At 38.5% G+C, this 220,243-nt stretch overlaps 1 protein-coding gene across 4 annotated transcripts; it reads right to left on the bottom strand.

Moving 5' to 3' along the window:
• Positions 1–2,024: 2,024 nt before the first annotated feature.
• Positions 2,025–218,180, bottom strand: COL14A1 (collagen type XIV alpha 1 chain). 4 transcript variants are annotated; one of them, XM_072774345.1, is made up of 48 exons: positions 218,054–218,180; positions 201,090–201,215; positions 194,512–194,628; positions 184,453–184,596; positions 180,135–180,224; positions 157,693–157,848; positions 156,755–156,874; positions 155,085–155,249; positions 151,753–151,914; positions 144,332–144,483; positions 143,021–143,150; positions 142,130–142,275; positions 139,150–139,279; positions 137,160–137,299; positions 131,282–131,408; positions 129,270–129,409; positions 128,655–128,787; positions 127,286–127,345; positions 125,565–125,707; positions 120,098–120,227; positions 115,937–116,059; positions 114,429–114,578; positions 111,106–111,222; positions 103,346–103,492; positions 99,274–99,330; positions 97,801–97,940; positions 94,597–94,720; positions 94,254–94,397; positions 93,244–93,408; positions 92,618–92,656; positions 92,342–92,480; positions 88,482–88,624; positions 85,079–85,188; positions 80,530–80,688; positions 71,963–72,040; positions 68,884–68,970; positions 58,915–58,968; positions 55,423–55,518; positions 54,309–54,362; positions 53,223–53,276; positions 40,859–40,912; positions 40,306–40,377; positions 30,948–30,983; positions 29,899–29,965; positions 26,794–26,982; positions 6,417–6,494; positions 4,553–4,708; positions 2,025–2,907 (listed from the first exon to the last, which is right to left on the bottom strand). In XM_072774345.1, the coding sequence occupies exons 2-48, from the start codon at positions 201,175–201,177 to the stop codon at positions 2,828–2,830; spliced, it is 5,385 nt and encodes a 1,794-aa protein (XP_072630446.1). In that variant the 5' UTR covers positions 201,178–201,215; positions 218,054–218,180; the 3' UTR covers positions 2,025–2,827. The 4 variants fall into 4 exon arrangements, with proteins under 4 accessions (XP_072630446.1, XP_072630445.1, XP_072630447.1 ...); XM_072774344.1 differs by lacking the exon at positions 218,054–218,180 and adding an exon at positions 217,397–217,522; XM_072774346.1 differs by lacking the exon at positions 218,054–218,180 and adding an exon at positions 216,734–217,086 and having other exon boundaries at positions 2,025–3,731.
• Between the last annotated feature and the right edge of the window lie 2,063 nt (positions 218,181–220,243).

The following is a 220,243-nucleotide window of genomic DNA, read 5'->3' as shown; positions in this document are numbered from 1 at the left end:
ACTGGCACACTGTCTAAATTGTTCCTGTCTCTAGCCTTATCTTGTTCACTTTCCTGCCACCCTGGCCTTTTAGCTCCGTGTAGCTCCGTGAACACAAACAAGCATCTTCTTGACAAATGACCTTTGTATTTGAGAAGGTCGAGTTTTGGATTCTCCTCCATGCCTTTTCTTATCTTCATGCCTCAAATATCAGGCCCTCAGAAAGGCCGTCTCGTCCACCCAAATGAAAGCAGATGCTCCTTTATGTCATCTTCATATTCTTTTCTCAGCACTTTTCTTATATCTTTCATACTATTTGTCACAATTTGAGATTAATTTTGCTTGTTTAGTCACTCATTTCCTGTCTTTCTCTAGCTCTAGACAGGAAGCTCCATGAGGACAAGCTCACATTTCTCTTATTCATGTTTTTATCCTAAGAATGAAAACAGTTTCTAGTATATTAGCTTGAGATTACTTATGAGATTAGTTATGAGCAGATGGAGAGGGACAGAGGACATAGAAACGAAAGAGGGAGGACTTCCTGGAATTAAATTGAGGTTTTCCCGAATACAAAATACTACCCTAAAATGATCATTCCCCAAAGAAATTGAGAGTTTCTAATAGAAGCAATGAAAGTTCTGAACAGTAATGTTTTGCTTTATATGAGATGTTACTTTATTATTTTCAGAAACAGTATAAAATATAAATTAAGATATAAGTATACTCCTGCCAAAATAGGCAAGTCAGTAAAAATGCAATTCAAGATCCCCTTTTAACAAGGCAATGTGTTGTAACCACAAAAATCCTAAGTCTGAGTTACACCTTTTATTTTGAACATTTTGCTCAAGAGAGATTTGAAATACTGGGCCCAAGTGATGACACATTCCAAACTAATGGAACCTTCCTGTAGCTTAAATAAGCAAATTTAGACCATCAAGTAAAATCAAAGCCAAGTGTATTTGGACAACTCAAGAATGATATGAATGAATTCGAACTTCAGTGGTTTATAATTCACCTTATAACCAACTTTGAGAGTCCTCTTAGTGGCACGATATTAGACTGTGCATTTCCAAGAGCCAAGCACACAGAATACTGTCTCTACTCACCTGTTAAAAGACTAAGAAATCTGATACAAAGATATGAAGTGACTAACGACATACCCTCGTCATTTACAGAGGAGTTCTCTGAGGTGATTCTGGGCCAATCATCATGATCAACCTTGTGCAAGCTCTCTTCCTCATTGGTCCTGCTTCCTACAAGTGGAATGATGTGCCATAACTAAAAGGGAACAGCTGTTGGTTATCTGTTCACTGTCTTCTTTCATTTCCTGCGAAGGCACCAAAAAAGCTCTTTGCCTAAATCCCCAAAGGCACATAAGGATATCTTGCTGTTTGAATCATTTGGCTGGAAAGGTCTTAAATCAGATCTGTTTGGTGAGGGAGACCAAGGAAGGCCAGAAGATCTCACTAATCTAGGACAAACCCAACTTCTGGTTATAAATGACCCCATCTCTACTCTTTGAAACTAGCTGTTACTAGGGAAATGTGACAAGAAAAGGAGCATACACTAAGTTTATGAGTCTCTTCCATTTTATTTTCAACAAGCAAATAATAGAACCCAAATCCTTCTCAAATATCTAGATTTTTCCTTTGTGAGCAAAAGATACATTTTGTTAGAGTCTGTTAGGTTCAATCTCATTTTCCTTCTTCCTTTGTAGAGTTTTTCAGAACTTTTTAAAGAGCAGAAGAAAGATGGCTCTTCAGTCAAATATTGGTAAACTATTGGCTAACATTTATTTAGCACCAGTCTTAAGTCTTGTGGGTTATAAACGGATGATAAAATTCTAGTAGTCTCTTAGGCCTAGATCAACTGCTTCTTCTGTTAAGCTTCTTACTTCACCAGAATGAATGAATATATTAATGAATGAAAGAAATATTTGAATGCCTATCTAAAGGAAGCCAACTGTTGTTTTTCTGGTTAAAACTCAGCTAAGACTATAGAAGTTTAAGGTGACATTTAGAAATGCAGTAAAAAGAATCCACATCTGTTGTTTTAAAATTTTATTTGCTTATAAAAGAGAATGGAAATGGGTTTGCAAAAAACGTATCTGCATGTACAAAGTAATCCATGTAGATAGAGGGCGAGCCTTGGAATACTGCTAGAAAAGTTGTTCATCAAAATTGGATCTCTGCATCAGAACTGGTGGAAAGTCACTATTTTACATATCAAACCACTGAAAAACTAAAATCTATTTTTAAAATCACCAAATTCAAAAAGGTTATATTCTAATACATATTCTTAGATACCAGTAAAATGAGGTACCAAGTGATCTCAGAGCTGGACAGATCAGTTAATCAAGAGGTAGTTTCTCTAATAATATCCCTTTTTCTTTTTAGCACGGCCATAGGAGATAGGGATAAATGGCATAATCTTCAAATCTCTTTAAATCTTATTCTCCTAGGGCCCCATTTCCTTTGAATACAATCATAGCTGTCTTGATGCATTTTAGGACTTGAGATCATCTAACACAGAAAAGATTCCAGAGTTCAAAAAAAATTTTTTTTTTTTTTTGCCAATTTTTCTTTGAGCACTCTTCTCTGGAAAAACAAATAATCTGGCATGACATTAAAATAACAAAGAAAAATAAATCCTGTGGTGTCATAGATTAAGGGGATTTTTTAAAAATATAATTTTTGTTAATAATAACAATATTAACAATATCCAAGGAGGAGATTTAGGTTGATGAAACAAGCCCCCAAAAGGTAGCATACAAACCACATAATGACATTCTTCTTGAATAAGTTTCTCTGAGTTCTTGTAGTTGGTCTTCAACTTTGTTCTGAGGCTATCAGATCCCTGAGCCCCACAGTTCCATGGCTTCCAGTTCATCTTGGACAGGAGTGAATTCCGGTTGATCAGGATGGGGAGCTAGAGAGGAAGAGTGGGGTGGGGACTTGATAGGACCCAGGAACCATAAATTGATATTCTCCCCTCATATGGGTCCATAAGAGACATAGATTTGGTCAATAAACTACAAAGAAAGCCTGCTTGGGTGGAAAAGTGGCTACCTCTACCCACCATGCCGCTTGCACCTTCCCCATGAGATTTCAGATGGTTAGTAAAGGAAGGGACAGATACATTACAGAAATTGTTAGAAAACTGGAATCACAGCCATCTGCTTAAATAGTATGTGTTTTATTTACAAAAGGAACCCTGAATCTCAGCAGAATTATAACAGAAAAATAAATTTTCAAAACTGATCTCTTGTTAGGAACCCATCACCAGGGGACGATCGGGAAGGGAGGGCATCCAAGGAGAATGGAGAGTAGGGTGGTCAGGAAGAAAGATGCCCCTCCATCTCGTGTGGGGACAGGAAAGAGGAGAAGGCACATTTAAACAACTATTACTGAGCCTTCGTGTAGAAAGTTTGGGCTAGATTCTCAGTACACAGTGATATACCTATATCCAGGCTGATACAGAGCAGTCAGTTTCTACTGCAGTGGACACTTGTGCTCTGGTTAAGTTCCAGGACTATCAGTGTATGTGTTTGGAGCAGGGAGGGCAAGAGATGTGACAGTGGGCAGGTGGGGAAGCAGGTGAGGCAGGGAAGCGGAGTGCCCATTGTTAGGGGAGGGGGCTGGGTGGCGGTGGTCAACAGGACAGTTCTGTATCCGCAGCCAATTGCCCAGGCCAATGTAATCAGAGTGGAGGAGTTCCACTTCAGTGCTGGTAATCATTGTAAGGGATCAGATCTTAATAAGGGACAGGGAGATTTGAGAGAACAGGGAGGGAAGAGATGAACAGAGAAAAACACATCAGCAAAACTCTGACCAGTTCCTCTGGCAAATAAGGTTAAATTTCTCCTAAAGTAGAACGCTTAAATTTTTTTGACTAAGAAGTTTATTGCCCCAAAGCAGACTCTGAACATCTCTCTCGATGCTTCCAAGAGTGACTATGTCAGAAAACGTCCCATTGCACAACTCGCCGACATGCAGGCTGCAGATGTTTGTAGGAAACATTATCTTTCACAATCTCAGGCCAGTAGTTAGTAATGAGGCAGATATAGCATGGCCACTCTTGTTCCTTCTTAAAACTATCTTTGGTCATGAAATGGTGGACATGTGACGGGCAGGATGTCACCCAAAAGAATCTAGGGGGCCCTCCACATTAGGGGAAAGTTCTAAGTTGTAGGCTTTTCCAGAACAAGAGTAAAAGATGACAGGGCATCACAACCACACCCAGAAGTAACAGAATGTTGGGCCTCCCCCCAAAAGTTCAAACATGTCCCCCAATGATCAGATATGAGGTTGGAGACCTAATTAGTGTGGATTGCCATTTGTAAACAAGGAAGATTTAGTGGTGTTATTATTTTCATTTTCCTCTTAAGGTCTTAAAGGGGTAACTTTTATAGTAAATTTGCACTTTACAGAAGAGTCTCTGGATAACTTAAGGTAATGAGGCATTCAAGTTCTGCTTCCCTCCCTGAATTGGTCTACTGTTCATTGCACCCTCATCATTATGGTTCTAACCATAGTGAAACATTGCTCAAAGCCCATGAGAGGCTGGCACTCACCTCCTACGCCATAGGCAGAACACGAAGAGGGGTCGCAGTATCCAGGCTGGCCAGAAGGACCCTGTGGTCCAGGTACCCCCAGGTGACCAGGTGGACCCCTGGGTCCAGGAGATCCAGGGGGCCCAGGGCTTCCTGGCCGACTCTCCCCTGAAGGTCCTACAAAGCACCCACAAATGAAAACAGTTGGTCTTTTACCATCACAGAGTGAACTTTGAGACTACCAACAAGTAAACTAACTCTTAAAAGGAACCACCTCATGCTTTCTTAACAATTAGGATAATATGTCTTTCTCTGCTTATTGAATTTTTATTCCACAATTGGATTTCCTGGATAGAAGATCATACTGTAATCATACATTCTCCTGAAGAAGATTTTCATTCAGCTCAGGAAACTGGAAAGCAAAATGTATTCTTTTCTGTCACCTCCTGGACATTAAAGGGTAAAGAAGATGCCACTGTCAGCCTGGTTTTCTTTATGGAGCTTCTGTTTCCTAATGCAGCTCCTTATGAATGCAGCGTACAGGCATGCATGGGCGCGCGTGTGCACACACACACACACACACACACACACTCTCTCTCTCTCTCTCACTCAATCTCAGCCTCATAATCTGTACTGCTTTATAGCCCCAGGCAACTGAAATAAATTAGCCTGCGTGTGAAATAAATTATCCTGCAAGAGAAAAAGGAAGAGTCTGAAATCGGATCTAAAACACTAATCCAAAATTTCTTTAGGCTATCTATATCAGTTGAGAACTTAGACTGAGTGAAAATAGGAAGGAGATTAAAATTTTTGTGGTTTTAGGAAGTGTATCAGGCTGGGTGTTTTTCTTTGTTTTTATGGGTTTTTTTTAGACCTAGATTTCAATAGTATTTAAAAGGCATTCTTCAACCCAAAATGATATTCTTTAACTAGAATCTAAATGAAAACGAGGAACAAGTATCTTCTTGTTCCTAAATATCTGAAAAGGGTTGGAACTCTAAGTAGATCCAATCCCATTCAATCAGCACTCACCAACCATCTTTCTATGTAACATGTGATGCTAGACCAGCTTCTCACACAAGCCCTTAGTGATAGGAGCATTTATGCTCAAAGTGAATCTTTTCCATTAGGAATGCCTTCCAGGAAAAGTACTTTCCAAAATCATTAGGTTGGAAAGAAAAAATCTGCAAGCGCTTGATTCAGTGTGGCTAAAACTGAATTACAAACATCCAATAGGACTGCACATTTACAATTCTAATAATGAGGATGATAATCTGGACACCATTAAAAAGCACACAGTAATACACACAAAACTCAAAACTGACACAAAACTCAATCAGTAAGGCTGCCACGGTGGCAGAAACTAAGAGTGTTTATCAAGTATCCATGTGTTCCTCTCTATGTGGAACCTCCCGTGTGGTTCAAATGAGACAGTGTGGCTAGTTCCAGCCAGTGAAATATGCATCTGTCATTGTCCATTTAGGAAGGTGAAGGTTGATGTGCCTCCTTTATTTTCCTGGAGGCCTTTTGTCCCAGAATGGGGAAAAGCCACCTCACCCACATCAAACTTTGGGGGAGTATAAAATAAACTTTTATTATGTCAATCTGTTAAGCATTTGGGATTGATTTATTACTACAGCATAGCTTAGCATGGCCTAACTCATGAAGCCAATAGGATCCCAGAATATGCTATAGGCTTTTGAGGCTTCTGTACTGGAAGGATCATCACTTGACAAACTCGCCTTCCAATGAAATGAGTGAGAAATACAGCCATTCTAGTAAGATACAGGATGTAATATGGCCATTTTCCTCACTTGTCATGTCAGGTGAATATAAAGCTTTAGGATTTCCATCTTGCAGTTTCCTGTTAGGTAGGAAGATTTACCTGCTGGTCCAGGGGGGCCTCTTGGACCTTGGGTTCCAATGCCTGGATTTCCTTTTTCTCCCTTGACACCAGTTAGACCTGTTAAAAAAAAAAAAAAAAAGAAAAAGTCCTTAAAATAAAATCTAGGTAAAATCTTTCAAAAGGACCTCTCTGGTAAAGATAATGATGTGGGTTGGTTTGGGGTTATGGTTACCAGGGGGCTTTTAAATTAAATTCTGACACTGAATTATGTACAACCACATATAGAAGGCTGGTTCTGTAGCAGAGCATGTCGTCCATATTTGCAAGACTGCAAGTTTATCCACCTTCCTACCGAAGTGGTTCAGCCTGCCAGGAACCGGCCGGTGTCTTTACACGCACCAGGCCATTAGATGTATGCAGTTGGCACTCCACAGTCACACAATAGAAATCACAAGTGAACATGTCTAACATTTTCCTTTTGGTCCACCCTGTAATGTATCTGCAAAAGGCATGAATTATAATTAGGCAGCAAAGTTTTGAAGAGCGTGAGTTTCCATTAAAAACTTGGAAGCTTCAGGAAGGCCTGTGTTTGATTTGGCTGATTCAGCCCCATAAAAATCTAAACCTATTCATGTTTCTTTTCCACTGAGTGGACTCCTTATTCCAAATACTTTACAGTGCTATTAACAAACTATACATTTTCAGAGGCAAAAAAAATAAAGAAACATATACTCTGACACCTCATCATCCAAACAACTTCTATCACAAGACTGCTGGACAGGTGAGAACATGCTGTACTGAGGCCCACCAGTCCAAGAGAGCGTTGCATCAGATCGGGGGCTGGGTTACCCAGGCTCACATCACAGAAGGTCTCTGGTGCCTGTTTTTCATATACAACAATGCTTTGAAGTAGCAGAATGCAGAAATGCATCTGTGTGTAATTACACTTACAAAGAAATTATGTGTGAATTGGCAAAGCCTGGAATGAAACATAAATAAGTGACAATAACCAATTTGATAGGTGGCAGGCATGCAAGTAATTTAAAATGTTTAAAATTACAAATAACTTTTCGCTTTTACTAAAGGCAGTGCATATTCACTATAGACAAATTAAGAGATACAACAACAAAGATTCCAGCCCTTGAAAAGAATCACTTTTAACATCTTGGTTTACATCTTCCAGAAAGAAAGGCGTTTATGTAGTATTTGCGATGGGAATAGTTGGAAAAAAAAAAAAAGACTGGTGAGCAACTGGCACTTTTTTTCTACACTGCAAGCATAATGGCTATCCCTTGATATGAACGTTGGTGTCTGCTGTGTTCCTTGGGATCACCTTTTGGGGTCAAGGTATACTTGGCACCTTTAAAAAAAAGTCCTCCTTCTTTGTTGGTGGTCCTCAGGGTTGTTCCACCCCCTGTTATGCTTCCCCAACACTCATGCCTATTGCACATGGCGTCAGTGGTATATTCTGAGCTCACAAGACAATAGTACTATAGAGAGAGACAGGGCACTGACCACTGAGCTGCAATGATCTCCTGTTTTGGGTCTGACTCTTCTCTTAGGAAACCATAAGGAAGACAGTGGTTTCTCAAAAGCAAAAATACAATTTCATCTGAGCTTAAAAAGCACACAACATACTCAGACTAATTAACATGTAATGCTCAATTGCCAATCAAGTTGTTCAGAGAGAAAAGCACCCTGGGTACATCTACCAGATACTACCCAATCAGCTACTAGTTTTGCCATTAGTTTAGTAGCTAATTGGAATAAGTACTTTTTAGCTGGTAGGTGTTCTCTCAGTTGCAAATGTGCACTACCATGCTTTTGGGAATTTGGTAGAAACTGCCTCTTCTTCTGTTTGAATGAGAGTCACTTTCCCCACTGGGAACCACTAATTTTTAAAGAATTAGAACACAATAAAATATACAGATGACTAATGGCAGGCTGCTCGTGATTAAGCGTGTGGTGACTCAGAGGCCTCCCGTGACCTTATGGTACTCAAGGATCAACATTAACAACATTAACAACATGGCTTCTCAATGATCATCCGTAGTAGGAGATGCAGTTGATTAGGAATGAATAGGACATGCAGGAAAGTATTCTTAGGAATAATTCTCTGATAAGAGTTTCTTGACTTTTCTGTTGGTTCTTCATTAAGAAAGCAAAAGGTGAGGAAGACTGGGGAGTAGGAAATCTGGTTGTTTTAATTTTCTAGTTATGTAGAGAAGAGCAAGTGGCATTTGATATGCACCCCAATGTTTATAGCAGCAAAGTCCACAATAGCCAAACTATGGAAAGAGCCCAAATGTCTATCGACAGATGATTGGATAAAGAAAATGTGGTGTACATATATATATATATATATATATATATATATATATATATATATATATATATTGAAATACTACTCAGCCATCAAAAAATGAAACCTTGCCATTTGCAAGGATGTAGATGGAACTAGAAGATACTACGCTAAGCAAAATAACTCAATCAGAGAAAGACAGTTATCATATGATCTCATTCATATGTGGAATTTAAGAAACAAAACAGAGGACCATAGCGGAAGAGAGGAAAAAATAAAATAAGACAAAATCAGAGAGGGAGACAAACCATAAGAGACTCTTAATCATAGGAAACAAACAGGGTCGCTGGAGGGGAAGTGGGTGGGGGGATGAGGTAACTGAGTGATGGACGTTAAGGAGGGCATGTGATGTAATGAGCACTGGGTATGATATAAGACTGAGGAATCACTGAACTCCACCTCTGAAACCAACAATACATTATATGTTGATTAATTGAATTTAAATTTTAAAAATGAACTAATAAAAAATGTTGATACTACCCAAAGCAATCTACAGATTTAATGCAATCCTTTCAAAAAACTACCAGGGAACTAGGGAAAATTAGCAAACAATCCTAAAATGTGTATGAAACCACAAAAGACCCTAAATAGCCAAAACAATATGGAAAAAAGAAAAAAAAAAAGACTGGAGGTGTCACAATTCCAGAATTCAAGTTATGTAACTAAGTCATAGTAATCAGAACAGTAGGTGTTTGGCACAAAAATAGACACCTAGGTCAATGGAACAGAAAACCCAGAAATAAACTCACAATTATATGGTCAATTAATCTCTGACGAAGCAGGAAAGAATATCCAATGGAAAAAAGACCATCTCTTCAACAAATGGTGTTGGGGAAACTGGACAGCAGCATGCCAAAGAATGAAACTGGACCACTTTCTTACACCCTACACAAAAATAAACTCAAAATGAACTAAAGACCTAATGTGAAACCATAAAAATCCTAGAAGAGATCACAGGCAATAATTTCTCTGACATTGGCCATAGTAACATTTTTCTATATATGTCTCATGAGGCAAGCAGGTTGGGAAATAAAAGCAAAAATAAACTGTTGGGACTACATCAAAATAAAAAGCTTCTGCATAGCAAAGGAAACAATCAACAAAACTGAAAAGCAACCTATGGAATGGGAGGAGATATTTACAAATGACATATCTATGATTCAGGGTTAGACTTAGGAATCTTTCCAAATTTCTAAAATGTACAAAGCAATGTAGATATGAAAGATATTATCTGTGAGATGTTAAGATTAAAAGTATTACTAAAACTAAGAGCCATACTGTAAAAAAAAAAAAAAAAAAAAGTAGGAGGGAAGAGTCTGGCAAAAATATTCCAGCCTCTCAAAATGTCTTGAAAAAATTCTAAGGATGTAATTATATTAACAGAGAATTTTAGATTTTATTATCCTTGAAATGAAGATCTGTTCCAACTACACACAGGCTAATAGATTAATATTTGTCCATGTGTTCACTTACGGTTCTGAGACTGAAGGAACATTCATGTCCACATAAAATGTCCATTTTTTGTAAATCTTTTTCTTAGAATAAAAAAAGTCATGTTGAAAATCAATAATTAAGTACCCAAGATGAGGACTGAAATTAAGGGCTAGACTTAGAGACTCTGAGGTCTCTAAAATTGGGTCTGCATATAATTTTGACAAGCCTATAAGCCATGATTAAAAGGAAACAAAATCAAATGTCCGAAAATGCTAGCCTGTCTTCTAAGATGTCAGAGGGCATTGGAACCTGGGCATAGTCAGTCTTTACAGACTAAATGCAGTCATCACCCATAATAAGGGCCTCCCCCATCAATCCCTTTGTGAAGACTGAAGGTGGAGCCATTTGGTGTTGAGATGGAGTCACCAGAGCCAACTGCAAGCATCCTCTCCACAAAGGCACTGGGACTCCTGAGTGCACAGGATACCCATCCTTCTGAAACACCCTTTTCACATTGGCTATCTCTATAAATACTTATTCTTCAAGACTCAACTCAAGGCTTCTCTGAAACCATAATGAGCAGAAGCACACTGAATTCAAGAGGACAAGAATTATCGATCTGATTCATGGCTATATCCCTGACACTGCTAGGGTGTTTTCCACATAGTATGAAACTCTGGGAAACGAACTAGGGGTGGTAGAAGGGGAGGAGGGCGGAGGATGGGAGTGAATGGGTGACGGGCACTGGGGGTTATTCTGTATGTTAGTAAATTGAACACCAATAAAAAATAAATTAAAAAAAAAAACCTACAGATATTTACTGAGTGAATGAATGAATGAATGAATGAATGAATGAATTCCCTGATTCTATACTGTTCATGCTTCCTCTGGCACCTACCCCATTGCACTGCTTGTCCTCACGTTCCCCTAGCCTAAGATTAGAAGCCTGATGATAGCAGGGATCACGTCTTACCTATCATTAGTGTCGAATCCAAGGTGAACCTCACACATAGTAGGTGGCCCAGTAAGTACTACAAGCCTAACTGAATGATTAAATGTCTACGCCGACATACAGCTGACCATTAAAAGCAAGTACGACCTTTGAAAGATCAACAAACAAAATTCCTTACCCTGGAGCTTTGCTTTTTTACTTTCACATGCCTAGCTAATGGGAACACTGCTTTTTCTAACAAGTTCCTTGTGTGGCAGTCTCAACTGCTAGTGTTTTTTTTTTTTTTTAAGATTTATTTATTTATTTATTTATTTATTTATTTATTTATGATAGACATTGAGAGAGAGAGAGGCAGAGACACAGGCAGAGGGAGAAGCAGGCTCCATGCAGGGAGCCCGACTTGGGACTCGACCCCGGGACTCCAGAATCGTGTCCTGGGCCAAAGGCAGGCGCCAAACTGCTGAGCCACCCAGGGACCCCCTGCTAGTGTTTCTTAGAGATGAACATAATGGATCAAAATTAAGTTTCTGCCATTTCTAAAAACTGAGCATAGCTGATATAAGTGAAGCTCTTACTAAAAATATAGATTCAACTATCTTTTCTTTTAAGTAACCAACAATATTTGGGATAATCAGAGAGACTATTATTATTCATCCACTCATCTGTTCTTTCTTTTAAAAATGTTTTAATAGATTTATTTTTTTTTGTGGGCAGTTTTATATTCACAGTAATGCTGAATGGAAAGTAAGAGATTTCCCATATACCTCCCACCCCTACATGTGCATCATCAACATCCCCCATCAGAGAGGTACCTATGTCATATTCATTCTTTTTTAGGCTCTCATTAGAAACCATTTCAGAGCTACCTGATTCTCCTTTACCAACAGCCTAACACTGACCCTCCAATATTTTCTTTTAGTGTATACAAAGGCAGAGACCTGTTCTCATTATATTCCCAGTTCCAGGCACATACTAAGGCACTCAAGAAATATGAGTCAAATAAATGAATGAGTGAAATATTAAGTCCAATTGTAAACTTTGACAAACAAAGAATGTGGCTAGTCCATTTAAGTTCAGTTAAGCTTATAAACTACCTCAGCAGATTTTTTTAAAAAGATTTTATTTATTTATTCATGAGACACACAGAGAGAGAGAGAGAGAGAGAGTGAGAGAGAGGCAGAGACACAGGCAGAGGGAGAAGCAGGCTCCACGCAGGGAGCCCGACGCGGGACTCGATCCCAGGTCTCCAGGATCACGCCCTGGGCCAAAGGCGGTGCTAAACTGCTGAGCCACCCGGGCTGCCCACCTCAGCAGATTTTAAACACTAGATGCTTGACATGTGTGAGCTCATTTAGGCTTCATAAGAACCAAGAGGGCGGGCAATACTATTACTCGAAAAGGAGGCTGTGATACCTGCCCTTAGCTAGGAAGAAACAGAGCCAAGATTTCAACCCAGGCAGGTTGGTGCTGAAGCCCAGACACTGAACCACTGCCCTCCTTGCCTTTTCATCCCAAGTGGGCAGGCCACATCTCTTGCCTTGCTCTTTGTAGTTGAGGCTTCCTGAACTGCCTGCCGAGCCAGTCTGCACATTCTCTCCAGCCCCGTGCTCAGGAATCAGCCCTGTGGTTATCACATTTCCTCAGCTTACTTCCCTCAGTTGGCATTCTTGTCCTCTGCTCTGAGTAACATTCAAGGTTGATTTTTAGAGGATCTCTCCTGCTCACGCTGACTACATGTCTAGCATCTGGCACTTGGTTGTCCATTTCCTATTTTCTTTGGCCTGTTTGTCTCTGAATAGAGAAGTTTTACTCATTCTTTCTGCCTCCTGACCACACCAAGCACTGCACACTGGAGTCTTATGCTACTCGATGGAGCACAGTTATTCTCTTGATCCCAGACATTTTGAGCAACTCTCAGGATTTATGCCCAGGCAGATATGCAAAGCCTGGGCAATGCTTTCATTGTAACCGTACCAAAAAGGCACAGAAACAGTGAGACAGAGCTTCAGCTATGTTATTATATTGTCTGTTACCTAGGAAATGCTGACAATGAATGGCAAGCACAGTCTGTTTTCCATTCAAAATATGTTTGAAGCACTACTAGAAGCAAGGTCCTGGACAGGTACCTAGCTACAAAGTGACAGATTAATTGGACATAAATCACTAAATACTTGGTGCAATTTTCCAGAGTCTGCTCTTTCTACATTTTGGGCCTGTAGCATTAGTACCAGCATGTGGGACTCCATGTTTTGGCTAAGGTCTAGGTTAAGGGGGTTAAGATTGGAAAATAAATGACTGTTTCAAATGCAAAGAAACTTTGCAAACCATTGTTAAGGATTCCTATTCTTATTGTCTTTTTTTATAAAATAACTGCCCATCTCCTATGACAGTATAATTCAGGATTTAGGGAAAGATAAAATATTCTAGATTGTTCAGGCAGAGAGAATTTAATCCAGAGACTTGTTTATATGGGTGATAGAAGGACTTAGAAGACAATTAAAGATGATGAGGCAACCGATAAATTAGCAAGAGCAGGAAGTCATTCTCATCTTTAGGAGCACAGTCGAAAGATGAATGGATAAAGAAGATGTGGTTTATGTATACAATGGAATATTCCTCAGCCATTAGAAATGACAAATACCCACCATTTGCTTCAACGTGGATGGAACTGGAAGGTATTATGCTGAGTGAAGTAAGTCAATCGGAGAAGGACAAACATTGTATGTTCTCATTCATTTTGGGAATATAAATAATAGTGAAAGGGAATATAAGGGAAGGGAGAAGAAATGTGTGGGAAATATCAGAAAGGGAGACAGAACATAAAGACTCCTAACTCTGGGAAATGAACTAGGGGTGGTGGAAGGGGAGGAGGGCGGGGGTGGGGGTGAATGGGTGACGGGCACTGAGGGGGGCACTTGAGGGGATGAGCACTGGGTGTTATTCTGTAGGTTGGTAAGTTGAACATCAATAAAAAATAAATTTATTATTTAAAAAAAAGGGACAATGGAAAGAAATGGTGTGACTGGAGCCCAGAACCTAGAGTCTTCTGGTAGGGTCTAGAACCAGAGAGAGAGACTTCAAGTGGCAGCAGGAACCATGTCAGGGTTGTCACCACAACTGGAATTACCGGGGAAGCAGGGGTTGGAGTGAGGGGAGAATTATCCTGACTTCTCTTTGAACCCTCTAACCCTCCTTAATGCCTCCCATTGGCTCAGCCTTCCCAGGAGCAGGGTCAAGAGAGCCTGGAAAGGCAGTGATGCACAGCTAAAGGACGGAGAACAGCTGACTGAAGGGAAATTGCCTGGTCCTGCCCCAATATCAGGCTCTGAGTGTTCTGAGTCAAAAGCACCCTCTCTCACCATGCAGTAGAGAAATGGACAAGCGGAGAGCTATAATGCAGCGTGAGAAGAGCTACAATAAAATATGAAAGCACAGAATTGAGGGATCTGTGGAGAATCACAGGGGGGCTTTCCAACAGAGCTGACCCTTGAAGTTAAGTCTTGGAGAACAGGCATTAGCCACACAGAGAAGGGCAGATGGAAGTGCATGCACCAAGTCTTGCAAGTAAAAGAGAACTGGGCATGCCTGGGGAACAACAACAGGTTTGGCAGGACTGTGCAGTACCAGGTTGGGGCAGAGTAAGTAGCTAGTCTAGGCTAGGTCATGACACGCTAAGGAGTTTGGATACGGCCCCTTACGTGCACAGGCCCCTTCAACACCATCTACCTAATTTTTTGTGTGTAACTTCACACTCTCTTTCTTAAAGAAGAGCTCCAAACTGTCTGAGCCTCAGGCCCCATAAAACCTGAACCTGGCCCTGCTGGGTGCTACAAAGCAATACAATTACTTATGGTGGACTGAAAAAATCCTGCAGAGCTCAACTCCACCAATAAACACTGAACTCATCCCAGAGAAAAGCCAGAGGAAAACATGTCGAATCATTAAGCAGAGCTATCCAGTGGTCAAAGGAACCACTTCCAGATCAAGATCAAGACAATGGGATGTTTTGCACTTTAGGTTTTTCTATCAGTTAGAGACATGGTAATATTGGCAGGAGGTCCTTTGGTCTTTTGACCACACACATCTAACTTAGACACACCGACCTCTGGGCAGTGAGAGAGAAGGAAGTGCAGCAAGGAGAAGGGAGGTAAAAGGGGCAGGATGGAGGCTGTAAAGGGAGAATGGATTAGAGAGGAAAGAGGAGGAGAAGGAGGATCCCTCATCAGCACACACCAGCCCCTCTGTAGTCACCTACAGGTTGTTCACTCTTGCAGGTGTATGGCAAAAATGAACAGTGATTAAGTCTGGGACCAGAAATCGTGGACTTTCGTCCACACAGTTTTGCAAACTGATGCTATGATCCTAAGGGTACATAATAAGAGCATCAGACCAAACAGCCATCTACCAGTGTTAGCTCCAAAGTATTGACTGATCCCCCTTCAATGCCATTGTATTATTTCCAGCATGCACTGTTAGGAAAATTATAAATAATTCAAAGTGAACAGAAAAATGAGCTGATTTCTATGGCTTCAAAAATGAATATTTCAGGTTCAGCATGAATATTCAAGCAGTCAATGATATTTAAATTAGAGTTTGGTCTGCTTTCCATTCCTTGCCGAAATGAAAAGCGATCTGATGCTCTCTACTTTTGGAAAGGAAGAGAACTGTGTCAGGGCACTGTGATAAGGCCAGAGTCTTCAGAGTTTAAAACAAAATGCATTATGACCAACAACCCTTCATAATAAGCATGAAGAATACACTATTAAGATAAATACATCTTATATCTAGTTAAATTTAGGACCAATGAAAATGAAAAAAGTTAATGAATGTATCTTTTCTATGTATGTTTTCCCTCAGTTATACAAATGCATTTTGGTATAGTTATTTATTGTATGTATTACTAGAGGTGATATACACAGCTTTAGTTTTATCATCTAAATTAGTACATGCTATATTTCCATTTTACTTGTTTATGTTCAAGGCCAGAATTTTAGAAAATGGCTAAGTACAGTCCTACATTTAAAAGAAAGTGTCTCTTGGGATGCCTGGGTGGCTCAGTGGTTAAGGGTCTGCCTTTGGCTCAGGGCGTGATCCTGGAGTCTTGAGATTGAGTCCCACATTGGGATCCCTGCATAGAGCCTTCTTCTCTCTCTGCCTGTGTCTCTGCTTCTCTCTCTGTGTCTCTCATGAATAAATAAATAAAATCTTAAAAAAAATAAAAGAAAATGTCTCTGTCTCTGCCTCTCTGTTTGCCTCTATCAATATTTACATATACATATAGTAAGCACACACACACACAGGCATAATAAGCAGAGGTCCCTTGATCTTTTGACCTCAGAAATCTAAATTAGACACTCTAAAATCTGGGCACTGAGATGTCCGAGATATTTGCTACTATTTTATATATTTTTCCTACTCAGTATAACCAAACCTCCTATTTAAAAATCTCACCTTTTTTTCCCCCTTGGACAAATTGACACAATAATGACTTGAAGAAAATGCTGACATTCTCAAGTTGGCCGTAACTGGCTATTAACAGGATGTCTTAGGATTGATGTACTATAGCCACATGGACTTCTGTTTTTTCATGGCTCTAGAGTGAAGGACAAATGGCAGCCAAAAAACTAGCCAAGTAGTAATCAACACCATAAATCCTTTATGATTCATGAAATGACTATTGCAATTCAGGTATTATGAAAAATAAAAGGAAAATAGGCATTAAGTTTGGCCTTTGGGAAACATGCAGCCTTATTGGTTAGACAGGATTAATAGAAGTGAAATCATTAATAAACAATTCAAGAAGGGATAGTCTACCTGGGGGCTAAATGATACGTCTTACACACTAGTGAGGTAGCCGTCTATTCATGTATGGAGTTCTTGTTCAAGCTTCTGGAGGTGCGGAATATAGAGATGAAAGGCACAGCCCCACTCAAGGAACTCAGAGTCCAGTGGGAAGACAAATGAGTACACCAACAATTAGAGTATAATGAGAAACTGCTGTGGTGGAGACATGTGCTCAGGGAGCAAGAATCGGGGAGATCTTACTCAGTCTAGCTCAGCTGGAGTAGAGCAGGGTAGCAACAACCAATACACTGGCCAAACAAACAAACCAAGGGGAAAGATGAGCGGTCTGGAAGAGGTGACTCTTGAGATGACTTTTGAAGTTTGAGTCTGAATGAGCCAGAGGAAGAAAGAGGGTTCTGGGGAATGGGAAGGGCAGGTGAAAATCCATGAAATGGCACAAGAACAGGGCACAGTGGGGATTAGCTTTGAGGGCAGTAGGAAAGGAAAAGACACATATGAAGAATGTGGTAAACTGAATTAATGGTCTGAATTCCTCATCACTCTGCAAAAGATCTATACACCAATTTTCTCTTGCTTTGGATCCATGCATCTCCTTAGCTCTTGGGTGTTGGGCTTGGCCATGTGACCCGCTTTGACCAATGAGGTGTTAGTGGCAATAATATGAACAGAGACTTGAAATATGGTTGGGTGGTTGGGTTGCCCTGTTTTGTTTCTGCCACTGCCATGAGGATTACCTACTCTAGGAAACTATTAGCCCCTCTAGCCAGGGCTCCAAGGAGAGCAGAACTGTCCCTGCTTCCCACAGATATGTGGTGAAAAAAATAATATTTACTGTTGTATCCTAGTGAGATTTTTGTGGTTTGTTATGCAGCAAAAGCTAACTAATACTGAGGCACAGAGCAGTTCAGTTTGGCTAGAGCAAAAAGTACATACTTGAAGTGAAGCAGAAAATATGAACCAGGACCATACAAAGATATCTTGCTGAGATGGCATTAACCTTGAGTGGTATTTCTAGCATGATATCCATTACCCCAGACAAGGACTGAAACCCAGTGCAAGAATCTGATAAGATCCACTACACAAGACCCTCCAATTAAGGGTTTCAAAATATTTTAAGTTACAGAAATTCTATTAGCTTTCATGGCAAAAAAAAAAAAAAAAAAAAAAGACAAAAGGGAGTGTAGCTCCTGCCGACTTTTTTTTTTAAATAATAAATTTATTTTTTATTGGTGTTCAATTTGCCAACATACAGAATAACACCCAGTGCTCATCCCATCAAGTGCCCCCCTCAGTGCCCGTCATCTTGACTTAACCTCATGGAAGACTCTGAGTCAGAAGCACCCAGCTAGACCACTCCTAAATCCCTGACCCATAAAAACCATGATCATATATGCTTTGTTATTCTAAGTTGCTAAGCTTTAGGGTAATTTGTTATTAGTAATAAATTAGTATCACATAGACCTTCTCTCTGCAGCCATGTTGAATGTAAGGAGTCAATTTGTAATAGAGAAAAAAAATAACCCTAACAAAATAAAAGATGATACAGTGAAGAAAAAGAAAAAAACATTCCTTTTCTATGCATTTGGGTTACTATACTTTAGGAAAAAACAATGTATCAAACCTTCAGAGAAAAGTCTTATTCCAGAGCACCTCAAGTTGGACTTTACCACATAACTATTGGGTGAGAAAAGAGAAAGCTACCTTTCTTTCTCTGGAGTTTATCTCTCAGGAGATGAGAGACAGAGGATGAGTAAAGAAACATGCACATCAGCAGATTTTTAACAGCAATGAAAAGACTACGCCTCGTGCAACCGAATATCAAATATAATACAACATCACAGGGAAGACTTGTAAATATTTAAGTACCAACAAGCCAATTATTACAAGAGCCCTGCCAACCCTTTATCTTTAATCAAGTTGATCTGTCCCATAAAGATAATTCTTCCAGGAATAAGCCAGGATAAAAGGGACATCAAGAAGTTCCACAGATGCTTAGCATCAAGGCATTCCTGTCTGGCAACTGCGATGCTTTTACTCTGCATTTGTGACCAAAGCCTTCAGCCAAATTATCTTCGGTGCCAACAGCTCTTTTCAACCACAGAAATATTGAACACAAGAACCCTATTTCTCTCTCTCAGCTTCGAATCAGCCTGAGACCCAGCTCTCTCTAGCCTTCTTCACACTTGTTAGTTCACGTGAAATGGGCATGAGCCTTAGGGACTCAGATTTAGCCATTTCTATGTTTCCAAAGGGGCTTGTCATTGACTTCCGGCAACCAGAGTATGGCAGGTTCCTTCTCTACATGTGTTTGCTTTGGGGGCTGGGTTGCGTTGCATCTTCTCATCCTTCTCACCCTTCTCACATACCCCCTTTCTCATTTTCTGGAACAGAGTCCATCTTCTTCAAATTAATCACAGTGCCTTAGGACTTATATAAAAAATTGATCCTTAAGTCTTATCTTTTTTTACATTCAATCCTTAGAAATGTGGTCTTCAGTAGCAGGGAAAACTAAAGGGGAATAAATTTGCAAATAATTTTGCAACTTCGAAAAGTCATTCAGGGATTATATCCTCAAAGAACAATACGAAATTAATCTGGGCAACAAACAGAGTGGGGAAACTGCCCTAGCATCAGGCTCTTAAACAAAAACATGAAATTTTCTTGTGATTAAAGATGACATTCCAACACTGTTATTTTTTTAAGCCTCAATACTAATATTGCATCCCAAGTATTTGATCCCACAGAGTAGGTATAAAGTGCTAATGACATTTATAGAAACTAATGCATTCCAATGTGGAAAATCTTTGTAATGATACCTCCCAGTCATTTCCACTCAATTTTTTTCCAGGCACTAGCATGGGTGAAGACATCACGACTGTCAATGGGTGGAAGGAGATAGTGGTATAGGGTTCTCTGGAGAAAGCCCCAGTAGGAAAAAGAAATATAATAGAAAAATCAAAAGATCTGTTAACCAAGGAACAGGTGTCTGAAAAAAGTAGATGATTTACTGATTTGCATAATGCCAATGATGTATTTGCTCTTACAATCTTCACTGTGAACACAATAGGGACAAATGCAGAATGACATGTTATTGATAAAGCTTGGCTACATCAGCCTGAACTTGTAGTTGTTGCATTCTCAGTAATTATTTAATATAAATACATTTTGACTTCTTCGTTCTGTTTCCAGTGTAATTATGATCAGATTGCATACTGGAATAAATGATTTAACTATAAATAACTTTCATTTTACTTCTTTACGTTACACTACATGGCACTCTAGTTTTTAACTAGTATGAAGGCAAGCTATATTTATTATCTATGAATTTCATTTTGGAACAGTAAAGGAGATGTAAATTATTTGTTGAAAACGAGACAAAATTTTGAGAAACTACTGTTGAGAATCATGGCTTTAAAGGTTTCAAGCCCTTTCCCACCTCAGGACCTTTGCACAGGTTATTGCTGTCTCTGCCTAGAATGTTCTCCTCTGACTCTCTTATTGATATGCCAAACTCCTCAACTTTCAGGTCTCAGCTAAAACATCACTGACTTGACAGAGTAAGCCAGAGTCCCCTCTTCTACATTTGCATGGCATCATGGATTATTTTTCCCCTGGCACTTACAACTTATGTAACTAAATGAAACTATTTGTGTAGTTTTTTTTTTTTTTTTTTTTTTTGTAGTTTTTGTAAGTCTGTTTTATACCTATGTCCATGCTAGGTAAGAAAAGGTAGAAAATGTATGCCCGGTTTACCACTATGTCATTAACATGCAGCACAGTGTCTGACAAGTAGCAGATGCTCAGTAAGTGCTGGTTCAATGGATGAATGAAGATAAAAAAAGATTAAATTGTCTGATTGGGATCCCTGGGTGGCTCAGCGTTTTAGTGCCTGCCTTCAGCCCAAGGCGGGATCCTGGAGACCCCGGATTGAGTCCCACATCAGGTTCCCTGCATGGAGCCTGCTTCTCCCTTTGCCTGTGTCTCTGCCTCTCTCTTTCTCTGTCTCTCATGAATAAATAAAATCTTTTAAAAAGTTGTACAATTAATCAGCCAAGATTACACACCTAGTAAGTGGCAAAGCTCGGGTGCTGGCATATATGATTGATGCCCAAGTGACATCCCGTCCTGCTACTCATCTAAAGCAGCATCAAATAGTGAAGTGAAACTGGTTCCCTTCTAAAATACCACAAGTAAACTGGTTCCCTTCTAAAATACCACAAGAGGAAATTGCCTTGTTCCAGGTTTCTCCTCTATTTCCCCCAGGATTAGATGTTATAACAGAAGTATAATTCTATAGGTGCACTCTAAATTGCCAGACCCATGGCCAGTTTCCCTCCATGTAGTTTCCCTACTTAGACTCTTCTGTAGCCTGGGCACATGCTAAAATCCTAAAAAAAAAAAAAAAAAAAAAAAAAAAAAATTCAAGTGCCAAAATGTAAAATCATGGAAGATTTTTTTTATCACATTCATATTTATCCAACAAATCACCTCAAAGTTGGTCATTTGCTGGTTCATGGATGTCCCAAGTCTCTCCAAATACAGAGCAGAGTGTGCAAGGAGCTTACAAAAAATACAACCATGACCCGCTGTGACATTCGGGTCAGTTCAGCTGTTGACTTGTTTGTGTGAACTGAGCCATGAATTGTGGTTAGTAAGAGCCACAATGAAACAGGGGTGACCTAGACCCTGCACGGTTCTGGCCTCTCCCATGGGAGTCCCCAGCAATAAATTCCAAGGTAGCCACAGGGCAGAGTAGAGCAAGCACAGATATTCTGGAATGATGCAGATTTGGACTTGAACTCTGGTACCCTATCGTCTAGCGATGTGACCTTGGATAACTAACAAACAAGCTGAGTCTGTTTTCTCACTTAAAAATGGAGCTAAGGGCACCAGGGTGGCTCAGCTGGTTGAGTGTCTGACTCTTGGTTTTAGCTCAGGTCATGATCTCGGGGTCCTGGGATTTAACCTTGCATCAGGCTCTGGACTCAGTAGGGAGTCTGCTTGAGATTGTTTCTCCCTCTGCCCCTCCCCCTATGCTTATGCTCTCTCAAATAAGTAAATAAATAGATAGATAAATTTTTTTTAAAAAATAGAGCTAATATTGACATTGTAATATTTTTATGAGCATTAATAATGTGTCAAGCAACTAACAGTCGCTTAACAACACTAGTTGGTTAAGAAACATTGGCACCTTTTCTTTTCAAAGGCCACAGTGATGTCTTCCTCTATATTCTGACAGCATCTACTTTCAACGTAACTCACTTAGCATTTTCTCTCCCAACCTGCATCTTCAGTAATGTTTCACATTCCTTCCTTATCCAGACCACGTCTTCTATTTTATCCAAATGAGAGAGTGTGTATATAGGACTGAGCACAATATTGGCAGATGCATTTAGTGCCTAATAAATGAAAGCCATAAATAATAGTATTATCTCACACACTATGAAGCCAAAAGCCTTACACTAACCCTGCATTCAATAAATATTTACTGATTTATTGTACAAAATAAACCAGATCTAAATTATAGCTTCATGGATGTATAATCTGAACACAAAAATCTTAAGTTGGATGGCTCCTATGATCCAATATATTTTGGAGAAAGATGGAAACAGAAGGGTTTGCATTAATACTGAGATCAAGAAACTGTCTCAGTTCTTTTCAAGTAAATAAGAAACTTAATTTTGCCAAATATAGACCCAACAAACTTATTTTTGACTGTGTTAATATATGGTTCAGGACACCAGAGTGAAATATGAGCATTTAAATAAATGGAATAAGGAAATATGAAATTAGTCATCTGGAAATGATACACAAAGATCAGAATTAGAAATGAAGTGGTCTTCTGGGGTCTAGTTAGAATCACACAAGGCTCTGACTGGAGAGTGAATTTAGGTCAGAAAAGTCAAGATTCGGTTGTTTCAGGTCAGGGAACAACAGAGGAACTCTAGAGCCTTTGAGAACTTTGGAAGCCAGGATAGAGAGCCATTTTCCTGAAGACAGTGCAATGTTTAATGGGGAAAGGCAACAAAATCATAGCCCATGGAAGAACAGCTTTTCTTTGCTCTGCATGAGCCATATCGTATGAGTGACAAGATGAAAAAGAAGGTGAGAAATTGAGCTGCATAACATTTTGCTTCTGCTATGCAGACGGCACCTCTTTACTTCTGGGTGCTAATAATCACACAAGTCCAAGTTGGAGTTCAAGCCTTAGATGAACAACATGAGCAACAGGAGTCCTTCAAATCCTTAAATTCTAAGGATTCTGTATATATTGGGATTCATTTTGTGAACACAGCTAAAAGACTGCTCCCCACAGTTATGAAAAAATACTTTGTTTAAGTTAAAGGAGACGAAGGGTTAATGAGAGGGAGATGGCTAATCAGATGGAGGCAAAATATAGTCTTCTGTTGGGTGCTTAAGGTAAGTCGAGAACAGTCTCTATTTCACACTGCTGATGTGGGAGTAGTATTTGTAATTCCTTTTCTGTTCTCCAAAAATGCATATTCTTTGGCTAGCTCAGTGCTAATGGTTGGGTTAATCAAAGATTTTGTAGTAGGGCAATGTATTCTGAACTGAGGTAATAAAATACAAGGCTGCCCCTCAACCTTTTTACAGAGGAAAACAGGAAATGATAGTAAGGATCAGTAGTATTCCTTTTTGCTTCAGTTACATACGCATACACATGCATACTGCATCATGATGAAAAATGTATTTCTTACTGTATATCCTATGTAAAAGAGTTCCAAAAATTCGTTGAAAAATTAGGGGTGCCTGGATGGCTCAGTTGGTAGAGCATACAATCCTTGATCTCAGGGTGATGAGTTGAAGCTCCATGTGGGCATAGAGCTTACTTTAAAAACTTTGGAAAATTATAAAAAAATAAAAATAAAAAATAAAAACTTTGGAAAATTATAATAAGGAAACCAGATGAAGCACTTCTTTTTTTTTAAAGATTTATTTATTTATTTATTCAGAGAGAGTGAGTGAGAGAGTGGCAGAGACACAGGCAGAGGGAGAAGCAGGCTCTATGCAGGAAACCCAACGTGGGACTCGATCCCGGGTCTCCAGGATCACACCCCGGGCTGCAGGCGGCGCTAAACCGCTGCGCCACCGGGGCTGCCCCAGATGGAGCACTTCTAATGAAAAATTAGACAAGCCAATGGAGTGGTGAATTTCTTTTATGAAGATTCATGTGGGACACACAGGAAGCCTCAGAAGAAAGTGAGGTTCACTTAAATGCTAGGCTGAAGTACTCAACAACCATATTTCTTTTCACATTGCTTTTGTAGTTTACCACTTATCTAAATGCATTCCTGAATAATAATAGTTATTTTTCCTTATTACAATATAGTATCCTTTCAAAATCATTTATAGAGCACCGTGATAATCATATTTTATATAGAAAACAACACCACCAACCTTACGATCCCTGGTTTTTATTTCTAGTCCTGATGTTGGCTGATTTCAAAATTCCTTGGGCTTCAATATTTTCATACACTCTCTTTTACACAAAATGAGGGTGAGGAGAAAAGATGGCTGAAGTGTTTTCAGGTTTAAAATTCAATTGTTTTGATTTAGCGGAAAGGTAGATATTTCTCTCTCAACACTTTCTGGGTATTTGGGCAATAAGACCAAACAAAAACTGTTCCTTGCAGTAACAAATCCCAATTGCAACAGGATTGAAATACTTTGCTAGGAATGAAAAGTCCCTTGGTGGGGTGCCTGGGTGGCTTAGCTGGTTAAGGTCTGCCTTCGGCTCAGGTCATGATCCCAGGGCCCTGGGATTGAGCCCTGCATCAGGCTTCCTGCTCAGTGGGGAGTCTGCTTCTCCCTCTCTGTCTTCCCCTCGCCCCTGCTTGAGCTTTCTCTCACTCTCTCTTTCAAATAAATAAAATCTTCTTTTTTTTTTTTTTTTAAAGGAAAGTCCCTTGGGCCTTGACCTATAAACCCTAGCCTCAAGTTCAAAACCATTACTATCAATTGGCGATGATCTAAAATCACTTTCCCTCATGCTCAAAGGGCATGTCTCACTTTTCTGTTGCAGTGTCATCCTCCATGTATCTTCAGGACAGGATTTCGCTTGGTCTACTACACTCTAGGAATACATGTACATCGATACAGAGGTACAAAAACTATATCGTAGAAATTCATATTTCAAAAGTGGTCTGGGCCACTGTTTGAGAATTCCTGGAAGATTTTTCTCTGGTCTAAGCATTCATGTCCTCTTCCAGAGCAGAAAAGGCTAGTCAGTCTGGCAAGAACAAGAACAGGACTTCCAAAAAGAACAAGCACAACTTGTGACTTGCAAACAGTGACTCAGGCACTGGCTCCAGACCTCCTGCATCACAGGTGATCCATCACCGACACCATCAGAGGGTGCCCAGCTGACAGAGGTGGCCACCTTCCCAGCTGCCACCTCATCCGTGTGCTGTGTGGGAACTATGCGCTTCTCTACATCTGCTGATTTAGTGTCCTGGCACTAAAAACCTTCAGAAAAGGAAAACCAGACCCAAGCTGCCCATTACAGCAACAGCTACTGAATGAGGACTTATCATGTACTATACAATTCAGCCCTGATCTCGCTCTTGGCAACTAGGTGCCCATCTACACCTGGTGAGTGCGAAAATGGATGGGAAAGAAGGTCAGTGCATCAGGTGTTCCCGGGGGGTGGAGTCACACTGTCATCCGGGGCAATCAACAGAAACTTCATTCCTGAAACAGAAGTTCAGCTGAGCCTTGAGCTATGAGTAAGAACATATATAAGACAGGGAAGGCAAAGGACATTTCTGAAGTGAGGAACAATGTGTATGAAAGTGCAGAGGCAGAAATGCACATGGCCCGTTGGCATGGATCGAGAGTGGGCACAAAGTACTAACTTTGTAATCTGCAGTCTTACATCTCAAATGCTATAAAAGGAAAATATCCTACCCATCTCACCAAAGTTACAGGATTCACGGGGCAAACAGATGGGTTACCTTCTCCCAGATCTACATTCTATAAAATTGTATCTTAGAAAGTACTTTTAGCAGTTCTCTTTTTCCCCACCACTTTCTTTGTGGTTAATAGGTAACTCCAATTCCCCACATTTCTTTAAGTGGCTTCTGGAGTGGGAGATCTTGGTGAGTTATAGAACTTGGTGAAATTCAATCAGTCTTATTATTGTATTATACAATGCTGCTAAGACCTATAAGGGAAAACAAGAGGCTGGGTAGATTATATAGACAGAAATATGATTTCTATTGTCAAGAAATTTTAGTAGGAAAGACAAAATGTTGGCCCACAAAACAAATAAAAAGCAACTTACAGGAAGATGAACCACAAGCAGTATTTTCATTTGAAGTTTATAGCTGGCTACATAGGCATATGTAAATCATACGTCAATGTGACTCATGACTCACCTGAGGACTGCCACCAACTGTTGCCCACTATGGGCACTGCACAAAAAAAAGCACCGGATCTAGGAAGTGAGCTCTCCACTTACCATGACATATGTGTGATGCCACATCTGTCCAGAGGAGGGCAGCGTTTTCTAATTCTACCTCCTGGAAGGGGCACCTGTTCTTAATTTCTCCATCTGGAGGGGACACCTTTCTCTTACTCGCTCAAAAGCCTCGGAGAGGTGAATTGGGGGTCCTGATCCTTCTTTTTCAAATGAGCAGATATGGCTCTTGATGAAATACTTTGTAGATTACTCAACTTGCTCAATCTTGGGGATAAATAAATAAGAAGCTAGAGAAGAGATGAGGTGGAGTCAATTCACATTCATTATTTTGGACTTCATCATTGTATGAGCACCCTTGTTGCACTGTGCTTCAGTGTACGCACCTCAGTGGTGTTCCAATGAGAGAAGTGGCTCAGCTCACCTCGTTCTCCCGGGGTCCCTGGAACGCCTGCATTTCCTGGAAAGCCTGGGGTCCCTGGGGGTCCTTGTTCACCAGGGGTTCCAGGTGAGCCTGGTCTGCCAGGTTCCCCAGGAGGCCCTTGGATGGTCCGAACTGATGAGGATTGGCTGGGAATCTGGTTGAGGATGGCTGTGTACCTGGCCATGTGACCTGAGACACAAAGGGCAAAGACATCGTTCATTGAACTGTCACACACAGAAAGGGAAGACTGGTGGTATTATTTGTCAAGGCTCCGGACAATTCTGTGAGACAACCACAAGAGGAAAAGCACGCCCCTCTGAAATATGCTGATTTCCAACTTAAAAATTATTACATTTTACTTTGGATGATACGAACATCTGGATCGTATTCAAGTCGCATCTCAAGTGTTTGGAATGCTACAGCTCACATCAGCATCCCAGTAAACATCACTGGGCAGAAGTCATATATTTGATCTTTGCCCCCAACATTTACCTGATCCCTAAACCCTCACCGAGCTGCCCCTTTGCTCTATAACAACACCCCCTCCTCCAAAGTATTTGTCTTTTTTCCAACCCACAAAGCCTGCTCCACCCTCTTGCTCACAAATCCCCAGACAAGTGTTTTGTTTCAACTCGACTCTTCGTTGCCAAGCCTTTTTTGCAGGAACCTTTACTTGGGTCCCAGCTGCAGAAACTCCCACTAGCTTTATTATTATTTTTTTTTAAATCTGGCTTTTGCTCCTATAATCCCTTAACTCCGTTATGCCTGGAAGAATGTAGTTTAATAATCAGAAGTATAGACTGGTAAAGTGCTTGATAACATAATGCCTCAGTCTTCCGGCAACATTCGAAGATAAGATTTTCCCAGGTGAGTGGATTTTCTAGATGAAAACCTATCCTCTTTCAAACATTCAAATCTAAATAAAGGGTTGTAACCATTTTTAGAGGGGCTATTTCTAAAGTATATTCAATGCATTGTTGAGCACAGGACCATGATCATAACTGATGGGCCATCTGTGGGCATGTCCATGATTGTCCAAGTGGGGTGGATGTTCCTACATCTGCTTTTCCAGCTTCTTCCTTTGACAAGAGACTCTCCATTATCACTTCTCTAGCTGTCATCACTTTGGTCTCACATAGTTTCCCATGTCACCTTTCCTAGAATAATTCTTCCAATCAGGCTCTGGACTAAAAACCAGATAACTGAGCATGTGAAGAATTATTTGCTAACTGAGGAATCAAGTTCTGAGGAGAAACCTAAGTAATGGAATAAGGAGCCCAAAGGAACCTGAAGAAGCATGTGGGAAGATGGCTGAGGTGTCAGCAACAGCCCCTGGGCAGGTTGGGTTTTGCTCATAAAGTTGCGTGCAATCTTTTCTATTTCTTTTCTCCCAACTGCATCGACAGAAAGGGCCTCCCTATTCTCCAGGCTTATTTCAGCTTCCTTGCATCACTCCCTGCCGGTTTCCATGTCCTCGAACTCATTCACAAGAAGCTGAGAATTCCAGAGGGGGAAAAAAACTCAATTTTGAACTCTCAATTTTTAGGGCATGTCTTAAATGATCATATGTTTATATAAGATTTTTATTCTACAGTGGACTATGACAGCAACTATTATGAAATATCCCACATACTGTGGTCAGTGAGTCCTATCTGGATTTAACCCCTAGGCTTCCTTCAGATAATTCTCTGCTCATTTACACTGTATACTTGAAATGAGAAACCTACAGAATAATCCAAGGTGCAAGTGAGCTTTGGATGGGTTCCACTCAATGTTCAATTTAACTTTCATAATATATTGTGTTTTTAAAGATCTTGTTTTGGCATTAAACTTGAGTGGTTCCATTTAGAACTGGCAAATTCTCTTTCAGATATACATATTTAATTTGGGCAATATAACATAAATGAAATACAGTTAAGATATAGGGAGCATTACTGTTATGTTTGAAGATGATAGCTTGTACATGGTTTGTACAAACAATTTATGTTTTAATGAAAATCCCCAAGCTAATGTTTACCTTCACTTGATGCCTTCCCAAAGATGAGACTGGGTTTATCTACTACAGATGGAATTTGGGAGCCAGCCAATGGGTCTTCTTGGACATTTATAGGACTTGCAGACATTCCTGGGTCAAAAAAATGTAACCTTCCAAAGCTAATGCAGCCACTCAGGTAATGGAGGTGGAGTAATATGTTACAAGTAGGAGGTCTGGCAGCAGAGGTAGGCCAGAGATGGCTGGGTTTGAATATTTCATCTCTACGTGGCCTTAGATCTATCTGGAATTGAATAAATTATTGACAAAGAAGGGCCCACACTAGTAACCCTCTGGTTAGATTATTGAGACAAAATGTCAGGGGGCCTGAGGAAAATGCAAAATGGGGGGAGGGGGTATGCAAGTGAATGAACACAAACCAGTAATTGAAATAGTGTCCTGTTGTAAGGTTCAAGTTTAAAATGAAGACATGGGGCAGGCATCATATACAGTATGTTCTGGTGTAATTTTTGTCATGAAGCCCAAGTGTCATGTAAGATGTCATGTAAGATGTAAGATGAAGGCTGCCCCTGTGTGTATGCGTATGTATATGTGTGTGGGGGGGGTATTTTTGAGCATAAATGTTAAAGATCACATGAAGGACCTCGGGCTAACCAAAAGAAAAGGATAAAAAAAGCAAGTATTGATTTAAATCTAGTGAGTTGATATAAATCAACTCAATGACTCATCTTTCTGAAAGCAGCTTCTGATTCCTTCGTCCGGCACCTTTCAAGTGCTGAGAACTTGAGAAAACAAAAAACAAAAAACAAAAAACTATCCATTTGAAGACAAGGAAAGAATAAAAAATCTGGTCTGGGCAGTCAAATTAAATCTATATGGGCAAAAGGAAAGCTGTTGGACAGACGCCACAGAGGAAATTTGGTGTCTGTGACATCAATACAGGATCCTAGGGTGATCCGTAATGATCTCTTAAAGAGGTTAGTTGACTGTCATCTGTAAAGCTTGCCTATCTGCACCGAAACAAAGCTATAGCAGAGTTTTTGTGAGTCACCAACTTCTGGAAAAGGCAGATTCTCAATTGGACAAGTAACAGAGAACTGTAATACACTTACTCTGGATGAGCTGTTCGCACACCTGACGTGCCACTGCTCGCACCATGGCTTGAGACTGCAAGTCGCCCTGGATGGGAAAAAAAACAACAAACATCTTTCTTACTCTCAGCCATGAGCCTAGCCATGTGGCAAGACTTCCAGGATTCAGATCTGACTTAACCCACTGTTCCCAACTGGCCTCTTTGGCTCCCACAACAGATAGGATTGGTCACCATGATACAGAGAAGGAGTCAGCAATTTGACACTCATGGTGCAAAGATTCTGGAAACCTTTGTTAAATGAAAAATCAAGTAAGTATTTCTGGTCCCAGATTCTAAAAAAGTTCATAGTTTTGAAATAAAACCCATATATATTTAGTACTTTATTTTTAGCTCTTTAGAGCTTATAAAATATAACACTGTCAGCCAATGGCTTATTTGATATTGGCAACAACCCAAAGGAAAAATGTTAAACCTATTTTGTAGATGAACAGAGTTAAAGATGTTGCCCCAGGTTTCACAGAGATAAGTGCATGAGCCCAAAGTCACTGCTGTTTCTACTACCAGTGACAGCACAATTTCTCAAAAGAGAGAGAAGGCTCCTAAAATAAACTGATTTAAGTTCAACAGCCAGTCCTCTGACTCTACGCCTGCCATTGGGTGCCAATATCAGCCCATCAGGGAAAACACAAGCCCCATTCTCTTACTTGGCATTGTAGAGCTTTTATTTTTTGGAAGCCTTTTTAGATCCATTATATGTCATCAAATCCACTTTGGAATTAGCGGAGTTTGATTCTCTCCATTTTATCCTTAAAGAAAGGGGCCCAAGGTCATCTAGCTGAATGGTAGCAGATATGCAACTAGAAACTAGGTCTCCTGACTCCTAGCCCATGGGGGCTAGTCCATCTGACAATGTGTTCACAGTCCAGTGAGTTGAGGAGAAGGAGGACACAGGGAATGGAATAAGAGCGATGAATAATCATGATAGTAAATGGTCATCCTTTGTCAGGCTAATGCAGTGACAGGTGTGCAGCCAGCTGTGCCTGATAAACAGAGCCAGAAGATACTTACTCTTTCTCCACGCTCTCCCTTTGCCCCAGGGATACCCTGCAAAAAATTTAAATTGTCAAGTTACTTATTAACACTGTATTCAGCTGGGCATAATGAGAATGCATCTTTTCTAATTTTATTAAGATGTTTTTCTTAGCTCTAGAGATTCTGCAGCAAAAATAGATACATCATAGGAATAAACAGGGACGCCTGGGTGGCTTAGTGATAGAGAGTCTGCCTTCCGCTCAGGGCATGATCTCAGGGTCTGGAGATCGAGTCCCGCGTTGGGCTCCCTTCAAGGAGCCTGCTTGTCCCTCTGCCTATGTTTCTGCCTCTATGTCTCTCATGAATAAATAAATAAAATCTTTTTTTTAAAAAAGAAGAAACAAACAGTAACCTGAAACTCCAACAAACAGAAGTACTTCTTTTAAACATCTTACTCCCCCAGCCTTTTAATACGCACAGTATTTTTTTAACACAAAATTGAGATCATGCAGCAATACTGCCTTGTGATCTCGTGTCACCAAATAGGTCATTCACATCTTTCCATTCTACATATCGCTCCATGAACTGTACTCTACTGATGCTTCATAATTTATTTTACAAGCCTCTGCTGAACAGCTACATTGCTTCCATTTTTAAAAGCATATCTCTCAAAAGAAGTAATGATCTTCCATCCTCAGGGATCAGGTAAGACATGAGATTTGTGGAAGCCCGTAACTGGACTCTGTTTTTCATCTGCGTCACAGCACACAGCTCCTTCTCCCTGATTCTTCCTGGTCACTTATTAACGTGAATTCTAAGCTGAATTATTGTTTTGTTTTGTGGTCTAGCTACTCTTTGACCTGTAAGAATCTGTGTTATTATTATCGTAAAAAATTTTACTGAAAAAATAATGGAGTTTTCAAGCGTTTCTGTAATGAAATTACACTAATAAGCAAAACGTGTGTGTTCAGAGCATTTTATTTTTTTGCTTCAACTCTGAAGCAATGTAATAGATTCCCTGAACAATATTTTTACAGTCTCTACCAAAAGGATAGCGAATACCATTTACAGATGGAATTCACCCACATTGTCAGACTGTTCCCCATTGTTACAATAAACTCAACAGGTCCCAACCAAATTCCTTCTCCAGAATCTCTATTCAGTTAACAGTCACCCAAATTCAGAATTCTGGTTTCAGAAATTGGCTTTCTGGGAAAAACAGACACCCTGACTTGCAGTGTTTGCTGCCATTGGAGGCGTAAATCCATCTACCATGGTTGATTTCAAGCTATAAATGTGCTATCACTGAAGACAGAGTTGAGAAAAAAAGAGAAGCACATAACCCACTCTCCTGAGCAGGTGCAAGCAGCTTGAGCCCACCACTGGTTCTGTCTTTTCTGCTCCCTTCCCTTGCATCTTGTGTGTCTATTCAACACAGACACACACACACACACACACACACACACACACACACTTTTTTGCATTGCAATATCTCATAGCCATTCCTCCATTCCATGACCCAGGTGCTACTCTCACCATCTCAGACCAGGGCATTTGTAACTTCTTTCTAATGGACTGCCCTAACAAAGACCCTCCCCCACTAGTTTGTCCCCCACATAACCACAAGTCCTTCCTCAGATACCACCAGCATACAACTTAGAAAGCTCAGGGCCCACTGAGTGAAGGCAGCACTTCCTCTCTTCAGAGCCACTCAGTGATTCTCAGCCAGCCATGTGACAAAGCTGGATTTTCAATTCAAAGTCTTTTGTTATTTAGCTCCAACCTTCCTAACTTCTACTCCTCAAAATTACACATTTGAGTTCCCACAGATCTCATGTACTCAGGGTATGAAAACATTTGAAATGTGAGAAAACTGTTAAAAGTATTTATAACCATAAATCTTATAAATGAAGTATCAACAGTAGGAATATTCTAATGCAGTACTTAGTTCAAATATCCAGTCAAATGTTCAATGGCTACAAGCCAACTCATGGATTTCTCTTCTCTCTGTGTGGATGGTAGTAAGATCTCTAAAACTGGAAACCATAATTTACATGACTTTATATTCCTAAAACCACTTAGCCCGTTTCCCACATAAAAGAGTTACTCAAACATTCAACTAAGTCCAAAATTAAATGGAAATATTCATTATAAATCTAGGACTGCTGGCTACTTCCTGATGTTGAATTTCCTTTTGTTCTGTTAATAAAGTGAGAAGAAAGATATTAGTCAACTTCAACTAGAAGAATAAATCCACCCTTTAGTGTACCATAAGATAATTTTTCAAGATTACAAATGAGATCAATAATCAACAGAGCACAAGAGAACTTTCTTGAAAAATACACATGCACGCATATACATAATAGTAGAATCTCAGTGCTGGGCATATACATGTTCACTCTAAATTCTGTCAATTTTGTTGGAAATTTTTCATTCTAATATTTTGGGGAAAAAGAGATGAGATAATATCTGTAAGCCACTTAGACTCTCTGGGCTTCTTTGTCAGATCAAACCATTACATTAAATAGTCACTGGGGTTCCTTACAAGGCTAATGTGTTAGCATCTCATAATGTCAACAGTATTTGGAACAATGTAGCACAAGGAACAGAATTTAGGAAAAAAATAGAGCTGAGGAGAATCTCCCCTTTTGCCAGGGGTAAATCTCAAACTCTACAAAGAAAGTATATCCTCGCGGTAACCACTCTGAGCACATCAGTCAATCTGTATCTAGCTCGCAAACTCCTGTCTCCCCAGTTCCTAGGATTGTACTTGGGCCAGGGCAGGTGTTCAAGGAGACATCAACCAAATGAATGAATGACTTAATTTTACTGCAAGTCTGGATGGCAGCCTCATTTCAACTGCCTGGATTGGAAAAAAAAAAGAGAAAGGAAAAGAAAGAAAGGAAAGAAAGGAAAGGAAAGGAAAGGAAAGGAAAGGAAAGGAAAGGAAAGGAAAGGAAAGGAAAGGAAAGGAAAGGAAAGGAAAGGAAAGGAGGAAGGAAGGAAGGAAGGAAGGAAGGAAGGAAGGAAGGAAGGAAGAAAGAAAGAAAGAAAGAAAGAAAGAAAGAAAAGAAAGAAAGAAAGAAAGAAAGAAAGAAAGAAAGAAAAAGAAAGAAAGAAAGAAAAGAAAGAAAAGAAAGAAAGAAAAAAGAAAATTTAAGACATTCTCAGGTATTGAGCTTCTAGAGCATCAGAAAAATAGTTGATTTTGGAGCTCCTGGGTGGCTCGGTCGATTAAGTGTCTGCCTTTGACTAAGGTCATGATCCCAGGGGCCCAGGATAGAGCCCCACATTGGGCTGCCTACTCAGAGAAGAGTCTGCTTCTCCCTTCCTTTCTCCCTCTGCCTCTTACCCTGCTTGTGCTCATGCTCTCTCTCTAAAATAAGTAATATCTTTTCAAAAAAGAATTGATTCTATTAAAAAGTATCCAATTTACTTTACAAAACTGTTTGCAAAAGTAAGATTTACAAGGCACCTTTCCCTCACAATTCTTTTGAAATATAGATATACCAGTGTCGTCCTCCTCCTTTCTTAGGCTCCACAAGGGGCCAAGTCCCTAGAGATGCAGTAATGTCCCCTTGAAGTTCTAGCTGGAGAAAAGACCTATATATGTTACCATGAAATAAGTCTTTAATGGAACCAGCTTTTCAAGAATTAGATGTAAAACAAAGCCCAAAAATCGGCAAACAAAAATAAGTAAATAGTCCACATTTTTAATATATTCAGAAAACATTTGTAAATACCAGCAGTTTAACAACTTAAGCTGCTTTTACCATGTTCCAAGCATTGCTCTCAGTGTGTTAACCCATTTAACTCTATAACAGCCCTATATGATTGACTCCCTTATTTAATCCTTAGAAGACTCCTATCAGATAAGAGTAATCTTAGAATAATCTAAGATAATAATAAGATAATAATATAATCTAATTTATTCTTTGTGACAATGCTAGATGTTATTTCCACCTACACATCAGAAAAGTGATTCACAAAGAGGTTAACTAACTTGCCCGTGGTCACACAGCAAGAAAATGCAAAATCTACGATGAGAACACAATCTGCTGGGCTCCAGAGTCCACTCTTTCCCCAGCAAAGTGTGCTTTTAGCAAAGTGAACGAGAACACTATTCAATAATTCTGCCGATATCTTCAATTCCGTTTCCTAGTTAAACAATAATAAAAAGGCAATCACAAGTCCCTCCAACCTAACCCAGGCAACCCAGAACTTGGTGTTAACCTGACACATTTCTTGAAAAACATTTGACCTTAATAAAAGTATTTTTATTTCTGAACCAACACACTATTTGACGTCTCCATTGCTAGCTATTGTTTATTAAATTGGCCTCCTTGAAACATTTAAAACTTAGAAAAAGAAATAAAAGGGTGAACCCAAGTGATAATGAAAAGTACAAAACAGCAGCCCCTTCTGGTACATAGGGATGGGTATGTTCAATCTGGCCTGAAATTCCAAAACTCAGGCTCATGATGCTGGTTATTAACTAGCTACAGGGCACAGCAAGGCAGTCTCAGTGAAAGATCCATTTAATAGAATATCTGTACGGCAAGAAGTTATTTTTTATTTCAATGTCTCTGACATCCTTCCTTTGATTTTTGCAAAGTAAAACAAAAACAAAATAAAAATTCCTGAGCAAAGGAAGGTCTATAGCTGCACCAAAGTATACTTTGAGGGAAAAACATATATTCCCTATAGACGTAGGCAAGAAAAAGTGGCACATTTTCCTATAATTTCAGGAACCCTTGAAATGTAAAGAAAAGAAACTACAGTAACTACATTCATAGATTCATGGGATTTTAGTGCTGAGGAAGGAGGAATGATCTCAGTATGGTCCAAGTCGCCCATCTTAAAGATGCCTGTTAACACAAATCAAAACATCCTAGCTTGGCTCTACAGGTCTTCCATGGTCTAAGCAGCAATCTCTAAGAATAATCTTCTAGTACTCCTCTGCACATCAGCCTACCTAGAATGCAAACATAGTTTCATTCTTTCTTTTTTTTTTTTTTAACAAAGGCCTATGAAGAACAAAGACCTAACAAAAACCCTATTAAGAATATGAAACTGAGTTGGAATCTAGGAATAAAAACATGTGAGTACATGGAGTCTGATGACATTTCTGCCCTTGAGGGATGGATCATTTCAGGGGAGGGCTGGATGTGGACCATTTAAATGCAGTGTCTCTGCCTGAGGAGGTGAGGGAGGCCTCACACAGGAAGTGCACAGTTTTAAAAAGAATCTAACCAGAAGCAGCCCGGGTGGAGAAAGGAGGAGAAAACAGCTCAGACAACTGGAAGAGTTTCCCAAAGACTAAACCAGTGTGAAACAGGATGGCATGTGTTGGCAGAATTCTACATAATTCTGGGTGATTCTCCAAATGAAAAGATGGTGAGAGGTCAGCTGGAAGGGAAAGGAAGGAACCATCAGGAAGGGCCTTGTCTACCTGGTTGAATATTTGGGACTCATCCTCTGGTTACAGGGATCCAGTGAGGCGACTCAAGCCAGAGAAGGACACACCAAAGATGTGCTAGAAGGCTCACTCAGCAGCTGAGGAATGACAAGACCAGGGCTGGAGCAGAGGCAAGGGGGGAGGTTAGAGCTTCCTGTGATAAACTCTGTGAGAAACGAAGAGAGTATGGAATAAAATTGTGGCAGCGGCCATGAAGTAAGAGAAAGAGTTGAAAAATACTAAAACGTATAAAAGATGGGATGGGGTGCCTTGTGTTCGCTTTATGTCTTACCACAGTCCCCATCAATGCCATCTTCCTGTCTTTGTGGGCGGCAATCACGTCCACCTTTCAGGATCCGAGTGAAATGCTGCCTCATTCAGGAGCTATTTTCCCCATTCCATCAGCTCAGGGCATACCTGTTTATCCTTCCCTGTCTCTCAATGGGGCTTTCATAGCAATTTTGTTGTCTTTCCCTCAAGGCACTTCTCACTTCCTGCCTTTTATTATACCTACTTATAAAGAAACATCATTCTCTCTAGATCTTCCATGGATGTTGGAAAAATATTTTGGTTATCTTTGGCACCCCATGTATCTTGCACACATTGTGGCTACCCAGTGAATATTTTAAATGAATGAATCAGGAAACTGGCGTTCTGAGAGCCTATATTAATTGCTTAAGCGATGTGGCTTGCACAGCTAGTTAAGGTCATGGCAGGGCCACATCTAGAACCCGGGCAGCTCTTTAAATGATGAAGTGGACCTAACCAGCTGTACTGATTTCAAGCTAAACTCATGGCCCCTCTGACGTGTGCCTCATCACCCTCTGCTCCACTGCGGCAGAGGCACCACATCTCAGCCTAGTCTCCAACTTCAGGGAGGAATTAGGACTGCAGCAGCAGCAGTGCATGTTCCACCCATCCTTGCAAGTCGGTGGCTATGGCAGAGTGCACGAAAGCACACGTTCCTGGCACCGACCTAGGAAACACGTTGCTATTTTCAGTGGAGCAGTCTGTCTTTCTTGGTCTCTTTCCCTCCTGCCTTCCTAGACAGACATCCATGGGAAATCAATCAAGGCCTTAACACCACGACAACGAGCCTGCTTTACTAGTCACGCCAGTCTGGCAGCCAGCAGGCATCTGGCTGCTTACACCCCAAAGCACAAGGAAAAGTCTGGGCTGGACAGTTTAGAGAACAACTGGCTTTTGAGAAGAAACCCAAAGCCTACTACTGTGGCAACCCCACCCAGTGCCTATACACTAAATGGCTTCTGTCTCTGATAAAAATGCCAGTGGCATGGGCCCCCGTGCTACCATCAAGGGCCCTTTTCCATTGATTTACAATAATTGAAGATAATATTAACGAGTGTTTTATTTGTGGGGGAAAAAGTTTATTGACATTTCTGTATGCCCCATATTGAGAGTCTATTCTGGAGCTACAACAGACCAGTGGATGAACAGGGTGGGGTTCTACTTAACCTAATATATTCTCCACCCCTTGTATGCCCCACTTTCTTCTCCTTAGGACCTCAGCCAGCTCTTCTTTCTCATTCCATTCCTCATGGAGCAGGATCAACCCAGCTTGGGTTAAGGGAAACTAGTTCTAGGAGGTGTTGGCAAGAGTGCAAGGAACGAAAGAGCAGCTGATGCACACATATGGTAGACAGTGGCCTCATCAAATTAAAGCAGCTTTTTGTTTTTTCTCATTTCACTTCAGGACACCTCAAAGCTTTTGGTGTCCTAAAAATCTCATGGCTTTCTGAGAAACAGATTGTGTATGCATGGCCTCAGACACTGCTTTAACCAGCATCCCTTGCTCTCTGAGCCCTGTTGAAATATTCTGGAACTCTCGTTGCCAGGAGCACATTTTGGGAAGTTGACTGAAGCCTCATAGCAGAGATAATGTTTTCAGATGTCTTTTCTGGCGAGAAATAGCCTAGAGCCAAAGGAATAGAAAAGTTTGCAATGAAAGAATGGCAAAGACAGGAGTGTATGTGTGTGTGTGTGTGCATGTGCACATGTATGTTTGCTTGCATAGATTACATGTGTGAGCGTAGAATATGTTTCCATGTCTGTGATCATTCTTAGTAATATTATTGTGGGTTAAAAAAATTATGTGTGAAGATAAAGCAATCAAATTTTTTTTCTGTGACCCATTATCAGCTGGATTTAAAAAGAGGAGATATAAAAGTGCTTTTGAGCAATGACATTGTATTTGGAACAAGTCTATCACTATATGAAGTGGCTGCTGAGGAGACCATTCATTCCGGTGTGTAAATAGGGACATGCTTGCTAAAGTCTGGAGGCATTCTTTTCTGTTCATATTTTGGGAAAGGACTCTGTGGATGAAATTTTATTGAAATGAGTTTTGAGAATAAAAAGTAATATGGCTCTCTGGGTAGCGAGAGGGAGAGAGGGGTCTTTCCAATGTTTCTGTTATGTTTTGTTCACTGTGGTAGGCAGAAAAAGCAACCCACCTCAAAGTGTCCATGCCCGAATCCCCAGAACCTGTGAACATATTACCTTATGCAGCAAAAGGGATTTTGCAGATGTGACTTAGTCAAGCATCTCCAGGTTATCTAGGGACACTATCTAAGATTATCCAGTGGCCCAGATACAGTGATATAGGTCCGTAAAGCAAAGAACCTTTCTGGACCGTGTTTAGAGGGAAATGTGATTACGGAAGAATGGTCAGAGAGATGAAACGCTGCTGGCTTTGAAGATGGAAGTAGGCCACGAGCCAAGGAATGTGGGAAGTCTTTGGATGCTAGAAAAGACAACAAAATAGATTCTCCACTACAAGTTCCAGAAGGGAAATGCCAGCACCTTGATTTTAACCCAGTGACTTATGATCTGCAGAACCATAAGTTAATAAATTTGTGTAATCTTAAGCCACCAAAATTGCAGAATTGTGTTATGGCAGCCATAGAAATTTAACTCATTAACCTCTTCTACCCTCACCCTTCAAATTTCACTCATGTGCTAATTCTTCACCTGTTTGCAGTAGTACATACATTTACACATCTCCAATTACTTTAGTTTGTGGATACAGACTCAGTATATCACAGATAATGTCAGAATGCTAATACCTGCACCTAGGAGAAACAATTTGAAAGTTACAGGAGATAACAGATGTGGCTTTGGAGGCATTTAATGCAACCACCTCAACTTACAGATGAGGAAACCAACCCGGATGTGCTCATTTCTTTCCCTACCCCTCCCAATGCACAGTTAAACACCCTAAGAGATTAGAGGCACAAAATTAGTTTCATTCATCTGGTTTTACTTACATTTACTTGCTTATATTGTTTTTTTTTTTTTAATTTATTTACTTGACAGAGAGAGAGCACAAGCAGGGGGAGAAGTAGGGGCAAAGGGAGAAGCAGGCTACCCACTGAGCAGGGAACCGGATGTGGGGCCTGATCCCACTACCCTGAGACCACGACCTGAACTGAAGGCAGACACTTGACCAACTGAGCCATCCAGGTGCCCCTAAGTGTGTGTTTTGATGGGAAATCTTGTCTTTCTCATAGAACTTAGAAAAATCCACTCCCATTCTTACCAATTCTTGAATTTCTCAGCTTTTTTTTTTTTTTTTTTTTTTTTTTTTTTACCCAGGAGACAGGACTAGTTAACACATAGCTGTTATACCCAAGCCCTGTAAAGATGACATTGAATTTACTTAGGCAAATACAGACTAGCAAACAATGGAAATATATATAAGCAGAAGCATAGCTGATTATTCTCTATTGGGGCCATCTGTCTCTAGCCATGATATATGCACAGTCTGATCTTAATCTTTCCCCCAGGAGCTTCTCTGGTTTCCTTTATGGATGCCACAGAATCCAGTCCTGAATAAACATTTTTGTCCAACAGAGATGCTGGTAAATTGAAACACATAAACATGCCAAGGATGACTGGCTACTGCTGCATACTCACAGGTGGCCCCAGGGCACCTTGAGGTCCCATGCTTCCTGTGATCCCTGGGACTCCAGGGGCTCCAGGAATGCCCTAAATGGAGAGACAGGAAAATGGAACAAAGGTGAGGACTCACACATTCTTATTGAAGTCAGCCAGCTCTCAAGAAGGAGTAACACACACAGTGATAGCTTCCCTCCCCCTCAGCACCAAGACTAGGATCCACAGCTCATTCCTGTTCCCAACTTCCAAAAATGTAGGGGAGACATTTTTTAGGATTCACATATCAGTCAGGTGCAGTTCTTTCAAATGCAAGACTTAACTAGGTTCAACAAAAACAAAATCAATGCAGGGGATTGAATGGACAAAGTGGCTCTGATAGAATGATCAAGCCACATGGATATATTAGGGAGAGCTCAGCACCAAAGAGCGAGTTGTTACCCTACAGCAAAGATGGCTGCCAAAAAAAAAAAAGATGGCTGCCAAAGTGAAAGGTTGAGCAAACAAAAATTTCTCAAAAGAAATGAAATGCTTTAAAGCAGAGCACATCCTAGTAGTCTGTGGAAATACTTACAATTGGCCCTGGTGGTCCTGGAGGGCCAGAGGACCCGTCCTTTCCAGGAAAGCCCTGGAGAAAAGAAATACAATGTGTCAACTATGTAGTTGCTTGATATGGTTTTCAGAATCGATGTACCTAATTCCATTTAATATTTAGAGGGCAAGTCCTGTTGCTTGCTCTGGACTTCTAAGGATTCACTGCTTTTAAACCCTTCACGAGAATTGTTCTTGGCAAGACTTTTGTGTCTGTTGGCTCCTTGAAATTGTCCAGCACAAAAATTTTAGGTCTAAGACATGCTACTTAAAAACTAAACAGGAACTTGTTTCCAGAAAGTGGTTTTTATTAAAACAAGTATAACAAATGAAAAAGAAGATGAAGTCTCAGTAATTAATCAGAGAAAAAGATGAGTTAGTGTCTTTTATGACCTGGAGTCAGAGAGAGTTTGGGACAAAGACTACTATCAAAGAAATCTGCATTACAAATTACTACAAGATCTGAAACTGCAACTCTTCAGGAGCAGCCTGCAGAAGAATTGGGTGGGGGGGATTTCCTGTTGCAATGATAGTTTTGACTGCACGGCAAGCTTGCTCAGTATATGTCATCACGGACTTAGAAATGAGTAGATGTTGGCTTCCCATTCCATGTTGGAAGTGTTTAAGGCAGAAAGCAAATTCTGTTCTTCCTAAAAATATATTCCTAAATTTTTGAATGTGGGTACGTGTGTGGTAGTTTTATGTGAAGAATATAAGGGCTTGGATGAGTTACCCTTAAATGCTTATAGTTCTTAATTGTGGATGCTGGTCTTTCCAATGCAGTTAAAAATAAGAAAGAGGTTCTTCAATCTCAATTTTGTAATAAGTTAATAAAATATTGATCAAAACATCATCTTCTACTACTTAGAGAAGTAAACTTTTTGTCTTGAGCTTTGTCTCTTTTTGGAATAATCCATTTCCATCTCAAACCAAATCAAAGCAAACTCTCTTTGCTCACTTGCTGTCTCTTCCAATTCCCCTTCTGAAATTAGTGCCAGTTTTCCAGTGAGCTGTTTTTTCCACCTGTCTTGTCCATGAAAATAATCTTCTTATAGCTCCCTGTCCACATTCAGATTATCTCTCCCTACCTCAAGGTATCAAATGAAAGGGTAAAGATGAGGCTAGAAGAAAGGAAATGGTTTGTGAACAGGGAGGAAAGGAACCAAAAGGAAGTGTGAAGAGGTGTGGGACAAGTGTGTAGGAAAAGCGATGGGCAGCAAGGTCTTCATGCTCTTAATACTGGCAAGTCTGAAAACCAGATAAGGCTGACAATTCTAGATCTCACCAACTTCATGATTTTCCTTTTCTGCCCTGGGCACAGCGTGAGGCAAAATTCCCAGCCTCCTGTTCCAGCAATCATCTTGGAGCCACAGGGCTGAATTCTGGCCAATGGAAAGGGGCCAGTTCCAGTTCTGGCTTATGAAAATTTCCTGTGGGTAATCCTCCACTTTCTTTTCCCCTTTTGTAGCAACTTCAGAGCCCATGAGTTGAAGATGGAAGTCTTCCAAAACAGAGAGCCTGTAAGTTCCCAAATGACCATAGGAGCAGAGACTAGACCTCCCCACTCCTCTGTCTATGCTGTTGACAGCACTGGGTTGTGAATCAAAGATAGACTTTATTTTATTTTACTGCATGAAACCACTGAGACTTTAGGGTTGTTACAGCAGTTGTACTATACTAATATACAAGCTAGTTGTGTGTGTGTGTGTGTGTGTGTGTGTGTGTGTGTTTTACTACCACTTCTCTTTTTCCATTTCAGATACTCAGTCAAAAATATTAAGTCAGGGGGCACTGGCTGGTTCTGTCAGTACAGCATGTGATTCTTGATCTTGGGGTCATGAGTTCAAGCCCCACATTGGGCTTAGAGCTTACTTAAAAAAAATTAAGTCAGAAGGCTGCAGTAATAGACCTTGATACAGATTGAGTTACATGCACACACACATCTTTTTTTGGATTTGCTAAGCAAAAGGCAAAAATTAATGCTGACATAGACTGAAAGAAATTATTTCGCACGTTGTTTAAATACAGCATGTCGGAAGAGGGCATAAAAAGTTAGAATATGTGAGACATGAACAGGACCTGAGAACTCCTCCAGTTCAATCCCTTCCCCTTATAAGTGAGAAAACTTGGAGCCAAGAGAGGTAAGGGGACCTTACAATTAAAAAAAAAAAAAAAAGGAATTAAAAAAAATGTTTAAAGGAATTCAGCAATTTATCCTTTCCTCAATAAAATTCACATACGAGAAAATGGACTCTGGGCACATATTCAATCATTTACAGAGGTGTTTTAAAAAGGACAATTTTTTTTTCTTCCTGCCTTAAAACTCTTCCACCAGTGGATGGGAAGCACACTCGCACCCATGTGTAGCCCACACAGGACACACAGCCAGCACGATGCCCAGCAATCAGCACGGCAGCGCTGCTGACCAGGCCTTCCCCCAAACCCAGGGGCAATTTGATTCACAGAGGGAGGCAAGCCAGGGCCTGTTCTCTTAAAAGAAAACTGTAGAAGGAAGATCTGCAGGAAATAACACATTCACACTCCCTCCCAATCATGTGGAAGGAGATGGAAAAGCAGAGATCTGTCTGTGCTCCTTCACGGAGCACTAAAGGATGTTCTTGTGAACTCTTCTGAGGTCGCCTGATTTCTAGACTCCACATGTGACTCAGCTGGAAGGGAAGACGGTGACATGTTCTTATATAACAGGAACTAAGTTTGGCGGAGGGGTTAGCTTTAGTGTGATCAAGAGGATACTAGACTCTATGTGTGTTCACTTTGTGTTCTTGAACCTACCAGAAGCTGAGAGGGCAGAAATGATTATTTATTCTTTGTTCCACTCCTAATATTTTCCTAGCACATTGCTGGCTCAAAATAGGTACTAACAGAATGTTTAATGTGAATAAAGTTGAGGCTCCTGGAAGAAGTGCTCTGATGATCATGTTGACTGAATAAGTATTAATCTCAGGTACAATCAGTCTGGAAGCATACAGGGCAGAGAGGAAATGCCAGTGTCACCCGTCCTTGCTCCTGAGCCCTCCACAAGCACAGAGGAAAGGCATCAGGAATTGTGTACCCTCAGAAGTTGAAATTTCATTTCTGTGAATATCGTAGGAGTAGCTTCCTAGAAGCAGACCTGGATGTTTTATTTGACTATAAATCAAATCCCTTTGATTTATAGTGAGACAGTTCTTGGGAGAAACCAGCCAGGTAGTGAAGGAGCCAGGAGAGGGCAGGGGGAGAGGCATGAGAATTGGCTTTTGCTAAAGTCTGGCCAGTCAGCTTATTCCATGGGGAGAGCTAGAGTGTGAGTTACACCCCAGAGTTGACCCATGGTGAGGTTTTATCCACCCATATCAGTTACTCATTGACTGGGGCCAAGGTGACATTTCCAAGGGCAATCATCCGTGGAAGGACCAATTCTGAACCATTAGCAATCAGCATCCATAGTAGTTGTAGGATATAATCCACCTCCAGGAAAAGGGGATTCTGTTTGGGACCCCAGCGGTGTCCGCTCCCATGCATCTTACTCTACCCCCTTCTTCCATGGATTGTCATGAACAATTGAACATTTTTAGATACCAGAGTTCAAGAGTAAAGGCATTCTTTTTTTTTTTTTTTTTTGAGTAAAGCCATTCTTAAGGTTACTGCGAGTTACCCGTTTCCTTGATTGCAAATTAAAATGTACTTGTTCCACTAAAAGGATGTTACTCCTAATACCATTTTAGAAACATCGTTAAACCCACTTTCCCCAAAGTTTCTTCCTAACCCTAGAATATAAACTTCACAGTTTTCATCATGTGCATAGTTCTACATTTTAACTTTTTAATCACAAGAATAAATTTACCTTTGAAAGGTGTACTTGTAAGCCTCGCGTTTGTCACATTAGGAAAGTATTCGCAAAGCTACTGTGTGTTGTGCATTCTGATAGGTGTTGTGCATTGGGATAGCTGATGATGAATGAGATGGGCTTTCCAAGGAGTTTACAGTTTTGAGCAAAGCCAACAATCTAAAGAAAACGACAGCATGCTATGATGATGGATAATAGAGTTCCCTGGGAACATGTGGGAAGAACAGCTCATCCTGGCATGGGAAGGGAGGGAGGACTTCACTGGAAAGATGTTTGTTTGTTTGTTTATTTTTGAAAGATATTTAAATCAAAGGACTCAGGTTGGCTAGGGCACCACATTAGTCTCCCTGTTCATGGGCCACTGTGGCTCCATGTTACAGTCCATCCTTGTGAGCTAGGCAACGCTTAGTCAGGGCTCAGGTCACACTTCTCACCTCTTCATCTCACAGTGAGGGGCAAGGGCAGCAGTTTTTTTTTTTTATATATAAAAGCAATAAACTTGGTGAAACAAAAAGCTCCGTAAAATGTCTCCATGTTAAAAGGCAAAATAAATGGCAAATTCTAGCTTTGTGATTCAGCTTAATTTTAATCAAAGCTCATTGAATGAATGGTCTTCAACCCTTATCAGCTAAAAATGTGTTTGCATTCCACAGAATATTCTAGACCTATAAATTTTCCATTTCATATTAGCTAGCCAATCTGAGAAGATGTGTCTGTGGATTAAGCACCCTCATAAAAAGCAGAAACTCCAAGTAAGCAATGAAGAATGAAGAGCAGGGGATAGAAGAGTAAGTGATAAGCATAACGTAGAAATTCACTTAAGCTGACAAATATATTTTTGTCATGTGCATTTCAAGTGCATGAAATCAGCCATCCACAAACAGGCATGTTTTATAAAATGAATAGCTCTAGACATTTTTCTTTTTCTGAGATTCCTACCTCAAGGTATTAACATGCACTCACAACCCACATTAAAAATGGGTTTCGCTCTAAAAACTTGAAAGGACTTTTATAATTTTTTTTTTTAAATAGTTGACTATGAGCAAGTTATTAAGTTATGGTTGGCTATAATTTATCAGCAAAGGGAAATAAACCCTAACATTTGCTTTCAAAATCACTGATATTTGAATGAATACTAAATTTACCTACGGCTGAAATTTGCAAAGTGTACATTTAATTAACCATTCATTAATGTCCATTTTGCAGTTTTCCTTTCTGAAATATATATATGAAGGTGGCAGGAATTTCCTGTAAGGTCTTAAAAAGTTTGTAGTTTCTAAGTTCTGTGTCTATAGCATTTAAAGGCTGAAACTGATGTGCCCACAAAGAATGTTGTAATTAAAATTAAAGTGAGAAGCTAGAATATTTATGTTTATGTAGCTATCACATAGCACTCAGAACTAGTGACTCAATCATGATACATACCACCCATGCCTTTTCTGAAGCCTGGAATGGTGAGTCACAGATATTAACCCTAAGATTCTGGAACATGCCAATTGTTACGGTCTCTGACTTACGCTACACTCTCAGGTATGGTGGGATCTTAAGCAGCTGCATCCAAGGAGTTTGTTTAGAGGAACCAAATCCAAGCAGTGAGGGCTAGAGAAACACTTGAAGAAACTCCTGTTATGTGATTTCAACCCTGTGGCATGGCTCTGGATGGCTGTGAGCACCAGGAGACATACCAGCATGGCAGTCAGCCATAAGAAATAAGGCTGCTACTTGCTGTGAAGGATTAAGACCAACCACCAGATTAAGAGGCCAAGCACCAAAAAGCCACAGACTCTATAAATACTGGCCCAGGCTAGATACTCAAGATCGGTCCTTATGTGGTACCATGTTGGGCTACCCTGGGGAATTTTCAGACACATACCTACACACGCACACACGCACACAGTATCTGTGTGTGCATACATATTATAAATAAACATGTGCACATATTTACATATATGTACTGTGCACTTGATATGTTCATATATGTACGTATATATTACATGTATAATTTAAATGTACATATAAAGAAAAATACAAACATATTTTTAGTAACCTAAAGTGATGACTTGCGTGAATTGAAACAGCAGCAAAATTCTATTCAAGGAATACTTAGACATACAATAGGCCTAACCCACTATACTATAGTGATTCTAAAACCTAGCTGATTATCAGAATCACTAAGCCTTTTAAAACAATACATTGCAAAGTCACACCCAAGACCCTGTGTATCTGAATCTCTGAGGTAGAAACGCAGAAATCAGTGTGGTTAAAAACAAAGCAAAACTTGAAACAACAACCTGATCTCCTAAGTAGTAGAGCTGCTGGTTTACAAATATAAAATCTCTGGCCTGATCCTGAAGGACAGCACTGGAACCAGAGTGCAAGGCAGACATTATTTGCACCCTATGCTTCAACAGAACTATCTGTAAGCCAGTCATAACATGTAACAAATTCCCTAAATAAGTGTTCTCAAAGGTACCCAGATGTGCCACCATCCAAATAAATGTGAAAAGTAATCGACACTATGTGTGGACTATCAACTTCATCAAGAAAGTAACCCAAACTGGGTTCTTACAGCCCAAAAATTCTAGGCAAGATCTCTTCCATCCTGTTCATTAAATATCTTGAATGGAAGACTTTCCTACATGAACAAAATCCCCCAGTAACCTTTATTAAACAGAATTTTGTGGAAAGAAAGAGCACAGTGTTGGAGCCAGAGAGATGGATTATAATCCTGGCTTCCAACACTTCCTAGTTGTACGGCACTGTTCAAGTACTTCCATGTTTTAAGCTCCAGATTCTTCATCTGTAAAATGGAGTAACAGTGCTTAGCATTTGTGGCTATTCTGAAGATTGTAGAACCTAACATCATAAAGCACCCGCACCTAGTCAATAATTAGTAATAGTGATTCCTGATATTTTTATTCAGATAAGCTGCCAAGTTCCAATTGCATGTACTATCATCACTGTGGTTGCTTTATAAAAAGCCATCTAGACCCACAAAAAAGAAAATCTAATCATCCTCTCCACTAGCTTTGCCATGGCTTTTTACATTACCTCTTCTGAATGAGGAAGATACTCAAGAGGGTTAATATCTTGAAATCTTCGTATTTAATAAAATATTCCTTAGATGGATGTCTTATCACCACTTAACATTTATGACAGGAATAAATCCAGATCATTGATTCAAGTTCCATTTCTCAAGTATATTTCAAAGTCAATTCGGTTTGATGAAATGGGACATTCATCACAAAAACGGCCTTGTATAGATTGAACCCACATCAAAAGGAGGAATGCTCCAAGTGTCCTTTCAACGTGGAATCCAAGGAAGTTAAACAACAGTAACAAACCGTTTGCATTTCCTTTAGACTCTTTTTTTAATAGTTCTTTAAAATCTTCTAAGGCATCTTACTATGCCAAGCACAGGCATGCTAAAACATTATACTGTCCTGATTTATTAGGTTTACATTGAAAATAGTGAATACTAAGATTAGCTAAAATTAAATTTTTATATAAAAAGTTCTTTATGTGAATTAATTCCCACAGAAACCTTACAGAGTCAAATATTTTTTCCACTTCCCAGATGAGTAAAGTGAGGCTTGGAAATAGTAAGTAACTGGCCCAATGTCATTATGGTAAGAGTTCAAACTCAGGTCTGGCTAACAGCCCAAATCTATCATATTCACCACTGGCCCATCCCACTAATCATAACCTTGCAAGTTCAGCACAATTCATATGCGCAAGATTTTTTTTTTTTTACTATTTCATCTTTTACAGCTGAGAAAAAAGGCTGTGGTTATGGCACGGAAATGCAGGGAACCTGGAGCAAAGGAAACATTCCAAATTCAGTTCATCTGGAATTTAAAAAAGAAACCCTCTGTATAATGGAGGAATTACTACCTTCTAGGTGCCATCTATCTATCTATCTATCTATCTATCTATCTATCTATCTATCTCTCCATATATCTCCTTGTCATTTTTATTTCTTGTCTCTCTGCCTTTTTTATATAACCATATTAAGAACTGGAAAATAAAAATAATTTTTACAGTCTCTATTTGGAGCGTTTAACAGTAAACTTGTGGTCTTGGACGTAAGTAAACCTCAGAACTGGGAAAGAGGTAGTGTTTTCTATGCGTTCTTCCTTTTTTGGTTTTTCTTCTCACTTGTATTTATCACCCATGTCTTGCCTGGTCTTCCTAGTTTCACTAAGGACCACCTGATGTCTAGGGTGGGGGTTGAGAGACCCACCCTACATTAGAGGAGCTCAAAGGCTCCAAGAAGTCCCTGGCATCACAGACAGCAAGGAAAGAAGACAGGGGAACAAGAGGGAGGTGGTGAGATATAGAGTGAAAAAGAAAGATGAGCCCCAAATGCTGATGGCCAGAATGGCTCAGAATGAAGCTTACTACACTCTACTGTTGAGTTTCAACTTCACTGTTGCTTTTGATTTCTATTTACCTTCTTAATTTTTATTTTTTGAACATACAATTTCTTCTCAGCTTTACTGAGATATAACTGACATATAATGGTCTATAGGTACCAACGTGCTGATTCGATACATTTATATACTGCAAAATGACACCACCGTAACTTCGGCTACCACCTCCATCCCATCACATAATGACCATTTCTTCTTTGTGGTATGAACTTTTGAGACCTACTCTTTTAGCCATTGGTGCCTTTTAAAATGTGGTCCTGCACTGTGCTCTATCGCTTGCCAGGAGGCAGGCCGAGATTTATTCAGTGAAAAAGTCCAACTTTTGCTGGACTTGCTTATGGCCCCAGGCCCAGGGTTGAATATGAGTTGCCTTTAAGAGTCAAAGATTCCCCATGGGAATAGCCAGGATAAGCTAGAAACATTAGAAAACATGTTCCCTGTTTAAAGAGATGTTTAATTTTCTTTTTATTTTTGCTTAAGCTCTCCCTCTTTCCAGGCCAAATTAAGGGGTAACTGTGACACCAGCTCCAGGACAGAGATGCTAACCTCTCCCTAAGCTGATAGGCAAAGTGATGGTACTGCCTCTGGGCTGTAGGTTCTCACCTGTCAACAAGAGAAGACAAAGATTAAAAAGAAAGATGGATGAGCAGTAAGGAGTAACCTACTTTCTCACTTCCTGAGAGACTCCAAGGACTGAGAAGCACTGGCTGGACACTGTCACACAGATTTATCCCAACTGCTCCCTTCTCTGTCTAGAGTGGCCTTTCCTCCCTCAGGATCAGGGGCAATGAAGGTGTAGTAATAGGAAGTGATTTCAGGGGGTAGCGAGAAGAAAAGACAAAATAGCTCTGCTTTCCTAATTTTCTTTTTTTTATTTATTTATTTATTTATTTATTTATTTATTTATTTATTTTTAATTGGAATTCAATTTGCCAACGTATAGCATAACACCCAGTGCTCATTCCATGAAGTGCCCCCCCTCAGTGCCCGTCACCCTAATTTTCTAGACAGTCAAGGCTAACTGAGCAATTTTCTAGAAGTGGCTTTTCAGGAATTTCAGTGGGAAGTCTCATCATCCAGTGTTTGCTCTCAGTCTGTTCTATGCCATGGTTGTTACTGATATTTATTTTATTTTTTTCTTTTTAAAAAGATTTTATTGATTTATTTAACAGGGAGAGAGCATAAGCGGGTGGAGTGGCAAACAGAGGAAGAGGGAGAAGCAGGCTCCCCACTGAGCAGGGAGCCTGGAGAGGGGCTCAATCCAAAGACCCTGGGATCATGACCTGAGCCGAAGACAGATACTTCACTGACTGAGGCACCCAGACACTCTTATTTTTTTTTATGACTGAAGCTCTGCCTTTTAAGATGGCCAAAGGCAGAGGATGACTAATCATGGAGCTCTGTCCCTAGTGCTCTCCCCACCGTCAAACCACAGAGACCCGCTAACCCAGAAAGACCAGGCCGTCCGCAAAGATGCTCCATGTCCTGGATCTGCTATTACCACCATAAACATTGGCTCTGGACCTCCTACTCTACAATCCTGCTAACTATAGAATTGTTTTAGACCTTTTACTTTCCTTAAGCCCCCACATATTGACTGAACAGATTGGAGCCATCTAAATAATTCTGTTTTCATCCACTTTTCCTTCCTTCTCTGTTGCCTCTGAGGAAGACCTGTTTGCTTTCCTGGCCTAGGTTAAAAGTCATGTTCCTGACACTACCACATTCTTCCAAGTCCTCCAGGTAGATGGTCTAGTAGCTGCCTCCTTTAGCTATTGAAAATCTCCCCTCTTCTAGATCCTTCTCCTCTGGAGGCAGTAATGGACAACTCTCTAGGCTGAGCACAGCATATGGCATATAGTATGTGCTCAATTAAGATATGTGCTCAGTTAATATCCTATTCAATAAGATATATATATAGTCCCTCCCTCAAGCAGGGTAGCCATGTTACACAGTTCCAGGGGGCACCATTATATTTTATTCTGTGTGAATGGCACCCCCTAAAGTTCTACACTGGATCTGCATTGTCCTTTTCTAAAACAATGGTCACAGAATTTATATACATTGCATGTATACATAGAATTTACATTTTTAAACATGACCCTACAAAGAATGAGTATCTTCTGAAAGCCAGTTTTGAAAAGCAAATCCTTTTCCATCCAAGATTTTTTCAAAATAGGAAGTGAATACATTCTGAAAGTTTTTGGCCTCCTAATTGAGGAAAAGAGGAAAATAAAACCCACGTTCAGATATCTTATCACTTTATTACAGCTCTAAGACTGGTCATTCTCTAAAAGAAAACGTGTTTGAAGGAATAGCACAATAGATGCTATTGTCTGTTCTGTTCCTTCTCCAGGGAGCTTCTCTAACACCCCCAAAATAATTATAAATAATTATAAAATAATTATAAAAGGTCTGTGTTGGTATATTGGTTTTAAAAGGGAAAAAAAGAATTCTTAAAAGAAAGTATTCTAAAGCCAAATGATCCAAACACCAATCCAATATGTTTCATTTGGAAGTTTTTTGCCAAGATTTGTCTCCATGCATATATAAATCAAGTAAATTCACTGAACCAAATCTTTAGAATTGCCATTTTCAGAGCTTCAGGAATCATGAAAGAATCTAGGTGTGTAACCAAACAGGATCTTAGCTTAAGCCCTTTGCCAAAACATATAAATACTTCTAGACACTCCTACATATACAAGAAACCTACATAAATCTAACTTTTAGAGAATGCCTCCTTTAGATACAGTAATATGGACATGATTTACAGACAGTAGTTCCATTTAATGGGCAAAGACTAAACGGAGATTATAAGCAAACTAAAGTTTGGTGTAAAAAAAAAAGAACATGGAAGGAATTTAAGGCCACACACCTACATTTCTATAGAAAAACCAATCTCCTTATTCTTGAGCCATATAGCTATTCTGAGCTAAAGGCAAGTCTTGTTTGAGGGGAGAAGTGAGTTTTTCAGCCAATCATTTACTAACCCAGTGGGTAAGTTGTACCAAAAATAACCAGTGCATGCCAAATGTGCTGTCTTTCATTGGATTGGATCTAACTGGTTGCCACTCCACATAATTCAGTCTTGAGGGAAGCAGTGGAGCCACATATATCCTAAGTCAGTGACAGATACAAAAAAAAAAAAAAGATTTCCTTGAATTTGTGTTTTTACTTCTCTCCATCTTCATTTCTTGATCATCTTTCCAAATCTAAGTGTGTGCATGTGTGTGTACACACACAGGTGTACACACTGCACTCAACTCTCCAGCCACACTGAACTCTGTGCAATATTGGGAATGCCCCACCTTCTCCTCATCTCCACGCTTTTTAAAATTCTGTTCTGTGCTTGTACCCACTTTCCAACCCTCATTCACCTAGCTACTTTTTGTCTCTCATTTGAGAGTTGGCCTTGATGGTGCCTCACTCAGGAGGCTCTCCCCAACATTCCAAGACTGGCTTAGTTAACTATTCTTTGTAAATACCTCATAGGGCTATGCAAATATCCCCATTGTAGCATGCATTACAGATTCTTCCTTGGTTATATTTTCTCCCACTAAGCTATCAACTTTTTGAGGATAAGAACTTTAAATCTGGCTTAGTGAAAACCTGTTGACTAAACCAACAACGGATGTTAACTTATTCCTCTCCTGACCATCTTTATAATTTTTTCAATGCTGTTCATTTGAACATGTTAAAAGACTAGGTAATTGACATGTATCAAATACAGGTTTGTGCCTAGAAAAGTGAAAAGACCGGGAAATTTGCTAAACCAACGCATACAATTCAGTGCAAATGGTAGCCAGGGTATGGGAACATTCAGAAAGAAGTGTTGCTAATTTTGGAAGATTTGATGAAAGTTCTCAGGTTTTGATGAATCTAACAGACATAGAAGATGTCAGTGAAGAGAAATAGACACAGGATTGGTAGAATGTAGATAAACAGGAAGAATAATTAGGGGAAAAAAAAAACCACCTAGTTTGACTTGCTTGCATAGAAAAGTACCAGAAACAAATAATGTCTTGGTAAGGAACCTACTGTGTTAACAACCCTGCGCAGGTCCTTACCCTCTGGCCTGGAGAGCCATCGCGTCCTGGTGAACCAATGCCTCCTGGGATACCCTAGGTAGAGCAAGGACCAAAAAAAGTCAGAATCAGAGAAATCAATTGCCTGCTTGCTTGCTTGCTTTCTTTCTTTCTTCCTTCCTTTCCTTTCCTTTCCTTTCCTTTCCTTTCCTTTCCTTTCCTTTTTTACGCTTTTATTTATTTATTCATGAGATACCCAGAGAGAGGCAGAGACATGGGCAGAGGGAGAAGCAGGCTCCCTGTGGGGAATCCGATGTGGGACTCGATCCCAGAACCCCAGGATCATGTCCTAGCTGAAGGCAGACGTTCAACCACTGAGCCACCAAGGCACCCCTCAATTGCCTTTCCACCCAGCTTCCCTGAAATAGATCAAGGCCTCCAAACACACCTAAGAGCATGAAGATGAATTCAGAATCCAGAAATGATTTACGTGAAATTTGCCCTCTGGAGCATCAGTATGACTCTCAGAGGAGGCTCGAGTAAATGAATACAGGCTAATAGTTTATAATACTTATTGCTAAAATCACAGCTGACTTTAGAAGCTACAACCATTTTCCCCCCTAGGCAGGGCTCTAGCGCTAAGAGCATTTTTTCTTTTCTTTAGGGAGGGGAGGGAAAGAAGGCCAAGGAGACAGAGAACCTTGAGCAGGCTTCATGCGGAGCCTGACATTGGGCTCAATCCCATAACCCTGAGATGGTGACCTGCTTGGAAATCAAGTCGATCGCTTAACTGAGCCACCCAGGCGCCCCAAGCCAAGAACATTTTTTTTATTATAAATTTATTTTTTATTGGTGTTCAATTTGCCAACATATAGAATAACATCCAGTGCTCATCCCATCAAGTGCCCCCCTCAGTGCCCGTCACCCAGTCACCCCCCGCCCACCTCCCCTTCTACCACCCCTAGTTCATTTCCCAGAGTTAGGAGTCTCTCATGTTCGGTCTCCCTTTCTGATATTTCCCACTCATTTTTTCTCCTTTCCCCTTTATTCCCTTTCACTATTGTTTATATTCCACAAATGAATGAGACCATATAATGTTTGTAGCAGACTTAAAAGTAAAACTCATACCTGGGGGCCAGGAAGACCAGTCTCTCCTTTTTCTCCTTTAGCTCCAGGCATTCCCTGAAGAGCCAAAAGTATGCAGAGTTAAGCTCAGGTAGGTAAATGCTTAGTCTTTTCTTTTTCTCCACTGACTGTTCTAATGTTTTCGACATTAATTCGCTTTCACACTAACATCCGAACACAGCACGTTTCACTTCTCACATCTGCTACCCCACGTAGGTGAGCATTCTTACAGAGCTGAACACTGATACAGCAGAACAGTGGAAACAGAACATATAGTCTGATGGGGCTGAGCCCATACTGTGAATCTGTGGAGGAGAGATTGAATGTCTCCATACTACTGGTTGTTTAGATTTTTAAAGTTCATATCTATCTAGAGTTTTGGTTGTGTTTTGGCTAGAGAGATACAAGAATGGAAAAGCAAACCGAATCTGGCAGGTAGCAAGACCTTCCCAAAGGCTTAGTAGTAGTAGTAACAATTGTATAACTGGCATGCCAATGCCTTCTAAGCTGTGAAAATTAACCCTGGAACAGAAAAGTTCTCAGCTAGGGAGATACAATCGTGTGCCCAGAAAGATTGCTAAAAATGTGCTTAAAAGGCTTGTTTGCATCAAATATTAATTTTAATTACTAGAAATCAGTTTTATTCTTTCAATCTGCATCCCTAGAGGAAGATTAATGAAAATCAGTGAGTTGCATTAAATTTGTCTTCATGATACAAATACCATGGCTATATAAAAGTATACTGTCTATAATATAAAACTCCAACTAAGTGCACTGTACGTTGATGCCCATTGAGATAAAAATTAAAAATAAGTGGTTTTCATGAATTTATATCCATGATTACTAGAAATACATAACAAACAACTTAAATTTAAGTAACATTTGGTACTTTCTAGATTTTATCACATTTGTTAAGGACTTGATCCAACAAGAAAAGGACGATACATATCATGGCCCTCTTTCTATAGACAAACTGCTTCTGGATATACCTACTCTGTATGGATATATCTATTTGTAAAAGACCCTTGTATTTAACAGAAAATTGGCTAAGGAATGAACTCTCAGTTACTACTGTTGTTTCTCAATTCTCAATCCCAAGTGTTTACACACAACTCACAGGCATTCCTTGAATGGACAGACCACTTGGTCCTTGAGGTCCAGGGGGACCCTGAGGTCCTGGGGGACCTGTTTCACCCCGAGGGCCTTCTGGTCCCTGGAACACAAGAGAAGAAAATCATTCCAGAGGTAAGTTAGACTCTCGGTACTCAAAAGATATTTCTGCTTCCAGTACTTATAATTTATTTCCTTACATAAATTTTCCTAAGACACAAAATGTTGATAGGATAGAAAGACAACATGCCTCAGATGGTGCACCTGCCAGACAAGATGTCATCAGTAAACCAAAAGAGTAAACACATAGGGGTTGCCACAACTTAAATTTTTTTCTTCTGTAAATAAGAAGGCTATGCCAACTATGTGAGTAACTAGACCCCCCACACTCCATAACAAATCCAAAAGATATAAGTACTTCGAGACCACCCTCCTGGTCTGTGGTGTGCAGGTTCATACCATCCAGCTGAACTACATTCTCTCCACCTCCGCCACTGTCAGCTACTCATCTCGGGGGCACTCCTGCGTTACTGAAGACTTTGCACCCAGTCCCTGTTTTCTTCCTCCTTTTCATCCTCCCATCACTCCGTACCTCTTCAGTGTCTGCTTAATGACCTGCCCTAGTGCAGTATTACTTGATTTTCTTTCTTCTCAGGATCACGCACTCCTGTCATTTTAGCAACTCTTATTCCCATAGTTGGGCCTTGTTGTTTAGCTAAAGCTGTACCACCTCGGGAATCTTAGATCCAGAAAAAAATACATCCTCAACCTCTTCTTCTTTTCCTTCTCTCATTCTGTGACTCCAGTGAAAACTAGTACAAGTTAAGACTTCCAACACCTGGATATCATGTTAAATGTGATACTGATGAATCCACTAGTTGGGACAAGCAATACAGAAGAAAAGGTGGGGATAGATACCGAGCATAGTCTGTTAATTTTTAGGTTCATGGGGATAACTGTGTGGACATATTCATCGGCCCGGGGATCAAGAGATGTCTGAACTGGGATGGATTTTGGAGTAGTTGAAGATGTGTTTGTGGGTGAGGTTACTAAGGAGACTGTTGATAGAGTAGCAGAGGAAATTGATAGAGATGAGATGAAAAGCACATAGAAGGGAGAAGAAGAGAAGCCTGAGCAGTGTAGGAAAGGCCAAAGGAGGAGAAAATTTCAAATAGAAAGGTATCCAACCATGTCAAATGCTGTTGAGACCTCAAGTAAGATAGGAATTAAACCATAGTCTGTGGATTTGACAACAAGGAGGTAATCAGTGATTTTAATGAGAGCAATTTTATAGGATTCTTATAGGAATGGAAATCATATGCATGTTAAGTATGATTCTAGTTATATAAAAATGGAATCATATACTATGCACTCTGTTGGTTCACACTTCTTTCATGTGGCAGAGTGGTGCGTTGAGGTTCATAAATTTTGTTTCATGTTCCCATACTATGTTCCTTTTGATTGCTGAGTGGTATTCCATTGCATGGATATACAGAAAATTGTTCATTTGCCTATTAATGAACATTTGAATTGTTTCCAGTTTTTTTGCTATTTTGAATAAACATGCTATGAACATTTATGTACCCCCCAAAAAGTATTTTGGAAGTGAGGATGCAGAAAACAAATGAAAACTCTTCTCACAAGAAACATAGTGTAAGAGGAGGGGAGACAGAGATAGCTAGATTTTAAAAATATGATGGCAAAGACAAGCCAGTAATTGATAAACATTAGTTAATGCTTATAATCGTTTAATCATATATCACTTAAATGTTATTGAGGAACTGAGAATGGAGCAGAAAGGAAGAACGGACATGGTCTCATTTTGTTCTGTACAGTAAGACAAAAATGACTAGAAGAAACCAGCAGCAGAGCTGCTTTAAGCTCCTAAATTCTTATGATCTATTTGCTACAACTGAAATATGGACCCATAAAATGGAAAATAATAGTGTGGGGCTTTCCATATGGAAGGTACACTTTATCTGTTCCCACACTATAACATTGGTGGACATGTGAGCATCCTTTGTCTAACAAGACATTTTCCTAAAAACACTTCACGCTTAAACCTGTGATTCATCAAAATCGTCGTGTAAAAATAACCACATCAGTAGTGGACCTGTGGAAATGAATTATCAGATGTGAGGGGTAAATGTTGGAATCATCAAACATCTTTATTTAAACTCCTAATACGTTCACGATCAGAACCACCATCCAGTGAGAATGTTGGAAAAACAGTAGGATCATGCAGGAATCCCAATGGGAAGAAGAGGCCAGAATCTACAGGAACCCCTGGGCACTGCCCTGAGGTGGAACTGAGGGAGACCCAGGGTATTGCTGAGAAGAGACTTCCAAATTACTGGCCTTCCCTGTAGGACCATAAAGGAGAGAGCCAGGTATGAAACATCAAGTCCACACCTAAAATATGTGTCACAATCTCAGAAAAATGAAACAAACAAAAAAGGAGATATCTCATGATCTGAGTTTTGGGTTGGCTAGTGCCTAATTATCTTCAGACTTCTTTCAGTTACTTCTTTCCCCCCGCCCCCATATTAGCTCCTAACTTGCTTCACTTGTTTCTGATTTTATAGCAAAAATTTTTGCAGTGTTCTCTTCTCCATGAAAAAATATCATGCAAATTTAGTAAGGGACCCTACTGAAGCAGTAAGTCAGGACTGCAAGGTGGGTGGAGAAGTGGATCATATGGCGCAACAGGTACAAATGAAATAGGGAGTCAAATTATAGAGGACCTTGAATGCCCTGCCAAAGAAGGTGGATTTATTCTCAAGGCAACAGCAAAGGACTACAGGTTTCAAAGTATGATATGACCCAGCATAGCTTTAACAAAATAAATCTGCAGGCAGATGTGAAGAATCAATCAGAAAATCAAAATCACTGGAGCCAGGAGACCAGTTAGAAGATTTGCCAAAAGCCAGATAGAAGATGGTGAGGCCTGAATTCAATTAGTGGCTGGGCCCTTTAGGGCGCCTTTGTGCAAAGTAGGAAAACGTGTGCCTGGACATGGCTGGGCAAAACTTGGCCTTCTCAGCTGATGCCTTCGTGCAGCACACGGCCTAAACCAGCGCACTTGGTGGCCCTGGGCAGTGCGAAAGGTAAACAGAGCTGTGTGTTTGATTATGCAGAGTAGTGGGTAGGGGGGAGGACTCTAAAACTTGAGAAATTTCCTGGAAGTGCTGCCTAGTTGTGATTCAGTTTTGTCCTTACTGTTGTAGGTAGAGGAACAGAAGAGTACACAGGGAAGAACATTACCTCGGAAACTAAACCACTCAGAACACTGACATTCTACTTTTGGCCTGGAAACCAAGCTTTCTTCCACTAAGTTCTAAAATATTTTTATGAAAATACAGAAGTCCTTAAGAATAAGGGAAAAGACTTAGACATAACCTTCAGAAAAACATAAGGGGTTCTAGATTGCAAGGCGTAAATAGTACTATACTCCAAAATTATTCATTGCTAGTTATGAGAGAGACAGAGAAAACATTACCTTTGGACCCTGTTCACCTCGTTGGCCCTTTGGTCCGCGGAGTCCTGGACCACCCTGGCAAACAGATGTTAAGTATTAGCACAAAGACAAGTCTTAAAGCAGCATATTTCATCCATTTTCCTCAATAATATGGATTATGTAATTCTTATTTTGAAGAAAGGCCAATTCATTGTGTAATGGTATATGTTCATTATGATCCTTTCCTGGAAATCGGCCACCTAGACTCACCTCTTCCTGCTGATGATTTCATAGTTTGAGAAAGCTTTCTATGCCAAATCCTTTCAAGTTAAAAAAAGCTACAGTATTTTGAAATTCAGTGTGTAAGACTACTGCTATTAATGGATGCAAATAATGAAATACACTGTTAATCCGAAATTGTGCCTTAGCCACAACTTTGAGACTATTTAAATTATAAAAAACATATAAAAATAGTAGCAATTTAATTTTATTTACCCCATAAAAGGCTAATCAGTGTTATTGAAACTTCAGTTATTTGCATTTTCCCTAATATTTTTGCCCTATTAATGCACCATCTGCACAATTACTTACTATCATTTTCTTTATCTAGATAAATATTTACACACATATGTACATATGTATTCTTGTGAACATATATTTTTACTTGTGAACATATTCTTTGTATATATGTGCATAAATATATATGTGCATACACACTGAATATTTTTCAATTGACTCCCTCTTTCACTTAAATCTAACCTTAAAAGCAAATATTACAGCGCTTTAGTTAATGGAAAATTGTCTTACTTATTAAGAATAGAAGGTAACAAAAAAAAAAGAATAGAAGGTAACCTTAAAAATATACTATAAATAATGTTACTGAATTTAGCTAGATTTTGTCCCTATTGAAGCCTAAGAGTCATGAGCTTGTTTGTTGTTAAAAAGAGAAATGAGTAAAAGAGTGTACAGACTGAGAATATCTCTTTCACCTAAGCAGAAGGATTAAAAGTTCATTGACAATGGAATAGCTTTCTCAGTTGTGATTCCAATTTATTTCCTGCTACGCACATGACTACTGCAAAGTATGTTGTGTACCATCAGCGGAACACTTGCATCAATTGGGAAAGACTGGATTAGGTGACCTTGAAAATTTCTTTGGGCTTGTTTTAACTACTTAAATTCAGTCCCCTCCCCAATAACACCTGGTTGCTTATCTTTGAGTCTTTAAAAATACAAGTAGAAAATTGAATTTTATGTATATATGGACCTATAGAAAATATTACCTATAGTATTTTTGTGCTTTTATATAATGTATTATAAGTTACATATGTGACATCACACTTTTTAGCTACTTCTTAGTTTTTAAACTTCATATATTTTCGAGATTCTTTTCCATGACATAGCATATGTATGATATAACTTATTCTGAATGAGTTGCATAGTTTTCTGAACCTTGGATTATATAATCATTTGTTTAACCATTCTTCATTACTGGAAATGAAGGGTTTTCTTGGTTTTGTTTTTGTTTTTGTTTTGTTTTGTTTTGTTTTGTTTTTTTTCTGTTCAAACACTTCTGCAGTTAACATCCTTATCAAACCCTTAAGTACAAACTTTAACATTTAAGTGCAAATGTTAATATCTAGGATATCAACAAGTAGAATTATAAATGAAATTTGATGGATAGGAAGATATATCATCAAACTGTGCTCCAAGAAAACTGTGCCAGTTTACTCATCTACCAAGAGTTTAAGAAGGTTCCTGCTTCTTTAAACCTTAGTCACCACTTGAGATTGAAGGGGAGCAGAATTTGTCACATCACAGTGTGCCTCATTGGCATAAGAATTATTTTAGTTTGATTATTTAAGAAACTGCAGACACAGAAGCAGCCCTGGAAGGCAAAAACTAAGTTTTATAAGAGACCTTCACATTTATAAGGGAAATCTCCATTTGTACTCCTTGTACCAGGAAAGAAGAGATGACTCTAAATCTCTAGAAACTTACTTATGAAGAGGGAGAGACTGGGGTCTGCAAAACAACCTCACCCTTGTTTGCTGTCCCTTTCCTGGTAACCTCCCGAAACAAACTCCCAACCCCCAACCGCTTTTTTTTTTTTTTTTTGGTCTTTAGCAGAAGATAATGGTTAGAGTGAGGGCTTCAGGGATGCCTGGGTGGCTTAGTGTTTGAGCATCTCCCTTCAGCTCAAGGCGTGATCAGGGGTCCTGGGACGAGTCCCACATCGGGCTCCCTGTGAGGAGCCTGCTTCGCCCTCTGCCTATGTCTTTGCTTCTCTCTGTCTCTCACGAATAAATAAATAAAATCTTAAAAAATAATAAAGTGATGGCTTCAGCCACTACCCAGTTTTCCTGGGTATCTCCCATGTGTACAGGAGATATGTGTGTTATAAACTCTTGATTGTTTTTCTTCTGTTAATCTTTTTTTTTTAAGGGTTGTTATAGCCAAGAATCCAGAGGGGTAGAGGGAAAATTATTTTTCACCCCCACAATGTTGTCAAATGTTACATTTTTACCAAATTAACTGGTAAAAAATAATATTTTACTCTTATTTTAATTTTCATTTCCTTTAAAACTAATGGAGCATCTTTTCATAATATTTGCCCATTTGCATTTCATCTTCATGCAGCTACCAATTTCTATATTTTACTCAGTGTTCTAATGGGTTGCATGTCTTCTCTTCAGTGTGCAGAAATTCTTCATATATTGGATACCACATCTTTCCCTATTATATGGAATGCAGATATTTTCCCCCAGAGTACAGACACTGTTGGTTGGCTACCAAAGAGTCTTTCCTGACTCCCTTGTCCATTTTATTTCTCCTGCTATAAAGGCTAAAAAGACATATTTGCTTGCTCAGCCTCCTTTGCAACCAGGGATGGGCACATTAACTACTTTGGGCCAATATGATCAAGAGGCCACAAGCCTATGGAAAGGTAGGTGGGAAGCTAGACAAGTTTGGGTCTTTGGGACCATTCACCTCTAATCTTTTGTTGAGCAAACAATTGCCTAAATGTCCCAATGTTTTACACTACTGTGTCAGTCAAATTTCCTGTTCCTTGTAGCAAGTGCAATGCATCCCAATTAAATTAATGTACCATCAATATACCATTCAGGCACAACTCTAATTTTGTCTGTGCATCTTTAATGGTCCTTTAAAAAAAAAAAGACTTATTTATTCTCTTGAGAGAGAGAGGGAGTACAAGCAGGGGGAAAGGCAGAGGGAAAAGGAGAAGCAGACTCCTCACTGAGCAGGAAGCCCAGTGCTGGGCTTGGTCTCAGGACCCTAGAATCATGATTTGAGCCAAAGGTAGACACCTAACTATCTGAGCCACTCATGCACCCCTAATGATCAATTTTTAACCACAGGTTTTGTCCAAATGTGACAATTTGGCTCACAGATATTCGTGCCAGAGGCACCAAGTCTGAAAGCCTGGAGTCTTTCATATTTCTAACTTATTTTGCACCTTATCCTTAGTCTTCAACACTGAGTGCATGACAAGAATTCAATACATTTTTTTGTGGATGTTAACGTCCACCCTTTTAATAAAAAATGGTTAGTCTAGGCGAAGGGAATATGGTTCATTCACCCATGCCTTCCTACAGCTCTTTTGTAGCTTTACTGGCACAAAATACCACTCTGTAAGATTTTTCTTTTGAATGAGAAAATCATCCCAACTACGTTCAATTAGAAAGGGTTTTATTCCCTATTGTTTGGGAAACTATTTCTTTTTCTTTTTCTTTTTTCTTCTTTTAAAGGAGAAGCATTTATTTATTTTTTTATTTTTTAAAGATTTTATTTATTTATTCATGAGAGACACAGAGAGAGAGAGGCAGAGACACAGGCAGAGGGAGAAGCAGGCTCCACACAGGGAGCCGAATGTGGGACTTGATCCCGAGTCTACAGGATCACGCTCACGGCTGAAAAGTGGCACTAAACCACTGAGCCACCGGGGCTGCCCTGGGAGACTATTTCTTGAAGAGTTTATTATACTTTGAATATTCAAAAATTGCCATAGCTTTTCTCCTATTTTAAATCTTTCTCTCCAAGTCAGAGCTCAATCCTTCTTTCACTTCTCCCTGCCTTTTTTCTCATTACAAAGGTTGACTCTTAGCTCATATGTAAATAGTTTATAACTTGTTCCAGCAATATTGCAGATGAAAAAACTTGAAAACCCTCCAGCAAAAAAAGCCTATTAATGCTGCTTAAAATAAAATAAACATTATTATCATTAAGAACTGCATGCATAAATACCAGGAATGAAGAAGAAACAAAAAAACCAGAGAAGCAAGCATGTGCACAGAGACCGCCCTTGGGGAGGATAAGGCAAAAGGTTCAAGTTTGCTGCCAAGTTTGTATTTTATAGCCCACACAAAGCAAGGAAATGTGAACTTACGTCTATGATAGGTGGGGGTAGGGTGGAAAACGAAATGTTCTTTAAAGCTGAGGAACTTGAAAGGCTGCACTGTGAATCAGCTAGAAAAAAAAAGCAAAACTAGCAGGTGGATGACCAAGATGTTTCCAATTTAGCTATGAGAGGAGTAGGAAATGTCTCTGCTAAGAAATATTACCCAGAAGCTGATTCTCATACAATCCAGGGATCAGAGTTATTCACACTGCCTGTCAGGAGCAAACAAAACTCCAAAGTCAAATGTCTAAGGTGGATTTCAATTGATTATATATGAAAGAGCTTAGCAGGAGCAGGCACAGATATTCTCTGGAGGAATACAGCCCAAAACTGGCTCAAAATATCCCCCAAGATAAAATTTCAAGTAATACAAACTCAAATATACACCAAAAAAAAAAATCACAAAATACTTATCAAAACAAGATAGCATAAGAACCATCAGCAGGAAAAAAAAAAAGGCTCAGAATCACATACAATGCAGATATTGAAATGATCAGATTAAAAAAATAAACTTTATTTAAAACATTGAAAGAAAAAATATTTTTGAAGTGTCACAAAAGCAGAAAGACTATAGAAATGTCCAGAAGGTTTGAAAAGGAACCAAATAGAACTTCTAGCTGTGCAAAATATAATCATCAAAATCAGAAATACAACAGATAGTTGAAACAACCTATTAAAGATAGCTAAACACAAAATACACTAGAAACTAAATTTGAAGAAATTACACAGAATAGGCCTGGAAATACAAGCAGAAATACATCAAAAAAGTTAGGAGACATGAAAGTAAAAAAAGTACATCTAATTGAGTTTCATAAAAACATAATCAAGATGATGGGAGGGAGACAATATTAAAGAGGTAATAACTAAGAAAACTGCAAATTTAATGAGAAACATTCAAACTCATGAAGTCATAAATTTTCCAAAATGGCAGATTAACAACATCAAAACCCCTCGCCAAAGCATACTGTAGCAAAACTTCAGATCACCAAAGACAAAGGGATCTTGAAGATCTTCCCTTTTATTAGTTTGGGAAGTTGTTTGACTGCTTTAATTGAGGCCAATATTAAATTTTTAAGTAAGACAAAAGGCTTATTATTCTCTTATATTAAAATCAGAGCTGATAACTGGTTCAGTGTAGTAGCTTTACCAAGTAAGACAATGTGGAAGCTTAGCTTCTTCATTTTATTGCTCTGCTATTTTCTAGAACACTGCTTACCAAAGTGAGCCACTACCACATGTTCCCAGAGTAGCCTTTTAGAGAGGTAAGAATGGATAAGGAAGGTATTTTGTTTACATTTAAGAACAACGTTGAGGTTGACTGCATATACCTTTTTTCTCACTTGCCAAAACTTGGTCATAGGTCAATACCTACTCATACAGATGCTAAGAAGTCAAGTCCCTAGTTGAATGGCTATGTGTTTAGCTCAAACTCAGGGAATTCTACTTTGAAAAAGGAGTGGCAATGATTATGGGGGTTACAACAACAATCTCTGTAGCAACCATTAAAACTATCTTTTGATAATATGGGAAATAAAAACATTAAAAGATGAACAAAAATTGAAAATTTACTACCAATGGTCCCTCATTAAAGAAACATCGTGGGGCGCCTGGGTGGTGCAGTCAGTTAAGCATTCGATTTTTGGTTTGGGCTCAGGTCATGATCTCAGGGTTGTGAGAGCAAGTCTTGTGGAGGACTCTGTCACTGGGGAGTCCGCCTGAGATTCTTTCTCTTCTTCTCCCTTTGTCCTTCCCTCTGTTGCTTTGCACTCACTCTTTCTCTCTCTAAAATAAATAAAATCTTTAAAAAAAAAGAAGGAACATCCAAAGGTTGTGTTCCAGGAGATATAAAAAGATACCAGAAGATATTGTGAGCAAAGAAATAGAAAGTATGGAAGCAAGTCTTAACACACGTTATTTATAACAAGTACTAATAAAATGTCTAGTTTGTGATGCTAAAAAAAAAAAAGTGCCAAAATACTGGATAGCAACAGCACATAATTATAAAAAGAATGATTCAAGAGAAAAAAAAATTCCAAGAACATCGTATCGGTTAAAGTAAGGGTGAAAATCTTGATTCTTTTTAGACTTTGTCAAGCTACATATGCTTGTTAAAATCTCTTGGTTAACTATCAAAAGAACAGCTACAGAGAGTATGATTTCCAAATTAGTGGAGGGGAGAAAAAGGAATAACAACAAAAAGCTAAAAAGTGTAAATAAGTAAATAAAATCTCAAACAACCAAGAGAGCCACATATATCATGTGGGACAAATAGAAAGCAAAAACTAAAGTGACAGATACAGGAATACTTGCCCAAAGAGGTTAATTATCACAAACAATTGAATGAAAGAACTAAACTCTAAAAGAATTGCAAAACCAGATTGAAAACAAAATCTACCCATATACTATTTAAACAGAACACATCTCAAACATAAAAACATGGAAAGGCTAAAACCAAAAGGATAAAGAAAATGGGCATTAAGGAGAGAGCACATGATGTGATGTGCACTGGGTGTTATAGGCAACTGATGAATCTTTGAACTCTACATCTGAAATTAATGATGTACTATATGTTGGCTAATTGAAATTAAATTTTACATATATATATATATATATGGCACATATTTGTATATATGTATATACGCCAGGAAAATAATCCAAAAGAGCAATGTTGATATTGCAAATCACTAGCAAGATGACTGTTCTCAATTTTCTGTATGCTGTAGCACAATCTTAGGATATACAATGCAAAATTACAAACAAATATAACAGATTGAAACTGAAGTAGAATATTTTAAACATCTATCTCAGCAATTGAAAGATAAAGAATTAATGCAGATAAAGAAAATTCTAACAAAACAATTTTTATAGTTTGATTTACTGGATATTTATATTTAGAATTCTGAACTCCACAATCAGAAAACATACATTCTTCTAAAGCATACACAGAACATCTGTAAAACTTGACTAAAGGCCACAGAACAAATGTCAAAGAATCAACAAATGTCCAGATATTGGTACTATACAGACTATCTTCCATAAAAAAGTGCAGTAAAATTAATACAAGAAAAAATGTAAAAATTGCACATATGAAGGGAAATTTAAGAAGACACTTCTAAGTAAACCATGGCTAGAAGAAGGTATAAAGAAAAACAAAAAATGATAGCTCACAGAAATATCAATTTTAACTACACTGGCATTAAAATTTCTATATAATAAAAAGTCCCATGAACAACAAGCAAGCCATAGATTAGGAAATGATATTTGCAAACCATATCATTAATAGAGGATTAGTGTCCAGAATGCATAAAACCACTTAGAAACCAATAGGCAAAAAATCTGCACAACAAAAACCAGAAAAGTTTATAAACAGATATTTAAATAGAAAGGAATCCAAATGACTCAGAGACAAATGAAAAACTGCTCCATCTTCTAGTACAAAGGGAAAGTCTTATTTAAAATAACAACCACAAGGGCACCTGGTGGCTCAGTTGGTTAAGCATTCAACTCTTGATTTTAGCTCAGGTCATGATCTCAGGGTCTTGAGATCAAGCCCCAAGTTGGGTCCTGTCTGCTTAAGAACCCCTCTCTTTCCCTCTGCCCCTCCCCACTCATTCTCTTTCTCTCTCTCTCAAGAAAAATAAATAAATGAATAAAATAAAATAACAACCACAGAGGATTTTACAGTCATCAGACAAGCAAAAGCTCTTGAATTTGGCAACATCACAGTGCTGGTGAGATGCAGGGAAACCAGACCTCTTCTAGAGTTTGTGGGAAAGGATATTGGGACAACCATCTAGAAAGGCAATTAGCAGTTTCTTCATGAAACTGAAGGTAAACCCATCCTTTTTCTCCAACAAATCCGATCCTAAGTATATGAGCACTCAACTCATGGGCCAACAAGCTGTAGTTCATATAATGGAACAATATGCATTACCCTTGATAAAGTTCAAATACATACATTTTTTTAAAAATATATATATTTATTTATTTATTTGAGAGAAAGAGAGAGCATGCATGAGCACAGAGGGTAGAGGCAGAGTAAGAGGGAGAGGGAGAAATGATATTAAGGAGATTCCAAGCTGAGTGCAAGTCCCACACAGAGCTTCATCTCACAACTCCGAGGTCATGACCTGAGCAGAAACCAAGAGTCAGATGCTTAATTGACTGCACCACCCAGGTGATCCTCAAAGACATACTTTTGGGTTAAAAAAAAAGCAAGCTATACACAGCTGAAAATAAATCTGTGTTTCCAATTCCAAGATTAAACTAAAGACAAACTCTTACATTTGATGGAAGTTTTATAATGCACAGAATACTTATGTGCATATTATCTTGTGTATTCCTCAGAATGTCAGAGAGGTGGGTGCTATTTTACTTATGAGGAAATGGAGGTTCACAGTGGTTCAGAGACTTGCCTAGTCTTACAATTTAAATTTAATGCTCTTACCATCACTCCACATTTGCTTTTTTGGGATAAAGAATCTTCTGTTAAAAAAAAAAAAGAAAGAAAAAAAAAAAGAAAAGGATTTGAGTTCTACATCTGTACTTGAACAAATGTTCTATGTGCCAAAGGTAAAGGAGGAGAAGCTATTGGGATGTATTTCAGATACATTCAGCAGGTTCTCTTCCTTTTTATTCAGTTCAGGAAATGTGGTACACAGATAAAAATTCTAGTGGAGGGGGGCCAACCTGGAGTGAACCTTCATGCTGCCTGTGTGATCTACTGCATGCATGTTGCTGGGGTCCGCCTGCCTCCCATGAGTCAATGTGCAAGGGCTGGTGAGACATCAGAATATTCCTCCAGTAAGGTCTGGATTTTTTTTATTTGCTTGTGCTTTTTCTCCCTGTTTTCTCTCTCTGCCTTGATCCATTTGCCATTTCTTAACTACAAACCAACTGTATACTACCTTAAGGAAATACCCATAGCCCCAGGTTAGCAGGTCAGACAGCAAAGGAGCACTTGAACACATTAAATAGAAAGATTCACCAAGGTAAATTCAAAGACCCAGGTCATAAAATTATATATATTTTAGATTTTACAAAAAAAAATGTTTTTTTTTTGTCTCTCTACCTTCTACCTTCTTCCTCCTCCTCTCTCACCCCCACCCCCAACCAGCCAATCTCCCCATTCCTTCTTTTTTTGCAGGGAGTTCCCATCAGCAGTGGAGAACTTTATGTTCAGAAGGGGTATTTTTCCTGGAGAATTCAAAATCCTTCCTTCACCTATCAATTTTAACACATGTGAGGCAAAGGGAGGGATACACAAATCTTAAAGGTACAAGTAGAGGGCCGATGTTTGAAACATTCACATTGAAAATAAACCACAGGCTATTAAAGGGAAGATTTGAAATATGTAACAATTTGAAAGATAGTTTGGTATAGAGGTTAAAGAGCATCATATATAGGAGTCATAGAGACCTGGATTTGAAGAGAAGCTGTGTTCTTTAGGCAAGTTTCTTAACATCTCTGTGCTTCAGTTTGCTCATAGGATTAAGTACGTGTTTAGCATAGTGGCAAGCACATTTAAGACACACAAGTGATACCTATTATATTATTAGAGAACACTTAAATATGAACTAGGCAAGACTTACTGGTGGGCCTGCTGGTCCGAGAGTCCCTGTATTGATTTCAGAACAGGAACAGGAATGTGGTAGCTCTGGACAGGTCTCCTCATCCCTCTGAAGAGAAAAAAAAAAAAAAAAAAAAAAAAAAAAAACAGCATAACTGTTAACAAGACAATCTATACAAATGGCTTTATGAGTTCCAAGGAAAACACTTTAAGACACTTTAAAAAACCTTTTAAAGTCAATATTGGTATGGAAAGGAAAAGAATACCCTCTCCTGCCCACAGAATATTCTCCTTAAAGAAAAATGAATGAGTGTCTCATGAGTCATTGATGATCATCATTACCAAAGGATGTTGATAAAATGACTTGGGGATGTAAGTAAGGAAGGCAGAGTGGGTGTAAAAAAAGATCCCAGTTACTATTCCATTCAGTTTAAGTAAGAGTACTCTATGAACTTAAGGTTTGGAAAACTTTCTGTTTTCTATTTCAAAGGATTAAAAAAAAACCCATATTGGAATAGTCAATCAGAATAACTGCAGCTAACTAAAACACACAAACCAAACTAAAAACAATGCTTAAACACATCATCAATTCCCTGCAACAACTTTAATTATGACTCACGTTTGAGTCATTTTGTGGTTGAACATAAGGAAACACCACAGCATCGATCTAAAAAGCTTTGGGATTGGAGCTCATTTTTCTTCTCTTCAACAACCTTTTCAGCACAAGACATTACAAGATATATTATGAATGTCAGGCTGAACATCTCTGGATGAGTTACTGGGGTATGAAGACAGAGCACCTGCTAATAGCTATCGAACCATTTGTGAATATCCTATTTGAAGTATCAGCCAAAATGAAGTCTGCACCGGAATAAGAAACTGCAGAAATAGGGCTCACTAGTCCCACTGGATAGAGAGAAAATAAGCTTCATTATTTAAGACTTGGGGACAGGGGGTTGGAGGTGGGGTGGAACTAAAGCTGGAACTAATAGAGCACGGATGACAATTAAGTGATCAAGTAGAAAATAAACCCAGTCTCTGAAATGTTCACAACAGAAACTCAAAAAAAGCTGAGCAGAGGGCCTCTCTATACTGTATATACTTCCCTCTAAATGTTGGACAATAGTCAAAGCTTTCAGCTCATTACAGGAAACCCCCCTGCTAACACTTCTGGCCTGATATCTGGGCAGCTAGAGTGGAATACAAACTGAAAGAGCCCCCCAATAAGGCTAATATCAGGCCTCCTGTGACCAGAGGCTAAATAATGGCTTTGCCATTGCTGCCGACTCTATCTCCACCCATGTCTTCCTACCGTGGAATTGGCATGTCTTCAGTGATAGAAATAAAAAGAAGAGCTCTCATCAAACCTGGGTTGTTCCTCAGAAAAGTGGTGATCACATTTTACTTGATACAGGATAGGCTTCTGAGTATTTCTGCTTCCAATTTCCAATCCATCTGTGCTTAAGCCTAATATCACAGTGTCTCTGATTTAATTCACCAGAGTTTACTTGAAAATTAGATGTGATGAAGGAAGAGTAAGTTACAGTTAATTCTTGAGCAACATGGGCTTGACCCACACTGGTCCATTATATCTGGACTTTTTTCCCCAGTAAATGCAGTACAGTACTATGTTTATTTTTCTCTTCCCTGATTTTCTTAATCTTCTTTCCTCTAGACTACTGTAAGAATTCACTATATAATACATATTACATACAAAATACATGTTAAGCAACTGCTTATATTATCAGCAAGGCTTCCAGTCAACTGTAGGCTAGTAGTAGTTAAGTTTGGGGGAGTCAAAAGACATACACAGATTTTTGACCGAGTGGGAGAGGGAGCTGCTGCCCCTGTTGTTCAAGGGCCAACTGTATTTCCTTCTGAAACACAGTCATCACGAATTTAATGCCTGCAATAGATGTTGTAATCTGGTGTAAATTTAAAAAGGCAAATCTCTTAGACTTTATAAAGGCTGCTCCATGCCCATCTTCAAGTTCAATTATTAAGACATGAGTACTGTCCAACCGTAATAGGGTCATCCATTTCAGCTCACTGTCCCTAAGGATCCTAAGATAGGAATCTGTTTTTATTTTTATTTTAAGATTTTATTTATTTATTCATGAAAGACACAGAGAAAGAGAGAGGCAGAGACACAGGCAGAGTGAGAAGCAAGCTCCATGCAGGGAGTCCGATGTGGGACTTGATCCTGGGACTCGAGGATCACGCCCTGGGCAGAAGGCAGGTACTAAACCACTGAGCTACCCAGGGATCGTGAAGAATCTGTTTATATATATACAGGTATAACCCTGTGAATTATACTTGGTATTCATAATGACACCTTAGCAAACTTCCAGAAGTACCATGAACGTTTTAAAAACTCAAGAGAAATAGCAATATTTGGTACCCATTGGACTTCATATGAACAACTAGCTCAAGGCAGTTCATAGTCATAACATTAGATATTAAGATACTTTTTTGATGATGTCATTTACTTGCAGATCTGGGGTTCTGGCAGTTGCTATGATGGAAGGTAAGTACCATGGGAAAAGTCAATGTGGAAAAAGAAGTGAGGGTGGCAACGTCCAATCAAAATCCAGGGTATGAAAAATTGTGCATAGGCCCATCCATCCCATTAGTACATAATTGTGGTTATTTAAGAATAAAATAAAAATGCCATTTTTCTCTCAAATCATGTGTATTATTCTTTCATATGGTTGGTTACATTAGTTTTTAGAGTATAAACATTTAAGATTTCTGGGCCTAATGAATTCATAGATGGAATTGTTCAGCATTTCTTTTGCCTGAAGGGTATCATGAAAAAATTATTGCAACACCAAAGGTTTTCTGAACCAGGAAGTTTGAGAACATCTGGACTCTGTAAATGGCAGCCCCTGGAGCTGTGCAGCCCCCACCATGTATGTATGTCAGTATGTCCTGCTGGTGTCAGACATGCCTCCTTCTTAGCCTCTTCTGATTTTCATTATCATCACAATGAAATAGCTTGTTCTGAGTTTTATGAAATAGCATTTCATTTTCAAAGAAAATTAAATACAACTTTAGAACATTTCAATAAAGAACAGACCTACTAATAAAAGAATTCTTACCAGGCCTGGAAGTTCACAGCATTTGTCTCTATCGGCCCACGATGTGGAACAAATAATATCAAACATTTGTAACTGGAACTGCAAGTTAAAAGAAAATTGTCACTCAATAAAAAGGAGATGCGCTATGTCTATAATTATGATTACATATTCTCTATCACATAATAGAACATGGATACATTTGCAATATAACCCGACAGTAAATAAAGTCATTCTAACAATATCTAACTTTGTTCCTCAAAGATACAGTGATTTAAGATTTTGTCTATAGTTAATCCAAGCAGCCTCCAAACTCTCTCATTTATTACAACTTTCCCTCTCATCTCTGCCTAAAGAACTTAGCACCCCTGCTAAAACTCGGCCTGTACTGCCCTCACGGTTACTACAAGCGCCTCTGTAGTCTCACAACACTCCATATATCTGTCCCATAGCATGTCTCCCACCATAGTGTGATTATTTACATTAGCTCCTCTTTAGACTGTGAGCTTTTCAAGGGACAGAGAATCACTTATTCATTTTCGTGTCCCCATATGTGGTGGGTAGTAGATATTCACGAAGACTTGTTGAATGAATTCTGGCTTCCATCGCATATGCATAATTCCACAAATTTTTTCTTTAACGGGTAGTGCAAGCCAGATACTACATCAACCTTTAGAATATGAAAATGAACAAAACCAAAATCCTGCCCTCAGAGATCTTTACCAGTGGTGAGAGGTAAGCCCATGAATACTGTTTATAATTGTCATGACAGGATCATGACAAATTCACAGATTGTACTCTGAGAATCTGTGATGAGTGTATTTTTATTGGAGCCATTGATCACGCCATAAATACTTACTCTTGTTCTACTCATGTATGTCGGCAAAACTCAGTGTACATTTCGAAACAAACAGAAACATCATTAGAATGTTATTAAGGGCTAACAACTCACTTCATGTCCCAACCACTTGTAATATTATATTTCTTCCAATATTATTTTCAAGTATTACAAGTATCACCAAATGCAGAGCTGGGGGAAGGATGCAATCTTTTCACTTTAAATCTATAACCTTCCTTCAGCAAGTGTTTTCACCAAGTGCTAAAAACTCTCTTGGTGCCTTATTTTCTCCCAAAGAATACTATTCATCCCTGTCAGGGGTCCTATGGATGAAAATGAGAATGCCCAAGTGCATCGTACTCCTGAAAGAGTTACTAACAATGCATGCAGCATCACAGAAGAGTCTGCTCTGACAGTAAAGAGAATAAAGTCAGGCTTTCTCTTGTAGTACATAAGAACTGTGCTTTGCTGCAAATATCCTTTCCCAAGTGAGTTATGCAAGATTTATAAAATAAAGCTTAAATTTTGAAAGCAGATCCATTAATCAAGGCATCAGTTTTTTGTTTGTTTCTATATACAACTCTTGAGTTGTCTGAAGAAATATGTGCATGGTTCATACTCTTTTCTTCTCTATTAAAAAAAAATTCCCAATGGGTAAGATATCTAGTCTGTGGAGGGCAATCATACAACAAAATAATGATCATTTAAGAATTTGGTTTTTAAGGTTTTCAGACCAAGAAAAAATGTTTTTTTTAATTAAAACATTTTTAAGGAATGCAGATGTTGATTTTTATGAACAATAGCAACAAAAACATTTCAAGGGTCATAGGGGTTAAAAGGCTATGGAGCTAGACTGCCTGGGCATAAGCCTCGAATCCTCCATTCACAAACTAAGTCATTTTGAAGAAATTATGCAATGTGTTGAAGTCCAAGTTTTCTTCATCTGCAAAATTAGTATAATAATAGTAGCTCTTTAGTAATAGCCATTCATTGGTGTAATAGTAGCTATAATAGTAAAATGAGTTAATTTAGACAAATATGTGTAACAGTGCCTAGAATATAGTTATGGTAAATAATAAATGTTATTTAATCTTTAAAAGATTTTATTTATTTGAGAGAGAGAGTGAGCAGGGGTGGAAAAGAGGGAGAGGGACAAGCCGACTTTATGACTTTATGCTGAGTGTAGACCCCAGCACGGGGCTCAATTTCACGACCCTGAGATCATGACCTGACCCAAAGTCAAGAGTCAGATGCTTAATCAACTGAGCCACCCAGGCGCCCCTAAATATTATTTTAATGGAGCATGTACAGCTCTTTCATTATTGAATTCATTAAGGTACAGAAGAATGTAATACAAAGGCCAAAAGAGTAGAATCTAAATGGAAGTGCTATGTATTGAAGGCAGAAATATAACAGTAGTTTGTTTCCACAATAATCATAACTGTTTAATTCTTTGGTTGAGAAAAATCTAAGCAAATAATGACAATAATAGTAGTGAGCATTTGTTGAAAACCTACTATGTGTGGGGCACTACCTAAAGGACTTTGGCTGTGTCATGCAATCCTCAGATGACCGCTGTGAGGTATAATAATAGTAATACCAACCCCATGCTGCAGATTGGGACCTGGGAAGAAAAAGCCTAAGAAATGTAAGCACATGTTGAAAGTCGTGTTCTGGCTTGGGATTTGAATAGCACATTTCATTTTCTTGTGGTTCATTTTGCAGTGAAAGGATCTTTGGTCTGTTTAAAATGCAGATACTCCAGCCTAATTAACATTACAATGCCATTTGTCTGGGGGCATTTATTAAATGGGTCCCATTATGACAGTATTAGATAGATTCAGTTCAATCTGTAAGTCATTCATCCATTAAAAAATTCCCCGTTTCTGAATAGAGCCCTCAGTGTAAGGGCATTTTACTGAATGGAAAGATATATGTATAGGAAAAGACTTTCACTAGCTCCAGTAAGGACCAGGCTTTCTTGAAGTTTTTCAAATAAACATTCACCACCTAATCACCTGTAACAGTTTAGTGTCAACATACAGATCTCTGGCTAAACTTCTGTCCTATTGAATTAATGGGATTCTTATGAGTTTGTTTTATTTATTCAAAGGCTTGAATGCCTACTAAGTGCTGAATGAAACCAATACTATCATTTGAAGAATCCTTGTGGGCTTTTCATCTCCCAGTTTGATGCAGTCAACAGCCTTTTGTGTGTGGTTGTGAGTACAACAAATTTATTCATAATTGTTTTGGATTTGTAATAGCTTAGATTCCTTAGGCTTATTTAGGGACTTCTTTTCCAGGGCACATTTCTGAAGATTGATTAAAAAAACTTTCTGGCTTTTATTCTAAACGTAAGACATACATATTTGTAGAAATCATGTAGGAAATGGTACAGACACGGTATGTTAAAAGATCTTATATTTGAGTACCTGAAAATGCGAGACAATGTGGTTCCAAATGAATCAGACTTCCAGCAACTAATGCAAGAGTCAGCCTTTTTTTTTTTACTTTTTGTAACTTCTTTCCTTTGTAACTAACTGGACATTATAAAAAATTTATGTGCGAAAAAGAGAGAAGGGGGTGCATAAGCTCCTACTTTAACTTTTTATAATACCTTCCAAGGGAATGCTTAGCCAATTACAAAGGCTCATTTTTCATTATTGGACATTTTGGTCTGGGTGGAAGACAAAAGGCAAGTCATTTGGGGTCAAATGTTAGCATGAAAATAAGATTAAAATATTTCTCATCAGTTGGGTCACTGTGATCTGTGAATGGGAATAAAAATGTAGCCTGGCTCAACTTTCCACTCATTACCACATTTTATCCTCTGATTTTTCTCCAGAATAGTATAGCTTAGTTTGTAACTTGAAGTCAAATTGTACCCGAAATCATACAAATATTTACAGAAATTTACATTGCACAGGCATACTGGAGAAAGAGCACCGAGGACATCGGCCATCTTCTGCTTTAATTTGGTGTTTAACTTTTACTGACACCATCTCAAAGCTAAGATTTATTAAGCACTTACCCTTTTCTAGCCATTGAGCAAGGCGTTTTTACTTGCTTTCAGTCAATTTATTGAAATTAAGGGAGACTCATTCAACAAGGAGATAAAAATAAACAGCCGCTGTACCTCTTGGTAGTCACTAAAATATTTAGGTTTAGGCATACTTTGTGGGGAAACATTTTGATTGCATATACTTTCAAGGTCAGAGTTTAAATAATGGTGAGTCTTTGAACATGTCAGTGAAGAGACAGGGCATAGGCACAGACCAAACTCCCTCCTCTGCTTTAAGTCCCTTAATGATCCGCCTGACCCCATGGAAGAGAGCTTAGCATGGCAGGCAGGAAACTTTGTGCAAGTCAGATATAGTCTCATATCTTACTTTCCTCACTTTTTATTTATTTTTTTAAATAAATTTATTTTTTATTGGTGTTCAATTTACCAACATACAGAATAACACCCAGTGCTCATCCCGTCAAGTGCCCCCCTCAGTGCCCGTCACCCATTCACCCCCACCCCCCCTCCTCCCCTTCCACCACCCCTAGTTCGTTTCCCAGAGTTAGGAGTCTTTATGTTCTGTCTCCCTTTCCTCACTTTTTAAAAGGGGATCCCCCCAACTTCTTCAAGTCTCAGTTTTTGAATATATAAAATGGGGATAATATAAATACCTCTTCCCATGGCTATTGGAAAATTAAATAAGATAATCTCAGAAAAGCACACACTGTCTGGTCCATAGTAGGCATGCAATAAATATTAGCTACAATTATCATTTTAAGAGTTCATATGTAATTCATATGAAAGCATAACCATTTTCTTATAATTTAAAAACTCTTGTTTCCACAGCATCATTGACTAATCTACTGTTGATTCTGACATCAAAGCTTTCACTCAGTAAGTTATGTTATAAAAAAAACTCTATAACATAACTTGTATTTGTCTTTATTTACATAGCAGAGAACTAAACCAAAGTCAATTGGATAATCATATAAGTGTTAGATTTGAAAAGGGGGAAGAAGGATACTAAGAACATAGTCACACACCAGAAGCTCAAAATATGTTTTGGATCATCTCTGGCAGCATTATAATTTCATCAGGTATCAGAAAAGGTAGAAGAAACCTCTTAGGAGAGAGAGGAACAGAAAGTAGAAGCACAGTCATTAAGTTTCTTCTCACATGTGTTCTGACAGCTGAGTCAAGCCAACTTATTAGCTTACTCCTCACTAGGGATTTTTCGCCGTCTATAAAATCTTGCATCACTGCACGCAAGTTGTTTTTATTACAATTGCGAGCAATTTCAATATAGTTACTGTATCCCTAAATCCATCAATCTCTCCTCAACTCAACTTTGGCTTAAAAAGAATTTATTTTCTTTAAGGACTGAATATTTAGAGGTTTTCCATCATCTGGCATTTTGTGAACCTTTGCTAAATTTGTCAGGGAATGTTAACCTATAAATTACTAATCTTTCTTATATGATAATTACTGATCCTGGAATAATCCAAAACTTGCATTTACATGTTCCCTTTTGCTGGGTATTGGGTTCCAGATGTAAATTAAGATTATGTTACCAATTTGTGACTTCTAAATTGAAAACTGAAGACTGAAGCCTCTCTCCTGCTTTGCACTGGAATAACTAAGTAATAACCCAAAAGAGCAAGTGAGTTTCGATCACATTCTTGAGATCTAATCTAATATTATCCATTTCAACGTAATCAAATTCTTCAAAAAGTGGGCAGACTGAAAATCTATTTAGTAATCCTTTGTAGACTTCTAGATTCTAACAAAACCCACATCTTTTTTCTTAGTGGCTTTACAAAGAACTCTTTAATTATTGACTTCTATAAATTCCCCTTTGTCTGCTACTGGCTGGAAGTTACCACAGAGGGTGCTCTGTTTAATTGCTTTTCTTTCATGTCCCAAAGTAAAGATTTATTACTGGTAGACTTAAAGCCTACAGGCATTTTTGCTTTCAGAAATAAATCCCATGATATTTAATTGGTCATATATTTGGAGTACAATTATTACATAGAATATAATTTGAAATATGATTCTTATAATAATTATAAAACTGTAATTGTAACACACAAATTTTAACTAGGAAAAGGTAGGATATACATAACTGTCTATTATCACTGCCACATATGGAATATAATATATACAAACAACATTTTAAGAAAGACACAATAAACTTCAAATAGATGACATTCTATTTAATTTCTATCATGTGTTACTTGAGAACCGACGCTGTTCATCTGAATTTATTAGATACTGTGAGGTAGGGTAGAAGGAGTTGTAAATGAAGACCATAATATGGTTTCTATTTTAAGGGATTTATACTTTGGCTAGAGAGGCAAAATGTAAATATATGGAAAAGTGAGAAAATAATAGATGGCTACAAATAATCAAGTGTTAAATAAGCATTAGAGGTTTAGAAAAGGTGAGATGGAGAAGGCAACATTGACATCCTTCAATAAGAGCTGCTCTTCATTGAATGCCATTAAATGTCAGGGATTTTATATGCATTATTTCTAAAATTTAAAAAAATAATATTACTAAGTGATTTGGGCCCAGAATCTCAAACATCTAGAATTGTTTGTATTTCTTAAATTGGAGTCTATTCATTCACTCCCGCAAGCACCCATCTATATAAATCCACTCATCCCTACAAGATATCCCTAGTTTGCTAATTATGGAGCCTTATAAACTCTGGAGTATGCGATCATAAAAGTCTCTTCCATGAAGCAGAAGATGGTGTGTTTCTTAATCAGCACGAAAGACAAAACACTAAGAGTTGACAACTCCTCAATATAATGTAAACATTCTTTTATTATGGTGAAAAAAATTATATTTATATTTAGCCAGCTGGACTCAATAATCCTAATTTTGCTGGCAACATTCAAAGCACCATAGTCAGGAGCCAGTCAAACATATGCATATGCCTTCTCTCCCCTGGGCCTGACAAAAGAGCTGACCTTGGCCATGACAATGTCATTGAGCTTCTTTACAGCCTGTTTGATTTGGTGCTTTATGGCTTTGATATCTACAATGAACACATGTATGTTGTTGTCTTCTGGTTTCCTCATGGCTGACTTGGTGGTCAGAGGGAACTTGATGATGGCATAGTGGTCAAACTTGTTTCTCCTTGGGGCACTTTTTTTGAGGATATTTGAGCTGCTTGCAGAAATGCAGCACCTTGGGCCCTCAGAAGGAGGTGACATGTGGATTTTTTGTGTGTGCATCTGTGGATGCCTTTCAGCACTGCCTTCTGGGCTTCAAAGATGTTGCATTGGCTTTGGCTTTGGAAGGAGCAGGGGCTTCCTTCTTTGCTTTCAGCACCATCCTCATGAAAGCATTATTAATGTTAACATCCTTAAAAGTCCCTTGCCATAACTGAAAACAAGAGAGCCTTCCATAGCTTTTATATTCTCTCTTTCTGAACATCTAATCCATGGTTCTCCAAAGGTAAGTAGAGACAAAAGTACTTTTAAAGATACAACAAAGCTAAGTGTTACACTAAATAGCACACATCTATCAAGGTCTGAAAGTATTAATGTTCTCCTATGTACACAAGGATTTTCCTTGTATTGTTATCACAATGAGAAATGCCACTAAATAGTGAAATGTCCCAAAGTGAATCACATTATTACTCTGGGACTATTTGGGGGTGTATAAAGTGAATGGGTCATACTAGAATAGTGGAATTAGAACTGTGCTTCTTGAAGCTCCCTTAGAGACCTTTAGAGGGTGGGAATACCTGCTACTCCAGATCCTCTCGCCCATTCAGTTAGCATGGATGTGTTTTAATCTTATTTTTATATGTACTATACTAGAAGATTTCATTTGTACAAAGTGATCTTCAGCTTAAAAAGACTCAGAACCATCACAAGGCATTCTTCAGTTCCATATATCTGCCTAGTTCTACAGATTGAGAAAGCATAAGATAGTAATAGTGACTCATAATTAACCTGATTATTCTGTTACATAGAAATGTTCATTAAAATAATTGGAATTGTTTACAAGAGTAAAATGCTCTCCAGGCCAATTGGTTCTAATTATAGAATGACTCAAATTAGAAAATGTTGCTAATTAGCTGTGAACACATAGTGTTAAAACAAAAGCTTGTGTACACTATTCTTTTTTTGTGGGTAGTGAGAGAAAGGAATGTGATTTCTTTGCCAATTGAAAGTCTCCTGGTCTTAAATTCTATGTTATATGATAAAAAATATATTATCTTTGAATGATTTGTTACTTAAATAGCAATTAAAGGGTCAACATCACATTAGCAAATAAGAGAGCTATTTTAAAAGTGCCCAAATCTAACCCAAATGAGAACCTTACATAAATTTCCTATATATACTATGCATAGTGGTCACATATTTTGTATGAATTTATATTTGCTTATTTAGAGTTCTAATTTACAGTCTTGATTCTCATTAACAAACATTTTATGCCATAAACCATTTCATGAATATTTTACTATTTGCACTTTTAAATGCCTTTAGAAAACAAACTAGTTTAATTCCCAGAACATTCTCCTTATTATAATATAGAATTATACTGCCGAGAACTTTGAATGTATATTTTAGCTCATTTAAAGAGGCTGTTATCTATTTATCCATCCATCCATCCATCCTTATACCCAACCATTCATTCATCCATTCTCTTGTCAAATTTTCCTCCTGGAAAACCCTCCTTTTTTTTTTCTATAATAAACAACACAGCTCCACTTGTTTATCCACTTACTGGTGCAGAGTTTCCATTTGGTCCCCTCGATCTGACCATCCTCCCCAGGACTTCAACACCATCCGATGTGATATTAGCTGAGGCATTTATTGCCTTCTCAGCCACATGCTTGCAGTCAATAACCACTTGGACCAAAGTCTTGCTGACAACAATGTGTATCTGGGTAAAAGTAAAGATGTTTTAGGAGGCGGGAAGAAGGAAGAAATATCAATCAAACATATAATTTCACGACTTATCACTTAAAAGCAAGAAAGAAAAGGAATTCCGTCACTATGCATTTTGCTAGAAGAGAAAGGTTTTACTTTTACCACCACTGTGATTGTCCCACATTCGGGTTGTACTTCCACTTTTATTTACTTAATACTTTCTTTAAAATGACTTTTTTTAAAAAGATTTTATTTATTTATTCATGAGAGACACAGAGAGAGAGAGGCAGAGACACAGGCAGAGGGAGAAGCAGGCTGCATGCAGGGAGCCCAATGTGGGACTTGATCCCGGGTCTCCAGGATCACAGCCTGAGCCGAAGGCAGCGTTAAACCGCTGAGCCATCCAGGCTTTGAAAGGACTCTCAATCTAGCCTTCATCTAAAGCAGCAACATCCTGAAATGACAGGATTGGTGGGCTGGCTATGCCTTTCCTGAATGCACAAGAAAATGAACATAAAAATTTTAAATGAGAAAAGCTAATGGATTTACCAGCAAAGGTACTACCAGTTATTGGCAAACCACACTTTAATAATATTTATTTAATTTAAGATGAGGAGAAGAGATCTAGAATCTGACAGGGAAGGAGGAATGCCTTCTTGTGACTCCAGGACCAAAAGAAATAAAGCTCTTTTGCTTAATGTGTGGTACCATTTTCTCAAAGGAATTTCTAGAATCTGCATGTCTCCGGTAATATATTCAGGAGTCTACAATTCTTTGTGAGGATCTGTAAAAATGTGTGTCATCTTGGAGGTGATAGTCAAGGGAAAGTATATTCTAAATGAACCACATTGTAAGCAAGTTCCGCCATGAATTTTCAGACCTTTTAAGTGTATTTCAGTTGATGATGCTCTTTGCCTCACAAGTATTTCTTTTTCGTGGAAGGTGACTTTTCAGGGAGCTTAAAGAGTGGAATTAATAGGCAAATAATCATTTCACGTTAAGTGAAAGTCAAAGAAAGTTACAAACAGCTACATAAGGGAAGGTATGGTAGTTTGAAGAAAAGGTTATGGGAGTTAGAGCAGCTAGGACCAGTTGTAAGTAGAAGTCAAATATCATGAAACATCATCTTTCATATTAAAATAGCATTACTTTTCACTTTATTGGTCTTTTAAAAAGATTTATTTATTTATTTTAGATAGAAAGAGTGTGCGAGTGGGGGAAGGGGCAGAGGGAGAGACAGCAGGAGCCTCACGACTTGGAGCTCTATCTCAGGACCATGAGAGCATGATCTGAGCTGAAAACAAGAGCCAGACGCTTAACCAACTGAGCCCCCAGGCACCCCATTAACCTTGCTGGCTTTATTCAATTTTTATTTTTTTATTTTATTGTTTTTTTATATTCTATTTATTTACTCATGAGAGACACAGAGAGAGAGGCAGAGACACAGGCAGAGGGAGAAGCAGACTCTCTGTGGGGAGCCTGATGGAGGACTTGACTCTAGCACCCAGGGATCACACCCTGAGCTGAAGGCAGACGCTTAACCACTGAACCACCCAGGTGTCCCTCAATCTTTATTTTTATTTCATAGTTGCACTGGATCTGGAAACATAAGGATATATATCAATTTTTACTAAATGTTTTATTTATGTTACATCATGACCAAAATAATTTAGGTCAACAGGAGAAGCGCTTGAGAATTCTTTTTCCTGCAAAGAGGAGTTAAACCATTATTCAACTGGAGAAACACTGCAGGAGTTTTTCCCGCACATTAGTTCCTTCATACTAACATCTCTCTCATGATCATTTAGAAGGATCTAATTTGACTCTTGTGTATTTTTGAGACTTGGAATACTTTCATTATTACGAATTACAGAAATTTTCATGCTGGGTGCTAGACAACCTCGTATATAATATTCATGCTTTAAGAACCATTAACCTAAAAAAAAAAAAAAAAGAAAAGAAAAGAAAAGAAAAAAAAAGATCCATTAACCTGTGGGGAGACTATCCAGGTTTGTTTTTTTAAACAACTTTTGCTTTACAACAGGAGACACTGAAAACTTTTCAAAATTATTTTGCTTCTTTGATTGCATTTAAGGATCTTTTTAGGGATCCCTGGGTGGCGCAGCGGTTTGGCGCCTGCCTTTGGCCCAGGGCGCGATCCTGGAGACCCAGGATCGAATCCCACGTCGGGCTCCCGGTGCATGAGCCTGCTTCTCCTTCTGCCTATGTCTCTGCCTCTCTCTCTCTCTCTCTCTGTGTGTGACTATCATAAATAAATAAAAAAAATTAAAAAAAAAAAGGATCTTTTTGCATAATTATCAACTTTTGAAAGGCGTTGGTTGGGGCCATACTTCATACCCAAAGTGTAGAAATTAAAGCCAATTGAAAAATAACAAATTAAGGTAAAATATTCATTCAATTAAATACAATTCTATGAACAAATCAAATTTTATCTTTACATAGTGTACTTGCATCAAGATTTTCCATTAGTAGATCTATTAACAGAATAGTTTGCTACATGATAAGCTTTTCCTTTCTGGTTTGTTTTGCTGTTTGGCTCTATTAACAATACTGAAAAGAGTAGAGGAAAGGTCTTTAAAAATAACTTTAAAAAACTGGAAGGATTTTATAAATTTATTTTATTTATTTTTTAAAATTATTTATTTATTCATTCATTCATTCATTCATTCATGAAAGACACACATGGAGGCTGAGACACAGGCAGAGGGAGAAGCAGGCTCTATGCAGGGAGCTCAATGTGGGACTCGATCCCAAGACCCTGGGATCACACCCTGAGCTGAAGGTAGATGCTCAACACTGAGCCACCCAGGTGTCCCAGGATTTTATAAATTTAAAACTAAGTGTTTAATGACTCTTACTTATAAGGTCTTTATGATCTTCCAGTAAGGTAAATAAAGCTTAACATTCACCTAAGGCTCTTTTTTTTTAATTTTTTAATTTATTTATGATAGTCACACAGAGAGAGAGAGAGAGGCAGAGACACAGGCAGAGGGAGAAGCAGGCTCCATGCACCGGGAGCCCGATGTGGGATTTGATCCCAGGTCTCCAGGATCGCGCCCTGGGCCAAAGGCAGGCGTCAAACCCCTGCGCCACCCAGGGATCCCCACCTAAGGCTCTTAAATGATTCTTTGGAATGAGAATTACAAGTTTATGTTAAGATGGCAATGTGTTTTTAACACTCATGAAATTTCACATCTCCCTTATTATTTTTCTTGACAACTTCGCAATAGATTTTGCTTAACCAAGAAAAAATCTTGTCAAGACAAGAGGAACTTGGTGAGTAAGTGCTAATGGGACTATTTTGAACTATGAACTAAGAAATCTCTAAGTGCATCTTGTGTTTTTAAGGTATTATACTTCTGATTGTACAGTCCTATTCAACAACAACAACAAATTTTTGAGTGTAACTTTTCTGGTATACAGTTGTTCTCAGGCAGTTAGGGTATTCAAAATCCCATAAAGTAGGAACATTGTGCAAATTAGATGGATTTGACCATGTTCTAGGTCAGGAGATAGCAGCCAAGAAGAAGTTTGCTCTGTAACATCCCTTTCTCCACTCAACACACAAAAGGGAGGGTCAAGAGACAAGGCTTTTTGCAGCACCGCCTATTAAATGCTCTGCTCTCCCTGCAGCCTTGGCAAGGTTGCATTCCTTAACAGCCCAGAGATCAGTGGGATCATTTGCTAAACACAAAGGAAATAGTACATGTTGGAATGAAGCATGGCTATTCTAGTGATCAGCAAAATTCAGTGTTTCAGAGACATGAAGTGGAAAGGAACAGAGTTCTAGTACAAACACCAGGTAGAAATAAAAACTACAGACAGGTTACAAAGTTCCTCCTCAGAATAACTTTTATAATGGTAGTGATGAGTTGTCTGTATTTATATAAATATATCAGTACAAACTATCTTCTACAACATGAACTGGCTGGTCTGTACTATACCACCATCTGTACTGGTGGCTGGGTAGACCAGCAATCCTTTCCGAATCACACATACTGTAGTGAATTAATAATTGTCCTCCTAGTAATGCAGTATCCTCTACCATACTGTTGCTCAGAGCATGAACCTGGACCACTTCTAACAACATTCCTTATGGTACCTGGTAAAAATGCACACTTTGCTTTCATATATTAGAACTACAAAGTCAGAAGAAGCTCACAGATAATTCTTACTCCAATTAAAATATGAAATCCAAAGCTCTATGGGATTTATCTTACATTTCTCTGTTGCTTGGCCCACAGCAAATAGAATATAAACAAGTAAATAAGTAAACAAACAAACAAACAAATATACATGTTGGAAGGAAGCATGGCAAATAAATAAATAAATAAATAAATAAATAAATAAATAAATAAATAAATAAATAAGGCGTTACTCACCTTGTGAAAGCTACCATGGAAAATTTTCCTAATTTCAGGTCCTTCAAAAGTAACTGTTTGAAAATCCCCACTGTAGTCGTAGTTGAAATACGTTAAGGTTTTACCTCCATCTAATCAAAGAAAAATAAAAACAGTTCAGAAATTATTATAATGGGTAAATAATTTTTCTAAAATTCAAGCCAAGACAAAATAATGCATACTTTGTTTTGAGGCTGTGTTTAGAACAAAGTGATGGAAAAGTAAGGAAATGTTGATCTATAGTCCTTGGTTTACACCAGGCTTTCAATTGGAGAATTAATTGAAATAACTATGTGGCAATAATAGTGACATACAGACACCTATATATATTCTTCCTCTGTACTTCTTTGCCTATAATCTTATGCCCAACACCCTCCTAGAAGATGGTTGTCTAAAACTGGGAGTAGAAGTAGACAAAAAGGGACAATAAAGTTAATCATATCTTAAGACTCAGAAGCCAAACGCTTTGCTTTATTAACCCCTGGAGCAACCAACTTTTCCAGGACATGGAACTTACACCACCTTAAAAGTGATATTCCGGTATGTCTTTTATTATGAACAAACTAAACTAAATCCACAAACAAACTAACTCTTCCTAATCTTCAGGACTTCATGTTAAAAGGAATTACAAAAAAGAAAAAAAAAAGGAATATTTCTTAACTAATTAATTCCTAGGTTACAATTTAATTACTCACTGGAATTTCAAAAGGAATAAGCTAGTCTCTTTTTAAAGATTTTTTTAAGTTATTCATTTTAGAGAGAGAGTGTGTTAAATGTGAGTAGGAGGAGGGGCAGAGGGAAAGACAGAGAAGCGGACTCCCTGCTGAGCATGCAGCCTGATGCAGGGATCCATCCCAGCATCATGACCAGAGCTGAAACCAAGAGTGGCATGCTGTTATAATGGACTGAGCCACCCAGGCTCCCTGGAAATAAGTAGTCCTAATCATTTTGAGAGGTTTCTTTCTTGTCAAGTCCCATGTGAAGATGGGGTTAGTTATGTATACTCTTTTAATCTACGCTTTCCCTTAGTTTCAGTATGTATGCAAAATGCTTTACAATATCATATTCAGTCATTGATTCATTTCCATGTACTAGAAAGTCCTTTTACAAATACTGGTTGGAGATAAGATTAAATACATTTTTTATCCAAGTATGTGAGTTAGCACCTAACAATAGCCACCAAATTTTGGTTACTAGCTTGACTGGAATCCTAAACAAAAAGGTATTTAGAAAACTTAGTGACATTAACTGAAAATATGATGATCCTCTTAAATGGTCTTCATGTGTGACATCCAAGAACATGTGATTGAGAAGCTTTTTCACTGATTCCCCTCATCTTTCCAAACTCCAAACAATAGAATGCCCCAGGCTTCAGACCTATTCTCTTCTCCTTCCAGATTCAATCTCTAGATGATCTCACACAGCATCATGGCTTATATGCCACTTATATACAACTTGCAAATGTATGTCCCCATCGCAGAATTCTTCCCAATATATGCTGCTGCAAATCTGGAATTTTTTTCTGGGATATGAAATAGGCATTGTGATATTGCAATTTATAAGAAATATATATATGGTCATTCAAATATATATGAAAAATATATATTTGGTCTTGGTCTATGGTTCCTGGCTCACAGCTCCCAAAACACTTGGAATTTTCTGTGATAAGAGCTATTAAGATGTTTCTTGTTACATTACTGAAGTAACTTTCAGAAAACCGTAAGGTAACCTAAGGATGGAAGGCTGGTTGTCAAGAGAAACAACCCTGTGATGAGAGGGCTGGTACATTCAATTCCACTTTTTTCTCCCACCGCTAAGGAGTGCCTAGAGATTGAGTTCAATTGCCAATAGCCAATAATTTAATAAATCATGCCTACATAATGAAGCCTCAATAAAACCCAATGGATGGGGTTCAGAGAGCTTTTAGGTTGCTGAATACAAGGTGAATATTTGCCTGGAGAGGATATGGACCCTCTGTGCCTCTTCCCACACACCTTGTCTTATGCATCTCTTCCATCTTGCTGTTTCTAAGTTATATCTTTTTATAATAAAGTAGTAATCTAGCAAGCAAAATGTTTCTTTAAGTTCTGTGAGCCATTCTAGCAAATTAATCAAACCCAAAGAAGAGCTTGTAGGGTTGATGATTGATTTTTTTTTTTTTGTAAAATCTCTGATTTATAACTAGTCAATCAGAAACACAGGTAGTGGGGGTGGAGGAACAGTCTTATGACACTGAACCCTTACATAGGGCATCTGATGCTATCTCTGGATAGATAGTATTAAAACTGAGTTGAATTCTCAGCATCCTCCTGATATCTGAGAACTGCTTGGTGTTAGGTGTAAAATTTCCACTCTCCTCATATCCCCAACACACATTGGAATTGGGTTAAGGAACCCAAAAGAAAAATCTTATACTTATCATATCCATGTGCAAAAAATGATTCTGGTTTTACCCCTCCCAGTGACCTTCCCAACTCCCCCAATCATCAATTTTGTTCTTCCTGCAATCCTTACTATCCCAGTAATTGTCTCTTTCTGCCTTGCCCACTACTGAATCCCAGAGCCTCGTGCTGGCACATAGTAGAAAGTCAGTGAATATGTGTTAAAAGGACGAGTGGATGAATGGATGAAACAACTGTTACATAATTTATTGCTAGTATTTACTCATGGCTTAAGATAAATGAGTTACTCTACAATATATAATTGACCCTTGAATAACGTGGGGTTGAAAATCCACATGTAACTTCTGACTTCCAAAAAACTTAACTACTAATAACCTATTGTTGACCAGAAGCCTTACTTATAAACAGTTGATCAACATATATTCTGTATATTATAGGCATAATGTATTATATTCTTACAATAAAGCAGGCTAGGGAAAAATATTATTAAGAAAATTATAAGGAAAATTAATTTATAATATTTTACTACATTTATCAAGAAAAAAAGCCTTGTAGAAGTGGACTCATGCATTTCAAACCCAGGTTGTTCAAGGGTCTATGGTACACAAAACAGGCAAGATGGCATGCCATAATCAGAGAAGGACAAACATTATATGGTCTCATTCATTTGGGGAATATAAAAGTTAGTGAAAGGGAATAAAAGCAAAGGAGAGAAAATGAGTGAAAATATCAGTGAGGGTGACAAAACATGAGAGACACCTAACTCTGGGAAACGAACAAGGGGTAGTGGAAAGGGAGGTGGGCGGGGGATTGGGGTGACTGGATGATGGGCACTGAGGGGGGCACTTGGCGGGATGAATACTGGGTGTTATGCTAGATGCTGGCAAATTGAACTCCAATAAAAATTTTTTTTAAAAAGATGGCATGCCATATACATTACTCATTACTCATACGTGTATATGCAAATATATAAATATACTTACTATCTAAAATGACTCCAACCAGTGGGTCAGAATTTTTATTTAAAATCTCCCAAAGAGCAAATGGCTCTTCTGGAGTGTCAGGAAGAATCCGGAATAGAAAACTCATTGTGTAGTCAGAGGGCAGTCCTTCTGGATGCAAATATCTGAAAAATGGAAAGAAAATAACATTTTCTTGCATCCCTTTCAAAAAGTTATTTATCTGTTTATAAAAGCAAATATGTTTTAATTATATAAGATTTGGAAAAACAGAAAAAACACAGAGAACTGTTAATCCCATCCATAGGTGGCCACTGTTTTGATGTGGTACATTTACCTTCAGTTTTTCAAGGATTCTGTAAGTATTTCTCCAATCTGTATAATGTTGCCCCTTCTCTTTTCTTAGCACCATTTACCACACAGTTTATATTTCCTTAAATATTTTTTTAAAATATGATATTTAATGTCTGCACAAACTTTTCTTGTCTGGCTATTCCATAACTTGTCTAACTGGTCATTTCTTATCAAACATTTAAGTCATCTCAAAAGTTTTGGTATTATAAATAATATTTACCTACAGCCTTTTTGTAAAACTTAAGACATTGTCACTTTCTACTATAGGTTGTAGTTAGTTGCATTCCTGTCCATGCTTCTTGCTGGGATGCAACATCTAGATCTACCTTCAAGAGTTAAGAATAATACTCTTCCTGTTGCTCGGAGTGCTGTAGGTAGACAGCTCTCAAATGCCAACTCCCTTCAGAGACTGCCTTAGCAGAAGGAAGGACCCTCCCCAGGTCATGCCAACTTTTTTTATGGCACCTGTTTTCAATGACTGGTCTTTGGGGACATATGAGGACCAGAACCTTTCATTCCAATGGAGGTAGCTCCATTTTTCAGAACTCCTCTATGTTCACCAATGGAGACTTTCAGTGAGATTGTTTCACAGCTTGACTTTTCTCCTTTGTCTCCTCTCATGTCCTTCCATTACTTTCCATGAGAGCATGTCCACATCAACCTCCTTGAACCCTCATCTCCACACCTCGATCTGCCTCTGGGGAACCAAACCTGTTACACCATCTTATCTCTCTCTAACAATTAAGTGGATCACTGATGTACTTTTAAATTTTTTCTCAAAGCAATAAATATAGGCCTTTACATATGTAGGAGCCCTAATTAATAGTTATTAAGTGGTTAGATTTGTGAATATGAGACCTCAGCATTAATTTGAAAATGAGATTTTGGTTTGCATGGATAAAAATCTTTCATTCATTTTATTTATATATTAGTTCATTCATTCATTTGTTCATTCAACTAACATTTATTGTGTCCCTACTATGTGCCAGATGTTGTAATAGGACTTAAGATACATCAGTGAGTAAAACCAGCAAAGCACCTATCCTTGTAGAAGCACTTAAATTCCAGCAGGGTGAATTATACAGTGTGTTAGAGGTAAGCATGCCATAGAAAAACAACAACAACAAGAAAAATAAAACAGTTTAATGGGGATTGGGAATGCTAGAATGTATTATTTTGCAATGTTAATTAAAGTCATCACCACTGGCTTCACTTAGAAGGCTCACTGAGGTTACATCTGAAGAAAACCTCCAAAAAGACAAAAACATCCAGCTAGCCCAAAGACACCAAAGTGGAGTGTGCCTGGTATATATGGAGAATGGACTGAAGAAGACAGGAGGTAAAGTCAAAGAGGTAATAGGTACTCAGATAATGTAGAGCCTATGGGCCATTCAGTAGTTTTGACTTTTAATGCAAGGGGAATGGGGAATCATTGCAGATTTTGGAGTGACATAATGTACATTTTGAAAAAATCACTCTGACTGCTACTTGGAGAATAGACTCTGGGAAGGCAAGGGTTGTCGGAGCAGGAAGAAGCCTGCTTCAATGAGCCTGGGAAGAGATGACAGCGCCCCATATGGGGTGAAGGCAGTGGAGATGGTGAGAAGGCACAGATGACAGGATTTCTTGGTAAAGTGGATGTGGGATATGAGGGAAGAGTCAAAATTTTTTGCCTGAGAAACAAACTAGTTAGATGTAGTGATCATTAAGATTGAAAAGGTTGTAAGCGAAGCCAGTTCTGGAGCGAAGGTCAGATGGTCTTGAAATGCAGAGTCTGAAATGCCCATTTAGATATCTTGAGTGAGATGTCTAGTATGCAATTAGATATGCTAGTCCAAATATGGGGGAAGGGGTCTGGACTAGAAATATAAATTTAGGAGTCACTGGCATATAGACAATGCTGAACACCACTCAAAAGATTGCTAAGGAATAGGTATAGACAGAGAAAATGAGAATGTCAAGGATCCTCCAGCATGAAGAAGTGGAGGTGAGAAGAGGCAGCAGTGAAAAGAACAGCTGGCAATGTAGGCAGAGCTCAAAAAAGTGTGTCCCAGAAGCCCAGTAAGGAGAGTGAATCCAGGAGGAGGAAGTAAGTAACTGTGTCAGATACTTATACTGGTGGAGTCAGAGGAGGCCTGGGAACTGGTGAATGGATTTAGCAAAGGTAGATGGTATTCACTGGATGAGCCATTTCAGTGGGGTAGAAAGGATTTTCCCTTAGGCAATTCTCATTTTTGGCCAGGCCTCCACAGAGGATTTCTTTTAAGATTTTATTTCTTTATTTGTGAGAGAGACAGAGAAAGCACGAGTGGGGTGAGAAACAGAGGAAGAAGCAGACTCCCCACTAATTAGGAAGCCCAATGCAGGTTGATCCTGGAACTCCAGGATCATGACATGAGCCGAAGGCAGATGTTTAACTGACTGAGCCACCCAGGTGCTCCCACGGAGTGTTTTTCAAATACCCATTTTAATATTCAACCCTAAACTCTGAAAAAAGAAGCTCTCCTAAAAAGTAACACCAGATGTTGGCTTTATCTAAAAGCACATAAATTCTATAGGTCAAAGGCATTTATAACAATTTTCCGGAAAATGAAGCTACACTTACAACAGCAAATATTTTACATTATTAATAGAGGTCTGCTTATTTCAAATATTATCCTCCTAAATGAAGCACAATAAAATAATCTGGGTAGTACTGAAATAAGCTAGAATTTAATAAACAATATTTTCGAAGAAGATAGGAAAGCAATTTGTGTATAATTTGCATAGATGAATTTAATACTCTAATATGATCTCCCCCATTTGTTCATGCACATGTGCACACTACATCACAATCTGGGCACTGAAAATGTTTCACACTGGAATGGAAAATAGCAGATAACATCTTGAGAGATGATCCCTTGAACCAGAAATTTGCTGTAAATGGGCCCAGGAATCCCTATGTACATCACAACTGTAAAGCGAGTAGACAATGTGGTTTGTACATAAACTCAATACTACTCTTCAACTATACGGAGTCGCTGTTATGACTTCTCAAAGATGACTTCTTTGACTTTGTCAAAGAAAAATGAGCTGAATTCATGGCACTAGCATGAAACGGCTCAGGGTGTGGGCTCCGGGGCCTGATTGCCAGATGCAAGTCCCAGCATTTTCGCTAAGCAACCATGTGATCTCACTTGAGTCATTTAGCTTCTTTGTGCTTTAGTTTCATTATTTGTAGAATTGAGATAATAACTGAATCTAACTCACAGAGCTGTTTGGAGCTTTGAGTGAGTTTATATATATAAGCACTTAGAACAATGCTACGTAAGTATCAACTGTCTTTATATATTTTTCAGACTAACAGATAAAGTTAAGCAAGCATTATGCATGAGTCCAGTGTTTCTAAAACAAAGAAATCTAATAATTTGCTCTTATCATCACGGAAAATCCTACTGGGAACTATTACAGCATATTTCAAGCTGACATCATTTTCACATTGAGATATAATAACAAATGATTGGCTTTAATATCTTGCAATGGAAACATACTTGGTTGGCTGGGAAACCAGGGCATCTTTATGAATTCGGTAACAGGGATACACATTGAAGGTACCGGGCTCCATGGAAACCCCTTCCACAGATGAAAAATCCTTTTCGACCAAACCAAACATTTCCATCATCTTAAATCCTAAAGAGAGAGAGGGAGAGAATAGGCATTTTAGGATTTTAAATTTCAAAATTAGTCTTTTAAAGATAGAAAAAACAATCTGGACCCCAAATGGGAGTTAATATGTTTGTATTTGGAAAAAGTATGATAATGCATACCTGCAAGGTCAGTGCCATCCTTGTACAACAGTGGGCAGGCTAGGAAAAAAATAAACAATATAAAACCCTAATTTAGATATTTTCCAAACATATTTTTTCCCTATCCTGAGAACAGGAAGCTAACATAATCTTTGCGGAAGTCAATTGTGAAGGGAATTCAAACCAGATGTGGCTATGGTTTTTTGTGGATTCCTAAAGACTGAAATGCTCTCACTTGGCTTCTTACAACCAAAAGGACATGGCTTCCTTCTCCTCTTGCAGGTCTATTAAAAATCGATGGTGGTCTCTTGAGAGCATGTGTTGGGAGAAGTCTCACTTCTAATGTGTTACCCTGATGAGCAGTCTTACTAGATTTTGAAAACCATTTGCTACAGCTGTTTCGGGAGAGTTGCTTTCAGACATAGGCTCTCATCTCATTAGGGAAAGTATCCACCTAAAACTCTACATGGGGGAGAGCGGAGGTTTATTTCCAAATACTCAAAACCACAAAACTTAATGTCTGCATAATAAACAGCTCTGCAAGTCCATATTCTTTTCTCAGATCAAGATGGGACTCATTATTTAACTGGTATGAAATATTTCAGCCATTAAGCAACATGAGTAAGTACAAATTCCAAAGAACTAACTTGCTGATGCGGTTTCGCAGACAAAAGTAATCAACTCATCTTCAATTTTCTTAAAGGCGTCAAAGTCATCCACAAAGAAGACGTGCCGTGAACTGGGCTTGCTGCCAATGCTAACCAACTCTGAATAATCTGCATCAGCCACACCGACTGCAAAGATGCTGTAGCCTGTGGCAGGAGGGGGAGAGATTTTTGATTGTTTTAAACTGTACAAAATACAAATAATGCAATGTAAGACACGTCCCAGTGTTTAAAATGTGTTTATGAAGAAGGCCTGGTTGGGGGGATGGATAATTCATTTTTTACAGTCCACCAGAATTCTGCATATCCATATGCCACTATATGATACTTATTCCATCATCCCCTAAGCAATTTTCCATTTTAAAGAAACTCAAGGTGGTCAATGCCCCAATCAGTGCTTGAGACAAAATAGTTGCCATTGAAGGAGCATCTGTATGCTACATATTTCTAATAATTATTTTAAGATTTATGGGATGAAATGGAATTGAGACAGAGAAACTTATCTCAGGTGTTTTTTTTTTTTACATGTAATACCTGAGATATTAATCGACTAGCAACCTAAGGTGGGTCATGATTCCATTCTTGGCAAATAAATAATAAACTACTATTCGCCAGACAGGTCTTAAAAATGGAATCTTCATGAAAATCCTGTGAGAATCTCCATTTTAAAGATGAGAAGGCTGAGGAGTTTGAGGAGTTTCCATGATCAGGTTCCCTCCCTGACCCTGCATATTGGTCCTTTGCACAGTTTTGCACTTAATTGATGCTCTCTCTTACATAAAGTGCCCTATATGTAACAAAAGTATTAGAGAAAATGTAGCAAAATATTGGATTTGTAACTTGGAATGTTTTTAAAAATTTGCATCATCTAGTTAATATTAAGAAAGATTTAGATTAAATATTAAGAAAGAGAAACAATTAAGTCGTTCAGATGTGGCCTATAAAAAATTTGTATTCAGAAAACGATGGCAACATTACTATCGGTGGCTTACCATTTGACTGCATCTCCCCGGAGATTTTGTTCACATCATCTTGTGACCTGCCATCAGTTATAACCACAATGACCTTCGGGATGCCCCTTCTGGTCCCTGACTCTGCCGTGAACAAACTATCTCGGACATGCTTGATTGCTTTTCCTGAAACAAAGGAAGGCAACTGTTCAATTTCATTCTTTTCCTTGTTTGTTTCACTGGGGAAGAGAGGGTGGGAGTGAAGTTCTTAGATGGGTGAAAAATCTTTTTAGAAAATCTCTATTACTATGCCTCCAAAAAAGTCATTTCAGTAATTACTAATAATGAATTACTTTTGGATTTTTGCCGAGTTTTGTTGTCTTACCTGTTTTTGTATTTCCCCCTTTGTATGAAATATGTTTAATTGCATCAAGAAGGGTCTCTTTGGTGTTGTATGCATTTAGTTTAAATTCTGTTCTGGGGTCATCAGTGAACTGAACCATTGCAACCTGGAGAGAGACAACGTATTTGTTTTCATATATATAGAGACTTCCTCTGGGCCAGAGAGCACAGACAATGGTATGATCACATTACATTTTTAATTTCTTTTTTAACCCAAACCACAATTTCTTTGGCTTAAAATTTCACACAGGTTACAGAGCAAATCTGACAGCACATCAAATGGCATTTTTGTTCTCTAAGTATTTTTCAGGAAGCAGTTTATTTTTAAAAACTTCTCTCAGTCTCATAAAAATCTTTCACTAAAGTATGTAAGCCTTTTGCCACCTCGTTTGACAGATGGAAAAAATGTAGCCTTATAATTTGGCAAAGGTCAGAGAATCAGAGGTGGATTCTTTACAAGGATGTCCTCCTGAAACAAACCTGTGAAGTAATTACTACTCTTCCATGTTTTATACAAAAGAAAATGGAGGCACTTAGAGTCACGTGCTTTGGACAATATCCCAAGAGTAGAGCCAACAGTTGAAGCCAAGTAAATCCTACTTCAAAATCTGTGTTTTCTTTTTTTTCTTTTTCTTTTTCTTTTTTTTTTTTTTTTAAGATTTCATTGATTGTGGTTAATTTAGAAAGCAAGTGGGGGAGGGGTAGAGGGAGAGACAGTCTCAAGCAGACTCCCTGCTGAGCATGGAGCCTGCCCTAGGGCTCAATCTCAACATCCTGAGATCATGACTTGAGCTGAAATCAAGAGTAGAACATTTAACTTGTTGAGCCACCCGAGTACTCCCAAAATCTGTGTCCTTAACCACTGTGATAAAAACCTTCTTGGCTTCATTTCCTATTGTTTGCTTTTATTTCAGTGGAATTTGGGGGGCCATCTTTAATTTATTGGGCTTTTCTTTCTTTTTTTGTTTTTTCAGCACAGTCATGGAGGGAATAAATACAGCATCTTCAAAGTGTTTCCCTTGTGTGAGCCTTCGGCTGCTACCCACTTATCAGGGCCACTGCTACACATCTCACCATCTCTAGGAGCCACATCTGACCCCTCTATCCAAAACAAATTTCTCCTTCCACAAAATGCCTCAGCACTTTATGAATTTTCCCTTATGGTTCTCCTTACATCCAAATTTTCTCAGCCATTCCTCCATGACACATTCCAAAACGGCTCCTATCCATGAATCTCCTTGCTACCACCCATGCCCAGGCCTCCAACTCATCTCTTTGTTGGACTATGGTCTCTCTGCTTCCACTCTTTTTTTTTTTTTTTTTTTTTTTTTTTTTCTTTTTTTAAAGATTTTATTTATTTATTCATGATAGTCACACAGAGGGAGACAGAGAGGCAGAGACACAGGCAGAGGGAGAAGCAGGCTCCATGCATCGGGAGCCCGACGTGGGATTCGATCCCGGGTCTCCAGGATCATGCCCCGGGCCAAAGGCAGGCGCCAAACCGCTGCGCCACCCAGGGATCCCTCTCTGCTTCCACTCTTATCTGTGTTACTATTCACACTCCACAAAACAGTCAGAATGACCTTTTTTAAAAAATTTTTATTTATTTATTCATGAGAGAGAGAGAGAGAGGCAGAGACACAGGCATAAGGAGAAGCAGGCTCTATGCAGGGAGCCCGATGTGGGACTTGATCCTGGGACTCCAGGATCACACCCTGGGCTGAGCAGGTGCTCAACCACTGAGCTACCCAGGGATCCCAGAATGACCTTTTTAAAAAAGCAAATTAGATCTTCCCTCCTCAAAACTTTCCAGTGGCAGGGGCGCTTGGGTGGCTCAGTCGGTTGAGTGCCTAACTTTTAGTTTCTGCTCAGGTCAGGATGTCAGAGTCATGGGATCAGGCCTGTATGGGCTCTGGGCTCAGCGGGGAGTCTGCTTGAGATTCTCTGCCTCTGCTATTCCCTTCACTCAAGCACACACACACACATACACAGTCTCTCTCTCTCTAAAACATAAATGAATCTTTTTAAAAAAAAAAAAAAAAAAAAGCCTTCCCAATGGCTTCCCACTGCAATTATGATCACATCAACTCCTTCAATGGTTCATAGCAGTCAAGATGGTCTGGCTTTTTTTTCTTCTGCCTCTTTTCCTACTCTCCACATGCTCATCCACTATGTTCTAGCCACAAGTTTTGGCACCTGAAGCCTCAAAACTCATTTTCATTTTGGGCCCCTCGCACTTACTATCTTCCTTTTCTGGAAATTCTACACTTAGCATTCTCTGCATCATTAGTATCTCAATTCAAAGATCACCTTCTCAAAGAGGGCTTTTTTGACCACACAATTTAAAATAACCCCACACACAAATTAAAATAACTTTTAGCTAATTTAAAATCATATAACTGTTTTAAGTAGGTTGCATCCCTACCCTGTGAATTTATTTGTTGCCTATTTTACATCTGTCTCTCATCCTCATCCTCTCCCTGCCTTTAGTATTATGAGCACTCTGAAACTGGGAACATTGTCATCACCATTATGACAGTGCTCTACTTGACCAGAATAAATCCTCAATAAATATTTACCTGATTGAATGGATAAATTAGATTTATGTTTTATGTGCTACTTGATCTACAGGAATTTATGGCCACAACCTTTCTCTTTCAAGATTTTAATGTCCTGGGGCACCTGGGTGGCTCAGTCAGTTAAGCATCTGCCTTCCACTCAGGTTATGATCCCAGGGTCCTGGGACTGAGCCCAAATCAGGCTTCCTGCTCAGCAAGGAGTTCACTTCTCCCTTTCCCTCTGCCCCTCCCCACCGCTTGTGCTCTCTCTCTCTGTCAAATGAATAAACAAAAAAAAATTTTTAAGATTTTAATGTCCTTGAAGGCAGGGGCAATATTAGGTGTATCCTTAAAGGAGCTGCTCTGTCATAGTACATAAAAGAAACATATACTGATGTGGCTGTTCTAACCTTTCTTAGTTTTCTGAACTTAACAGCTTTTAAGAATTAACCTCTTCTCAAGTTTTGTCATGCATCAGTAAGCTGCCTCCAAACCCAGACTTATCTATCCTCTCATCTAGCGGTCAGATCTCATCCCTATATTACCCATATCAGCTGACAAGTATCCATAACAATAGCTTGGAATAATTTTTTAATGCACAGAGTAAACTAAAGATTGTTCAGCCTTACTTGAGTTCCATCTGCACCAATCTTGTTCAGGGCTCCAACAGTGCTATACAGAAAGTTAATGATCTTATTGAAATTTTCATCTCCAATACTCCAGGATCCATCCACCATAAATACCAGGTCTGCCTTGGCAGCACGACATACTGAAGACCAGGAATAAATTTTGAATTAGAGACAAGAATAAAACATAGTAGTTATTACAACCAACAAAGTAGATGATGGTTTCCTTCTGGTAACTGCAGCTGTTTCCCAAAGGAAAGGTATAACTCATATTCCCAACTCTTACTCATTATACCTCCTGACAAGCATTTCCTTCTCATAGTCAACTTTCTATTCACAACTGGAAGCTTTTCTCAAACATGTGGAATTAGAGAGGAAGAAAAAAATCCACCAATCTCAGCCCCCCAAGACAGAAAATGAAAGAATAGAAAAATGAGCCACTTATTAGAAGAGAGTCCAAGCTACTACTCTAGGTATCCTATTCTCTGCTTATTAAGTCAGTAACTTCAGAGAGATTCAAATTCAGAAGGAAGGCACAGGACACAGTGGAAGCAGATTAATCTCCAACCTGATATGCATGATACTGCTGATACCATAAGCAAACTTCCAGCTTTGCTCTCAAATTCTGTTTCTGCCTTTCTGCCGCCAATTGGTACTTGTCAAGAAATATACACTAATGCTACCCTGGGGAGACTATTATCAGTAGTTATTACTGATACCAACATAACAAGCAAAAACCACATGAACAAAACGCACCCCACCAAAAGCATTTTTCAGTAGTCCTTTGTTGGTGCCCTGTGTTGTTTCAGATTATCTATGCCTGTCTTCCCCTCATTAGGGTGTATCATTGTGGTTGATTCTGTTTTATGATGAAACAAACAATTTACTCTTCAATAATATGAATCTTTTAATCTTAGGCCAGTTGCACACAAATATGCTCTGAGATAATATGCCTTTCTCCCTTTTTTAGGAAAAAAACACACTTGGTTTTTATTTTATTAAGCACAACTTTATCTCTTAATGCTATTTATAATACAGAATAAACCATCTCCAGGTGAGGTAATACTCCAGGAACAATAAGGATCTGGTAAGGTTGTTTTTCTTAGTTCTGAGATTTATAAAGTCTTACAAATTTGTGGTATGAATTTAAAGCTGAAATGGATCACAAGATCTGCTAATTATAAGCTTATGAAAGAAAACCTGGTCCGCTGTATCCAAGGACAAATTAAATCAAGATCAGATGTCAACTTTGAAATGAGAGCGAAATCTATTTGAAAATATACTCAAAACGAAAATTTTATTTAATAAATCAGAGGAAAAAATACACTAAAATGCATGAAGGAATTACCTCTGGGATATGAAATTCTTTTCAATTTTCTTCTTTGTACCGTTTTCTACTTTTTAATGTTTGTTTAAAAAACAAAACCAACAGAAACTCTAAACCTAAAATTACAGCATTATCATCTTATTTTTTACCTTCCTTCGCTGGTGGAATGGTCGGAGGAAAAGTAGGTGGTTGAGTAGGAAGTGATTCTGTAAAGTAGAGGGAAAAAGAACATTGATTAGCCATCACATCTGTGGTGACAAGAGGGAGGTCATGGAGTAATAATTCTTCAGGAAAGTCAATGATTTTCACCATTGTCTTCTTGGAGAATTCAGTGAATCTGGGGACTACTATAAATCAGCCACAGCCTGTGAAAACTCGCTCCAGCCACCCCCTAAAACTCACACTGAAGGCCTGAAATGCCATTTTGCCACAATTCAGTTTGCCCAGCAGGAGTCCATGCAATCAAAGTGTCAACTACAAAGTGGTTCTAATGCTGATTTAAGGCAAGAGTCTTGCCAATTCATTTCAGATTAGTCTTTGGCTGCTTTCACACATACAATAAACTTCATTTCCATTCTGCCTAAGGACTGACCATCAATCCTTGTTCAATAGCACCTTCTCCCCTTCTCACCCTGCATCCACAGGATGTGGTGCCCAGTGGAACCTAGCTTGCTCTCTGTTCTGCTCAGACTGTGTCTGGAAAACTTTCAGTTTTGAGGACCAAATGTCAGGACACTGGGAGGCTATCATGTGTCCAGATCAGTTCAAACTGGATGATGAGGGATGAGAAGTCCAGGTAATATGCAAAATGGGATTGGCTAAAGGAATGGGAGATAGTTACGTGACAGTGGTGACTATCATAGCAGTTCATGTGGCAAAGAGCAAGGAAATTATGGCATCATTAGGTAAACATCCTAAATGTTACTATATTCTTTACTTGTTCTTATTTGACGATAAAAATGTAAGAAAAACTGAGAAAATACTTTTTGTTATCTCAGTTTAATATGAGGAAAGCTCTCAACTAATCATAGTCATTCAACCTGGAGACTCGTAAAGCACCAAATATCTGGAAAGATCTAAGTTGAGGCTGACTAATTTTATGTCAAGAATATTGTAAGGGGAATTCCTTCACTGACAGGAAGGTTTGAAGGTTTAATTGTAAGGTCTCTTCCAATTCTAAGAGGCAATGAGATAAAACTTTCTGAGTAAAATAATTCAATATTTAAAAAAATGAAGTAACTGTATATTTACTGTAATAAAAAAATGTTTGAGATTAATTAGTATGTGAGATGAAGTTAGTCACAAAATACCATGGCATGATCCCTTTGTGAAACAAAAAATATATATGATATTTATATATATATGTATATGATATATATCAACATATCTGCATATGTCTATATAGCTATAGATTAGGTAGATAGATGATAGAGTAGAATTTCTTGAAGGAGACCAAGCTGGTACAAATAGATATTTCTGGGAAGGAAGGATAGGAAAACAGGGAGGTCAGCAAAGCACTTTTTACTTTCTACTGCATTATTAAGGATATATATATATCCTTTCTACTGCATTATTAAGGATATATATATATATCAGTTTTATCTTTTAAAGGCAATTTTTGAAGCTAAAAAACACCAAAAGTAAAATAAAATAAAATAAAAATTGAGAAATCTTAATACCAAAACTAGGATTGTAAAATTTTCTTGAAAGTACCATAAAATGCTTCTAAAGCCAGATGTATTTATCTTAAAACCTATGGAAGTGCTGGATCATTTTTATAATTGTCCATGTTCTTTAATGTGGAAAACTGAGGCATATCCTAAGTCCTAAATTCCAAGAACCAAATTAATGAGAAGCAATGGTAGATAAGTCAATATGTCTGGGTAGAACACCTGGCCAAAGACTCTTCTGGGTAGGAAGAACCACAATGATATGGTGACACACATTCATATTCTCTATGTGGCACACAGATGGTCCCTGTCTTCAATGTGTGAGAGGCTGTCATAGAGAAGAGGAAGAAGTCTTGATCTGCACTGATTCAGAAGGTTAAACTAAATCCAGTGGGTAGAAGCTACAAGAAGACAGACATCTCCAATGTAAAGGAAGCATTTACATCAAACAGAGCTATCTAAATTAACCCTGGATTCGTAGTTATCACTGGTGGAGTTAAGGTTAGGGGATGTTGAAGTAGACCAGGGATTGAAAACTCAAATTTTTTTAAAGGTCAGGCAGGTAATGAAAATGAACGAAGAATTAGCCTAAACATCAACAAGTAGCAAACTTGAGAACACATACTGTGCAAAAGAGACAGCAGTTGGTCTCAGTAGATTTACACCATGGTATATGTATCCTGTGTTGTCAAATCTTTCGAACTTTCCTCAAATTCTTTAAAGCATGGGGGTAAAAAAAAAAAAAAACTATGGTTGAGAGAAAACCTCTCTCATGGTGATATCTTACCTATGGCCATTAGTTTGTAACTTCTAAGAAGATAGCCATGGTGATATCAAATACTTTTCAGTAAGATACAGGTAGAAATTTCCTCAACAGATTATCTTGGATCTTTACCATCACCACACGGGATAAGAAGGCAAGTGTTAAATTTTACTGCTGAGCAAAAAATGTTTAGAGATGTGGGACTGCCCAAGGCCTCAATGTTAGAAAGGGTCTCAACCAAGTCTGTTTGACTCTAAATCTTGTGCACTACCAGGCCGCCAGTAACTTCAAAATTATATGATCTCCTCTCCATAAAACAGAATTCTTTTTTTTTAAAGGCTTTACTTATTTATTTATTCATGAGAGACACAGAGAGAGGCAGAGACACAGGCAGAGGGAGAAGCAGGCTCCCTGTGGGAGCCCAATGAAGGACTCGATCCCAGGACTCTGGGATCATACCCTGAGCCAAAGGCAGATGCTCAACCACTGAGCTACCCAGGCATCCCTATAAAACAGAATTCTAATCAGCGACAAAAAGAAACATACTACTGATACATTCTACAATGTGAATAAATCTCAAAAACATATGCTAAGTGAAAGATGCCAGATGCATCTTTCAAATGTCCAGAAAAGGCAAATGTATAAGAAAGCAAAGAGCCTGGGGCTGAAGATGGGACAGAGATTGTGGATGAGTATGAAAGGTCCCTTTGGGTTGATGGATATATTCTAAAATTGGATCATGGTAATGACTATACAGCTCTTTAAATGTACTAACAATCACTGAGTAGTACACTTAGGTGAATTTTACGATGCATAGATTATACCTCAAAACTATATATGTGATATAAAATGTGGAATATTTTAGTATCATAAAATAAAATCTTCATATTAGAAAAAAATTGGATGATTCCATTTATTACGCTTTCACTGTCTGTTTCTAAAGGTCACACGTTGCTACTGATTCCTTCCTACTTGTGCCAGACCAACTGAAAGATTTATACATAGACAGAACTTTCCAAATGTCAGATATACGATGGAGGGGCTACCAAGAAAACCCATCGCCCACCACCTATTCAGAAACAAATCCTCAGGGACTTTGAGTCTAAGTTCAAGATACTGAGTTAAGTACATAAATTTCCCAGAATTCACTACAATTAAAACCATTTTCATGTTTCTGGCCTTTACGTCAGGAATCCTTGATTAAAAGCCATTCCAAGAAGTTGACACTCTCCTTGGTCTTTAGAACATGTAAAAAGTGCTTTGTTTTAATTTTATACTTTGCCTTTCCTTTCAGTACATCAGATCTGTAGCCAACTTGGAAAAAGTGCAAGAGCCTCTTAAGTAGGCAATAACTTGAGGGTCAGCCATTTGGAACATCTTGGCTCCATTCCCACCTCATAGCTGTGGTAATATGCCATTGTTTGAATGTCAGGACCGGGTCCTTAAACTTCATTTCACACACTGCATACCACAAACGTTCCTTATGGATATAGATCACAATAAAGGTCATTGTTTCAAGCACTTTGCTATCTTATGGCCTTACAGTCCCTTGTGAAACATATGGAGGATGGAAAAAAAAAAAAAAAAACCCATACAGATGACATCAGTGGGCCACATGCAGTGAATTATGGGACTGGAGAAGAGGAAGAAAACTTGTATTACAGATATGCCTGGGCAGCAATAGCTAACATTTTTCTAAATGGAATAAAGCTTTTGAATCAAAACAGGATGCCTAAAATACTATTTGTCCACGGAGACAGGGATCAGGAGAGGACACATTTGACTTACGTGTTTTTTCCAGTATGCTCACACTGGGTCCCTCAATCTCCTGAAGCTTTGTGTAAACACTGATTTTATATTCTGAATCGGGCTGAAGTCCATAGAAGCAATGCCTGGTTGTCCCTCCGCTCACTGTGGATTCTTGCTTTTTTGTGTCTATAATAAAACAAAATGTACACACAGGAAACTTTTAAAAAGAGATAGATAATTTGCTTCGAAAATGCCTAATATGCATGGCCTAAACAGATAACTTCAGAATGAATTATACTTGTTTAGGTATTGTACCTTTTTCTAAAGAGTTAATACATCCACTGAATTTTTTACAATTGAAAATCACATTTTCATATGCTCAAAAATGAGAATAAAAGACTCCTGAATCAACCCTTTAATGGAAAATTATTAGTATGTATAATGGTGTGTACACGTCGTAACTGATCTTTTGGACTGATGTGGAGGTGAGCACATTTACTTTTTAAAAATTGGAATATTCTTACACAGTCAACCAGTTACAAATTGACAAAAAGACACATACTCTTGGCCCCATACCACTTATTACTATTTAACAAGATGCTTTCCGGGCAGGATCCTAAAAATATAAGTATGCTGGGGCACCTGGCTGGCTCTGTCAGTAGAACGTGAGACTTAATCCTATCTAGGGTGGTGAGTTCAAGCCCCACATTGGGTGTGGAGCCTACTTAAAAAAAAAGATAAAAATAAAAATATAGGTATGGAGTTAGGAATTATAGAGGTCTAGGCAGTCCTTTTGCCTCTGGATGAAGAGATGTGCTTCCAGGGTCTCAGAAGCTTTATCCACAGGTCTAGATTATTTCCAGAACTGCATAAATGCAGGCAAGAATTTGGAGTGGCACAGAGACAGCCAGGAAGTCCCCAGAATGCCCAATTTCCTTCCTCTCAGCCATGATTTCTAACTCATGATTTCTCTTAATGGCAATGAAGACTCCTAGGAAGCTCAGAGGAAGAGGGATCCACTCTGAAAATCATTTCCTAGTTTCAAAATCATAACTGAGTAAGCAAAACAGAGTGCTTCCATGGCTTAGGGCCCCACATTCTGTAGAACTCCCAACTCCTGGTTTCAAAGTTCTTTTTGTTCTACCAATAAGACAGCCATATACAGCCACCTCCACAAAGGATCTTCTTTCTTGTCTCTCCCATGGCAGAAGCACAGAGAACCTAGCAGATCCAATTTAACTGTTGACTACTTTCTTCATTCCTACAGGCCAGATGGCTTTGCCTTCCTGGGGAAATTAGTACTGGCTCTTGGGTCTGGAGTCCAGGGTAGCTAGAGTAATTATACTCATCATTTTCTGAAGGCTTACTATGTGCCAGGTTCTATGCTTTGTATTTAATGAAACAACAAGATGATAATAGCCAATCTTTAATGAGCATTTATCATGTGCCAGGCATTATTCTAAAGATTTTATGTGTACTGACTCATTTGATCCTTATAATGTTTACAATTATCCTCAATCTAAAGACAAGAAAGGCCAGAAAAGTTAGTAACTTAATCAAGTCCAGATGATAATAGTATAATTGAAATTAAATTCAGAACTCTAAATCACAGTCTCAGAGAACACTGCTTTAATTTCTATTAATATATCATAGAATAACAAAAGTTACACGTATGGTTTTTCTAAAGAAAGCAGTTTGAGAGCTGCTGAGAGCCTATGAAGTAAGCAAACTTGATAGCTGGCAGAGATTGGATGAGGATCCCTATGATTCAGTGCTTTCTCTCCCCACTGGACAAAGCTGCTTACTCTGGTGGTTTTAATTGCTGAAGGGTTCCAAATGGGTTTTCTTCATTGGTATATAGGTGTTTTTCTTTCTTTTCTTTTTTTTTTTCTTTTTTACCACATGGATAATTGGTTAAAAGGAAGAATCACTGCTACCATGAAAAGAACAACTATTTAAAAAGATCTAGATTGAGCTTTATTTCAGCCATAGTTGTATCCGTCTATTTAATGTCTTATGTAGCTTTATTTCTAGGAATTTAAAAGCCTGTGTTATGACTGAATACGTTACATATATTATTTAGTGGTTAAAAAGAATTTCAAAATGTTCATTGCAGTTTCTTAAGTATAAACAAAATATAGAAAACTTAAAAACAAAGCAATACAAAATACAAAAAATGTCAAATAGTAATTCTTCTATTTTGATTGTATAATACCTATTAAATTTCAATCTATATTTTAATATATTGGAACAAAACATACATCTATTATAATACACATGTATCAGAACAAATCTGATGTATGTCATTTAAAATTTGTCTATGCACAAAATCCTTTTTGAAAAATTTTAAAATAAGATTTTTAACAATATAAATTAAAGCAACTTGTTAAATGGAATTTGAAATGTATTTTTTATGATTGAGAATATAAAGGAGTTTCAAAAGTGAACTTTATGATATAATCTTTCATAATATATTTGTTCAGAATGAATTAAGGTCTACTTCAAAAATTTTCTTTTCACCGAGGCTCCTTCCACAGTTTGGCTATTGTGGACATTGCTGCTATAAACATCGGGGTGCAGGTGTCCTGGCGTTTCATTGCATCTGTATCTTTGGGGTAAATCCCCAACAGTGCAATTGCTGGGTTGTAGGCAGGTCTATTTTTAACTCTTCGAGGAACCTCCACAGTTTTCCGGAACATAAAGACTCCTAACTCTGGGAAACGAACTAGGGGTGGTAGAAGGGGAGGAGGGCGGGGGTTGGGGGTGAATGGGTGACGGGCACTGAGGGGGGCACTTGACAGGATGAGCACTGGGTGTTATTCTGTATGTTGGTAAATTGAACACCAATAAAAAATAAATTTATTATTAAAAAAATTAAAAATAAAAAATAAAAATAAAAAATATTTTTTTTTCTTTTCAAATATACTACCAAATGATGAAATTAAAAAAGTTGCTTGGAAAAAAAAAAAAAAGTTGCTTGGGTGTTTTTGAAGTCATATCTCACTGTGACAGGAATTCAATAGTAAGAAAATGCTTGTAAACCCTGAACTCTGCTTTACTCATGCCCAAGTTCAGTCTGTGGCTCCTAGGCCCAAAACCCCACACGAGCTGCTTCTTTCTAACCTTTACCCACAACTTTGGAACCTCTTGCAAGCTTTTGTGAGTCACCTGTAAAACAAACATCCTATGGCATGGGTATTAATCCATCTCCATAAAACCTTCCAGGAACTCTCCAGGAATCAATTCTAGAAAGTGCTTTATTGAGATCCCTATTTCTTATGGATACGCATGTAGTTTATAGACCCTCGACAATAGAATATAAATGGATTTTACCACTAAAACAACAAAGAAATCTCAAAACCATTGGAAAACTGGAATATGCACTGTAAAATTATTGGGAAATGATATTGCTTTAATTCCCAATAATAACAAAGAAGGGTTACATGAATGGGGATGTATCCATGTTGCTTTTGGCATGTGTGATTTAGGTCTAATGGCTTTGCCTTAAAGGAAAAACATTTAAATTGATCAAATGATGACTAATTTCCTCAACTCCTTGTTCCAAAAGCAAGGAGTCAATTTATTTCTTGGGAAACAGGGAAGAAATTCTCTCTTGGTGCCTTCATCCTTATGAAGCAAGGCTAAATACATCGTCTGGGTTATTACTCTGATGATACCAATGCCACCAGCGTGACTCACCAAAATGTCCTAGGAATAGTTACTGAGACCCACAAGCAAAGAATATCCAGAATCCAGAATACTCCGCTGGAATTTTATGACATAAATGCTTCCATCCCCAGGTCCCTCAACTACCCTGACCCGCAATCATGATGTTACCACTTCAAAAAGTTTAATCTTGAGGATATGTTTTCTTATGATCTTTTGCTTTGGATCTGGCACCTGAAAAGGAAGGCTCTCCACTATGCTGTGATTCTATTTGTCAATGATACTATAAAACTGGCATTTTAACACCCAAAGACAAAGTTGAGCATCATGTGAAACCTTCCTTAAGCAGTCTAGAAAGAAATTCACCAAGTTATGGAGATTAGGAAGGAAAAAAAGTATTTGGGACCACGTGGAATCTAAATACGTGAACTTCAAGGTAAATGCTATACCCAACCTTGGGTGCCAAGTCAACTCAAAAATAGCTAGAGAGAGGGACAGAATTCCAGAACATCAACAGAACAAATGGAGGCTCTCTTGATGTGTCTGAGCTACCCAAGATCAACTAGAAGTCTCTGACTTTTTTAACGAAAATCCTACTCTTTAATTTGGCATGTGGATGAGTGACTCAAACACAGATTTATTTCAGTTTCTCCTGAGAGGACCTCATCCTTCTGGTAATCTTTTTTTTTTTTTTTTTAATTTCTTGGCTATAAAAAAGTCATAATATTTACATGAGAAGAAGACATCTGTTGTTCCTGCCTGTTTTGCATCTATCTCTTCTTTCTTTGAATCTGTTGTTCCCCACTCTTTGTCTTTATGATTTGGGAAGGACTGAATAACAACCCTCTTCCCCTCCAGATACAGAGGTAGGAGGCAACCAAGTCTGACCAGTCAGTTTATTTCATGTCCTTGAACTCAATGACAGATTTAGGGGCATGTGACCTAAGCCAATCCAATATGACTCAGTTCCTGGACTTTTGTTGGAATTATTGAGAAAGAGAAGCTCTCTTTTCACTCCGACTGGTTAAGCTGTAAGCTGGGAGGATGTCATTCTGGATCTGACTGGGGCCAACTCAGAGAATCCGGGTGAGCATAAGTGCAGAGCAGAAGAGAGCAAGACTTAGTTTTGATGACATTATGGGAATACTTAGATCCAGATGTGCCTGGTGCTAGACACTTCTAAAACTCCCAGCATATTAGCCAATAAATTGACCCTTTGCTTAAGTCTCTTTTACCTGCATTTCTACCCTTGACAAGCAAATCTGAATGATACAGCCTGACTACTTTATTCACAAAAACCTTGGAAATTTGTAGGTATTACTTCAGATAAAAGCCTTAGAAAAAGTAATTTAAAGAAACTAAAGCCCAGAGAAGTTGATCAGCAATTATGGTTAAAACAGAGGCCTCTCCACTGACTTCATCTCAGAATACAAGGGCATATGACCAGACCATGCAGACTATATTTTTAAAAAACTGGAAAAAATTACCTGTCAAACAGTAGGAATTTGTCAGAAGCATTCAAAAATAGGTCACTCTGGGACCAAGCTTTTCTCTAACACTTGGAGGAATTAGATCTCCTTTCTCTCTAGTATCTCCTCTGAGGTAGAAAGACTAAAATTTCTGCCCAGGCAGCATATGTAGCCAATGGGAGATATTACAAAGTTAAAACAAAGGGGGCTCTGAAACTCCTCTACCTATGGAAGAAACTCATCTGACCATAAGTCCTTCAAAGGCACCCATGCGGAAAATGGCTGCATTTCTCTGTAAAATAAAGGAACTCAACCTAAAATCAAGCTCATAGATACAAGAACAGCTTCCTAGTTGCCAGAGGCAGGAGTTGGGCTTGAGGGGATTGGGGCATGGATGGATAGGAGAAATGGGTGGAGATCAAAATATTTTTAAAAAAATAAAGAAAAAAAGCCCACAACCTAATTCCCCCTTATTCTAAAGTAGGAAGACTTTTCCTTGATCTAAACTATTCGCTAAAATATTTAAATGTACTCCTCACTGCTATCCCCACACTCCCTTCCCACACCCAACACGCCTCTTTGAGGCTGTGAATTACAAAGTGTTGCTGTCCGTTAATTAATATTACTCAGTTAGACAATTGGGTGAATGAGATGTAAGCTAATTGGACTCATAAATCTCTCAGCTACAAATGTTGATGAAAAATCAATTGAGCAACACTTTGTTCATTCTTGTTTAATTGAGGCTTCTATCAAGGCTTAGTTGAAGAGGTTTTTGGCAGCCTGGAAATAATAGTGAGGGAGTACAAGTTAACTTTGCTAGAAGATAAGAAAGAAATGTGGACTTAATTTTTTTTTTTTTTTTTTTTGCTAACAAAGGTCTTGGCTTCAGAAAGAGCTCTTTGAGGTTTTGGACTACCAGATCAAGGCTATCAGATATACCCATCATATTCTCTGAGAAAAATCTCAGTGCAGTTTTACAAATGTGCTAAAGACATTTAATTTAAAAATAATACATATGGAGCTAATTCCATTGATAAAGCCAGTTTTGACATATCTTTATGTCAGTCTATATAATTATAATCTTTATGAAAGACAATGAATATCCATAGGAGCCTATGTCCCTTCACGTCAACTTCTTAAATAGCATAAGAGGATAAAAAAAAAATGTGGGGTAGAGAGTGTGATTTTTATCCTTAGCGTTTTTCTTAAAGCCTAACAAATACAACTAAATGTCAACCCTTCCATATGAAAATGTGGCTTAGCTGGTTTTATAAAGATATATGAAACATAATTCTTTGAGATTTTATACTTGTTTCTCAAACAGTTGCATGGCTATCATATACTTTTGCTCACACATCCCATAAATCATATTAAATTAAACCAAAAAATCCGTATGACTTGTCCCGACTTTTCCTTACTCTGTGTTTATCCCAGAATAAAGCCACTCCCATATGTTCAGTCACATCAGGCTAAAGGGATCCTCATAAGATCACAAACAGGGAATTACGGAATTAGAGACTTAGCACGTCTATTGAGACAGTGCCTTGGCTGGGGTTGGCAGGAGTCTCTTCTTATGTTGCTTATGTTCTATTTTCATATTCTCCATGTATCTCCAAATCCTCTCACCACTTTACTAATCTGTGCTTTCTACTCTCTGGATTGAATAAGTGAGATTTCTGCACTTTGGATGTAGTTATAGCCTGATATATGGACTACTAAGCCCAGTCCCATTCAAACTCCCAGAATTAGCTCCTTCTGCTTTTTTTTTAAATGAGAACCATGATCATTTGTCAAGAAAGAAAATTTTTAACAATTTTATTACCAAATTTGAAAGATATTAGAAAGACCACTCAGGATTCTCCAGTGTCTCCTAGAATCTCCCCCAAATAACAAGACATATATTTTCTACTGATAATACAAATCAGATAAAAGTAATTTTTCATTATTTGATTTCACATTATCCAAACTGACAGTGTGAAAACAGGATGAACAGTCCCTAGAAACTCACTCTTTGGGAATCAGCCTTTGGCTGTTGTTCTTGAAACTTTTAATTGAAGTAAGCAGACATTTTTAGCGTTCCAACTTTCAAACAAAATCCCCAATTGTAAATGTACTTGAGAAAGGCAATAATAAAAAACCTGCCCATGATGGTATAGATATATTAAACCATCTCCTGAATGAATCTGTTGTTCACCAATTATCCCCCAAGATAAAATGAGTCAGTAAGGGAAGTCAGTAAAGTCAAACTGAGATCCCCATGGAGTAAATACCAAAATAATAATACCATATAATTTTCCTGTGTGTTAGTCCTGGTTATTTGTCTCTTACTACCAATAGCAGCTAACATTTCTTTGGAACTTAATGTGTCCAAAGCACCGTTGTAAGTGTCTCACATGGATTCACCTCAGCTTAAGCTGAGAATACCATACCATAAAATTGGCACTGGTTGTAGCCATTAACATATGAGAAAATGATCATTTGGAGACGCTAAGTAATTGGCTTAACTAGCCATCCTGACTCCATATCCTTCATGATCCATAATACAACACTGCCTCCTCAAGGGAGGGCTCTGGTCTAATGTAACCTACATGTTGTCCATAGAGATTTGCCTAGAATCAAGTAAAAGAGTGCCCAACAAAATCACCTGTGATGGGTTGCACTTACCCTGGAGTGATTCTATAACCACCCTATAGGCAGTGGCATGACGATGCACCTGCCATCGAGCACACAAGCTGGTCATTTGAATCTGGTCTGCTTGAAGATTGGTCACACCTAAAAACACTATAATGAAATAGAAACATATTTATGTCACACTAAAGACAATGCCATAAATGTCCCCAAGTCTGAAATTAACTTTATTTAATGCAATAAAATTCTAATTCAAAGTTCACATAGCCACTGGTAGGAAATTCATCAACTCATAATAAATTAGTACACAAAAGATAATTATTTTATTACTGAAAAAACGCAGCTGCAAAACATTATGTGTAATATGGTCTGTCAGATATTTGTAAACAAGAAAGGAAATATCTATTTACAGGGAAAAGACCAGATACAATGGATGGGGAATTCTGGGTAATTTTTAGTCTTCCCTCTTTATTTGTGTTTTCTAAATATCCCACAATTAATAAATAATACTTTTATAATTAAAAAATTAAATACCATATGCACTTATCAACCACTGAAGGATGGCCTTGGCTTAAATAAAAGAGACTACAAAATTGACAAAAGGTAAGTCTTACTCAAACAGGAGCAATCTCATAAGGAATGGCCTTCAAAACACGATTGAAGGAGAATGAACACAGTTTTGTTTTGTTTTGTTTTTTTAATTTTTTATTTATTTATGATAGTCACATAGAGAGAGAGAGAGAGAGGCAGAGACATAGGCAGAGGGAGAAGCAGGCTCCATGCACCGGGAGCCCGACGTGGGATTCGATCCCGGGTCTCCAGGATCGCGCCCTGGGCCAAAGGCAGGCGCTAAACTGCTGCACCACCCAGGGATCCCCGAACACAGTTTTGAAGATGTAAAAATGAAAGATTTAACACATAAAAAATTATAAAAATAAACAGATTCCTATTTATTGTAGAACACTGTGATATACAAAAATGATTCATAGAAAGGTTTTTTGGGGAAGCAATAAAAATAATATTTCTTCAATACAAGAAGGAAGTAAATATATCTGATGTTAATCAGTTAGACTCAAACAGAGAAAGTAGAAAATTAATGTTTACTTTCTCTAATGACTTCTGACTTTTGTCCACAACTTTTTCTTACTTTTATCTACCTCACATAATAAAAATAGTTTAAAATTAGTTTTCAAAATGGTAAAAATGATCTTGTCTCATCAATATTTACATCTTCACATTGTTCCTTTCTGTTAGATCAGAGAGAGAGGACCCCTTTTCCTAAGACCAAATCAATAAGCCTTCTTGTTCCATTAAAAAGAGGAAATCATTGATGATTTATGTCCCCATGCTAAATTTTAAAAAACGTACTAAATTAATTTATTTGCCATTGTATGGGCTTTTGCTTGGCTTGGGATAAAGAAAGAAAACAAATACTAAGCCCATCTAATTTTTACTTTAAGGACAGAATATAAAACAATACCATCTGTCTTTTAAAATATATTTGGGGGCACCTGGCTGGCTCAGTGGTTGAGGGTCTGCCTTTGGCTCAGGTCATGATCCTGGGGTCCTGGGATTGAGTCCCACATCCGGCTCCCTGCAGGGAGCCTGCTTTTCCCTCTGCCTTTGTCTCTGCCTCCCTCTCTTTCTGTGTCTCTCATGAATAAATAAAATTTAAAAATCTTAAAAATATATATATTTGGCATAACCAACATACTTATTGAAGGAGAGAAGAGGGTTGGAACAGAAGATGGAAAGAAGCAGAGAAAAGAGGGCAGAAAGTGACAAGACAGATCAGGGAGGGAGAAGAGAGACCAATAAAAAAAAAAAACTCATCGAGACAGGAAAAAAAGTGGCCCAGACAGAAAGAGTGATCTAGAAAGGAAAATGAAGATAAGCCAGTGAAGGGAAGAGATGGGGTGGGGGAAGGCACAGGAGGTTCTAAGTGCTCCTAAGGAAAGACGGTGGGATTGCTAATAATAGAACACCAGAGGGAATTCCCTTGGAGATCACCATGGTGCCCAGAGTGGCATCACTTCACCATCCCAGTACAAAAGTCAGAACCACAGGCCAAAGCCTTCCTAGATTTGTTGGGACAGATTATTTCTTCTAAGATTAAATTGATTTTGTAACCCAGCCTTTAAGGTCTTAAAATAATCCATTAAAAAAGATCCAGGAAGCCACTTCTAATGAAAAGCCTGGTCCTATCCAAAATGCAGGTGGCTAAACATATAGTCCTGGTTTAATATAGGTCCCATTCTTGCATCATTCTATTCATCAGATTAATTATTTGATTAGGGATGAGAGTGATTTATGGGCCAAGAGTGTAAAGCACAATTATTAAAATAATAATAATGGTTATTCAGTAGTGCTTGCCATATGGTAGCCACTTTTACATATTATTTCTATAAGCCTCACTATCAGCCTGTTATCTTCATGTTAGAGTCGAGAAACCTTGAGCTCAGAGAAGTGAAGTAATTTGCTCAAGGTCACAGCTGATAAGAGGCAGATTTAAGGCTTCTACTTTTGACTATCCTTCTCAAGTGTGGGGCATGCACAGTGGATAGCACTCAGCATGATTTTAATTAGCACACAGCCACCCCATTTTTATTTTCATTATTTATGTATTATCTTAAATGTGTATTAAAAATGCTGGTCTTAAAAAAATGCTGGTCTTCTGTTGTGGATAATTACGTGGTTTTGAAAAGTATTTAAGTTAAAAAAATTTAAGTCTATTTAAAGAAATACATTAAACTAAAAAAAGAAATACATTAAACAGATGGTGTGGAAGGATAACAAACATGAGGAATATGGAATATACATGCTGGAGTTTGGAAAACGTTGCATTATACCATGGGAGTCTGGACGTGGTATATGCCAATGAGGAGTCCCAGATGGTGTGCAGACAGCATGAAAACCCTTAAAAGGTAAAGAAGGAAGTCCTTTTTATATTTTTTTTATGGGCAAAAAGTGTGTGTGTGTGTGTGTGTGTGTGTTCACGTAGCGGGGGAAGGCAAAGACTCTGAAGAAAGGCAAACTCCCCCTCCCCACCACCCAACTTTGACTGGCGTTGGCCATGTCAGGCTACAGGCTGGTTGGAAAATTTCACCTAATGTGAAAAGTGCCAACAAAGACTTTCCAGAAGGAAATCCTATCCACCAGACATTCGGTCTGCCAACCGGGACTCTGAACTCCAGCCCTGAGTGAGGAGCACACCTTTCTTTCCATGAAACACCATCGAGAAAGGGCAATGCTGAGGAAAATAAAAACCCACTGCCAAGTTGAAGCACGGCTTGTGTTACAGTGAAAACAAAGCAGCAAAACCACATGCAGGGGCTGAGGCAACAGGACATTAGCCTTACGTGTTTTCACCACGCCCGTCAGAGCATCGCTGAAGCCTGAGGCCTGGGAAGCAAATATTTTCACATTGTAGTCCATTCCGCTGAGGAGGTTTGTGATAAGAATGGTGTTAATGCCGGATCCCACAAAAGTTTCTAGGGTCGGGCCAGCAACTGAGGGAGAAAGAATATATTTCAGTTACACCAGAACATGGAAAGATAGAAACACTCTTGACAGGATTTGTATTTACTCGACCGTGTTTCAGTCACCCAGGATTACATAGAAGACAAACAGCAGAGTTGGGGTTTGAACTTAGCCCCATCTGGCTCTGAGAGTTACATACCTGAATGCCATGCAAGGGCTCTTTTTAGGGAACTAATCCTTTTCTCAAATATAGTGCTTTCCCTCGTGCTTTCTTAGAGAAGCTGGTCTGCCTCACAATCCACCATCGCCATGTTGTAAGGCCTTCCCAGTGGAGCTACCATATTACCATAGGCTTTGGGGCCCTTGCCAAACTAAAAAAGTCATTCTCAACTGTCCCTTTGAAGACACCCAGCCTTGTCCTCCACAGGTATGCAAGGGGCAGTAGCAACAAATTTTATCATGGACACTGTACTCTACCTTGCCACATGGGGGTCCAGCGTAAATGTTACCACTACCAGTTCTATCCCCTCCTTTTAGCATTTTTTTAAGAACAAACAGATGACACTATTATTCCAAGGCCCTTGACCAGCTGGTTTCTTTGGGCCTTTACATTCTCACCTCTTTGTCAACCCTGTGGAGTCTTTGATTTAGCATTAAAAACATTCCTGGCTAAGTCCTATACAAACTTATTTACCTCTGCCTTTTCCCATCTGTGCTCCTTCGTTAAGAGTTTTGAGTTACTAACAAGTTCCTAAAATACTCCTCACTTTATTTCAGAACCCCTTCCAACAATCTGTTTCTGTATTTCCGTATGTATGTGTCATTTCAGTAGTGATTTTCGCATGTACCAAACTCTTCATTCAAATGACCACATATAACTCTTCCACTTGACTTAGAGCAAGATTTCTCAACCTCAGTGCTAGTGACATTTTGGGCAGGATAATTCCTAATTCTGGGGTGTGGGGAGCAAGTATTGTGACTTGTAGATGCCTAACAGTATTTGCCTGATGCCAACAGCAACCCCCGCCCCAAGTTGTAGCAATCGAAAATCTCTCTGTTGGGCATCAAAACTGCATCAGTTGACAACCACTGGCCTCAAACAAAGCTAGGCTGTGCCTAGGTTAGGTGCATAACAAGTATGTATTCTGCTGATAAACATGCCCAGTCATTTTTTAAGTAGGGTCATAACTCCATCCTTCTAATAATATCTACCCTAACACTGACTATACAAGGAAAAACATTTTTTTTAAAAAAAGTAAGACCCTTCCCACTTCTCAAAACTAAAGATAAAATCAAAGATAGAAAATCAAAAGAGAAATAATTTATCTTAAAAACCATTCCAGATGCCTAATCATGGTAATAATATTTTTTACAAAGCATTACTTACCACTAACAGGTTTGTAGACAATCCTATAGCCCTTTACGGGGGAAGATGGGGGATCCCATGTAATGCGCAACCTGTTATACCATTCATCTGAGACCCGTAGGTTTTGGGGACCAGAGGGAGGCACTGCATAGAGAAAAGGGAAAAGAGTGGTTTAGTGTGGTTTCCATCTTTACAAACTACACTGTTAACAAAATGTAAGCTAGCTTCTCATAATGTTAAATTATTTACAAGTAAAAATGTATTTAAAAACACAGATTTTGAGAGTCTGTGGTTCTAAAAATTAAATAAATAGAAAATAAATGCTCATGATGAAACATTTTCATGTGAAGATCTGCACCTCATCCAAGGTCATTCTTGTTCCTTTTTATTCAGTTTACTATGAGTAAAACTGAATTGAACAGTGTTTATTACACATTTCTGTCTATTCACCACTGTGTTTCACTGTCAAGGTATGTTTGTACAGCAATATCAAGGGTGCTCCCACCATGGTAATGATGGTAATTATAGGAGGTAAGATTGTGGTGATTTTTTTTTGCATTCACTTTCATATTGTCTGTATTGTTTGAAATTATATATTATCAACCGAAAAGCTGGGGAAGAAACTTGATTTTCTTTTTTACATAAACCAGAAAAACAGCTGGTGTGCAGTTTCCTTGTTGACCTCAGTAAATGAACTGAGCTGAGAGTGTTAATTCAGATTCAAGAAATTATCTGAATCTTGGTTTGTACATATGCATATAGTAATTACAATATATTTTAAGTCTATACTGTAGACTTACAATCTATATGCTTTTATATTTTTATATTTACAATCAGATAGCTTTTATATTTTCAATTGTGTACATAGGCTCTTCCCACCCTTTTCAACATCCGTTAATTGGTCTTTGTAAACTGGCATTGAAACATTACAACAATGTTTTGTTGCACCAACTTTATAAACTTTTACAGTGCAATACATATCATTTTTCTGAGACAAACCAAAGGGTAACTTCTCAAGGTTCTTGCTGCCTGCCTTGGGAGCATTTGATAGGAGGTTCTTTTATATACATTTTTAATAGATGAAAAATAAACCAGATTGTAAATCCCTTTTTTTTTTTTAAGTTTAAGCCAAGCTTTTGGTCCAAATTGTGTAGGATAAGTTAAACTTAAATTGCATTCTATTAACAAATATGATTGTATTTCTATTAGCATAGTTATGTTGAAATAAAGTCTTAAAAAGAAAAAAAAGAAATTATACATTATCGTTTACCAATGTTTTTCTTTTTCTTTCTTTTTCTAACTTTTTATCAAAACAGTAATCTATATGTGGACAACCTTTGTTTTTGTTTTATAAATTTTATTTTATTTTTTTTAACATTTTTATTTATTCATGAGTGACACAAAGAAAGAGAGAGGCAGAAACACAGGCAGAGGGAGAAGCAGGCTCCATGCAGGGAGCCTCACATGGGACTCGATCCCGGGACTCCAGGATCACACCCTGGGCAGAAGGCAGCGCTAAACTGCTGAGCCACCCAGGCTGCCCTGTGGACAACCTTTGTAAACCAGTGTGCATACTGACAGGTACCACCATCATCATTTTTGTTGCTATTGGTGGAATGGAGTTGTGTTGACTACCGTTCAAACTAAGATCATCCACGAACATCTTGAAATAATTTTACTATATAGATATTGTTACATGTGGTGGTATTTTTGCAATGAGATTTAAGTCATAGTTCTATAGTAAAAGTCTTTAAATGGTTTTTATTTGTATGGCTGTATATATTTGCTCATTGTGGAAGCCTTTTACATATTACGCTAATTTTTGACATATGAAAGTTAAAAGTAGATCTTTGAGCCCAGGGCAACAGCAATTAGATGAAGCTCCTTTGCCTTCCCATCACCTCCTTTCCTTCTCTTTCCCTCCCCTCCCCACAGTAGCAGGGTTTACAGTAACTTTATGAGGTATTAGGGTGTTAAAAATAATCCCAAACCAACTCAGAACAGCTGAATTCACTAATGCTTATTTTGAACCAGCAGCTAGGGATGACTGGGTAGCTCAGTGGTTGAGCCTGACTTCAGCCCAGGGCATGATCCTGGAGTCCTGGAATTGAGTCCAATGTTGGGCTCCGTACATGAAGCCTGCTTCTCTCTCTGCCTATGTCTGCCTCTCTCTCTATCTGTGTCTCTCATGAATAAATAATTAAAATATTTTTTAAAACCCAGCATCTACAGGATTTTAATGACTTGTACACTTAACTTGAAAAAGCCACACTTAGGTGCCCAAGTACAGAATTCAGCCCTTGCCACCATTCTGCATCTAGTTGCACATAACTGCTTGGTAACTGTGGTGGATTAAAGATGGGTGCATCTTTAACCTTCCTCCCAGTGGGTGGTGGAGGCAGGCAAACTTCAAACCTGGGTGGGTTCTATGAACACCTCGCCCAAAAAATTACAGCAGAAGTGACACTGTACCAGTGCCACACATAGCCTTTAACTTCCCTGACAATCTCTACTTTCCACTCTTAGGCTTCTGAGTCATCACTTAAGAAACTATGACTCTCCTGCTGGAAAGAGCACACGGAGAGGCTCAGAGGTGAAGCAGAGAGAAAGAGAGAGAGAGAGGCTCAGCTGAGTCCAGCTTTCCAGGCAACCCCACCAACATGCCAGACATGTAGGTAAAGTTGTCTTGGATGCTCTAGATCAATCCAGCCACCAGGTGACCTTAATCCGTACCAAGTGGAGCAGAATTTCCAGCAAGCCCCACCTAATTTCCTGACCTATAAAATCATGTACTGGAATAAAAGGCTTCCCATTTTATGTCACCAGGTTCTGGGGTAATTTATGCCAGCACAGACAACCACGCAGTAATGAAGACAGCTAAGACTTTGTAGTACTGTAACCAAGGGTGCTCCTTGGCTTGATCATCATGGCCAATCTACCCAAAACAGACACTGAGTGGTGCCCCCTCCATGCCACACAGAGCCACAGGGCCTTTGCACAGAAAAGCAAACAGTAGGAATGAAGTCCTGGGCTTCTGTGATGTGTTCTCCAAGGAGAGACAGACAAACAAAAAATACTCCTGTATTTGAGTAAACAGAAAATATCAGATGGCAATTAGTGCCATAGCATGATAAAACAACAACAAAATAACAATTAAAAAAAAAAAAACCCAGGTTGAGAGTTTAGAGAGCAAAAGCTACTTTGCATGGAGTAGTCAGAAAAGTCTGAGGAGGTGACTTTGAGCTGGAATCAAAATGACAAGAAAAAGCCTCCAATGCAACTACCTGGGGAAGGCCATTCTGTTTGGGGGAAATGGCCAGTCCATCAGTCCTAAGGTGAAAACAAGCTTCAAATGTCCAATGAAGAGCAGGAAAGGAGGTATGGCTGGGGCATTTGTGAAGGGATGAGATTACAGAAATTGGCAGGGCTCAGGTCTTAGAGCACCTTGTAGGACCAAGGGAAGGATGCTGCATTTTATCCTGAGTACAATGGGAGGCCCTTGGGAAGCTTGAAACAGAAGCCTGACATGAGATCATTTTTATTTTGAAAAGCTTCTTGGGCTGCCATGAGGAGAACAAAGGATCCAAGAGTGGAAGCACTCATTTTAGTGACAGAGAGTGAGGCGTGGATCAGGGCGGAGCAGTCAGATGAAGACAAGACGACTGGCCCGAGGAACACATGTTGGAGAATCAACAGAACTTGTGATGACTTAGATACTAGAAGAGGAAGACTTAGTTGTTTGTTAAGTCTTAGCTTAACTACACAAGAGGGATCCCTGGGTGGCGCAGCGGTTTGGCGCCTGCCTTTGGCCCGGGGCACGATCCTGGAGACCCGGGATCGAATCCCATGTCGGGCTCCCGGTGCATGGAGCCTGCTTCTCCCTCTGCCTGTGTCTCTGCCTCTCTCTCTCTCTCTCTCTCTCTCTCTCTCTCTGTGACTATCATAAATAAATAAAAATTTAAAAAAAAAATTTAACTACACAAGAAAACTGAAGCCCAGAGCAATTGCTCACCTTGCCCAAAGCCATACAGCTTGCCCAGGTAGAGACAAGATTCAAACATGGATTTTCTGTCTCCAATCTCTTTTGCTCTTTTCACCCCGTGCTTTCAGGGCACACTACCGGGGATGGGCATTTTCAATTAATTAGTCAGCTAGTGTGCACAAGGAGAAAGCTTCACTCACAGGTTTTTCCAGGGGCAGAGACGCTGACACCTTCTCCATCATCATAGATGGGAGTCACCGTGACTTTGTACTCCGTATTGGGAAGGAGAGGCTTCAGAAGGAGATTGTTCTGGCTTCCAGGCACCATAACCTGAAAAGAAAGGCAAAGGGTCATGGTCTTAGTGAAGACCTTTGTTTCTGTTGGTCTACTAATGGAGCAAGACGATGGGGACCTTGAAATAATCAAAAGCAAGGCAATGTGGTTGGACAGTGATGAGAAAAATAAGCATCCATGCAAAAGCATTTCTCTCTAGAATTCCCCTACAGCAGCCCTTAGTTTATAACTTCTAATGCAGGTTTCAATGTGAAGAAAATAAGCTCTGGGGACAGACATCTCTCTTGACATCTCTTCTCTTGACATCTTTTCAGCATGTGTAAAGTACCTAGAAGTGAGAATAGTCGTCTATTTGGAAAGCAGGTGTTTATAGCTGAGGAGTGTTCATTCTATAACCCAGCCTGCTTATCATTTTTTATTCTACTTAAGTATCCTCTTGAAAATCCAGCCTTCTCTTCTTTACCCTCTCAGACATAATCTAATCCCAGTACTTTAGAAAAGAATAGAAGCTAGCCAAGAACAACCACACATTAAATCCATGTTTTCCAGAGGGGGGGAAAATGTGGCAGGCTTATTTCTAAAAGGAGATTCCTTCTTCCATCTGAAATCACCATCACTCTACCTCTCAAGGCTGCAAAAAGTGAAATGCAGTGGCGAGATCCACGCTGCACAAGCATCAGTGTAACACGCCATGTGGCTCAGTGGTGCAAATTCTGGTATCCCTAAATGAACATATGGACCACATGAGAAAAGCCACATGTTCTCAATGTTAAAACCACAAAATTTTTTGCCTCTGCTTCTGCAGTCAGATGCTGGCACACCTCTGGGCCATTTAAGGAACTTAATCGTGGCTGGAAAAATGCTATGTAAGAATCTAAGTACTGACCCAAACGTGTTTAAAGGAATCACAAGACTGGGACAGCTGGAGATGCTTTTTGATTCAAGGGCTGGGTAAAATGCCAGCAGGCAAAGGGCTGTGCTGTCTACTTCTGGATGAGGGAAGAGACCAATAAATCATGGAATAAGCCCTAGGAAGCCTCAAGTTGAACCCAGAAGCAGCTGTTGCCAAGATACCACTAAGATCTAAAAGCAATTTTATAAAATATATTGTTAAAAATGAAGTCTCAATTAGGTGATCTTTTATTGAATTAGTATGATTTTACTCCTTATATGAAAGGGACATTGAAATATACTAGAGTTGAGTTGATGTGGACCTGAGAGGGAGTTTTTTTTTTTTTTTTTTTTTTTTTTTTTAAGAGCTCTGCTTTATTTTCGAATGAGTGAGATAACCCTGGCATTAAGACGGGTAAAGGAAGAACAGTGGTTGCCCTGACTTGCATTACCCCATCAATGTAGCTTCCTCCAGGGCACTTCTTTTAAATAGAACTCTTCCGAAGCACAGAGCCTGGGCATTCCATCCGAGCTGTCTGTTTAGCAAACCACCCATGTTGATCCTCCTTAAATAAGATCATCTTGCAAACTGAGAAATGCATGGGCTTGGAAGCAATCACACTTAGACTGTGGGATTCCAAAAAGCAATAGGGCCACTGTGGAGGAATCACTGAGCTTGCTAGGAAGTAATTGCTGTGGTTTATAATAACAGCCATCTTTTACCCATCAATTATTATATGCCAGGTGCTACCCTAAGGATTTTAGTATAGTAATTCACTTATTCTTCACCACAACCCTTGGAGGTAAGGAGAAACATTACATTACTTTTACATATGGGGAAATTGAGGCCCACACAGCTTCTGAGTAAAGAAACCATCCTGAAATCCAGGATATCTAGCCTGAGCCTTGCTTTAACTACTATACCCTGCTCCCTGTGGCTACACCACTTGAACCTTTTTACCCTAATGATATTCCATTCCAAGAATAAAATGTAAATCTCCTCTTGGAAATGCAAAGTCCCTTCTGCTTGGCCTCTGCTTGTTTGCACAAAGCAGGGTAAAGATGGGCTCATACCAAAAACAGATGCTGTAGATCATAGCAGATGGTGGTTTTGTTTATAAAACAATTCTATAAAAGATGCTTATGGTTAAATGAGATGCAAATCTAACCAGTGAACTTTCACGTTTTAAATTTTCTTTTAGAAATGGAACTTCATGTCTGGCTCCATTATTGCCCAAAGCTGTTCAGAGCAGCCTGGATCCCATCAGCAGAAAGAGGGTTCCCTGCCTCTCCTTGTGTTCCCATCTTACAAAATTCTGTGTCTAGACAGTGATTCAAATGCTATCTGCGGTAGAGGACTAGGTAGCGTTGGCACTGCTGTTTTAATTCCAATCAACTGAAGACAATATTTTTATAAAGTACAATAAAACAAAATTGCTGGTAGAAACGATCATGTTCCTGGATGTTGCTGCAGTGTCAACTCGCTACAAATGTTTATAAAAGCTAAATCTTAATATCCCAACTTATCTTGTAAGAGACACAGACACACACTGAGTACACATACTTGTTCTGGAACATTTCTTGCAAATTAGAATTCAGGTCATGGTTATTGATGTTGACATCCAGGCTCTAGAAAAGTCTGAAATCCTGATCAGCCTCTCACAAATAAAGAAGTGTGAGACCTCCAAACCCTGACAACAAATTCAGGTCAAAGTCATTGCTGGCCAAGAAGCTTTACTTTCTAAAAGTTCAAAAATATTTTATTGGAAATATTTGGTAGATTTGATTATGTTTAGAAAATACATGAATACTTCGCTTACTCAGCTGGAAAAGGAAATTGGATTCTCCTTGTTTTACATATGCTAAAGTTGTACTTTGGTTTACAAATGTTATATACATATAGCATTCTCTCACTTGATCATTTCCTCAAGCAAATCTAATTAAATTTTATAGTTAAGGAAATTTTAGAAAGATGTTAAGAGGCATTTCTCTTATCTGGACACATCTCCTTTCTCACTTTTATAATGTGCTTTAGCTCTCTGCCTTTCACAGTCATGCATTATTACTTAAAGATACTCAATTGGTGTTGGTAGTTCAAGGGCTTTGGATTTTGATAGAGATCTGCATCTGCCTGCCCTACTTTTGCTTTATAATCTAAATCTATATGCACCCACTTTCTACCTCTGGTAATAATACACTTATGAAGAAGTAACATTTTCTAAAACACGAGATAAATTCTCAATTAATCCTCAACTGGGTCCCTGAAAATATGCCTGTAAACGAAGTGTGCACAAATCCAATTCAAATGGAATTGAGTGAAAGAGCTTGAAATTTAAAGAATTCTACACTACTTTCTTCTGTTTAGCAAAAACACTTCTGCACAGTAAAAATCACCACCAAATTTATCAATATTTTTCATTTTTATGAAGAGTTTGCTTAACTGGGGCATATGTGTGTTTCAGACTTTTGATCTTTTTTTCCTTCATGTAGGTGTCCAAGTGTTTCAAAATAAACAGTGTGAAATGAAAGAAACTAGCAAAGGGACTATTATCTAGAGAACAACCCAAAGTAAATATTATTATTATTTTACCTTGCATAGCTTACAAGTGCATGCATGAGATTAAATTGTTAAATCTTTCCAAATTAGAAATAATAATTTAGCAAGAAGCTTAATATGTTTCTTGGAAAGAGTAGAAATAAAAAACAAAAAAACAAAAATGAAACTCTTACTCTGGGAAGTTTTTATGGGTCTCATTTTTAGGGACTATATAAAAATATGGGACAATAATAGGGAAAATTAAAACAACCAAACTATGTCCCTACTTACCATTGGTAAGTACAATTTTATTTTGAATTTTTCAATCATGGACCACTTGAAATGTATTATCTGAGTGAATTTATAATTCAATTAATTTTGTTTAACTATCTAAATATTTTATTAGCTTTAACTTTCTAAAGTACTTTCATTAATTTTCTAAAAGTACTCCCAGACCAGTTTCAGGGACCTTCTGGTTATTCCCAGTGGACGTGGCTATCTTCAGGGGTATCACTGTGTTCTGTAACAAGTCCTGTACCAACCTGAAACTAAGTACTTTCCTGAGACAATTTTGGGCTCAAATCATTGTTTATGTAAGCACATAAATAAATATAATTTTCCATCAAAGGCTTTATATGTGAGGAGGAGGAAAAAAGGATAATAGTGTTATTCTTGAGCAATAATGAATTTGGAGACGTCTCTCCTAGAGTGTCTCAAAATAATGTAGGCAAAATAATAATAAGAAGAAATGCAAGCAATGAGGCTAAATAAAGCATATTCCATGACTAAAAAGAAAAGTTTCTTTTGGATGAAAACTGGAGTTATCTGGTCTGATGGGAAGCATGTCCAGGAAACAATGAATGATATAAATTAAGAAAATATGGGAAGGCCATGGCTAAAAGTGTACCCAGGTTTCTAATACAGAAAAACAAACAGGTTTCTAATACAGAAAAACAAATTAAACCAAACAAGGAAAACTCAGCCTATAAAAATCCAAGTTCCCTAAGGAAAACACTCATATTTAAGAATAAGCTAGAAATGACTATAGAACTAATCAAAGTGAGTTGATGTCAGTGAAAAACATAACTATGCATTAATGGATGCTATTATTAGGAACACTTCAACTATGTAAAAACAACCCTTCATGCATGCTTTGCATAGAAGATTTAATCATATTCCCAAGGGTGAAAAAGTTTACTATATGCGTATATATTAAAGTTTATATGTTAGAAGCCTATACACACACACACACACACACACACACACACACATATATATCCGTGGTTGATCCTTGAAGAACATAGGAGTTAGGGCTGGCGACCCCCTACACAGTCCAAAACCCATATATAACTTTTGGCTCCCCTAAGACTTAACTACCAAAAGCCTTCAGTTGACCAGAAGCTTTCTCGATTTGTGAAAATAGTCAATTAGCACACATTTTTATATGTTATATGTATTACATAGTGTGTTCTTACTATAAAGTAAGTTGGAAAAAATGTTATCCAGAAAATCACAAGAGAAAATACATACACAGTACTGTGCTGTATTTATATAAAAAAAAAATCCACATATACATGGACCTGTGTAGTTCAAACCCATGTTGTTCAAGGGCCCACCATATATACACACAGAGACAGTGTACCGTGGACTACATATGACACAACATTGGTGCTCTAACTAATTGTCAAGGCAGCATGGAAGACAAGGTTCAGAAGCTTTATCAGTTTGAAGCAAGTTGTATGTGGAGCAAATTCTAGAGATAGAAAGGTCATCAAGAAACCAGTATTTAAGTTTGGATGAATAGAAAACATTAGTTTCTCGAGATGGTAGAGTCACCAAGAGAGGAGGGGTAAAGCCTGCACTGATCTGAGGATAGCCTTGTTAGGTCTGTTAGTCAGGAAACCCAGTAGTTTCTAGCCAGTCGTATGTATACAGACAGTTCCTACCACTTCTTCCGCATGGTCCCCTGGAGCAGTCAGATAGGTCACCCTGAACTGCTGCACGTTGCTGTCTGAAATGTCCCATTTTACCCGCAGGCTAGAAGTGGTTTCGTCATCTACAACCAGGTTTCTGATTCCTGTTCGGAAAACTGGAACAAGCACAACCAAGGATTAAAGGCCTATGAACCCATCATATTCCACAATGAGCTCCAGAGACCATTTGTGGACATGGCACCAAGTATCACTTCATGTATCTCTTTAACATAGAGCCATATGAAGAGCAATTCAGCTTTAGTAGGTAAGGGGGGTGGGGAGGCCATCACACCTACTGGTAGCAGGTAGAAATGAGTTTCAGAGATGCTTACAGGGTGAGACCATGGACCCCCCCTATCAGTTCTGTATATACACCAGTAAGGGGAACTGGGGAGAAGCCATTAGACTAGGAAACCTGATGGGGAGCCTCCAAGAGAGCATGCCCACCAATACCTCCCACCAGTGCTCTGCTGGAGAAGCAGAAATGAGGGACCAGATGTGGTCAGTCTCAGTGTGCGATCCAGCATCCAATATACATCCTATTCGCCTGTACCCTCATTTCTGTTTCAAGACTTGTCATTCAAAGCACTCATCTCTCACCATGGTTGCCTCTACCCATTCAGCCCACATAGATATTTATCCTTTCTCTAGTATCTGTCCAAACTCCTTCACCCATGGTCTCTGACACATTCCTTCTCCTCTCCCGAGATGCTGACTCCCTCATTTATCCCACCTGACTTCTTTATCTCTCCCTCATTTATCCCACCTGACTTCTTTTTATCCTTCTCCAGTGACACTTTCTTTTCTTCATTCATTCAGAAAATATTCACTGAGTTTTTCCTTTGTCAGACTCTGTTAGGCCTTTGAGACATACAGGGATTGACACTTGACAAAAATACTAAAAGTGTCACAGAGAAGCAAGAGAGTGACATGTAGCAGTCAACATTGGGGGAGGGTACCAGGCAATGCCTCACCTTCAGGGCTAGGAGTTCTAGCTGGGAGAAGGAAATGGGAGAGCTTGAAAAACATGGTTGAATCCAAGAAGAAAAGCAGAAGGATCTTGAATGTTATGACAAAGAGATTTGGGAGCACCGTGATAAAGAAGAGCTCAATAAAGATTCACTGGAGAATGAATGAATCAGTGAATGAATGAATGGGTGATGGACAGCCACTGAAGGGTTTTAGGTAGAAAAAGAAATGGTATAATCAAACTTGTGTTTTACCTAGTTGACAGACAGCTAGTTGGGGGACAGGGCGGAAGTTAAGTTGAAAGAGAAAATAGCTGAGGTAGAAATCCCATTCTGTGGGTAACTGAGACCTATCAGGTTAGGTTACCCATAGAAATGCAAGGACACCATAAAGTGAATAATTCTCAACAGACAGCAACAGAAGTCACTGTGATCAAAAGAAGGGATAGATTCCTGAGGCATTAACACCTTCTAAAAGACTAGGAGAGTCTAAAGACTTGGAACCCAAAACAAAGATGGAAGTAGAGAGATGTCACAGTAAGGTCTGAAGACTCATTGGCCTTTAGGGCTAAGAAGAGGTTAAAAGGTTCTAAGAGGATTAATTTTTGAATTGGGAGGCCCCACTTCTAAATAATAATATAAAATAAATAAAACTGGGATAACAGCACTTCTATTAAATCAAACTTTTCTTATGGGGAAATGGGGACAAATTCTATTCATCCTTACCTGAGGTCACAGGTCTGGTGGGGGCTATGGTTGTAGATGGTTCGGTCCAAAAACTGTCGACTAAAAAAATATTCATTACTTTAAAATTCTGCAATGATTGTAACTACACATTTGCATATAGCATTTTATAGTTTTCAAAGAAAATTTCATCTATATTATCTTACTTGCTCCTCTCAACCATCTTGACCGTGGTTGCAAGAATGAAGAAATGAGCTGTAAATAAAGCAGACAAGGCATCTATTCTGCTGATAAGGAAACTGAAACCCAAAGAAGTGAATGTTTCTAATCACAGATACCAGCTTTCACATAAACATTTGAATGACACATGCAACTTTGTGAAACCTCCCAGTTACTGTGAAATGGGGCATAGCTATGGTAATTAAAGGAAAATAAACAAGCTGTAGATCAAGCTATGAAAGGGCTGCCAAACAAGACCACCAAGGGGAAAATAGGCATTATTTTCTATGTCGTGTATTCACCCTGGGCATGGGAGCAGTTGTGCAGTTCTCCACCCAGAACCCCTCTTCACAGTCAACATGCTCATCCACAGCTTCTGGAATACTGGCTGCCAATGGCTCAGAGCTCTGGGAACTGCCTCGCCTCAGGTCACAGACACTGTTAGGGGATGGCCCACCTCCAATGACTGGAGATGGAGGGATACAAAGACTCAGCCCCATTGACTCAGTTTGGGACAACTCTGGAGGGTCATCCCAGGTCCAGAACTCCTCAGGGAATTAGCCAAAGGCTCAGTTATAGCTTCTCCCTATGTCTCATTCTGCCATCCTTACTTCCTTACAGATCCTCTCCCCACTACAGTCTTCAATTAACCTTCTGGATGCAATTTTCTGTTTCAGAATATGATCCCAGGGAACCTCATCAAAGAAAATTTAATATGTGGTTAATACCTCATATTTAAAAAATGAAGGGATGAATGAATCAGCGAGTGAACTTTCTACAGGATTTTTGGAACCAAGATTGATTTGGGAAATTCCAAACGCTCTTGGACATGCTTGCCCTCAGTTTATTTGTTCACTCATGTATTCATTTATAAATTATCTTACCCATCCATCCACCAATTCAACAAGTATTGAAATATAACACAGTAAAAATATAACAAGTACTAAGCTCGATACTGGGGATATAATGGTGAGCAAGACAGAGATGGTCTCTGCCTCTATGGTGAGAATACCCTAGGATTCTCATATGCTTCACATATCGGTTTCATTAAAGGTGAGAATATATGAAGAATTCTGGGGGACACAGAAATTGGAGCCTCTGTAGCCAGGAACAGGTGGGCAGGAAACCAGGTGGGTGGGAGGCTATAGGAATGACCACTGGTGATGTCCACCTCAGCCAGAAAGACACTTACGCGTGGTCCCCACAGCAGTCACCACCTCACTCTCACTCCCATCATCCAGTACAGCCAATAGCGAAACTTCATATTCGGTGCCGGGCTCCAGGCCTTCAATAACATATGAGTCTTGGTCTTCTTTTAGGAGAACCTGAAAAGCATCTGGTGCTTAGTAACTGGGTTTACTTAAATAGAGGTGAAAGTTAAGAAAAAAAATAATAAAAAGGAAAAAAGGTATCCTGAGCATGAGCAAAAAACTAAGTATACAACACTCCAGGGCCACTGAACTCAATTTTAAAGTCAAACCAGAGACTTCATTCCTTTCAATTTCCCCAACAAATGTGCTATTAATATTGCAAAAGTGCCAACTGAAGCTTTATTCAATGTCATTTATCAAAGAACCTATAAATATATTAAATATATGACTAAGGCCCAAGGGGGAAAAATGCCATTTTAATCTTACAAAAAAAATCATATGATTTGACATTTATAAAACTCCATGCCAGGCAAAATATTAATTACTTCAAGGATTCTTAATCTCTTTGAAAGTGAAGACCAACTCAAATGTGCAATGGGTATCCACTTCCAGAGAAAATGCTCCAGATTACTTTCCAGGCTGTTTCAGAAACTCACTTCTTCAGTCTTCCCACCATAGACTGGAATCCACATCAACTTGTGCTGCCCTTCATCAACTGAAAGGGGATGCCAGGTTACTCTGAAACCATCTGTCGTCACTTCATCAATTTCCAAGTATTGCTGGGCTGGAACTTCCTCTGTGAGCCAAGCAAGGAGACCTTGTTAGAGAATGGAGAAGCCAACAAAGCCAAACTCAAGCAGCTCTCAGGGCCACAGGAAGAAGACTCTGTGAGGAGCCTCTGGCTTTAGGAAGCCCATAGAAGTCATAAAGCAGTGCCCATGGGTCCAGTGTGACCTCAAGTTTCTGGTGCCATCATTTACCCACAGTATCAGGAAGACCAGGGAAACACCACATTTCTTAAGTTTTCCAATAATTTCCAGAACTCTTAGATTCTCTCTTTGGCTCTTTACTTGAACTACAAAAAGTAAGAGTGTCACATTCATTACTTTACAAAGATATTTTTTCTTTATGTTGAGGAAATTAACAAATTGGTGCCTTTGAGGCCTGGGAAATGTTCCTTTTAGTTTTATTTGCTTTCGTGCCTAAATTATCCGCTAGTAATAAGCTAAAGAAAAACCTTATATCTTTTAAACCTTGTACATATGGGTGCCATCGGAAGTGAAATATAATTTATCAGACCTTCCAGAATTTCATATTTCAGGGGTGTACAACAAGAGCACGACATCCAACTGCATGTCAGTCATTGTAAGTCACTGATTTTTATTACTCGAGATTAGAGATTTTAAAACTCTTTCACAAGACACCAGGAGAATCCCAACTGGAGTCAGTCCTCAGGAAGTTCTGTGGAATTACTGTACTTTTTTCTGTGAATATTATTTCTCAATGGAGCATATTTCTCATCTCTCCAAAATAGTTTCTCATCTCCTCAGTATAGCACTCAATTGTTTTCCCAAGCACAATTGTTTAACTTTCCTTGTTAAGTTCAGGAAGCAAACAATAGAATCATTGCCACCATGAGGCAAAAATTTTTGTATTTATTAACTACAGGGTGTATACAGGAAAGGAAAATCGTGCGGTCATGCCTTACATTTTTGTTTTTGTTTTTAGTATTTAAAAGATTCCATATTCTTATATTAATAGTCAGGCTGCATGAATACATTATTGGTTACAGAGTGATGTCTTAGGTTAAACAGCATGAAACTTTCATTCTTGCAGGTCAAAAAATTGTTGGGTTATCATCAATTTTGGGAGTCCATCTTAATATGCATGCACATGAAGACAGAAGAAAGCTGTGAAGTTTTTAGATTCATAGAGAAAGAAATGGTCTAAGATTAGGAACAGAACGGTACACACATTTACTTAACTGAGACTTTTTGAGTTTAGATGATCTTTCCTCTTTTTGCTTTGATAGAAAATAATTAGGCAATACACATTCTAGTCACCTAACTGGTTGTTAATAATAATACAATGCAGAGGCACCCGGTGGCTCAATCAGTTAAGTGTCCAACTGCTGGTTTTGACTCAGGTCATGATCTTAGGGTCATGACATGGAGACCCAAGTAGGGTTCCGTGCTCAGTGGGGAGAATCTCTGCTTGAGATTCTCTCTCTCTCTCTCTCTCTCTCTCTCTGCTCTCTGCCCAACATGTGTGCACACACACTCTCTCTCAAATAAATAAATCTATAAAAATAATAATACAATATCAACAAATATTTAAATGCAGTCTCTTCAGGCACCTGGATGGCTCAGTTGGTTAAGCCTCTGCCTTTAGGTCAGATCATGATCCCAGAGTCCTGGGAATCTCTGTTCAGCAGAGTCTGCATCTCCCTCTCCCATTGCACCCACCCTTTGTCCCACTCATGTATGCATGTGTGTATGTGTGTGTTCTCTCTGCCTCTTTTCTGTCTCTCTCAAATAACAAATAAAATCTTTAAATAAATAAATAAAATAAAATGCAATCTCTCCAAAATCACAACTGAAGAATCTGCTCCAGCTTCTGATTTCTGTATAGTTACTCTTGGAAATGTCCAAACCATGACAAGGCTCACCTGTGGTAAAAATTCCAGTCAGAGGCTCTGACTGTCCCTCATCATAGATAGAGAAAATGGCAACAGTGTAGTCTGTGAGTGGCGTCAAGCCCTTCAGAGGGAAGGTAGTAACAGGATCAACTTCAACCTGCAAAGCAGAGAAGTCATAACAGCTACCTCAGATACTCTCTAGACACGGGCGACGGAAGGCATTTTATTATTGTCTGTAGTTTACTTGGCTTGGCAGCAGAGCTATAAAGACTTCAAAAGTATTACTGAATTACATATAAAACCAGTCTGCTTCTAGATTACACATTTCTAATTTTCACCTTTAAATAGATTACCTCTCAGTTAATTCTCAGGACATTTTTACAACCAATATTACTTCCACTTGTTGAAGATATGGAAAGGAAAGTGCACACAACTTACAATGCCACTAGAAATAAACATAATGCTTCCAGCCTGATCTTCTAGGAGCAGCCAGTTTTTGGCTTCACTGCCTGGGCTCCACTGACCCATGACTAAATATCACACATTACTCCTATCGGAGCTACACAGACGAGCAACCAGCAGGGGAAGAATCAGGAGATATTCATACCAAAGATCACTGTAAATATTTGAAATATTCCTTTATATTCCACGGGGAGATATATTTGGGAAAAAAATATGTACCAATCTCTTTAGAGTACATAAGGGGTGAAGTGCTAAGGATAAGGACCAAGGGTATAGGAAAGGGAAGGATCAGAAGAGGAACAGCAAAGAATGAAGAAAGAAACCATAAAGTAAGAAGAAATGCAAGCAGGATCTAGAACACAGAGCCCTGAGCAAAGCCATCCTCAACAAAGAGCAAAAGCAGACACAATTTTATCACTGAAAGGTTGGGTCTTGGGCCTCTGAACCCCATAGCTCTGGGGGCATATTATAGACCAAGTAAATGGTGCCACACGTATACATTTTCTATACCTTGTCTCAATTAACCCTTACAAAACTCCTGTAAGGGAGGTACTTAATAAGACACTCTAGCTATAAAGATACTCCAAGGAATTGAAGAAGTGAACCTATTTACCTAAGAGGAGACTCTGCCAAAAAAGATCATTTAAAATGTTTTCAAGAGACATTTAGAGCAATTTCAGTACGATCTGTCATTTACAATACTATCAATGACTAAACTTGATAGCACCCGAGGTTAAAGGGAAGATAACTACGCTTACTGTATAGATTTGCTCATGGCAGTCAACGTGACCTTTACCAAAATATGAAATGGGTCACTGTCCTACTTAAATTTCTTTAGCTATCTATGGCTTTCCAAATCAAAACCAAGCATCCTGTGATGACCTCTTGGCTTTTCATAATCTGGAGCAGGCTCCTTTTTCCTGCCATGGTTCTGATCACCCACTGGCCTCTGGCTACACTGGCTTGTCAGCTCCCTGTCTAATTCACCTCAGGGCCTTTGCACATGCAATTCATTCTGTTTGGGACCCTATCTCCCTAGCTCTTTTCAAAACTAGGCCTTTGCCATCTGTCAGGACCATGCTTAACTTTTACCTCCTCACAGAGGGTTTCTCTTTCCACCTATCTCAGTAGGGCTATCCCCTAACACTGCCCTTATTTGTTTCCTCCCAGCACCAAACAGCCTGAAATCATTTTATCTCCTATATACCTATTTATTTTCTCCTGCATAAAGTGTAAGCCCCTTCAGGATAAGACCCTGTTTAGCTTCCTCAGTATTGCATGTTGAATTATATTTGTTTTTGAGTGAATAGGGGAGGCACCAAAGATCATTTTTAAGAGAGATGATAATGGGCTCATCGGAACTCAGAGCCAATCCAGAAACCATATACATCACTAAGAAATCAATAGCAGGTAAAAAAGACAGTGTCAGTCCTTCAGGAAGGAGCTTCCACTTTCATACTTTTGGAACCCTGAGCCACTCTGCTGGAGAGGGCCAACCAACCTCAGCCTTCTCAGCCACCCCGGCTAAGATACCAGACACAGGAGTGAAGTCATCTTGGAAGTTCTGGCTCAGTCAAACTCCCACATGAATGCAAGAGTCACCTCAGCTGACACCACATAGAGCAGTAGAGCCAAGCTGTCCTTGCTGAGCTCTGCCCAGGTTGCATAACCAGGGGTTATTATTTTAAGCCAGGGTGTTAGTTCCGTAGCGGGAATTAACTGAAAATATGGATTCTCTTCTTCTGAATTTGGGCCTGATAAGATTATAGGCCATTCTTAGCACTTAATGTTTACTTTGGTTTGGGTATTGTCTGCATGCTTCCTGTGTAATAGCTCTTTTGATAGGTAGTACACAACGTTGTAGAGTAGCTAATTGTCAACTTTAATTTGAAGATAGTAAAAGTGAGAGTCTGAAAAGTTAAGGAACTTGCCCAATGGAAAATCAGCTAGTACCCAGTGCTTCAACATAGGTATTTTGGACTCAAAATCCTGCGCACAGAATGGCTTCATAAAACTCACAGAAAAGACAAATCCATATTTAAAATATTAGTTCAAGACATGTTCTTCAAATCATATTTATGTATTGCTTTGGATTATAATAGCTGAGTTTACTGAGCACTTAAACATGTCAAGGACTTTATATTCATTGTTGTGTTTAGCCTCCTCTTCCCCCTCAACCAAATTCTAGGTACAAACAAGGAATGTGAAGCCCAAGGACTTGAACTAATTTCCCAGACAGAAAACTATTAACTGGAATGGATAGTTATGCCTTGACCTTTAAGTCTCAAATCTGTGACAAACAGGAATTTCATGAGGATATCAAACATACACAAAGCAGTTAAAAATCAAGCCATCTTACATACACCAAGAGACAAAAATATGCATGTTTTCCCCTTATATATTCTTATATATCTATCTTATTTACTAAAGCATTTTATTTGACTCTGAATAGACCATATTTTATGCATTAACTATTGATCATTTTATTCCATCAAATGAAAACTCTAAGGTGTCACCTATTTTTATTAGTTACATTATGTTTTAGACTAAGTTCTGCAACTGATTTTTTTGGTAGTATTTTTAAGAGGTAGGAGGAGAACAATTTGGGAAAATGATAACAAGTGACCATGATCTCATGTTTATATAACTATTTTTGAAAAATTTTCAGTCTGGCCTGAAAGCTTAATTTCAGTCTAATTCTGGGAGGGATGAAGAAAGAGTCCTCAACGAGGAACAAGGGACTGGGCTCCGCTCTGGGCTCTCTCGTTGAGTCATAGCTGTCGGGAACTGGACTTGCATCTGAGTCTAAAAACTGGCCTTTCATTTATAAAACTCAAATGGCAGCACTTTAGTTTTCCAGCCTGTGTGTACATTTCCCCAACCCCTCTCCCAGCACATACTCTCTGGGATGGCCCTGTCGTCCGTTGACAAGTCATGCTTCCAGCATGTTTTCTCTAAGGATTGCATTAAGGGGGCTCTCTGTAAAGCTCTCAGAACAGTGGCTGGCTCAAGGTAAGCACTCATCATGTGTTAGCACCATCATCGTCATCATCATCATCACCATTGACATTTGGGTGCCCTGTTTCATTTTTGTTCCTTTGTCTCCAAGCAGTTGGAGAGAGGGATAATGCAGAAAGAACAAAAGGGAGAAAGAGGAATTAAAGGAAGGAGGGGGATCCCTGGGTGGCGCAGCGGTTTGGAGCCTGCCTTTGGCCCAGGGCGCGATCCTGGAAACGCGGGATCAAATCCCACATTGGGTTCCTGGTGCATGGAGCCTGCTTCTCCCTCTGCCTGTGTCTCTGCCTCTCTCTCTCTCTCTGTGACTATCATAAATAAATAAAAATTAAAAAAAAAAAGCTTTAAAAAAATAAATAAAGGAAGGAGGATGGGAGGAACAGAAAATAAAGCAAAGAAATATAAATTGAGTCAAAAGCAAAAGCTTCGGGGCACCTGGGTGGCTCAGATGGTTAAGCATCTGCCTTCAGCTCAGGTCATGATCCCAGGGGCCTGGGAACAAGCTCCACATCCGGCTCCCTACTCTGCCCTCTCCCTCTGCCTGCCACTCCCCCTGCTTGTGCTCTCTCTCTCTCTGTAAAATAAGTAAATAAAATATATATTTTTTAAATGCAATCAATTGCATATTACAATCAGTTGCATATTACATACTAAGCATATTTTGGTTGGGACATTTTTAAGTTCATTTTTAAGTTCATTTTTAAGTTCCAGAATGTTTTGAAAGTTTCCCAAAAACCCAAGCATTATCTACAAATAAAAGCCTAATTAATACAAGTTAAAGCAAAATATAGTAGGAATACTCATCCTTAAAGTCATATATTCCAAAATTAGACAAAGTAATATTACACTTAAACAAAAGACATTTGTCTAACAACATTTAGTCTCAATTGCATGGTTAAGAATTAAGAAATAAGAACACATACACACACACACACACACACACACACACACCAAATTGGAAATGCCACAAAACCACATATTGTTTATGCATTTTGCTCAAATAAAATTTTCTCAGATTTTCATTTGTAGACCATTTTCTCATGTTTTAAATTCAGTTTTGCCAAATACAGTTTTCTAGTTTCCCAGCACAATACAAATTAGGAATAGTAAGTGCCAAAGGCATCCCTAAGATTAAAAAAACACTACAAAAAAGCACATGTAATTCTCAACTAATGTATTAGTCTGGGGTCATTCTTTATAATGGCAAATAACCTAAAATAGCATAAGAGGCCACAAGATCTATAATTTTTTTGAGTGGATGTTAAGTACATTTCTTATGCTGATCATTTCACAATATATACAAATATCAAATATTAGCAAATGTGCAATATTGTGTATTCAATACCCAATGTCCCATGTGAGGGGGCATTCTGCAAAATATTGCTTGAATTTAATTGTAGGAAACTGTTTGTACAAATGAAAATAGTTTCTTCATTTGGGCAGAAAATAGAAGTGATGTAATCCAACATATTTCTCTCTTGGTCTTAACTTCTTGGACCAAGTTGAGGAAAAATAATAACAACTTTACTAACTATCCTGCTAACATAATATTCGAAAGGAAAGAATTTGTGAAGTTTATTAGTGACTGAGCATAAGATACTGTATCTTCATGAGTTCTAAGAAGTTCTATTACTTAAAAGCATCTTCCTACATAAAACTTGAATTATTCAGTTTTGTATTTATCTAACTAGCATCTTTCAGATGTTTGTTTACTCAAAAGCAGAGGGATAAAGTGGATGACACTGACATTATTTCTGGGGTACAACATCTAGGAAGATACTTACTTCCCCACCCCCTGCACGGGGCAGACGGTATATTTCAAAGATGGTCAGGTCAACATATATCTCCCATCCCACCTGCCTCCCACCAGAGGTGGGACCAGTGCTCCTCCTCATGTTGAATCCAAGTGGGGACTTGTGATATCTCCTACCAGTGGAGTGTGGCAAAGGTGGTATTCTGTGACTTCTCTAACTAAAGGTGACACCGCTTTTACCTAGCACTCCCTCATGCTCTCTGTCTCTCTTTGGACATATGTCTGGGGACTCCTGGGCCCGCATGTAAAAAGTCTAGCTCCCCTAAAGCTGCCATACTGGAAGGATGATGTGAAGAGTCTAGTTAGACATAGAGAGCTGCTCTGGCTCCCAGCTGATCTAATCTTCCCAGACCAGGCACCAGACATTTGAATGAAGAAGCAGTTGTGATGACACCAGCACCAGCCACTATCCAGCTATGATCTCATGAGTGACCCCAAGCCAGAAGTATAGATCCAAGTAGTTGATACGCTAATTCCTGACACACAGAAACCAGGAGAGAAAATAAACAATTTGGATTGTTTTAAGCCACTGTAGCTTTGGGATGATTGGTTATGCAGCCATAAAAAGCTAATATACAACCACTAAAAAGAAACCAGACATTGTGATCCACAGCTTACCTCATTAATTTCAGTGCCATCTGCATTGTTATATACAATTCGATAACCACTGATCTTTCTTGAAGTTGGGTCCCAGGCTAACCGAGCACTGTTAGAGCCAACATTGGAGATTCTCAGGTTTCTCGGGGGACTTAAGGGCACTTTGCAGTAAGTGAAATAGAAAATAATTAAAATGTTAAATAGCATATATATGTATATAAAAAAGCCAAACAAAAACCCCATCATCTTTGATTTTGAAACTACTTAGACATGAAAAATTTCAACCAGATAACAAAGAAAATTAACAAAGAAAAAACTTCCCTTGTAAAGAATGAATAGTATTAATAAATTATACATGCTTAGAAAGAAATAAGATTTAGGTACATATTGTGTCTTTCTTCTCCTATCAACGCTATTATTACAGCTGCTATAAATAAAAAACCAGGGCACCTGAAATTAAATCGTAGCTATTTCACTCAACTGTTGTATGATCTCTCTTGCTCCTCTCTACAATTTCCCATGTGTAAAGGAAGGTTGATGGCCTCTGTCCACTCCACTCGAGTATCTACTAGGCATTTCCAGCTTAACCTGTGCAAAACTGAACTACTAACTCCTGCCACCTCTTCTAATCTTTTCTCTGAATCTCTCCCTCTGAGCAAATGGAAACTCCATGGAAAGCCAAAATCTTTGAGTTATCCAACACTTAGGGTTTTGAACATATGTCATCTACCCATTGAGGCTTTTCAGGATCATCGTATGTAAAATAATGCTTCTACCCCAATGCTACCTGTCCCTGGTTTATTTCCTATATTGTGCTTTTATTGATCTATTGTCTCTCTTTCTCAATATATTCTAATTTCGGACAATTAGAGATTGATTTTGTTCCCATCTTTATCTCCAATGTAGCAAGTTCTCAATATACATTTGTTGACTCCAAGAGTGTAGGAGTCCTGCCCTGAATAAATGCCCCTGGCTTTGTGAGACCAAGTGAATACATTGCTGTTGCTTTAAAATTATTTAAAGAGAAAAAAATTATTTAAAGAGGCACTGTATTTCTGCAGATTCTTAATATCAATTCCATAGCTTTTTGCACTTCTTCAAAAATCCCCTTCTGAAAAAAAAAATCCCCTTCTGATTCAATAGATTAAAATTTGTCAAGAATCTTTGAGAGTTTCATGAGCCTTTGTAGGTTTATAGTAAAACCAATTGTTAAGGTTTATCGCATGCCCTTATGAGTCTGAGAAGCTCTGGAACTAATCATTATAACTCATGTTATCTCATTAAACCCTTACAATAGGCTGCAAGGAGACTACAATATCCCCATTATATAGGTCATAAAACTGAGGTAACTTGGCCAAGGTCATAGTTAGTAGGAGCAGAAGAGCAGTTAGAGTTTAACCAAGCAATCAATCGATTGATTTGAGAGACCGTGATATAGTGCTGATAAAACCAGCACAGCAAAAACCTAAAAGACAAATGATGACAGTTGTCAGCCACAGCCACAAAGTATGATGCTTCCTCACCCAATTAGTGAAAAGTGAAAATTAGTGAAAAGACTAATTATTTTCACTAATTCAATACATATTGATTATTTGGCAATAAAGAGCCTACAGAATTTAGTGACTCTCATAATACTCAAGGGGCTAGAGAGAATGCATAAGAGAGAGAGAGAAACAATATAATTATTTAAGTGTTGTACACACTTAGCTCCAAAATGTTCTGGAGTTCAGTTAAATTTAGCAGTATGGTGGAGCAGTGCCTAGTTTCCATACTGCACAAAAATGCCAGTCCTAGGATCACGTACCCAAGGACATCATTTTTTTAGGAGCATCAGAAGGATGCCTTTTTAAATCAACTAATACATATCCTGCCACTAAATAAAATGCACATTTTCTTAAGTTACAATTAGCTTTTAAGAGGTTTCAACCTAAACCAGAATTTCCTATTTAGAATCCCAACGTCTTTTTGGGCTTTTATTCCAGCATTTCCTCTGAATGACTGAACTGCTTACGTGTTGTTTCTTGGCCTGTAACAGGATCACTGGCCTCTTCTCCAAACATGGCATAAACTGTAACTGTGTACTCCGTATTGGGCAACAATCCTCTTAATTCAATATCTGTGTGGGTCTCTCCAATTTTCATCTGAAAAGAACACATGTTATGAGATTGTTGCCAATGTGTGCCATTCATGTTGATCAATGTGCAACTGAGTAAAGGTAAGACTCCATGGAACAAGATTTCATCTCCTCACAACCCCTTATTCAAATGCTTTAGCCATAATCTTTCATTGTCTTGTATCATTTTATATTAGGAACAGATGCCATGGAGCCATATAAAGCTGAATGTACCCATGTGTGCTGTTTGAGGATAACTCTTTACATCTGGACAAGTGGGAATCTGAGCCAGAATAACAGTGTCAAAAATTTAGTCCTCAGAACAGTGTGGGTGGAACTGAGTTAGAAATGTTGTCTAGAAAGAGTACAAAGTCTAGGGCAGCACACTGGGCACAGAGTCAAGTGGGCATCTCTCACCACTGGCTAATTCTAACCAGTCGCTTGACTGGTTGCCCAGTTTTCACTTCAGGCCTAATTGAGCTGGACCAGTTTTGTTGCCCCATTCAACAAAAGGGCCTATGCACTTAGATTGCGAGTTCTTCCCAGGATACAGAAGAGATCAACCCACCTTGACATCCAATGTGGCAATTTGCTTTTTGATTCTGGAATGATTTTTCTGACCCTTGGAGTCAAATAAACTAACCAACATTCTTAGTTGCGTGACAACTGCATGATAGCATGGTTTTATTTTGTTTCGGAAGGAAGAAAAATATCTCCATAATCAGTCTCCAGTCACACAACTGCCAATGTTATTGTCAAATTTGAAATTGTAATTTTGAAATAGCTCAATGTATATATAAAATAAATGTAAAGAATTTAATTCACCTTGATGCACCCACCACTCAAATTCAATAAATATGAACATTTTGTCATAATAACTTCCAGTCATATTTTAAAAAGAACTAATATATTTATTTATTTTTTAATAATAAATTTATTTTTTATTGGTGTTCAATTTGCCAACATACAGAATAACACCCAGTGCTCATCCCGTCAAGTGCCCCCCTCAGTGCCTGTCACCCACTTAGATAAAACAGAAGCTCTTTCTCATACTTTCTGTTCACTATCTCTATCCTAATATTGAGGTGTACCTTATTAATCCAGTTCTTTACTTCTACTTTGTATATAGCTGTAATAATATATAGTTCTGTATGTTTAACAATATATAAACGGAATCTTATCAACATAATTTTTGCAACTTTTTTTCTGTCAATACTATGTTTCAAGATTTATTCATGTTGATACACAGGGATAGAGGTGACATTATTAGTCCCCTTATGGTATTCTTTTGTAGAAATATTCTGCTCTTTTCCATCCTTCTGTTGATGCACATGTCAATCAGTCATTCCCAAAAAGCCGTGCAGGAGGTTTCCTTATGATACATTCCTTAAAAAATTATACATATCTTCAACTTGATGATAGATTTCAAATTATTTTCCAAGGCAGCTGTACCAATTTACATGTCAATTTACATGAATAATTCTGTTTCCCATATGCTCACTAATATGCAGTTATTAGTAAACTTTAAAAACGTTTTGCTAATCTACTGGGTGTGAACTGGTATTCCTTTCTTTCTTATCTTTCTCCTTATTGGTGAAGTTGATCTTCTTTCTAGCATCATTTGCTAAGTATCCCTTCTGCCAAAATAATTCAGATCAACATTATATCCAAATGAACTAAAGCTGTCTAAACCTTAGAAATAAAACACACACACACACACACACACACACACACACACACACACCACCAATGCTCTGCTCCTGATACTCAGATTCACCATACTTTTGGCCCTAAACATTTCTGTCACCAAAAGCAATGTTAAAGAAAATGGTTAAACAATATTAAAGGGGATTCCTGGGTGGCGCAGCAGTTTGGCGCCTGCCTTTGGCCCAGGGCGCAATCCTGGAGACCCGGGATCGAATCCCATGTCGGGCTCCTGGTGCATGGAGCCTGCTTCTCCCTCTGCCTGTGTCTCTGCCTCATTCTCTCTCTCTCTCTGTGACTATCACAAATAAATAAAAAATTAAAATAAATAAATAAATAAATAAACAATATTAAAGATTTGAGTTCTAAACTCCCTCTCTTGACCACTCTATCTGCCTACTCAAACACTCCCAAGTGTTACAGACATTTCCTCATCATTCATTGAATATCTACATTATAGTAATTGTTCCCCATAAATTAAAAACAAAGACTAAAATAAATCATTTGAAAGTCAAAGATTCATTCATTAAATGTAAAAAATATCCATGCATTTTTCTACTTCTCATATTCGTAAAAGAAAAAGTTTCTTAAGTATGGGGAAAATAGCCATTTGTGAATCGCATACAGCAATATAAATTATAACAAATTTCTCTAGGATCATTTGCTAATACTCCTTATAAGCCTTAATAATTTGCATGCCTTTGAAAAAACAGACTCCACTTCTAGGAATTTATCCTAAAGAAATAATCTGACAACCTTATAAAGTCATATGTTAAGAATGATCACAAAAGCATATTTATACAACACTATCCTAATGTCTAATAACGTGAAATTAATTGATCCTGACCTAGTACAAAGCAACAATGTGATACTATAACACCCATTTAAAACAATCATATAAAACATTATTTAATGGTATGGAAAGATGTTCATAATAAACAAAATGAGAACAAAAGACTACAAAATCATTCCCATTTGTTGTGTTAAAAAATCATTAAAAAGGACTTAATTAAGTGTTAATAAGAGGTATTTCTAGGTGGGGGGATTACAAGTAATTTTCCTCCTTTTACTAATGTGAATTTTCTAAATTTTATACATTAAACTTTAATAATTAAAAAACCTTATTTTCAGGGAGTCAACGATTCTAGGACTCTAGTAGGCAGCAGATACTTACCTCTTTTTCATCCCCAGCCAGACCCTCTGTGAGAGGAGCATAGAGAATCAGGTATCCTGATGCTCCAGGCACTGCATTCCATTTTGCCCTCAGACTGTTCTCAGTTACATCGTACAGTTCAAGGTTGGAAACCATGGGTAAAGCAACTGCAAGAGATTTTTTTTAAATGTTCACCCATCTATCAATATGCTGTCTATTTCAAAGTATCTACGTGTTACTATTTACTAAGCAAACATAGCTTACTTTTCAGATAATATTCGTCCTGAAATAGGTTCACACAGTCATGCAAACCCCTTCTGAGAGGGTAAACATAAAGAATGCTTAAAAACAGGAACAACATCTTCTAGTTACTTATATTCTACTACAACGATGGGCACATTTCTCTGGGAACCAGTCAAGAACAAGGTGACTACTCAGACTCCTGTTTTATGCCCATTGCCAAGCATAGTGTCTGATATGAAGCAGCTATTAAAAACAGTCATTGCGTCACTTAAAGACAGAATGGGTGGCCAGATGAACAAATTCATGAGTCAATATATACTCATCAATGCAATCAGAGACAGTGAGGAGATGTGAATGAGTCAGTGGTTAAATTAGTTCATAATACACATTCACTAAATATTTGTTTATTAAATTGATACATGTATTTTGCACCCTTCACCATCAAGATTGCTCTCTCCTAAACAAAGCAGAGTTTTATAATGTCCCTCTCAATAGCATCTGCAAACTGTAACTGCAGCATGCGTCAGTACTGCATAGAATACCACAACTATTTCCTATGAATTGGATTCAGGATGGCCATCAATACAACCTGAGCAGAATTCCCGTTTAAGAAAGGCCACCTAAGCAATGCTGTACAAGGTCAGATGTGGGGTAGAATTCAATACATACGTGTGGTTTCGGTTCCCCGTAGGCCTTCACTAGCCGTGTGAGCGTATATTGCGAAGACTGCTATCTGATATTCAGTTAAAGACATTAAGCTTTTCAACACCGTGGAAGATACACTTCCATCCACCACCACCTGATTAAAGAACAGTTCGAGGAATGAGAGTGTGGAATATCTCACATGCAGAATTGAAACCAAAAAGCAAAACATTTCTAGCAAGAACATGTCATTAAATATTTTATTTGTGCCACATCCTCTTTTCCACTGTGGCAGTCAATTCTCCTTGAATTCCTCCATGAAGTGATATACATTTTATGGAATATGTCCAAAAGTCCCTTATTAATTCATATCTAATGGAGTGTGTCTTTCTCAGGCTAATTGTTATCTTAAACACCTCCATTTAAAACAGTTGACATGTGATATTTTTCCATGGGGCTTTGGGAAGCATTTAAAGAGCTTATTAGGCATGAAAAAGATAGAACCACTGGAAGCACTCAAGACTTCTTTTTTAGTCGAGATGATTTAAATATCCCTGATCTACTGCTTCTCTAACACACACACACACACACACACACACACACACACACACCAACCTAAAAATCTTGTCATAATAAATAAGAATATTATGAAACATGCTGAGGTCAATCAAAGGTTAGAACAACAAAAGATTTTCACTTCAAGAAAAGGGGGGGAGGGAGTTCATCACATTTTAACATATTCCTTGGGATTACTCTGTCAGAGATAGGAAATGGGAAAGATCCAATCATCTGGCAATAGGTGTTCTCTCCTGTGATGGCCAAACCATGAAAAAGGCCAGCGACAGATACTTTATTATGGCTTCTCTATTGCACTCGTCTCGATAAGTGTCCAGGAAATCCCAAACCTTGGAGGACTATATGACCACATAATTTGGAACACACAGACTTCATTAAGGCAGAAAATCCAGACCACTTCCAAAATAGAAAGAATACATGAATAGCAAAAAAGAGTTCTGGCCATATAATTAACTACTGATTCCTTCTACTTTAGAACTTGTTAATTTTAAAAAGGAAAAAAAGTGAAAATAAGTTATGTAAGAAATGAACACATGACCAGTTCTGAGGGTTATTTGATAGAGGTGGGAGGAGAAAGTATAAATGCCATACCAGAGAGATGGGAGAACAAAGTAAACACTTGGAAATGTATTTCAGTCCAATGAATTTTAAATGTTTGTGACAGAATAATCTCCTTATATATGCATTTCTGTCTTGTCTTCACTACTGTGGAAGACTTGAAAGAATGAAAATAATGGTTTGAAAATATCGTCTCCTTATTACCTCGTCTGGTTTTCCACCCCTGGCAGGATAATACACGACTCTGTATTTTTCCACTTTTCCTGGGGCATGAGTCCAGTTAACCATAAAGCTTCTGGCAGTGACTTCAGAAGTAATCAGCTCTGTAGGCGGCCCAATGGTGGCAAGAGCTGAGGCTAAAGTAGAGAAACACATAAAGTGAACCTCTTTCCCAAAGTTACTTCTCATGAGCCTAAGATACTCCATTAGTCAGACATGACTATTGACCTCGTGCTCCCTCTGAGATTTCATCTCTAGACAAGTTGACTCAATTATTGACGCCTGCATTTGTTCATTGAAACACTTAAGTGCCTATTATGTACCAATCACTATGCTGGGTTCTGAGGATACAAACTTAAATAAGAGTCCTTGACTCTAAGAAACTTTCTTAAAGACATTGTCATAGGATAATTTTTAAAAAGCATAGAAACACAACAATGGTTGACCATGTGTGTATCTAAGGGTACTCTCCTGAGCTCTTTAGAAGTATTATTTTAATTCTCAATAGTTATTATTATTGTTTCCATTCTGTAGATAAGAAAAACCAAGGCACAATGAAGTTAAATAACGTGACCAAGTTTCACGATTAGTAAGTATCAGAGCTGAGATTGATAATTGAGTTTTGGACATAAGAGCCTGTGTTTTTAAGCATCAGGGATACAGACTCTTTATGGAAGCCTTCAGTTCAACAAATGGCCAGTATCTAGAAGTAAAAGGAGAAGAAAAGGTAACTAACATAACATATATTGAATGTTCCCTATAAGCTAGACACTATGTAAACACTTTGTTTGTGTTACATACATGTTAAAACAAATGACTCTATAAAAGATTTGGGGCATGTAGAGTTCAAAGTCCTTGAACTTTAGGATTTCTTACCCTCTAGAGACTTACCCAAAGGGACTTTAGTAACCATATTAATGAGAAAAAAAAATATGTATTGAACACAACTATAACCAGGAACTATATTATATGCTCTATCAAAAACCACAGGTATAGAGTTTTTTTGTGGGAAAAATTGGTCTCTAAAATAGTCTCATTAAGAAGCTCAGAGAAATGTATTCAAGAAACTATTGCTTGGCTGTCCAACCTATCCCAAGAGATCTGGTCCAGAGAAAGAGGAATGATGGAAGAGATGTAGCCAAATAGAATCATTCCACACCCTGAACACAATGAAGGCAAGAAATAAAACCAAATTCTCAAAGGAGGATCCTGATATTACCTTCTCAGTTCATATCCCTATAAGCCAGATATAACCTCTAGATCAATGATATCATAACAGACAAAGGTTAAAAAGTACATGATGGTTGTGCTTCATCATGGAAGCACAGGAAGATAGGACTGATGTACTTTCCCTATTATTTCTGCTAAGTACAACTAAAAATTCTGGAAATTATGTAATAAGACAAGCATAAGAAGACACTAAAAGAGAGAAGAAAGTGTGTGGGTAAGAGATTGCAGAACCCAAGGAATGATATAGTGATGGGTCCCCAGAGTTTTCCTTTTACCTCATATGTCCTAGACATGGAGTTAAAGAATCTAACTACCTAGAAATACCAATAGATACAGACAAAAAAAAGCCCCAACAAAGCCTGCTCTCTCTAGCCAAAGGACAAGGAAAGGGCCAGCCTGCCAAGATAGAACAATTTTAGGCAATAACTGCTCTACTCTAGACAAATAGCACACAAAAACCTGTGGCCCCACCTCTATTCATGTCAGCAAAGGCCAAGTGGGGAGTCAACACTCTCAACTTTCTTGGCTGTAATGGCATGTCCCAGCATTCAGCCCTTCCCAGCCCACAGCCAGAGTAGTGTAAGAAAAGACTAAGTAGGGAAGAGAGATAATCATCCCTGACAGATGGTAACAAATCTTTCTACCACATCCCTATCTGTGATACAAGTGGAGACCATAAGGAGAGCTTGGACATCCAACCCCACCTACTAGTACTAAAGCACCACTCCCCTTCCTCTTTGGGATGTTGTTGGAGGAGATCTAGTGATGGGTTAGTACTTAAAGAAATAATGACTGAAATTTTTCCAAATTTGGCAAAAACTATAAATTACAGATTCAAGGAAATGAGTAAATGGTCCCGGATAGAGCCACAGAAACTCACACCAAGGCATATCATAGTCAAACTTTTGAAAACCAAACACAAAAGAAAAATCTTGAAAGCTATGTGGAACAAATGACACCTTAACTATAGTGGAAGGAAATTCTAATCACAGCAGATTTATCATCAGAAATCATGTAGGGCAGAAGAAATTGGCACATTTTTCAAGCATTAAAAGAGCTGCCAACCCCGAACTCTATATCTAGCACAAATATCTTTCAAGAACGAAGGGAAAATCAACACATTCTCAGATGAAATAAAATTAATAATTAAAAGAATTTTCCACCAGCAGACCTATACTAAAAGAATGACTAAAGGAAGTTCTTTAAACAGAAAGAAAATAATGAAAAACCAGAAGCCTAGGGCCACAGAAAGGAAGAAAGAATGAGGACACAAAAATATGGATTAATACATTTTACTTCTCCTTTTGAGTTCTCTAAATTATGTTTTATGATTGAAGAATTATAATACTTTCAGATGTGTTTCTGAATATATAGAGGGGGTATTTAAGCCAACTATATTATACACAAATATGATAAGGGGACGTGAAGGGAGGTAAGGTTTTTACACTTCACTCAAACTGCTAAGTGTCAATAGCAGCAGACTGGAATGAGTTATATGACTATATAATATTATACTTACAACAACCACCAACAAAGCTATACAAAAAGATTCCAGAAAAAAAACACTATGAATAAATAAAAATAAAATTATAAAAACTGTAAGTAACCCACAGGGAAAGAAAATAAGGAACACAGAGAAATGAAAATCAGAGAGAACAGCAAGGGGAAAAAACCAACAATAAACTAAATATTAGGCTTAAGCCCCATCATGTCTATTATTACATTAAATGGAAATGGCCCAAAATACCAATTAAAAGAAGGATATTAGCCGAGTGGATTACAACATATGACCAATTATATGTTGTCTATCTAAAATCCACTTCAAATATGATATAGGTTGGTTGAGCATAAATGGATTTAAAAAGTTATATCATATAAACATTAATCGAAAGGAACTAGAAATGGCTATACTAGTATCAGATAAAGTAAACCTCAGAACAAATAAAATTAGTAAAGATATAGAGGGACATTACATAATAATAAGTAGCTAATCCATCAAGAAAACATAGTATTCTAAATGTGTGTGCACCAAAAAGCTGCAAAATATATAAACTAAAAACTGATAGAACTGAAAGAAGAAATAGACAAGTCCACCTTTATAGATGGAGACTTCAATATCTCTCTCTCTCAACTATTGATAAGATGGTGGACAGAAAAATTAGCAATGATATAGAACTCAACAAGACCATCAACCAACCATCCAGTCAAAATTTATAGAACATTGCACATGACAATAGCAGAATATATGTCCTTTTCAAGCACCCACAGAGTATATAGCAAGATAAACCATATCCTAGGCCATAAAACAAACCTCAGAAAATTTAAAACAATAAAAATTACACAGAGTGTGTTCTCTAATGACAGTGAAATCAATTATCATTTAGAAACCAATCACAAGGGATCCCTGGGTGGCGCAGCGGTTTGGCGCCTGCCTTTGGCCCAGGGCACGATCCTGGAGACCCGGGATCGAATCCCACGTCGGGCTCCCAGTGCATGAAGCCTGCTTCTCCCTCTGCCTGTGTCTCTGCCTCTCTCTCTCTCTGTGTGACTATCATAAATAAATAAATAATTTTAAAAAAAAGAAACCAATCACAAAAAGGTAACAGAAAAACACCCAAACACCCTGAAACTATAAACAACCATTTCCAAATAATCAATGGGTCAAGTAAGACAGGTCAAAGAAGATAAAAAAATATTTTGAAATGAATGAAAATGAAAATACAACATATCAAAATTTGTAGAGCACTGCTAGAGCAGTGTTGACAAGGAAAATTATAGCATTTTTAGTAATTACATTAGACAAAGCAGAAACATGGCAAATCCATAATCTAAGTTCTCATCTCAACAATCTAGAAAAGCATGAGCAAGAAAAACTCAAAACCAGTAAAAGAAAGAAAATAAGAAAAATAAGTGAAGAAATCAATGAAATCAAAAACAGAGTAAAAATAGAGAAAAATCTATGAAACCAAGAGCCAGCTCTTTGAAAAGTTTTTTTTTCCCTAATGAACAAAGCTCTAGCAAGCCTGAGAAAGAAAAAAAAAAAGAGAGAGAGAGAGAGAGAAGACAATAATTACCAACATCAGGGAAAAAAACCCACAGACTATCACTAGAGACCCCGCAGACATCAAATGAATAATAAGGGAATACTCTGAATAACTCCACACATATATTCTACAAATTCTATGGAAGGAACCAATTCTTTGAAAAGCAGAGAGTCTCCCCCATAAGATGGGGTAGAAGGCAAAGATGTTTATTCTTATCATCACTCTTACTCAACATAGTATGGGAAATTTTAGCCAGTAAAAAGGCAAGAAAATAAAAAGCACAGAGATCAAAAGCAAAGAAATAAAACTATCTATTTGCAAAGGATATGATTTATTTCCTATGTAGAAAAATCCCTGAAAATCTAAAGGGAAAATTCTTGATTAATTAGCAAATTCAGATAATAAGGTTATTGGATACAAAATAAACATACAAAAATGTAATTGTATCCATATATACTTGCAATGATCATGTGGACACCAAAATAAAAAATAAAATATAACTAAAATTTCTCAAAAGAAATTAAATACTGAGATGTATACAGAATAAAACCTGTATAGAACTTGTATCCTGAAAACTACAAAATGCTGATGAAGAAATCAAAGGATATCTAAACAAATGGAGAAATTTACCATGTTTGAGGACTGGATTCTCCACTCAGTAGTGATTAACAAAAGTCCAACAAGATATTTTGTAGAATAAAGATTTTTCTAACATTTGTATGGAAAGGTAAAGAAAGTGAAATGCTGAATGGAGGGATCCCTGGGTGGCGCAGCGGTTTGGCGCCTGCCTTTAGCCCAGGGCGCAATCCTGGAGACCCGGGATTGAATCCCATGTCGGGCTCCCGGTGCATGGAGCCTGCTTCTCCCTCTGCCTGGGTCTCTGCCTCTCTTTCTTTCTGTGTGTGACTATCATAAATAAATAAAAATTTAAAAAAAATACTGAATGGAATTTTCAAACAATAATCAAGTGGGAGAATTCAGTCTATCGGATCTCAAGACTTATATAGCTACAGCAAATCAAAATTGTATAATATTGAAAGAGGGTTAGACTCATAGACCCAAAAGAACAGAATAAAGAATCCAGATATAAACCAACAAAAATTTGCCCAACTAATATTTAACAAGGTGCAAAGCAATTCAATGGCAGAAATGGAGCATTTACAGGAAGTAGTATGCTGATAGGCAAAAAAAGAAAGAAGAAAAGAAAAAAGAAAGAAAGAAAGAAAGAAAGAAAGAAAGAAAGAAAGAAAGAAAGAAAGAGAAAAAACAGGCCTTGAACTAAACTTAAAATCTTTTACAAAACGTTAACCTAGGTCATGGACTTAATGTAAAACATTTTAGAATAAAACTACAAAAGAAAATTTTTAACATTTATGGCCAAATAATCCTTCAACTTGATACTAAAAGCAATAACCATATAATGAAAAACTGATAAATCGGACCTCATTTAAAACTTTTGCTCTTCAAAAGACCTTGTTAAAAAGATGAGCAGATAGGCTACAGGTTGGGGGAAAATAGTAACAATCCATATATCTAACAAAGGATTTGTAGCTAGAATATAAATGAATTGTCCAAACTCAATGGTTAAAAACTTAACACATGCACACCCAACTAACTAATTAGAAAATGGGCAAAAGACATGAACAGCCAAAGAGCAAATGCATATGTGAAATAAGCATGCAAAAAAATGTCCAATTTCATTAGCCATTAGGGAAATGCACATTAAACTGACAATGAGATAGGATTACATACTTATCAGAATGCCTAAAATAAAACGTGTTAACAACAACACATATTGGTGACAATGCACAGAAACATAAGCACTCATATATTGCTGGTGGGAATGCAGAATGCTGCAGCCACCCTGGTAAACAGGGTGCAGTTTCTTAACACTAAGCTAAACTAAGTGTGCTACTACAATATGATGCAGCAATTGCAGCCTGGGCATTATCCCAGAGAAATGAAAACTTATATTTACACCAGAACCTACATCAACATTCATAGCAGATTTGTTTGTAACAGCCAAAAATGGAAACGACCCAGATGTCTTTCTTCCTTTTTAAAAAATAATTGTATTTTATTTAAAATTAATTAATTAACATAGAGTGTATTATTAGTTTCAGAAGTTGAGTTCAGCGATTCATGAGCTGCATATCACACCCAGTGCTCATTCTGTCACATGCCCTCCTTCAAGCCTGTTACCCAGGTACCCCATCCCCGTACTCACCTCCCCTCTAGTAACTCTGTTTGTTTCCTAGAGTTAAAAGTCTCTTATGGTTTGTCACTCTCTCTGATTTCATCTTATTTCATTTTTCCCTTCCTCCTCCTATGTCATCTGTTCTGTTTCCTAAATTCCACATATGAATGAAATCATATGGTATTTGTCTTTCTCTGATTGACTTCCAATCTGTTCATGGTTAAACATGGTTCATCCATACCATGGAATATGACACAGCCATAAAAAGGAAAGAGCTACTGATACATGCAACAAGTAGGATGAATGGCCAGGGAATTATCCTGAATGAAAAAAAAAAAAAACTAGTCCCCAGATATTACATACTGCATAATTCCATTTATACAATATTTTCAAAATGAAAAAATATTTAGAGATGGAGCACCAATCAGTGGTTGTCTGGGGTAAGGGAGAGGTTGTGGATAGAGATGAGTGAATTGGCCATAAAAGGACAACAGGAATGATCCCCATGGTGATGGAAGTGTTCTGTATTGTGGCTACCAAATCCAGTATCCTGCCTGCGATACTGTACTGTAGTTTTGGAAGTATGTTACCATTAAGGGGAACTGGCAAAGTGGACACGATCTCTCTTTACATTTTTCTTAAAATTTTATGTGCCTGTACAATTACTTCAAAATCCAAAGTTTAGTTAAAAAAAAAAAAAACATGATGGTCTAAATGTAACACTATGGAGAAAATTATGTAGTAGTTAAACTATTCCTCCCCCATGGGATGTCAGTATATTCCCTTTCTAGTCTGATGATTCATGTCTTAGGGGAATAAGGATTCTATTTAGAAAGTCAGCATGAAAAATGATGAGAATTTTCATAATCCACGATAGACTTTTGAAGAGTAATATCCACATGCACAGAATGACCGCCTTCTGTTCCTCGCTTTACCTTTGATCTCTCTGTCTTGTTCTTCCACCCGGGAGCAGACAGTCCTGGTCAGGCTCTCCACTACTGTGTGCATCAGGTCAAATTCGGCGACATTGTACACATGAGTGCTGTCTGGTTCAGAGGCGATCTCCCGCAGCTCATTCTCATCCGCGTTTTTCACCCCTTACATTGAGGACAACAGGGAGGGTTGTCACACTCATGCCCCATTTGAAAAACCAACCTCCATGAGCCTGTCCTGAGCCCATCAGTACCCCCTGCCATCGAAGCATCTGCTTCTTTCAAGAGGTGCATCTCATGTCAGTTTTGTAAAATTCACCTTCAGAATCATTTTTAAATGATTACATCCTAACTTAGGTGTATCTTAACAGATAATGTGTTAATGAAACTAACTTCTGGGGCACCTGGGTGGCTCCATGGTTGAGCGTCTGCCTTTGGCTCAGGTCATGATCCCAGGGTTCTGGGATCAAGCACCATATCAGGCTCCCCACAGGGAATCTGCTTCTCCCTCTACCTATGTCTCTGCCTCTCTGTGTGTCTCTCATGAATAAATAAATAAATAATCTTAAAAAAAACACCAACTTCTGTCTTGGATGAATATTGCAGAGGCAATAATAATTAAACCAGCATTCTAAACTAACAAAACCTTTGGTTTAAAGTTCTATAAAATAATTTTACTTAAATTAAGAGTAACTGTAGAATAAAAATTAAATATATATATTTTTTTAATATTTACAGTACCATTATATAGCATTAAAGGAAAGCTTGGGAAAAAAATCTTTAACATATTCAAGTACAACTGGCTGACTAGTAACCACTGCAATTTTGCTAATGCAAATAGGGAAGCTCTGCTTCTTCCACAATATTTGTAGAATTCCATTGCTACAAGTCAAGCACAATTCTGGGTGTTTGGAATGTAGCAGGAAACAGAGTGAGACACAAAACCTTCAGCTCCGCACAACTTTTCCAGTCTGTCTTAGCAGTAGATGCTAACACTTACAGGGTACCTGCTATGCCCCAGGAACTGCAATGGTTTAGGTGTATAAATGCATTCAATCCTAACAATCAACCCTATGAGTCTGGCACTATTGTTTCCCCCAGTATATGAATCAGTAAACTGTTGCACAGAGAAGTTAATTAACTTGCTCAAGGGAACACAGCAGTAGGTGTATAGCTGGAGTTCCCACCAGGTAATCTAGATCCAAAGTCATATCCTCTTAACTACTATAACACACCCCTTCTCAGAAGATCAACCATTAAAACAAGTAAGAGAAATTTTAAATAGAAAAGGAAGGCATGGGGTTGGGTTTTATGGGCGTAGAGGTAGATTTCTCTTCCCCAGGGTTTAGCAAACAAGGAGCCTTTCTTTATAAATCCATCATTGCAATCATCTAAGGGTATTTTTTTAAGGTACTATGGAAGCAAGGAAGGGAGATTACCTAGGGTAACATGAATGACTTCTCAGATGCCTGGCTGTGCCATTTAATTTATCTTCCAACTTTGACATATTAAGTGACAAAGTGTTGGCTGTCTCTGAACTATGTGCTTTAGAGGGTTATAAGATAATAAATACTAATGATTTCCAGGTAATTTCCAAAGAAAAAGTCCAAATTACATCTGTATGAGTTCACACAAAGTTTTGTTTCAAAACTCATCCATTTATTATCAACAAGACCACAGAATGGAAACTAAACACATAAATTAATCCCATTAGTTTGTCGTCTATAAAGATTCCCCTTGGTGACGCCTGGTGGCTCAGTGGTTAATCCTGGGTCCTGGGATGGAGCCCTACAAGGGGCCCCCTGCTCAGCAGGGAGCCTGCTTCTCTCTCTCCCTTTGACTACTGCTCCTCCTGCTTGTGCTCTCTCTTTCTCTCTGTCAAATGAATAAATAAAATCTTTAAAAAGATTGCCTCTGATGGACAAAAGGATAGTATAGTAAAAAAAAAAATTGATTAATTTCTCTGATGTTTCCTGCCTGAAGGATTTCAACAAAAGCTTCTAAAATATACAGCTGGATCTGTGTGCACAGGAACAAAATAACACTGAGTACTTAAAGAGACAAGCAGTTTAATGTCAATAATGCTTTTGATGACTTTTAGGTAAAATCAACAAGTTTGCATTCATATAAGAATATACTGGGGAAAAAAAAACCCTACCACCATCGCCAATGACAAAAAGTATATTCTAGGGGAGCTAGTCCCAAATCTCTACTATCTCTCTCTCTCATCTTTCCAAACTGAATAGTTTGTTGCAAACAGCTTGGGAAAGGGAAGAAGAGGTCATGATGACTTGGAAGGAATTTGTTCTGTAAGGATTTTGCCTTGCTCATCTTCGTGTCCCAGCACCCACCACAATGCCCGGCACACAGCATTTAAGCACAAACATCTTGAATGCAGCACTCTATAAACTACATTTCCAATAGAAAATCTAGGAATGGGTCAGATGAACTGTTTCTTGTTTGGGGATTTTGTTTTGTTTTATTTTGGTTTGTTTTGGTTGGTCTCTACTAAGTAAAAGACCTTCCTGCTGCCAAAGAAACTGTAAATATTTTCATCAAGAGCGAAGTTGCATCATCTAAATGGTTTGCAGTTATCCTGAATGTGTGCCACATGTCTCCTTTTCCACAAGGGTGATACCTTATAGAGAGTTAGTTTCAAAGAAATAATATTGCATAGCTAGAACTTTATGCTTTCCAAATAGCTGCAGGACCTTAATCCCTTGAAAACAATAAACTGGTTTCTCCTCTATACTACCAGAGAAGAGATTGCTATAATGTGATACTAAAGAGAAAGTCCTGGGGTGCCTGGGTGGCTTAGTTGGTTATGCATCCACCTCGTGGTTTCAGCTCAGCTCATGATTTCAGGGTCTTGAAATCAAGTCTGGGTCAGGCTCTGAGCTCAGCAGGGAGTTCGCTTGAGATTCTCTCCCTCACCCTCTGCCCTACCCTTCTATGTGTGTGCACACTCTCTCTCTCTCACACAATCTTTCAAATAAATAAATAAATCTTTCTTTAAAAGAGAGAAAGTCCTTACTAATTAAAAGCTAACAAACATGACCTAACCTTTGCATGCTACTTTATGCTTTTCACAGTACTTTATGGATGGCATCTCATCCAGAGATTCTCATGCTATGGGGTACATGAAAGTTACCACCGCTTCAATCTTAAATGTAATGATGTTGGGCTCAGAGCACAAGACTGGCTACCACTAGAGCCAGGACTACAAACTATTCAGGTCTCCTGGCTTTCAATGAAGTGTACTTTGCACTATATATTGTTTTAAGTGGTTGTGTGTCTGTGCCCATTGTTGAAATAGGACCACAAAAAGTACATACCTATAGCAAACAGTTCTACACCAGATTCACGAAGGTTTCTAGATGGTGGAATTATATCATCTTGGGACTTTCCATCTGTGATTAAAATGCCAATTTTGGATACTCCAGTCCTTGCTCCTGCTTCTGGTTTAAAGCTATTTTCAAAAATGTAGTTCAAAGCAAGACCTGGGGGAAAACAGGAGAAAATAAAACAAACCAACCACCTCTAATAAAAAGCTTTCCAATTCTGAAAAATGTAACCACAAGATGAGTAACTTATTGAGCTAAAAGTTTTTCAAAAGATATGAACTTTCATCTTCATTTTTACAATGACCTTTTTCTCAACAGACCTGATGAAAACCTAAAATCCACCAGAATACAGATAACATAAATAACTGAATAGTCCATCATTTCAGAAGCTAGCATTTATAAAGAACATTAAATTCATCGCCAATAGATGTTTACAGAATTAAGTACAAGAAAACCTAAACCTTTATAATTTAGGATAAAGCAGGAATACCCACACAGAAGCAACAATCCTAAATATTAACAAAACCTTGTTTATGATGGTCTAAAGAACCAAATTCTCTTTCTTTTTTTAGGGATAGTGGAGGCAGATCCAAAATGATCACTGAATTCCTGCCTTTTGAGTGTGACACTTTTCATTCAGAAAAAAATAATACATGCTGCAATACTGTTATAAGATTTGTGTTTAATAAAGTTTCCTGCTTTTAACAAAAAGATTATGCCTCAAACTGGCAAAGCAATTATCAAGATTTCAATGGCTTACTTAAAAGTCAATGATAGCATCACTACTCTCTAAAATGAGTATCTACATTGTGCACCCATAGAAGAAAATACCAGGTACTAAGGTTAAAACCTGTGACAACCCCTTGTGGCTGGAATAATTATAATCTAGATATTCTTATATTCCTTGTTTATCAAAAAATGGGTGAGCCAGGGATGCACAAATATTTTCATGACACTACTGCTTGTAGAATAAGGCAAAGAAAATACCTTCCTTGAAAGTAAATAAGGTAAAAATTTGTTTTCACTTAAAATGATGGGATGGCTAGAAGCCCTGGGTGGCTCAGTTGGTTGAGCGTCCAACTCTTGATTTCAGCTCAGGTCATGATCTCAGGGTCCTGGGATTGAGTCCCACTTCAGGCTCTGAGCTCAGGACAGAGTCTGCTTGGAATGCGCTCTCTCTCTCTCTGCCCCTCCCCCCACTGGTGCACATGCATTCTCTCTTTCTAAAATAAATAAATAAATAAAGTCTAAATAAATAAATAAATAAATAGAATGATGGGGTGGCTAGAGGAGAAAAGAGGAAGGGAAATGAACTGGCAAAAGCTAAGACACCCGCAGCTAAGACAGTCGCTGAAGATTGTCAGCATCCAGGATTGCTCCATCTCTTCCTGGCCCAGCCAAGTCCTTCTGGAGACATTACATTCACACAGCGAAAGGAATGGGGGGGGGCGGGGGGCGGGTCTGGGTTTTATTTTATTTTTTGGGGGGGGGTCTAGGTTTTAATTCTTAATGCTAAGTTTGAGAAAAGAAGCCATCTAAGAATTTTAGATTTTAGTTTGGTTTAAAAATACTAGATCAAGTCTTATAAAGTGGCAGATTAAGAAATGAAACTAATCTTTGGCAAGATATGTTGCTAAAAACATGAAATGAATGAAACATACCTGTTAGCGTATTTCCTCCCTTGTATGGTAGATTTCGGACGGCTTCAATGACCTCATCCTTTGTGTTAAAGGCATTCAAGTGCCACTCTATTCTGGGGTCACCGCTGTACTGTGCAAGACCTGGTAAAAAAGATGAGATAGCCCAACCAGAAATGATGGGTTAACTCAAGCATCTAGTGGACTATTTGTGAAACCAGAATAATAAAGGGCCTGATCTTTTTAGCAATTCTTTCTCTGCTTCACTATGTAATTTCAAAAAGAATTCTTGGCATCAATTTAAGGAATTAGTTTGGACATATCTTGGGACAGGAGGAATGTACATGTTTTCTAGCCATTTAGTAGTGAGCACCTAATTAGGTACTTGGTATTTAAAAAACAAATCTGATTGTATTTGTAGATAAAACCTCTAATTTACTGGTTCATTTTTGTCCTCAAAGGAAGGACTTTCCTTAATGGCTATTTAAAAGTGAAACTATGAGACTCTATATGATAAAGTGAATATATTGCTCAAAGCTTTATAACCTTTTCTTTTTATCTTGGCTAGAATTAACTTGGCAGAGATTATTTTGTACTATAAAACTATTTCCAATTCCCAATTTTCTTAGTTCAAAATTCCAATGGATTCAGCTGTTTCTTTTAAATAAGAAGGAAACTTCTACCTGAAAAATTCTTAAACCTGTTACAACTTTGTTATTATTATTATTAGGCAGACAACATTTTGACTTTTTAGAAAACCGAAATGTGTTCAATAATTAATTGAATGACAGCATCCTTCAGCATAAATTAGCACGAATTCATTGATCCAAACTTGTGCTCTTAGGAATATCATGAAAGTTGATCCTATAATTCTGAATGTCGCTCCGTAAAGTTTTTGAAATCTCTTATGAAGCTTCCCAGCAGATTTACACTGACAGCTGACTTCTGCTAACAACATGTACCAATTCGTGTCTTCTCTGAGCCCACATTGAATGCTGTAACCAGGTTTTCCAAGAAAAGCCGAACCAGTCTGAAGTTGAATCTTCCAATACTCCATGAACCATCCACCAGGATTACAATATCAGCAATAGCTGGAATTTCACAGAAAAACTTCACTTCTGCAAAGCACAAACCAGAAAAATTTCTATATCACTTCTGCAACTTTTTAAAAAAGTGATCCTATTTTATATCTTTCAGATAACTTAGTGCTAATAATACAATAAAATTCCCATTAAAGCAACCATGTTTTTACAACCCTTCCCTTAAATGCATTCTTACTAGGAAAAAATTGTGGTAACAGCTGGCAGCAGAGTCAGTGTTCTGGAAATAGTTAGCAAAACACTGGCAGGTTCACACTGTCCTGGCAACTCAAGCCTTCTGCGTATTTTAGAAAAGTAGTGTCTGTGAAAAATCATCCAGCTTTGGGTTTTAGCCTGTAGATTCTTTCCAGGAAAGGTCTTAGCAACCAGTGGTGAAGGATTCAGCAGAGATGGGATGATGGCCAGAAAACAGAGAGGCAGCTCTCCTGATAAGCGCATGCTGGCGGAAGTGATATAAAAGAAACAGGGGCTTCCTGAATTTAATCTATGCATGCCATGCATTTAATCTAAGAAAGGTAAGGGCACCTGAGTGGCTCAGTGGCTGAGCGTCTGCCTTCGCTCAAGGAGTGATCCCTGGGTCTTGGGATCAAGCGCTGCATCAGGCTCTGCAGGGAGCCTGCTTCTCCCTCTGCCTATGTCTCTGCCTGTCTCTGTGTGTCTCCATGAATAAATAAATAAAATATTTACAAAAAAAAGAAAGGTACACAATGTGATGTGATGAGCACTGGATGTTATATGCAACTGATGAATTACTGAACTCTACACCTGAAACTAATGAGGTACTTACTATATGTTGGCTAATTGAATTTAAATAAATTTGGTTTAAAAAAGAAAAGTATGCAGGCCTTTGTCAAAGTAGGAAGGGTTTGTGGAAGAAGAAAATTGGGAAAAGGCCCAGGAGTTTCCCTATATTCAAATTCTTTAGCATACTGCATGTGACAATAAGATTTTGTCCCTAAAAATCATTTAGCATTTGATTTTTTTAAATGGCTCAATTAGGCTTTAGAATAAGGAGCTAGAAAAGGATGCCAGGAGCCAGAGTAATACTTAGAGACCCTTAGAGAAAATCACAACTGGAGTTGATCTTTGCAACAAACGAGGAGGCTGTGGGCAGTATGGTAGGTCTGTGCTTGACTACATGTTGTCACACAGAGCCAAGGTATTAAAATAGTCTTCATGTAGTTCAGAACCTGTAGAGATTTGCAGTCTTGTTAGCACCTTTAGTAGCATTGCTTCCTACTCTAGTTTGTGCTTTCAAATGGGCTCCTGAACTTTGCTCAATGTTCATATTAGGACTGGTGATCATGAACAGTGTGTGTATCTTTGTGTCCATGTCAACTTCTTGAAGTTGCCCAGCAAATCCCTATTTCGTGTGTTTTCTAACATTAAAATGACAGTAAAACAATATTTGAAATACAATACAGTTTATGTACTGAAAACTGAAACACAGAAGTGTTTATGAATAAACTGACTAAATTTTTCCAGCAGGGAAAAATAATCAACCTACTATGTTTGGGGTAGGCAATATAACAGATACCCCTGCACCTACCAGACTACATTATTCCCGAAAAATCTTAGTTTTCTTCCCCCTCCCAGACATAAGTATGCAAGGAATACCTAGATCCTTTTACCAGAAGGGATAAAATGTACTTGCCAATGAAACAATCAGATACTCATTATGGAAGCTAAATAGTACAGCTCAATCTGAAGTTTACATATTACATTTTTGGGCACCAAATATCCCTTCATTAATAACCAGATACAAAGCCACTACGCTGAAGTATTCTAAGAATTATTTTAAGAAGCCATGAAGTAAAAATTAATTTGGTTTTTGGAAATAATCAGGGAAAACTGAAGTCTTGAAGCTCTAAGAGTCTATTTCTCTTGGTATTTATGGGGAAACTTACTTGAAATGGAGAGTCCTCTCTTTTCCAAAACTGTTGGGGGGATACTGTTTCACTCTTTAAATAATTGTTTGGATGCATTGCAGACAGGGTGTTAGAAAGGGACCTATTTCTCCCTGGTTATTTAGAAGAGGACTATGAAAACCTGTATTTTATGTAGGAGCAAAAATAAATGCAATAATCTGGATGAATCTTAGCAACATACTGCTCTTTGGTAGGTAGCAATATTTGGGGATGGGGAGGAATAAGTTCCAAAAGATTGCTATTAGCCTGACATCTTTTTATAGAGATAAAAATAACTAATATAAAAATACTCTTTTAAGAAATATATATGGATGCCATAGAACTATGTCTAAAAGTGAGAGGAGGTTGGGTGATGAATACAGAGTCCAAGATAGTAATTGCCTTGGGTGAAGAGAACCAAGGAATTGGGATGACAGCAGCACCATCTGGTTATATGTGGGTTATGGGCAAAGTATTAGCTTTCCTGGGGGAGAGAGAGGGGTCTGTATGATTATTATGCCATTAAAAGTAACAAATTAAGTAACTAATCAAAAACAATCCTATCTGGAATGCAGAGAATATTGACTATAAAAAAAAATTTAGTCTTTATGTCACACAATTTAAACACCAAGCCTTAAACACAAGGTACAATTCCACACACTTGATTTGAAATTAATGGCCTATTCATGCCCTGTTTTCTAACTAAAGACCAGTATCTGTTACATCAGCAGAAAGACACAGTTTTTAAGATGTTGGATTTCAGAAATCAAAATATATCATTGGTTCTGCATTCCAGAGTATGATTTTTCTTCAAGATTAGTGCACATGCACTTGGGAACTCTGAAAACACTATTTTTTAAAAATGCCCTAAACCCTGGTTATTAGCCCTAAGATCTATCCAAGCACAATCACCCTAAGGGCTATTTCCCACTATGGCAGGCACGAATGCAGCATGTCCAACTCCACTAAGATTTACTGTAGGTAGAACAAACTCTGTACATAGTGTGCACCATGCTTACCCTGCCAAGTATGTTTGTGCCAGAGGCAGACAAATGTTCGAACACTTCAAGCAAGAGGTGTTTTAAAGCTGTCATGCTGGAGTTCAATAACCACACATCTCAAACATGATTCCAGCTGCTCTAGTGAATCTTTTAAAATATATACTCACATTTTACTAAATGTTGAGTATATTCAAATTTTATTAAAAATAAGAGCGCAGATTCAGCACTGATGACAAATATTCTCCTTCTACTGGAAAATATGTTATCCACGTCAGCATTCTCCAATGGAGAGAGACCAGTCAGGGAAAAAAAAAAATGAAGCATCATAAAATGTGTTAAGGAATCAAGTGGTGGAAAACCAGACAGACCTGGAAGCCCAGATAAATGTCATGTAAAACTCTGTAGGCAAATGTAATTTAAAAATGCATTTAAAGGGATAAGTACATGTCTACAACAGCCAAACTATGGGAAGAGTGCAGATGTCCATCCACAGATGAATGGATAAAGATGTGGTGTACACACACACACACACACACACACACACACGAGGAATATTATCCAGCCATCAAAAAATCTTGCCATTTGCAACGGAGCTAAAGTGGTAATATGCTAAATGAAACAAGTCAGAGAAAAACAAACATCATATGATTTCACTCATGTGGAATTTAAGAAACAAAACATTAACACAGGGGAAAGGAAGGAAAAATAAAAGAAGATGAATCAGAGACAGACGCAAACCATAAGAGATTCTGAGCTCTAGGAAACAAACTAAGGGTTGCTGGAGGGAAGGTGGTAGGAGGATGGGGTAACTGGGTGATGGGCATTAAGGATGGCACTTGATGTAATGAGCACTGGGTGTTATATGCAACTGATGAATCACTAAATTCTACCTCTGAAACTAATAATACAGTATATGTTAATTACATAGATTTTAAATAAAAAGAGCCCCCCCAAAAAACTTGTGAAATTCCAGTTTTGCTAGTTATCAAACTGCAGATCAGCCAGCCATCAAACATGACTGTTAGTTCCTAAAAATCAAATTACAAAGAGTTTACTGGTAAAAAATAAATAAATAAAGTCATTAATATCTTTTCATTGTTAAAACAGTATTCTGTAATTATTTTATTTTTTTAAAAGATTTTATTTATTTATTCATGATTGAGAGAGAGAGAGGCAGAGACACAGGCAGAGGGAGAAGCAGGCTCCATGCAGGGAGCCCAACATGGGACTTGATCCCAGGTCCCCAGGATCACGCCCCAGGCTGAAGGCGGTGCCAAACCACTGAGCCACCTGGGCTCCCTGTAATTAATTATTTTAATAAATCCTTTCTGCCCCTCCATATTGTATATAAAGTTAAAGCAGAGGAACAGGGAAAATTATTTCTTTAACTGTATTTTAATTCAGCTCTTAACATGGACTTTATCTAAAATGCAATTCTGGAAATGCGGGGAGTGCAAAAAGAAGAAAAGAAAGCTAAGCAGCTGATGGCAATCAGCTGATAGCAAAGGAAAGCACCCAATCTATGTGTTACATCACAAACATCACACTGATGTCACACATGGCATCAGAAGGAGCAGCTCCCAATCGGTCTTATACCCTCTGGATGTGCAGGATGAAGAGGCCTGGGAGAAACCAACAACTTCTTATCTGAAAGTTATGCCCATCATGACATTAAACATTAAGCTCTCTATGCCTATCTATTGATTTAGTCCTCACAACAGCTCTGTGAGGTGCCATTTTTATCAGCCCAACTTCAGGCCAGAAAGTATGATATACATGGGTTGAGTGATTTGCCCAAGGGGTCACACAGGGAAGGAGGGGCAAACCTGGTGTTTGGATCCCAGTATCATGTGTTTAAAATCTAAGCTTTTAGGGGCTCTTGGGTGGCTCAGTTGTTAAGCGACCAACTCTTGGTTTTGGCTCAGGTCATGATCTTATGGTCTTGGGAGATCGAGCCCCACATCAGCCTCTGTGCTCAGTGGAGAGTCAGCTTGAGATTCTCTCTCTCCCTCTCCTTCTGCCCCTCACCTCCATGCTCTCTCTGTCTCTCTAAGAAAGAAATAAAAACCTTTTAAAAATAAAATCTAAAAAATAAAAAAACAAAATCTAAGCTTTTAACAACTGGGCTGTATAGACTTCTTTAAAAAAAGATTTTATTTATTTGCGAGAAAGAGAGAGCGCGAGTTGAAGGAGAGGCAGAGGGAGAGGGAATTTCAAGCAGACTACTCGCTGAGCATGGAGCCCAATGTGTGGGTCAATCTCAGGACTCTAAGATCATAACCTGAGCCCAAATCAAGAGTCAAACACTTAACCGACTGAGCCGCCCCCATGCCCCATGGGCTAGATAGGCCTCTATAAGGCACTCTACAGGATACAAATTTAGAAAGCGGAGGGAAAAGTCTTCAATACGAAGCTGTATCCCCACAGAACTGGCCTCTGCTGTGACAGCTGCAGCTAGTATGTACCGTTTGCAAGCATTTCTAATTGTCTGTCTAAAACTTTTTCCCTTCCAAATGCAATCACCTAGTACTTAAATAGCCCATGCGAAAAGCATCTCTTTAACAATAATTTTATACCAATTTTACTATGCTGCTGACATCCCGAGAGAATTTTGTGTTGAAAATACAAGTGAATTCAAGCACCCTAGCTGTCTGCAGGGCTGTCCTCCAGGCCAATTCCTCCAGAACCAAGCAGCAGGACTGAACCCTTCCCCACCACCCACTTCCCCAGGGTTTTTAACAAAAGTTTTGCAGTTGTCCACAAAAAAAAAAAAAAGAAAGAAAGAAAAAAGAAAGAAAGAAAAGAAAAAAAGAAAAGAAAAGAAAAGAAAAGAAAAGAAAGAAAAGCCAACCACCCTGAATTAAATCAGTCTTACTCTAAATTTGTTTATTAATTTGATAGTATGAGATGAATTTTCTGGATAAAATTTATTTATTTATGAAAAATGTATTTAATATTTACTGTATACCAAGAGCTGTTCAGGGCAACTGGGTGGCTCGGTGGTTAAGCATCTGTCTTTGGCTCAGGTCGTGATCTCAGGGTCTAGGATAGAGCCCCATGCTCAGCAGGGTGTTCGCTTCTCCCTCTGCCTTTGTCCCTCCCCCCTGCTCATGCTCACTCTTCTCTCGCTCAAATAAAGAAATTTTTAAAATAAAGAAATTTTTAAAAATAAACATAATGATATAGAGAGTGGCTGTGTATGTGGAAAAGAGGTGTTACTCTGGTGAGAATGACACAAAATTACCAAATTAAAAGTCTTTCTTTTATACTGTATTATTATTTTTGTTCTAATAGCATTCAAAGTAATAACCTAATTGTGGCTTAAACGGAAATATACACAATGTATTCATGAATAAAAGCAATTAGTTCACCAATTTAGTTAATGAAAACAGAAAAGAGAGAATTGACAGAAGCAGCATTTTTCTTCCAGGCAAACTCCTATTCATCCTTCAAAACCCAGGTCACGCTTCACAACTCCATGTAGCTTTTCCAACAATCCTCAGACAGGACTCACTATCTGCCCCTCATTACTGCCTCTGCATTTGTACATGGTTTGCTGTATTCATGACACTGGACTATTATGATTTGTTTCCATTTCTACCTCTCTGATTTGATTGAACTCATTGTGAGAAAAGAAGTTGGCATCTAATCTTTTTCTCTCCTTTCTCTGGCTCAGCTCTTGGCATGAAGTACATCAACAAATGTGAACTACATTGAATTGTGTTGTTAAAAAGGAATTCCTCTTTTCACATAATTTATGCCTCCAGCAAGGCACTAGAAAAATAAACCCTGACGGCTCAATTAAATGTGGTCTCTCCTCCCACCCTGGCACTCTACCACACTAGGAAAGTGGATTATGGATATTTAGGGATCATAGACATTATATCAGGTTTGCCTGTCTTCCTCACTATTTTTCCGATGTGTGAGGCAAAGCTGAATTAAAGGGGAGTGTGTACTATTTTCACTCACATTATCTCAATATGCACTAGGAAAATCTCATGATGATTTTTACCACAACTGGTCAGATTCATTTAGTGGCTTTAAATTATTTTTTCTATGCCACTAGCAAAATACCTAGCGAGGCCATTCATTAACCAAGACATCTGAAGGAAAACTGTGGTCACTTAACAATTTTTCACTTAAGTCTCCCATGAGGTTAAGTTTAGATCTCCAAACCAAAAGCTCACTTCCAAGATTGGCTTCAGCAACATCACTGATGATTTTTTTTTAAAGAGTTAACATTATTTTACCAATGGTTCTAAAAAGGGTTTTTTCAGTACTTTGGCACATTCTGGTTCTTTTCAATGTTCTTGGGGGTGCTATTATTGTTCTCATTTCTCAGAAAAGAAAGTGAGGTTCAGAGAGACAAATGAATGAATCAGTGGTTACCTCACTCAGGACTGGATGCCAGGTCTTCTAAAGGTTTGGTCCAACATGCCTTTTTCATCAGACCATGCTACCACCACCACCATAGAAAATGTCCTCAATGCAACATGGATGGCAACTAGTTATCTGTCATACTAACGTTACAAGTTGTCCATCCAGAGGATCCCTGGGTGGCTCTGCGGTTTGGTGCCTGCCTTTGGCCCAGGGCATGATCCTGGAGACCTAGGATGGAGTCCCACATCGGGTTCCCTGCATGGAGCCTGCTTCTCCCTCTGCCTGTGTCTCTGTGCCTCTCTCTCTCTTTCTCTGTCTAATAAATTAATAAATAAATGCTTAAAAAAAAACAAGTTGTCCATCCAGTAGGTGGGGAGCTTACCCTTCAGAGCATCCCTGACAGGGGACTGCCCTACCTAAAACAGCACCCCTCTAACACTCTCTTCCTTTATTCTGTTTTTTTGTTTTTGTTTTTGTTTTTGCATAACTTCTTGCTTTCTAGAAATATGATATACAGTAGAGTGGTTAATTTTATGTGTCAACTTGACTGGCCCACAGGGTGCCCAGACATTTGGTGGAAGGTCATTCTGAGTGTGTCTGAGGGTTGTTTCAGGATGAATTAGCATTTGAATCTACAGACCAAGTAAAGCAGTTGCCCTCCCTCATGTGGGTGGTCGTCATCCAATTGGCTGAAGACCTGAAAAGAACATAAGACTGAGTAAAACGGAATGGCTTCTGCCTAAGTGCCTTGAGCTGGAACAGTGGACTCGAACTGAAACACTGGTTCTTCTTGGACATTGAGCCTGTCAGATTTCAGGCTAAAATTTACACCATCAGCTAGCTCTCCTGTGTCTCCAGCTTGCTGACTGCAGATCTGGGGATTCTCTAGCCTCCATCATCATATGAGCCAAGGGACGCCTGGGGGGCTCAGTGGTTGAGCGTCTGCCTTTGACTGAGGGTGCGATCCTGCAGTCCCAGGACCGAGTCCCACATCAGGTTATCCACAGAGAGCCTGCTTCTCCTTCTGCCTATGTCTCTGCCTCTCTCTGTGTGTCTCTCATAAATAAACAAATAAAATATTTTTTAAAAAATCATGTGAGCCAATTCCTTATAATTAATCCCTTTATATTTATCTATGTACATATACATGTAGATAGATACAGAGACAGAGGTAGATATAGATACTAATATAGATACAAAGGTATATGTTATTATAGTTACATAATTACATATGTATATGTGTAAATGGATACATATATGTATATATATGTGTGTGTGTGTATATACATAGTTATTTATTTGTTGACTGTGGCAGTTTTCATTGCTTTCTTTTTTTTACAATAATAAAAAGACCTGCCATTTAGTGACTGCTTTCACCACATGCTTTGCGTATGTCTTTTCCATTTAAGCCTGATATTAATCCTATGAGGTAGATGTTTTTCTCAATCCAATGAAAGGTTAGAAACTTAGAAAGGTTAAGTAACTTGCCATCATCAAACAGTGAGCAGGGGGCAAAGGTGAAATTCGAATCTAGGACTGACTCCAAAACCTGAACCACTTAGTTATTGTGCTTTGCAACTCTGTTCACAGAAGTATTTGCAAGGAAGGAAGGAATGGAGGGAGAAAGGGAGGGAGGAGGGAGGAAAAAGAAAAGGAAAGGAAAGGAAAGGAAAGGAAAGGAAAGGAAAGGAAAGGAAAGGAAAGGAAAGGAAAGAAGGAAGGAAGGAAGGAAGGAAGGAAGGAAGGAAGGAAGGAAGGAAGGAAGGGAAGGGAAGGGAAGGGAAGGGAAGGGAAAATAGAGGAGAGGAGAGGAGGAGAGGAGAGGAGAGGAGAGGAGAGGAGAGGAGAGGAGAGGAGAGGAGAGGAGAGGAGAGGAAGGAGGGAGGGGGAGAGAAGGAAGGAGGGAAGGGGAAAGAAGAGGGGAGTTTGGAAGGGAGGGAGCCATTAAAAAGAGCATGAAATCAACATCATGCCCACTTGCCCTACATCCAACTGGGATGAATAATACCATGACATCTTGTAGGCATGTGAAGCTCAATCCCAGAACCACAGCAGAAGGAACATCTCAGCTGTCACTCAGAGCCCTGCATCTTAACAGTAACTTGACAGTCCCATAAACATCACATTCATTATGTTTCTTCTCTGCTCAAAAGCCATAAGGGACCAGGAGAAGACACTACAGCGGTCTCCAAATATTTAAAGGACTGTCATACAAAAGAGGGATTAGGAGTGTTCTATTTGTCCACAAGAAGACAGATTTCAATTCAACTCAAGACAGAACCAACAGTCAAGATTTCCATAGATCACCGCCTGGGGAAATAGTAAGATCCCTGTCGATGAAAGCAAATGCAGGCCAACCCTCAAGGCCATGACTGCAGAGTCTCAACCATCTTCTCAACCTGATGGAACTAGATGGCTCTCCAGGTACTTCCCAATTCTTAATTTTTTTGTATATTTTTTTTACTGGAGTTCGATTTGCCAGCCAATTCTCAATTTTAAGATTATTTCTCCCCTCCCTCACCTACCAAATTAAACCTAAACTATTCATTGTGCTCTTCAAAGCTGTCCATAACTCAAATCCACTTGACCTATCCCTATTTATTTCACACTTCATTCCAATAAAATTACCCTCCTCTCTCCCCAAAACACTCCCATCTCTGAGACTTTTGATTCAGTTTTTATCTCCTTCCGCCCTTCCACCATTTCTTCCTACCTATCCTCTCCAAATTTACTTACCCTTATGCAAAACTCTTAAAATAGATCTTCCTTCCTTGAAAAATATATGGTCCTTTTAGAATAATACTTTTATATAGAATTTGCTCTAAAATTTATTTGTACAATTATCTGGTTATTTCCTGATTTTTCTAAGATAATACAGACTTAAGAGAGACTATTTCACCTGAACAACATTATTTAAAAACAAAACTTGCTCAACTTCAGAAGCCAGTGTATTATATTCACATTTATTTTCACCTCTGTATATAGTATAGTACTACGTAATGGTAGATGTTTACTTTGGTTGTTAGTTGATTTTCTGAAAAGTGCAACTCAATCATCTCTGTAATTCCAATTTGTCCATAACAAAGATTCTGACATTTTGCGATTTCTGAGGCTGAGACACCTGCTCAATTTGACACCAATAGTCAAGCCTGCAGGTATAGAAATAAGATGTTTAACATGAAATTCTTAGACAAAAAGAAAGGTATCATTCAGAAAAGCTCAAGCATTCCCACAGGGGACAGACTACCAAAATCTCTCCGAGTGCTCATGGCTGTAAAGCATCTGATTTTTTAAAAATACAAGTTCTTTTGAAAATGATGACATTTGAGGGGTACCTGGGTGGCTCAGTTGGTTCAGCATCTGTCTTCAGCTCAGGTCATGATCCCAGGGTCCTGGAATCAAGCCTTGGGTTGGGAATATCTGCACAGCGAGGAGTCTGCTTCTCCCTCTCCCTCTGCACCCTCCCCCACTGTTGCTCTCTCTTTCTCTCTCTCTCACTCTCTCAAATAAGTAAAATCTGTTGAAAGTGAGGATATTTGAAAACTTATTTAAGGAAGAACTATGGTCTCTTACTACTGGAGAAGTCACGGGTTAACAATGATAACATTTGTTGGAGGTCCACAGACAAGGTGTCAAAATCCTTCTAAAATGTATTACTTATCAAGCTTGGGAGAGGAGGACTAAGAAAACTGGAAATCTATTGCTAGAAGAATCTCATCCCCTTGCCCTCAGGAAATCTTGTCATTTTATATATACACAGGTATAACGTACTTGGCAGGTGTTCAACAATCATTTTCTGAATGACTGATTCTGCCTCATGTCTCTCTGAATTCCTGAAAACATGAACTGTAATGTTTCACATCACAGAAAAAAAAAAAAAAACAGAAATCAACTTTCCACTTTTTTACGATAAAAACATGCTTTCCATTAACACAGTCTTTCCTGACCTTCTGCACAGGATTGTGACCCTCTCTCCTTGAGTCTAAAACAAGCCACATCCAGATATTCAACAAATAGCTGTTGATGATGGAAGACACTCTGTTGCATCTGTATGTTATTTTCTCTTGGAAATGAAGACATTGAAATAACAGAAAATGGAAACTGGGTTGGAAACTGACAGTCTTCAGGTGCCTGGGATGTCCCAGGTAGGTCATCTACGTGATAGTGGTTCATCCTCACATGGCTGTAAGCTTATTTTGACCATCATGCTGCTTTTGCATAAGAAATTAGAGCTTAGAGAGGTTTATGCAATAGTTCTCCCTCACCCATGGTCCTCCCTTATCCTGTGGTCATCACGGTCTAGAAGCAGGCAATCCTCTCTCTGAGGTATCACCAGAAGGTCAATAGTAGCCTAATACTTCATCACAATGCCAACGTCACTCCCCTCACTTCCTCTCATCACGCCAGCATTTTATTATCTCACATCATCACAAGAAGAAGGTGAGTACAGGACTATCAGGCAATTTCGACAGAGAAAGAGAAACCACATTGACAGAACTTTCATGACAGTATATTGCTATAATTGTTCTATTTTATTAGTAGTTATTGTTGTAAACCTCTCACTGTGCTTAATTTGCAAATTAAACTTTATCATAGGTATGCACATATAGGAAAAAGCATCCCATATAGAGCATTTGGTACCATCTACGGTTTCAGAAGGCACTGATGGAGGGTCTTGGAATGTATTCCCCTGCAAATAAGCGGCGGGGGGGGGGGCGGGGGGAGACTGCTGTATGCCTAAGATTGCATGGCTAAGTAGCAAGTGAGGGAAGATTTCACTCCAAGAGATGTTTGACCACAAAACCTGTGTGTGGTATTCTAAGGCATAGTGATCTCAAAAAGTAATAAGGAAAAAAGGGGGGAAAAAGAAAGTTCGGTATGGAAAGGAATAAGTAGTCTGATGAAAATGTTTTTATTTATTCTCTTAAACCTCAGGCTGGAAAGCAATCCATATCATCTTCTGATGTCTCCTTTGAGCAAGTTTACCCAGACTCAGGGACCTACAATGTGTCTACTGCCTTATGCCTGATGGACAATCTTTGCTTGCTCTGTGCTTCTATGAAATGTTATGGAATGCTTGGAGGCAAGATGTGAGAAGAAACAGGGACATACTTATGTCATAGTTTTTCTGCTACACACTTGTAACAGATCAGGATTTCTCAACCTTTTTTTATTAATAAATTGTTTTCTTCCTCAAACACGTCACCAGTTTATTGAGCAAGCTGAACTTGCTGAACTTCTCAACCTTTTTGTTAATAATAAGTACAATTACCTAACATCACCTTTTAAAAACAGTGGGGTTTTTTTTGGTGGGGGGTGCAGAGGGAGAAAGAGAATCTCAAGCAGTCTCCAAACTCAGTGCAGAGCCTGACATGGGGCTCAGTCCCACAACCTGAGATCATGACATGAGCTGAAATCAAGAGTCAACCGACTGAGTCACCTAGTTGCCCCTGAAAACAGGGGTTTTATTTAACACATCAAAAAGCTGAAGAACATACAACAGCACATAGCTAGATCTCTATCATTTACAAATGGCTTCAACCAGTCCATCTATTTCTCTTCATTCTGATTTTGTCTTTTGAAGCCTTATGTTTGAATCTGGCATTCTACATTTTCCCCAGTGTGGATTCAGGGTGGGGCTATCTATTAATGTTCTTCATAACTCTTCATGCTCGATTTGATTCTTTCTCAAATCTACATATTCTCTTTTTCATAGTCTCTCAATTTTTTCTACTCTTGTTTTGAATATTTCTAAAGCTTTAATAATAGTGTTTATTTATTCTTCTGATTCTAACTCATAGCACATGGTTTACTTTTGTATTTCAAAAGTTGGGATTACGTGTTCTTTCTTGGCATTGCTATATTTGTGGCAATCTTTAGAATTTGAGTTATACGTATGTACTTCAATTGTGATTTTGTGTTCGCATCTTCCAGCACCCTCCTTTTACCAACTCTGAGCAATTTTTATAATAATCTCTTGAATGGAAGGATCCCAGAGTATTTGAAGACTATAGATTTGAAGGCTTAATTTGAACGTAGTACAGGCCCACGATTATGAATTCTCAAGAAGTTTTCCTCAATTCAGGGCACAGGCATGAACAGAGATGCTTCCTCAATTTTCCCCATGCATTTTAGCAGAGATGTTTTAGTCTATCCTGGTGCTGTGACTGGTACACTATATCAGCTGTCTAGATACTAGTAATTATAACAATAAAGGAAAAAAGGAAAAGGAGAAAAAGGAGAGTGAAGCAAAATAAGAAGGAAAAGGAGGAGGAGGTACATCTACAGAGCATATCCAAGGGCCGGGCAAACTTCTAAACACTTTAATGTATGAATTCCAGACCGCAACCTAATTCCAATGTTCAGGTTATGAATGGACCCAATTCCTCCGCTCTCGCCTTTAGGAGTCAAGATCTGGGCAGCATTACCTTTCAAATCCTGCCCATTCCCCTTAGGTCTGGCTGATTTTCTGACTGCGGCCTTACCAAAATTCAGATCCCAAGTAGTCCCAGTCCTGTTGCACTGAACTCATAGACCTGGGTTTGGTAGACTTGAGACCCAGAATAACTGATGGAAATGGTGGTAAATTTTCAAATTTATTTTTATTTATTTATTTTTAAAGATTTTATTTATTTATTAGAGAGAGAGAGAAGAGAGAGAAGTAGAGACACAGGAAGAGGAAGAAGCAGGCCCCATGCAGAGAGCCCAACATGGGACCCGATCCCGGGACCCCAGGACCACGCCCCAGGCCAAAGGCAGGCGCTAAACCACCAAGCCACCGGAGCTGCCCTCAAATTTATTTCTTAACTGTAAGCCAAGAACTCATAAAACTATTAACAGGAAATACGCAATCCTAGTAAGTAATAATACACTTTCAAAATTATCATATGTTCTGGCTGTGCTCAACCATAATGCCAATACATAATGCAGAATTGACTTTTCTCCTGAATCCTTGCCAGAATATGTTAGTTGAGTGAGGGTAGGATCTTGCCTACTGTGATCACCAGTTAAATCCTACTGAATAACTCAATGCTCAACACTAAATGATAATCACCAAACCTCCTCTACACACTTATTGTTAAATCAATGACATAAAAGATTGGTCTATAGCTATATTGATTCTTGCAAACTATCCATTGTAATATCAGTAACCAATATCTATGTAGCACTTACTATGTTCTAGGCACTTCACACATGTTAACTAATTTAATCCTCACAACCAACTTTTGGGAGTTATGTTTCAGATTTTTAAAAAGTCAAACATGTTAGTATGAGCATTAAGATCCACTGTAGGTTTATATGGGAGAGCACAACCTATGTAATTCTTACTGGAAATGCCAACATAGACCAGATGTCCTCAGAGAAGCAATGAATTACTCGGGTCATCAAATGACTCTGTTCCAACACATTCAAAAGCAAGGAACAGGGATGCCTGAGTGGCTCAGTGATTGAGCATCTGCCTATGGCTCAGTTGTGATCCAGGGATTCTGGGATCAAGTCCCACACCAGGCTCCCCCGCTCCCCGCAAGGAGTCTGTTTCTCCCTCTGCCTATGTCTCTGCCTCTTCCTCTGTGTCTTTCATGAATAAATAAAATCTTAAAAAAAAAGCAAAAAATGACAATCTTTTTCTGAAAAGAGCAGGATAGAAAATATTTTAGTCTTTGCAGGTCATGTGATACCTCTTACATCTGTTCAACTTGGGTTTTGGGGGAAACCAGTAACAGACAATACATAAAGGACTGAGCATAGCCATGTCCCAAGAAAACTTTTTATAAGAAAACAAGATTGTATGTGGCCTGTAGGCCATAGTTTGCCAATCCTCAAAAGAATAACTTGTACTCATCTCATTTTTTTCCTAGGAAAAAAAAAAGACCCTCTTCTTATCTTCTTATTGTAGAAAACAAAAAAATTTTTTTTCATTAAAAATTATTTCATTAGGGGATCCCTGGGTGGCTCAGCGGTTTGGCGCCTGTCTTTGGCCCAGGGCGTGATCTGGGGATCCAGGGATCGAGTCCCGTGTTGGGTCCTGGCATGGAGCCTGCTTCTCTGTCTGCCTGTCTCTCTGTCTCTCTGTCTCTCTGTCTCTCTGTCTCTCTCTCTCTATCATGAATAAATAAATAAAATCTTTAAAAAATTATTTCTTTTTTTTTTCATTAAAAAAAGCCAAGCAGGTCAGAGACTTAATTAAAAAACCACTAAGAGGGGGAAAAAAAAAATTCTATGTGGACTTTTCCTATCTGTTTCATAATCTTCAATCTGGCTTTGCATTCTTGTGCAAAACACTAAAAATAACTGAAGAAAGCTGTTTGGACAACAAAGGAGAAATAGCCGTTGAGGCAAACATGCCAGTATTATGCTCAAAGGCAAATACCACTTTTGTTTGGGAGTTTGTTTTGGATTATCGAAGAAACATGTACAGTAGATGGAAAGCAAGTAACTATTTAACTGCACAGCGACTTCTGTTAAGGATCTGAGCTCTTTATATTTAAGCTAAAATTCTAAAATATGTGAAATATGTATGATTGTATCTGAACCACTATCAATGTAGACTCTTGGACCAAAAGTATAGAGTGTAAACAAAAAAAGAGCAGCATACTTCAGTGTGAATTATGGAACTGATACATTTGGAAGAGGGGAGGTGGTGAGTGGCACATCCCAACTCGGGTGGGGAAAGGCTTCTTGTTGCCTACGGGCCCCATGAACATTCTTCCTCAATCTTCTGGGAGCCCTAACTCTTGCTTGGATTGTTACCACTCTTTATAACTTACTTTTTAAGACAATTCTCCCCCATAGCCAGTGCCCTCACCATCCTCACTGTCCCTGCATATGCCTCACAGGAGCCCCTGCCAAAAAGAGGAAGCCAACATTTTTTTCCACAAAATTGCTGATGGTCTTCGTCCTAAACCAGGTCCTAATCACTGCAATAAATACTTTGAAACAGTTCCTGGGCTCAAGGAAGGCCCCGCCATAATCATGTTAAGTGAGTAAAACAAATCCTCTGCTGAAGGAATGGTCCTCTGGGTATTCATTTAGTTATCAAAACATGTTTGCATGTTACTCTTAATTTTTCAATTTCCATTTTCCTATATTTAATTCACTTCACCCAATCTTTCATTTTAGAAAAGCAGAAGGAAGGTGAATCAAGGGGAAAAATGAAGAACTTAACGATATGTAAGAATAGCTATAGCTAAACCTGGGGTCAACTCTAATCCATGGATAGAATATGGATTTCACCTTGAGTGCCATTCTTCAAGCACCACATGGCAAAGAATGCTAAGCCAAAACTCAGCTGAGAACTTACATAAAATCCTCCAGAAAATTATTTACAAATCTGTTTTTTTCCAAAAGAAATAGGAAAGATAAATCAGAAACTAATGAATTTGGTTATTTAGAAGGGGGGAGGGGTAAAAATAGGTAGGCGAAATAAGGAAGTGATACTTCTTCTGAATAAAGTGATACTTCTTTTGTATAATTTTTGCTCTCAGAACCACATTAATGTCTTATGCATTCACAAATTAACCTAGCAGTATTAAAAATGAATAACAAAACCATGGTGAATAGGGAGGAAAGGAACTAACCCATGATACTTTTGAACACCTATTTTATTATATACCCACACTAAAAGCAAATATTTAAACTTTTTAAAAAGACTTTATTTATTTATTCATGAAAGACACAGAGAGAGAGGCAGAGACATAGGCAGAGGGAGAAGCAGAGGAAGAAGCAGGCTCCATGCAGGAAGCCCGATGCGGGACTCAATCCCAGAACCCCAGGATCATGCCCTGGGCCGAAGGTAGACACTCAACCGCTGAGCCACCCAGGTGTCCCACAAATATTGAAACTTAACTAATAATTTTTTTTACAGTGTGTATAGATTAGAAATTCTAAAACTTTTTCTTTAATTTATTTATTCATGAGAGACTCAGAGAGAGAGAGGAAGAGACATAGGCAGAGGGAGAAGCAGGCTCTCTAGGGGGAGCCTGATATGGGACTCAATCCCAGGTTCTTGGATCAGGACCTGAGCCAAAGGCAGATGTTCAACCACTGAGCCACACAGGTACCCCTCTAAAAATATTTTTATGGTTGAGCATGTAAGTAGATATATTTAAGACATAGGGAGCCATGTTTCTAACTCTCTTGCAAAAGGGTTATTAATATGGAAACAGGAGGACTAAAATGAACCCTGTGATAAAGGTCTAAGGTAGATACAAGATAGAATAAGACAGATGATAGATAAATAGATAGAAGAGTGTGCATACGTGTGTGTATGGTGCATGTGTACCTAGAGAAGAGGACCTAGAAGCAATGACAATCTAGATGCAATAAGCACATCTCATGTCCACATCTTGGCTTCTAAATACCATTTTCCATGAAAACAAACCAGGACTTTCTGACGATTAATTTCAGAGAAGCAGAGAAAACAAACAAACAAACAAACAAACAAAAAACATGACTCTGGAATGTAAGATTTGTGCCACAAAATAGGCAAAGCTTAAAGAATGATAGGCATAGGGGACAGCATGAAATAGCTCCCACTGAACAACTCTGGAAGAATTTGAGCATCAAAATAAATAATGATAGTAATGGATTATAATCCATCCCATAAAATAAGAATCCATGGGTCCATATTGATACAAATAGACAAACAAATGTAAGAGAAGGGAAAGATCTCCCTTACAGGAGAAAGCCAGCTATTATATGCAGAGTAAACAATGAAGTTAGGAAAATTACCATTTTATAAACAGCACAGCAGTAACAGATTAAGAATCATCAATGAAGGTTAAAACAAGTGGTAAAATTTTAATGAAAAAAAACAATATTTTCATAGTCTCAAAGTATTTCTTCACAAATTATTTATTGCAAGGGGGCAGATTTCATATTAACCAGGAGTTTATAAGTCAAGAGGTTCAGCTAATGGTCATATAGGAACAAGAGACAAGACCTTGTATGCATTCAAAGTAGGAGGCTGAAATTGATACTTCTCAAGTGAAAGCAGCACCCTCAATGGGCTTAGAGAAATAATGGGCTAGAAAAAAATATCTGCTTTCCAGCAAGGGAGATAATAAAGAGTTTGTATTGGCCTAAGCTCTGTGTGGAAGAAAACTACCTCTCCTATGAACTTGTAACTGTAAACAACCTCTGAGTGTCCCAAGACAAAAAATAAACATAAATAGTTACTACCAAAGGGCACCTCTCTGGAGAGGGATACTCCTAAACCATGCTGTGAAGAATTCCCACAAATAAGCTCACAAACCAATGTGACACATCAAACAAGAAAACAAGCACCATGAATGAAGACCAGTATGGAAAAGAAAAAGAAGAATGTAGACTCCAAATACTTTAAATAATATAATTATTGGGCTCAGAATATAAAACAAATATGATGGAGATATTGCAAGAATTTTTTAAAACACTAAAATAGAACAAAGTATCATAGAAATTTATTAAAGACTAAACATAATTTCCAGAAAGAAAAGATTTACTCATTGAAAAGTACAGGTTAAAAAGCAGATTTGTAAAAGGAAAAGATATAATTAGTGTGCTAGTAGAAAGGTAAAGGAAATTACTCAAAATGTCATTGATAAAATCAGAGAGGTGAAAAAGCATGAAAATGAAGAGACATTGGAGGAGATTATCTATGAGAAATCTAATTTAAATACACAAAAAGAGTGTAGACAGAAAGGAATGGATAATTGGGGGAAAATATTTGAAGAGTGAAATGTTAAGAATTTTCCAGAACTGGTGAAAGACAGAACTCCTAATTCTGGGAGCACAAAGAAATCTGTAACTAGGCTGTTGTAGTGAAACAACAGAATGCCAGAGAAAAGGGAAAGAAGACTGAAAAGCAACTAGAGAGAAAAGAGAAGTTACCTGAAAACGACAACCTTTAGATGGATACAGGCTTGTCAAAAGCAGGAGCCAGAAGATAGTGACACCATAAATACAATCAAAGAGGTTAAAGATATGCATGTTACAACTGCATAATTCAAAATCTAGGTATACACTCTAGAGAAATTCTACTGTGTGTACAGAAGGAGACATAAACAAGAGTATTTATAGCAAGTCTGTAATAGCAAAATGTTGGGAACATTAAGAGTAGAAGGATTAAATACACTGGGGTTTATTTATCCAATGGGATTCTAGTCTACACAACAAAGATGAATAAATTGCCTCTACATAAGTAATGTAAATAACTTTTAAAAATCTAATATTGTGTTCTAAAAAAAGGCAAGTTGCAAAAAAGGTACATATAATAAAATGTATATAAAATTTAAGATATAAATGTATAATTAAAATATGGTTTCAGGATTCAGATATATGTAATAAAATGATAAAGACACATATTGGAATGATAAACACTGAATTCAGAATACTGATAGCCTCTTATGAAGAGGGGAAGGGCATATGTAGGGATACACAGGGAGCTCCAACTATATTTTAATGCATTTATTTTCTTAACTGGACAAAGACATTTATTATGTTATTTTTATACTTTTTGTATATCTGATATATGTAACAATAAATTATAATATTATAGTTAAATATAAATATAAAATGATAAATTATTAGACAAGAAAATGTTTCATAATCTAAGAAAGTCACAAAGCCATCAAGAAAAGGTAACAACAGTACAATTGTCATGAATTTTTTAAAATTGTATTAAAAATTCTCAAAAAACAGGATGCTTGAGTGGCTCAGTGGTTGAGCATCTATCTGCCTTTGGCTCAGGGCATGTTTCCAAGATTCCTAGGATCAAGTCCTGCATTGGGCTCCCTACAGGGAGCTTGCTTCTCTCTCTGCCTATGTCTCTGCTGTCTCTCTGTCCCTCATTAATAAAAAAATAAAATCTAAATAAATAAATAAATAAATAAATAAGTAAATATTTTCAAAAAGCATAAATAAAGTTGCAAGGCAAATAATACATCAAGAAAAGATATTTTCAACAATATGACAATATAAGAGAAAAAGTTTTAGCATCTCAAATGTGGAGATAGAAAACTATTCTTAGAAAAAAACAAGGAACACAGAGCAAAAATAGACCATGGACCAAAGATGGGAAAAAAAATACCAATGACCACTGAAGATATGAAAAACAAAAAGGCTCAACCTTACTAGTAATTAAAGAAATCCAAAGTAAAGCAATTAATATTGTGGAGAAAATTTTTTAAATATTGGAAATTCCAAATATTGGAAAGAATTTATTTTTAAAAATAAATTATTGGAAAAAGTATCACTATGATAGACACTTTCAAAAATTCTAAATATGCATATCCTTAAACACTGAAATTCTATTTTTATTTTGTTTAAAGATTGTATTTATTTATTTTAGAAAGAGAGCGAGCACAAGAGGGAGAGTGGCAGAAGGAGAGGGAGAGAATCCCAAGCAGACTCCATGCTGAGCACAGATCCTGATACAGGACTCGACCTCACAACCCTGGGAGAACCGAAACCAAGAGTCAGATGCTCAACCCACTGAGCCACACAGGCACCCCTCCACTTTTAGAAGTATGTTTTTCCAGCAGGTTTGCAATAGTGAAAACTATAAAGTAACTAAATGCTCATCAGTATGGGAAATAGTTACTATATTATCTGGCCCTTAAAAGGAATGAGGTAGATTAATATTGACAGCTAACATTATTTACTGATAGGCAGTATTATAAGTATTTGACATTTGTCAGCACAGTTAATCTCTAAGAAGCCTATGAAATAAATTCTAGATGAAGAAACAAAGACATAAAAATTAGAATAACCAGCATAAATCACCCAAGCTTAAGGCAAAGACAGCATAAATCACCCAAGCTTAAGGCAAAGCTTTGAATTCAGGCAGGTAAATGGCATGTTGATGCAATTTACCTCTAGGCTATCCTCCCTCCTGTATGCAGCAACATAGAAAGTTCTCAAAGTGAAGAAAAAAAACAATGCAGAGAACAACAAATACAATATGGCAGGCTGTGCATATATGTCTGTATATTCACAGAAAAGTCATATGTCAAAGCATGAAAATAATCACTGGGGCAGGTTATTGGGTGACTATATTTTTAGCAATTCATATTTTGCATTCTTCATAAACCATTTAGTTGTCTTTGCATTCAGTGAATATTAACTTAGACTCCTGTTAGGTAGTAGAAATTACTAGATACTGAGGAGTCAGTAAGGAGCAGAAACAGACACAATCTTATTCTCTTGGATCATACAGTCTAGTGGAAAAAGCAAAACATTCCAATTATAAGTAAATGTAAAATTATAACTACAGCAAATGCTGTGAAGGAAAATTAGTTGTTGTTTGAAGGCCTGGAAAGAAAAAAGGAGTCAGGGAAGGTTTTAAAGAAAGTGATGACTGAAATGAGCTTTGCAGGAAAAAGAGGCAGTATTTACCTAGAGCAGTGATGGGGGAGAGTGTCTCATGTAGACAGTGCAGCAGAAAGAAACCAGATCTTTAAAAGATCTGAATGAGCCAGCGGGGCTAGACAGCAGTGAGCTGTTTGGTGAGGAAGGAGAGGAAGATACAGGTAGGTAGGCAGGGCATGGAGGGCCAGTTAAAAAGTTTAGCCTCTGTCCTAAGAGCAGTGCAAAGCTCTTGAATGAGCTTTAAGGGGTGTGCAGAGGGAGCATAAGGTCAGATTTGTTTTGAAAAGATTCCTCAAACTTCCTGGTAGAAAATAAATGGAGAGTGTGCTAACTAATCCTTTATGCCAGAAAAGAAACTTAGCTTAGCTGAGTATTGGCAATAGATGTGGAAAGAAATGAACAGATCCTGCCAGTATTTTAATAGAAAATAAATCCACGAGAACTTGGTAAGGTACTGAAGACAGAGAGGAAGGGAGAGAAAAGTACTGGCAGTTACTAGATGTGAGGAAGGGAGGAGTGGCATAGGGCTGAGGGAGACTTCTGTATCAGATCTGCACTCTTCTGATGGGGCCAATAGCCAGGTGTGTATATATCACTTGTGTTAATTAGAACAACTCAACCCCCAAAATAAGAAAATCCTCCCCCCAAAACAAAACAAAAAACTGACCTTCTTCTGGTGGAGACGGTTTGTGCCCATTTCCTTTATCCACAACCTTGACTCTGGGTTTTGGTTCCTTTCTTTTTTCCAAATCATTAACTGGAAGAAAAGTAGAAACACAGCAGCATGTCATATTAAAGACTAAAGGAAAATATTCCATAGCTAAAACTCTTGCAAGTATTGAGAGTATTAAGTAGAAATTAGCTCCATGATAGGATTCCATTCCCAAAGATTAGAAGTGCTATTTTGTTTCAACCCTGCCACGAGAAGGTGTGGAAGACACTTAAGAAATTATTTTGGTTGAGTACTCACTACAGGCAGATGTATTAAATAAATCCAACCTGTCATAATTGTTATAAAATCAGCATGATTACCCCCATTTCATGCATGAGAGAAGGAAAGACCAGGAGGCTAACTAATTAAAACATATTTCATAAAACCAGGAAGTATTGGCCCAGGATTCAAGACATATCTTCTGGTCTCTGAAAAAGGCCTATGTGATGGCCCCTGTTCTAGAAAGATCTTGGCCATGAAGATACTCATTTGGAGTTGGTCTATCTGCAACTAGAGAGTGGAAAACCCAAAATAATTTCCTTTCAAACTTAAAAAAAAAAAATCCCTACTAAGTAGCAGTAGAATTTCTTTGTCAGTACCAGTATGAAATATTCAGGAGCCCAGAATTAATATATCCATACCAATGGATATATTACTACTCTCTCATACCTTCACTTCCCACTGCTTAAAACCCCACAGAAGTTTCCTGCTATTGCTTGGCACCCTACCTTGTTTTGAGCCAGTTCAGACCACTACCAGTGGCAATGGTTTTTGCACAAATAAAATATCCATGAAAAGGAAGAAGTGATCCTACAGTGAGATATTTAATTTAATTGTTGCCTTCACTTCATGGAAATCAGCAGATTTATTACAGGGTGAGCTAAGAAGGGGAAGGAAGGATTTCCTCTGAACCATCCTTCTTGCCTTCTCTAGGGCGTTATTTCATTAACCCTGTCTTATCATCCCTCCCTCCTCCTCTTCATTGTACTGGTTTCCTTCCTTTTGCTGAAAGGGTTTGAGATTTGCCAGCTGCCAAGGTCATGTTTGCTCTAGCTCTATTATTTGTTTCCTTAGAAACCTTCCTTGGCTTTGTGGTACCTAGAGGTTATATTCCAAGATTAAAAAATAATAAGAAGAAGATGCCTTGATCCTATTATTCCCACTGACCCTCTAACTTTCTAAATCCATTTTTTTCAGACCTCACTCTCTGACTTCTTTATAAGCGTTGACCACTTTGGAACACCTCCTTCTTTAAATTCTTTGTCAGTTTTTACAGAGGCATTATCCTGGATTTTCTTGTATTCCTCTGACTCTTCCTTTATATTATCATTTTTTTTGGATCCTTTTTCTGCTTCCATTCCTGAAACATGATCATATAGTAAGTTTGCCCTACATCTCTGTACACCCCGCCTATAATTTTATCACCCCACAATTTTAATGTGCACCCTCCTGTGGATAATCTCCAAATCTATATCTTCAACCCCACCCACCCATAGGCCATGGCCTCAAATTGCTTACATTCAGTAAAAGAAATCTGCAATTTTAATATGAGAACAACTGTGCTGAGTGGCGATAGAAGCAGAAATAGATCTGGCAAAGAATAATTCCAGAGGAGGAAACTCAGGGACACTTCATAGGGAACATGATATTTGAGCCAGACTTTGAGAGATGGGCACGATTTTACAGGCAGAGATTAGCAAAATATCATTCCAAAGAGGAAAATGATAGCCAAAAAGAAAATTTGCCAAATAGGGCCATAAACCATTCTGCTATATAAATATATCAAAACAGTCACTTTCAACTGCGTTCCTAGGTTTTATATATAAGTTGCAACACATATGTCATACGACACTGCTCTCTTCTTCATGCAGGAGGCAAATTAAATTGGAAAACAGACTGTCATAAGCAAAGTGGCCTTAATCATGACAACAGCAACCATGTCCCTAGTATGTGTTGAAGTGAGTTAAATCCATGCAGTAATAGGCTATATCATTACCCCCATTTGCAGATGAAAAAACTTGAGGCCATGCTTGATTTGCTTGGCCAAATGCATACACTACATCAGACATGCCTTTCTATCTTTAAAAATCCAACAGCATTGTCTCATGCTTCTCTGTGTATCAGAAGATGGACTCGTGAGGACTCTACACTAATTATAAACCTAGATGCACAGCATTTGTTTGATTCATCATTTTCCTGGACCTAACCATGGAAGTTTTCCAGGGAGTGGAGACTAGACTCCATCTCACAAGGAGCAAAATGAAAAAGAAAACCATCCAAAGTTATTTTAATTTTTATTTGGGAACAACGAATCCTTGACAATAATAATGATGTAATTAAGAAATATATACACTTACATATAAGTGAATCAACTACCAGTTAGACTGTCTTAATAAGATGATTTCAGCAGAGCTAAGCAAGCTGAAAACAACTGCATTTCCTTTGAAGTGCTTTGAGTAAATAGCTATTGGAAAAGCTTTCTTAGGTTACCTGTTCCTTATGCTGCTCAGCCAATGGACTCTCTGGAATCATAAACTGCAATACCCTCAATCTAAAGTAAAATGTCTCCTTGTCCGTCCACTGTTTCTCATAAACTTTAAGAAGAGTTATTTCGCTTACTCATTTCGGAATGTCGGAGGCCAGAAACTGAAGCACAGTGCCAATAAAAGGCAGACAGAGGCTGATTTATATTGGAAATTACATAAAACCCTTTTCCAGAGCTTCCAGACAATGTGAATCTCAAAAGAATGTCATGTTTAAAACATCTGCATGTCCTACTGACAGGTGGATTCACCAAATGTCTTTGTTCAGAAGTTTCAAGCGGTAGCTGGTGAACAAAGTTGGGGTTTTTTTTTATTTCGAAATCCCAAAATATGTGTCATAAAACATTACTTAGAAGAGGAAGGGGGAAAAAAGGAGAGAGGGGCAGAAAATCCAGCTAAAACACTGTTGCACACGCAGTTCTAGATTCGTGGATGAATCTCACAGCCTCCCAGATTTGTGGATTAAGCTAATGGCAGGATTTGAAAAGCTATTGTGATTTGCAATGAAGTCCAGAATTTGCTTCAAAACTAGGGCAGAGTGGTGGGGGGAGGATAAAAGATGTAACAAGATGGGCTGTGAATGGGTAATTATTGAAGTGACTGATGGATACTTTGGGGGTTTTTTATACTACCCTGCTGATTTTTTTAAATATGTTTAAAATTACCCTTTAATAAGGTGGAATTTTTAAAGAGTCTGTAGTAACAATGAAGTAACACAGAAAGTTAACCAGGACAGGCCTCATCTGTTTGCATTCACAATACACAAAACTTTGCCATCCACATATGAATGGCCACTCTCAGGAAGAGGGAGTTACTGTGGTCTCTTCTTAGAATAAAAGGTCCACAGGGGCAGGGATTTGTCATGTTCCCAGGGTCAAAAATAAGGCCTGACACTTAGTAGTCATGCAATATGTATTTGTTAAATGTGGGGGAAGAAAAGAACACATAAATGAACGAATATCTATCTCCCCAAAAGCAAAAAAATCACAGCCTGTAAAAACAATTTTTACACTCAATAAAGGGAAGGCTTTCTAATGACAGGGATTAAGCTACCTCAGAGTTTTCTCCCCTGCTTAGAATATCTCTGCATGCCTTGCCCTGCCCTGTCTTCCCAACTTACTATTTGATAATTGGCTCAAATATGAAGCCATCCCCCATCCATTCTCATCCTAGCCCATTATTGGGACAGACAGAACATCTCCCTTCACAGAGCCCTGAATTTAACTCTCCCCTTAACATTTACCATGTTCACAAAGCTGTTTGTCATGGGACCCAGCACATAACAGGAAAACAGTAAAAGTCAACTGATTCACTATTAGAAAGAGTTGACTTCCTTGTTGTATAGATTGTTTATGTAGAGGCTAGACTGGCACTTGCTGGGGATACCATAGATCAGGTGCAGGCATCATCCACTGAGTCATTCGGTGAGTGTTCACTGAGCACCTACTATGTACCAGGTCGACGAGATGTCTGCATAAGATTCAGAGGACAGTGTGAGCGAGAGCATTTAAGAAGTAAAATTTAGAGGATTTAAGTAGGCATTCAGTGAAATGGGTTAAGGGAGGGGCAGAGGTGTATTAGTGCTAGAAGGAAGATTTCACTAAATATCCTTCAAGAACTCTTCAAATCTAAGTAATCCAATTTTAACCTGTTACAATATTTACCACAGACTCCAACTCAGAGCTGGAACAGAGTCCCCTGGTAACACTTTAAGAACTGTAAATACGTACTTCTGAATTGACCTTGGGCTGGCTTGCTTTCTTTGTCTTTACTGTATGCAATAATTTGAACCGTGTAATTCTGGTCTGGCATAAGACCTTGAATAATTGCTTTAGTTGCAGTGTTCTGGAGATTCAACTGATTGGTTTTTCCACCTATAGTAAAACAGAAAGGTAAGTCAGTACTAAGTAACAGGCCAATTGCATATATTATGAAAATATATTAGTAAACAAGATTTTCAAGGTAAAAACATTAAAAAATATATAAGGGTGCCTATGTACACAGAACTTACTTTTATTTTTTTTTATTTTTTTTTTCAGAACTTACTTTTAATATATTGTTCTTTCTCATTCTTAGTTGTACTTTTTGCATTAGGTAACTAAAACAGTTGTCCAAATTAGATAAAATGCATCTACAAAAATCTTTCATCATAATGCAATTATTGCTTTTATACACAGGAAAAGCCATAGTACAGGATTAGAGGACAGTAAGCCCTCAACATCAGATACAGTCTTGAAGGAAAGAACTCCACTTAAAAGTGAAGGGAAAGATATGAACAGACTGAATGTCATTACCTACCCTGGAATTTTTGCTATGGTCTCTCTAAACTGAGTCAAAGCATCCCCGAAGCATTAGCAATTTAATTGTCTTAAATCTGAGCATAACTGGCTCAGGATGTTGATGGAACCAATCATTGCCCGGCTACTTAAAAGTTAGCTTGGTTTGTGAAAGTATTTCAAACCTCCATTATCTCTCCACCAAATTAGACTGACATCTAAGGCTTTCCTGGAAACACTGTTGCTTAAATACTCAACTTTTATGCAAAATTCCAAATATGCCTATCTTTTCTAATTTCTGGCAGCAGTTACTGAGTCTGAGAAGGGAGAAGTTTAAAACTTCCACCCCGCTAGCACTAACAGCAAAGAGGATCTGAAATTTGCTGAATGAATTAAACGTAACACAGATTACAATATATTTTATATCATAGTCTCATAAAATTAATGATGTTATGTCTGAAATTTGATGCTGCTATCATCCACGCAGCCTGCTACTAGAAGGCAGAACTGAGCCTTTCTCTTGCCAAAACCCATTCCTTTAAACTCATTTATGTGCAAGATGTTAAACCTGGTTTCACAAACTTCTACTATTTAGGGCAGCCCTGGTGGCGCAGCGGTTTAGCGCCGCCTGCAGCCCGGGGCTTGATTCTGGAGACCTGGGATGGAGTCCCACGTAGGGGGCTCCCTGCATGGAGCCTGCTTCTCCCTCTGCCTGTGTCTCTGCCTCTCTCTCTCTCTCTCTCTCCTCTGTCTGTGTGTGTGTCTCTATGAATGGATAAATAAAATCTTAAAAAAAAAGACCTGTATTTAAAAAAATGCTTCTACTATTTAAAACTCATCTACTACAAAGTGCACCAAATAAATCTTTCTTAATGTGTGTTTCACTAAAAAAAAAGTATTCTTAGAATACTCTGTATTAGAATCCCTCTCTGAGAGGCATAGGTATATTACTAAAGGTGTTGATAATTCTACAATAAAAGAAGCTTTAAACTCTTTAAAATAGGACTTCTTAAATTTCTTTGACCATTAACCCATTTGGTGGTATAACAGCTATTAGGACCTTGCAGATTGCCATGGAACACACTTTGGGAAAGCCTGGTATAAACTATACTTAGAACAAGTCTTGCAGTGCTAAAATGTCTACATTTTGTGTCTAGCTACATTGATAACTCTTTTTATTTACTCTATTTATTTTATGCTTGATCAAGTAGATACCAGAGTGTCAACACTGTCTTATTGGCTTGGGTCACTGCATAAAGACATTGGGTCGCTGGACAAAATATAGCCAGTATTCATGAAGAAATAATTTGCTTTCATTCTCAATTTTTATTTTTTGTCTCTGGAGGTGTTTAAGTAAGAGCTGGAGGTACGCTTTGTGGGTGTGCGATGGCAGAGGGGATTGAAGGATCTGGCTGAGATTTGGTTCGGAGATTACACAAATTACTTCCAAGGCTCCCTGCTTCCTTAATGACACCTACGTGGGGTACTCAATAGTTTAGAATTATCAGCAATTGATCAGGGAAAATTAAAATGCCAGTTGCCTGGAGGAAAAAGAATAAACTTTCAGGATCAGACATGGGGAATTCTCAGAGGTACCACAAATGGAAACTTGTTTTTTGACCTTTAAGCTCATAATGATGTTCACGAATCTCTTTTTTTTTTTTCTCACAAGATTTATTTAAATTCAAGTTAGTAGAGGGAAGTACTTGTTACAGGAGAATTTAGTGATTCGTCACTTACGTTTAACACAGTGCTCATCACAAGTGCCCTCTCTTAATGCCCATCATCCAGTTACCCCATCCCCCCACCCACTTTCCCCTCCATCGACCCTCAGTTTGTTCCCTATAGTTAAGAGTCTCTTATGATTTGCCTCCCTCTCTGTTTTTATCTTACTTTTTCCTCTCTTCCCCTATGTTCATCTGGTTTCTTAAATTCCACGTGAGTGAAATCTTACAATATTTGTCTTCCTCTAACTTATTTGGCTTAGCATAATATACTCTAGTTCCGTCCACATTGCTGCAAATGCCAAGATTTCATTCTTTTTTTTTTTAAGATTTATTTTATTTTTTTATTCATGAGAGACACAGAGAGAGGCAGAGACATAGGCAGACAGAGATGCAGACTCCCTGCAGAACTCAATCCTAGGACCCTGGGATCAGATTTCATTCTTTTTGATGGCTGACCAATATTATATATAATAAAATAAAATAAAATAAAATAAAATAAAATAAAATAAAATAAAATAAAAAAATATAATATAATATAATATAATATATATGCCACATCTTCCTTATACATTCATCAGTTGTTGGACATGTGGGCTCTTTTTCCACCTGCTGATAGTGCTGCTATAAATACTGGGGTGCATGTGCCCCTTCAAATCAGTATTTTTGTATCTTTTGGATAAATATCTAGTAGTGCAATTGGTGAGTCATAGCATATTCCTATTTTTAATTTTCTGAGGAACTTCCATACTGTTTTCCAGAATGGCTACACAGTTTGCATTCCCACCAAGAGTGTAAGACAGTTCCCCTTTCTTTGCATCTTCTCCAACATTTGTTGTTTCCTGTCTTGTTATTTTAGCCATTCTAATTGGTATAAAGTGATATCTCACTGTGGTTTTGATTTGTCTTTTCCTGTTGACAAGTGATGTCGAGCATTTTTTCATGTGTCTGTTGGCCATTTGTATGTCTTTGCTGGAGAAATGTCTGTTCATGTTTTCTGCCATTTTGTAACTCAATTATTTGTTTTTTGGCTGTTCAGTTTGATACATTCTTCATAAATTTTAGATACTAGCCCTTTATCTGATTTGTCATTTGCAAATATCTTCTTCCATTCCTTAGGTCACTTTTTAGTTTTGTTTCCTTTATGTGCATAAGTTTTATCTTAATGAAGTCCCAATAGTTCATTTTTGCTTTTGTTTCCCTCACTTACGGAGATATGTCTAGCAAGAAGTTGCTGCAGCTGAGGTCAAAAAGGTTGCTGCCTGTGTTCTCCTCTAGGATTTGATGGTTTTCCACCTCACATTTAGGTCTTTCATCCATTTTGAATTTATTTTTTGTGCATGGTATAAGAAATTGGCCTAGTTTCATTATTCTGCATGTCACTGTGCAGTTTTCCCAACGTCATTTGTTGAAGAGACTGTCCTTTTTCCATTGGATATTCTTTCCTGCTTTGTTGAAGCTTAGTTTAACCACAGAGTTATGGGTCCATTTCTGGGTTTTCTACTTGGCTCCATTGATCTATGTGTCTGTTTTTGTGCCAATGCCATGCTGTCTTGATGATCACAGCTTTGTATTACAGCTTGAAATATGGCATTGCAATGCCTCGAGCTTTGGTTTTCTTTTTCAACATTAGTTTGGCTATTCAGAGTCTTTTCTGGTTCTATACAAATATTAGCATTGTTTATTCTAACTCTGTGAAAAATGTTGGTGTTATTTTGATAAATGTGAAGGCTGTTTTGGGGTAGTATTGACATTTTAACAATATTTGTTCTTCCAATCCATAAGCAAGGAAGGATTTTCCATTTCTTTGTGTCTTCTTCAATTTCTTTCATAAATATTCTAGTTTTCAGTACAGACATTTTACCTCTTTGGTTAAGTTTATTCCTAGGTATCTTATGGTTTTTGGTGCAGTTGTGAATGGGATCAATTCCTTGATTTCTCTTTCTGCTTCTTCATTATTGGTGTATAGAAATGCAACAGATTTCTGTACATTGATTTTGTAGCCTGTGACTTTGCTGAATTCATGTATCACTTTTAGCAATTTTTTGGTGGAGACTTGGTTTTTTTACATAGAGAATTATGTGGTCTATGAAGAGTGAAAGTTTGACTTATGCCTTGGCAATTTGGATGCCTTTTATTTCTTTTTGTTGTCTGATTGTTGAGGCTAGGACTTCTTTTTTTTTTTTAGATTTTTTAAATGATTTTATTTATTTATTCATAGAGACACACAGAGAGAGAGGGGTAGAGATACAGGCAGAGAGAGAAGCAGACTCCACGCAGAGAGAGGCTAGGACTTCTAATACTATGCTGAGTAACAGTGGTGAGAGAGACATCCTTGGTGCATTCCTGACCTTCCAGGAAAAGCTCTCAGTTTTTCCCCACTGAGGATGATATTACTGTGGGTCTTTCATATATGGTCTTTATGATATTGAGGTATGTTCCTTCTATCCCTACTTTCTTGAGGGTTTTTATCAAGAAAGGATGCTGTGGGCAGCCCCAGTGGTGCAGTGGTTTAACGCTGCCTGCAGCCCAGGGCGTGATCCTGGAGACCTGGGATCCAGACCCACGTCGGGCTCCCTGCATGGAGCCCACTTCTCCCTCTGCCTGTGTCTCTGCCTCTCTCTCTCTCTCTCTCTCTCTCTCTCTCTCTTTCTCTGTGTCTCTATGAATAAATAAATAAAATCTTTTTTAAAAAAATAAAGTACAAAAAAAAAAAGAAAGGATGCTGTACTTTGTCAAATCCTTTTTTTCTGCATCTATTGAGAGGATCATGTGGTTCTCATCCTTTTATTAATGTGGTGAATCACACTGGTTGATCTGCAGATATCAGTCCAGGAATAAATCCCACTTGATCATGATAAATAATTATTTTAATGTACCGTTGGATTTGACTAGCTGGTATCTTGTTGAGAATTTTTGCATACATGTTCATCAGGAAAACTTGTCTGTAATTCTCCTTTTTAGTGGGTCCTTCGTCTGGTTTTGGAATCAAGGTAATGCTAGTTTTATAGAATGAGTTTGGAAGTTTTCCTTCCATTTCTGTTTTCTGGAACAGTTTCAGAAGAACAGATATTACTTCTTCTTTAAATGCTTGGGAGAATTCCCCTGGGAAGTCATCTGGCCCTGGACTCATTTGTTTGGAGATTTTTAATTACTGATTCAATATCTTTTTTTAAAGACTTTTATTGATTTGACAGAGGGAAAGAGAGAGCACAAACAGGGGGAGCAGTGGAGGGAGGGGGAGAAGCTCAGCAGAGAGCCTAATATGGGGCTCAATCCCAGGACCCTGGGATCATGACCTGAGCCGAAGGTAGACGCTTAACCAACTGAGCCACCCAGGTGCCCCTGATTACTTATTCAATTTCTTTGCTGGTCATGGGTCTGTTGAAACTTTCTATTTCTTCCTGTTTCAGTTTTGGTAGTTTTTGTTTCTAGGAATTTATCCATTTCTTCCAGATTGCCCAATTTCTTGGCATATAATTGCTCATAATATTCTTTTATAATTGTATTTCTGTGGTGCTGTTTGTGATCTCTCTTCTTTCATTCATGATTTTATTTATTTGGGTCCTTTTTCTTTTCTTTTTGATAAGCCTGGCTAGGAGCTTATCAATGTTATTAATTTCAAAGATCCAGCTCCTTGTTTTGTTTATCTGTTCTATTGGGGTTTTTATATTTCTAAATCATTTATTTCTGCTCTAATCTTTATTATTCTCTTTTTCTGCTGGTTTTAGGCTTCATTTGCTATTCTTTTTCCAGCTTCTTTAAGTGTACGTTTAGGTTGTATATTTGAGACTTTTTTTGCTTCTTGAGGAAGGCCTGTATTGCTATATACTTCCATCTTCTGACTGCCTTTGCTGCATCCCAAAGGTTTTAGACTATCATGTTTTCATTTTCTTTTGTTGCCATGTATTTTTTTATTTCTTCTTTAATTTCTTGATTAATCCATTCATTCTGTAGTAGGATGTTCTCTAAATTCCATTTGTGTAGTCTTTCCAAATTTTTTCTTACGGTTGACTTCAAGTTTAATAGCATTGTGGTCTGAAAATATGCATGGTATGATCTCCATCGTTTTATACTGGTTGAGGCCCTATTTGTGACCCAGTATATGATCTATTCTGAAGAATGTTCCATGTGCCTTGAAAAGAATGTGCATTTTGCTGCTTTAGGATGAAATGTTCCGAATATATCTGTGAAGTCCATCTGGTCCAGTGTGTCATTCAAAGCCATTGTTTCCTTGTTGATCTTCTGCTTAGGTGATCTTTCCATTGCTGTGAATGTGGTGTTAAAGTCCTCTACTATTATTGTATAATTATCAATGAGTTTCTTTAAGTTATTTATTAATTAATCTATATATTTGGCTGCTCCCAAGTTGGGGGCATAAAAATTTGCAATTGTTAGATCTTCTCGTTGTATAGACCCCTTTATTATGATATAGTGCCCTTCTTCATCTCTTATTACAGTCTTTGGTTTAAAATCTAGTTTGTCTGATATAAGGATGGCTACGCCAGCTTTCTTTTGATGTCCATTAGCATGATAAATGGTTCTCCACCCCCTCACTTTCAATCTTTGGATCTATGAGTCTCTAAACAGTATATCAATGGGTTTGGGTTTTTTATCCATTATGATACCCTATGTCTTTTGATTGGAGCATGTAGTCCATTAACATTCATAGTAATTATTGATAGATACAAATTTAGTGCCACAGTATTACCTGTAAAATTGCTGTTCCTATAGATTGTCTCTGTTCTTTTCTACTCTTTGTTGCTTTTGGTTTCTCTTTTCCATTCAAAGGGTCCCTTTTAATATTTCTTGCAGAGCTGGTTTGGTGCTCATGAACTCCTTTAGTTTTTCTTTATCTTGGAAACTCTCTATCTCTACCTCTATTCTGAATTACAGCCTTGCTGGATATAGTATTCTTACTGCATTTATTCCCATTCAGCACACTGATTATGTCATGTCACTACCTTCTGGCCTTCCAGGTTTCTGTGGACAGGTGTGCTGCTAACCCACACTGTTTTCAGAACTCTCTCTTTAACTTTGTATTTTGCAAGTTTCACTATGATATGTCTTGGTGTTGATCTACTTTTGTTAATTTTGAGGGAAGTTATCTGTCCCTCTTGGACTTAAATGCCTGTTTTCTTCCCCAGATTAAGGAAATTCTGAGCTATAATTTGTTCAAATAAGCCTTCTGGCCCTTTTTCCTGCTCTTCTTCTTCTGGGACTCCTAGGATACAGATATTGCTGTGCTTTATGGAATCACTGAGTTCTCTAGTCTATATCCTTGATCTAATAGTTTTCTTTCTTCTTTCCAGTTTGATTATTTTCCATAATTTTATCTTCTATATACCTAGTCATTCCTCTGCTTCTTTCATCCTCACTGTGATTATATCCAGTCAGTTTTGCATCTCAGTTACAGTATTTTTTATTTCAGCCTGACTAGCTTTTAGGTCTTTTATCTCCACAGCAGGGCTTTTCTGCTGTTTTCTATGATTCTTTCAAGCTCAGATAGTATTTTTGTGACTGTCATTCTAAATTCTTGTTTAGATATATTACTTATATCTGTTTTGAGTGGATCCCTGACTGTGATTTCTTCTTTATCTTTCTTTTGGGAAGAATTCCTCCTTCTTGTCATTTTGCCTAAGTTTCTGTCTAAAGAAAAAACTGTAAGCCTGATTCCAAAGAAAAAGAAAAAAGGAAGGAAAAAAAAAGAATAAAAAGGCTGATTCAAAAAATGAGAAAAGGAAACAAAAAACAAACAAACAAATGAACAAATACCATAAGCCTGATTCTAAAGAAAAATTTAAAAAGTAAAATAAAAAAGGGAAAGCCTTGTCCTATTCCCACCAGAACTGAAGCTGTTGCTTTGCAGCACCCTATGATCAGTAGACTTGGGACATGGACATCAGATACATTATATCTGGGCCTGTGTTGATCTTCTGGGGGAGAGGCCTGCTGTGCAGGCCCACAGACCTGCCCTAGAAAGGGTACAGGGGGTTGGGTTTGGTGTAAGCAGCTCCAGTTTCCACTGGGGGTGCTGACCCTGCTGGTGGGCAAGGGTGGATGGTGGTATCACTCCCCTCCCTCCTGTCCCAGGGAAGAGGAACTAGCACCCAACACCGTTCAGGAAGCCCTCACAGAAAAGCAAACACTCTCCCCTCCCTCCTCCCATATCCCAGGCTTCTATTAGATCTCTGCCCTCAACCTGTCTGTCTCCAGGCTGTCAGCACACCTGGCACCACAGTTCTCCTGTGTTTTATCTCTGGTACAGGGCTGGCATTAAAAACTCCCAATCTGGCAAGGTGTGGACCCACTCCCTCCCCTGGAGGGGAGCCTCCCAGCGCTGTGCCCGGCACAATTCTGTCCCAGAAAAGCAATCGGAAGGCCGAGCAGGTGCCTGGAGTCAATGATGCAGCACAGGGAAAAGCTTCCACCTTGTTATTCCCCCTCTGCGTGGGCTTCTGTCCCCTTCCATTGAACTCAGTGGTGCCTGGTGGATTTTTTTTTTTTTTTGTCCTTGGAGATGCAATGTACCATCTTCAAATATACTCCAGGAAGGAGCAGGTTCTCTCCTCGTGTGATCCAGGCAATCCCCATACCATTTAGTCCTCACAAACAGTGCTTCTCAAATTTAACGTGCATAGGAGTCATCTGGGGATCTTTGTAAAGATCAGATGGTGATACAGCAGGTGGGAGGTGCTGACCAATATTCTGCATTTGCTCTTAGCTGATGCCTATGGTACTGATTTCCAGACCACATTTTGAGTTCCATGCTTACAGCAAGTCCATGAGATGGGAACTAGTGCTATTTCTGCATTTTACATAAGAACTCAGAGAACTGGGATGCCTGGGTGGCTCAGCAGTTTAGTGCCTGCCTTTGGCCCAGGGTGTGATCCTGAAGTCCTGGGATGAAGTCCCACTTTGGGCTCCCTGCAGGGAGCCTGATTCTCTCTGCCTATGTCTCTGCCTCTCTCTCTCTCCCTCTGTGTGAGAGGGAGAATAAATGAATAAATAAATAAAATCATGAATAAATAAATAAAATCTTAAAAAAAAAAAAAAGAAAGAAAGAAAAACTCAGAGAACTGAGAGGATAATAAGTTGCCCAAGGACATTTCTTATACACCACAGAACCAGGTGTGGAACTCAAACATTCCATCATGTTGACCTGCTCTTTGCCACCATGCCCCCTGTGTAACAACAGCAATCCCTATATATACTCTGTTGTTTTAGTTGATTCTATTTGTATAACAAAAACATACAATAGAAGAAAGAAAAAACTTCAAGCAAAATTTAATGTTAAAAATTTTGCATAACTACTTTATCTTCATGATCAATAAATCTAACTTTTGCTTTTCCTGATTTAATTGATCACTTATTTTCACAATGTCTATTTAGCTTACATCATTTTAATGTATAACAGCTGAATAATATACTATCAAGTTAATTAATCATAATTTACACAGCTAGCCACAAGCGTTGGCCTTCCAGATGTACTCTATTCTTTTTTAAGTGTCAACAGACCAAAAATATTCATACTATGTTGAAACAGAGGTAGTGAACAGAGGTAATAGTCAATAGCCTGGAAATTTCTCCCAAGGAGAATTATGGGGAACCTAATAGTGACTCTTTAGACTTTAGGAATATTATTGCCTTGATTAGGTTTCAAGTTCAAATATTAAATTAAAAAAAAACTTTGAAATGATTTTAAAGCAACACTCAGTACTTCACATGTTTAGTTACCAATGTGTAAGAAGTTGCCAATGCTCTAGAAAACACAATCAACTGTTTTTACCTGAAGCTGGAGTCACAAGAAGTTTGTATCCACCAAATTTCCCCCTTGGAGGCTTCCATGAAATCTGTATACTGTCATGAGATATTACATTATATCTTAACCGTGTGGGTGGAGCCACTGCAAAAGAAAAAACAGTAATTGTTTACATGTTGGAACACTGGAGCTTCCATTAGTTAAACTGAAGTCAACATAATGAAATCAAAACATATGACTTCATCAGCCTCAAGATATGCTCTTTCTATAACCCCATTAATGAATTGATCAGTTCGCACAATGATACAAACCAAAGAGCATCTGTTTCTTACTCAAGAGATAAGCATTTATCAAATGGTACTGACCTTATGACAAAGACCAATGATTGAGGGTTAAAATTTAATACTCTAGTTTAAATTGAAGCCAATCTTGTAAAATGCATTCATTATGTTACAAGGATGATTTTTTTTTCAACTCGGAACATGTGAGCTTTTAAAATCTATTCCACTGGGACCTGTTTTATGCCTTCAGGGTTTTCACGTTAGTAATCCAGTATTTTTTACGATAAGGTCATTTAAGAAGGTTGTCATGGACATATTATAGTAATAAGATCTTTATTTATAAACATTTGAGAGATTATAAAAGACCAAAATAAAAAGAACCAAATAAAAGATAATTATATTTTACACACTTTGATCCATTCTTGAGGTGTAGTTGATTTATATCTTTCAGAAAGAAACACAGCATATGGTCATGAACCATGCCAGTACATTTAATCCTTTCTGATAGTTCATAAAATGGATAGGTCTCTATTACTTTTGTGTATGTCATTCAAACTTCAAAACATGTTTTTGGAACTCTACATCAGTGTTCCAGAATTTCAAAAGAAATATTTTAATAAGATTTTAATTACATAGTACCAATATTAGTTTGTCAAAAAAGAAAAGCTTTCATGTAACAGAAGATTTAACACTACCCACTTTTATGCCCTATCTTTCTTTCTCACTTTAGGAAACAGAAAGAATGGGTGGGGGTGGGGGAAACAAACATTCTCCTTAATAGGCATGTGGCACAATATGAGGTTTGGACATTAATTTGACTCCAGTTATGTCACTTATTAGATAATAATCTTGAGTGATCATTTCTTCCAAAGCTCTATTTTTAGAAAAGGTGACAGCAATGCATTCTGCACAAGATAGATGGCAAACGTACAATAGGATAATGGGTATACGCAATGTAATAGGTGGTCAATAAATGTTTCCTCCTCCTGCCCTCACTTCATTAAAGGGGTGAACTCAAAAGCTCATTTAATTCTCACAAAAATACACTGATATCTGAATTTTATATATAAGAGAACCAAAGAGAAGCTAGAGACTTGCCCAAGTTCACATACTGGTGAGTGACAATCCCTGACCCCAATGAAATGCTCTGTTTCTTTGGCAGAAGAGCCATCTCAAGAAGGCACCCTTCACTGAGCTAGATGAATAAGTGACTTACTCTACAAACTACCCACTCATCCAAAATCAATAAGCAATGAAATAGACAATCTTAAGAGTAGGTATTCTCCTTCTACTGCCCTTTACTACTTCTAGTAGAAAATGCTAGCCATGCAAAGCAAAAACATTAACTTCCCATTCTCAATTTGAATGGAAGAAAGAATTTACATTTCTCTCGTTTATGGGAAAATATGGATTTATCATAACTATTTTGAAATTCAAGAGGAAGGTGGCCAAACCTAACATTTGGATGAACCGAAGAACTATTACTATTTTGCTTAATCTGGAACTTGGCGAGAATAATCTATGCATAGGTAGGCTCCTATTAATTATGGAAGAAGATGTAAAATAAGAATTAAAGCATTTTAAATATATCCAGTTTCTTGGCCAAATCTTGCCAGTGGGCTTGTAGACATCATTGGCCATGCTTATTACAAAGCTCTGCATGAATGTTCTGGCAAAATACAGCTGACATGCCTAGGAATCAGCAAGTGGAGAAGAACAACAAGCAGGATGAAGGCCTCAGTCTAGACCATTGTAAGAGGATCAACCAATTCTATCGGTACCCCAGGGATGCTGACTTCTCAAGGAGGGCAAATAAGTCAATGACATTCAGAATTCCTAGATTAAAGATGAGATATCTTTACAGCATTTTCTACCCAGGCTACTGTTCTTTAAATGTGGTCTGAATTTACAGCCATGCCACATATTTTTAATCAATAGCTCCAGTCTTCTGAACCCCCAGGAGAAAGTGAAGATGACAATGACCATGCTCTGATCCCATGGATCATGCCCAGACAATACAGATGGTACTCCAGACCCAGAGTGGCATTGGCTTCCATTAAACTACTCTTGGAAACACAGCTTCCGCAAATGCAACAGCTAAATCCATCGGTGTTCAACTTTTTAAACAATTTACAAGTGATACATATGACGGCACTCCTATTAGAACTGCTGGCAAAAGGCAATACCACCATTCTCTTTTAACAACAGACCACATTCATTGCCTATATAAGCAAAAATATTCTCACAATCAGTAAATAAAAATCTGGGTTAGACACAAAGTTCACATTTCCTTTATATTTTTTGCCTTTAGGGGGGAAAGAGTGAACAGAAAAAATGCTAGTTAAGAAAGAAGGAGGAATGAGATCATAGTTTCAAACTTCAAAGTTGGTTATTTTCTCTGTATGGAAGACACTGGGACTTGTGCCAGAGTGAGATAGCAAAGATTGACAGAAACACTGTAAATGCAATGTAGAAATAATTGTTCTTATCTCATGAAACAAAAAGTTGGGTATATTCATTGCCAGACCCATTAATTATCTTTTTGCAAGCACAAAGGAGGTGCTTCTATACGTACACTTAACTTCCAATAATAATTATAAATGCTGACATGAATTTGACTCAGAATTTAATTCATATCAGTTAAAATTCTAAGCTTTTAAAGAAGACAAAAAACAAGTGTAAAGTTTGCTTTCTAGTACACAGCAAGAACCCAGGGCAAGCCAACCAACTCATTCCTTGCATGGTGAAGCCAGGCTTCCTGTGTGGGATTGAGCCAAATACAACATTTGTGAATATATGTATTACATCCTGAAGGAAAATTGAGGAGAAAGAATGAGAAGGATCCATTCCTTATTTTCCTCCCTACTACAGGGTTTGGCTTGTTACTGAATGTATAGAGCTATTTTTGTTTTGTTGTGCTGTGGGTGTTTTTTCTTTTTGAGAGGGAATTTTTTTTAAACCCCAAATTTCACTACAATTATTCTCATAGAAATCAAATCTATAGTCAGAAAAATGAATGTTTATGTTATTTATTGGAGCCTCACTGTTATCAACAGGCATTTGGGAAGTTATATTTCATAATGTGACTATTAAGTGTTAACTTTCCATCCTTCTCTCCTTCCCTTCCTTCCTTCTCTCCCTTTCTTTCTTTTTTCCTTTCTTTCACTTCAACTCAACAACTGAAATCTTGTTGTTTTGATATGTGACTACCTATGCAGAGTCCTTTTTTTTTTTTTTTTTTGAGAGCCTGTGCATGTGTTTTGGAGGGGGGTAGGGAGAGGTAGAGGAAAAAGGGGGAGAGGGAGAGAATCCTAAGCAGGCTCGAAGCCCAGCACAGAGCTGAGGCTGGGCTCCATCTCACCACCCTGAGATCATGACCTGAGCTGAAATCAAGAGTCAGATGCTCCACTGACTGAGCCACCCAGGTACCCTCAAAGATTTATTTTTAATAAAATATTTTCTTTAATTTCCTGAAACACTACTTTTTTTTTATTTAAAGATTTTTTTTAATTTATGATAGAAAGAGAGAGAGAGAGAGAGAGAGAGAGGCAGAGACACAGGCAGAGGGAAAAGCAAGCTCCATGCAGGGAGCCCAACCTGGGACTTGATCCTGGGTCTCCAGGATCACACCCTGGACTGAAGGCAGGCGCTAAGCAACTGAGCCACCCAGGGATCCCTCTTATCCTTTTCAAACTTAATTACTTAACTTCAACTTTAATGATATGAGCTACTTCGTTACCTCCCAGCAATTTTTTTTTCTTCTAGTGTCCAGAAAAAGTTTTTTATTTTAAGATTTTATTTATTTATTCATGAGAGAGAGAGAGAGGCAGAGACATAGGAAGAGAGTGAAGCAGGCTCCATGCAGGGAGCCCGACATGGGACTCGATCCCGGGTCTCCAGGATCTTGCCCTGGGCTGAAGGTGGTGCTAAACTGCTGAGCCACCAGGGCTGCCCAAAGTTTTTTTTATTTGCAACCAAAAACCTCTGACTGATCTAGATGGAATAGTATGGGCAGTGAGAATGTGTTCTCTTTCAAAACGTAGTTTTAGGTACAGTATCAATAGAACAACATCTTATATTTATTAAGTAAATGACCTTTAAGCAGCAGAGTATTTGGCTTATTTTTCCAAGTGATCTAAAAACACCCAAACAAACAACAAAAACCTTGGCTTTTTATCTCGGTCATTTTTCAATTAAATGCACTGCCCAGGGGCGCCTGGGTGGCTCAGTTGGTTAAGTGTTGACTCCTAATTTCAGCTCAGGTCAGGATCTCAGGGTCCTGGGACTGAGCCCTGGGTTGGACTCCGAGCTCACCAGGGAATCTGCTTGAGGATTTCTTTCCCTCTCCCTCTGCCCCTCCTCTTGCTCTCACTTTCTCTGGGTCTCTCAAATAAATAAACAAATCCTTTTAAAAAATGTACTTCCCAATGTTCTATAAATAGGAGAACTTAAAATTTTAGAGAAATTTACTGTGGGATATACTGGGGGGGGGTTCTTTTTATCTTGCTTAGAACCTACTATGTTACATTTCATGACCTATTATAAAGATGCTGAAAATAGCAGTAAAGAAAATATTCTCAACTGTCCAAATATGTTTGACTACTACTAACAACAAAAAATATGTATTAATTTCTTAACACGGGGATCTTTACAAAGTTAAATCTAGCCCTGATGCAAAGTCTTCAATTTTATATGTTTGAGGTTTTTAATGACAGTTACTTTATCTTCAGTGGTTTCTGCTTGTAACCATCCAAAATAAACATTGCTGGAAACAAGTACAGATTTACTATGAAATACTGAGAAAATATTAGTCCCACCATTCTGTGATGCAATACACACTTTTTTTTTCTTACAGCCAACACAATATGTTTTCTGTGTTCCAGTTCATTTAACAACTTGTCTTAAAAAAAAAAAAAAGATGCTGGAATAGTCTAGCTATAAACAGCTATTTTGAGCCAATGTAGGTTCACATTCTCTGCCAGGATGGCCATTCCTGAATTACGTTAGACTAAGGTGGCAACTCTGAGGGGCTTTGTGATTTTCCTGCCCTTTGTTCCAAAGGACTTGTGTCTCATATCCCACAGCATAGATGGCGGGTTATCTGGGATTTCTAGGATCACTGCTGAAAGCGTTCTTGTATTAATACAAACAGGAGAAGAAGAATTTGTCTGTTTCCTATGTGCTGCATGAAGCAGTTGGAAATAGGGCTTTAACACTATTTGAACATGCAAAGGGTCAAGTTCCATGCTTTTCCAAACAAGCATGCCTCACTTTAAGGAAGTAGGGTGTGGTGGTTCTTAACATTTGACTTTTCTATAACCATAAATTCCAAACATTAGACATTTAACACTCCTAAAATAACGTTCCTTATCACATTAGGATTTCCTTGCTAAGCTGATGAATGACTATTTCAGCACTAACATTTCTGTTTTTGCAAGATTAGCACGTTTACCTAGTAATAGAGTTTTGCTCACTTATACATGTTGTGCACTTCAGAGGTTAGCACACTGTATCTGCAAAAGCCCAGATAATAAATATTTCAGGCTTTGCACCCTACAGTCTCTATCACAACTACTGGACTTCACAATGTGAAGCAGCCACAGACATATGTAAATAAATATCTGCATTCTAATAAAATTTTAATGACAAAATCAAGCAGTGGGTCGGATGTGGCCCATGAGAGGTAGTTTACGGACTCTTAACATACTTAAAAAAAATGAGTAGAAATTGAGAATAAAATTGCAGACCTAAGTAATACAAATAATAGATTTCAAAAACTAAGTTCAAATAAAACAAAGCTAAAATCTTTGGAAATGCTTAAAATGGCATATCATCAGCCTCTGTCAGGCTTTTAGTGACCTTTATGCTATGTGCTAGTTTCTAAAGAAAGGAATAGAATAATTAAGTAGGAAGTGGTAGCTATACTTTGTAGACCTTCTATTTAAGAGACAAGGCATGACTAGGGTAGATATCTACACCCATTATAGCTTCTCATTAATGGAACCGATTTTGGAGCATGTGAATTTGACTTTTACAAATTAAATCTGCACAGTCTTTCCAGAAGCATGTGAAGAACAAGCTGTTTAACAAACCACCACAAAATTACTATGCTTAGTCACTGGTGAGGGCTTAACCCTCATCAAAGTTGTGGCACATTTCTACAAGGTAAACAGTAAAACTGAGTAAAAGCCAACAAATGACCCTGCCTAGAAACACAGAAGAAGCCATGAAATACTATAAGAGTAAATAAAGTAAAAAATAATAAATAGAACCAATGCATCTAGAGTCCCAGACCCTAATGATTATCTTAAAGTTTTGCATTACCTTGACCCTGGACAATGGTACAAAAATAAGCAATTGCCAGAAGAGCTGGAAACAGCCAGTATTGCATGTTGCACTGAAAAATCTTCATTTTATCCTCTGCTTTTCATATGGGATGCAGCAGCAGTCCTGGAAATAAAGAGCACAGGAATATTTTGAGAAGCCTGAAAATAGAGTATATATAGTCATCTAGGACAGGCAAATAAGCCAACACAGATTCGTAATGTGAGGAAGTAATTCATTCCCCAGAGTACCATATATTACACTCTAAAATTTAAACTGATAAAAGAAAAATTTTTGAGAAGATGTTGCAAATGTAAAGAATCATCTGAAATATTTAAGAAGCTCAGATAGTCCCCCTGACTCTTTGTAAGGCATACATTGCACAGTGTATTTTCCAAATGGATAAATTCCAAAAATTTACCTGAAATGACCATTATAACCAGACAATCACAATTTTCTTGACAGTAATGTGCTCCTCCATATTTTTCACATAAAGTTAAAAGCCCTACTGTTGCCTTCTATTGCCTACAAAGAAAAGATGATATATGGGACCTTTCCTCTGGTAATCAAAAAGAAGTTGAAAAAACCACTTGGTGCTAATATGAAATCACTTTCTGCTTTTATTACATTGGGCTGAAAAAACCAATGATCCTTTCATCTTTTCTCATAACTTTTTTCTCTCCGGTATGAATCTAAAAACAAGTCCAAGTTTTTCTTTTTCACGAGGACATAAAGAAAACCTCTAAGAAAAAGGGAGAGAGATAAAAAGGGGAAGAAGGTAGGAAAGGAAGAACAGGGAGGGAGGAAAAATGGAAGCAGAGAGAGAAGCAGCAAAGGTGCCTGGTATTAATTTACGAAGCCAGTCTACAAACTGTTGAGCACAACTCTACTACAAGCCATTATAGAGGAAAAAACTCTGAGTCCTTCCTACAGACTGTAAAAAGATATCTCAAAATTTTCCTTCTACCCAGGGCATTTTTTTCATCCATTTGTTCATTCATTTATTCATTTATTCTCTAATACTGTTTCACAAAGGATCTGAGGCGAATTTCAGATAGCAAATAGCAAATAGCAAATAATGTTTTTAGAGTGTCCGCTGCGATATTTGGGACATATTTAATTATACAATTTATTGGCACAGAGTTGTGATCTCTCAAAACCTATCTTTCTTGGTTATAGCTCCATGATAGTATCAAAGTGGTGTGTTTCTGACTTCTCCTCTCCCTCCAGAATGGAGAATCTATATATTTGTCTACTTTGTAATTTCTTTGAGAAGTTTTTCTTAACTTGTCAATATTATGTTTTTTCTAAATTTATTTCTGCATTTATCATTAGGAATTGCTTCTTTTTGCTTTTCTGCTTTTATTGTTTTATTTGCTCTTTGTTGTTCTTTGGGGTTTTTTGTTGAATTTTTAAGTAATGTAATATTATTCTTAATTTCAGGCCATTAATTTTCCTCTGAATATGCTTTGGCCACATCATAAGGCTTTAATTTCTCTTTTAACTGAAGGGTAATCTCAGTGAATGTATCAGAGTATAAGTCTATGAACTCTCAAAGCAATAGGACTGATGCACTTACACCTCTGAGATTCTGATGTTATTTCAGAGTACCCAGAGGAATAAATAATTGTACTTCTTTCAAGCAATCATTCAAAAAACAAATTTTTTGGCAAGTACTTTTTTACAATACCTAATGACAGTTTAATGTGCAACTCCTTTGTGTTCCCAATAAAAGAGATCTATACTTCCATTTTACTGTATATGATTAATCATAGAAATCTGTACTGTATTTATATGATCTAATAATCATATAAATAATCAAGTTAAGATCCCATAATTAAAATTAAAGAATGTACTCAATTTTATCTAGAGATCCCAAAAATATCTTTCCTTACCAGCCTACCATAGTTTCAAAATGCTAATTACAAAAGAATATTTCCTTAGATTGGAGCGCCTGAGTGGTTCAATCGGTTAAACATCTGCCTTCAGCTCAGATCGTGATCCCAAGGTCCTGGGATCTAGCCCAGCATCAGACTCCCTGCTCAGCAGGGAGTCTGCTTCTCTCTCTGCCTTTGCCGCTCCCTCTGCTCTGTGCTCTCTCTCTCAAATAAATAAATAAAATCTTTAAAAAATGTTTTTTTTTAAAGAATATTTCCTGGAATTATGACATTCACATACTGGCAGCTCCTTAGAATTCCTAATGGAATAGACAATACATTAAGTGCCTATCCTAAAAGAATAAGCAACACATTCAGGGACTAACATATGTATTTTATTTTATACATATTTAGCATTTTAGCTTGGGTTGATTCACTACAGATTAGTAAACCAACCTTTTGTCACAACACAGAGGAAAAGGGACAAATGGTGAATAAATTTTGATGAATCAAAGGAGGAAAGACCCTGGGGCATATGTAGAATCCTCACTCTTCAGAGGCAAAAGGAACAAGATTTAGGGGATTATCCAAAGGGATGTGAGTTGCACTTATATAGACAGAGGCACAAATACAGAGGAATTGAAAAGATATGGGAGTGGGTTTCAGCCCTACTGCAGCCAAGACATCAACAACTCTGTCAGTCACCCAGATAGCTGCCACTATACCCCCCCAAAACACCCCATCCAGTAGAACCACTCTCTCAACTCAAATAAAACATTCTCAGATTTTGTACCCCAACACTATAAACACTAGGTTTCAACCAGAACAAGGCAAAGAAAAAAGAGCAGTAAAGAAATAGGCCACATCTGTGTTCCTGGCATACACTTTAGGATCAGGGACTTTCATCAGAAACCATATGATAGTATTTTAACGTAGGACCAAAAGGTCCTTTTACAAGCCATAATCCAAAAGCCTTTCTCTGTCCTCTTTAAGACACTACAGTTCCTGGGCAGCCGGGGTGGCCCAGCGGTTTAGCGCCTCCTTCAGCCCAGGGCATGATCCTGGAGACCCTGGATCCAGTCCCAGGACGAGCTCCCTGCATGGAGCCTGCTTCTCCCTCTGCCTGTGTCTCTGCCTCTCTCTCTCTCTCTCTCTCTCTCTGTGTGTGTGTGTTTCTCATGAATAAATAAATAAAATCTTAAAAAAAAGAAAAAGCCCAAGATTCATTATAAAAAAAAAAAAAAAAGGACACTACAGTTCCTGTGTCCAGGTGTTTTGAAGCAATAATTAACAAGCCACATTGGAAATTACTCTGCATTGCACAAAATTTAATTGTAATTAATTAACTAATTCTACCCTACTCCTGGTAATCTTTTTTTAAAAAAGATTATTTATATGGAAAAATTGTAGCCATAGCTTATCTTTAAATCTTCCTTTTTGTTGTTTACTTTAAATTAGGATGAGTAATACCATATTGAGAGAAGTGGAATTTAGTTTTCCCAAGGTTTTTTGCCAAGTCTCAAATTTTTGGACAGTAAAATAGGGGCAAGAAAAATCCCAATTCCTATTAAAGTGCCATGAGATACTTTAACATTTACCAAAATGTCAAAGCCTAATTTGTTGAAACTTTGCCCAAAAGCCTGCCCAAGACAAATAACTCTGCCTTGATTTTTTTGTTGTTGTTGTTTAAAAACATGTTAAAAATGGCTGTTAATTTCTAAGTTCAGAAGGTATAAACTAAATTTTCGGAAAGCTGATAATGTCTATTACAGGTTTTCTCAAAACACTCACAATTTTGTAGTCAGTAATTGAAAACTATCCCCATTAGGACTAATTTGCCTTTCTTCTACTTCATATGTTTGTTTTACTTAATGTCATTTGTATAGTTGAGTTTAATAAGGAGCAAAGTCCCTGAGTATAGTCAGTTTTATCAAAATTCCTTAAAACATTTATTCTAAAGTTTTGTAAACCACTCATACACACACACACAGACAGTTGCACAGACTTACACATATACATACATTCAAATCTTGGAAAATGTTCTATTCAGTGAGTGCTAACTTACAAAAAAAAGTGAACTTAAACAAAATTGCTGCTAGCCATCTGGCATATGGTCTTTAGAGAGCCTGTTATTTGTAGTATTAGATACCAAAACTTTCTACTTGGAACTAAGGAAAACACAAAACTTTATACTATATAATCCCTGCCCTCAGTGATCTATTTTATTGAAAAGAAAGATCACAAGCAAACACATTGCAAAGCTACATAAGTACAAAATAGAACAAAGGCCACGAAGTGGTGGTATATATATAGAAAACTGGGAGTTAGGACCAAAATCTGCCAATATATTGTTCAGGGTCCTTGGCTTACTGGTTTAACCATTCTGACTTGGTTTCTTTATACAAAATGTGCTAATTAACATCTATCTTATACAATGATTGAGATAATGCAGATAATGTGCTTAGAACACAGGTAGAGGTAGCTCTCAAAATGTTATAACTCATTCCATCTTAGCAAAGGGTTGAAAGAACACGACAAGGGAATGATAAAGAATTTGCTACTTGAGTAGACCCTAAAGGAGAAAGGAAATGCAAGAAGTCTTTATCTACCCCATCATATTAAGGGGACTAACTTGGCAAAAGGTTTAGACAAAAACTGAAGACCCAGATAATGACAGAGACACAATTATTTGCATGGGTGAACTGCTCTAAACTTTTCAAAATACATTCCTATCTATATTTTATCATTTTCCAGATGACAGGTCTATATAGATTCAAAATAATTAACCATATGAGGATGTGGAAGATTTGACTTAAGAGCTACTCAGAGATAAATAAATAAATAAATAAATAAATAAATAAATAAAATTAAAAAAAAGACTTAGCAGTTCTAGTTGACAAGTTCATGCAAAGATTTAAAAGAAATGGGGATGTTTAAGCATGTTTTAAGCCTAGGAAAAATAAGAATCAGAGGCATATGATGAATGTCTTCAAACATTTGAAGAGCTTTCATGCAGAAAATAAAACAAGATATTTTGTGCAGCTTCTGCAAATCAAACTTGCATTACTGAAGATGTGGATTTGGATGTAAAAATTCTCCATATTTAGAACCAGTTCTTTTTTACTAGAAGTTCAGAGGCAGTAGCAGGTTGTTCTGCTCATAGCAGATGTTATAAAAGGGAAGGGGAACTGGACAGTTATGACCTCTAAGATGCTTTTCCCACCCCTCCTTTGTTTATACTTTAATGTTCACTTTATAAAAGGAGAATTTTATAGTCAATCAAAGATCTAGGTCATCATACAGATCTGTAGATTAAAAAGACTACATACAGGTCCAACGTATTACCCAGCACGTTGATGTTGTTTAGCCTTCCTTATTTCTCCTCTCCAATGAAAAAGCCACCCTCCACACATCCAGAATAATCAAAGAAGTTTCCAGGATTGGCTAATGAGGTCTACTTAAAAGCATTTCCCAGAGGAAGTTAGTGGTTATTACTCTTATCTGCTAGCATCACGACTTAGTAGAAAACAATTCTAAGTTCAGAAGAAAGAAAACCTAGTTTTGATACTATTAACTTAGTGATTAGCCTTTTTTCTACCTGAGGGAACTCCCCACTGGGCATGGCATTGTGACTCAAAATCAATTGGAAAGCCAGTTTTATTAGCATAAATTATCAAAGAGCAGAAGAGTTCAGGAATTCAAGAGACTGGAAATTGAGAAAACAGTGAGCTACAATATGGAGAAATAAAATCAGGATAAAAACTCTCCTCAAATCCTTCATATTTCAGAATGATAATCAAAAAAAACTTAGACATCATAAATGTATGTGCATTTAATAATAGAGCTTCAAAATACATTTGCAAAAACTGAAATAGAATGGAATGGAAGAATGGAATAATAAGTAAATTGACTGAATTTACTTATTATTCTATTCAGAAATTGACTGAAAAACTAAACAATCAGTAAAAACACAGCAGATGTTAGTAACTGTGTACAAATTAATATTTATTGAACATTACAACCACCAACTGTAGAATGTACTGTTTTCTAAATGTACATAGGAAGTTTTATAAAATAGGCCATATCCTGGGCCATAACATGAGACTTAAGAAATTTCAAAAGTTTGAAAGTTTACGAGTATGCTTTCTGACAGTAACAGAATTAAATTAGAGATCAACAATATTAATATATCTTTACAAATTCAAAAATTGGAGATTAAACAACATGTTTCTAATTAATCCATAAGTCAAAGAAGAAATCACAATGGAAATTAAGAAAAATATTTGGGAGGGAACAAAAATACAAAGACAACACATGAACATCTGTGGAATGCAGTTGAGGGAGCAGAGAAATTTCTAGGTTAATATATTTACATAAAAAGAAGAAAGATTTAAAATCAATGATCTAATGTTCCACCTAAAGAAGCCACAAAAAGGAAAGCAAATTAAATCCAAATTAAATCGAAAAAGAGAGATTAATAAGAGTAAAAACCAAAGAACTATAAAACTAATATTAGTGAAAATTACCAAGGCCAAAATTTGCTTCTCTGAAATATTAATAAAATTGCAAAGCTTTAAGAAAGAGTCATCAAGAAACAGAGATAGGAAACACAGCTAACAATTCCAGAAAAAAAAGAAATGATATCACTACATATGTCACATACCAACAAATGAAAAAAGGAAAAATATTAATAACTTTATGCCAATAAGTCCAACAATTTAGCTTAATTAGAAAAAGCTCTTGAAACCTTCAGCTTGCTAAAACAGACACATGAAAAAAACAGAAAATCCAAATAGCCCTATATCTATTCTAGAGATTGAATTTGTTATTAAAAATATTCAGGTTACCAGAGGGGAGGTGGATGGGGACTGGACATAATGGACAAAGGGGAGTGGGAAATACAGCCTTCCAGTTATGGAATGAATAAGCCATGGGGATAAAAGGCACAGCATAAAGAACATATCAATGACATTGTAAGAGCAATGGAACAGATGGTAGTTACACTTGTGGTGAACATAACATAATATATAAACTTGTTGAATCACACACTGTCTCATATACCTGAAACTGATGTGTCAATTATACTCAAATAAATATTTAATATATATATATTCCTAAAAATAAAATCACAACACTAGATGCTTTCACTAGTGAATTCATTAAATATTTAAGGGAGATAAAGTATCAATCCCACACAAACCCTTTCAGAAAACAGAGGTGAGCCAGCATAATCTTTTTACCAGAATCAGATGTCATTACAAAACCTAAAAACCACAGACTATCCCTCATGAACATAGACTAAAAAATCCATTCACCAATATATAAAAAAATAATTTAAAAAGTCATTACCAAGTGGGATATATTCTACAAATGTTCTGACTAATATTTTAAAATCAGTATCATTCAGCATGTTAAAAAATATATAAATAAATATATGTATTACCTCGATAGAAGCAGAGAAAGCAGTTAAAAAATTCACTATCCATTCATGATTTAAAAGAAAGTCAGTAAACTAAGAATAGAGGGGAACTTTACCAATCTGATAAAGTGCATCTATGGAAAAACCATATTTAATGGAGAAATACTGAATGCTTCTCTCCTAAGATCAAGAATAGAACATGAATATCAACATGGTAACATTTTACCATTTCATTTGGCATTGTACTAGAGGTCCTAGTTAGTGCAATAAGGGAAAGAAAGAAAGAAAGAAAAAGAAAGAAAGAAAGAAAGAAAGAAAGAAAGAAAGAAAGAAAGAAAGAAAGAAAGAAAGAGAAAGAAAGAAAGAAGAAAGAAAGAAAGAAAGAAAGAAAGAAAGAAAGAAAGAAAGAAAAGAAGAAGAAGAAGAAGAAGAAGAAGAAGAAGAAGAAGAAGAAGAAAGGGAGGGAGGGAGGGAGGGAGGGAGGAAGGAAGGAAGGAAGGAAGGAAGGAAGGAAGGAAGGAAGGAAGGAAAGAAGGGAAAAGAAAAGAAAGAAAAAAGAAAAGAAAAGAAAAGAAAAGAAAAAAAAGAAAGAATGGGAAGGAAGAAGCAAAACTGTCTTTACTTAAAATCAACATGATTTTTGGCACAGAAAATCCTAGAGAATATATCAAAGAAAAAAACCTACTTGAACTAATAAGTAAAATTACCAATGCTGCAGGAACAGATCAATAGGCAAAAATTAACCATATTCTTATAGTAGCAAACAAATGGAAAAGAAAATGTTTTTTTAAATTTCACATACAATAACATCAAAAAACACAAAATACTTAGAAATCAGTAATTTTATACTCTTTGGGTAAAACCTAGAAAGACACAAAGCTGAATTTCTGAGAGACACTTAAAAATGCCTAAATACATAGAGCAGTATACCATGTTCATGGATTGAAAAACATGTTTGGACTGCTTTGAATCCAAAGCAATCTTATCAAACTCTCAAGTTATTTTTTTGTAGAAATTAACTAAATGATTCTAAGAACTTGCAGGGAAATGCAAAGAACTTAGAAAAACCAAAACAAATTTAAAAAAAAAAAAAAAGAAGAACAAAGGGACGCCTGGGTGGCTCAGCGGTTAAAGCGTCTGCCTTTGGTTCAGGGCGTGATCCTGGGGTCCTGGGATCGAGTCCCACATCGGGCTCGCTGCGTGGAGCCTGCTTCTCCCTCTGCCTGTGTCTCTGCCTCTCTCTCTCTGTGTCTCTCATGAATAAATAAATAAAATCTTAAAAAAAAAAAAAGAAGAAGAAGAACAAAGTCAGAGAACTCCTAATTCCTGATAACAAGCCTTACTATAAAAGTAACTGCAGTAACGCTAGAGAGGTGTATTATTCTCTGATGTGTTACTGAGTTCTATTTGCTAATACACATTAATTCATATTAACAAGTGCACTGATATTAATAAGTGAGATGAGTCTGTAGCTTTCTTTTATGCTGTGTCAAATGTGTATATTAGTATTATATTTCCAACTTCATAAAAATAACTTTGAAGTTTCTCTTCTTTCTGTAAATGGTCCTTTGGGACAGTTATAACAGTATTGGTATTACTGATTTTTTTATACATTTTTGTTGGCATTTAATTGCAAAACCATGGAAGTTTGGCATTTGGGGCAGGCTACTTTTTAACTACTTTTCAAAATTTTTATGCTCCTTGTCTTATTTATGATTTATGTAGACCTAGGGTATTTTAGTAATTTGTATGTTGTTTTAAAATAACCCATTTCATCCTAGTTTTCTAATGTATTGACATGCAATAATTGTAATTACTATTCTAGTCTTATAAATTCCTCTAATTTTGTGATTATTTCCTATTTTCATTTCTTATCTTATGTATTTGGGCTTCTCTCATTTTGCTTTTTAAAATACAAAAAAAAGGAGGGGGTGCCTGGGTGGCTCAGTTAAGCTCTGCCTTTGGCTCAGGTCATGATCCCAAGGTCCTGGGATGGAGCCCCATATTGGGTTCCCCTGAGTAGGGAGCCTGCTTCTCCTTCTCCCTCTTCTGCTCCCCTTGCATGTGCTCTTTCACAGGCTCTCTCTCTCTCTCTCTCGCTCTCTCTCTCTCTCTTTCTCTCTTAGTCAACAAATAAATAAAATCATTTAAAAAATTAATAAAATATAGAAAAAAACCTTCCAAATCAAATTCACAACATCGAAATGGAAGGGAAAGAAAGAGTAAGCTAGAAATAAGGAAACAGGGGGGAGAGGAACAATTACAAAGACAAAGATGAGAAGGTAAAAAAGAAGAGAAGAAAGAAAAGAAAGAGAAGAAGAAAAAGAAAGAAAGAAAGAAAGAAAGAAAGAAAGAAAGAAAGAAAGAAAGAAAGAAAGAAAGAAAGAAAAGAAAGAAAAGAAAGAAAGAAAAGAAAAGAAAAGAAGAAAAGAAAAGAAAGAAAAGAAAGAAAAAAAGAAAAGAAAAGAAAAGAAAAGAAAAGAAAAGAAAAGAAAAGAAAAGAAAAGAAAAGAAAAGTTAGATAGTAAATAGTATAAAGACAGAATCACCTACCTGGCCAGATATTAGCCAATGAGTACTAGATTGGTACTAGCCAATCAGTACCTAGATTGGTACTCCTCAAAAATAGCCAGTCTATGAACAGTTTGTTATTGGTCCACAATGAAATAAAGACATTATACTGAAATGTAAATCAAGGCACTGTCTTACTTCCTTCTTCAGGAAAGAGCTTTGCAATGAAGAAATAATATTTCAGCTGAACTAACAGTGTATTTAGTGACATATTTGATTTACATATCTGTGCCTGGTGACATACTTGATCCTAATACAGTTTTATCTCAGCAGGGAGAAGTAACAGTTTGTGAAAGGACACCAACCAGCAGACCATAGTTTGTTTAGCACCGGCCTAGCTCACTCACTGCACAATGCCAATAGATTGCTTCTCCCCCTTATACCACTGCAGCTCTCCAACTAACTGCAGGGCCTCAGTAACTACTTTTACCTACTGGATTTTGGGTACTAGAAGATATCTACATGGCAGTTTAACCCATAACCAAAAAGGTTCAAAGTGCATAGTAGGTTATGAATAAACATTGATTGATTGAATAATCAATGATTGAATGATCAGGGCTGATGTATACATGTTACAGTTGATGCACTGCACAATTTGCACTTGGCCAACAGTGAGTGATGCGTGAAAAGGGCAGATGCTCTGCTCTCCAAGTTGCATGCAAAGCTGTATTATTCAAAGGAAAAGGCACCATTTTCTTCTTTCAATGGCATGGGTATGCCCAGAGAGACCACCTTTTCCTAATTCCTATGAAGACCCTATGTAGATTAACAGCAAGGGACTTGACTGCAAATTGGCCTCAGAAATGCAGCTGCTCAGTCTTAAACTATGTGCTGTAAATTCTACAGGACAGAAGGCACAGCCATCCCCAAAGCATGGCAAATTAGAGTGACAGCTCCTTCATTCAGGAATGATCCATTACCTGGCTTTTTTTCTCTTTCTTTTTTTAAAGACTGACATAGCTCCTTGGTCAAAGAAATGGGGTGTTGTTTTGAACTAGACTCTATATTATAACCAGTATAAAGGGTAGCTGCACATCTCAGCGTAGATATCCCATTCTTGAGGAAGGCTTCCCTGATCTCCCAAGTCTGGGCCTGGATGCTCCCCCTGGTAGTAATCGATATATTCCATTCTATAGCATTTAACACTGTACTGTAATTGGCTATTTGCATTTCTATCTACCAACGTATATTTTTCCCCACTGTACTGTGGATGCTTAGCACAGTTTTTGTACATGGCAGGAGGCAGATCAGGGAAGCAGAAGAAGAATAGAAGCAAAAACCTGCAGTAGAATATCATTTTTAGATATCAATTCATTTCAATATAGACATCAATCTGTGTCTAAAACCAGACAGAAAAAAAAATAAAAAAAAAATAAAACCAGACAGAAAGCCATCCAGGAACAGATATTTATCCTATGAAGCATCCCCTATAAAGCTCCTATAGGGACTTTAGAGACTATAGGGACTATAGGGATTCCTATATATGTTATAGACACATCCTAAGACCCTTGATGAACTCAGCAAAGCCCAGTCTCCCTCTGTATCAATTTTCATAAGCAATCTAGGTCATTTCTGGGAGGAAAGAGACCAAGCACTGCTCCCTAAAATTGAAAGTTAGGGACATCTGCCAGGGTAGCTCCAACAAAGCCCCAGTGGCAGAAAAGTTTGTCAAAGCATAGATTTAAAAAATCACCTTGGGGGATCCCTGGGTGGCTCAGTGGTTTAGCGCCTGCCTTTGGCCCAGGGCGTGATCCTGGAGTCCCAAGATCGAGTCCCGTGTCAGGCTCCCTGCATGGAGCCTGCTTCTCCCTCTGCCTGGGTCTCTGCCTCTCTCTCAATCTCTCTCTCTCTCTCTCTATCATGAATAAATAAATTAAATCTTTAAAAAAAATCACCTTGAAGAAATGGGAAATCTAGTCTCTAAGCCCTGACATCAACACTCCACTCTCAGAACTTCCCATAGTCTTTCTAGTCACCATCCTCTCAAAACATGAAGCAGAGAAAGAGAGATGGGGGAAAGGAAGATGGGAAGAAGGAAGAAACAGCAGTAGGTGAGAATAGCCATTTTTGTCTTCCAAGCTCTATATGAGATCTTCTTAGATCTTAACCCTATAGAGTGGCTATTGTTACCTCTGTGTTGTATGTGAGCAAACAAAGCTCTAAGAGGTTAAGAAACATGGACAGGAACCCAGAAGGAGCAAGTTTAGATTTCCCCCATATCTTCTTGCTTTCCCCTCCTTGTTGCAGCTACTAGGACTATATGGCCTCAGTTGACATCATCTGTGTGGATCACACACCCCTCCCCCACCCCACCAAAGAAGCTGATGGAGGATGTATCCAGTGGCATCTGGATTCAAATCTTATACAGACTTTTCTTAATCAGGTATCTGTCACATGCTGGTTTTGTGACCCCAGGCAAGGTAGTTTATCTCCTAGGAGCTCAGCAATCTGATCAGTAAAAGAAGAGTATTTACTTCTGCAAGTGTTTGAGAGACTAAAATATGTTTCTGAAAAAGAAAAAGGCAAGCATTTAATAGGTACTCAAAAAAAAAAAATGCCAGCACTTCTAACACACACACACACACACACACACACACGCCACCCCACCATAACAGGATGAGGTTGGTCTTCACTCAAGGCTTACTGTACCTAGAGGAGGAACTGGATCTCTGGCACTTTGTATTTAATTACAGAAATTACAGAAGGTGCAAGAGGAGATTATTTTCCTGACACCTAGCAATATCGAGGGCAAATCTGCCCAGGAGTTTGTTTCTCTCATTTTCCTTTAAGCTTTCCTCTTCCATCCCCTGCCGTCTCTTCTGTTCCCCCAGGGGCCATCTAATGTCTCATTTACCAAGATCCTAGTTGTGTACAAACTCAAAATCCTAGATCATGCGTGAGCTCAGCGGTACACACACAATAGCACTGCACCCGACAGCAATTCAGGAAGGTCCTTGTCCTTTCAAGGAATCATGCGTTACACTAGACAGGCCAGGAAAACAGCAGTCATTTGGATGGATTTGGGTAAAAATGAAGTCAAATGTAGCTCTAGAGTCACATAACTGCTACCCTGTAGGCTTAAAACATGCAAACGATCTCTGTGTTTTACTAGGTGACTTTAGGAAGTATTTAAGAGCCAAAGAGCACACACCCCATTGAGACTTTTTTGTGGACTGGGGCTTGACCCAGGGTCCCTTAGGTCATACCACTCTTCTCAGCTCATTTTTAAAAAGGTTTTATTTATTTATATGAGAGAGAGAAAGAACCAGTGGGGGGCCGGGGCGCAGGGGGAGGAACAGAGGAAGAGGGAGAAGCAGATGCCCACTGAGTAGGGAGCCCAAAGCAGGACTCAATCCCAGAACCCCAGGAACATGACCTGAGCCAAAGGCAGATGCTTCACTGACTGAGCCACCCAGGCGCCCCTGCTCAGCCCATTCTTAAGACAGCCCTGGCTGGTTCAGAAAATCAAAACACGCAGGGAAGGCCCCAAGGGTCTCTGAAATCCTCAGCTGGACCGTTAGCAGCAGGAAAGGGGCCAAAGGGCTCCTCCCATCAATCCTGAAGCCTGGGACCTGCCCAAAATTGTTCCAGGAATTCTGATGGGTTCCAAGAAATCCTTCCCAGGGAATTACTGAGAGGCCTCACCAGTGTGGCTCCTGTTCCTTCAAAGGGACCCCCAGGAGGCCAGGGCTGCAGTGGAGACTCAGGTCTATGCTGGCACGGGGCTCTCCAGGCAGAAGGAGATGTCTAGTGTTCAGTGTGTGAGTATACTGTGCATCATGGATAAACCTTGAAAACATTTTGCTAGGTGAAAGGAGCCCCTCACGAAGGACCACACACATATGGTATGCCTCCATTTATGTGAAATGTCAACAGAAAGTAGATTAGTGGTTGCCAGGAGCCGAGGTGGGGTAGGGGGTCAGCCAGGGGAGAAATGGGAAGTTTCTGCTAAGAAGCATGGAATTTCTTTTTGGAATGATAAAAAAGAATGTTCTAAAATTGCTTGTGGTGATGGCTACACAACTCTGTGAATATAAAAACCATAGTATTGTATCCTTGTGTGGTATATGAATTGTATCTCAATAAAGCTGTTACATATATATATGTGTGTGTCCTGAAGTCTGCTCACAGTAACCAAGCCATTAGGGCCAGACTCAGAGGCAATCCATCCAAGTTGCTCTTGTGGAACACGCGAAAAAACCCAAATGCTATCCTTTCATTCATTCACTTAATCACTTACTCATTCTAAATTTACCAGTGTGCAGAACGGGACCACCTTATCAGAAACATAACACCTATTTTCTTCATTGCACCCAGCTTAAGGCTGTTTTGCTGGCTTTGAATATAGACTCCTTTATCCCACACTGCAATTAGGAAGTGCCCTCCTGGGCCCTTTGTAGGTGATGAGCCCCTAAATCTTTAAAGAGGAATTTTAGGAAAACCTGCTTGCATTTCTGCTCTGCACAGAGCTACCAAAGTCTTACTCTCTATTTCTTTGTTCCTCTCTCTCTCTCTCCCATCCCCTTCAGCTGCTGCTCTGCAGAGTCCCCAACACTTCCAAAAGGGAATCCAAAACTTCCAGAGCGAATGGGGCTTTGGTAGCAGCTCCAGAAGCAATTTTCAGGGAGGAAATCCTGGCCCCTGTGAGAGCTGCACACAAGCTCCATTTGGGCATTTCCCCTAAAGACCAGTCCTGAGCCTGTACCTAAGTAGAAGAGGTCACCTCTGGGCAACCCTGAGCTCGTGTGCCACAGGGCGTGCTTCACACACAGGACCCGAGAACCCAGTCCCAAAATGGGAGTGTCTGTGGTCCTGGACCCACACGTGGTGTCCAGGGCGCTGGCCTAGGACAGAGGCGACTCCTGTGGCCTCGGGGTGGCCCCTCTTGGCCCTTCCCTAACCCTACCTTGCCTCGGAGCACTGCATGCGTCCCTGTCCAGACACTGCGTGCCTAACAGGAGGCTTGAAGCAGGAAGGGGTGCAAAGGGATAAAATTGCAGGAGATTCGGTGTGGAAAAGCCAGGGCAGAGAGGACTCTCCAACACCACAGCCCGGGGGTGCAGCTCAAAGCCACAACCTCCAGCGTCCAGGCACCAAAGCAAAAGGCGGGAAGCCCCCGGGTTTCCTCGAGCAGAGCCACAGAAGAGCTGCTGCGGCCAACGTCCCCCGTGAGCGCTCCGCCGGCTGCTGCTCTCCGCGTCCAGCGCCCGCCCGCAGCGCGGATCTGTGCCGGTACCCACGGGGGCGGGGGGGGCTGGGTGAGTTCGGTCTCCCACGACCTCCATCCACTACTCTTCCCAGCGCCCCCAAATACAACCTAAATAAAAACAGCGTGCTACCCATTTATATACAGCCCTCCACGGCAAATTCCTAAGCCCCTTTCTCACCCTTTCCTTGAGCCCCTTCTACTCCGAAAGGCTGGAATTGCCACAATCTCCAAACCAAACCCGCTTCTTCCCGCCGTGCGCCCACAGCACCCAAGAACAGGGCACAGTTCCCGTGCGCAGCACAAGGCATTGTCACGGTCTTTGCATGCGTATCGCGTAGCACCTCCAAACTCTCTGCCCAGCGACGCCCACGAGGAGGCATCTAGGTGCACCGGCCCGTCCCCCCCCCCCCCCGGCTCCCCGAGGTCCCCGGGCCATCCTGGGCGCGCGCGTGGAGAAGGTCCGTGGACCTGCAGGTCTGCAGGTGGCTCGCCCTCTCCACTTTGCCTTCCTCGCAAATAGATTTCTCAAAGCTGACCCGGAGCAGGGCGGAGAAGGACTGGAACTGACCTGTGCAGGGGAATGTTCTAGCCCAAGATGGGGACCTCCCGATGCCTAGGCAGGATCCAAGGTCGCCGCGCGTTGCTTCCCGGCGGCGCGAGGCTCGTTCGCTCGCTCCCCGCGTGGTGCCCCCCTCTTAATTAGCCTCTCCGCCCCCTCTCCCTCTGCCTCTCCAGCTCCCACTCTGCAGCCCGGGGCTGCCTCCTCTGCAGCGCTCCCCTCCTGCCAGGCGCCCAGGATCAGATAAGAGGAAAGGAAGGCCAGCCCGCGGCCAATTATAGAGCGGAAGGTGGCCGCGGGGCGGAGGTTGGGGAGGTGGGGGGCAGGCCTACGCCCCAAACGGCCCCCACCTTATCTCCTCCTCCTCTCCCCACCCCCGCCGCCCGACAGGGCCTCCGAGGAGCCCGCCCCCGCGCGTCCCGCGACCTGGCGGCCGCCCCAGGTGCGCGCTGCAACCCGCTGTCCTGAGCCCAGGAAGCGCCGCGTTGGCGCGTCCACTCCGACCCCGGCCTGGGTGGGGCTCGCTGGGTCAGGCCTGCAGTCGCTTTGCGAGGTCGGAGGCCCCTGGAGGCCCCCCTCCAGGACCCAGGTAGTGTGTGCCCACTTCCCCGTTCCCGAGACCCCGTTTGCCTTCCAGCGACAGGGACCTGGCGCTTGGGAGCGCGCGCGCACCGTGCTGGGGCCCCGGCCTCGCGGCCTGGCGCGTCCTCGTCCGAACAAGGCTGCAGAACGCCACGGCAGGGATGCTCAGATTTCCACGCGCAGGAGAATCCTTCGAGGGTGTCGCAATGGCTGTTTCGTAAGCTTAAAAGGACGACTGGTGGCAGCGGCCAGTGCTTGGACTTCCTTGAACTGCAGATTCCCACCCGCAAAGATCCAGCTCCCGCAGCTCTGGCCTGAGGCCGGGGACTCTGCGTTTATCAAACACCCCGGTGGTTCTCGTCTACGCAGGCCACCACCTCACGAGAGTCTCCAGGCCGAGATGTGAAGCACACGAGGTGCGCCACACCTGGCGCCAGGTCTCTAGGAACTAGGGCTGGGCTGTCACCCTCCGGGGCCCCCTTCGAAAGTCATCCGCGTTACCCAGTGTTGGAACCGCGCGCAAACCCTCGGCGGGCGCCGTTCAGCTTTTGCCCGCACACAGGGTGGGGAGGGAGTTAACAGAAACAATTTAGCAAGAACTCCGGTTTTCGCAAGAAAATGCTTTCTCACGTTGGAAACCCACTAAAGGCTGGTGGGGGACCCCAGAGAAAGGGCAAGTGGTCCGCTTAACCCGCTCCCCACGTGCCCAGCTCAGGATACAGGGAGAGAGGCTCTGGGGTTTGACACCTTTAAAGGGGGTCCGTCTGACCGTCCCAACCACTGTTAGCCACCAGCTCAGCTTTCCCCGATGTCGCGCGCAGATGCATCTCCTTGTAACCGCTCCGGACACCCCGCGGGGCCCGCGGTTGGAGTGGGCAGGGCCCGCTCCGGCGCCCACCGAGGCCCGGGTCTCCACTGGTCCCTTTTCTGATTGGCTCAGCCCAGCCGCGGGGCGGGGCACAGCTCGGCGCCCCTTTGCAGCCGCGCTTCACAGAACCAAATTTTCTGGGGTCCGGGCAGCCTGCGCAATTCTTAAGGAGACAGGCTTCGTCCCAGCGCTCCAGAGGGTCTACTGCAAGGGAGGGAGCGCCACCTGGTGTCTCTGCCTGGAGCTTTGGGAACGCGCGGGAGCCGCGAACCTCCCCATCCTGCACCTGCACGGAAGCGCAGAGACCCGAATTCCTGCAACGCCGTTGTTGATCCCTGCAGGCAACCCCCACTCTGGTTGTTCCTCTGCCGCACCTCCCCGCGCAAATGCCTACTTCCATCAGACTGTGCTCCTCCTTTTCATTAATAAAATCTATTTTAAATATTAAGTATAGTCGACCCACAATGCTACATTAGTTTCAGGGGTACGACACGGTGATTTGACAGCTCTAGACATTATGCTGCGGCCACCACAAGTGCCATCCGTCACCATGCAGCACTATTACAATACCAGTGTCTATGTTCCTTCTGCTGGGCCATTTGTCCCTGGGACTTACTCATTCTGTCACTGGAAGCCAGTGTCTCCCATTCCCCTTCACCCATTTTGCCCCTCCCTCTTCTCCCTCCCTTGTGGCAACCACCAATTTGTTCTTTGTACTTGTGGGTCTGTTTCTGGTTTGTTCGGTTGTTTTTTTAAAATTCCACATATAAGTGAAATCATATGACATTTGTTTTTCTCTGTCTTATTCCATTTAGCACAATAAATAGCACCATCCATATTGTCACAATAGCAAGATCTCATTTTTTTTATAGCTGAGCAATATTCTGGTGTGTGTGTGTGTGTGTGTGTGTGCACGCCACACCTCCTTTACCCATTCATCTATTGATGACATTAGTCTGCTTCTCTATCTTGGCTATTGTGAATAATGCTGCCATAAACATAGAGGTGCACATATCTCTTTGAATGAGTTTTTTTCTTTTTCTTGAGTAAATACCCAGTGGTGGAATTACTAGATTGCATGGTATTTCCGTTTTTAAATAAAATCTACTCACATCTTTCATTTTTTACCAATATGTAGATGACTTGTATAAGATCAGCTTTTCCTGTAATTTTTCTGGCGAAGGTAGTGGCATATTAGAGCAAAGTTTTAGGCGGGGAGGGGATAAAAGTATTTATGATGAAACTATAGGAAATTAGAAATGAGGAATTCTCAGATGAGTTTTAAGTGTGAAATATGTGCACAAAAATCCCTATACAGCAAATAGAGAAGTACACCATTTGGCAAAAACCTTATACCAAAATGTATATTAATTTTGTAATGGAACAAAATGTTATTTTTTAGACTTCTAACTCATCCTTCGTTTCGTTAACTTTTTATTTCTGGCATTTCACTTTCAATGTAAACAAACTTCAGTTAATGTTGAATTAGAATGACTGGTTTTAATCAGTTGTCCATTATGTTGCAGTTGTGTATAAATTCCCAACCCCTTCAAGAGAGTGTTTATTCAACATTTATCTTAAGGTCAGCTCTCAGAGTCTGGTGGAGTACTGAAAACTGAATCATAGAAACGACTGGAAGACTCCATTAATGGTCTCCAACACCACCCCCACCCCGGCCCCAATCTAGAGAACAATGTATCTGAATGAACATGTGAACATCTGGGGCCTTCTCAAAGATATCCAAAAATACCCAAAATATCCAAATATCACAATAATTGATTTCAGGACTCAGCAACTCTTATTAGACTCTCATCCTGAGTTTGACGTGACCTCAATCTTGTTTCTCTCGAAGGACTTCCACCCACACACCCTGTTTCACTCCTCTGGTCAATCCCTTGGAATCTTACAAGAAGACGGTGGACCCAAACTTGAATTGAACGTGCTCTGTCTCTTGCTTATGTCACTTTAGTCAAGTTACTTTGCTTCTCTGAGCCTCACTCCTTGGGTAAGAAGGGAGTTATCAATTGTTTCTTAGGAGACAGTCTTGTGGATTAAATGACAGATGTGGT

Source organism: Canis lupus, chromosome 14 (genome assembly GCF_048164855.1).
Source record: "Canis lupus baileyi chromosome 14, mCanLup2.hap1, whole genome shotgun sequence".
Taxonomy (NCBI): domain Eukaryota; kingdom Metazoa; phylum Chordata; class Mammalia; order Carnivora; family Canidae; genus Canis; species Canis lupus.
The sequence above is the reverse complement of the archived record's forward strand: the minus strand, read 5'-3'. Positions and strand labels throughout refer to the sequence as shown.

Bases quoted from the DNA above. Each gene is read 5' to 3' on its own strand.
- COL14A1 (XM_072774345.1), bottom strand. From the start codon at position 201,177: ATGAAGATTTTTCAGTGCAACATGCAATACTGGCTGTTTCCAGCTCTT. The intron at 156,875-157,692 runs GTACATGTTGTT...CTTTTTTACCAG, and splicing joins CTCAGAGAAGACACGAATTG to GTCTTGCACAGTACAGCGGT. The intron at 155,250-156,754 runs GTATGTTTCATT...GTTTTCCCCCAG, and splicing joins GGGAGGAAATACGCTAACAG to GTCTTGCTTTGAACTACATT.